This window comes from Lepisma saccharinum, chromosome 19 (genome assembly GCF_977018435.1).
Source record: "Lepisma saccharinum chromosome 19, izLepSacc3.1, whole genome shotgun sequence".
Taxonomy (NCBI): domain Eukaryota; kingdom Metazoa; phylum Arthropoda; class Insecta; order Zygentoma; family Lepismatidae; genus Lepisma; species Lepisma saccharinum.
In genome coordinates, this window is record NC_139247.1 from 60,657,127 (window position 1) to 60,930,329 (window position 273,203).

Here is a 273,203-nt window from a genome sequence, read left to right on the forward strand (position 1 = left end):
TCCTCTGGTTCTCATACGACGACATGTTGACTCGAATTTTGTGCAGTTCATTTTCTTGTGTTTTAGGCCAAATAATTTTACTTATTTTGTATCAAGTCAAGTGTACTTACATGCACATAATTATATGTTTATCTGCTTCTCATGTAATTACATTTTAATTTTAGCATTGTTATTACGATTTTCTCAAATTTATAACAAGTGTCGGCTGTAAAGCGGCCTCAGAGGCCGAAACACGACTGTTAAATAAAGACGGTATCAATCTATTCTATTGAATGTCCCACACGTTGTAAATCAATGTTACACGTATTGGCGTAGAAAGTCAAGGGCTTGCCGGGTCGGAGCTCTTATCGAAATTTTGCCAAATAACATTGCTCTACAAAGAAATGTTTACAGAAATAAAAATGGTAATTCTTTTAGATTTTGGGATCGAAAATAGTACTAACATTTACCTTTGTTAATCGGTTCTTTGTTTTCGGGTTATGTAAAGAAATGTAGCTGACACCACCCGCAAATATTATATCGCGCGCCCTAATTGTTCACAATCGCCATAACGCCAAAAAAAAAAAAAAAAAAAAACGATTGTTGTTACGAAATTGTGCATAAGTGGATAAAATGACAATGCTAAACATATTTTTAATGCACACGAAATAATGCAAACCCAACATTTTGTGCGTGTGTTCTTCGCAAATTTCACATTTTGTAAAAAACACTGACAATCATAGTTGGGGTATTTCACAGAAAGTGGTACTTCATGTAAATAACAAATGAATCAATCTGGAAATTATTATTGTTTTTAATTACATTAACATTTAAATGTTTGTGGGCAGGCATCCGTGGCGGAGTGGTTTTCACAGCGCGCAGCGGTCCCAGGTTTGAATCCAGGTTTGGGCATGGATCTTCTCTGTGGATGTCCCTTCATCGCGACCAACGCAAGGTTAAAGGAAACTCTTTACTTGGAAAAAAAAAAGAAATGACACGCCCCTTTGACCTCTGCGAATTCAACTTCCGATCTCCTACTCACGCACAGCTTATCAGCAGACTACAAACAAATGAACCTCGAACCTCTTCGATATCAAGAACGGGATCACGTGGTGTACTGGACAGAAGCAGAGCACTTCACAGTTCAAATCGAAATCAACAATCGCAGTTGAGTGTTTTATCAGAAAGGATGGGGCCTGTTGGTGCTAAGTTGATCGCTATGTCCGTGCTGGGCATTGGGACTTTCGTTCTGGGACTAGTGCCTTTGAAGATTGCTTCTTCGCTACGTTGGACAAGACATGCTTGCGAGCGTTTACCAGTTTCGCAGATCGTTTTATCAGTGCTGTTGTGTTTTGGTGCCGGCGTTCTTTTGGCCACGAGTTTTATTCATATGTTACCAGAGGTTCGAGAAAGTATCGAGAAATCTGGTATTTTAGCACCCGAATCGAATTTTCGTCTGGCTGAAGTTCTAGTGTGTTCTGGATTTTTTCTTGTGTACTTGTTGGAGGAGGTGGTGCATGCCGTTTTGTACAGACGTTTGCACAAGCATCATGATCACGACCCACACGCGGAGCACCATTGCCCAACTACGCAGAATTTGTTGGATAACGACGCCGGACGAAACTCGAGCAACACGCTGTTGCGGCAATCGTCTGGGATACACAAATACGGAAGTACAGATTGTGCAGTGGAGGAGCCGTTGGTGAAGGAAAACAGGAGCCCACGTCTCATAAGGCGATTCTCTAGTGTAATAGAACCAGATCCTATCGCCATACGATCTATTCGCGGTCTGCTAGCGCTGTGTGCCTTGTCTATCCATTCAGCTATTGAAGGTTTGGCCATCGGTTTGCAGAAAACTACAGAGGCCGTTTTCTTCTTGTTCGGTGCGGTTTCGGCTCACAAATTCGTGATAGCGTTCTGTCTTGGAATGGAAATGGCCACGCCACGCTCTCATCAACCATCGGCCAACACTTGTTACCACGCCATTTACATGGGCACATTTGCATTTCTGTCTGTTGTTGGGATAGCAACGGGACTCTTTCTCACCGATCCTGATTCCAGCTCCGACAGCGTTGCCGTCCTTGTTCTACAGGGCTTAGCCGCTGGAACCCTTCTCTACGTAACATTCTTCGAGATATTGCCCAGAGAACGAGCAAAATGCCATGCAGGACTTCTACAATTTGTCGCAGTTGCTGCAGGATTTGGATTAATGCTTGCTTTGGAGAGTTTAGGTAAGTTTGTCTTCAAAGTTTCTTGTAACAGTAGGCGAGTAGGAAGGCGGGTGTTGGAGTTAATCCATTCATACGTTATGCAAACCTAAAGCAGAGTTTCGTGAAAGAAATCTCTGCTTCTCTAACTAACCATATTAAACTTCTGAAGTTTGTATTCCTTGACTAGTTTCAGCACATAAGATAAATTTATTAAGTCTAGGCTACTTCGGTCGTTTCTTTTACCACCTCATTTACTCCTTCCAGTCTCGTTAATTCCAAAGATAATGATATGTTACATCCGTAAAATTATCTTGCATGCTAGAGCATTAAGCAAAAATTAAAACTAAAATAAAACGAAGTTTCGACAACATGATGCCGATATCTTCACTTAATCGAGGTAACCGATCTCTGAATCTATAATTTTATATCGCTTTTCTGTCACTTTAGCTAACCGCGACCGAGGATGAATGATTAAATTAATTCTCATTTACAAAGAAACATCAAAGTCCAGGCTGGGACTCGAACCCTAAACTTTGTGGCGAGATGGCGAGCTGAGTACACAATTCATTCGTCCATCGAAGAGGCTATAACGGAAAGCAAACGAAAACTACATATTTCGTTGGCACTGTAAAATTATTTCATCCGGTTGGTTTACAACACTTAGGCTTGTCTTGCACATCCTCATTTATTTTTTGATTGATTAGTTTATTTTACTTCGCTGTTCTGCCACTTTTGGCTAATCGCAATGATGAGGATGAGTGATGATACAATGAAATTGACGAAGGGACACTTCTGCTGAAGTATGTGTTTAAGCTTTCAGCACACTTAACTCATTTAAATTCTTAATTCCTTCGTTACCACACATTATGTTCCACAACATAAATATGATTTATTGTTACACACAGACGTCAAGGTAAAGGAGGGACGTTTACATGTTATATTTCATGCATAACTATTTATTGTTTGCTTTAGACGAGACCTGTGTATTCTTTGTCCTTACAAACCTATCCATTTCAATATTGAACGAAAAAAATACCATACCCCCTCTCGTTTGTGGAATTAGTGACTGGTGTAATTGATTTGCTTTTACATGCGTTTGTTTGTTTGTTTTTTTTTACAAAATACGTTCCTTAAATTCCTCTACCTTAATTTTTTCCACCTGTTCTTTGAAGAACTAGCAGTTCCTACAGGAAAAGCCATTAACATTCTTTTCAAGGGAAAATATATTATAAAACTACAATAACGATATTATTGTAAATTAATGTTATGATTAAAATTTATATATAAAAAAGTTAAATAAGCTCAATCCACGTTATTCTGAAATAATGTATGCTAAAGATTGCTGCCGATTCGATTTCTTTCCTACTTACCCGAGAGCCATTTAGATTGGAATTGTAGCTTTCCTGGCGATGTGATTCAAACAAAGTGTTCTCAAGTGCTGGTGTTTGCAAATGTTTTGAGTACATACGTTTCTCTCATCAGGGAAGCGAGAGGTAAATTTATTTTTACAAAACTTTACTGGACCTATACATTACTGAGATCTCTCTACTTTATATATATACCCAATCCCACACTCACTCACTGACATAAATGTTCTCCTGGAAGCCCTGGAGCCAAAAAAATGCCCGATTATGACCACTTCATCTTCATGACCCTCACCGTCGGGTATGTGGCAGTCTTGATCAAGGATCTAAGGGGTGTAGCACACTGGGGAAGTATTATAGAATCGAAGTCGTAGTAGTCGTTGTGGTCTTTAATATGTTGCAATATTACACTTCACTTCACTGTACTGTAACACGATCACAAACTTCCATATACTCACAAATTTCAAAATTGAATTCCACTCTGGCGGGCATAACTATATAATATCCACATCATACGAGGAGAAAGTGATGATAATAGGGAGGGTATGGATACAGGAAATGGTATCATGGCTTTGTGTAATCTGTTAAAAAAAAAAAAAAAAAAAAAAAAGCTTGTCTGTGTTTGATCCTTAACGGGCAATGGAAGAAGAGATGATTTGGCGTTTGTTTGTTTGCTCCGCAATCACAAGCAGGGGAGGGATTTTGATGCAGTCTTGCTAGGTTTTCGTTTGTACAAACGTGTCCCGTTCGTAGGCGAAGTGTAAAAGTTATCACTTCACGAGGAAGTTTCAGTTTATGAAACCAAGGTCGACTGACTATTTTTTTCTGCGTACAGTCAGCTCAGAAAGAATCCCTGCTTCTAATCTGATAATGCCGTGCTACACAATGCAGTCCTGGCTAGAGTCGACGAGCGATATGAAAGCGGCTGACCTTGACAAGTCCGCGCAGAGAGAGAGGGAGATACATTTCCGCTGTTGCCACCTACTCACCGTTCCAGGTTCTCGCCATTCTTTCAAAATAAAAAAAAACAATGGCTTACATTCGAACAATTGTAAATTGCCGCTGCACGGCTATTATTGCAACAATCGATACCAATCCAGCACGAGTATTACCAGAAAGATTTAGACAATCGTATTGTGTTGTAAATTAAATGTGTAGAATCTTGAAAGTAAGTGAAAGAAATTAAATATTTTATTGACCATTATTGTATAGAGAAAAAGTTCTCTTGCGAGCCGATTTTTATTAAATTAGATTTGAAATAACTTCCAGTGAGAAAGTTACAAAGAAAACTCCAAATTTTAAGTTCGTATAATATTTACAGCGATATGTTATTTGGTTAGTGAGAAAACGAGAGAAGAACTTGATTCATTCTTTCGCGGCGCGGCAAAGGCAACTTCGTTTGCCGCAGATACCAGGCGCCGGTCTTGTGCCACTCGCAATAACAAAACAACTGTCTGGCATGCATAACATGAACTGAAAATAAAAAAAATAAAATGCCATTTACTTACATAACGCTCATTCCGTACTGCTGTCAATCTCGTCACTTGATTCAAGTTCTTCGGAATCCGTGTCTTGCAAATTTATAATGACCTTCTCGATGACATTCTCTGACTATTTCACGCTGGAAGTCATCTTCTTGTATTTTTTCTGCGTGAGCCACACAATCTACCCATTCGGAAACACCTATTCTGTCTATTGCTTCGTGAGTCAGTTACTGTACGTCGGCAATTTTAAAAGACTTGTTCTTGTCAGCTACGTACCCCTTCACCTGGGCCCAAATCATTTCAATCGGGTTGTACTGACAATGATAAGGTGGGAGACTAACAACTCTGTGACCATATTCTCTTGCTATTATATCGATTTCGTAACTTTTGTGAGTTGGTGTATGATGTTTCACCAACTGCAACAATTCTGCTCGGGTTTGCGTGCTTGTGTGGGGAATGTTCTTGTTACAGAGCCATGCCATAATATCTGCCTTCCTTGTATTCGAACAAGGCGTTTTATCCACTTGCAAGGAATGTATGCTCGCGTTGTCCATTACAATCACGGATTCGGGAGCGAGAAACGGCAAGAACTGCTCGCAAAACCATTTTCGAAACACGGCAGACGTCATTTCTGAATGATAGTCAGTACTGTTTGTTTTGGAGCGGAAAACCAATTTACTTTGGGGCACAAAGCCTGTAGCAGCTGAACCAGCATGACACACTATAAGACGAGCACCTTTTCCTAATGGCACCTTTAACCCACCAGAACCATCACTCATTCTCCAGCAGCTCGTCTTCGTGTGATTCTGGTTGACCCAGGTTTCATCTAAATAGTATATATTTGCAGTACCAGCTTTCCTGATTTCGTGCATGGTTCTGAGAAAGATCACTCTCGCAGCTACAACATCACCCCTCTCCATTAAAAATTTCCTCCCGTCGTTGCCTTTCCTATATCTGAACCCCATGTTTTTCAAAATTTTTAACACTGACCACGTACTGCCTGCAAACCCGATAGCTTCCTTCAATTTAGCCCTAAGTTTCACTGCAGTAGGAAATTCGCCATTTGCGTACATGTCAAATATAATATTACGCAATACCCCTTTATCAAAATCGTCCAAGTGCGTAACATTCTTTCGCCGATTACGACGTTTGCCAGGCGAGCGAAAAGAAACCGACCCTGTATCACCGATCGACGACCTGGCTTCCTTCGCAATCGTCTGAACTGTACGCAGACCTATCCCACATGCAGCCGCTGTACGCTCCTGACATTTGGCAACACCGCTCCCTGACGAACACGAGGCACTGTCTTCACTGCGAGATTCACTTTGGAAGAACTGATACACTTTGTACACCATATCTCGCGCTTGTTTGTGTAGAATACGACGCTTAGGTGTTTCTGTAGCCATCTTGCACACGTATATTGACAATTTTTTGTGATCACACTGAAGAAACACGAACAGTCACAACGAAAACCAAACCGATTCTTGCCGCTCGTAAAACAAAAGAACGACATCGCGCGTTTTGCACGGCAGTCTCCACCACCTCCTTTTGCTACTGCGCATCGAGGCTTGTTCAAGGTCAGCCGCTTTCATATGGCTCGTCGACTCTAGTAAGAAAACATGTCCGAGACCTCATTTCCATCCACACTGCCCACCTGCTTATCGCTTGAACACGATTCAAACAAGACCTTGAATGAACTCGATCGACACAACCCACAGGAGGAAGGGGTGTTTAGATTTGCTGATATTCACTGAGAATTTTAGTAGATTCTCGATCTTGCCACCGAAGTTCCCGGGTTCGATTCACGGCCTGCACATGGATGTTTTTTGTGAAGTTCTCTTCGTCAATTTCACTTAATTATTATCCATCCTGATCGTCGCGTTAGCCAGAAGTGGTAGAAAAGTGACTGTATATAACCAAATATACAAATACATTAGTGATGCGGCTGCAGATATGTTCACATACATAAATTTAATTTTGCATGTGCCCATTCGTAAATGTGTTCTGATTTTATTAATGTGTGCCGGCAACAATACTTACATACAGTATAACAACATTTTTTATCTGAAAACAACTTCACACAGATCTACTAATTGCGACTTATCTACAGTTAATTACAGGATTATTTCACTTGTAACGTCACCATACTATGAAAATAAGCGCGGCTATACAAATGCAACACTGGAATGAATCTACGTGTATCTGTGGGGGTTGGGATTTCTATATGATAGTGACAAATGTGTGTGGTGTTTTTGTGTGCGTGTGCGTTCGCTCACACACGTAATCTCTTAGATGAGTTGTGTCAGTTCAAAAACAGCATTTGACGTGTTGATCTTGTTACAAAAAATTGTTTATTACAACTAATGTAGGGGAATTAGAGCCAAATCAAGATATCTGAAAACAAATGGACAACGTAATGAGTTGCGAAGCCAGAGGTTCCAGGTTCGAACCCTGGTCCGTCATGAATATTTTTGCTATCGTCATTTCATCAATTCATCCTTTCTCTTTGTCGAGATTAACAAGGGAGATAAAACAGAGACCTATAGAATTACAAAAGTCTCTTCACGGTCTCTTCAAGGTTCCGGGTTCGAGTCTGAGCTTGGACATAGGCGTGTCTATTGGGAGTGTTCTTTCACATATTTCACCCACGTTCATTTTTATTCTTGCGACTGTGCAAGAGTGGCAGAGAGAAGCGACGTTAAACAAGAAAAATGCCAGTTTCTAGAGAGATAGAAGGCATCTCAAAGCCTGGTCCAGGGTAAATAGTAGTATTGTGTGTCATTGTAAATTTTAAATATATACCTAGGTAACCAACCAAACGGAAAATGAATTTTAAAAAAAGTAAATTTGAACATATTCCATGGCTCTACAGCCCTGGAAGGGCCTTGGTCTATCTCCTGACTGCCACAATCCTACCTAGAGGTGTGGAGATCTTCAACCGGTAATGGGGTGACGTGGAGTCCGCACGTCGAACCCTCAGCCGGTAGAGGAGATTTTTATGTTACACTACTCACTCGTAGCTCCCCAATTTCTTCACGATGGTGGGTTGTCACCGGTCCTATACACCGGCCGAGAACCCAGAGACTGAACCCAGGCGGACTCGAACCCATGCCGTCCCGCAGTCGGGAGTCCAAAGCACAGCGCCTTAGACAGCACGGTCAAGGAGGACTGTTGGAAATTATATGCTCTTTCTTTTTCAGAAATATAAGAAGGTATTGACTGGCTGATTTAGTTTATTTTACGCTAAATAAAGAAATTAAATCAAAATTAGTTATTTATGTTGAGTTGCATTATACGAGTCCATTATTAACGTTACTTTGTATAAATGAAATTTTAAAATGTTCTTAATTGCAACTTTAACCACATATTAATTTTAATAATTACAGCAGCTATATTAGTTTGTTTGGATTTTGCTTAGCTGATAGACTAATCGGGACTGGACAGGTTAAAGTGGAACCCGAATCACTATGTGCCTCCACATATCGAAATCGAACTCCCCGTTTACGAGGGATGATATTACAACTACAACATCGGAGGGGCCTGCATGTTAGTTGCTTGATAAACTTTTTACAAATTTTTCGTCATGAAACTCATGTAATCTGGAAATCATTCGTGCTTTCTTGTGTTTTTTTAGAAATATATTAACAGCCATTAGAAGACCTCGAGACTATTTTGGTGCTACTTATGAGAAAAGGGTCGGTGGGGATTAAGACTGATTGATTGCTTGCTTTTGTTTGTTTTCGTCGCTTTTCTGCCACTATTGGCTAACCACGAAGATGAAGAAGAATGACGATATGGTAAAATTTTGATGAAGGGACACTCCTAAAGAACACCCATTCCCAGGTGGCCGGGAATCAAACCCGTGTCCTTGGCGACGTAGTGTGCTCTGATAACCACTCCTCCACGTATGTCAGCAGTGTAAGTTAAGAGTTTGACATGTGGGTCTGAAATTTCGATGAACGCGTGCATGTCTCTCTGCTCCTCCTCCCTCGCGCGCACACAACACACCACGCTGACGCATTCACACACCCATGGGCGTCCGCAGGATTTTTTCCAGGGAGGGGCAAGGAAGGTATTTTTTTCCAGGGGGGGCCAACATGGCATATTTTCCCCAATAATAGTGTTCATCCTTCAAAAAACATTGCTTAAATTTGAATTTATCATGTTCGTGCAATAAGTAACACACATTATTGTGGCTGAAATTAAATTATATGTGTGAAATATGTAATTTTTGGTTGACTTTCGTTTTCCAGGGGGGGCCACGGCCCCCCCTTCCGGACGCCCATGCACACACCTGATAATTTCATAACACGGCGCGGGCATTGGTATCGCTCACGCTCTCAAGTAAAGAAAGCGTATTGCGTTTTGACTTGCAACTTATTACAGGTCATCCAATGCAAAGAAAAAAAATATTTTTATCTTTTGCTCTCGATATCCAGGAGTATTCGCCTCAAGTACGTGCACCTTACAGTACTGCGATAAGAACCCGTGTCTGTTGCTACAATCAATGTTGGCTGTTTTGAGACCTTAACCGTGGTTTTTAGTTTAGCCGAGGCTCGGTTCGGGAGGGGGAGGTTAAAGTTGTACTTGATGAGGCGAGTGTACCATTTATAAGTGGTCGTATTTGCAATCTGATTAAGCGCCTGAGCTTCCCATTGGGAAGTTTCATTTTAACTCTGGGTAGAAGGTCAGTATAGGATAAACGAATGGGAGCAGGAAAAATAATGTTCTTCGCTTTTTCTTTTGCATATTGGTCCACTAAGTCCTGATATAGATTAAGATTGCTATGAGCTTTTACGTGAGTGAATTGCACTCGTTGATCATTTTGGCGGAGATTTAATTTAGTTTGTAAGATTAGGGACGGGAGAATGAGCATGCGATATGCATCTTTCCCACAACGATCGAGTGTACAAAGTGTACAAATATTAATGCAACAAACATACTAGCATAACTTATTCGCAATACCTAGATGCTAAAAACACTAATCTTAAATAATATAACAGTAATTCAAGCCTATGGAAAGGGATTTACGATCACACGGAAAATTAAACTAGTTGAGAATATTAATGCCACATGCAAGCAACTTACTTTAATTAAGAAGTCCAAAGCAAAAAGCACGAGGACACAATAAACCTCATGCTCTATTAGGAGATTATTGTTAAAAGAATATCGTATTCTAAAGTCCTTATTATATCCCTTTTCGGTAAACAAGCTAGATAATAAACCACGAGACAAGTTATTTTTCAGGATAATATATACCAGTGTTTCATTCATCCCTAAGAACGACAATTTACTTCTAACTGTAACTGGACATGTACTGAAATCGTGTCTCACAATATTCGCTGACATGTAAGTTGATAATTATATTTTCCCCTTGTGATATTTAGAATACGCTCTCCTACTTTTCCACAGAGCATAAATGTAAATAAAGCAAATGTGTTGCATGAAATCACAATGACTGACTATGTAAATGTAACGTACTAATCGTTATTCTTTACATAGTAAATTTTCACCAAAGAGCGTATATAAGCTCTTTGATTTTCACTTAGCAACTTATCTACATTTCCAAATACCTTAAATGTTGGTGACACAAGTGCACGTTCTTATATAGTTCGCTAACTATACAGAGTGATCACAAAGTCCCATTACCCCCTATGTATTACATAGATGTTAGTGAGCACAAAGTCCCATTACCCCCTATGTATTACATAGATGTTAGTGAGCACAAAGTCCCATTACCCCCTATGTATTACATAGATTTAATGAATTGTTGTTTCTTATTGTTGCATTTACTGCTATCACGCCAGCAATGTTGAGGAGAATTTCCCATCGTACATGGCGGAGAATCATACTCTGTTATGAAAACGATGGTGTACACACAGACACTCTGGACTAAATCATAACGAATAGTCACACTACCTCCGAGTTATCCTCTGCCATGATCTCACATTAATACAATGCGACCATCTATGACGATGTGGACACGCGATAGGGGGTAATGGGACTTTGTGATCACTCTGTACATCGCAATAATCAAAAAGATCTTCCTGTTTTTGAAAGAAATAATCAACAATGGGAAAATATAATATCCATTACTGAATACAAAGGTACGAAATTATCTACAATGTATTTGTGAAATAGGCTAGTAAAAGTCGTAAAATTCTATTGATGTACATTATATTTCTTTCGCGACATGTATATCATCAAGCACATAATTCTTGTAAACTGGAACATAACGTGAAGAAGGAAGTGAATATCCTCTCTTGTGACTAGAAAGTAAATGTGTTCAAGACATGACTCTTGTACTTTGAACTGCACAATTTCAGACAACGTATGAGCAATAATACGGACATATGAATATCATTCAACGATTTTTCGTGTTAAATACAGAAATATAATAGTTACAAGGTCGGCATCCATGTACTTAATACCATTCAGCTATGTTCATAAATTCTTAAATGTCGTATATTTCGCACTGGTTGAAGACAGACATTTTTACTAACATATAATTAAATGTTGTACTACATACAAACGCATAACTTTACTTGTAACTGATCAGGATACACCTATGTTTAATTTGCGATAACAATTATTATTCTTACTCTAAAATAAATAGATTTACAGGAACTCTTTATCGTAAGAAATCGCCCATTCAAATACATGTATTTCCCCAAAACGCACGACTAATCTTTTGACGTCATCAGTCCTTTTAGCATCACAGGTTGCGGCCCGTACGGAGTATACATGAATAGTAGAGGAAACGAACGGGAAAAAGGCCTAACCCGGAAACAATTGCAACACAAATGTTTTTTTTGTGCCAGATTGTGCGGAATGGTATAGTGAATAATATATTAAAAATCCGCAATCCAAATGTTTGGGGAAAATCCGCCATCTTGGAAAATGGCGGCAAAAATTCAACTTAAAATTTTTTTAAAAAAATAATATCTCAAAAACTGTGCATTGTACACAAAAAGTTAAGATAACCCAAATGAAAGAACAGAAAATTTACTAAATTATAGTTTTTGTTTGATAAAGCTACCATAAATCTTAATTGAATTATAGATATTCAAATATTTTCCTTAATTTTTAGAATTAGCGTTTAAGTTTATTTCTGACACAAAAAACAGCAAATATGTAAGAAACTATGTAATTTACGTCCTAAAGTCACTGAACCAAATTCATTGCTTATGATTTCCTCTAGAGAGTGGTTTTCGTTTCATGCCTTTAGTGTCAGGGGTTGAGGAGATATGTAGTTTAATGCAGAGTCATGTGTTTCCCTAAATTGACGTGTTCCATTTCTTATGATATTGGTTGATTGATTGATTTATTTGCTTCACTTCACTTTTGTGCCACTTTTGGCTAATTTGCGTAGATGGGAGTGAGTGATGATATGATGAAATTGATGAATGGACACTCACAAACAACCATGTCCAGGCCGGGATTCGAATCAGAGACCCCTGGCGTCGTAGTACGATTATGATATTGATGAGAACGTAATATATTGTTTTATGCAGTGTTCCGTTCACGAGCCGTTGGTTACTTACATGTTGTTTTTGTTGTTTAAGAATGTATGCACGCAGTGGCGGCGATTAGGTGTCTTAAGTGAGCAGGGCGGGGGGGGGGGGGGCAGGATAGCTTACATTCTACCGACTACAATTAGAGAGAAGCGTATTGAAAATTGAATTCGGGCAGATGATTTTGGATCAAATCCAATGATAGACAAGGCTTAGCATTTAGAGACCATAGTGCGGGGACAAAAAATGTGTATAGGGGGGACTGCTCCCCATGTCCCCCCATCCCTAATCACCGCCACTGTCAATACATTGAACTAATATAATATGCTAAAATACGGATCTAAACCGGTCGGTCACTTTGCCTTAGTGTCAGTTGTAGAATTTTTCGTAGATACCTGGTACCAACATGTTAAATTTCATCATATCCTCTACATACAGACGTGCACTTGCAGCACAGGTGTTGCCCCTGATGCAGCAAAAGGAGAACATTTGCGTAACTGATTCAAGATGTAACCCCCACTTCCCAATACGCTCGGCTTTAATGAAATTCCGACGAATATTGAGCATACTAATGTATTGCAGCCACATAGCAGCAGTGTCCTGTTATCTTTCAGACTTGAACCAAATGTAGATAAAGATTTTTCAGCACTTCAGAGCTTGAACTTACATTAGAGTCTACTTCTGAATTGAGCAGGCCAACGATTTATTGAACGTATCTCAGAAATATGCTCATTTGCAAGGCACAAGTAGCGTGAAGAGCAGGCGCGGTTGGCCCTATAGCGCACAGTATCGGTGAACCCCCAGTAATATACGATAATCACCTCGAGAATGAACAATAAACAATGTCTTTACCTTTTCACATTATTTCGCTAACATTTTTACACAATAAGTCGTGTATTTGTGTCCGTAACATGGCGAACTCTTTTGCTGAGAAGAAGAAACCGCGAGTCGGCCGCCCTGGTGCAAACCCTCAGTTGAACCTCCACAGGATAGCTCGTGCCATTGTGAAAGCTTCGTGCGTGAGCAGAAGCTCGAGGAGAGAATAGGGTAATACATGGAAGAGGATATTGCAGAACTCGTATCTCCAACAAACGGTCATGCGCAGTTAGTTCTCTCGCAGAAGCCACGGCACAAGGCTCCGTTCTCGCAGCTTCTTCCTCCCTTCCAGTGTTGCCCTGTGGGGTTCAAGTTTGAAGCGCACACATTGCATATTCAATCTTCTCTTTGTATCATTTTTGCGCCGAACTTCTTGGAATAAATGCAAGATTGTTGCAGAGATGGATGAGTAGAAACGAATAAAAGCTGGAATTATATGCGATGAATTAAAATAAGAGATACATTACCAAAATTGCTCGTGCGTGCATTCAGAGGTTTTTCCTTAAAGGTGGAAACACTTCGGGTTCGCGAAAGAGAAAGAATGGCGCGAACATGTGACTCGCTATCGCTCGGTGTCAAACTGTCAATTCTCAAGTCTGTTAGTTTTTGAAGTGCTTGGATACTTGTTGGAAAGTATTAAATGATGCTGCGAGTGAAGCGAGGGATGGACTTTACCTAGGTAACGCTTACGTCATTTGTTGCAGTGTAGACGTTGCTGTCCGCGCAGGTAAGAAATGATCGCTAGAAATGCACATAATTATCGTAAACAAACTTCCGTGTCTGCTGAAAGAAAACGTGTGCTGGTCGATCAGCCCCAAATTTGAACAAAGCTGTCGCGTTTCAATAAAAGGGTCTCGGGTTCGATTTGTAGTATGCACCACATGCCATTAGTTGCCATTTACTTTTAATAAATGTAGGGCCAGTTTTGATGATTAGTCGACATGGACGTCCGGAAGGGGAAAGCCCCACCCCCAGAAAAATGAATGTGAACCAAACGGAAACTGAATGTGTGTCACATAACTTCAGTGAAACCCCAGAATAATGCACGAGCCGCGTCTGGTGAAAATGCTACACAAACTATGAAATTACCCCTTGTGCCTCTGGCAATGGATTTTTCGGATTGACTTGATTTGTTTTAGTTTATATTAGGTCGTTTTCCTGCCATTTTTGGCTAATCACGAAGATTATTGATTAAGTTGGTGTTGTAAGTCCACTTTATGCACAATAAGCCTAATCGGGACTGGACCTACAGTTTAAAGTGGGATCCGAACCACTGTGCAATGTGCCTCCACCAGGTATAGAACCCGGGACCCCTTGATTACAAGCCGACAACGCTACCACTGCGCCAATCACGAAGATAAGGATGAATGAATGGACAATCTCAAACATATATGGACGACACGACACGAGTCCTTCTGTGGCTGGTCCTGCGGCAAATAAACAAAAAGCGATCATCCAGGAAAACAAGCGATTTCTTTACTTCCAGATATGCATTCAATCCACATTGCACTGTATTTGTGGGCAATCAAAGAGTTAAATCACACAATCATCACATTTGATCAACAAATATTTCTGAAAGCACACTGTATCATACCCAATGAGAACTCTGATAGTCCTCAGAAGTAGCACATACTAAGGCTGGGTGGTCTTCATGTCAAGATGAGTTTCCTGAGATGTGGTGTTTATGTATTGGCAGATTCAGGTCTTCAACAAATCCTTGAGATAATTTATGGAGGTAATACTGTTAAACGTATGATCACAGGAAAAGCGCCTCACTTTCAAGCAGTACACCTTAGACTCAGTGCCGGATCTACAAATCTCGCCACCCCCCCCCCCCCCCGCAAAATATTACCAAAGGACCCCCTCTACCTACCTTCACACACACATTATATATATATATATATATATATATATAAAATGTGTGTGTGTAATTCTTGATCTGTCGACAAACTCGCATACGAGGGCCTACAGGGTGATTCAAAAGTCCGGTAACACCCCCTATAAAAAAGTAAGGAGTTAGGCTGGGTACAATTGGTCATGATAGAAACAGGTTAGGCTTACGGGGAACCACATTGGTGTGTTCCATATTAGTGGCCGCATATTGAATTCAACTCAATTTTTTAAAATGGGAGGCGGGTGATGTGCATAGGCGCCGATTTCTTAAGATATTTCTTGGGGGGGGGGTAAAGCTAAGTAAAGCATAAATACTGATTTCTTTCGGTTTGCTGGAAGAGGGGCAATTTTATTTTGTTTAAGGTGGAACCTAATACACTTGAATTAACCTTTAAAAAAAAGTAATTGCAATAACTGTCTTTGACAACAAAACATATATGTATATCAGGGTACATCGAACTTTATTACCTGGGCAAAAAATCACTGCAATACTGTGATTATGTAATTATACAACATAATACTTTGCAGGTGACTTTTGACTTGAGAATTTTTTATCATATTACGTTTATAATACTTATTCTTACAATCGTTTATAGGAGTTTAATATCTTCACACATATTAACATAAAAAAGGAAGGCCCAAGATAAAATTTTCATCGGGCGAGCGATTTTTTACATTTCCGAAGGGAAACAAAGGAGCCTATTTTGCAATGGACTGGCTCATTCAAGAGCATGAAGACTATAGTATTCCCATGCTTCTTCATTGTCAGTTTGAAAAAGGAAATACTGAAATAGTAAACACACAAGCACAAGAAACACCCTCAAACTGAGTGATAGTCCCACATTATTGAATCTGCCCATTTCAGAGCGGAATCCTGCGTAATTTCCCACCTGTTGTGTGCGAAGTTTCTGTGTGCAAAAGTTATGTAATATGTCGGAAGATATGATTGGGCCCCTTATATGGGGGTCAAACGAAAATTGGATGGGCCCGGGCCCCTCTGGCCCTCCCTCTTGGTTTCGGCACCGGTGGTGATGTGATATATACATATATGACACTATTTTCTCACACCTGTAGAATGATTCATTTGTTACAATCATGCAATTAAAAACTCTTTCCTGATTAAAGATAGGTTGAAGAAAGCTTCACCACAGCATTTGATTGATTGATTGATTGATTTATTAGCATCCATTCAACTTTACAAAAGTTTGGAATTGTCACATTGTACATGTACATGTAGAATACATCTATAAAATTATAGGCATAATATAATATAAAATACAATAGATAGTATGAGATACAAGATGTCGTATAAAGAGAAAAAATGCATGCTCAATGTTATTTTCTTGAGACAAATTGGCTAAAAATATGTTTTCTATATTCAATGTTAGCTTCATTTGCTATGACATTATGTACACACATGTATATATACACACACAAACATAAATTAAGAATTATATAGTCACCTATACTTACATCTAGATAAATTAAATCGAACAGCAAAGGTAAAATAAAAATATAATGATGATAGGGCAGTTCTACTTTGTTATATTATTGTTGTTATTCCTATCACTTACGGTGTCAATGTACTCTTGTACTGTGTAAAAACAATGTGCCTTTAGGAATCTTTTTAGATGTAACTTGTATACTGGCAATGACTTTATATTTTTAAATGCATTTGGTAGCATGTTAAATAAGCATATACCATTATATGTTACCCCTTTTTGGTAGAATGTGGTATTGTGTAATTCCATATGTAAGTCATCCTTTCCCCTGGTGTTGTAGGTGTGGTAGTCCTTATTTGTTGTGTGTGTATTTTGAGAAATTTTCATGCTTGTTAGGATTTCATATAGGTATATGCATGGAACTGGCAATATCTGTAATTCTTGAAATAATGGTTTGCATGGTGCATCTGTTGGAGCATTTGCCAGAATTCTAACAGCTCTCTTTTGTAGTCTGAATAATGTAATGCTTTTGTTCATGTTCCCCCAGAAAATGATGCCGTACCGTAATACAGAGTGAATGATGCCATAGTATAGTGTTTTTGCTGCTTCTAGATTTACTACATTTCTTTCTGTTCTTATTGCATAACAAAACCCACTAACCTTGTTTGCTGTAGCTTCAATGTGTAGATCACACTTTAAATTTTCAGACAGTTGTACGCCAAGAAATTTTATGTTAGATACATATTCTATGTCCTGATCTTGAAAGTTAATTTCTGGAGTTTCACTGCTACAGCTGTTGATTTGAAATCGAATTGCATTTGTTTTTTTAGTGTTTACCACAAGACCATTTTTTTCTATCCACTCCGAGATGTGCGTGATTGTATTCTTTACGTTGTGTTTTAACCGTTCTGTGTTTGTTCCTGCTATAAGAACAGTTGTATCATCAGCAAAGAGAGTTGTGTTTGCATCTTTACAGTTTTGTGGAAGGTCATTGATGTAAATTAAAAAAAGTAAGGGTCCTAAAATGGATCCTTGGGGTACACCATATGTAATACGTTGTTTCTTTGATCGATAATTTTCCTTGTTATTATCCTCAGCGATGTGAGTTATTTCTACTATCCGATTCCTGTCAGTTAAATATGATTTAAACCATTCTTTTGCTACTCCCCTGATCCCATACTGGTCCATTTTTTTTTACCAAGAGTTTGTGGTTGACAGTGTCAAATGCTTTTGTTAGATCAAGAAAGAACCCTACACAGTGTTCTTTTTTATCCAAAATTTATCTAATTGCTTCTGTGAATGTGTGTATAGCAGATTGTGTAGATTTTCCTTTGCAAAAACCATGTTGTTCTGAAATGATGGAAAATTTGTTAAAAAATGTTATTAATCTATTGTACATAACCCTTTCGAGTATTTTTGAGATGACTGGGAGAAGAGAGATTGGTGTGTAATTACTAATTTCATTTTTTGACCCTTTCTTGTGCAGAGGTTTTATTATGGCAGCCTTTAGCTGTTCTAGATATTTACCGGTAAGGAGACTTAGATTAACTACATGACATATTGGGCCACATATGTGTGCGGCACATTTTTTTATTACAATGTCAGGTATCTCATTTATGCCGGCAGAATAATTGTTTTTCAAGCGACTTATTAAGCTAAATATTTCCTTCTCGTCTGCTGGGAGTAAGTATATACTAGAATCTACTTTAGTTATATTACTAGTTTTCTGATTTTGTTTTTGGATGTTTTTTGTTATTTTTTCTACTATCCCAGTAAAGTATTTATTGAGAATTGATGCTACATCTTGGGGACTGACTACGCTTTTGCCTTCGTGTTTTAGTGATATGTTGTCTTTGTATTTTTCTTTCCCTACCATACCCAATTCGGTTTTTGCAATATGCCACAAGGTTTTTTATTTGTTATTTGAGTCTAGGATCATATTGCTATTGTAGTCTTTTTTTGTTTCCTTGGCTGAGTTTTCAAACTCCTTTCTTTTTCCCTTTAGATATGAATTGAATGTTTCACTTTTGAATTGATGTCTGCATTTATTCATTATGATGAAATCTTTCCAGTTTTCTTTGATGTCGGGTGTTATCCAATTTGATTTTGTTTCAATGCATATTTTTTTTGTTATTTTGGGAAATGCTAAATTAAATGAGTATGAAATGGCAGACACCAATGTCTCGTATGCTTCATTCACATCAGTTTGGTAGTATAGGCTATCCCATGATTCTCTGCTTATTAAGTAGTTAAAGTAACTAAAATTAGCTTCATTAAATTCTCTTTTTGTGGTATTTATGTGTCTATAAGGTGTGTGTATCTTATCTTATTTACCAACTGGCTCTACAGCTCTAGGTGAACTCTGGCCTCCTGTACTATCAGCCTCCAAGCATCTCAGTCCATTATCTTCCCCCTCCATCCATGGACTCCCATTCTTTATAGATCTTGTACGACACTATCCCACCATCTTAGTTTTGGTCTGCCTCTTCTTCTTGTGGAATACATTCTCTCATACATGATTCTTTGCGGCATTCTATCCTTATACATACGTTCTATGTGACCCATCTAACTAATTCTACTGGCTTTAATAAATCTTACCATATTCTTTTGGTTTAAGATGGAACTTATATCTTCATTGTTTCGACTTCTCCAAAAATCTCCATCCTTGATTGGAAAACTCAATATGCTGACCAAGGCAGAAATTTATTTTATTATAAAACATAAACTAAACGTAACGTTTCAACCTTCTAGCAAGATCTTCTTCAGACTTTGCACCAAGTACAAATGTAACAAGGTACAAAACAGGACGATATAGATACACAAAAATACTCCCCTCCAGACTATTAGAAAGTTGTTCTGGAACATTCTAACAGGTGGCTTTCCCTTGTCAACTGATTGATTGGTCCATATATTTTTCTGATTCTTCTTCTTTCTGTTTTCCTTAATTGTTGTTCAACTTCTAAACTCATTGTCCATACCTCAGCACTGTAAGTTATTACCGGTCTTATAAGTGTTTTGCAAATCAATAATTTTGTATATCTGCTAATTAACTTGCTTTTTAGTAATTGTATATTGGCATAATATGCTTTGTTCCCAGCATTTATTCTTTCTCTAATTGTATCATGCATATTATTTTGGTCATTTATCGTCATTCCAAGATACTTGAAGTTTGTTACTGCTTCGAATTTCTTGGCATCTATTGTAAATTGGTGGTAACGTTTTTTACCTTGTTTTGGTGTCAGTAGTATGAATTTGGTTTTGTTCATGTATGTTTGTCTGTAACCCAATTTATTTGTTTCTTCTTCTAATATTCTGTATGTTCTCTTTAATTATTCTTCTGCCTGGATATTATAACTACATCGTCGGCATATGCATTAATTTGGCTAAGTTTCGTAAATATTGTTCCTCTTTTGTCTATTTTGCTTATTATTCCATGTAGTGCTATGTTAAATAAGCATGTAGATAGTCCATCTCCTCGTTTTACTCCTGTGTTATATTATGTTAGTTCATCAATATCGCTCCATATTTTGACCTTGAAATCTGTGCGTTGCAGTGTCATGTTCGTTAATCTAATCGATTTCTTAGGTATTTGTAATTCTGTCATAGTTTGCATTATTTTTTACCTTTTAATACTATCAAAAGCACTACGAAAGTCTATGAATAACATGTAGAGATTTGTATTATGTTCATAATGTTTTTCCATTATTTGTCTTATTGTGAATAATTGATCTATGGTGCTTCTTCCTTGTCTAAAGCCTGCTTGGTATTCTCCTATTATGTTTTCTGTTATTGCTGTTAACAGGCACGTATATTCTAGGCTATCGCCGAAGCCCAGATTAAATACAGAAAATAATCGACTATCAAATGCAACTGATGCTTCACCTCTCAAACAACGACCGCGGGGAAAAAATGATAGTATAAAATCCACGACTCCTGTGCACCGTAGTCCCACGAGGAAAAGAGTGGACCATGCTTCCTTATGGCCCGAGGTGAACGGAAGAAAAGGCCATGCTGGGATTTTTCGTCCACGGTTTGTTTTCCTTGTGCTCGCTCTATACATGGGGATTGACTCCTTTCCATTAAAACTACCACCAGGCTTCAGTGGTTAAATTCTTTCCCGACCAGCACCTTGAGGTGGTCGGTGACGTATTTGTAGTGGCTTCTTAGACAGGGAACTCTTCGTTTTACAATGCCGGTAAAACCTTACAGCGATGCCAATGCCCTAACCAGCATGGGATTTTCCCAGGTAAGGGAAATTTTGAAACTAAACTACTATTACAGGAACGGGAAAAGAGTGGCTGGCATGTGATAGGGAATTTGTCCTCTAGACCAAAACAACACTGTCCCATCGAACACATGCAGAACTCATAGGCCGCTGACCAACAAACCATGCTTTACGATGTTTTCAACCTCTCTGCTGCTTTGTTTATAACTGGCTGGGCTAGACTGACTGAACGAAAATGAATTATATACGAGTAATTAACGAACTATTGCCGAAACAATTTACTCTGCTTTTGCATGAGGATAAACTTCAAATCGTGAAGATATGCAGGCCTCTGGCATTGCATAGAAGAGAAGAATGGATTTGATTTGTTATTTTGCGTTGCTCTTCTGCCACTTTAGCTAATCGCGACGATGATAATGAGTGACGATACGATGAAATTCATGAAGGGTCATTCACAAAGAATACCCATGTCCATGCCTGGACTTGAGACCGGGATCCCTGGCGTCATAGTGCGCTGTGCTAATAACCATTTTACCACAGAGGTTGCCAAGAGAAGAATGGATTTCCCGTTCAAATTAAATATTCAAGGTAAGAAGTTTATTATACGCGTATATTTTATTCTCGCACGTAGGCCAACATAAATATTTCACAATATGGGCCTCTATATTTTATAAATAACCATGAAATATTTGAAATGTTTTCCTTATTGTTTTTATATTAATGAAACTGATATTTTTATAATTATTACTAAATTGTCATATATGTATTTTAATCGCAATGTCACATCACCTTAAAATCCAAGAAATTGAACGAAAAAGAGCCTCCCATTTGAACATTATGATAAAAAGAGATAGCCCAGGTTAAATCCAGCATACGACACTGGCTGTTAATCTTCTATAATGCTAGTCCATATTTTGTAAGTTGTATTAAGTAACATGATACCTCTATAATTACTACATTCTGTTTGTCATCTTTCTTGTGTATTAGGCACATTATTCCATGCTTCTGGTATGTGTTCTTCTTGCCAGATTTGTTTTATCAGTTTGTATATTTCTTCTATCATATTTGGTCCAGAATATTTTAGAATTTCTGCTGTTATTTCTTCTTCTCCTGGTGATTTATTGTTTTTTAGATTTTTTATTATCTTCTCGACTTCTTCTTGTTGGTGTTCCTTCTGTATTTTGTTCGACGTTATCTTGTTTGTTATTCTCTATACATCTCATTGTATAGTTTTTCTTGGAAGTGTTCTGTCCATCTTTCTAGTACTCTTTCTTTGTCTCCTATTACCTTCCAGTCTCTCCTTTTACATCCTATTTCTTTGGGTTGATATCCCTTATTTATTCTCTTTATTGCTGCATAGTACTTTCTAATCTCCGACTGTCAACTAAGTTCTTCTATTTCTTGGATATTCTTTCTTATCCATTATTTTTTTCTTACATGAATTATTTGCCTGTTGCCTTAGTTCTTTGTATTTGTTACAATTACTTCTTGTTTCTCTTTACAGCATCTTCATTCTTGCAGCATTTTTTTGGTTAATTATTTGCTGACATTCTTTATCAAACCACTCTTTCTTCCTTGATGTTTACTCTTTGCCTATTACTTCTTCTGCAGCTTCTGTTAACACTTTTTTAATTCTTTTCCACTTCCCTTCTATTGTTTCTTGAGTATTTTGTTGTAACTTATTTTTAATTGCTGTTTGGTAATTCTTCTTATTTTCTTGATTGTCAAGTTTTGTATAGTTCCATTTTGTTCTTCGTATGTTCTGTTTGGTTGGGTTATTGCTTAATCTTGCTCTTAGTTTAATTTTTACAAGAAAATTGTCTGAATCACAATTTGGTCTTCTTTGGCTTCTTACATCTATGATTGTTGAGGAGTCTCTCTTATCTATTAAAACATGATCTATTTGATTTACTGTATTATCGTCTGGTGATTTCCATGTGCCCAAATGTATCGTCTTATGTGGAAAGTAGGTGCTTTTAATTACCAACCTATTTCTTCTTGCGAATTGTGTTAGAAGTAAGCCATTTTCATTACTGCATTTGTGTAGGGAATGGTTACCAATTATATCTGTATCACTATTTCTCACTCCTATTTTTGCGTTGTAATCACCTGCAATTATTATATCATGTTTTGCTATATTTTCTATTGTTCTTTCTAGTTGATCATAGAAGTGTTCTTTTTCTACATCTTCTTTTTCATTAGTTGGAGCCATGTACTGACAGTATACTACAGAGGTTATTTCCGATCTATGGTGACTATTTCAAACTGCATCTACTTTAAGAGAAACCATGTTGCCACCATTGAGAGTGCTCTATTTGGTGTCCCTGCATCTTGGCAATTGCCCGACAGTGAAGTTTCCACTGTAGGAGACTGGCACGAAGTGTAGTCATGCCCAGCCTCAACCACTCCTCCTGACAGGCTTTCCATAGCCCTTCAATAATTGTATACACACTTTGAACTGTCATAGAAAATTTATTTTCCAACCTACAAGGTTAAATTTCTGGGAAAAGAAAGGCTACAGTCCTGTTTGAAAAATAAGTGTACTTTCTAGTCAAACTGAATGTTCCAAATGGTGGTTAAAGTAAATCAAAATGTTGGCCTTCAGCTTCGATACATTTCTGAGCAAGGGTCACGTGAGAGTGGTGTAAGTGCTAGTAGTGTGCTACGCATTCTGAAGAAAGACAAGTTGCGTGTGTACATTCCAAGGCTGGCGCAACAGCTAAGTGACGATGACCCAAAGCACAGGGTACAATTTTGTGAATGGGTTCAGGATTTATGGGTAGCATTGTTTGGTCGGATGAAGCACAATTCAAACTTAATGGAACTGTCAATAGGCATAATTGTGTGTACTGGGCTGAAGATAATCCCCACATTACTGTTGAAAAGCTTGTGAATTTGCCTGTTGTAAATGTGTGGTGTGGTTTGTCTCCGAGGGGACTCATTGGTCCTTTCCATTTTGAAGGTACTGTAACTTAAGAAAAGTACGTAACAATGCTTGCTGATTCCATTTTCCCTGCCATTCGTGCAATGTACGGTAATGGCAGGTTTTATTACCAACAAGATGGTACACTGCTGCACTATCATAGGGATGTGCGAGCATACCTGGATCTAAATGTACCAGGCCAGTGGATAGAACATAGGGGACCAATCGAGTTTCCTGCACGCTCTCCAGACCTTACGCCGCTCTATTTTTTCTTATGGGGCACAGTAGAAGATGAGGTGTACAGTCGTAAACCACGTAACTTGGACACACTTTGGGATGAGATTCAAGCGGTGTGTGCAGAAATCCCATTGGACACTTTGGTGCGAAGTACGGAATCAGTCGTGACTCGTACTCAAAAATGTATTGAAGCTGAAAACAAACATTTTGAACATTTACTTTAACCACCATTTGGAACATTCAGTTTGACCAGAAAGTACACTTATTTTTCAAATTGGACTGTAGACTTTCCTTTTCCAGAAATTTAACCTTGTAGGTTGGAAAATAAATTATCTATGACAGTTCAAAGTGTGTGTGTACATTTTTTTGAAGCACCTGGTATATATATATACATACATATATAATATAGCAAGTAACATATGTCAATTCTGTGTTTATTTTTATGTAAGAAGTGGATTGTAATGATGTGTGTTATGAATTTAAATATTTCCACATTTCCACGGTATTAAATTATCCAATTTTAAATATTGTTTTATTGTTGAAATGATAAATGTTATAATTTTTTGCATAACATAATCGGTAAACCAATTATAATTATCAAATTTTAATTCTTATTATCCTTTTCAGTATCTCATGAACATGGAGTTCAACCTGACCCAACAAATCAGACAATGGGGCTTAAACGGGGTTTGTAGTGTCAAACAAGTAGAATCAATTCAGTGACTGAAGATGCATGAAAACATAAACAGCATTGTTCTCATGAAGATATCTTGACAAGGAAATGAAGAGATAACTGTATGGACTGGTCTGTTTCCTGGACCCACTCTATTGGACTATATTGTTTTCATCGACGCAAATATAGATAGCAGGTTCTTTTTCTTTGTGTGAAGTACTGTAATTTAAGATGTGCATACTCCAAGGCTGTGATTTTATATTAGTGCTTTTAATAATAACAAACTGTTTTGAACAAAATGTTTAGACATAAGCTAAATTTGGACTGTATGCATTTTTGTATGATTTTATATGACTCTTGTGCCAGTGAACACTTTAACATTTGGTCTCATCTATATGTAGTGTAACATGTAGTGACACAGTAAATATTGCAAATTATTAAAAAGTTGGTGGTGAAACTCTGGCTTGACCACTTTTTTACATCTAGAACTGAACTGTGTGTGTCCTATACATTGGAAATATTTCATCTACAAGTTAAATCTAATATACTGTAGTCGCATCATCTGGAATAGATGGCATTATGTTCAAATATTTTGATTAATGCTAGATGATGAAAATTGCAGTATGCCAGGGAAAGACAACAAATACTAGGTAGTGTTGTGAAGCAGATGTGCAGGAATTTCATGTCATTTCATTAATATAAATTTTCTGTTAAAACCATAAATAAAGAATGTGAGAGGTTAATTTCTATATATTTTACATTAATATTCTGCCTCTTTTGTCTAATTACAATACAAAAAAATTCATGTCATTTCATTAATATACATTTTCTGTTAAAATCGTAAATAAACAATGTGTGAGGTTAATTTGTATTTATTTTACATTAATATTCTGATGCTTTTGTCTAATTACAAAAAATGATGATTAAATCAAATTGATAAAGTGGCAATTAAGATAAACAAAACCCAGGGAAATTATATTGGCTGCAAGTCCTGCAGTCTAGAAGAATTTGTTAACATTTGAGTGCCCTGTTCAAGTTAATGTGATGGTGATTTTTTTAATAAAAAGTAACATTTGAGTTACACAGTAGACGTGTCTTACTACATTTTACTGTGCAGTTGACAGCATATGTAATAGGCAAATTGTCATTCACCATGTTCATTAATTCAATTTCCTGCAACACGAGGGGTATGAAGTAATATGACAATGTCTACTTAACCATCAAAAGAATGTCATTCCTTAACAACAATGTACAATAAAAAAAGACTGAAAATGGTAATGGACAATTTGCTTCATTGATTATTTTACTTTGATGTTTTTGTGCAATGAATGGTGATAACATGAAGGACAAGCTCAAATACACATGGACAGAACCTAACACAAGCCCTATTGGCTGAGAGTTGATGCCAGAGCCTCATTAGTTTGTGAAATGCAGTTCATGGTGTACTACGTAGAAATAGGGTTGGCTTTTGGGGACCTTCTAAGGTCATCCCTTACACACCAGGTATTTCTTGCTTAGCTGCTGATTCTTCTACATGCAGTGTGAACAGATAGGCAGCTTGCTCAACCCTTCTAATACCATGAAAACTTTAGTAAACTCAAAATAATTAACAGATGAAAAGGATTCTCTCTTACTTCTGTGCAGAAATATAATACATTATTATTCAGTGTATATTTAAGAACAGCATATTGAGTTGATACCTGTTATAAAATAATCAATGCACTGCTTATGAACAGGAGAAATGCATTCAAGCAAAGGCATAACAGTTTCTTGTGTCAGAAGTATAATAGTTTTATAGTAGGGTTACTTAGTTCCCCATGGTAGTGATGCTACAAAAATATTGAGGTTTACAAGCGTTGAAAAATTCTGATCTTCAATGATAGTTCTAGAAAATACTGATTTGTGTGCTGTAGAACCTTTTAAAGCTTTAACCTGTTAAGAGGTTTTTAGAATTACATGTTACTGAATACTGTTACCAAGAATAAAGATTGACACGAGAGAGTTGAGGGTAGTGGAGAGCTTCAAATATCTAGGAAGCATAATTGAGAGAAGTGGAAGAATAGATGAGGAGGTAAACAGAAGAGGACAAATGGGAGGTGCACTCTAACAAAGCGTTCGAAGATTAATATGGAACAGGGATGTACGTACCTATGAAATGCAAGAAGGTAATACATAACACATACTATGTGCCAATAATTATGAATGGAGCAGACTTGGACAATGACAGAGAGAGAGAAAAGAAAGATGCAGGCAGTGGAGATGAAATTTTTAAGGAGTATATTGCGGAAAACTAGCAGGGATGGAATGAGAAGATCCGAAGAAGTGCGGATGGTGAAGCTTCAGGATAGGATAGATAAGGCACAGATGAGATAGATGCAGAAAAACTACCAGTAAGAGCTTACAATGCATAAGGAGTGGGAATAAGGCCAAGGAAGAGACAAAGATGTCTGTGGAAAGAGCATAGTGGAGAGTGTTAGGAGAAGAAGACAAGATTTGAACGCCATGGAAAGAGAGGAAAATATGGAGGCTTGACTTCTATGCCGACCCAGGCAGAGGCAGGAAACTGCGAAGGATGATGATAATGTGTATTGCTACAAATGTTTTGAATATTAAAGTATTTCAGATACTAAAGTTGAAAAGTAATGCAAAACTGCAGTGGTTGGAAGTAGACCGCTACTGTAGCTAGCTACAAAATTTGGAGCAGTAGCGAAGTTACAAAATTCTTGTAGCAAAAATGGCTTCACTACAGCTACTTCTAGTCTTGGTGTTTTGAGGTAAATTTTGAATGCTGCAAGATGTCAAAAAATTGTCAACAATGATGCTTACTTGTGCAGGAGGCTTTTAAATGGTAAGCCTCTTGCAAGATAATGCCAGTACAGATAATAAAGATGATAGATATTCTGATATCGCAGTTATTTATTTCATTATCTGAATAATTCTGATATCCAGATAACCAACTGACATATATCAATATAATAGGGGTACAATTATGTGGATACATTGTTTGACAAATAACTAAAAATCCCATCTAAAAATATGGTTGGACATATCCAGATATACAGTTAGCAGATACCCTGACAATTTGATCAATCAATATATAATACTCGAAAATGGAAAATCAAAATGTCAGATGCTCAGATAAAAATATCAAGACATCTAGATAACGAAAAATAAGATATCCAGCCCCGACCTCTGTAACGGAGTGGTTAGCAGCAAAGTCTGTTGATGATGTTTGCCGCTTGCCTTGGAAGGTCTGGTCATAAGGTTCCTTTTTGGCAAGTCGAGGCAGTTGTAAAACTGTGACATCGTAGGGATGAAAGATCGCTGGGACAAAGTTTGGTATCCATTAGTTTTAGTAAGGGAAACTTGTTTGTGTTCCCTCCTTGCTCTTGTGTTCGTGTATTTCCAGTTATTTTCTTATGCGATTCATATTATAGTGTGTGAGTGATGACAATGTCTCAATGTGCTGTAAGCTCATGTCTGCACTATCTCAAGGAAACTAAAAATATTAATATTTTTTACCAACTATTTCCGTCCGATGAGTTCCGAAAAATTAGCAGAGCAAAGGCAATCGAAAAGACATTTCAGGTTGCTAATATTTTTTTACTGCAATAATAGGAACGTGATTTCCAATCCGAATTACTAGGACTTGCACCAAAGAGGCTGAAGAAAGGTGCAGTTCTTACATTGATAATTCCAGTTACACGTGAGCAGCTCAGTGATGATAGCGTTCTTGCAAGACATGAGAAGTAGGGATGGTTAAATCTGGATTTTTTATTAAGTAAATGATCGTGAAATGAGGGAGACAAACTTAAAATACAGCACATTAACAGCTTTGTTAATAAATTCGACTTGAAAAATGGAATAATTGATATAAATATATATCTCTCTCCGAAATTTGGATTGCCTCTGATATCCGGTACTGATATTTCCGAATTGAGATTTTTAAATTTTCTGTGATCCGGATATTTTTGACCATCTGTAGTGTAAAAGCAAGATGTGTTAGGAAGGAGGTTCTGTCTGCCCTGAGTAAATAACTCTGATAAACTTATTTTCCATTTTTCTGCATAAATTTCTTTCGTGATAGATTTCGCCACCCATCTGGTAGCTTTGTCAGGCATGTACTGTCTTGCTGCAGGCGGCATGGTTCCTCCTCCTTCCGCTTGTGCTCGTGGCGGCGCTAGTTGATGCAGTCCCTTCACTTTCTGCCGTTCCCGTGCGAGTGTAGTGTTTCCTCCTTTTACCGCGCAACGGGGTTTTGGCGCTGTAAGTGGCGGTTCCCATTCTAGTAGTCTGCTTTCGTGGAGTGGAACGCTTTAGGTCTGTGCTTGGTTTCTTGTCATGGGGGAGGAGCAGGTTGGGTGAGTGCACATATCCCTGATAGTGGGAAGCCCGGTTTTATTGAGGGCCCCAGGGTTAGTGTTGAGATCAGCGGGCATGGTCACTATTGCATAAGTTTCCTTTGAAAACCTTTCCAATGTGGATTTTGCTTGCATGACTATTTTGGCCGAGTCTATGTTATGGTTTTCATCTATGAGGTGGCAGGAAAGGCCTGTTCCCATGTCGGTGGTCATCACCATGCTCCTTGAGCCTATCACGCCTGACTAAGCCACCACACGGGTGGCAAAATCAATCACGAAAGAAATTTACGTGGAAAAATGAAAAGTAAGTATCAGAGTTAATTACCTATTTCCATGTAACCGCCAAACAGATATCTTCAGATACAATCTGAGTAAGTGTGTCTGTAACCTCGAGAACAAAAATCTTGTCATTTGTTTGTTCATTACAAAGGAAACACAAAACACACACAACACGAAGTACTTTGTGTTGTTTTTTTTAACTCTTTCGCTGCGGAATTCTCTGGCACACAATATCCCTTGGCTGTGTAATTAAATTTGAAAAAAAAAATTTTTATAAACAAATAATTTTCACAATTACATTGCGTTATATATGAGAGAGAACTTACAAAATTCATTCCTTGCACTGGAAAACCATTCTGTAGTCCCTGGTGGTATGATTTTGAAAAAATTTGATATTTTGAAAAATTTTGAAAAAAAAAATTTTAGAAAGAATAATTTTTAAAAATTACTTTGCAAAATATGTTATAGAGAAATTTCAAAAGTCATTCCTTGCACTGGCAAACCATTCTGTAGTCCCTGATGGTATGGTATTTCTCAAAACACGGGATGACGCATAGTGGTGGAGCGGCGTGGAAATTCGTAAGTAGTATCAAGATACTGGGTGGCGAAAACTTCAGTTTGTTCTGCTGTGTGTTCAAATACTGAGCGGGGGAAATATTTGATCAAACAAGAAAATGGTGTGCTAAATACTGTACTGTCACCAAGTAACTTAGCACTTGCCTGTGTCGAACTTCCCGCACCTAGATCAATGCTGCTTTGCACTCTGCTCCATGATGTTACGGATGGCGGTACAAATTCTTCATCAGACACTACACAATCACTGTCACCACTTGAAGTCTCATGAAAACTGTCGCTATTATCGTCACAACTTCATTCACCTTCTGATTCAACAGTTGAGTAACATCATTATCAGACAAGTGTTGACGACTTGATGAAGACATGTTGTTTACATTCGAACATGCATTAGAAACTGACATGTCAGAGCACTCAACGCTCGTATTCTAAACGGAGGCGTAATTAGCGACATCATACGGATATAAAAAAAACTACAAGTTAAAATAGTTCCAAATAGTATCAACAGATGTCTGAAGGCTACTAAAAGCGACATACTGCTGAAATGCGACACCCGCAGTGAGTGGAAGTATGAACTCGCAATAATGCGACTTCCGCAGTGCCTTGCTCTTCCACTGGCGTGCTGTGCATAAATGTGATGAGCGCAGCGAAAGAGTTAAATAGTACTGATGAATGGGTGCCAAAACTTGGGGGGGGGGGGGACAATTTACTTTCTCTTGTTAGGTAACATTTAGCATTAATAGGACATACTGCAAGGCAAAATTGAGGGGATCTCCTCCCCACATCTCACAGTTTGTGAAGCAAGAACATATTTTTCAGAATTCGACATCTGAACAGTAGGATTCAAAAAATAAAAGGAGAAATACCATGAAGTAAACAAAGGCTCCAGAGATGCTCTCTGTACAGTTTTTCCAGCTTTAACAGTGCGAAAACTATGCTTACTTATTTTTATATGCACAATTAGATTCATGTATTCTATGTAAGATATGTTGCCATGCTCTTCAATATGTGTTTTCCCCCTTAAAAACAAGAGCGTTACACAATGCTGGAAATACCACACTTTGAGAAGTTTCATCCTGATGACGTCACAGAAATCCTGCCGGGATTGTAAATGTGGGGGTTGGAAAAAAAGCAGTGTTATGACCAGACCTTCAAGAACAGGGAAAACTAGCGGTCGATGGACCTTGGGTTAGCACTGAGCGCTACAATGCCAGATGTTTCGTGTTCACATATCTGCCTAGGCATGGGTTTGTGTTTTCAGGCTAAAGATTGTTTGACCGTACACAAAGAAATGGAACAGCAATTTGCATATGATTACGCTCTGAAATTTGGCTCCAAATATCCCGTGCTGGGCATGGTTTAATGAGTGGTTTTAGGAAGCGACCCCATAACTCTCATTGTGAAAAGTCTGCCTACATGACGTCAGAGGTTTGGCATGGATGTTCTTTGTGAGTATTTGTGGAAGTTTGTATTTCCAGAGATATGTTATTCAAATATCAAAAAAAGCAACTTAATATTAAAATTACTACAGCCCTTGGATGTAAGGGGAACCCACACTCGAGCACTGAAAAGCTTAGATTTCAACTGTAGCATTTTGAAAGGTAAGATCATGTAAACACACAGCCTGTTAAACATTTATTTTCCAGTAAAAATATTAAAAACAAGACATTGTTCAAATGTGTCCCATGCATGGGGCAGATTATGTTTTGTTCAACGCATTTAACTTTCTAAATAACTTTGTTTACATGTACTACTGTTGATTGTTGTTTTTCTATTCAAAGGTAAAAAATAATCCCCTATTTAAATATCAAGTTGGAACCCCGATATGCCGCATGTTATTCTCAGACACTACAGAAAAAAAAAATATCGCAGAGGTAGAACACTTAAAATATATCGAATGACCGGTATCATAATAATAAATAACAAAATTATTACCTAATGAATAACAAAATTATTACCTACTAAGTGAAATTGCTAAGGGCTTCTTCAGAATATCCACATAGTCGTTTATTGTTTGCTGCACGAGTAGCATAGCGAGCTACTTTTTGGAAGTAGCAAAGCTACTTATAAATTGTAGCGTTCTGATCACTCCAAAACTAAAAAATGTCTCCTACATCACTTATATATAAAGGTAAGTTAAAATGTTCCAAATTTCAACAACTTTCTATTCATTTTTTTTTTTTTTTTTTGCAACATGGGCTAAACACAATTAGTACTGATGAAAATGTAAGTTTTTAAAAGTAATATTTGTAAATTAGAAGAAAAGTTGCAAAATTCCATACATTACAAATGTTGAATATGTGCTCTACACATTCATTTTTCAGAAAGTGCTATTTTATGTATATTTTTAAGTTCACTTTGTGCTCAGATAGGCTAATCAGGATCAAAGCTACAATTGGAAATGGAATCTGAACCACTATAAAATGCCTTCACCCAGGACTCATTGATTACAAGGTATGGCCCTTCTGTTATTAGAATTGTGGTTACAAGCTACACCTGATTGGCATGTGCAACAGACTTCTTACTTTCATTTTTATCATACGAAGTTTTCTTGTATTGCATACAGTCTATACAATCTTGTATTGCATACAATCTATACAATGTGAACAAAAAAAAATATTGCGATTGGAACATTACCTTTTCTTGACCTGTATGTAAGGACTTCATGTACAAAAATGAAATGAACAATTTACTTGAGTAGTTTTTATATCAAAATAGTAACTTCCATAAATCTATTACAGTAAAGCAACCATTATGTCTATTTCAATGTTTTCACATCGAATCTTGGATTATTTCTGCACTGTTTTATAAGTTATGATAAAGAAGCCAATTTTATCATGTCATATTCAAGAGTACCATGTTTCTACATCACCTGAAAATCCATACAATATTAAAAAACATTTTAAAAGAAAAATTGAACAGTGGTTCACCTTTTTCTATTGCAAAAATAGTCGCAATGAAATTATTAATCTTTGTACTTCTCTATAATTAAATTCCAACAAAATTATCACTGATTTTATATCTATTTAAAAGTGATATACCTAATACATACTAACTTAATTCAGGCATATTACACATTATATTTAACAGAACTGTCAAATTCAGAACTGTCAAATTCATCTTTCGGTCAGGGCCGGATTAAGACGAAATTGGGCCCGATGCTGTATACCGTCGACTTTATTTGTATACAACTAACTTTCAAGGTGAAAATTTTACTACCTGTGTCTAGGCATCCGAAATTGGGGCTCCAAATTTCATTCTAAGATTTATTTTCAGGTTAATATAGCAAAAGAAAACTGTTCAGCTTTCGGATAATTCTCGTCTGTTTTCATTAATGCTGCAGCATCAATAGCACCCACCTTAATCCGGCCCTGCATTTGGTTAGAAATATTGTTGCTTCACCATACGTCAAACCTAACTGAAATATTGTCTTTATTTTTCAACACTGGATTTTAATTACACTTGAAAAGATTCTAACATTCTCAGAGTTCTTTCTTTTCTATCTGCCATTCAATTATGCATTGACACCTTTTATTCTCAAGTTACATGGAAATAGAACTTAGAGTTTACAGCAAGTTTTGTTTCTTGTGTTGAGAATCCAACGTGTTGGCCCTTTTTATGGAAAAGCCAAAAACAAGGACAAAAAATAACCATGTTTAACCTAAAAGTAGATGCCTTAATTACAGATTTCATGGAGAAACTTCCTTGAGCAATCTGGTAACAACCTTTCTTCTACTCAATCTCTCTTCACTGAAACAATGAATTTTTAAAACATTCTTGTATATTACCAGTAGCTTTAAAAATACATGCAGTGTTTTAACCAGTTAAATATTTGAAATGTCAATTGTAAATAACATATTTTTTCAACTGCCATTGAAATTAAATCTTAGTTTCTAACAGTGTTGCTATAGCACAAACATTATTTGGGGTTGGTACAGTACATCCAGAATTAAGCTGGGCAAAATTAGTCTGATTTAATTATTATCTGCCCAAGATGTTTGAGATTCAATCTTAAGCAAGTATCCACACTGGCCTAGTACTGTGAGAACAAATGGGGAATTACATAAAGTAAGGTGAGGTGGGGATCATTTGTTCGCAAAAGGCAGCTGAATCTGGGGATTTTTTCTTCCTTTCGTTATTTTGATACAGGATAGTAGTTTATCAAGGTTCAAGACCAGAAAAAATCTAGAATGAAATTAAGCATTTGAAATAAGTCTTTAGAATTCCCTGGCGATACATGAGGGGAACTTCAGCACTCGCATGGTCAACAGCCTAGAGAATCTGTTAAAAAAAAACAGTTGCTTGGAAATAGTGGCAGAGGGTCACCAAAACTGATATTTTATGCAAATAAAATTATTTTCTTTCAATATTTGCAAGATATTAGCATATGTTGATCAATATGGTGAATGAAATAACAGGACATGTATGTTCATTGTCAGCTCTAGCAAACACTTGGCCTATAAAACATTTTAAAAAACATCCAATAGTGAAGTGTGAACTTGAATATCTTGTAATTATTTTTAAAAAAACACAACTGAAGACTACTGTACAAAAAGTCACAAAATTCTTATATTACAATATTATTTCCAAATAGGTTTCCAGTAAATAAACTTGTTTCTTCTTTGATATCAAAGAACTTCAACACAAATACTATTTCAAGAAAGAAAGACACTTCTAATAATGTAAGAACAGCTACAAGTGTAATAATTTACAACAAATACATCATTTAAAAACACTATATTACGAGTGACTTATGGTGAAAAATAAAGGAAGTTCTCTTATATGTACAATTCCAGCAATCCGAATAACACTTTTGTCAGCTACATGCATAACAAGTCTTGATAATCATATTCATTTTTCTTTCCAGAAACACTATAATGTAACAATCACTCTCCAAACAAACCAAATGCCAATATGTACAAGTTCCCTGAATTTAATATAAATTATTAATGTTTTGTTATAACAGTATTTCCCATTAAAAATAAACACTTTAAATATAATACAATGCCTTAGGCTTACCATAAATATTAAATTCTTGCTAATCCTGTCTTATATACATCACAGCTAACTGACAATCTTCATAAAATTACTCTTAAATATAACAACACATTTTTACATCAATTAACTACCAAAATAAATATTACAAATATGGTTTATAACAGTAGTTCATTATTGACTAAACTATACATATTTAGGCTGCCAAGAAAAATGGATAATGTTTTCAAATTATCTTTCTCTTGCATTTTTATTGCTGCTAAAAATGTAAAATTTTAATGGGAGAAAATATATTTGTATTACTTTGTCATTACTTCTCACCCTGCATAACCAATTAAAATGTCTGATGTATAACAGCTCATACTTTGCATATTTCCAATCGATACAACTTTTCTTCATCAGTCAATCAATGCAATAAGCAAAATATAATAATTACACTAACAATTATCTTGATAATAAGGTAACTTTCAAATGCACAAATATGATATTCATTTTTGTTTTTTCAGTGAAATTTTCAACATATCACTGTTACCTTCAATTGGGAAGGAGCATTTTCTTTAATATGCAAAAACTAACAAAATCAAATACCACACTTGTAGAAACTAAATTTTTATGCAAAGTGACCAACATGTGTGCTCTATCATCTGCATACATGCTTGCACACACATGTACTACATTTTCAATACATATCATGACACAATTCATAGGCAAAAAAAAAAAAAAATATAAGAAAATTTATAAAAATGTAAATGTAAAAGATATGTACGTACTAGGGATGGGACCGATTAATCGGTACTCTATCGGTATCGGCCGATATAGGCATATCGGTGTATCGGTAAAATTACCGATTATTTTATCGATCCGATATATCGATAAATATCTTATAATTTAGTGCAAAATTCTGCCATTTTGTTATAATTTTTATGGATAATCTCCATGCCCTTCTATCTAAAAAAGTAAGTGTCTAAATATTCAACTTCTTTTGCACTGCAGTCACCACGAAACACACATTTATTAAGGAGATCAATTAACATTTCAGGTTCTTCTAGGACCATTTCTAATTTTTTATCGGATCGGTAGAATATCGGTTATCGGTATCGGTAAATTTTATATCGGTACTTTATCGGTATCGGCCAAAATTTCATATCGGCCCATCCCTAGTATGTACTAATGAATCAGAATTGATTATAATTTCAACTAATCAACTTCCAAAAAGTAAACATAATGCACTGATATGTTGGTTACTTGCTCAATTACTGTGCACATAAAATTTTTATTAATTTCATTGAAATGAAATGCCATGTACCTGCCTTATAAATTTTCAAACTTTGCTCTGACACACTGTAATAGCATGTGCATTAAACAAATATCTTATTTCAATTACTAGTTAAAGATGATAAAATAAAATAATGGTTCTTGTGCAGGGCTTGAAAAATCCCGGTCGCCAGGTCACCATGGCGACTAAAGATTGAAGCCTGGCGACTGATCTCTTGCTGTTAATATTGCCGTTTTTTAATTTGCATGTATGAAATTTTGAAGATTTTAAGTTCAAATTGCAGTACAGCGTAAGTTAGCAAATGATTTTCTTTTATCAACGTTGTGAACATTCCACAGAATCAGTAATATGTCTTACTCTTTGTCCCCCAAACCTTGCATTTCCAATTTTTCTCACATAATTTAGCGATGTTTTGAATACTGTGATGCTCAGCTTCTTATAAATTGATTTATTTGCTTAATTTTACTTCGCTTTTTGTGCCACTTTTGGCTAATTTGCGAAGATGGGGATGAGTTATATAATATGATGATACTGATGCATGAACACTCACAAACCTCACTGCCCAGGCTTGGATTTAAACCTGGGTCCCCTGGTGTTGTGCCGGCTCAGCTTCTTATAGTATGCACAATTGCTGGCAGGTGGTTTCCTGGTGCCTGATTTTCAGAGCTGGCACCTAGCTCTGAAGAAGATTTATTGAGCACTGTTCAAGTGTGAAGTTGCCAAGACTTTCCTAATTGTATACCAAGACTTCCTTCAGTCAAAAATATTCAAATAAAGAAATTCACATGTGAAGTTTAAACACATCAAAGAATGAAATCATGCATGTATGCATGAGTCTTTAGTGGGTGTTTAACCATCCATGTTAATGTGTTTACCTTATTGTTTTTGTCGTGAGAAAAAATGCATTTTTTTTAAGTGTGAACTATATTATTTTATTTAGTAATAATTACGAAGGCTATGAAGAACAAACATATTGGTATATGCTTAATCTTGTAAGAAGTCCAAATGAGAAGTGAAGTTAAAGGTGAAGCAATGGATGTCATTTCCGTGATCAGCATTCAAAATACTTCCACCTATTGATTTGAAATCATCCAATATTTTTCCCCAAAATGCAAGGCTGTGTAATTGATCGAGCATTTGGAACTTGGACAGAGGGAAAAAAAGCTAAGCAGAAAATTGTACCAGAGTTTCGGAAAACAAGACTAAATGATACTTCTTCCACGCTCAATTTGTGTTTCAATGCACATGCTATTTTTAGGTTTGTATTCTACAAGTTAACTGAAATGTTGCATTGTTACTATTTGGTTAATTCTAATCGCAAAAATGCTTTAAAAATCGCCTCTACTATGAGGGCAATCAAGTGGAAGGAATTATCAACATATAACAAACAAAAAAATACACCAAATTTGTTTGGTATGGTTGGAAGAAGTTATTACACTTTGAATTACAAATCACCTTTAACATCAAATTCTTGTATAGATTAAAAACAGATTTCTTTTAAACTTCTGTAGGAAACTATTTTATGGAACCACAAAAATAAGCAACATTATGTACTCAATAGTATTACTAATGCATCTCAGTGAGTCACTTGAGATACTTACAGTTTATGAGAAATATTTTGTTATTCTTTCACAGTTTAGAATGCTACTGATTGTACATTTAGTTTGCATCACAATATCTAAAATCAGATATGCACATAGAAAAGAATTCTTTAAGAGTTACTCTGTATGGCATTAAAAAAAAGCCATTAAATTTTGGAAATGTTTGTTTGAAAGCATAACTCCAGTACAAAATATAGCTTGCCTTACATATATCGATCATTCTGGAACACTTGTATTATTCAGCAATATCCATTATATTAGATTAGTTAAGTAATGGAATTGCATGTTAGCTATTTATTGTCTGGAAAATAACAATGTAGGTTATCACTGTCACTTTGCATCTTTTAGAATAATCAACCAATAAATCAACAACATTGGTGTAATATATATTTTAAAGGAAACAGCAATAATACCAGTGGACAAACAGGTATTGACGTTCCATGTACATGAAGGCAATCTAATTATGCTATTTACATATACTCGCATATATCTATCTACTGGTCTATATATCATGAGTATGTAGGAGACTTGAACATCCATACCGTATCATGCACGGTGCTTCACATGTTAGTACATTACACGTCAAAAGAAGAATCAATCAGGTGCATTCAGAAGTGACTGAGAATCGCACATATCTTCTTCGAACAAAAAACTACTTTGGAACATAAGTTCAATGCATTTGGAAGATGCACCTGGTCGTTGGTCGGTTATGCCACCATGACTGAAGGGGAAGAAGGAATTCAAATTGCTCTGAAGGTAAGTTTTGATTTGGGAACTTTCACCACCGATTGATGCTTCTGAGACGCAATTAACCATTGCACCACCAGTAAGCGGTTTGCTGCCTTTCTGCAACGAGGACAGTTTTCTTTGTAGATGCGTGATCTCTTCCACAAGGAGATAGAACTGGAAATTTATCTGCAACGGACCGCCTCCTGGAATCTCTAACGTCGGAAGCCATCGATAGTAACACTGGTGCCACACCTCTACATCTGAGATATGGAATTTAATAGGCAAAACTTTATGAACTGGCCACTTGCGTAACGTCCAGCGGTTAACACCCACCTCCATGCCCATGGAAGAATGAACGGAGGCTGGCATGGAGCTACGCTTCATTGGAGTAGAGTTCCTGTGATTTGAGTTCAGTCTAAGACGAGAAAAGTTATTAGTTTCCATTGCTAGGAGTGGATTGACGCCATTTGTAATGCTTTCTTCTTCGAGCTGGTGAGTAATGGTGTACAAGACATTCTTAAAAAGTGCAATATCCTGATTCGTAAACTGCTCTTCCCAATCCCACACACTTCTCAAATGCAACGGATTGTTGTGATCCTGGAAGGAAGCCACGTGTCAATGATGATTGTAACACAAGAAAATGGAACACTACTGCCTTTATTTATTTATTATGAACACAACAGACTGATACCCAATTACAGCATTCTATAAACTGAAGTGTGACAATGGATTCAACACAGGCTAAGAACAGTTGTAATTTCATCCATGAGATACTAACAAAATTCTCCCAGTGGAGGCACACAGTGGTTCGGATGCCACTTTAAACTGTAGACCCAGTCCCAATTAGCCTGACTGCATAAAGTGGACTTAAAACACCAAATCAATCAATCAGATACTAACAAAATTAAAATGTTTTTTGTAGTCACAACTTGGTTCAAATTCAAATAAATATTATTATTACATCTGGCATTGTACTCATTCATAATAATTATAATAAATATAATAACTGATTCAATTATACAATACTTTGAATTGAATGTATATTCAGTGATAAAAATAACGGAGAATGAAGGTAATGATTATTTGCATATACAAAAACTACACTCGGGCTTGGAGAAATTTAACAGTGCTCTACCAATATTTCTTAATACTGATGAAATTCTCGGATCTACAAATAGTCTGTCGTTGAGTGGACAATTTGGTCATTTTTTTTATTGTCTCTGTAGATGCATGACAATAGTGTAAATACAGGCCTCCCTGATGGCACAGTGGTATTGTTGTTACCTTGTAATCAAGGGGTCTTAGGGTTCAATAACCAGTGGAGGGATATAGTGGTTAAATCCTACTTTAAACAGTAGCTCCAGTCCCAATTAACTGAGCTCTTTACAAATCATGAGCAAATTCTACCTCTCTATTCTGTAATAAGTTTGTAAAAATTGTAAGTCATGCAATGATACTTTTGCTATAATATTATTATTATTATCTCACGGACCTCTCCAATGGCATAGTGATAATTCCATTGCTTTGTAATCAAGGGATCCCAGGTTCAATACCCTGTGGAGGCACATAGTGGTTTGGATCTTACTTTATACTGTAGGTCAAGTTTCCAATGGCCGAACTGTGCAAAAAAGTGAACTTGCTCAAACCAACTCATTTCTCTCTCTCTCACACACACACATACACTGAAATGGTGACAATTATCAAACCTTGTGGATATTGTGGGGAGGCCAGAGATTGGCTTAGTAGATCATAAAAGAAAATGAGTGATGAATGTCAAATATGCACTAAATCAACAGCAAATGCACACTCTATTGGCATGCACATGCAGAAAACAGTAGGGTGTGATGATGTGGTTGGGTGTCACTTTTGCATACAGTTTTTTCTCATATGTGTTAGGTATGACCATTGGACTCTCTTAATCCAAGTGAAATAAAACAACAGAATGAATTACGCTACTGAATGATAAGTAATTGATTACATAAATATACGTACCGAAGAAGCAATTTTTCTCTCTCTTTCACAGTTGAACAGGAAGGTATCAAATATCCCCATATAAATGCTGTCCCAAAGCGTTGTCAGATATGTTTCAGTGAATTCAAATGCGGTTGGAAATTGCTGTAACATCTGCCACACACAGTCCAAGAAGACCAGAAAAATTGGTGACTGAAATGATAACATACGTTTAAAATTTGGCAAATATAAATGTACTAAAATTGTCATCTCTTGAAAAAGATGCACATTTGTAGTAATGCAATATTGAGAATGCCACAGAAGGAGAATAATTTCATGTGTAAATCAAAGTTCAAAAATATGCATATACAAAGTTTCCTTGCTGGATCAGTTAGTACAGCCCTGGCCTGAATATGCAAAAGAACCAGAATCGATCTCTGGGTGTCACCATTCTTGCAAACTTTCCAGGAAGTTGTTACACATGGTCTGTCTGCCAGTTTAAATTACATGGCAGAAGATTGATTTGGATGTACACATCGATATACTGCAAAAACATCAATGGTTTTTTTACTCATCACATATTCTTTCAGCAGGAACACAAACAAAACTATAGCTTGCACAGTTTTACCTTCCTTAGTAGTTAAATATCTCTAATTTCATTTCCCAGTATTATCTGGTAGTGTACGTAAAGTGCAACATGCCCCGTAACCAGTGGCGGCAGTTAGGGGGGCAGGGGGGGGGCATGCCACTTTTGCCCCCGCACTATGCTAAACCTTATCTACAAAAGGAAATATACTGACTTTGCCCCCCAGTTTTGGCACATTGCCCCCTAGTTTTGGAACCCAATCACCGCCACTGCCCATAACCAATGTGTGAAGCAGTTATTGGTCCTCCAAAAGCAAAATAATTTTTGGTGGCCCTGCTCCAGATATATGCATACTACAATTTGCTGAAAAGTTACATGTAAAAAGTGGCCCAATCAGGGATCAAACCTGAGTCTTAGGCATGCCCTGCAAGTACTCTACCACAACTACCAAGCCAACCTCTGGCATCTGCAAAATTGCACAATTTAGATTCCTGTGTAAACAGTGCAAGAAGTTGAAATTCATAAGTGGAATGGATGCTTGGTTGATAGGTTGCTTGTGTTAAACATGTTTATGAAAATTATTCTAGCTGGAGGGGATGATTTATGCAGTATTCCTATACTGAGAGTATGGTATCTGTTTGGAGCTCTGTGTGTACGTTTGTAATGTTCATTCGAGGTATACATGCATACTATTGGGAGCTTTACTCTTTTCTAATTCAACTTATTACATTTCTACATTTAATTAGGATATCATTTTCACTTGTTGATTGATTTGTTTCATTTTATGTCACTTTTCTGCCACTTTTAGCTAAATGTGAAGATGAAGATGAAAAGTCACAACATGGAATTGATGAAAGGACAATCACAAACACATGTGGACACAACACAAACCCCACAAAGAATTATATTGGCTGTGAGTCGAGATGTTGGAAGCTCGATTGTCTGCACAAATGCAGTCAAGAGTGTGCTACGTAGAAGAGATGTTGACATTTGGGTGCTTGTGGGAAAGTACCGTTGCACCCCAATATTTTGAACCAGTGCATATACTCTTATCAGTTCCTGATCATACTGGTACTTAACACTTTAGCAGAGAATCCTGCAACATATTTATAATTCCATGATTAAAAAGGCATGGTGGAGGCACTTTGCAAAGTGGTTTTGAATCCTACTTTACACTATTGGTCCCAGTTAACCTATCTGTGAATAAAGTGGACTTAAAACAACACTTCAATCATGTTCCAGATGCAAAAGAAGCTATTTCAATATAACTACTTCTATGATTAACTATTATAAACTACGGGTCTAGATATAATTTACATACCTGTTCCCCTTCTGGAGCAAGAACATAAGACAGTCTCAAACAAAATGGATGACCTAATGCCACCCACTCCTTTTGTACCAGCAACTGAAATCCTTCAATTGTACGCCAGTAAGGGTCCAAAATCAGTTGCACTAAACTCGAAATCACAGCAGACATGTCTCTTCCTTCGCCTTCTGAAAAGCAAGATGCATTAAGTTAAAAGGATGCTCTATTTCCACAACTTTATGTAATGCAAATATGAAATGTGAAACTTCAATACTTTGCATCATGCAACAATTACTTTTAGGGGCATGTAAATAAATTGTAATAGGCATGTCCACCTCATTCATGACTATCAGAGATAATTTTCACGTCTATTATAAAATTTGCAATTTGAATAGTATAAAACTGGAAAAAATTAAATATATTTGTATGAATATTGATTTTTTAATTTCTTTTGTATTTGTATTACATATCCAAAAATTACAACAAAAATTGTGTTTTTATGCTTGTAACAGCTGTAAACTACAAGAGATAAGAATTTAATTTTTATAGTGTTCACATAAGACACTGGACACTCAATAGAGGTCTTTAGTGCGAAACTAATACAAGAAAAATAATATTTTAAAGCAAGTTGATGCATATATTTGGAATGGAATACTTACATAATAACATGGAACAACCGAACACAAATTTCAAGCATCGGTATCAGTGGATATAGGTAGGATTTAATGTTGATTTGACTTCGTTATTGGCATCGCTTTTCTGTCACCTTTGGCTATTTGCAACAATGAGGATGAGTGATGATATTATGAAATTGATGACTGGGCTCTCAGGAAGAACACCCAGTCCAGGTTAGGGTGCTGTGCTAACCACTCCAGGAATTTGTAAGATCAGTAGTAGCAATTGGGTGCCAAAACTGGGGGAAGGGGGGAGCAACAGACCATAGTGCGGTGGCAAAAAGTGCATGGTTGGCCCTAATCGCTGCCACTGGGTAAGAGTATTGACACTAATACGAGTATCATTTAAAATTGGTACTGGAAAGTGTTAAAAAGTACTCCCCAATGGCACAGTGGTAGTGTCGTCGCCTTGTAATCAAGGGTTCCCGGGTTCGATACCCCGTGGAGGCACATAGTGGTTCGGATCACACTTTAAACTGTAGGTCCGGTCCCGATTAGCCTTACTGTGCATAAAGTGGACTTAAAACACTAACTCAATCAATCAACTAGTAAATTTTATGATATGACAAAGACTTTTCTAATCATTACAAGAGAAAGGTGATTTGAAAGAAATGTAAACTAGTACACACAGAAAACACACAGTGGACAATAAAAATTTAACAGCAACTTGATTAACCCTCGCATTACCAAACAGGGTATTCTGACTACCCCAGGTTGATTTTTCCCTATAATAATTTTATCTAAAGAGCTACATACTTGTGGTTTCATGACTTTGTCCTAAAATGTTTTAAATTGTATTCACACTAATGACTGACTCAATTTTTTTGTTTTTATAGTTATTATTGACGGGATAGATTGGTGGGGTTTTGAGACTACCCCGCTTGGTATGAAATGTCTTCTCTTCTTATTTGTCAAAAATGAAGGTTTTACGAAATATGTCTCTCATTCATCTTCGTTATTTAGTTTTTCCATTGTTGAGTTTTACCATACATCCATTGTTTAGCTCAAATAACATATTGTTCTCTATTGTCTCAGGTTATTATTGTTGAGTTGAATTAGAGCGTGCATACATGGCAACGCTGCACTAGTGTCACCATACGGTGTTTATGTTCAGTTTAAATACTTTTAATAATTTGAAGAACTGTATTTTAATACTAAATACAGCTATTCATTGAAAATAACAGAATCTAAAAACAAATATTATACTAAATCACAAAATTGTATTGGGGTAGTCAAAATACCCCGCTTGGTAAAATAATGGTGTTGAAAAGCTTGGCAACGGGAGGGTTAAACCAGTTCTGACACCTTTACTAACCATCTCATGTGAATATCTCATACCACCAATAGGGGCCATGCGTAAGTGTACTAACATGTAAACAAATCTCAAGTGTATTGCATCAGAATTAGTCATAACACCATATTATTTATTATGCTTACAAACTCTGCACTCTACATTTATTTTTATAGCTGAAGAATTTGAAAAAAAGTACTGAAAACCAACCAGGGCCTCTTACCTTGCAACACAATAGTTGTACCACTCTGCAACTGGTCTGCAGCTTCTGAAGCTTTCTGAAGGCAAGTTGTCACTGTATGAAGCCATTTACTTGCTTCTAGGAGACTTGAAAAATGACTATCTTGCATCCAAAACTGCCTTACTGTATCTGCAAGCAAAAAAATACACACACATATTAGATTGATTGATTGATTTGCTTCATTTTACTTCACTTTTTGTGCCACTTTTGGCTAATTTGCGAAGATGGAGATGAGTGATGAAACTGATGAATGGACACTCACAAACACCCATGCTCAGCCCGGAATTCAAACCCGGGACCCCTGGCATCGTAGCACGATGTGTTAACTCCACCATGGGGGCCGGCACCACATATAAAAATATACCAAAATAAAATCAAATGATGGTGAACTGATCCAAAAACTGATTCCATGACTTTTCCATATATTTTCAAGTAAATTTCCAAATCATTCTGCATTGTTTCAACTTGCTTCAACTCTGTTTAAGGGCACATTTTAAAGAGGAAATCAACTATTAGTTCCAGTTTCAAGAAACACCATATTTTTGATTGACTGGTTGATTTAGTTTATTTTACTTGACTTTTCTGCCACTTTTGGCTAATTGCAAAGAGATGATATGATGAAAGGGACACAAAAAATATTGATTGATTGAGTTGCTGTTTTAAGTAGGGCTGAGCCGATACCACTTTGAACCGATACCGATACTCTTACAGATTTCCCATCGATACCGATACCGATACTTGAAAATTGCAATAATTAGAATTTTTGCAAAATATTGATCAATATTGGTGTGTAAATATTCTTCTCCAATCAATATACCAAGAAATTTGCTTCAGAATATTAAAATTGATGTTATGTAATAACAAAATATAGTTTTTCGTAAAAAATTGGTGCAAAAGAAAGAAACTGAATTTTGCATAATATCCTGGATAATTAGACTCTGCAAAAGTGTCTCGCAGCATTTTTGCAAACCCTGTGAAAGATCAATATGACGGAAAGGTATAAGCTAGTATCGGTAGATGAATTCCAACCGATAATTTCCCATACTGATACCAGTTGTATCGGATCAGCCCTAGTTTTAAGTTCACTTTATGCTCAGTATGGCTAATCGGGACTGGTCCTTCAGTTTAAAGTGGGATCCGAACCACTATGTGTCTCCACCAGGTATCGAATCTGGGACCCCTTGATTACAAGGCAACGATGCTGCCACTGTGCCACCAGGGAGGCCAACATAAAAAGAAACCTACGCCCAGGCTGGGATTTGAATCCTGGATCCCTGGCATCATAAGGCACCATATTTTTAAAGCATATCTGTTTACCTATGCATACACATTGTGTTACCATACAACATCAATAAACTTTCACACTGTGTAGAGAAATTGAGGTGAAAAACTTTTCTCACTGAAGTTCTGCTCATTGATGCATTTTGACACTAGTGCAGTTTCACAGTTGCCACTGACATTTATTTTTATTTGTCAAAGAAGAAGCTACAAGGGATCTGAGAAGTTACTCTCTATTTTGAAACGATTATAACTTCCTTATTTGCTAACCAACTCTGTTCCAACTAGTGTTGTTATACAATCCACTCCTTGAGGTTTTGTTCGGCAAAATGAACCCCAACGTTCTCAACACTTTCATAATCAAATAGGTAGATGTGTTACTGCACCATACCATATGTTCAGATGTCCATGTGTCTTCTCAACACAAATGTGAAGATTGTCACCCACCCAATAATCATAGTTGAACCTGTTAATAAAATCCTAACCGTATAACACTGCCTCATCAAACCACAGAAGGTCGTCAAACAGTTAGGTCTATGATGAAGTTTTTTTTGCAAACTCCATCCTCTTGTCATGGTTGTTAGGAAACAACTGCTGTATGTAATGACACTAGTTGCAACAGAATGAGTTAGGAAATAAAGAAGTTATAATCAAGTAAAGATAGGGAGTGACTTATCAGACATCCTGAAGAAATGATATGAAGTCGTCATGGACAGATGAATGGATCAAGTCACCATGCATATCCCCCAAAGATGCATGTATTTGTCACAATATATACACATGTAACTTATTGTATTTGATTCTCTTGCAATATAGAAAGACTGGAAGGTTTGTCCAGATACATTCATACTCCAGAAGACTGCTCTTGACTAGATCAGTGATCAGTCTGTACATATGAAGCTAAACTATTTGTCACATTTCACAGTTGCATATATACAGGATACAAACAGACACAACAACCCAAACATTCATCAGAGTTGCTCCCCCTGATGTTCTCTACATGTTAGAAATGTTGTCGGTGTCCTACGGCAACAATTTGTATTTCTATTTTTGTCATTTAGCATCACTTTTCTGCCACTTATAAATTAAGTAAATGCTAAAAATACACAGTTTCTTTTTTCAAAACAAAACCTATTAGTGTTACACGATGACTTAGGAACTTATGTGAGAACTGACTAGGAACATTTTGTTTCACACATGCGATTTTCTTCACACAAATCATAAAATAAAACAACCGTGGATATTACAAGGATTCTTCTGCAAACTTTTAAAACATATTACACTAAACTATACTGGTGTAATGTCCATGTAATTAATTACATACATATAATGTTTTGCAGATGTAGACAAAGAACTTGATAATTTATAGCTTTAAAAGGACTTAATGGAACAATCTAATGGCCAATTGCACCAAATTCTTAAGAGAGAAGAGATACATACCTGGAGAACATAGGTCTCTAAGTTTAGCAAAACTAATCTGAACATCCTTTGGTGAGGGTAGTAAATGATGCAAATCCAAAATGACTGGTTGCCTCAAATTGGGGTGTGTCTTTCGTATATGTTCTAGCATTACATTTTCCTGCACCCTAAAAAAAGGATGGATATGTATAATTACACAATTGAGTTCAATAATATTTGTTTGGTTAAATATAATACATCAGAATAAGTTAAATATAAATGGTAAAAAAGTATTATCCTCTGGTGAAAGAATGAAGTATTGATGTGAACCAAAATGATTACATTTGATTATGAAATGCATTGGAACAATTGGAACAATCTGAGTATTGGTGTGATATTGACGCTTGTTTTTAGCTTGCCTTTTTACGCAATGAATCAACATATAATTGTCAGTGATGTCCAAGCCACAAAATGTATTTGCCAAAATAGATGTATCGTGTAAATAACATTCAAACATAACTTCCCTTCTGCAATGAGAGTATAGCATCTTGTAGCTTAAACAGATTAAGCTAGTACATTCAAAGTTCTTCCAGGTAGATGGTAGGTTCAAACCTATCTTTGGGCTTGTTTGAAAATTCCTGATAAGCTAGACAATGTATTACAATTGGTTTACCTTAATATCATACACACTATGTCTTGCTGCAAAATTGCAAACAATGGTTTGTGTTGTGTGCATGTTTTCTGCTCTCTATATATTTCATCATAAATGTTATCCATCCAATGTGCAGATTTAATCAAATATTTAATCACTTGAGTGTATGAAATAATTTATTAAATCAAATCATAAAAAATATTAATATACAGTATTTAAACAAAGGTCAACTGAATGTAAATGAAGGCATTGATGTCAACACTACCAAAAAATGCAGGGATTTTACGGCTTTCATGTTACGAATGTTATTAGATGAGTTTAAAGTAATTTTTGAAACTATAGTAAGAAACAGGAATATGAGACTGGTTTAAAGTCACATCAAGCTTTACCACCACAATGTACTTTTCTGCTGGGCTTGACAGTGATCCCAGCCAGACTACACTGGAACAATTTACATGTCTCACAATCCATGCAAGCTCAAAATGTCAAGAACGACTTATACTGCCAAAAGTGGGTGGAGCTAGTCTAGCCTGTCTGGAGTTTCCAAACAGGTTTATACATTAAACATTTTAAATTATTATTATTAAAAAGAAAAAAGTATGTAATGAACAAACTGTGATTCTGTATACGTAGTTCGATATAAGTCTGTACCGTTCACACCATTCCGTGCAACAGCAACCAGAACACGATTATTAATATTACATTGAATTCTATAATGCCTTTGACCACATGGAGAAACTGTCAAGACAAACTCAGATGGTCCTAAATGGATTATTTCCAAGTAATAAATTTATAGTCAAAGATATATAGCCCCATCTAGTGTAGAATGACAACAAATGAAAACTTCTTGTAATGTGGGGTTTGAAATGCACTCATAAAGTCAGTATTCTGGTATGATAAGGTTCCAAATTCGAACATACAGTTACATCTTCAGCTCTCCTCACTTAAGATGCATCGGTAAGTTTATTTATATTCTCACTGCAGCCAACTTTGGTTCTCTGATACTTTAATTACCTGTCATTAATGGTGGGTAGAATATCAGCCATCCTTACTAACGCAGCACCCTCAGAAGTCCCCCAACACCAGACAGGGGGTCGTCCACCTCTGAAGTGTCGAGCTGCGTCTCCCAGCTGCCAGTCTAGTACACTTTCTGGAACCACTATGTACTGAGGAAGGCTGTAAAAATAACAAAAATCAAATCCATTAGAAACCAAATATAGAAAGTTCATTACAAAGCAATACAAAGAATCAATATAATATCTAAGAAAGCATAAATAATTATATGAATCAAGCTATGCTATTTTGAACCAACATCCCAATTGTCTTACCTACATTACAATCATGAAACAGGAACCTAACACCCAACAACACAAAAATGGCTATCAAAATCTCAATCCTATTGTCAGGATAAAAGGTAAAACTCATCACTAAATAAAAAACAGCAGGAACTGATCTGATGTCAGATGGTGAGCCTTTGCCTCGAGGCAGTGTTGAGGCGATGTCATTTGATAGGGATGAGATAACCCCCAAACACTGATAGCCTTTGTGGCCTTCTATTTTCATGTTGTTTCATTACACTAAAATCACTGAACCCTTGTTTATGCTGATTTCAACCTATTAATTTTCAAAGCCCACTGTGTTCGTTGTCTAAGGTGTCTTGGATGCAGGTTGTATCGCACTGATGCTTTCTTTGCAATTGTCACACAGTAGTTTACATTTCTTCCACTTGGCAGTGCTAGTGATGCTGTGGTGCTAGGTTGCATTATTTGCTTGACTGTTTTGCTTAGCTTCCTTGGAATAGATGTTGCTTTTTTTCTATGTGGAATTTTTCATAGTACCAGATGGAGTGAGCTTGCCTCTTGTCTAGGTTTAGGGGAGGCTACTGTTGGAGGATAGCATCCATCCTCTTAACTATACAAATAGATTAGTCAGTGACGTGAACTGAGCAGTAGCTAGTCTAGCAGAGATAGATCAATCAATCTCTAATTATTTTCAAATCACAATGTCTTGTTGAAGCCACAGTTCATATGCAACACTTTTTCTTTAACTTGCATCTCATCCCTCGGTGCGATTCAGCAGGCAAGCTCCTACCAGCTACTCTAGCTGGCTTTTCCTCCACATCACCGGTTCCAGGTAGAAAGAGCCCCCGGAAGGGAAAGGGAAGATTTAAGCCTCTACCTCCCTTGAGCCCTCGCACCCCGCTGCAATGGTTGAAAGCTCGTGCTTTCAGGTCCACCAGTCTATCTCCTATAGGAACAGATAGGGGATTGGTTTCCCTTCGATTCGTTTGAAAATCAAAGAACTCGGGGGAAAACCTTTCTGCAGTACTTACGTTTTCTGTATTTACACCACAATTTTTTACAAGTTGTACAATATGTATGTATAATATCGGATGTACTTTTATTATTTATGAAATGGAAACGTATTATGCGCAGAAAAAAATGTTATGCTTTCTTTTTTATTCTCTAAATAACAAATATTTGCTCATGCTCTCTCTCGTTTTAGTAGTGTTTTATTTAAATATACTAATCTCTTGGCCTCCAATAAACAAAAATGGGTAAGCTAAACAGTCATAAATACAGATGTATTTATTTGGGCAAGAGAACGCACGTTCTAATTGTTGTTACTGGTTTGGTTTATTTTACTTCGCTTTTCTGCCACATTTGGTTATCGCAAAAATGAGGATGAGTGATGATATGATGAAATTGATGAACAGCCCTCACAAAGAACGTGCATTCTTGTTCCTATGTGTTGTACTCTGCAGTGAATAATGAAATAATTTGGAATGAAAAATGTATCCCAGAACTCAAAAAGGAAAATGAATATTATTGAAGAAACTACAAAAAATGTGTTGTTACCTGTTTATCTCCTCTAATATATTGAATTTTTGCCACCTTTTCTAGCTGTATAGATTTAATCGCAATAAGTAGCTAATGAGCTTATGGAAGTCATGAGGGACAACCGTAAACATAGAACTCTGGACTTCTGATTTCACAGTGCCCTGCAGATGTACTGGGAGGAATTTTTTTTTAGCGTTGCTCTTCCATCACTTTTTCTGCCATGACAATGAACGTTGATTAAATTAAACGGGTGAAGGGTGGTTACAAAGAAACACTCATGCAGAGGCCAGAGCTCGAGCCCAGATCCTTCAGTAACAAGATCGTGAGATGGAGAAATTAGGGAAACCAAGCAATGCAAAGTTTTTGAAGAAACGTTAATCATATACAAAGATGGTCTTTCAAAAATCCAATTGAAGATTACCACTGACGAAAAATGCAGTTTGCTTTACTGATACCTACGTATCCGAATAGTTAAGAGCTTTCCACTCATTTTTGTTCTCGGCCGACCTCCATGAAGGAGTGCAAGTGGTCCCGGATAGGTATCCAGTGGAGGTACATAGTGGTTCGGATCCCACTTTAAACTGTAGGTCCATTCCCAACAAGTCTTTCTGTTCATAAAGTGAATTTAAAGCACCAAATCAACGAACTGTGGGCGAGTGGTATCACAGCCCGCTACGACACCAGGAGTTCGGGTTCGAACCCCGACCTGGGCATAGGTGTTCTTTGTGTGTGTCCCTTCATTAATTTTATCGTATCATCTTCGCGATTAACCAAATGTGACAAAAAAGCGACGCTAAGTAACAAAAATCAAATCAAATCACTGATTGATTGTTTGATTTATTTTACTTCGCTTTTCCGCCACTTTTGGCTAATCGCAAAGATGATATGATAAAATTGATGAAGGGGAACACAAAAAGAACACCCATAGCCAAGCCAAGATTCGAACCCATGATCTCTGGCTTAGTAGTCAAATCAAATCGTTTTTGATTTTCAAAAGACGGCGGGAGTTATGTGTACTTTTTTTAGTAGTCATTCCTCATTTTGCAATCTTTTTCCTGTCTTTGACGTTCCTTAAGGAATACTGGGCCCTAAAGGGGGGAGGAGTTATAACCCACACGAAACCACCTTGGGCACGCCATTGATTGTTACCCCAATAGTGGACATCACCGCATGTCACTGAGATTAGTTAAGGGAAGTTAAGGCTCGGCTGGAACTTTGGCCAATGCCAGTGAAGCTTTCTTTTTTTTAATTCTCCTCTCCTTTCAAAAAACCGCAATGTTATTTCAAAATCTGAAAAATTACAAATGCTTAGAATGCATTCAAGAGCATTCATGTGAATCTTCATGTGGTTCACTTTCGCAATTGACCAGATATTCTCAATAGTTTTGTGACTGTGTAAGTCTATTAAACTAACCAAGTAGATAATTCTGTTGGATATAGATGGGGTTCACGGTGGCAATGCCACCTGCCTGGCAGAAATATGTTCTCCAAACAAATGTCTAAGTTGACTATTTGCAATTCCAACCTTGTTATCTATTCCTTGAGCAATAAATATTTCCAACATTAGACCACAAAGTGTATGCCACTTTTGTCCAGAATACTGTTACAATAAATGTACAAGTTATTGCAAAAACAACATATATCCATAAAAAATATGTAATGAATTCAATGTGAATTCCACAGAAAATTACATGCCTGTAGATTAACTAATTCATTCCATATGTATACACAACAAATAGAGTTGATAAAATCAATATGAAACTAATCAATAGAAATATGATGTTAATAGAAAAACACTGAACATATATTTATGGAGATATTTAGTTACTGGAATCAAGTACTTACTTTGGAGATAACTCATAATTGTCATTTACAATGGACACTCTCCATCCAGGACAAGATGTTCTTTTCAGTTCAACAACCCATTCCATCTGATCACGGAAATAGCCAGTTTTACTGGGATTATGATATGAAGGTTCTCTGGAGAAAGAAGAGAAAAGGGGGAAAAAATTAACTAAAAAATCATATTTGTTTCTCTTGTAGTCTATGGTTCTTACAACTACATAAAAACAATTTTCGATGCAACATTTTGGGAAAACATGCTTACACACAAGAAAAATCATAACTGATTACTAGGGACATTGAACTTTCGTGATGCGCGAAATTGCGAAATGTGAAAAAAAGATGCAATTTTGAACATTCTGCACGTAACTACACCCCAATGATGAAATATGCATGAGTTTTATTCGCGAAGTATTGCGAAATGTGTGCTTTTCCACGAAATGAATGCTTTTTCGTGAAATAACCGTGAAATATCATCAAATTAAGTAGAAAACGCAAAAACCGGCAATCGAGGTTGTGCGCGCAAACTGTCGATTTGTAATGGGAAACGTTTGCCTAAAGTTTCCTACCACTTGCAGCTGAAGAACGTTTTATCTTCGATCACATCAGGAAGACGCTGCAAATTGGGATTTCACATGCACATAATCTCAGTTCGAAAACTTCGCTCCCTGTCAAGCTGCATTCCTTTCTTCCCCCGAATGTCTACTCAACTTCCAGTTTCATTGAACTTGCTAGCTGTAGCAGCGATAAGATTAGTCTGTTCCCGCACATCAAGGGAAACAATGGTGTTATTTGTGTTCAGTCATGAATGAATTTTGTTTATAATCATGTGATTTTCAACATGTGTTTGTGTATGTGCAGTAGTGATTATTTTATTTGTTGTACAGCAAGGATATCCTTATTGTATTTAACATACAATGAATAAATCACTTGAGATATGCAATTTAGAAATGAAGCGATTTTGTGTTGATGTTTTCTTTTTGGTTGGACAGCTAAGTACTTGTGTATGTGTATAGTATATGAAGTAGTTTATCAATTTATAGCTCTTTTGTATGTTGTTTCCTCTCATGATGAAAAAGTGTGTGCCATTTTTTTTTTACACCGCTGGTATATACTGCTGATCTAACATTTTATTTACCGCTCTCCTCAGTTTTTATTTACCATAAATTTGTCTCCCTACTGATTACAATTTATAACTCTCGTATGTCTACAATTCTGCTTCCCTTATTTTTAGTGATTTTGAAACATTTCTCAATACAATGTGACAAAATATCTGAACAGAAACAGAATACAAACCTATGAGCAACATCACGTATTTGAAAACAGAACAGGGTGGGGCACGGGAACGGGATGAATTTGAAAAAGTCACTACAAAGTTAATTTTTGCTGAGGGAAAAATTATTTACAGTAATATATAGTTAAGATCATAGCATTTTATGCTATTCATGTGCGGAAATTTACATCGGACCAATGGCATCCATTTTCACGGATGCAACTTTAAAGGCGATCATGGAAATTGGCCTCCACCTTCTCCAGCATGTCTTTGTCGATTTGGCCGATGGTCTAACGAATAGCCTCCTTCAACTGATCTAGTGTGTGTGACCCACGTGCGACTTCAGGTACCCCCATACAAAAAAAATCAAGCATGGACAAATCCAGGGATCGAGGGGGCCATAGAACATCGCCAAATCTGGAAATGACGCGGTTCAGGAACAGAGCTCGAAGAGCAGTCATTGAGGCTCTGGCTGTGTGAGCCATGGTGCCATGTTGCTGAACCCACACTGATTGACGAGTAATCCTCCTCCTCCATAATTCAGGTACCAAAAAGGTGTTTGACATCTGCATGTAACGATCAGTGTTGACAGTTACAGTAACACCATTCTCCTCAAAGAAATAAGGACCGATGATGCCAACCTTACCAACAGCGCACCACAGGGTCACTTTTGGGCTGTGGAGGAGTTTCTGATGGAGTTGTCGGGGATTTTTCACAGCCCAGTAGTGACAGTTCTGTTTATTTTCAGAACCAATTTAGGTGGAAGTGAGCTTCATCACTCATCAACAACACCATGTCTTCATTCTCCTCATACCGTGTAAGCATTCCCTGTCCAAAGTTCACTCACTGTTGGTAATCCAACAGAAACAAAACTTCTAGTAATTGCCAGTAACTACTACTAATGGAACATTTGAATGTCTATCATAAAATGCTATGATCTTCACTATATACAGGGTTCCCACGTAAACTCCAAATCCATTTTCCCTGAGATTTCCCTGAGTTTTCCAGAATCCTCATATTTTTTCCAGAGTATTGAATGCACAGTAAATGACTACTATAATTTTACAATGGCCTCCTCCATTTCCCCTCATAGCCATACCATCCTCACCTTCTTTATTACTGTTGTTTTTTGATGCAAATAACCAAACTAGTTCAATAATAAAATAAAATTACACTTCTTTGCAAGTAATTAAGAACAAAGATTACCAGTTTTCTAGAACTTTAAACAACTCTGAAACAATTTCTAACATATCTGATATAGAACATTGAAATATTTTCACACTTTTCATACATGTTTATAAATGGATACAATATCAATTAATCTGTAATATGTACAATAATAGATAAGACAAACGAATTATTGGAATTTTTAAAACATATAAAAATGAAGTGACAATTATTAGTACCGATTTAAAAAGGAATAATAAGTTATATAAAACAAGAAATGTACTTAATGTCTGATACAGCAAATTACGAAACTTTACTTCTCAGAAGCTTCAATTTTTTTTAATTGTTCTGAAATAGCCTTTGCTTCTTCTTGCATCTTTTGGTGTTTGACTTGTAAAGCACGGATCTCACTTGCTTTACATTTCATTTATTTCCTTTTGTCGTCTTTGTGATCACATTTCTTTCTGCAATGCTTCTTCGTATCTAATACATGCACCTTTAACACTCTGGATCATATCTCTGCTTACTTCTACATTTGACACTCCTCCTACCACTTTCACTGCATCATAAACTTCTGGAATAGCCACAACAGACTCTCTTCCACGTTTTCTATTAAAACCTGCTAATTTACAGAAAATCCACTTTCCACAAATGCATTGCCATGTGATAAAATTAAAACCAACTTAACAGTGCTCCAAAACGAGCCTAATCTAAGATGAAAAAGTGAGGAATGCTAGTACGTAATGGTAAGTTAGTGACAGTTGCAAGTTCAAGTGTGATGGGGGGTTAAGTATACACCATTCGACTGGCCTTCACCTCATGATATTCAATTTCTGGCATATCTGTTGAGAAAACTATTTCACTACATGATATTAATGTAGATCTGCTGGTCCTACAATTAATTCCATTTTACACATATGTGAGCTTTTGAGGCATGTAAAAATTCACATGTCATGTCATGACTATAACAATAGTTGAACATGATCAAAAACTTAAAATATGAACAAGTATTTATGAACAGTACATAATTCATATATGGCACTAGTAAGTAAATATTTAAAATTCTGTTCTAAATGCAGTAAATACACAATCAACAATATTGTACACAAAAAATGGCAGAAAATAAATATTTCCCTAAACAGGACACTCCATTTTTTTAATATTTTGCAAAAGAAGGAAGAAAAAACTTAAAAATACTCCCTAATAAGGGAAATCAGATGAACACTGGTTAACTTTGGACATCAGGTTATCTTTATTATGCATTTTCCACATCCTGAAATATATTTTACGTCATGTAAAAGATCGAAATCGGCTAATTAAATTTTAAAAAGTGCAAAATTTATGAGGGTATACACTTGGTCACCAGCCCTGGAATCACATTTAAAAACAAGAAACAGACAAACAAATAGATACGAGTTCCTTGCTGAAAGAGAAATGCTACAACAGCCTGGATTATCCACAGACAGGAGCATATTATAATCCCTCAGTTTTGCTTCATTGGGAACCATTAATCAATTACAAGATTTTCCCTGAGATTTCACTGAGATTTGTATTTTTTTTCAAATTCCCTGAGATTTCCAGGTTTTCCAGGTGTGTGGGAACCCTGTATATATTTTTGTACATAATTTTTTTCCCTGCAAAATTAACATTTTAGTGACTTTTTCAAATTCGCCCGGTTCCCGTGCCCCACCCTGTACTTTGAACATACCTATAATCATATGCAAACAGCAACTGATGTCTTCGAGGAAAGGCATGATGCAAAAGGGCATTTGTTAAAGTCTTCCCATGCCCTACAGGTGAAAATTTAAAGCTGAATGTGAGAACCCTCATGGTCTAGAATAAATAAAAACACACAAATAATTCTTGTCGACATACCATATCCACATGAAATAATAAAAATAAAAATATATGAATACTAAACTAATGCAAATTTAAAATAGTTAATTTAATACAATATCTACTATAGCTAAGATAACACTGTACTTGTTACTAGTGACATTAGTAATGTTCATCTGAAAAAAAAAGGCTGTACTATATTCTAGAAGAAATCAATATTTTTTTCCCTCAGCTGAGAGGTCGGTTAAACCGATGACCAGTTGAACCGAGGCCGGTTAAGAGGACACCCACTGTATATATCGCAGACATGAATTGATGTTAATCTTGCAATAAGAGCGTGTGTTGCCTTTAGAAAAGTTAAGAAAATAAATTAATAACTGCAACTAGTGGGTTATTCTAAGGTGCAACACTACGTATTGTTACATCAAATCTCCATGGATCCTCACAATTACTTTATACCTTACGCACGGTCATCCATGAAAACACCTTACTAGTTTCATACTGTATCTTGCCTCTTTTTGCCTTCAATTAAACAAACCTTGCACACAACTTGCAATCCTGAGACTTTTCCTGGCACATTCTTCCCAGGCAAAAGCTTCTTCTTTTTGTCGCCAGTTATCTGAAACACCTGGTCAACATTTGACAGGCACACTTCATGTTCTCCGAGGAAGTAATTCTGCTGATATCCCACATCCTACAGAAGGAAAGAAAATGTTATCGATTAACATACTTGTGTGTACAAAGATGAGACACACAGTTAACATAATAATGTGTATAAAGATAACACATATAACCACATAGTACAATGGGTGATATCGGTTTGAATCTCAGGTCCCCACACATGTTTGGAGCAGTGCTTGAAAAATTTTCTTCAAAGCTAGGTGCCAGCTCTGAAAATCAGGCACCAGGAAATACCTACTAGCAATTGTGCATACTACAGTGTTTCAAAAGTCACACAACGCAAACTTTGAAAATGTATATCATGAAAACCATAAGAGGTATTTACAACAGGTTTTCTGGACTAAACTAATCACGTACACTACCACTGGGTTTATAAATTTATGTTAGCATGTATCCAAATAAAAGCAATTACATTATTTTAAAAAATATTGTTAATTTGCTGAAAACATCTGAGAATTGATTTACAACAATATATACCAACGTAGAAATTTTCAGCGAAAAATGCAGGTTCGACCAGGACTCAAACATGGGATCTGTTGCCTTTGAAATACTGTAGACTTCGACGTTGCCTGGTTCCTCCCAGCTTAGAGATGTTAATTATTGAAGATCAGGCACACACAGGAAATGTACTACATAGACATTTTCAGCGAGAAATGCCTGGGAGGAAACAGGCAATGTCGAAGTCTCGTGTGTTTCAAAGGCAACAGATCCCATTGCAGTAGCACTGGCAGACGATTCCATACAGGTAAAACAGCGATAGCGAAAAATCAGGCGAAGCCAGGCCGGCTCAGTGGTTATAGCAATGGCACGGTATATCAGAGACCCTTGTTCGAGTCCTGGTCGAACCTGCATTTTTCGCTGAAAATTTCTACGGAGTACATCTTCTGTGTGTGCCTAATCTTCAGTAATAATACCAACTCTTAACAATTTGTGGGATCATTTGTTGGTGTTTGCCTAGTCGTAAAACAGTTGCTTTGTGAGCTATAGCAGAAGCAGGGGATTTTTCTTGGAAAACCTCTTGCACATGAGTGTAAGAAGGAGTAGTAAAATAATCTTCAGCAATACACACGCGCTGCTCCAAAGAATATGCCATGCTGAATATCAATTAAAAGACCAGGCATAGTAGCCTCGAAAGTGAGTGACGAGAATTCAGTGTAACCAGAGGCAGGCTAGGATTCTCTCAAGAGTCCAATTTCGGCACAAAATCTTGGTTTATGATTTTTCACGTAAATGTATAGCCAATACTTAGGCACATGTGGCGTGCGTCTGTTGACAATGTTTCGGACCTGCTAGCATTGCCATATATGTCCCAAAAATTGCACTTTTTCACTCAATCCATAAAATCGCCAATAAAAAATCCATCAAATTTTGCACATGACCAATATTGGTCGCAAATGACAGATTGACATGGCATCAGTCATCAGACATCTAATTATGACCCTTCGATACTTTCTTACGTATTTTTCTCATTCAAAAGTGCATTTCTGGAAAAATTTTAACGCTGCCTTCCGCCAGTTATTAATTTATCTAAATTTTCTGTATGGAGAAAACTGATAATTTTAAGCATTGAAAAATATCTCAATGGATGAGACTTTATAATGCAGAAAACCCGGTGTAAATCTCTCTTACGGTTTTCATGATATACATTTTCAAAGTTTGGGTTGTGCAACTTTTGAAACACAGTGAATACACACGGTATTCAAAACATCGCTAAATCATTCGAGAAAACAGGAAATGGGGTGTTGGGGGACAAAGAGTAAGAAATTATTACTGACACTCTGGAATGTTCACAACGTTGATTAAAAAAAAAAATCATTTGCTAACTTACGCTGTACTGCAATTTGAACTTACAATCATCAAAATTTCGTACATATTACAGCATAAGATCACAGTCGCCAGGCTGAAATTTTTAGTCGCCATGGCGACCGGGATATTTCGAGCCCTGGTTTGGAGGTACACAAATACGAAGAGATGTCTTATTGGATATCGAATATCCAGAGAAATATGAAAGATAATCCAAAAGCAACCACTTATTGGCAACACAGTCTTGTTCAATTAGGAGATTTTACACCATTCCCCTTACATCCTAGACTTGGCACCATGCAATTACTATTTCTTCAGCAAGATGAAGGTCTGCCTGGCTGGTTAACAGAGCAATAACTCCCAGAGTACCACAGTTTGACAAGGGTATTTCAAAAGCTACTGCCATGGTATAGCAAGTGCCTGTAAAAAGTGGCATTAAGGTGAAAAAGCAATGCAATTATACGAGTTTTGCATATACTAATTTTCTCTCTATTTGCACTTTTATTTTTACCAGCAATTGGAGTGATTTATGGATACATTAATTACGTAATAGCTGTTATAGTACTCTTATTGCCTTATAAAGAAATCTATGAAAATTTTTAAATAGATCGCTCATGGATTGAATGATGTAGATGTAGGTATTACTACTTCTATTAAAACAGTTATAACAATTCTGAACAAATTAAATCTATTTGATTTCTTCATTAATACACAGCACTTATTTTTCACAAACAGATGCAAACACAGTTACCTTAAGTGATTTTATTTTTCAAGATGTTTTATCCCGGTTTCCCAGAACTTTCTCAACAAAGATAACCACACACAGCCTTACATGACTAGTCACTTTACACTTCGCATGAAAAATAAATTAAAAACCACTTAAAATAACCATATATTATTTTGCAGCTATAAAAAGTAGTTATGTGAACCTGTAAGAAGAATCTAGTTTCACAGCAAAAATCTATTTTTATAGATACAGAATCAATGTAAAGTAAACTGCAACCCTACTTCAAATAATAATAATAATAATAAACATCTTAAATTTCAATAGTATTCAACTTGTGGTATCAGATGTATATCGACAGACTTGTTACAAATCATACGCAAAATATTCTAAACCTACTAAAAAATTCAAATTTGCATAACAGAAAAATAAAGATATATCTCAGTATGATATAATTATTTAATGCAGTGCAGTATATTCAGAAGCTATAAGAACAGTAGATAAATGTTCGCTTACTTCTCGATGGACATCCTCCGTTGTAGTGAAAGACAACTTGAAGTTTGTTACGACAAGAGTTCCTGATCGTCCTTGTTTTTGTTCACTTAACGGCACAAACATCAAGACATTTTGTGCCTCTGCTATTGTCACTTCACCTACAAAAGAAAATCAATCTCATTAAAATTCCTAGTAAATGTAAATGCTATTTCCTCTTTCATGCTAATAAAATAATCAAAAGACTTGCCTGAAGTTAAATTGTCAATGTATTAAACCTAATTTACCCTAACATGTCTAGTAACACCCATATACCTCCTCGAATGGAAAATTCTGATAATTAAAATGAAAAAGTTTGGTTGCATCAGCACTTGAGCTATTTGCATCTGTCACATTATGTGAAGCCAAGCCCTTCATCATAACTAAAATCAGTTGACATGTCTCTCCGAGGACTAAAAGTCCGTTAAATACGTTAAAAGCTAATGTTGTAGAGACTGTAGGTACAGATGACTGCATGATGTACTTCAAGGGGATGTGGTTTATGCATGGAGGATAAAAGAATCCTCTTTGTAGCTACAAAAATTTGTAAGACCCTTGACGGACCAACACCAGTCATGTATCCATAACATACAAGAAGAAACTAGATTTTAAAAAATGATCAGGCAATGAAAACATGTGACCATATACCAGCATATAAAGCTCATAAAGAAAAAAAATAGCAATTACAAGGCATGTATGAGTCTGGATGTTCCACGTATGTATCAAGTGAAATGTAAAAAAAATGTGACAAGTACATACACTGGACTGTTTTAATTCGAACTTGGATAATTCATATCACTTAGAAATTTGAAGTCTATTCCCCTTGAAATAATCTTTAATGGTGTGATTTTCTTGTTAATTCAAATCATAGATAATTCGAGTTCGGATTAAAGAGTCCACTGTACTAAAGACTGGCTGCACAATTAAAAGAGACTTTTCAAGTATGCAAGGGAAAGAGATATAAAGGACAAGAAACCAGTGACCAAGGTGACATCAACAAAAGTAATCAAGATTAATTATGTCAAAAGAGGGAAATACTGTCAATGATAATCTGTACTATGTAACATTCTTATTTATTTATCATCATCTTTCTTTCACTTTAGGCTAATCACAACTATGAGGATAATTATGATTGAATAAAATTGATGAAAAGACTCTCACAAAGACATGACTCGGATCTGGGACTGTCAGTGGTAAGAACAACCTCAAACTGAGAGACATTAGTAACATATAATTACCCTAAGAAGTGGTGGACAACACTGTGTGCAAAGATTTCTGCTGTATCTACTCTGTAACATGCACAGTTAAATATGTCAACAAACTGTTTTTGACTCTGCAAGCAACTATCATTTCCAATTGAAAGGTGTTGAGAATTATGAAAAATAAAACATTATTACTAGGGCTGAGCCCATACTGATTCTCTTACTGATACCGCCTGCCCCTGTGGCGGAGTGGTTAGCACATCACACTACAATGCCAGGGGTCCTGGGTTCGAATCCTGGCCTGGGCATGGATATTTGTGAGTGTCCATTCATCAATTTCATCATATCATCACTCATCCCCATCTTCGTAAATTAGCCAAAAGTGGCACAAAAGGTGAAGTAAAATAAAGCAAATCACAAAAAATCTTACCGATACCGATACTTGTATAATTTCAATTTGAAATAAAAAAGATAATTATATGTGTGTGTGTGTGATTTTTATCATCATTACATTTTATATGTATGCATTTCTGACGAGGGGCGATGAATAAATTAACCCAACCAAACGATGCTCTCTTCCAACAATGCATCTCAACTTTACAGTATTCTTTTTAGATAAGTGAAAATCGATCCGTTTTCAAATATGTGAGAAATATTAAGTGCAGCTAAGAGCGAGAAAATCGTCATCGTCGTCCCCCTCTCCCCTTCCCAAAATAACATTACATCATCCGTGAATACAAGAATTGTTTGCAATTTACCAGTCCTGGACACGAAATCTAGAACTAACAGTAAAGCTGTAATGTGACACCAATCTTGTCTCTTTTTGTCCTTTATCAAAAAGAATGAAAATTAGCAAAAAGAAATTTAACGAGAGAATGAAAACTTACCAGTCTCTTGCTTCTATATCAGGCAATCGACTTCAGTACAGTGATATTCCGACTTGACTCTGCTTTCGATATAATATACTATCAGAAAATAATTTCTAAAAAAAATAATTCCAAACTTCTATCGCTTGGCGTGGAAGGAAATCCAAACACATTACTACACTTTCAGAAAGTAAGTGCCATCAACTTAGTGTCACGTACTTGCTGTTCACGGAAACTTGAGTACAGGTTGACTTATCAAATGCACAACTATTTTTTTTTTCAAAACCAAAGGTAAGTTGGAAAAGCTGAACAAACCTTTAAAAAGGAAATTATTTTCGTTTTGGCTGCACTTCTAGCGACTCAAAAACAATGGTATCGGCCATTATCGGTGCAAAAATATCAACCGATACTCAGCCCTAATTTTTACATGAAATATTTCCCCAACAATAAAACTTGCTGAGATGGAAATGTGAAACGTCTTTTCAGTTTTCAATACTGACAAGGAAAAACTTTTCCACATCTTTTAAGTTTTTACAAAATTCGATGGGTTTGCCATGAACCTTTCCCTCTTCTTTAAGTTGATTTTCCTGACTTGTGCATGAACTCCAGATAACTGTACAAGAAGATTAAATTATCACACCACACTAAAAAATACCCACCTGGCAATAATCTTGGTGCTAATGGATCAAGAGATTCTTCCCCACTGGTGCTTAAAGACTGCAATAAAAAAAGAAACTTTGAAATACAGACAACAAAAAAATGGAAGCACTTCCAACTGTTTGATTTTTTTTATTACTATTATTTACAAAAGTGAAATTATATTCATAGAACAGTTGTAGTAAGAGCATGAAAAAATTGGCCTTATAATTTCTGTTTCTGTGTATTTATGTACTACCATACTCAATTTCTTTACTTGCAGATGATATTTGGCTAATTTAAATTTAGCACAAATTCTCATTTTTGCATTTCAAATATGACTTTTTCCTAAAAAAACAAGTTTTAAATAACAGCAATTTTCAGTAAATAATAAAATGGAACAAAATGATATAAATATAGTAAAGCTACCATATTTTTAGATGAAATTCTTCACTCACGCTCTCTGTTTTAAGTCCACTTTATGCACAGATAAGTGACAGTATGAGAAGAAATGACAGAGGGAAGTGAGATTGGGAGGGGAGTATGACAGTGGCGTGCGGTGCTAAATGAGGCAGGGGAACAGGTGATCTGCACTTGCCCCCTCCCCTCCCATACTTGTCGTAATATAATACAGTAGACCAAGAAAAATTGAACCCTTGTTGAAATGAACCAAATAAACATACGATACATATGTTACAAATTGTCAGAAGTTACATACATGAAGCATGTTCTCGGGAACAAACAAGAACAAAAATAATTTGCCACTGGAAGAGTATCCAGTTAATCGTTTTACAGAGTTGTAGTAACGTGTTTGAAAATGCCTTGTGTACGATTTCATTTTTAATTCGGTTAGGATAAGTGTTGGTTTGCTGTCATTTCTGTAAAGTTCAATAAACTAAAAGCTTTCGTCTTCAGCCGGTCAATCATACAACATTCGCTTTCTTGTCCTGCGCCTACCGCTAAGTGCATCTTGGGGCTGTTGGAACAGGTTGACGCGAGCTGTTCCCTCGGAAGCTATTTCGCAGCATTTAGCCAAGGCATTTAGCAGACGCTTAGACTGTAGAACATTTTTCCACTTCGTTATGAATGGCAGACGCAATTTAGCAATGAGATTAGGAAACTATAGACTTACTACACTCAAAACTATCACTACGACGCAATTAAACTTTAGCACATAGCAAAAACACGAAGGAAAACGAATTTGCTCTCTCTCAGCTAGAACAGCTAGAGAGTTCAGCTTCCGTGGTGGTGGGAGGTGGCACCATGAGGATCGTTTACCTTCGCGCGTGGTCGGAAATACTCGGCGTCAGACAGCAGAGGGACGACGAGGGTAGGTGAAGTAAACAAACGTCCAGTCACTGTGCAAGTTTTTCTTCGGTGTGTTGATTTCGGAAGAATGAAGTGTTCTTATTATGTTAATATAGATAATTTAAATAGCTAAAAAGGGCGATAAGTAAAAGGGAACAGCCTGTTCCCTATGTTCCATGGAGGTATGACAAGGACCACCTACACTAATCATTTTTTTTCTTTGCCTTTTGTGCCACTTTTGGCCAATTTGCGAAGATGGGGATGAGTGATGATATGATGAATGGACACTCACAAACATCCATGCCCAGGCCAGGATTCGGACCCTAGATCCCTGGCATCATAGCACGATGTGCTAACCGCTCCGCCACGGGGGCCAGCGAATTAATAAAGAACTCTTTTCAGAATGATGAAGGGGTAATAACAGGAGGGAAAGAACAAAATGGATAAGATCTTAGGACAACATAGCCTTGTTAACAGAAGAGGAAAGAAATTGAGACTTAAATGAGCAGTTCCACATGAAAATAAATGCGTACAAGACAAAGACAACAGTTATCTAAAAGAAAACAAAGAAAGTACTGTGCAATGTGCCTCCACCAATAATCAAACCTGGAACCCCTTGATCACAAGATGCCAGCATTGCCACTATGCCATCGAAGAATTCTATTAACAATTGTAGACATTAAATCAAATTTTACTCCCTCACTGAAATAAACTTTCAAAGACACAGTTTTAGGTTTAAACCGAAGAGGACGTTTTTGGCCTATTTAATTCAGAAGCATTCCCAGAAAAGAACAGAGTAACATATAGGGAGTTCAAATTATTTTAACAAACTACAAATTTAGTTCAACATTTTCAAGTTTGAACTAAATAACTAAAATTGTAATTAAATTGGACAACATACCTGAATGCAGGGCAAGACAAAATAAATCAGGACAATTTCACATTATGACTAAAGTCAGAAAAAATATCAGGGAAGATCTTAAATAAAAAGGGTAACAGTATGGTATAGTGAAAACAAATTTCTTCAAATTTACAGGAGAAACTACTTACGGAACTGAGTTTCTGTAGACTTTTGGAAGCTCGTGGAAGTGATTTCTCCCTTCATTCAACTTATTAGGCTGGTAAATCATGTATTTTTCGACATTAATGTATCTCCGATGCACGATAGCTCTTGCCACTATTACCGTCGACTACGAGAATCAAATGTTCAGTGCGTTCGATCATGTAACCCCCTGTTAGTGTAGCAACCATGCGGTAGTTTTACAACATGACGTGTGAGCAGGTTTTTTTTTCCAATTTAATTTTCTATGTTTGCCTAACCTAACCTTCCGTGAATGGTTTGTGGGGTAAATATGCGGTCTCCCCCGGACGGATTTCTTCAAATTTACTGGAGAAAGTACTTACTGAAATGAGTTTCTTTAGAATTCTGGACGTTCTTAGAGGTATTTTCTTTCACGGAAAGTAAAAACATCGTTTTTGAATGCTGCCGAACAAGAATCAATCACTTATTAAGTAAAAGAAATTGGCATTGCCTGCCACATTATGCCATTGTTTCCATTGTGTGCGTGCAGACAGATGGCGAGACCGTTGAAAGTCACGCGATCTCTGCAGTGTTTCCAAACGTGCCTTCTTTTTACGGAAATTTCTATTTTTAACTATGTTCGCCACGCTTTCTTTGTCGTAAACACGTCGTTGTGTTTCAAGAAGATGACGTGTCAAGGATGCGTCGTGAAGTTGTTGTCGGATGTAGAAAATGTAGTGGAATTTGTGGTTCAACACGGGATCGTGAAGAAAGAAATAGATTGTGAAAAATGTGGAAGTACATGCAAGCTGCACATTCGACCAAATGGGAAGTGGGTATATGCCTCTACGAAGCGAGTCCAAGGACGTGGCAAGTTAAAGTGCAAAAGAGTTCCGTATTGATTTGAAAGATCTGCAAGATTGGGAACCTTCAAAGGACAAAGTAAACTCTCGGTGCAACAGATCATACAATTTTGTAAACTGTGGCTACTTTTTCCATACCCAAGACAGGATTCCATACAATTCGAACTGGGCATAAGTGAAGGAACAGTGGTGGACTGATCAAACCATTGTAGGCAAGTGTGTGAGGAATGGGTATTACGGAATTCTAGACCAATTGGAGGTCATGGAGTCATTGTAGAAGTAGATGAGGCAAAGTTCAGGAAAACCAAAACATGTGTAAATGGGAGAGCCCATCCACTCGATGGACCTTCGGAGGAATTGAAAGGGGAAATCCTACATGTTTCTTCATGGTTCCCATAGAAAACCGAACCAAGGATACTCTGCTGACAGTCATACGTCAATACATTCTTCCTGGGACAACAATAATGTCAGACTGCTGGAAAGCATATCAACCTACAAGGAGAAGGCTACCAACACCTGAGAGTTAACCATAGTGTTGAATTTGTCGACACAACTGCAATTGGACATATTCATCAGCAGAATGTGCAACAACTCAGGGTGAAGAAATTCCAATCCATTCACAAAACATCGAGAGGGTTTGGCGTAATGTCCGGCATTCAATTCGTGTTTGGAAGAAGAAAATATCACTTCACAGAATATTTATCTGAGTACCTCTTCAAAAGTAATTTTCCACGGGAGACAAGAGTTCATGAATTTTTTAAACAAGCAGCTACCGTTCAGTACATGTGAGTACAAAAATAGATATTCCAAGTAGCAATATTCCACGTTTTGTGTTCATTGAAATTGTAAGTGGCTTGTATTGTGTTAATTGAACTTTTAAATTTCTCCAATCAAACGCAATATAACGCATTTTCTGTTTATTGAACTTTTCATTTTACTTCAACATGTAAAATTCAATGTAGAAGAAAAGAGAATATATTTTGTCTAGTCATGTATTATTTTTTTTTATTTCTAACGTGTTTAAATGTTTATTATTTTAACTATGTTTGCCTAACCTAACTAAAACTTAACCCACCCTTATCGTGCATGGTTTGTGGAGGTAAACATGAAAAAAAATCGAAATAGTACATAATTTTCCGTCATGAAGGTTTGAAACACTGCTTGCGCACTGAAAATCGACAAAACACAAGCTGGCGCGTCATGACGCACGATGATCCATTACGAGTGCACGCCATATTGTCTATTACAGAAGCGGAACAAGTAAGACAAATAATCAATCGTAATATGAAAAGTTGACACTATTATATGGAAAAAGGCATAACTTCACCTTAAAGAATGTTCCGCAAGGCAAAATAGGTTAGTACCAGTAGTAAAATTAAAGAAATCGCCTAAATAAGTGAAAGGTGTCCGGGCGTTATCGCATATTTACCGTTTGTGGATCAATTTTCGCTTAAAAACCTTCTGTGAATAGTTTGTGCAGCATTTTTTGGTTAATAAGTTTGGAAAAAAGATGACGTGTGAGCGTTTTTTTTGTTTGTGTTTTTTTTCAATTTCATTTTCTATGTTTGCCTAACCTAACTGAAACTAACCTTCCGTGAATAGTTTGTGAATCAATTTTCGCTTAAAAACCTACTGTGAATAGTTTGTGCAGCATTTTTCAGTTTATAAGTTTGGAAACACTGCATACCAGCTGACGATAGACAATGTGAATCAAGATTTGCCCACCATATTGTGTGTAACGAAAGTGAATTAGCAACGAACAATAAATACTTGTAATGTGAAAAATTACGCTTTTTTCAGTGAAGAAAGCAAAATCCATACTGTTACCAAAGAAAGAACTGCCTCAACTAAATTGGGATGTCTGGAAACCTTACATCTGGGGTTTCACTATACCCAAATTCAAGAGCAAGAGTCCTATTTTTATCATTATTATTATTGCTGTAGCCAGTAGGTTTAAATTTATTCAGAAAACTCTTTTAAATGGTAAGTGAAAATGATTAGTACATTGTTCAAAGGATAGATATCCAAAAAGATATTTCTTTTAAAATACAGCTTTTGTTCCTAACAAAATGTTTTCAGTCATTTCAATGTTAGTTTCCCTGGTATCACAGTGCACATCAAGCAAAATTCAGCTTTCTTTCCAAGGATTTTGTATTAATCTTTTCAATTGCTTTTTACTCCACTTTATGCTTAGAAAGGCTTTAACTTGTGATCCAAAATACTGACATATTCTGGCACTGGGAATTTACCCCAGACCACTTGATTAGAACATGACATAGCAATAGATCGGATGCCATGGAGATGTAATAGGCTATGTTACAAGAAAATTTAGCCAGAGTGACTGTTATGTGTTGTTTGATCTCCTAGTACATATTGGTTTAAAGTAGTCGTAACAGTACCCAACACGAAATTCCACAACAGCAGCTATAATTTTACATCATTAGGTTAGGATTATTAGGCTTGGGACTGACACTTATCTTCGACATGTTTTCTTGCTATTCGAGTGTGACTAAAATGGCTTTTACAAATAAAAAATGGCAAAAGTACAGAGAGGTGGTAGGTTTTTACTAACACGGGCCATACTTTGGGATCGAATATCTCAGTCATTTGTGTTTTCCGCATGCTGGAACTAACTTTATATCATGTAAAGCATCGAAATCTGCTTATTAAAAAGAAAATCAACATAATTATCGGGGGGGGGGGGTACAGTGGGTCAACGTCCCCGTAAATTCAATGATGTGTTTTGTACATGGGTCTCTTTAGCGGTAAATAACTATGTAGAAATTTGGACATCAAGCTTCCTGTTAATTACGATCATATGTTTTAAACCATAACACAAGCACAAGATTCTAACATAATTACAAATTTATTCACTCGTAATGTAACTTCGGTATAAAAAAAAAAAAAAAAAAAAATGGCGCCGACTAGCGTAGATGTGTGTGTATCTGCTCCTACAAATTTACGTATAAAGAGTGATGATAAATGTGCAAAATGTAAGAGGGTAGTAAAAAACGGCATTTTGTGTGATTCATGTGATAAGTGGCTGCATTTTAGATGTGGAAACGTGCCGAAAGAAGAAGGAATTGAAGAAAATACTGAATGGTTTTGTCCCCAGTGCATCAAAGATGGCGGCCATACTATCTCCCCAAAGGACAATGAAGAACATGATGGTTCAACTCTTCTAGAAATTGTTAAAATACTTGAAAGTGATATTTTGGAACTAAAAAATGAAAATCAAATCCTGAGAAACAAACTAGAAACCATCGAAAAAAGAAACAAATGTAATGACTCCACCCACACATGGACGCAAGTTGTGAAGCATGGCAGAAAATCGAGCAAAAGCAATGAAACTGTAACTTTCATAAACAAGAATAGATTCAGCATCTTGCAGGAACTCCCAGTGGAAGACATGTGTACAGTGAAAGATACAGGCAATCTTTGTAAATATGCCTCAGCAGTAAATCCAACTAAAATTGAGAAGAGAAATAGGCAAAAACCTAGTCATCTGCAAGTGCACATTTTTGCAGACAGTCACGGCAGAGGTCTAGCAGGTGTAATGAAGAAACAACTAGGTGAAATTCCAGTCGATAGTGTTATCAAGCCTGGAGCTAAAATACAAGAGATCGTAAGTGGCATAAAACCTGTAAATTTGAAAAAAAAACTGTGTAGTTATCATGGCTGGTGCAAACAATGTGGCCTGCAACGAAGGACAGGATGTTGCAGAAACACTGGAAGAGAAACTGAATGATCTGGCCATGTCGAAAGTGATTGTTGTGAATATACCTCATAGATATGATCTGCGGTCTGACTCGTGTGTAAATATTGCAGTACATAATACAAACAGGAAAATCAAATATTTGTGTAAAAAGTATAAGAATGTAGAAATGTTAGATATAAGTAGGTTAGGGAATGATAAACACACAAACCATGGTTTGCATTTAAATTGGTCAGGTAAGCAGGGGGTATGTGATCAATTATGTACGATAATTAAAAATCATAGTGCAAATCAAAGTAAAAGCTCCAAACCTATCGAGCTGAAATGGCAAGAAACGGAACCAAAGCAGGGAAACTTTCTGCCCCACCCGGCCTCATAAGCAAAGACAGGCCCTCACTGAGTCGGGTGGTGGACAATCCAATTCATAATTATGATGCGAGATTAATCCACGAAGATATTCAAACACGATTATTACGGCAAGCCAAGTTAGGGATACCACCTTGTAATGGAAATGATATCTTACTACTGCATCTGAACATTAGATCCATTAGAAATAAATTAGATGAACTAGAAATATTAATGGGGGGAATAAATAACTGTATTTTAAGCATAAACGAACACTGGCTACGGGATGAAGAATTGCAAATATATGTACCTCCAGGTTCCAGGTTAATTACTGGCTATTGCAGATCAAATATGAATCATGGTGGTGTATCACTATATATCAGCGACAACCTAGATACCAGCTTTAAAATCTTAGATGTTAGTCAGTTTTGCATAGAATGGTGTTTTGAAGTGGCTGCTATGTCACTACCAAATTTAAGAACAATTGTTATCTCAGTGTACAGAGCACCTGAAAGTAATGTAGAATTTTTTATCGAGTGTGTGCAAAATATTATTTCGTACCTAGACAAAAACTTTAACAAACATAAAATAATTATTCTTGGAGACATCAATTTTGACATTCGAAACAGTACCCCTAAGCCATGGGCGTCCGGAAGGGGGGGCAAGGGGGGGCCGTGGCCCCCCCCCCTGGAAAATGAAAGTCAACCAAAAAATATGTATTTCACACATAAAATTTCATTTTAGTCACAATAATATGTGTTAATTATTGCATTAACACCATAAATTCAAATTAAAGCAATGTTTTTTAGGGAACAACACTATTTTTGGGGAAAATTTGCCTTCGTTTGCCCCCCCTGGAAAAAAATACCTTCCTTGCCCCTCCCTGGAAAAAATCCTGCGGACGTCCATGCCCTAAGCAAATACATCTTCTAAATATTTTAAAATCTTTCAACTATTATTGCGCAAACAATAGGCCAACAAGACTAGACTCTTGTCTAGATAACATTTTAACAAACCTAGATAAATACTGCTATGAGATAGGGATATTCAATACATTTTATTTAACGGACCACAAAGGCTTATGGTTAAAATTGAACAATAATATACCTCTGAATACTATACATAAACAAATTAAATCTGTTAGACTAATTAATGATAACAGGCTGAATATACTAAGAAACAAATTAAAAGACGTTGATTGGATTCATTTAATTTTCTCAAGTGCAAATGTCGATGCATTATTTGAGAAATTTATGAGTACCATCTCTGATATATGTAACGACTGCTGTCCTAGAGTCCAAAAAAAGGAGAAACCAATTAAAGCTAAACGCGAACAAAGACACTTAGGTCAATGGTATAATCCACACTTGAGTAAATTAAAAATCTTGCTTATGATGTATTATAATGGATTTAAAAATGGTAACGCAGATAAGAACAGATATATCAAACTAAGAAATATTTACAGATCAGATATTAGAAAAGCTAAATGCACAGCAAATGATAAATTTATTAATAACTCCAATAATAAATGCAAAGCAGCTTGGAATGTCATTAAGGCAGAATTAGGCAGAGGGAAACCCAGAAGAAAAGAAAATGTTCCGATTACTCCAAGCGAATTTAATGATTTCTTTGTCAGGGTAGGTAACAAATTGGATACAAACCACAATTCTATGAACCAATTTGATTATGAATATAATAATCTCATGTCACAAGACATCTGTAACATTTTGACTGACTTCCGGTGGCATGAGACCCAACCTGCTGATATTTTAAAAGCAGCAGAAAAACTAAATAATTCAAAATCGGAAGACTTTTATGGAATGTCTAACTTTATTTTAAAAAGAATCATTGATATTCTACAGTACCCACTTTGCATTCTCATAAACTGGATGATGTATTGTGGGCACTTTCCTTCCTGCCTCAAGCTCTCGGTCGTCATACCCGTGTATAAAAAGGGTGATAAATCGAGCCCCGACAATTACCGTCCTATATCACTTGTTCCCATTGTCTCAAAAATTATAGAACACTGTTTATATAATCAACTCGATAGCTATTTCACAAATAATAATTTATATACAAGTGCACAGTATGGTTTCAGAGCCCATCTCTCCACTGTGAAAGCGAATGAAACCATTGTTTCCACAGTGTTAGATGCATTTGAATCCAAACTTTCTGTAAGTGCAACACTTATCGATCTGAGTAAAGCCTTTGACTCTGTTTCCCATCAAATATTAATAAAAAAATTACACTTCTATGGCATCAAAGAAACTGAACTTGCTCTAATAAAATCCTACTTATCAAATAGACAACAAATGGTCACTGTAGACAACATAAAATCAGAATTCTTAAATATAAAAAATGGAGTTCCACAAGGTTCTGTCCTCGGCCCATTGTTGTTCAATATTTATATAAATGACTTACCTAAAATTATTCCTCATAAGACTGTTTTATATGCAGATGATACCACATTCCTTACGGTGGGCAGTGACAAATTTACAGTTGAGAAGCTTGATAAGGAAATAGAGGAAAGGTCCACTTTTTGGTTTGAAACAAATCAACTTACAATTAATGAAAATAAAACAGAGAAAATATTTTTTACATTAGGAAATGGCCATGAATGGACTTCTGTAAAACTTCTTGGTTTACACTTAGACTCCAAATTATCTTGGGAGTCGCAAACAAATCACCTATGTTCCAAACTTGCCAGGGTGGTATTTCTACTTAAAAAGCTTAGAACATGCATTAGCAAGGATTTGTTGCTGCAATCATATTATGCATATTTTCATAGCCTTCTGACTTATGGAATTCTCTTGTGGGGAAACTCATCTGGTGCTGGGGATGTATTTATCTGGCAGAAAAAAGCTTTACGAAGCATGGCAGGAGTGTTTGATCAGTCTGTTTCCTGTAAAAATCTCTTTAAAGAACTAAAGATAATGACTGTGCCAAGCTCATATATATTTACCTGTCTAGTGTATACAAAAGAAAATGTACATAATTATAATGCAAGACACACTGTGCACAGACACAATACAAGATTCTGTTACAAGCTCGACACACCATCAATCAGATTAAGTAAAACACAAAATAGTTATAAGTATTTAGGAATTAAGTTATACAACATGTTACCAGAAGCTGCTCACAGTGTCTCTTTTAAAAAATTTAAAAGTGTACTTTAATCCTGGTTAAAAGAAAAGGTCTTCTACAATCTAGAAGAATTTGAAATCCATCCCAAAAATGATTTAATATTCTAGAATGTATTGTATTGTTTATTTCCTGTTTTATGAATTATTGTTATGTATATTGCCACTGCCATATTTATATTATTTCATCGTCACTAATATTATAATTGTCTTATGTCCATGTACTCTTACTTTATATATGCATATACTCACATATTAATATCTATAACATATTGTAGTTCCATGTAATCCCTCTCTATATATATAATTATATATTTACATATATACAATAACAAATATGTAACCAATAACTGACGACATCTATTGCATTGTACAATGTCTAACGATGAATAAATATATTGTATTGTATTGTATTGTACTAAATATCAGAGTTATAAGGCATAATTATTACGCAAATGTTTATTTCATTATCCTATAGTATGCGAAACAGAGCTAGCACTGAAAAATGACAATATGATGCATCAACTCAGGTATTCTGCAATGATGAAAGTTATCTCATATGTAAAATTGGCTCAATGAATTTAGTGTAGGTGTATTTCAAGCTTACCTGCAATTCTTGCTCGTCAATATCCACATAACTCTTGAAACTGTTTGACATCTTAATTGGTTCTACTTATCTGCAAACAACAATTTGCGTTATAGTGAGCATTATATTACTTTCAATTAAATGTACTTAGACTGACTTTAACAATAAACACTTTCTATACTAATAATTATTAGTAGTTACAAGCATAACCAGCAGTTTCCCACCACTACCGGAAGTAGAAACAGCGGAAATGTATCTATCGATAAATCGCTTACTGGATCAAAGCTGGGTCTTTCCGTGTGAAGAAGGAACACGCATGTTCGGTTCGGAATAGGAAATGTTTGTCATTCCTTCGTATTTCAGGAACTTCTTGAGGTTCTGGTTTTCCCCAACACTGTGAAAATCTCAAATTCTACCAGGATTGGCATGATTAAAACAACTTGTTTTAAACGTTAACACACCAATTTGTTTATTTCACAGAAATTTAAATATTTCAAACATAGTGTTCTTAACATTTTATTTTTAGAATAGAATATAAGGTCCCTTAATTTTTTGCTTTTATAGGGTGACCAGATATTTGTTGACCAAAAAGAGTATAGTCTATAGGTTGAAGGTGCGCATGCACTTTGCTCTTTCACGGGGTCCGCTAAAATCCCGCGCGACTTCTTGACAGTCTAATCATGTCTAATTATCCTGGAAATTATGCAAAATTAAAACTTCCTTTTCATTTTACACTAATTTTGCACAAATAACTATATTTTGTGACTACATGATATCTATTTTAATATTCTGAAGCAAATTTCTTGGTAAGTTGATGCATGTAATTGGAGGAGAATATTTACACACCAATATTGATCAATATTTTGAACAAATTTTAATTATTGCAATTTTCAAGTATCGGTATCGGCGGGAATCGGTAAGAGTATCGGTATCGGTTCAAAGTGGTATCGGCTCAGCCCTAATCATTATCATTAAATTCCAATGAATTTGAAATATGTTTTGCTTGTTGATGGAATATGAAAATGACACTTGAAATTGTTCATAAGAAATTCTTGAGTCAAGGAGTAAATACTTCAGTTTGTCGACATCATGACGTTTTCCGTTCTGTGGATTTTAAGGCATTTTTACGCGTAAAATAATGAATGAAATTAAATAGCAAGGAAAAGAGTATATTTGGGGATTTTTGCAAATTGAAAAGAGTATAGAGTATATGAGCCTCTAAAAGAGTAATCTTAAAAAGAGTATGTCTGGTCACCCTAGCTTTTAAGGTGCGTTGCAAAATGATAACAACGGTACCGCAGATAGCGAAATGGGGAAAACAAAAAGCAAACGGAAAATAAAAACGATGGCCACGGACACAGATAGACGTGTGTATTATACGGAAGCAGTTACTGTTCGCGCAGACGGGTATATGTACGAGCAAGTACGAAAACATGGCACATGAGGTCGGCCGAGTGTTGCAAAATGATAAGAACGGAGCCAGGTAACGCCTTTCCCGTGACACCAGAGGCAGCGAATGAACACGTCTCAGCACGCACCAACGGCAGACAGTTGTTAACAGTGATTTGCCCAGGAAAGGTGGCGAGGAAGTCGTGCGTACAAGTGTAGTAGAAAGGGCCGTGGAAAAGCGTTGTCAGAACGTGAAAAAGGCCAGATATTGGCTTATAAAAAAGAGGGAGTGGCTGCGAATGTGATCGCACGTCGGCTTGGGCGGAGTGCGTGTGTGATGAACAATTATCTGCGATTAAGGGAACAACATGGTATAAAGAAAGCGCCGGGAAGGCCGCGAAAATTAACGCCGCGACCGGAACGTTCTGTTGTGAGGAAGTTGGCAGCTGGGAACACATCACTTGGACAGTTGTCTCGCGATCCGAATATGCGTGTACATAAATCCACGCTCTGCAGGATTGTCAAACGGTGCAATCGTCTTCTCTATCTTCTAATGGTGTGGGGTGGCTTAGGATATCATGGCACCACCAACCTAGCATTTCCTACGGGTCGTCTGAATGCACCAGCATACCAAACCATACTGGATGACAACCTATTGCCTTTTGCTGCACACATAGCTGACACCCCATGGGTGTTCCAACAAGACAACGCCACAATACACACGGCTGAATCCACTGTAATGTGGTTTCTGGAGAAGAACGTCTTTGCAATGGCTTGGCCTGCTAATTCTCCAGACGTTAATCCTATGGAGAAACTTTGAGGTATTCTTTGCCGAGCTGTATATGCCAATGGTACCCAGTACCTATGACAACATCCACGATCTACGACATGCTATTGTTGCTGCATGGAACGATCTCGATGTTACTCTGTTGCAAACACTCGTGGATAACATGAGTTTTCCGTATTGTGCACCGACAAGGTTCCTTTATTGGCTAATAAGTGATAGTGTTCGTATCATTTTGCAACTGTCGGAGTGGCCTGTTTTGTCTTTTTTTCTAAACTGTACATATTGCCCTTGTTGTCACATGCCTGTTACTTTTCAGAACGATTTGTGTGCTCTTTCTGTAATAATATAACCATTGATTATATGTTCCTACTCTTATTTTCGTTACTTTGTACACTTTCCCACAGCGTTCTTATCATTTTGCAACGCACCTTAGATAGATTCAGCTTAGGGCTGCTCTCCCACCTAACTCAGGACTTCTAAAACACATTTTGATACTGGATTTGGTGTTGGTGTTCGATTAGATTACTGTTTTATTTTTGTGTCATTCAGTTTACTGTGCAAAGAAATATGTTCAGTGGACAAAAACGTATATTCAGGAGTACCTGTTTCTAGAAATCGAAATTCGCGATTAAAATTACCACCTGAGCGCTAGTGTCGCTTCCAATATGGCCGCTCTAAGTAGGATAGATCCTTGTTTACATTCAGCAGTAGTACAAAAGAGCAGCGTGTTGTCATGACTGGTATGGTAGAAAACGTTTAAATTACGCATTATTTTTAAATATTGCGAATGCGATGTGAATTCCAGGTACTCTAACAAACGTGAAGCTGTACTGAGAACGAAGCATTTAATTATAATAGGCAAAAATAACACGGAAAATGCAGACGAAACTATGTATACGCACTGGTTGTCCAAAGCAGTGCTGTATCATCTGCGCGTCATGTAACTGGGGTTCTCGGAAATTATTTGAAAATAAAGGAATTGAAATTGACCTGTACTTGAAAAGCTGGGACAGGAGAAAATTGCGAACATATCGTTGCAGTTCTTTCTCGAAAGAGAAAGGCTGGTTTAATAATAATATTCACGATTTCATGACCAGGCTATACTCACTGAAAAAGGACAACGTACTGAATGAAACAGTAACATTAGCATATCCACTTTTTTCTGGTTACATTTGACATTAATTCATTCTCAAACTATTTTCATCTTCTCTCTTAATCGACTTGCACCTGTTCCAAATTTCACACATACGTAACACCGGTAATACATGGACGCATTGGTTAAGACGCTTCATGATTTTTCGAAAAAAAAAAGCTTTATTTATAAAGTACAATTTAAAGCTTTACTTTCATGGAAATATATATTTATCTCTCGATAAATGATGTAAGCAGACTCGTGCATTCTTCGTAATTTCCTTGCCGAATTACAGTGTTATATCCCCCATACCAATCTTCTGTCAATTACGTTTTCCCTGATTTATTAACAAATTTCATTTTGTTGATTCCACGGGGTGGAAACACATGAAAACTTTTAATTTGTTCCGACCCATAAAACTATTTAGAGCAAAAAAACAAAACAAAAAAAACCCTGAACAGTAGACCTTACTTTCTCGCATATTGACCATGCTTTAAACGACTTCAACACAACGTATCCTACTTATGCCCGGTTCGCTCAACCATCTTTAAAACGTTCTTAACGAGTTGATAGTTAACGCACCACTAAAATCTTAGCAGCCTGTTAAACTTTTAATGTTCGCTCAAGCGATTTTATAGGCCTGTTAACTAACGACATGTTAGAGACGTTTTGCTTTGATGCCTTACTATTCTCATACTTTGATACGAGAAATGCAACGTTTTCATTGGTTGCACCGTGGACAGTAGACTGTGCATAAGCGGATTTGGGCTTTTTTGTATGAAATCCCAGGAACAAAAATAAATAATGTGTAACACATAAACATATGTTTAAGAAATGAATGTTAGTTAGGTATTTACGTCCGCACACCGAAAATGTTATGTATTAGGATTAACAGTTACATTGTAATTTCGTAAGTTAGATTTAAATGAGTGCCTACCGACTGCCAATACAAGATCAAAAATATGTAAATAAAAACTACTGTTCTAGGTTAGGATAATCTGAAGTTTGATAAATTTAATTATATGAAAATGGCATTGCAAAAGAGGCCTAAAGGTGGAAATGAACGTGTGTTTGCTATAATAATTTTCCTCAACAAAAGAGAACATTTCACGAAATATACACCATGCATAACTTTACTTACTGTGCCATGGCAATTAAATAATATGTAAATATTGCAAGTCACTTCTATTGGGATTGATGTGGATGTGGCTTTGCAAACAAGAAATCTACTGTTTCCAAATAATCACTGACAAAAAAAGAAGGCACGTAAAATGTTTACCAGTATGATTACCGTTCATGCGTATGTACAAGGGACGTTTCTGAATGGTTGTGTTTTTGTTTTGTACAAATATTTTTCAAAGAAAAAAATATACAATAAACAATACAATACGATATTTTATATTTGATTTATCATAAATGGTAAAAAGGACAAGTACACTGTTAGACAGTATCCTCACCACTTGTACGAACGTACCGTGCAAGAAATAATTTCCGAATGCGTGGTAGTGTGTTTTACAAACAAATATGCATACTTTTACAATGTCCATGCACGAAACTACATTACCAGACACAGCTTATGATTAAGCTTTTTTCTTAATGAAACATACATGTGTAGTACGGTAATACTTTACATTATGTTTGGTTATTCATTATGTGATGAAATTGTAGTCATTCAGAAAATGTACCTTGTACATAGAACGGTTGATTAATATGATATTTTACATTTGATTTTTCATAACTGGTAAAAAAGCACAAAAAAAAAAACAAGTGCATTGTTAGACAGTACCATTATCACTTGTACGTATGTACAAAGAAAAATTTCCGAATGCATGGTAGTGTGTTTTTCAAACAAATATGTATACTCTTACAATTTCCATGCACGAAACGACAATACCTTTAAACTGCTTAGGACCTGAAGCTTTTTTCCTTAATGAAACATACATGTGTAGTACGGTTTTTTACAATATGTTTGGTTATTCATTATGTGATGAAATTGTAGTCATTCAGAAAATGTACCTTGTACATGGAACGGTTGATTAATATGATGTTTTACATTTAATTTATCATAACTGGTAAAAAATATAACCAGTGGACTCACACAATATCATTACCACTTGTACGTATGTACAAGGAATAATTTCCGAATGGATGGTAGTGTGTTTTATGTCACTGCACAATGTCAAAATGTTACATGCACGAAACTATATACCTGAAACTGCTTAGGACCTCGAAGCTTTTTTTCTTAATGAAACAACATATGTAAGCTATATTACGTGATGAGATGGTAGTCGTTCGTAAATGTACCTTGTACATGTAACGGTTGATGATTTTTTTCAATTTTTAAGTGCTCTTTCAGTTTGTTATGAATACGATTTAATTTCCATTTGCACCGTTATATGTGAGCCCATTTTCAATATACTGCATAATAATTGTTTTGATTTTGTGATTATATTAAGACTCACATTATATTAAACAACATGTTTTATTCTACAGTACTTACGTACAGCTACGAGCTAAATAAGTAAATAGGTTAGGCAGGTTTTCTTTATTTCTGTACTTGGTTAGGTTAGGTAGGTCAGGTTTGGTGCTTTTAGCATCTCCAGTTTGCTACAGCTGTCCCTAGCCGCTTGTGGTTCAGAATATAGAATGATGAACATTTGTGTCGAGCATTCTCGTCACTGCAAAATCATTTTTTCCCATTATGTTAATTGGAATAGGTGGATAATAATTTGAAAAGTTCGAAGGAACAATTCCCTACTACTTTGAAAGATTGCAGGCTACATTGTTTAATGTCACAAATTTATTTTACACTAAATGAGAGTACAGAACGTGTATTGCCTATTTCTAGGACAGTTGCTTCATTTTAATTTTATCTCTTACGTTTTCTGACATTTTTCAGTTTAAAAACAACATAAAATTGGAATAAGCAGACATAAGCATAAACACAAGAAACCACGACTTTCTCCAGTTTCTATGTGATCCACTGGAAAACGGCGTGGACGACGACACCGAATATTTTGGTGAATAACTTCACATTATACAAATTGAAATATGTAAAAGGAGGTTACATTATTTTTAAAAGTCATGCGATATTTTGTGTTTATGGTTACAGTGCATTGAAGGTGGAAGCCCAATATGCATTTTAAAAACATCAAGTTCGTATAATTAACTATAAGCATATATTTTTGGCTAGACAGGCAAAATTAATAAAATTTGAATAATGTGAGATGATCACGATGCCATTATTGACAAAACTTTAAAAAGTACATTGATACAATATTTCTCATTTAACTTACATGTGATTTCTGATTTGCAGTACGAATTTATATGAAATACGAAATGGGAAAATTATTTTTGCTGTAGAAAGAAATCGAACTAGTGTATGTTTTGCGATGGTATGCAAATAATGTGTTCAAATCGGTTTGGGATAACCTTTCAACACAACAGCTGGCATACGCAATATCGCCATCTTATTTCCGACACAACACAACGCGCTGTTAAGCACTTTAATGAAGCAAAAGAGTGCCTTTAGATTTAACGACGACATTAGAGGTCTGTTAGCCTTAACGAAGGTTGGAGAAATGCCTCAATGTGCTAATGTAGCGTTAACTTGATTTAACGCTTCTTTAAAATTTAACGCGCGTTGAGCGAACCGGCCATTAGAGTACTTCCTGAAAATCCCGGCAGATGGCATCACCAGATCTACTTCGTGGGTTTCCCTTATCGCACAACAATGGAGCAACCTTGCGTTCGACGTCAGAGGATAAATTCCTACGTTGTTAGGTTTGGTTTTATTAGCAAAAATACACTGAAAATCTATCTATTATCTATGCTAAAAGAACTAAAGCTAGCTAGTCTAACTTAACAACTTAGGCATTTAACCTAACATTTTCAATATTCACCTATGACTTCAGAACGCAAGGTTGTTCCAGTGTTGTCCAAAAAGGGAAACCCATTGCTCGTAGACATCGCTATCACTGTCATCATTTTATTCGGTGTCCGTTGTTTTCGGTTCTGTTCTTGAACTCTCCCTTGCGCAGCCGGTACATTGCTATTAATTTTCAAAAAGGAATTAGAATCACAACTTATTGACAATGGCGTAAGTATAAATGTATTGTAGAATAAGTTGTTGCATACAAAAGAGAGTTGAAACACGAATTGAAAATTGGTTTAGATACAGCCATGCGCCGGAAACCATTCTTAGTTTTCAAGCAAGCTGTTCATTTTTTTTATAAAATGTAATAAAAAAATTTAAATTGTGAACACTCGAAAAACGTGTGCTTTCCGTATGTTGGATTATTTCACAAGTTATATGTTCAAGATTTGAAATAACCGTTCATAAACTTTAAACCTGACCTGTTCAACATCATAGTACATTGTATGATCTTGCCAACGGAAATAAGTAAAGAACTTTACCAATTATAACACCATTAAGCCTTGTTTCCATGATATGAAAAACTCAGTATGCTGACCAAGGCAGAAATTGATTTTATTATAAAACAAACTAAACGTAACGTTCAGGTGTACTTGGTGCAGAGTCTGAAGAAGACCTTGCTAGAAGGTTGGTCAGCATATTGTTTTTCAGGTACTACTTTACTATACCGGAGACACCTATAAATGATTTATTGTTCCTTATTTCCCACAAACCATCCATGGGCAGCCCCAAAATCCATTGACGTTAGCCCAAAAATTCACGATAGCCCCACGAACCATCACGGGGACGAGGTATGCCTACTAGGTTAGGTTAGGCCTGTTAGGTTAGGTTCCATTAGCACTCCTTTCGTTCAGTTTAGCATATACGGACAATATCAGAGCGTATTGTGCTCTCGTGCAGAAAGCAAATGGCGGCAGCAGCAATAGCGCGTCAGAAATAGATTTTCGTAGATAACCACATGCATTCGCATTAAAATGGATCAAAACTACATTCCCGAACATCAACAACGCTACAGAAAATGATTTGCGTAAGTACTTTCTCCTGTAAATTTGAAGAAATCCATCTCCGGTATAGTAAAGTGTTACCGGTTTTCATAATCATGAAAATTTAAGTATCCCTGAAACGTATTTCTTCAATTTTACAGGAGAAAGTACTTACCGAAAAGAGTTTCTGTATACTGTACGAAGGTCTCGGAAGTGTTCCGCAATGCAGAATAGTACGTTAGCAATGTAAAAAATTGCGGTAAAAATTTACTATTCCACAAACACCTGTAACTTCTTTGTTTCGTCACTTTTAACATTCGTACTTACCTATCTGCTTCGCGGAACATTCTTTAAGGTGTATTCACGTTTTTTTGATCAAAGTAATGTCAATTTTTCACATTACAAGTACTTCTTTATTTGCGTTGTCTCGCTTGCATATGACACAGTATGGGGCGTACACCTTCGTAGATAATTGCGCGTCGTGCTTGTGTTTTGTCGATTTTCATTCGTTATCCAGTGTTTCAGTGTTTCCAACCTTCGTAACCCAAAAAACACTCGTGAAAATAGCTGATGTAATATAATTTTTTTTACTACTTCGCATTGTTTTATGAACAAAATTTTAACTATGCTTGCCTAACCTTGCTGGAAATGGTTCGTGGGGCTATCCGTCAATGGTTTGTGGGGCTCCCGGTATGAATTTCACCACGCATCCACGACATGTCATGTTCGTATGTTTGGTTGGAAACACAGAAGGTTGGAAACACTGCATCCCAATGAACATAAACAAAACACAAGCACGACGTGTGATGATCTAGGAAAGTACACGCACCAAAGGCTATTGTCAGTCGGATAATTAATTTTCAACCAAAAACATGAATTTCCGCTATGATACATTCCCACATGACAGAAAACACCTTCCAGATGTTAAACAATGCTACAGGAACTTATTACTGTAAGTAGAAATCTGTTTGTGGAATAGTAAATTTTTACCATATTATACTTTCAGGTCACTATTAAACAAACCAAAGTCCGAGATGAGCCCTGAAGAGCTGTCGAAAAGAGAGGAGGAAGAGTTCAACACTGGTCCTTTGTCTGTTTTAACACAATCTGTGAAGAACAACACACAGGTAATAATCTGGCTATTTTATTTTGGAGTTACCATTTTCACCAGGTCGTGAAGCTAGCTTTTGAGCTATTTTCACCCAATTTTAAACTGCGCATGTGCATGATCTACAACCTGGGCTATTACATGTATGTGTGTGTTCCTTAGTTGTTGATTACTAATTTGTTATGTAAGATTTCTCGATTGCCTTTAGTTTGTGCATCCTAGGTGGAAAGCAAGTAATAAATTATGATGTTAGGTTATATGCATGGATTTCTGTTTAAAAATCTTTAGTAATGGTTCAGAGTGTGTAATGATTTTCACAAGTAATTTATAAATGAGTGTAGCAGTAGTAAGGCTGAAGTCAGGAGACACTGATATGTGTATTTTAAAGATGTAAAAAAAGGTTGATTGTAGAAGTGAGTGTTACAATTTACTACAATCTGAAACAATATTTTATTTGGAAAATGTACCCGGACACACCATGATACGTGTGTGTATCCCAGAAGGCGACACTCTACTACCATCTACCACGTGGAACACATGGTCAGTGGTCTCAGTTGTCTGCAGACAGCGCTATACAGCAATATGGGACAGTCTGAGGAACTTGGCAGACTTCCAACGTGGTTGGGTGCCACTTGTGTAAGAAGTCTGTGTGCGAAATTTCCACCCTTCTAAACATCCCTAGGTCCACTGTTTCCAATGTTATAGTGAAATGGAAACTTGAAGAGACTTGTATAACCCAAAAGCGTGCAGGCTGACCTCCAGAGACCATCAAGTGTTTAAAAGGGTTACAGCATAGTCGTCAATCATCAATTGCCACCATCACACAGGAATTCCTAACTGCATTAGTATCTACTCCAAGAACCATGACTGTTCGGCACAAGGTGCGCCAACTTTGTTTCCATGGCCAAGCAGCTGCCCATAAGCCAAACATCACACGGGCAAATGCCAAACGCCATCTCCCGTGGTGCAAAGAGCGTCGAAACTGGACCATAGAACATTGGTAAACTGTTGCGTGAAGTGATGAATCACGGTACACCATGTGGCAATCCGATGGTAAAGTGTAGGTATGGCGAATGCCTGGTGAACAACATCTACCAGCTTGTATAGTGCCGACAGTGAAATTTGGGGGTGCCAGGGTTACAGTGCGGTCATGTTTCACCTGGAGGGGGCTTGGCCCCCTTGTTGCTTTACATGGCAATGTCACTGCATAAGCTTATTTTTACATTTTAACCGCTTTCATGCTGCCTACTATCGAAGATCAGTTCGGGGATGACCATTGTGTATTTGAATACGATCGAGCACCCATCCATACTGCAGGGCTTGTGGGCGAGTGATTTGACGACATCATCATCCCACTAATGGACTGGCTTGCACAGAGTCCTGATTTGAATCCCATACAACAGCTCTGGGTACTACTATAGTATGGGGGTGACACCTATAAATCATATATTTCACACTATTTTACATTGCTAACTTACTATTTTGGAATGCAGAACATTTCTTAAGGTGAAATAATGCATTTCTAAATAAGATAATGTATATTTCTTATATTTACGAGTACTTACTGTTACTTGTTATTTCGATCACACATTATGGCGACAGTGTACTGGTTCATCGCGCGTTGTGCGAGTGTTTTGTTGATTTATGCGGTGTTGCAACCTCGTTCACCGGAAAATACCTACATTCGTGCCTGGATTTGAAATTATGCTAATTACCTTAATACCTTTCATTTGCTTTCTGCTCGTGCAGAAAGCAAATGGCGGCAGCAGAAACATCGAGTCTGACAGAGATTTTCGCAGAAAACAACATGTATTTGCATTAAAATGGATCAAAACTACATTCACGAACATCCACAATGCTACAGAAAATGATTTCCGTAAGTACTTTCTCCTGTAAATTAGAAGAAATCAGTCACCCTTATACTATAGTGTTACCCAGCTCTGGGATGTTTTTGAATGCTGACTTCATCCTAGACCACGCAGACCCACATCGATACTTCTTCTCATTTCTGCGCTCTGCGAGTGTTCCTGATGGAGGGTGGCCCAAATTTGTACTTCATTTTCAGCAAAGTCAGTAATTTTGAAAAAGAAGGCGTTGAGAAAGCAAGAGAAGAAGAGAGGACTTCATGTCGATGAAATGCAGAAAACTATAGAGAAACAACACAAGAGACATAGTCGAAGTAAGGGTATGTTTTGCATTTCAACGTCTGCTATATGCTTTTTTTTTATGATTCTTTATTTGTCGTACATAATTTTGTAGAATAATGAAAACATTATTGTATTGTCAATAAAGAAATGTGTGATGTCTGGCTGTGGGGATGGTGGAGGCCAAATAATAATTATTACCAAATGAATTCCCACTTTTACTTTTAGGATGACGATTTATTGGTATGTTGTAAATAATTAGGTCGGTATTTTTTTTTTGTCAGTAAAATCAATAATTTTGACCACTTGAATAGTTTCTATCCCTGTGTATGCATAACCGTAAATAATAGAGCTGTTATTTGGATGGTACTTGTAGTGCTACACACACATATATATACAGTACAATTAATTTGACCCAAGTTCCTTTTGTTTTATTGCAATTTCATCATGCTACGAGAGCCTTCCCGATGGAGCAGTGGTAGTGTCGCCGCCTTGTAATCAAGGGGTACCAGGTTCGATACTTGGTGGAGGCACATAGTGGTTCGGATGAAAACTGTGATAATTACTTTCAGTAAGGTTCTAAATTACTTCCCACTACTTTCCAATACTTACTGTTGATTTTATAAGCGGAAAATTACTTATTACTAGCCCGGTTGCCACAGCTAGCTCGCTGCACCCTTTTGGAAGGGTGAGTGACCTCTGCCTCTTGCTACCTCGGCCTGTTTGTTCGGCTGAGGAGCAGGCAACACTAGAGTATCAGCAATAGTGTGCGAGCGACGTCTGCTGTTAGCCCGCAAAACGCTCTTTCTAAGGCCTCCTGCACTATAGGAAATATTGAAAAAATGATAAAGCAATTGGAACCTTTACTATTAATTTTGTCTAACTATTCCAATTTGGATAACTACCATGTATAAATTTTATTTTTGGCCCGAGTTTCAATTGTTTATTTTGAATTGATCATGGTACACAAGTATTTTTTTTTACATGTTTTGATTTCTATTTATGTTGCATACTTCAGAATGTTGGTGATTACTTACTTACTGTGTTTTTCTGGAGAACAATTTTTCCCTTCCATATATTGCCATACAATTCTTTGTTTGCAAAAAAAAAACATCTGTGAACCTTGCATGAAAATCCAACAATACTTGGCATCTGAGATGACCATAAACCAAAAACAGCTCCTTGCTACTTATTGAAGCATTTAACTACTAATTAGTTTCTCTAAGCTTCTAACTTCCTTGCACTATCGTTGACAGTATTGTAAAGTACTTCCTACTTCTATAAAACTTGTGGAAAATCATTGAACACCCGGGACCATCACTTTATTTTTTTATTGTCTAACCAATACAATAAAAATCAAATATTTTATGTAAGATATTTTTCTGTTCGTAGGTTCTCATCAACTGTCGAAACAACAAGAAACTTCTGGGTAGGGTGAAAGCCTTTGATCGCCATTGCAACATGGTACTTGAGAATGTTAAGGAGATGTGGACCGAACTCCCACGTACCGGAAAGGGCAAGAAGAAGGTATGTTGCAAAATACAACATGGACATTTTAAAGTATTCTAATGCTGTTGTGCCGTTCAGTGTTTTTCACTACAAATCTCAAGCTTGTGAAATTCACAGATAACAGCATTTGTCACTCGTTTTGACTTAGTTTGATAATAATACCCTTCGTCTTCACTTCTTGAATTGTTTTATTTCACTTTGTTTTTTGCCAGTTTTGGCTAATCGCAAGGATGAGGATGAATAACATGAAATTGATGAAACCATCACAAACGCACATGGACAGAGTAACACATGCCCTACAGAGTCTACATATCAGAACCTCGTTAGTCTGCAAAATGCAGTCCATTGTATACCACATGGAAGAGAAGTTGACATTTGGATGTCTTCAGAACAGGCCGACCTCTATGGTAGAGTTGTTAGCACAGTGTGCTACAATACCAGGGGTCCTTGGTTCAAATCCTGGCCTGGACATGGGTGTTCTTTGTGAGTGTCCCTTCATCAATATCATCACTCATCCTCATCATCACAAGTAGTCAAACTGGCAGAAAAGTGATGTAAAATAACATTAATTCGTTCCATCTTCAGAAAGGGTCACCCGTCACACCCCTGGTCTACACTTGAGGCATGAGGCAGGACAAGTTTACACGATTATGGATATGCAATATGGAGAAAATAAGCTAACAACAATAGAAATGATTATTGGATGGGAACTGGCGATTGGTCATTGTACATGGAAAATCCTTTGCAAATTTATATTGCTTCATGGAAAAATATGGTCCATATATTAGTCTTTTCCAAATATGCCTTCTCTTTGTTGCAATATTTTCCCTCATTTTAAGGTTTTTAAGCATACTCCACAAAAGAACATATAATCATTGTTCTCCTGTACATAATTTTGTTGTATTTACTTGGATTTGGGCATGTTACGAACTTTTTTTTCCCTTGTATGCTTACAAAGATTGGGTCCCACTGACCTGGAAACGGTTTTTTTTTCCTGGAGGGTGGAGAAAATATTTTTTTGTGTATTATTTTCAGCAATGTTAAATAAACTTGATCTGTTTTAACATGCAAAGTTGAAGACAGCTATGTCAAATCATTATAAAGTAGTCTGGTAAGTTATTAAAAGTAGGTGGAAAGTTCTAAGAATGTTGCAAAATGAGTAGAAACCATGCATTACTGTAAAGTAAATAATGCATGAAAACTTGATTTGTTGCATTAGCTTTTTATTATTTTGTATTGTTTGATCGCTGTATTCTTATATTATCCTGAATCTGGGATGAAAGCTGTTTAATTACACTGTTCATTTAAAAATAGCACATATAATACTGTGATAACATATTGGTTACGTGCGTGTTACTCACTATCTATAAACAAAAATACCTTAGAGTATTCAAATTGGTCTACTTACGCAAGTGAGTATGTATTCTTACGTGGACGATGTTTCGGAAGCTTTACTGCTTCCTTCCTCAGGTTGTCGTTTTCAGCTCGGAATATCAAGCCATGTCAGAGAAGTATCATGTAAGGATACTGGGTGAAAGGTTCGGGTTAAAAACACTTCATAGCGCTTGACCTATACAGAATTAAAACCACTTTGCTAAAAACCCCTTAAAACTCACAATAAAACATGTAAAAACCACCGCTACGGTAAACTGGAGTGGCCGTTGGGAGCCTAAACTCCCTGTCAAGGTGAAGCGAGCGGGCAGATGGCGCCACGCAGCGGAGTGGTACTTCCCCTCCCACGAGAGATCCCTCCCCTCTCTTTTTCTTCCCCTCGTCACCAATCCAAGGAGAATTCCCGTTCCACCTCGGCTGCTTTCCTTACTTCCTATGTGACATGGAAGCCCATCGGGGCCCTTTTATTATTCAAATTGTCCCACTTTTTAAAAAAGCTAATCCATACGTCATCTAAATTGCCCTCGTCCCGGTTCAGTTTATTTCTGTGTCCCGCGCATATCAATGCCGTTTCGTACACGTTCCTATCCAATTTACTATTACTTTTTTTGATAACCTCTCTTTTTATTATTCTATGCCCACTGTTTATTATATGCTCTGCAAGCCCCGTTTTCGGATCCCTTTCTTTGATGTTCTTATCATGTTCGCCCCATCTAATACGCATGCTCCGGCCGGTTTGTCCAATATATTCCATCCCGCAATTGCATTCAATCCTATACACCCCTTTTTGTTCATCAGGGTTATCTCGAATTTTTACCCCCCTCTTATAATCCGTGAAATGCTTTTCAATATTTCTAGGTGCTCTCGTACCGCATTTCACACCATACTTTTTCACTGTTTTTTCAATTTTCTCAGTGAGCCCTTTACAGTACGGTATCCCAACATAGTTAACTTTACTATCCAACCCTCCCTTCTCTTTTTCCTCCTTTTCTAATCTGCTATCAGGATCGGGGTTCCCCTTTGAAATATTCTTCCTTGCTCTCCTAGCTAACACGTTCAATTCATATTCGGAAAATCCATTCTTCATTCCTACCTCTATTATCCACGATATTTCCTTTTCTTTTTGTACGGCATTATTGCATAACCTCTCAGCCCTTATGAAAAAGTTTAAATAAACATTCGATTTGACCCTACTTGAATGTTCCGATGCCTTCTTAATATAAAGACTGCCTGCCAGGGGTTTGGGAAACACCCCTGTCTTTATCCCCTTTTCAGTTTTGGTAATACTTAGGTCCAGGTAGTTGATTTTACCTTCCACCGAATTCTCCCTAGTGAAGCTTATTCTGTCCTCTTGTTTTCCTAACTCCACAAAAACAGTGTTAAGATCTTTTTCTTTTCCAACTACAAGGATATCGTCCACATACCTACAGTAATATTTTATGTCTACTCCCACCCTTTCCATAACCGCTTTTTCTAAGTAATGCAAGAAAATGTTTGCCGCAAAACCCGATATCGGGTTGCCCATCGCTAACCCTTCTTTCTGTCGAAAAATCTTATCGTTTACGCGGAAATAATTGTACCCGGTTAAAAAAAAAAAAAAACCTGACATATTCCCATGCTACCAATATATCCACGCCATGGTCTAGTAGCCATCTTGCCATCTTTGAAGGCAGTCACCGGCTTTCACTCTCGGTACACTAGGGTACAAATTTGTTACATCAAAGCTGCTAATTTGGTCATCCCTCCCGATTTCTAAATTTTGAATTGACTTTTTTACCTCAAAGGAGTTTTTAACGCTATACTGGGTGTTAACATTAATCTTCTTCATTCTTTTAATTAATTCCTTTGCCAACCCATACCCTGGGTGTTCATAGGTGGGGATTATTGGTCTAAGTGGGATCAGTGCCTTGTGCGTTTTTGGAATGCCGAATGCTGTGGGGATATTCCCCTCCTTCACTTCTTTAATGAGCTTCTTCTTTTCCCCGCTGCCTAAGGTTATGCTGGTTTCTATCCCACGTCTAATCTCATTTCTAATTTTACTAATTGGGTTCCCATTAACAATTTCGAAATCATTATTTAGAAAGCATTCTTCTAACTTACTTTGATATACGCCTTTTTCTATTACTACCATCTTATTTTCTTTGTCAGATCGAATGAGATACACATTATTATCTTTGGCCCATTTTTTCACAGTGTTTAAATCATCCCTAATTCTCCGGTCATTTTTCTCTTTTTGCGTTCTATTCCCACCCCTGGAAACACACCCTCTCCTAATTTGACTCAACATGTGTTCATCAATAATCTCACGTACACCCTGCCTGACTTTGGACTTATCCTCTTTCTCGTCTAACTTCCCGATAATTTTCTCCGTGGCGATAACAACCTCCTCTTTCACAAACCGTTCGTTCTTTACAGCGAATTTATGCCCCCTGCTCAACATATCACCCAAAGCTTTTGGGGGGTTTAATTTTGTCAGATTTAAAAAGTTTTCGCCCATACTATCGATATTACCCTCACATATTTTAGTTTTATTAGTCTGCTTACCGATGCCTAATTTTACAGTTTTTCTCCTTATGGTTTCTAAATCTTTAATTTTTGCATTTTCGATGGTTCTAAAATGCCGCTCTTCGATGCGCCTCCATGTCAAATCGTCGAGTTTTTTCCCTATCTCCAAATGTAAATTATAACATTCATAGTTCAGTCTATCCACCTGCCCGTAAGCCTCCCTTATGCATTTCCCTAACATTTTATGTTGCAATTCTACTTTTTGCGACCGACACTTATTGCTTAAAGGTTGATATCCCCATTTTAAAAATCCTGGCAAAACCCCCATCCTCTTACATTGTTTAAAAAAGCCTATCCTAATCAAGGTTTTATTAAGTCTTATCCTCAACTTCTCGAATGCACGCACTTTTCTCCCCGTATCGGAGGTCAATAACATATTGGTTACGTGCGTGTTACTCACTATCTATAAACAAAAATGCGTTAGAGTATTCAAATTGGTCTACTTACGCAAGTGAGTATGTATTCTTACGTGGACGACGTTTCGGAAGCTTTACTGCTTCCTTCCTCAGGTTGTCGTTTTCAGCTCGGAATATCAAGCCATGTCAGAGAAGTGTCATGTAAGGATACTGGGTGAAAGGTTCGGGTTAAAAACACTTCATAGTGCTTGACCTATACAGAATTAAAACCACTTTGCTAAAAACCCCTTAAAACTCACAATAAAACATGTAAAAACCACCGCTACGGTAAACTGGAGTGGCCATTGGGAGCCTAAACTCCCTGTCAAGGTGAAGCGAGCGGGCAGATGGCGCCGCGCAGCGGAGTGGTACTTCCCCTCCCACGAGAGATCCCTCCCCTCTCTTTTTCTTCCCCTCGTCACCAATCCAAGGAGAATTTCCGTTCCACCTCGGCTGCTTTCCTTACTTCCTATGTGACATGGAAGCCCATCGGGGCCCTTTTATTATTCAAATTGTCCCACTTTTTAAAAAAGCTAATCCATACGTCATCTAAATTGCCCTCGTCCCGGTTCAGTTTATTTCTGTGTCCCGCGCATATCAATGCCGTTTCGTACACGTTCGTACGCATGCTCCGGCCGGTTTGTCCAATATATTCCATCCCGCAATTGCATTCAATCCTATACACCCCTTTTTGTTCATCAGGGCCGGAGTATGCGTATTAGATGGGGCGAACATGATAAGAACATCAAAGAAAGGGATCCGAAAACGGGGCTTGCAGAGCATATAATAAACAGTGGGCATAGAATAATAAAAAGAGAGGTTATCAAAAAAAGTAATAGTAAATTGGATAGGAACGTGTACGAAACGGCATTGATATGCGCGGGACACAGAAATAAACTGAACCGGGACGAGGGCAATTTAGATGACGTATGGATTAGCTTTTTTAAAAAGTGGGACAATTTGAATAATAAAAGGGCCCCGATGGGCTTCCATGTCACATCGGAAGTAAGGAAAGCAGCCGAGGTGGAACGGGAATTCTCCTTGGATTGGTGACGAGGGGAAGAAAGAGAGAGGGGAGGGATCTCTCGTGGGAGGGGAAGTACCACTCCGCTGCGCGGCGCCATCTGCCCGCTCGCTTCACCTTGACAGGGAGTTTAGGCTCCCAACGGCCACTCCAGTTTACCGTAGCGGTGGTTTTTACATGTTTTATTGTGAGTTTTAAGGGGTTTTTAGCAAAGTGGTTTTAATTCTATATAGGTCAAGCACTATGAAGTGTTTTTAACCCGAACCTTTCACCCAGTATCCTTACATGACACTTCTCTGACATGGCTTGATATTCCGAGCTGAAAACGACAACCTGAGGAAGGAAGCAGTAAAGCTTCCGAAACGTCGTCCACGTAAGAATACATACTCACTTGCGTAAGTAGACCAATTTGAATACTCTAACGTATTTTTGTTTATAATACTGTGATCATTACACAAATGAATATCATGCTAGGATTATAAATCAGTCAGTACATGTTTTCAATCAAGTGTGAACTCCAAATCTAGCAGTTTGAAATCTTTTAAAATATGCTTTTGTCCTTACTGTGAATATCAACAGTGTTTACTATGTTATGTGATGATCTGTGGTATGTATTGTGGATATTATTGCGCTATCGCCTGGTTTTCTTCTATTCTTATAGGCTAAACCTGTCAACAAAGATCGTTACATCTCAAAAATGTTCCTTCGAGGAGATTCTGTCATCCTGGTTCTGCGAAACCCCCTAGCCACTGCAGCTGGGAAGTAAAGAGTACAAATGATCATTTTTAAAAAGAGTTCTCCATGCTTCATTGTATTGTATTTTTGTGTTGTAAACAAGAAATAAAACATGTATGTCATTTTATTCGAACTTTATAAGTTGTAATAAAAAAAGTGAAAAGGTACCTGTTATTATTTTAGTACTTAAAATTCTTTAGATTATATGTACTTACCTGATAGCATAGTGACGAACACTCGCATTGTAATCAAGGGGGTGACAGGTTTGATTCCCTGTAAATTTCCCAAGAATGGGGTCCAGAATTCATAATTTTTAATCAATGCTGCACACTTCAGGAATGTGTTGGTGACATGACAAGAGCAATTAAATGCATCCAAAGTTAAAGTTGAAAACCCACTCTCAAAATTAATATTGGATTCAGTTCTTGCATGATGGTGAAGAAAGTTTATTCAGGAGCTTACAAAGATATGCTGTAAGCTACAGTGCAATGTGTTTTTCTTTGTTCCAGGTTTTTGTGGTTATAAAGAAATGTTGAACTTTAGACCACATTTCATCGACATCATTAAGTCAAATATAAGACTGTGAAGAACAGGGACGGTGCCAGAAATTTTCGACCGGGTGGGCAGAAGCTCCTTATTGATATATTAGGGTGGGCAGTATAAATGTAAGACCATGTATGTGTACAGTACGTAAGACGTATGTATCCCCCCCTCTCTCTCTCTCTCTTACACTCCTGATTTTCCTCTTACTTCTTTTTCCCTTTCCTTGTTTTCCTCTTTATTCTTTTCTAATCTCTTCTCGCATCTTGTTCCATTTCCTTTCGTTTAGTCTCTGATGGACACAATTATTTCAAGGAAGTGTTTACACATGCGCAGCCATACCCCAGCCATACATTCTAAATCATATTCTTTCATGCATGTTAATACAGTGAAATAAATGTGAATTAGGTTTAAGCTTCTGTTGCAAATACAAGGCACATACTTCATTTTATGTATTCGGCGACAATGATAGAAAGTGCGATGGTAGATAATCGTGAAGTTACTCGTAATTTAAATGCATGTTCCTGAGCATTTTCATCGTATGAGTTTTTGACTGAAAGACTTTTCTTACTCCTTTGGGGATTACTTTTCTTAGCTTACAAGGTTTGCACAACTGACAAATCTATCTGAATGTTTGTAGTAGCAGCGATTGGATGCCAATATTTGAGGGGCAAGGACAATATATTTTTTCTTGGTAGAAAAGGCTTAGCATAAAAAGGCCATAGTTTAGGGGCAATAAATGGCAACATTTGGCGAGGGAACTGCATCCCCCACTTCCCGGTTCTCCTAATCCTAATTATAACACCATTAAGCCTTGTTTCCATGATTATGAAAAACTAAGTATGCTGATGAAGGCAGTAATTTATTGTAATAAAAACATAAACTAAACGTAACGTTTCAACCTTCTAGCAAAGTCTTCATCACACTCTGTATCAAGTACAAAAGTAATGAGATACACAAAAAGGGCATTATATATACACAAACATTACTCCCTCCAGACTATTAGAAAGTTGTTTGGAACTTTCTAGCAGGTGGCTTTCACTTGCCAACTGTACATTCACCTACCTTCTCCTCTCTTGTCATTTCCACTCTTTCTAACACCTTCTTCCATTCTTTGTTTAACTTTAAGTCCCCCATAATAGTCTGGAGGGGGTAATGTTTGTGTATATATAATGCCCTTTTTGTGTATCTTGTTACTTTTGTACTTGATACAGAGTCTGATGAAGACCTTGCTAGAAGGTTGAAAGGTGACGTTTAGTTTGTTTTTAATAAAATAAATTACTGCCTTGGTCAGCATACTTAGTTTTTCCTAATCCTAATGTTTGGATTAAAATGAACGTCTTATTAGGAATGATTTAAAACACACGCGGAAATCAAATTCTTTGTTCATTTTCCATGAATTATTCCTAGGCTAATCAAAGGCTATTTTGACAGAATATCACTCACAAACAAGATCGAAAAATCTTTTCAGAATTGAAGAGATTATTAGCTAAGTTAATAACGGCGAACGCGATTTTTTTTCATTGAAATTTGGGGACTTTGCCCCTCCCAACCTCGTTTTTCTCACTTGGGCGTTCTAAATTGTACACGGTCGCGTGCTCCGATGTTTTTGTTTTCAAACAAAAGTTATCCGATGTAGATTGCTCAAATAGTCTCAGAGATATAAAGTTTTTCTGAAATAAGTGTAAAAATTTAAAAATCGCGCGCGAAGGCCGCGGCGAGAGAGGGGTTACTTCCGAAAACCGGCTCGGCTGTTTAAAGGTTAAATATAACAAATCAACCACAACTTACTGTTCCAAAAATGGAGTTGCATTAGTTCATACCTCTTAGAAAGTTGAGATGGTAGTTTCAATTGCACAGCGTTTCATTAGTGGATCAAGGCAGCTAATTACGTGAACAATGACGTTGTTTTCCGAAAGTCTCAAATATTTGTCTCAGGCAATCACCCTCCTAAAATGGACGCATCTTCTGTGGTGCTAAAATGCCACGTTTGGTGCGAGTTCTTTCTGTATATTTTTCCCCAAAAGGCATAACGCTGTCGCATTATAATGAAGACGTCCTGTGTTCGACTTCCCCCTCCTTTGGTGGAAGCACAATGCACACTGGTTCCACGTTAAACTGTAGCTTTAGTCCCGATTAGCCTATCTGAGCATAAAAGTGGATTTAAAAACAAACTAATAAAATCGTCTTCTGGATACATCGTGACATAACTTTTTTCTTTACTTCAGCTGCATCTACAGATTCTGTTGACATTTTCGGCTGATTCATGTGGCAAAATTTATGTATGGAACGAGGATTTCTAAATAGGATAAGCCACTCATTAGCAATTGAATAATTCTGTAGCTTTTTTCCATTCATAACTGGTTTATTAAAATGTATTCATTGCAGTATTGTAGTGATTATTGTGATTCCTTCTTATTAATAAAATGAATATAAAGTTGATATTTCGCATACCATATTGATATTTGAAGATAACAAGTATATAAAAATTGTAATGAAATAAAAAAAGGGACACTTCTGGAATTTGAATGCAGAGCTAATTAAAACTATATTATACTCTCTAGGTTTATGGCTTCAGCAACAGAAGCCTTCCATCTGTCCCTATTCGGGGCAAGATCAATCCAATCTTTTTGATCCTTGCCGATTTCTTTTAGGTCTATCTCAACGTTATCCCTCCATCCTCGTTTTGGCCTTCCTACTGGTCTCTTACCATCAGGTTTCCCAACAAGAATCCTGTAAACTATTTTTTTCCTCTGCCATTCGTGTCACATGGCCTGCCCATCTAAGTCTTCTTGATTAAATTATTCTCATAATAATAATTAAAAAGTCAAAATAATGTATTGTGTTGCCGGAGGAAGTAACGCTAAGGTGATGATTTTATTTGTTTATTTAGAGATTATTTTAACCATACCCAGGCCAGGATTTATATCCGTATGTGGAAGCCTGGAACTGCAGTTCTAAAGTTCACCGTAAATTCTGATCTAATCTTGATCATACCCTCCATAATTTTGAGCCTCCTAAGCCTACTAACTGTTTTTAATCATGGAAGTATTCATTTGATCACAGTTTTTGTTTCAATAGCTCTAGTAATTACTTTCACTTTCTAATGACAAAATTGGCTTTTTATGGGTTGATAATATGTGAATATTTCTAGCATAGATAACATTCACAAGTAAAATATACATGTTATGAACACCAGAATACACTTATTTATCGAATTATTCATATATCTCCAAGTATATGTACTTATTGAATTTGATTGGGTGGGCACAGGAATTTTTGAATGGGCGCTTGCCCACCCGTGGCCACCCCTGGCGCCGTCCCTGGTGAAGAAGAAACTGATCAGCCTTGGCTTTCAAGTTTTAAAATGGTGTTTTTTTTAACCATTTACCGAATCTATGCCACGTGCTGTATTCTATGGAGGAAAGGTCTGTGAAAGGTTGCATTGCTTCTTCAGGGTTACTTTTGAAGTGGTACATTACTAATGCCAGCTAACATGTGATAGTACCCTTGTCACTAAGGTGTGAAATGTTCCTTAATTGTTTTTATTTATTTGGTTTAATCTATTAAGCTATGCACCAGTTGCATTTTTTTTTTTTTTTACATTTAATAATTTGGAATACAATATTTTCTATGATTGTTAAGTATAGCAAGAGTATTGACAAGGCGTGTGTGGTCGATAATATCTTGCTGCTTTGAGAACTCTTAAAAATCAATCATGTGTAGCTGTATGGAGTGTACATTCAAATAGATGTTCCTTCAGTTGCACTACACTGGCAACATGGGATGTCACAATCTTCCTAGTGGACGAACAAGTCTTTCAGGGTGAGGGTGTAATTTAGCAGACATCTAAGAAGGGTTATTAAATAATTTCTTTGAAAGTTTAATATCTTGATACCAATTCATGTTGAGGGGAATAAACAACGTGGTTGATAATATAAGACAAACGAGTTACTAATTATATATCCACGAAACTAACTTGTAAATGTTCTATTCGGTGGCCTCTGCCACAATCCACCATACGTGGTTGAATTGAGCAGTATTTTTTCCCATAACTCTTCCATGTAATTGATCTGCCAACTTTCCAATAATTCTATGTTAGCTTATGATTCTAGCACTTGAGCAGAAAATTTAATGAAGAGGTTGGTGAATTGATTTTTTAGCTGCGTACTTAGCTAATGCATGGTTTCCTTCTATACCATAACCTTAGTTTGTGAAACAACATTTTTATGTTGACAATGTACTGGTCTACGGTAAGCATCTATGGACCACAGGGTATGTAAAACTAATGCAGTCAGTGGCAATCACTAGTCTTGAGGTTTTTCTCCTGTATATACAATGATGCTTGACAAATAGCAAATGCCTTCACCATGAATATAGAAAATTCTGCTGGTAGTGGGTAGATTTTGTATTCCATCAGGTTATTTTCTGCTGAAACTCTGGATGTATGGGTTTCCTCTAAGAAAAAAATTTAGCTCTATTTCATTGCTTACCTACTAAAAAAAATATATCCTTGTCACGTATTGATTCGAAGAACTTATTCAATGAAACACTTGGGTTCGAACATTTTTATATTAACTCCATAACACATGCATAAAAAATCAACAACAAGTAACTATAACAACAATATATATATCATTTGAAATTTATGGCTGTTTCCACTAATATATAACAATATTCCCCTTGGTTGCAAAATGAAACATAACAACAACAACATAATCATAACCATTCTATACTGGTTCATATCTGCAAGGTGGTTTATGTATCCTTGCAGACCTTCGTGGAAATGATGCTGCTGCAGTGGACTCTTGTTTCGAACATCCTGGCTTCTCCAGACCCTGCATACCTCCTTCTCTCTGCTGCTCCATTTCTTCATTGTGAGCCACAGAAGGAAATTCCATATAGTCCAAGTTAGCAAATTGATTTTGCTCACCACCAAACTCTTCTGTACATCGTGTCGAGCGTTCACCATTACCATATCTTCCACTCTCGTTCCTTCTGGAAATCTCTGGCTTCAAAAATGAAAAATGAACATTTCTTGTGTAATTGTCCCTCTTAACTTTGAAAATTGAGTGCGATAATTGTTCAACTATCTCGCCTTTTTCATACTGCTTTCTTTCTGGACAATAATAATATACTCCAGATCGTTTCTTATAATGCTCTGCCTCATAAATAACCCTTGTTCTATCATTATGAATTAATTTATTGGCGTTTACTTTGTATGAAAATAAAATTTCATTTGGTAATTTCACCATAATCACATTTACAGTATTGTTGTGATGGAACAACATTCTCTTTAAGAATTTATCCACAGAAGCATTGCGTCTGTTGACGTTGCCTTTTGTTATCTCTCCTGTTAAGGTCATGCACCTTTTGATGATTTGTACGTGCCTTTCAACTTCTCCATTTGCACATGGTCTATACGGTGGACTGTGAATTAATTTTATTCCATGATTGTTACAAAATGTCTGGAAATCCCTGCTGGCAAATGGAGGGCCACCATCAGAACATATGGTATTTGGTATTCGAAAAATGGAAAAATGATTTGTCAACTTCTCAACAGTTTCTTCAGCTGTTAAATGAACAACTTGCCAAACATTTACGTATTTACTAAATGCATTCACTAAAATAAGAAATTTATATCCATTAAAGAAAAAATGATCTACGTGTACTATGTGAAATGGTTCCTCTTCAGGCTTCCATGAAACATACTCTTGTTTGTTTGGTGCACTTGAATGTCTTCCGCACACATCGCACAACAGAACATAATTCTCTATATCCTGGTTCATGCTTGGCCACCAAAAGTACTTTCTTGCAACATGTTTGGATTTCACAACTCCAGAATGAAATGTGTGCAAGTCTTTTAGAACCTTATTTCTCAATAATTTTGGCACCACAATTCGCTCACCATGGCATAACATTCCATGATTGCAATTTAAGACATTTTTATTCTGAGAATAAATTTTCAATTCTCCATCAGCTTCTTTACATGCTATATTCCTCCAATCCTTCACTGTGTATTCATATGCTAGTAACAATGTTTCATCCTGTTTCATTGCTTCAATTACTTCCTCAACTCTTAAAGGATCTTCACTCATCAATGTCTCATTATCCAAAAAATAAATAGGTAAATCCTCTTCTTCATTCACTAAACATGACACAGGTAATCTGGACAAGACATCAGCCATCCCTACATTTACCTGTTGAAGAATCTGTTAGAATTTTAAATTTGTTTCCTGCCAAATATATATGAAAATGTTTTATACCTTCCACTACTGCCAAACTTTCCTTGTCAACTTGAGAGTAACTTTTTTGATTATCTGTTAAAGTAGCTTAAAAACATGCAATAGGGTTCAGCACTCCTTCTATTTCATGTGTCAACTGACAACCTATCCCATAGCCACTTGCATCCGTGACTAAAACTAATGGCAATCGAGTGTCAAATGCTACTAAAACAGGTGCAGAAACTAATAGCTGCTTAACTAGCTGAAACTCCCTCTCACATTCTTCATTCCAAAACCATTGTACACTCTTCCTTTGCAATAAATAAAGATTAGGTATCCTAGAACTCAAATTAGGCAAAAATCGTGCATGATATGCCACTAAACCCATGAAAGTCGCCAATTCCTTTTTATTCTCAGACACCTTACATTTTAACACTGCCTGAACATGTTCATTTGTAGGTAAAAATCCATGTTCCATGAATTTCCTTCCTAGAAAATTTACTTCATGAACAAAAAATTCAGACCTGCAAATTTACTTTCACATTGTACTGCATCAATCTTTCCAAAACTAATACAGTTAGTTTGTAACAGTCATACAATGTATCTGCTCCTAAAAGAATGTCATCAATAAATGATACCACTCCATCAATACCACCAAGTATTGTGTCCATGGCTCTTTGAAATACTTGAACTTATTTTAGTTCCAAACGGTAAACGTTTATGTACATATAAATTACCTTCATTTACAATGGTAAGAACACGTTGAGACTTTTCTTCGACTAATAATTGATGAAAAGCTGAACGTAGATCAATCTTCGTATACCACTTATGTGAACCTAACTTATGATAAAGTTCGTCAAAAGTTGGAAGTGGATATTGTAAAGTATCTACATTTGGATTTACAGTTTTGCTATAATCAGCTCATACACGAATACTTCCATCTGCTTTTCGCACAGGAACTACAGGACTACTCCAATCAGAACTTTCTATTTCTTCTAAGATTCCTTGCTGGCACAAATCTTTTATTGCCTTGCCTACTTCATCACGCATAAAGTAAGGTAGATTGTAACCTTTCCTTTTCACAGGTACAAATCCAGGCTTCAATGGAATTCTAACATTAATATTTCTTATGGGTTTCTGAAATGTCATTATTGAACAAAATTTCAAATTTTACTAAAATATCAGATTTCAACTTCGCTGATTCCTCATTTGATGTGTTTGTGTACCAGCTCCTTGTAATATTATTCCAAATTTTTTCTTCCATTTGCCCTTGCACAGTATCAATTACCAAACTTGTCCAATCGCCAAAGAGAATACGCAATCCTGCTCGACCAAGTATAGGTTTTAAATCATTTAAATCTCCTACTATAAACGGCATTTCATAACTCGGTGAGTTATACTTTACAGGTAAGGAAATTTGACCCTCAAACTTTAACTTTTCTCCTGTGATAGTACCATAGCCATTTTTGAGTGGATTCAATCGTAAAACGTCGCTGCTTTTCCATACACTACTTTTAGGTAGAATGTTAGCATAACTTCCTGTATCCACTATGAATTTAACTGGTTTATTGCAGATATATAGCTGAACATGTAAGGGTTGAATCTCATTGCATAATAACTGCTCAACATCCTTGCTACTTTCTTCACTTTTATGCTGTACAGTATTTATTACATTTATACTGAATATATTGTGCTGGCTTCCACTGTAGTCAAAATTATTACCTCAGGGTTTTGTTTATCGCATCTTCCTCCTCAAAGGGTGTAGAAGAAGATCTTACATTTGATGTAGTCTTATTTAAATATTGCACAGCCGTTGAGGTGTAGTTAGGTTGTCTTCGATACATGAAATCTAACTTCTTCCCTGGTGATCTTTTATCTACATCCTTTATTTCATTCCTGTATCTACAAACATTAGAAAAATGATTTATCTTGCCACAAAATCTGCAAGCTTTTCCCATAGCTGGACAACCTTCAGCTCTGTGTTTTTGATTCGAACCACATCTATAGCAAATCCAGTTATTCTTTGGACTGTCCTGTTGCAATTGTCCTTTATAACATTTATTTCTTTTTAATTTGCCCTTGTACATATTTCTTGGGAGTGTATGTATTAACTTTGTGGATGTTTGAGCCTTGCTGAATATGGCTACCAAATCTGTCTAGTACTTCATGATTCCTAATGTAATCACAAACATTTTTGTACGTCTTTGGAGTCTCCATAATTAACTTCCTTTTTAATGTACCTTCCTCAAGTCCAAAAATTGTTTGTTGCTTTAATTCATTATCAAAATCTTCTGGTTTAAACCCACATGTTAATGACAACTTTTTAATTCGTGATATATATTCATCCATTGATTCACCATGCTCTTTTTTAGCATTTTTAAATTTATATATCTCAAGCAACTTGTTTGTTTTAGGTTCATAAATATCAACAAGTTCTGTCAGCAAAACTTCGACAGGAAAACTACTACGATCATTTGGAGCTAATTTAATGTACAATGCCTCATAAGCATTATTTCCAATCACTGATAACAATAAATGAACCTTTTTATCTTCCTTGGCTTCTTGTGCTTTTAGAAATGAATAAAATCTTCGCACATAAGCTTTAATATTACTTCCTACCTCATAGGATTCGAAGAATGGCAACCATTTATTTTATTAAAAACATAAACTAAACGTAACGTTTCAACCTTCTAGCAAGATCTTCATCAGACTCTGTATCAAGTACAAAAGTCTTTTGTACTTGATACAGAGTCTGATGAAGACCTTGCTAGAAGGTTGAAACGTTACGTTTAGTTTATGTTTTTAATAAAATAAATTACTGCCTTGGTCAGCATATTTAGTCTTTCACAATCATGGAAACAAGGCTTAATGGTGTTAGAATGGCAACGTATTCATTTTTCAAACTTCTTAGATTTGAATCTTCTATTCAACTACAATAATCTTATTAATTGTTAAACTTACAAATGTATCCAATCCATCGTCGCCACTTGTCACGTATTGATTCGAAGAACTTATTCAATAAAACACTTAAGTTCGAACATTTTTATATTAACTCCATAACACATGTATAAAAAAGTGGCCGCGGTGGCTCAGTCGGTAACGCGTCTGACTACCATGCTAAAGGTCCCGGGTTCGATCCCCGGCCGGTTCAAATCCGGGAACTATTCTAACGATGGAAGTGGCCCCGGTGCCCACCCAGCGTCGAATAACATGGGTACCTGGGGGTAAAGGCGGTCAGGGGCATGATGCTGATCACATCACCCCCACTCACGACCGGATCAAGAAAGTGTGGGGCGTTACCCCCACACCCCCTATACGCCTTCATGGCATGGTGCTATGCACAGGGGAGCACTTTACTTTACTTTACACATGTATAAAAAATCAACAACAATATATATATAATTTGAAATTTATGGCTGTTTCAGCCCATGGCTTCATAACTTAACTTCCATTAATATATAACAATCCTATACATTGATTTCCCTTCAAAATTGAATATCGGTCAGTTTTGACCCTAAATTTCAGCTATTTGCATTAGATGTGGTGAAAAAAGATACAGAACATAAAATGTAGCCTAAAATGTACTGAAAACAATCTCTTTTTACCACAGATTTCTATAATTTTTTTAGCTGAGTTATCATAATTATCGCATAGGCCAAAAATGTTGCAAGTCATGAAACAAAAATGGCCGCCATTTTCAAACAGTCTAGTTTTAGAAAAACAATGCATTTTGAACTACCCTTGTACAGGGGTTACAACAACAAACAAATAAAAAAAAATAAAACTGGTCCAGTGACCAGTACTGGACCATTTGGTATGGATTGACCTTGAAATTTTAGGCAATGTCCAAAAAACGTAAAATTTTCGTTAGAAAGAATAAAAAAAAAAAATTGTAGAGAAAAAGTGATGACAATTCAGATTTTCGTAACCTAGTTTTCCCACCACAAAAATTAGGCTACAAGTCCATGATTAGTCTTTTTATAGGAATTTTAAAATTTTTTGAGTGCTGATTTATTTTTTTCTGAAATCCTCATTATTTCATTGAACTTTGTGTAAAATTTCAGAGATCTGATTATTGGTTAAGAAGAAAAGAAATAAAATGTAAGCAAGGGTATCTTGTGTAGAGGGTCTGAAGAGTGACATTTCAAAGTGCTGTAAAATGAAAACCATTTGAGATAGTGAAAAAAAAAAATAGGGGTTTCTTTCAACTATAAAGGAACAGTGTATACCAAATTTCATAGAAATCGAAGTTGGTGGGTAAGAAAATCTTATTTTTTTTTTTCATTGATTTGACTTTAAGGTAACATTATTTCAGCATAACAGATCTCGACAATATAAAAACAACAAAAAGTTCATTAACCATACACAACTTTTCATTTTCTTGCAGATTTATAGTCTTAGAAAATGCTGCTTTATTGCTTAAATTTCTCCAGATGCTGTGTACTTATAATTGTTTGTAGCATATAGGAATTTTATGGGAAATGCCAACAAGACCAAGATCTATAAAGTAACAGACGATAACCTCATCTTCAGCAACCTTTCCGATAAATCGATAATTATGATCATATTATCAATGTACTTTAGTTATCAATCAGATATCTGGACTGCAAGTTTTACTTCGATATTCTTTCTAATATTTAGTATTATAAAAGTGAAAATTTATTGGGTTGGTGCGAATGAAATGTCCGCTTTGACGTCTTGTGGGAAACGCACCTCAACAACACAACACAGGGATTGACTGAGGTCACGGGTCTAACGTCATAAACTCTGTATACGTCCAGCAAACAGGCTGGAGCACCCAGACAGTCAGGAGGCAGTGTGTTGCTGAACAGGGTCGTCTGAAAGTGCACCATGGAGAACACACAATTGCGAGTGATTTGTCTTTACGAATTCAAACTGGGACATTCTGCTCAGCAAGCCACCAAAAACTATAACAGTGCATTTGGGCCAAGAATGGCAAATGAATGCACCATTCGCCGCTGGTTTGTCAAATTTCGTTCCGGCGACACAGCATTGCAAAATGAGCCCCGTGGCCATCGACCAACATCATGTTCGGATGAGCTCCTCAGGAACGCCACAGAAGCGGACCCTCGGAAAAGTGTTCGTGCCATTGCAGACGATTTAGGCATACACCATACCACTGTCGTTCGGCGGCTCCGTGCGATTGGTAAAGTGGGTACAACATGATTTGACATCGGCCAACAAGACTCGCCGTCTGGAGGTGTGCAGTTCTCCGAGTGTAAGGAATAACCGGGATGGTTACATCGGATTGTCACTTCAGATAAAAAATGGATCTGCTATGACAATCGTAAATGATAAGGACAATGGTTGGATCGTGATCAGCATCCAGGAGGTTTCCGAAACCACCTCTCCACCCACGGAAGGTGTTGTTGCTGGTATGGTGGTCTATGGTAGTGTGATCCATCATGTCTTTCTCAGGCGAGGTGAAACCATCAATGCAGATCGTTACAGAGCTGAACTCCATGAAATGCACCGCAAACGTCTTCTCAAGCATCCAGCAATGGTCCACAGACATGGTATCCTCATGTTGCAAGACAATGCACGCCCACATGTCGCGCAAAGGACGGTGTAGACTCTCCATGAGTTGCAATATGAAACCCTTCCTCATCCAGCATATTCTCCCGACCTCTCTCCCACTGACTACCATCTCTTCCGGCATCTCGATCACTTCCTGACAGGGAAGACCTTCGCTGATGATCGGGCGGTGCAACATGGCGTTGAGGAGTTCTTTGCGTCGCAGACTCCAGACTTCTTTCGCCATGGAATCCAATTGTTAGCTGGGCGATGGCAAAAGTGTGTGGCTGCAGAAGGCAACCAGGTATTGTAGTTTTGATTTTTTTTGGCCTTTGGCAATGACGCACCTGGACCGGACATTTCATTCGCACCAACCCAATATTACAGAAATTCGAGGGAACCATAATTTTGCACAAGACTGAGAATCATAAGAACAAAAACTAGTTTCTAAACTGAATCTTTTTTGGGAATGGAATCCCAAGAACCAAATCCAGAAGTGGAAGTGAACTCCTTGTTCATTTTGCAGATTCCAAAATGCATGTAAATTCCAGACAATCTGCAAAATTCTCTGACAAGCCAAATTTCATATTTTCCAGACACGTAGCACCCATAATGTTGGTTTCTTATGGGTGTGCGAGCGTATGACCTTCACCAGCCTATTAAAGCATAACACAATTTAGTGATTGTTTTGGCGTTTTAAGTCCACTTTATGCACAGTAAGGCTAATCGGGACTGGACCTACCGTTTAAAGTGGGATCCGAAACACTTGTGCCTCCACCGGGTATCAAACCTGGGACCCCTTGATTACAAGGCGACGATGCTACCACTGTGCCATTGGGGAGGCCCTAACAACACAATTTTGGAGACCAGAGATTATCTAGGTATAAGTCAGCAGCAGACTGATACAGAATGCCAAAGCCAGTCATACTTTCCAGTGAATTATAATTTTGAAATGATTAGGTAAATTTATTACATATATGTTGTTCCCTCGCCAGGCTGTCGAAAACTGTGAGTGCTGAATGGTGTAGGGGGAGGTAAAGGGTGTTGCTGAAGGTGAGGGGTGTTACTGGGTGGCCTTGTTCAGGCCAGGGGGTGTGGTTGCACTCATGGTTGATATATAGGCCCTCTCCCATCTTTTACATACTGAAGTGTTGGTGGATTGGGGCAAGGAGTGGATGATCTCTACCTGGAAGCAGTCATTGAAGGGAATATTGAGCTGATCGGTGTGAATGGCAACAGCAAAGTCTAGGTTTTGGGTGGAGGAAGGGTGGTTGTTGATGCTGAGGTTCAGGGTTGTGGATGTTTCCCCCAGGTAGAAGCTCCCACAGATATTGCAAGTGAGGATATAAATGAGGTTAGAGCTATAGCAGGTTCCTTTGGGATAGAGGGTGAATTTGCTAGTGGCAGTGTGAATCTGGAGGGTGCGGGAAGTGACAAGTATGAGGTAGGTTTTGCACCTTGCACTGTTGCATTTGTGGGCAGGGGTGAGTAGATTGTGAGTAAGCAGATTGTGGTGGACCAGGATGTTTTGGAGATTGGGAGGGCGTTTGAAAACCACTCTGGGCTTGTCGGGGAAGATGTTTCTGGTGTCAGGATCAATGTGCAGGATGGGAAGGAGGGAACGTAGTGTTCTTCTGACTTTGTTGAGGTGGGGGTGATATTGGGTGACAAGTGCAGGGGGATTGGTGGCAGGTTTCTGGTGGAGGTGTATGAAGCAGCTCTGAATATTTGTTTGGTAACCAGGGTAGAGGGATATTACGGTTGGTCAAGGCTTGGTGTAGGCAGAGGTTGTAGTTCTGTCAGGAGGTGGGTAAGGTGTTGACCTCTGAGGGCCAGGGAGAATGGGATGTCTTTCTTGGTGTGGAACCGCTGGGAGCTGGAGAAGTGTACGTATTGTATATTCCTCTCTCTCACTTTTTATTTAGCCCTTGTGGCACTCCTTCCTTTTATCCGATATATATTGAAAGAGGAGAGAGGAAACACTCACCAAGACGTAGAAAAACTTCAAAATTTTCGTGACTATTTGTCACATCATTGGGAGTAGAAAAAAGGTTGACAAAATTTGAAGTTTTTCTATATCTGGTGAGTGTTTCTTCTCTCCTCTTTTACTTTTTATTTAGCCCTTGTGGTCCTCATTCCTTTTATCCTACATATATAAATAATGTGCCTCTACACTTCGTAACCATGATCGCTTTCTTTTCCGATGACAATGCGATCTAGGTTGCAAAATAACAAACAATTTATTTTCGTGTGGCAAGTGTTTACAGTAAAAACAAATAGTTCAATATTTCGCGACATATATCCCATTGTCAATGGAGGAGAGATTGGTGTTGCTTAGAGTAGAGGCACAGAATACTGACCGTAGCATCTCTACAGTCAGTGTTGCCAGAAACAGTCGATAGAAAACAAAAGTACTTTGACCAGTGCTTACTGCATGGTGGGTGGGTAGTTTCGGGGAGGAAAAGGTTTATTGGTAGAGTCCAGGGGGTATAGTGGCCTGCATGCCTGATATATAGGCACTTTCCTAACGCCTGCAGATGGGGGGTAAAAGATTGATGATGGCCACATGGAAACGGTTGTTATGGCTGGGAACTGTGAACTCTGAATTTTGGGTGGAGGGTGATTATTGATCCTTAGGTTCACAGGGGGTGGAGGTTTCGCCTAGGTAGAAGTTGCCGCAGATTAGGGTGTAAATTGGTGTGGCAGGTGCCCTTTGGGTGAACTCACCTGCCACTGTGGGGAACCGAGGGGAAGGGGGTTATGAGTATGGGGCAGGTCTTGCACCTGAGCTGGGGGGTGTCTTTTGGACCAAACACAAACATTAAAAATAAATAATTTTTTAACCAAATCTATGCCATTTTATATAGGGTGTCTACAAACTACCTATATTTAACTTTTAGTTATCACCATTTAAGGCAAAGAGTGACAATTACGCATCAGTTGTGCATTTATTTCAATATCGTCGGATTGGGCATTATTTAAAAAAAACTTTAGTATGCAAGGGAGTATGAATTTCTCTCCATGTTGCAAGTGGAAACTGTTTTTCAAGATGATTAGTAAGCTAGACATGTTTGAAAAATTAATAAGGATTTATAGAATCCCAGGTATTCCTCATGGGAAATAAACTTGAACTTCAAGTAACGGCTAGTCAAATGGGAGTTTCGACTTTTCCTATACTATGACATAGTTCGTGTCCTTTTTTTCCGTCCATGTACTTTTCTAAGTCATTGGATGTTTGATATTCCCGAGAGAATGAATAAAATAATGGTCCCATAAGCCTAATGAATTTCTCCTTGCCTCCTACAGCCACCCTAGCAGTGTTGCCAAACCTGATGTGCATAAAAGAGCTAAATTTCATCATTAATACAGCTAAAGATGACTTTCAAGGAGCTAGATTAACGAAGCCTGCATAAAGTGCCTCCTAGGGTAATTTTAGGTGTTGGAGGGATGGAGGCACTGCTATTACAGTTAGCTTTAAAGTGATGGCAATTTATTTCACCCATCTCAATAATCCACTGATGCTCATATGATTGCGAAAATAAAGGATTCCCAGATAACAGTCTGGACATCTTCACCTTAGCCACGGCACTCTCGTAGAAAAGTAGCTGGGGAGGTGGGTCACGCAGCCAATATAACAATATTACGTCATGTGCAAAATTTACACTCATGGCAAAAGTTGGTCTGTGGGCCGGAGCCAGTGGTGACGTCATAGTGAGGCAGAAGGCGGGTGCCACAGTTCACAGACAAATGAGTGCACGAAAGAGTCAGATCCAGCTCCAAAAGAGAGAAGTTTGCAACAGTGATCTGCAGCTGCCGCAGCGAGAAAGACCTAGGGGGAAATTGTCCCTCTCCCCCTTAAAATTTTTGAACCAAAACATCAATGGTAATCATTATGGCTAAATATATCTGTTTGGCAGTTACACAGAGGAAGATAATCTATCCTGAAAAACTCACTTCTTGTTCCATGTATAGTTTTGAAGTGTGACGAGTTTCAAAACTACATGGTACAATGAGGAAGCTGTTTAGAATAGATATCAGTGGAAAAATGTGAAGTCACACAGAATTAGTTTTAAAAAACAACTTCAGTTTGCTTTCAATAAAACAATGTAAATAGTGCTAGAAATGAACAAGTTACTTTATTCGATTGACAATTACAATGAAAATACATAGGATTTTTCATGAAAAACTGCAGAGGGATTAAAATTACTTTGCAAACTTTACATTACTGATATCTAGGGATCATAATTTTAAGAATATGCAATAAAACCAAATAAAAAAAATGCCAAGTGCATCGAAAATAACACATCAACAATTGTTTTGTGTAATATATAAACAAAATTTTAAAATGCATTCTTCACCCCATTCACAAAACATTGTTTTTTCCTGTCTTTGGTATCCGAGTTTCCATGCATAATGCCACAATTGTCATTTGTAATATATAATTTGTATACAGTGTGGCATAAATGGAGCGTAACCGTGCAGTGTTTCAGTCTCAAGAAGATTAAAATCTTGGGTTTGCAGCTCTCTTCAATTGCAATTTTTATCCACTCCTGATAATTTTTCCTCAAGTGTTGTATGAACAATGGAGTACAGTAAATCTAAGATCACATTGACATTATTAAATATATTTGTATTGCATCTATTAGATTTTTAAAAGGTTGAAAAGCTAAACATTTTATATGCACTTTATTAAATAATTTAAAAAAAGGAAAAGTCACGTGAATCCTCGCAGTGCAGAAATCACATTGTTACACAATATTTTTAAACTACCAGTTGTTCTACATACATTGTACAATTTTCACCCTGTTTTTATTATTTCAAGTTGTTCCATATATCTGCACTGTCAATACTATAAATGAAATATTTGAATGAGGGCCAGAAAAATATATATTACCTATTTACATTTATGAAATTTACTTTCTGGAAAGTAAATGACTGAATAAAACAAGAAAAAATAATACTTAACTTTTATTTTCATGGCCAAAATACATAAAATAAAATTTCAAGGAATGATGCTGTCTCAGGCAAACTATAAATTCAAAGGTGATTAAAATAGCACTTCTTAAACACACAATATGAAGTTATTCATAGAGCTTATGCTTTATCAGATATTACAATAACAATATTCACCATATATGATTGCTAGATTTTTATAATTTTAATGCAGAAAATGCTGAACTAGCGGTGTCAACATACATAAATCCATACTTTGACAGATATACTTCTCTCTATATATAATATATGCATGGAAATGTGTGTGTGTATGTTCGTGTGTGTTTTGTAAATGTTTGTAATGTTAACTACTTAGGTACTGTACTTCAAACAACTGTCAAGTATTATGAAACTAGCAAAAAAAAAAAAGAATGAAATAAAAATTAAACACATGTCCATGAAGCTGTCTAAGGTACACAAAACATAACATTATATATCAGAACACAGACATAATGACCATCTTCGGATTGAAAACAACTGCCTCCGTTGTATCTGCATAAGAGACCATCACAGGAACATTTCAATGTAATTTTCCTCTACAGCATCCACGCATCATCTAACATTCAAAATGTACACACCCAATTTGCACAAACATACACATCCATTATTTGTGGCTATCGGTTTTTTCTGTATCCATTTTTTCTTCAACGCCATCCTCCTTTTTGTCTTTCTTGCCATCACCACCTGCCAAAAAAATTCTACGGTGAGTTACGTTACAATGTGACTACTGCTTAAAAGACATCTACATTAACAAATGAATCTTGTGCATTGCAAGAAACATTAATTCACGAAAACTCCTTCTTGTAGAATCTGCATGTTTGTTTCTTATGTTTGTAATCAAGATGAGGATATTTGTTTTACTGCGCCTGAAGGGAAAACAGGAAACCTGTCCCATGTTCCCATTCAAGATGGTAACAGCAGTGTCAAGAAATCTGACCAATTATTTAATCGGTCAGCTGATTTTTGGGCATATCAGCCCAATTACCAATATTTTATAAAAACCTGGAATGCTGGAACGCACAATTCTAACAAGTTAATGCCCATATGAATGTGAAGGCATTACTTTCCGGCGAGTGTACAAAAAGCATAAGTCAAAAACTATAAAAAGTGGGATCCAAAACACTATGTGCCTCCACTTGCATGAGAAGACTGATCTGGAAATTCAGGAAGTCTGGGAAAACCAACCTATGAGTGAGTCACGGAATTTTGAAATTACATTTAAAAATGAAAAATCAAGTTTTGCTTATATTTTGTTTTTAAATACACCTTTTGTACAGATATGCTAATCTGGACTGGACGTAAAGCTTAAAAGTGGATCCAAACCACTATGTGTCTCCACCGGGCATTAAACCTGGCACCTTTTGATTACAAGGCAACATGTTACCACTGTGCCATCGGGAAAGCCCCGCCAGGATTTGGGAATAAAATGAAACTAATTTTTCTTCAACTGGCTTTTTAATGGGAGATAATGCATATAAAAAATATTTTTGTTAATTTGTTTTGAACAATTTTGAAACACTTAAATCGCACGTGCAATTTAACACAGCACCATAGAATGGTCTGGATATTTCATTTTTAGAATTGCTTGGAAAAGTCAGGGAATTTGTTTTGTCAAAATGCATGGAATACTAAAAAAGAACCTGAAAATTCATTTACTCTTTCTTGTAAAACAATTTTCAATTTGGAGTTATTTCTGGAACGCAGGATGAACAAAAATGCAGAACAATTCATATCTGTCCCACCTCATAAAAGTAGTGTCTTCAAAATTCATTTTTGCTATTATTCAAAACTAACATACATACTGACATATGCCTCAACTCCATACTTTTGCATATTGGAATGGAACAATCTCTTCTTATATTGTTAACTTTGTGGTGTTATCATGCAATGATTCAAAACTGAACAAGCATTGCTTGAATAATTAACATGAAACCAATACGTTCTTAGTTCTTTTTTTTAAGCTTCATGCATTGAGAAAATTGTATTACTTTACTACAAGATTTTTTGAAGCTAAAGTTTGACAATGACTTACCTTCAGAATCATTACCTTCTCCGCTACTATTGTCTCTCCTACGTTTTCTATTGAACCTCCCCCGGGTGAACTTGGGCGGAGGAAGGGGGTCCATGCCCAATACTTTGTGGATTTGACGGAACGCTATTAGCCTCAATGCATGCTGAAAGAAATTTTAAAATAGTAATTGTACCAACATTTCTACCATACATTTTACACAGATGTGTACGTTAAAATTTCTCAATTCTCTGTTCATCTAGGGATTGTGTAACAATGTGTCAACAATATTCTACACAAAATTTACCATCCATGTAACATTGCTTACAAATTGCACAAACTTGATTTATTATTTACAATTTCATGTAAGTTAACATTTTTAAGCAATGGTATATTTCTCCACTGGAATGCTTATACATTACACTATTACAATCATGGCCCTAATATAATTGCAATGGAGTACTTACATAATATTAATCAACATTTTAACAACTTCTTTTACAATTTTCAAGCATTAGTATTAGCATCAGCGAGAAACAGTATATGTTCAAAGTGATATCAACACAGTTCTGAATTTTACCAATCACAGATATAAATAGCCTGACATTTAGTGCCAAATTCTGCACCTTGTTATTTTTATGGACAAGCATGTGTGTACATGTCTACATACAGTGAAACTTTTATTTAACCCTCCGTTGCTCACGTGGCATCTACGAGACACCAGAGAGTCTATCAGTAATAATAACTTCTGAAACGAGGTAGCTTGGGTATTCCTCAGCCTGGTACCTTTCTGGTATGAGCAAATGATTATTCAGAACGAGCTACGACAGTTCAAGTTTGTGCGGTAAGAAGTTATTAGTGATATTGTCTGCACCAAGTCTCTCAGATGACGTGCGAGTATTCGTGTTACAAAATCGTACATACATCTGTTATAAAACAAGAGTTCATTTACAAATAATGTGTTTTATTCAACTAAAAATGTAAGTTTTTGTTGTGTATTGCTCAAGTCTTGTATTTTTATTAAATATGTAGTTTTGTATTTTAGAATACTCAATGATTATCTGTTGCATTTGTGCTCAAAACAAAAAATTGTTTTATTCAACTAAAAATGTTGAGTCTTTCTTGTGTATTCCTAGAGTTTTGTATTTTTTACTAAAGATGTAGGTTTGGTATTTGTTTAGTAAATATGTTTTCAATGCAGGCCATTACATGAGTGTCAGATACCACGCGAGCATCGGTGTTAGGAAAATTGGTGCAAGCAAGGGAGGGTTAGGTTTATCAGGAAACTAGTGAAACAACTTTAAAATGCATGAAAACGTTAAATCTGGGAATGTAAAAATCATGCTTCCACTGTACTAATACTAGCAATAATAATAAATCTAGTAATTAATATTATGTCAAAATCAGAAACTAATCATAAATAATAAATATAGTTCCAGCTACCATAATTTAATAAAATAAATACATCACCAATTCGGTTGGACAGAGCAGTTAATATTCCAGCAGAATAGGAACGAACATTCTGATAATAAATTACTAGACAGTAAGGAACTAATCCTAGACCATCCCACCCTAAAATAATTCTAATAATATTAGGAGAAATAATTAAAAACATCATAGATCCAACAAATAATAAATCGATTTATATTATAATCCCCCTCTATATAAGAACCTCTATAATTAATAACCATAGAAGAGATATATATATAACTAATCCCATAAAAATTAAAGATATTCAATCAAACAATATTGTTATAATAATACTAGAACAATTGTAACATCCTTAATTAAAAATAGCATCCCTAATAATAATAAAATTATTCTACTAATTAATAAAATAATTGATACTATGCTGGTAATAAAAAAATTAAAAACCATTGATTTAAGAACTTCTTAGTTACCACTAAGTCCACAACTTACTATTCTACTTAAACAGTGCTTTCATTTCCAAAGCAACATAGTCACCTGGGTACATGCAGATTACACCTATGCCCATAAAAACATAGCAATTAAAAAACTAGCAGGAGAAAACTAATACAGAACACTGAAGCATACCTGAGCACTGGCTGTGATATCTTCTCTTTCTTGTGGCGTAAGTGAAGCAGCAGCATCTGCAGGATCTTTCTCGCATGGATCGAGAAGTCCGGGTCCACCTGGCAGCAAAATTCCTGATGCGAGGGCTTCCAACACACGACGAAGGGCATCTCCAGGGCTTAAGGGTTGTCCTGCACTGCTAATCACTTTTTCAACTAGTAGTTCCATGGCCTGCAACATTCACACAAGCTTAGTTAACATACCCGGGACGAAAGTTATGCAGAGTATTGCAATCGCTCACATTCTCTCAACATTTCTATGTAGAAAACCTTCACTAATACATACACATTTTCTGCAACATTGTAATAATCCTGTGCAACATGCAATAGATACATATCAACACTGCCTTTATGGTGCTTGTAGAGTACAATATTTTTATGTTAGGGCTTATACGTATACCAAGACAAAATTATCAAAATGGTGTGCAAAAATTGCATTTTAGCAACATTCTGGTAGTTTGGCAGGTTCAAATTATAGGGTAAGATTTAAATGGGTGCAAATACAGAGGTTGTTCCGCCTACGTTTGGCCAATTTCGTTCCTCCCACCCTGCACTCAGAATGAACTCACCCAACCTTGGTCAGGCATGTTTGTCAGTGTAGTGTGTGAGCTGTAAAAGTGTGGTTGTGTTTTCTCACTGGGCCAAAAATCCCGCCAAAACTGAGCCGCTTTTTGGGAGGAGTGCGTTGTATAACTTTCCAAGTGTTTGCATTTTCTCGCTTGGCCGAAAATGCTGCCAAAACAGTTGCTTTTGGGAAGGTTTTGTTGTAGCCTTTTATGACGCAAAGTTCAGTGTGTCAATGATCAGGAAGTAGTGTAAGAGCAAGAATTGTGACGTTAGTTTGACTTTATTCAAGAATGTGATCGGCAAGTATAAGGATTGCATGGCCCCAGCGTTCGGTTCTCCAACAAAGGGGACGAGAACACGGCCGTGCACACAAGCAAACCACCAGTATGCAGGCGAAACTTCGCAGAATGGGCATGCAAGAGAATCCACCGACCCAAAGACAGATGGAAAATCATCTAAATATGTCTTTGGAAACTGTTAACAGCACCTTGCACTTGCATACTGGTGGTGGCTTGTGTGCACGGCCGTGTTCTCGTCCCCTTTGTTGGAGAACCGAACGCTGGGGCCATGCAATCCTTATACTTGCCGATCACATTCTTGAATAAAGTCAAACTAACGTCACAATTCTTGCTCTTACACTACTTCCTGATCATTGACACACTGAACTTTGCGTCATAAAAGGCTACAACATAACCTTCCCAAAAGCAACTGTTTTGGCAACATTTTCGGCCAAGCGAGAAAATGCAAACACTTGGAAAGTTATACAACGCACTCCTCCCAAAAAGCGGCTCAGTTTTGGCGGGATTTTTGGCCCAGTGAGAAAACACAACCACTCTTTTCAGCCCACACACTACACTGACAAACATGCCTGACCAAGGTTGGGTGAGTTCATTCTGAGTGCAGGGGGGGAGGAACGAAATTGGCCAAACGTAGACGGAACAACCTCTGTATTGATATAAAATTGTAAACCAACCATGGATCTGTCTCAGCCTGATCAAATCTGACAGAGCACACACTGTAATCTAATATTGTAACATCTGCACGTACATTAATCTGTGCCGTGCACAAAAATAGAATCATCTGGAAGATGTTATTTTTTGTTATTTTAAATATCAAAATTAACTCTTGTAATTTTGTTTGGCATTAGAAATATAGCATAAAAGGAGACCAAATTGTAAGCTTTTCGGCCTACTTATCCGGTAGCCCTAACCTTCGGGGGGATTTGGCATTAGCCAATTGGCTGTTTCTCAAACCCATACCTTCGGGCAAGGTTCCTGCGATACAAAAAGACCATATATTTATCTTGGAACAGTTCCCAGTTAAAGATTTGTTTACAGATCTGTCTGTTAAATTGCTTCAGGATTGCCAGTACAAAAGTTTTATTTTATCTGTGTGAATAAGAAATAAATACGAACTTATTGGAAAGAATTTCCAAAACCTTTTAATTTAAAATAAAAAAAAGGTATAATTCCGACACCAGTGACCAGTCAGGGCTTTGTCATATTACCCTACAAGCCTAACTGAGAAGTCCAATTTGGGAGATGACCAGTGAAGGTGGGTGTCAGATTGAACCTGGGCCACAATTTTCACAACAACTTTTCAGTGGAATTAATTCCCTCAAATGCAAGGAGATGACATTGATGGTAAGATGAGAAGTTACAGAACATGATAAACTAGCACAAAGATTTAGTCTTTAGTAGAGGTTGATTGGCTTGCTGCCTTGGCATTCAATGCCAGTGCTCTACCAAGACACAGGTTAGATCTTAAGCCAAAACTTTCAAAAAAGTTGCATCCTCTGTATGTCACAGGTCAGCTGATATGAAAAAACCATACAAGTAAAACCTAGCAGTGGTACTTTTTGTTGATTTTAATAGTCCTATTTATAATGCATTTATCAAAGCAAAGCTGTTAGTGTCCACTTTATGTACAGATAGGCTAATTGGGACTTCCCTACAGTTTGAAGTGGGATCTGAACCATTATGTACCTCCACTGGATAAAGCAAAGCTGAGTGTGATATATATAAACATGGTCTCAAGACAGATAGTGATAAGATGTGGTTGGTCCATCAAATTATGGTAATAAAAATTCAACTACAGTGCTATAGCTCTCAAATGTCCCATACCTACTGCATTATTCTACTTTGTGGATATTCCAAGCATTTAAACATCTTTTTTGATGTAACATTTTGAGAGAACACACACTCCCATCATCATTTATTTAAAGCATTATACAATGCAAGAATATCTTCACAACTCAGGGCAGCCACTCTAGGACCATGATAAAATTCAACCATAATTACTGGTTTCCAAGATGAACTTTAAAAAAATTCAATAATAAGAGCAATGTTTTCTCTAATTCAACCTTAGGTATTACCACCTCTCACCACCCACACAATATAAAGGTCTGTGATATTCCAATGTATCCAAAAATTATAATTCAATTGAATGGTGTGTGTGTGTGTGTATATATATATATATATATATATATATATATATATATATATATAATGGATAAAAGCAAGGAGGGCCAAAAGGGCTAAGTAAAAATCAAATAAGGTAAAAGGAAACACTCACCGGACAGTAGGAAAATTCAAAATTTTCGCTAATTTATAGCATCATCGGTGTGAGAAGAAACAGAAGACGGAACCGGAAGTTGGGGTCCTGCAGAGTTGCCAGGTCCCCATTGAAGAAGAAGCGGTGCGTAGAACGAAAAAAAAAACTGTTTCGTCACCAGGCTCGTCGTAAACTGTGAGTGTGTAGGATGAGTTGGGAGGGAGGGCGGGAGGGTGGGTGGGTGAGGGTTGGGCATTACTGGGTGGCCTTGTTCAGGCCAGGTGGAGTGGTTGCACTCATGGCCGATATATAGGCCCTCTCCCATCTTTTGCTAACAGAGGTGTTGGCTGGTTGGGGTAGGAGGTGGATGATCGCTACCCGGAAGCAGTCGTTGAAACTGATGTTGTGGTGGTTGGTGTGGACGGCGACAGTGAAGTCCAGGTTGTGGGTGGAGGAGCGGTGGTTATTGATGCGGAGGTTGAGGGCCGTTGATGTTTCCCCCAGGTAAAAATCACCACAGATGTTGCAGGTGAGGATGTAGATAAGGTTTGAGGCATGGCAGGTCCCTTTGGGGTGGAGGGTAAATTTGCCAGTGGCCGTGTGCACCCGGTTCCGTCTTCTGTTTCTTCTCACACCGATGATGCTATAAATTAGCGAAAATTTTGAATTTTCCTACTGTCCGGTGAGTGTTTCCTTTTACCTTATTTGATTTTATATATATATATATATATATATATATATATATATATATATATATATATATATATATATATATATATATATATTAGGGATGGGCCGATATATGAAAGTTTGGCTGATACCGATAATGTACCAATATAAAATTTACCGATAAACGATATTCTACCGATCCGATATAAAATTAGAAACGGTCCTTGAAGAACCTGAAATGTTAATTGATCTCCTTAATAAATGTGTGTTTCAAGGTGACTGCAGTGCAAGAGAAGTTGCATATTTAGACACTTACTTTTTAGAAAGTAGGGCATGGAGATTATCCATAAAAATTACAACAAAATGGCAGAATTTTGCACTAAATTATCAAATATTTATCGATATATCGGATAGGTAAAATAATCGGTAATTTTACCGATAAACCGATATGCCCATATCGGCCGATACCGATAGAGTACCGATTAATCGGTCCCATCCCTAATATATATTTAAGGCCAGGTGGAGTTTACATTTGCCATTTCACATGCTCAGACTAAAATACATCTACAAATGTTACGGGACACAGTAATCTATGAAAATTGTTATTTGTATACGAATTTCAAATTTACCTAATCAACTTCAAGATCTTATCTAGCAATAATCTTCCTTTTGTCAGATTGTTCTGCAAAGGACACTAACAAAGCAAACAGATTGAGAGAATTCTGTTTTATTTTTCATGTAGCTTTCTTTTCTTTTCCTTCCTCGATAAAAATAAAATCTAAACTGTGAAAAACTTTGCTCGGGGCATTAATAAATAATATGTATAAATTCAATAAGATTTGGATTAATAAAATTTGCAATTTTTCACGTCTACGGAGAAAAATTCAAGCAGAATCCACACAATCCCCAGAGCCAATAATTCATGCGTAATTCCTGGTGAGCCACCCTGAAAAATTACGATTTTCAGGTCACTTCTTTCTGGAGTATAACATGCATTCATTGACAATTACTACTATGTCCTTCAACAGGACTAGCTAGGAAATATTAATATTACTCACATTCTCCATTTTAAAAAAAAGAAGCAACAGCACACACACTGCTCAAAGAAGTAAACAGTCTACTTACCCAGCTATTTAATGGTGACCATGTTGGTACTCTCTGGCACAGGTCACGTAGTATTCTTATCACCATAACACAACTCTGTAGACCAGTAGCTCTAGCCTAAAAAGAAATTAGAGTTAGTTTCTCCTATAATTTCAATTAAAGTAACTTTTACTAGCACTAAATCTGAATTTTGCTCAAGATTTCTCAATTCAAAAACTAGTGTTCAATTTACATAAATACTATTAGCCCTATATTCAGCATCATTCAATTAAAATGCTGACTTGGGGGAGAAAATGTGACTGTCAAAGGAACATTAATGCACAAGGTACTACTTTCCAGCCTCATGTATTATTTCCGTAGCATGTCCCTCAACTAAGGGTACTGGAGTGGAGTAATATGATCCATCAAAAATTGCCAAAATGTATGTATCAACTTTGAGTAAATCTTCAGTACAATCTTTCACAAATCTTTGCTCGGCAAATCCATCCAGTATAGAAAAAGCTAATATTCAGATGAACATATTCTTGAACTGAACTCTTAAACTCTATAAAAGTTCAGGTCCATTGGTAACAAATGCCAATTCTTTCATTTATGTATGGCTAGCAACCACTTGCTCCACATGCATCAAAACTAAAAACTAGTGGAATTATTTGTCATTCAATGTATGACTACAGGCTTTTAGTGATTAAATTTTAAATTTAATTGAATTTTAAATTCTGAGAAAAAAATAATGCAAACATTTCACATCCCACCTCCAAAAATGGTCCTACAAAACTATATATATATTTAAAATTACCCACTATTTAATACTGTCCCATGTAAATGAATTAAATGGCACTGTTTCATCGTTCAACTAATGCAAAATATAACTATACATAAGCATGCATGTAAAAATTCCTACTTCCCAAAAGTTACTAATCAATTTTTCCCTAATTCAAGAATAAGCTAGAATAGAAGACAAAGATGAATTGTAAATTTTAATTAAGCTGTATGCAAATTACATTTGAATTTTCCTTCTGAATTTGAATGTTATATTTAGAAACTGCAATTAGTATCATATCACTGCAAATACAAACAGCTATATCCGTAAATGTGGGTTTATGTACATTTTTCTGTCTTAATGGCTTCCTTTCTTTGTGTTCATATAGCCTTATATTATCTCCGTATGTTTTATGCTAATGGCACAGGCTAGCTTGTAGAGCAGCCTGTGGCGTCACCCACTAAATAAAATAATTATCCTCAAGATTATTGGTACAATCCGAAACATTTATAAGGATTAAGATGGGCAAATTATAAATAAAACTAAAGTTTCTTATTAAGCCCAAGCAGTGGAAGAAAAAATATGCTTCCTCTACTCTTAATTATGTTCACAAGCAAAGGGCAGAAAAATTTAAGAACATGTACTATTTGCAAACAATGTTAACCATGGTTTGGCAAAATATGAGATTCCATAGAATTAAATAACAAAGGGTGCTAATATCTTATCTGTAAGTATCTTTAAAAAAATATGGGCTTGCCAAAATTAACTTAAAATATTCAGAGAACCAGTACAGATGCAAGGCAATAATATTCTTTTCCACAATGGGATGGGGGGACCTTGTAGATAAACAATATCTATGATTTTACAAGTTTCAGTAGCACCATTCTGGCAAGGTTATACATCTCATTTGGAATAGAAAATGTACAATAATAGTTTCACAGTGTCATAAGTTAAATGACACTGAGGAGCAATAAAAATTTGCTTTACATATTTTTGAAAAGCAGAAGTTTAATAACTGTGTAAGCCTACACTAGCTTTCATGTGTGTGTAAAGAGGTCTCAAACATGGCTACAAGCACCCAATTATCACTAAAATATTTCCTGTTAAGGTGTTCAGACAGAATGCAAAATAGAAAATTTACATTGGACAATTTCTTCATGAAATTTCTCTGTGGCCTATATATAACTCCATTCTAATAAGAGTTAAGGGGCGAGAAAGAGGGAAGGGAATCAAAAATATGAAAATGACAGGTAACCACCAATACTGCAAGCTTTGCATTTAAGGATTTTTATTTCGTTTCTAAATGTAATGTCAAACAGTTCCTCTATCTGGCCATATTATTTATCCTCATTTGCAAATGTAACCAGAATGACAACTCAGAAAGTGTCAATTCTCAAGTGAGAGTAAGAGATAACTTTGTAGTCTCCACAACAAGAAAATCATAGTGAATATTAGAATTAGAGCTGTGGAGTCTTAGCACCACACATACAAGCAAATGTAACATGCACAAAGTGTGGTAGTTTACGAATAATCTCAAACTTTCAGTCAAGAAATAAACAAGAAAAACAACAGTTTATTAATTACACGAGAGAATAGTGGAAGGTTATGAATTCAGTCAGAAGAATGTTTGAACATAAACATATTAGTAAGTCTCTATGAGTGAAAACAACTATCACTTTTGCAAAAAATTAATGTTTTGCATCAATTTGTGTGTGAATCTCGAGGCAAGTAAATAATAAAAAAAATAATCACATGTGTAGCTGTACTGACAAATCCATTTGCTAATGTAAGGTGAAATTAAGTCTACGTACACAGTTCGTCTCATGTAACAAAGACTCCAATAACAGTATTTATACGCTTGCAGGGAAAAGATCACTAATATCAATCTTCCCTTAACCTTATGGATCCCAAGCGTCTCGAACGAGATACCCAACTGCAACCCTCACGGTCCCAAGCATCTCGATCGAGATGCTGTGTCAAGGTCGTAGTTTTTACGTTATAACTTTTCTATTTTTGGCTAGAATTTCGATTTTTTTCATATTGTTCCTAACACATGTATTTAACAGAAATGTTTCTTGCACCTTTTTTTTTCTTCATAAAAATGGAGGTGAAAAGGTGGGAAAAGGGACTCTTTTCAAGGGAAAATATAAATTTCAAACATTTCAACAATTTTTAAAAATAATTTTTGGGGGTTTTCTCCCTTCCCCCGCCATATATACGCCAAATTTGCATAAATTTTGCATTTTGAATATTTTTTGGGGGGGGGGAATGCCATTTTTTTAAGAAAAGTATTTTTGAGGGGATTTCCCCCTCCATATGTATGCCGAATGTGCATAAATTATATATCGTCTGAATCTGTGATTCATTCTGCGTACAACGATATATCTTTCATATCTCTAGGGCATTTAGTTTCCGAGCTATAGTCATTTCAAGGTACCACTGCATTTTGTGGCTTTAGTGGCATTCAGTGGCGTGCCCACCATTCCTTTTGGGGGTACAACTCAAGTTACATTGGTCATACGACAATGATGTATATATTTTTGTGTTCCTTACATGCCAGCGATAATTTCTATGTGCATTTTGAACTATTCATATCCTTTCTTTCGAAGGGGCGGGGTGGGGGTGGGGACGAAACCCCATTTTTCAAAAGAAAAAGTATTTTCAGGGGATTTCCTGCCTTTCCCCCTCCATATATATGCCGAAGGTGCATAAATTATATATTGTCTGAATCTGTGATTCATTCTGCGTACAACGGTATATAGGACATATCTCCAGGGCAAATAGTCTGAGCTAAAGTCATTTCAAGGTACCGCTGCATTTTGAAGCTTGAATCAGTGGCGTGCCGACCATTCCTTTTTGGGATGTACAACTCAAGTTACATTGGTCATATGATAATAATGCCAGCGATAATTTCTATGTGCATTTTGAACTTTTCATATCCTTTTTTTCGGGGGGGGGGGGGGGGACCCCATTTTTAAAAAAGTATTTTCAGGGGATTTCCCCCCTTTCCCCCTCCATATATACGCAGAATTTGCATAAATTTCATATAGTCAATCTCTGGTTCATTCCGCGTACAATGGTATATCACTCATCTCTCTAGGGCAATTAGTCTCCGATCTACACTCATTTAATTGAAACTGCATTTTGCTCAAAATCAGCTTGGGCACCAAGGGGGTTACATGTGAAAATGGCCTTGGGACTCAAAAGGTTAATGTATGATTGAAGTTTGTAATATTTTAATGGAATTTCATCCTATGCATTGGAAGTGCATTACTTGTTAATGTGTGCGTGTGTCTGCATACCACTGAAGTGTTTGTTCATCCAATTTCAACATCAACCAACTACACCTTTTGTCTCTAATATGACACAGTCAATAAATGCATGTTAAATGGTTAAATTAGCATTGTTCATCCTAAAGATGCTATCAACAAACACAAATATAAGTCTTTGATCCAATCTGGTGCAACCTAGGACAACTGTATCAACAGTGAGTGCTATCCCTAAAAAATGTTATATCTGGAAGTGGTATTGTGTGTAACAGTGGCAATATGCTTTTTATTTAAGTTATTGATTTTTCACTATAGGCATGAAAGTGCAAAATGACAAAAAATATTTACCATTTTAAGACTTCAGACTATGTCACTCAGACATGATTACAGGACAAAGCAATCTCATTCTACAATGCAGTGTACAGATATTATCCACGACAGAAAAATGCATTATGGAAAATTAACAATTAAATAGCTGATATTGGTGAACATACATGCAGTGTGTTGCACTCTCAACAATATACTCACATTAGGATACTGTACTAAAAAAATAACAATGGGAGCAGCTGGCTTCTTTGGCCTTTAACCTTCCCATTACATAGCAAATTCAAAAAAAATATTGCCACGTGTGATTTGCAGCATCGTGGGTATATAAGGTTAAATCAAGTAAATGCACCATTTCATTGTATTCACAAAACACAGGATGAATTTCATATGCATCACAAAACTGTTTCTAGCAAGGGACGACAAAGATACAGTAAAATTAAAACATAAGGTGACGTACGGGGTAAATCTTCTATGGGTGCAGAATATTTATTTCTACATAAAATTTTTAAAATCCTTTGGAAACATTTGCTTATTTAATCCAACAAAAACATTTTCCACATTGTTTTCTCCCAATACTATTCCCATCATATACAATGTTCATAACAGAAAACTTCTAGCATATCAGTCCGTTGCAAACTGGGACAAGTGCAAGAGAGGTTGGAATGGGAAGACTGAAGACATATTACTCATAGCTCTGGCAATTTAACAAGTGGCTGCGTTATTTATATGAAGGTGGAAAAGGTTTCGACATCTAGGGTCAAGTGAGGTTAATAAGCTAAATAACATTACATGCCAGTCTGAATTGCCAAAAAGGTGGGTTAAGGTCTGCTAGGTTGGGGACCTACATTGTTACTACACAGAAAGTACATGGTGTTGTGGGAAGAGACTAGGGGTACAAAAAAGTGTTTTACTTGTTGTTCCGGATTACATATTGTGATTTTGATATTGCTGGGATCTACTTCTCAGATGCAGTGTTTTTCGTTACCTGCAGTTAGTTTCAATAAATGTACTCGGAAGGTTTCTAATGAACAAAGAAGAAATGTAAACCACATGATTAAGTAATTTTAGGGCTGTGCCAATACTGATGTATCCTTATCAGCAGAAACGAGTGGTACGAAAAGTGTTGGTTGGAATTTATTTACAGGTGCATCCTGATATTTCTTTCGGCATTTTGGCCCTTGCACAAAAATGCCACATGACACTTTAGCTGAGTAATTATGCTAAATTTGAAGTTTTCATTTATTGTGCCATTATTGTTAGAAGAAATGTAGTTTGTGGTTACATACCAGCTTTTTTACAGTCTGATGTAATTCTCGTACAACTGTCATAGGGAAAGTTCACTATTGCCAATTTTGTAACAATTATATAAATCCGAGAAACATCTCTCTCCATGATACGATGTAGATTTAGTGTGCTGGTTACATTGAGCTTGACAGGAAATCACTATGCCACCTAAGACAATTTTATTTAATGACTCACAATGTACAAATGTGCGCACCTGCATGTAGTCTATTGCAAAGCAGCGAAACTAGTTTTCCTTAAAATTATGAAAACTGGTTGAAACATTTTAGGAGAAGGGATAGTAGGCAGCTTTTGCCAAGAAACTAGAGTTACAATAAATCTTATGCCAGATGAAGATACGGAAGCAAACAAAATGGAGGTGAGAAATGCATGTTTTGTTGGGATGAAAAGATAAAGTGCAATGTGCACAAGAAACGTTAAATGAAGGTTCCACTCGAACTTTTGTTCTTAGCAAGACTGAAAAAAAAAAGCAAAGCACAAGCAGGCCTATCACAAGGAAGATTCAAAATATCTAATAGTTCAATGCACGTTTGTTCAGTATAAAAGTCAGCCAAACAATATGTACGTCAGCAAAACTGAACCAGCTTATGAACTGCTTTTCATGTTACCAATTCCAATTTTAGAAATATGCTCCATTAAATTTGAAATGGCATGAGGATGCAAACTTTGGCAGAGTGGTGCAACCATTTCCTATTCAGACGTATTCTCACTCATTCAACACTTAACTTTCCTACCTAGCCAACATTATCTTCCATAATTTTCTATCGATGTGTGCACTGAGGTCAGCACAAACATATCTAAATTCTATTAGCTAATACCAGTTCTTGACAAAAGAAAATTAGATTCAGAAGTTTTTTTTAACAAAATACATTGTTTAGAATTATAGATTTTTCATTGAACCTACTGGTTTTAAGTTTGGTAAATGTCCGGCATTCCTCTGATATGTTTTGTGATTTTCTCCACCAAAAATACGTAGACTTGGTCTCTGATTCTGCATATTGAAAGAGGAAATTGCATTAGATGTAATGAAAAAAATGGAAGCCCTTTCAATTCTATATGCTACCAGGCATTTCTTTTTAAAATACATTTTAGTAGTTTTGAAATGTTTACTATACATACTTCCAAGTGAATACAGTTTCAGAACAAAACTGGCTTTCCGGTATTTTTGTACAGTCAAGTTTACAATATTTTCAACTCGCAAGGTTAAAAGATGAAAACCGTTTGCTATTCATCAATAAAGATGAAAACCGTTTGCTATTCATCAATGGAGAAATCTCGGAAAAATCTAGTACAATTACAGAAAATGAACGATATCCTAATTTTTATTCTAACTGTATTCACATAGTTAATTCACACTATTTCAAAATATCATTTCAGGTCTTTCCTTCAAATATATAAAATGAGATGGATTTTTTTTTGTCCTATTCTTTAAAATTTTAATACCTTTTTATACTACAAATTTGGTGAAATCTGAAGGATATAAATGAATCAACTTATCTGCTTTTTCCAAAATTCTTAACTAATGATCAAGTTTGTTAGTAGCATCAATATTACCTAAAATCAAATTTTGAGTCACATACTAAATATAATAAATTATACATACTTAATACATGCCTTGTCCCACTTCCTTTTCCAAAGATCCAAATCCACAATATTATACAAATTCTAGGTTATTAAGGAAACACTTCTAATCAAAAAATACATCTTTGAAGATCCAGTTTTAATTTGTAACTTGCAACATGCTACCCTACTAGACTACTGACAGCTTCGAAACTGTTTACACCCCTGAACAAGTAGTTAAAAGTAGGAACAATATTGAAGAAAATACTCCAAAACAGACGGGAACTTTCTCAAAGTAGAAGTCAATTTCCAGCTTTACAATTTTTTTTTTTTGGATTACAGCCGTTGTGGTAGTTTTCTATTTCTACTTTTGATTGAAGGAAGAGTGGAAGTAATTATGGTGTATGGAAATGAAGGAAAATTTCTGTGGCATGCATATACACCACATGGGGCATACATATGACACCTCTCCCCTAACATTTAATTACATTTCTCAAAAACAAAGAACAGATAGTATTATGGAACAACTCCCTATCAACAACTGACAAGACCTAACAAGGTGAAAGTTAATGCTTTTAAAATTTAAAAAAACACAGCATTCGGTTATCCCAAGGGCCGAGTCTGGACTGTAGGATGAGTGGTAAAGATTGTCATTTTCACCAGCAGACACACAAGACTGATGCATTGGGCGGTGTCCTGCCCGAGTTCAGGCAACTAGAAACCTTTAATTTTTATCAAAGATTTGAATAATTTAATCCAAATCTACTTGGGTCCATGTTATTTCTTGGCATTCATAAGTACATGTAATTTCACTTACACTATATTCCACATGGGAGTTGGATGCAGGTTGCATGACAAACAAAAAAGGATTTTACTTAATGAATTACAATATGGAAAATGCGTATGAAGAACTAGATACAAAGAATCATTTCCAAAGGATTTTAGAAAATTTATCTTACTTTCGAAACATTACAAACTTGCATATCTGAAGTGATTCATTTCAAAACTTATTTGTGAGTAACTGAAGGTCATTTTTCTGCTATTCTAACTCTTGGCAAATTCTAATTTATTGTAAATTATTTTACTACTGGTCACTAATTTCCTCATTTTTAAAAATAATGTATATTGAAAGAACAACTTCTCAGTGAATTGGATTCTTCAAAATATGAACAATACTTTTTTGATTAAAAAAATAATAGGCAATCACACAATATAAGATAATTAATGTTTGGAGGGATATGTGTGTAAATTCAATTAAAACGAATATACATTAGTAGTCTTTCTAAATTTTACTGGATGGAGATTACAACTACTGGTAAAAAATCAAGATTAAAGGTAGTTTAAAATGTCATGTTTATGATCAGGACTGATACTGTGCTCACAGGGAAAAAGAAAGAAAGACCAACACAAAATGGAAATTGTGGCAAGCAAAAGAAAGAGATATGTTCACAAAGACAATGAAAAAGGTCTCATTCTGACAGAGGCTAAAGTTTATGAGGAAATTATACCAGAAAGTATCCAATTCTTTTTCTCGCAAGTACAGAATAATCACATAATTTCCAACTATTCTCATTTCCACATTAACATCTAAGCGGAATATAATGTTGTGACGTTGATTAAAAATTCGAGATTAGAAAAAGCACAGTAACATGGCATTGGTTTTCTTTATGTGGTGCATTTAACTTCATTTATGATAAAAGCACCTAATTTTGGTCAGAAGCTTACCGACGAGGGATCATGAATTCACACACGGAAAATCTCTTAAGCTACTTATACCCTTCAATCTATTACCGATTTACCTGACAAAATTACTTTTACTGGGATTTTTAACAGACATTATAAGGCAACTAGCAATTCATATTATAAATATAAATAAAGGAACTTCAATTAATATGTGATTCTAAAGCAAAGACCTGCTATGAAATAAAAATGTATATACATTACTTATTCCAATTTGTCCTTAAAAAGTTTCAAATTTATGAATTATCCACTTATTTCAAGACACGAAAATCCACTCCATACCCTTTTCAACATAATCCCAGTACATACTATCAGAACTTCTCCTTTTATGACCATGTATTAACACACACAGAAGGAAGTCATTTACAACAAACCAAACTATTCATACAGTATATACTAACCTTGCCATCTAAAGCTTAGATGTCATCCTAATTTTATATGCAAAAATTAATCTACAAGTATTTACATCAGAGATTTATCTATGTACTGAAATATACATGATGTCACAAAATAAATCAATACCTCAGAACCAAACAACAGCTGCTAACAGAACCCTGATTTTAATTTACTCCATTTATCCATAACAATCTTCTGAAGTAGTGGCATCAATTCAAATTGCGAGAAGGTTAGTCAATTGATAGAGTTGAAGTCTACCTTATGCACAGTATGGCTAATTGGGACTGGACCTACAGTTTTAAGTAGGATCCGAACTAGGTATCGAACCGGGACCCCTTGATTACAAGGCAATGACTCAACCACTGCACCATCCGGGAGGCCCAAGGTTAGTCAAGAATGAACTTGCAGTAAAAAGTGGAATCGAACATGCCAATGGAAAACTTCTTAATTCTTTTGGTTTTATCCTGAAGGGATTTTCAAGAACACTTTCAGTACATATCTTTGTTATTCTCAAATGCATCGTTTAGTTTAAATAATGAGCTGGAACTACTTACTGACTTTACCCATGTAAATTTCCTCAGCACATTAGTTACAGTGGTTTTTAAGAGAGTTGATATTTCACAACCTTCTCATCTAAACCTGCACACCAGTGAGGAAGAAATATTTTGGGGCCAGTTAGGGTGCTACATGGAAATCTGCAACAGTCATGACAAAACAAAAAATCCCATTGGCAGATTTCGGGCCTCAAAGGGTTGTTGCTCTGCATTTTGGGTTTTAAATTCTACATGTATTTAGCCTCTTATTGGGAAAGTGAAACAATGGTCCAATCGGCAAGGTAATGGACTCAGAAAAATAAGGTTCCATTCCCAGGGTGGATGATCTCACAATGGAAGACTTTTTGATAATGTTCCTGCATAAAACAGCTCTGGGGATCACCCAGGGTCTATTTAATAGGTCCCTCTGGGGGAGGGGGGGGGAGAGAGAGAAGATCAGAGCATTGTGCTGATCACATCACCTGCAACGTGAGGCCCTACCTACACCTGCTACGTGCCTCCATGTCAGTGATAGTTCTTAATGCCAATAGTCAACTTCCATAATATATCTATTTCTTAACATTGATCATCACAAAAAATACAATTTTTCTTTCCCAATTCCTATCAACAGCTGTTATTTTGATTTTACAGCTTAATTAATCTGTACCACCATATATATTTCTTAGAAAAAGAAAGGAAAGTTCTGATTGATACGTCTACTCTTAAATTACATGAAAATTACTATCAGTGCCAATTTTAAAGAAGCCTATAAATATGTATATATAAATAGCCAAATAAACACATGACAGAGATATTTAAAATTACACACAAGGCTGAAAAGTGAAACAAAAAGAAGTCCTTCAAACCTGGAACCACTTGGCATGCCTCAGAGCTGCCAGGGCATCCAAACATTTCTGCTTGTCCAGCACGTCAGGAGGATCCTTCACCTGCGCCTGACTCTGAGAGTCTATGGACGAGGGAGCGAAGAACAAATCAGGACACCAACCAGGCAATAAGGGTGTTTGACCATATCCAAAAAGGTAACACTTTCAAGTCAAAGCATTGCGTCACAAGGAAAAAAAAAAGCATACTCGTGCCCAGCGCTACTATTATTCTACTAAACCATGCAGCCTGTTCTGAAGTGAACTTAGACCTTCATTTACAATTACAAGAAACAGTTAAAACATTACATGAAATATACAATGACTGGCAACAACTCCAAAAATTAAAGATATTAGCTTACTAATCTGAACTCTCCATAAAAAACATTTAGCAAATTATGTCAAGTTCTAATTTAATTAATTCTGGGCAATTATTATTTTTTTCTTACAAAAACTACATCTCTAAAAGTACTACTTGTGACTCAAATCTTGTGACTGTAAAAGTGCTTCCTTATGGTCAAAAATCCTTCCTTTTGCCCAGCATAACAATTCAGATGGTTCCCCTCTTCATGTGGATGTAATGTCGACACCTAGAATCTTAGCAGTAACAGGCTCATGAAAAGAACAAATGTCACTGAAAAGACCAACTCTTAATAAAGGAAACGTCTTTTCACGAAAATTACATAATATACAATACAAATTACAGCATTTACAACAAAAGCAAATTGTGAAAATGTGCAAACACCTGTTGGATCAGGGTTGCTAAAAAACTTATCCTTTTCGTGGCCTGACACATGCTAGCCTGCTTTGAGCTATGCCCCCAGGCTAGCACTTTACAAAAAGAGGGGAATGTTTCTAAACTTACAAAATCTCTATCCCCAGGGGCCACGGCATATTTTTTTTTTCTCATTTTACTTTAATTATGAAAATGCAAATGTTAAAATCGAATTTAATTTCATCTAACATGGAGCAACACGGTCATTACTTTAAAGATAACTTGCAAAAATGAACTTTCTGAAATGCACAGCAACATTTTGTTGCCATCATTCAACACGCGACCCCTGGTTAGTCTGATACCTCTGAACCGTGGTAACCTGCAAATGGTGCTCTTACCACCACTTCCATCTTGCAGCAGTTGTTCTCTCATAACAGGTGATGTCAGTGTAATATTCACTGTAATATGGGGCTCTTTCACACTGCTAACAACTATAGCGGCTTCCTCCACGTTCTTTCTCAGATCATACTTCTCATCAGGTGCTACAGTCTGCAGAAAGAGAAGAAATTAAATACTGTAGTACAGGAATATTGAGGAAAGGTAGGATGAATCAATATGAAGCCATTGTTTAAAGAACTAATACAATAACCAATATTGTACTGATGGATACTTTTGGGTTGCAACAATACTGTTCACTTACTAGGTTCGAGCCAATAACAATGGCAGTGTATCGGTTTCAGCAAGTATTGATTCAAATTTGAACTCCAATACTTTTCTTCGCAAAAATCATGCATGACACTTTTGCAGAGTCCAAATTATCCTGTTAAGTAATGCAAAAATGTGTAAGCAAATTTCATAATCAAATGATAGCTATTTTAATATTCTGATTATCTCTTGTGTTATTCTTTGAATGTATTAATGCAAAACTGCCAGATTGATTAAGTATAATTGCATTGGAATACTTATAATTACTTTGAACACAATTTTTTACTTGCTACAATGTTCAAGCATCAGTATTGGATGGAATTTATGTGAATCAGTAACAGTATCAGCTTTGATATATGAATTACAATCTGAAAATTTGAGTGACTAGCAATATGATATACTGTATTTACACATATGCAAACATATTTCCAAAATATTAGTTCAAAATTTCAACAGCTATATGAAATCATGTGTTCTTTCAGTAAGCCCGTGAAATTACAACTAGAGATTTGGTTGGGAATCATCCCAAACTTTTTCGTTTGCAGGGAAATACAGCATTGTCAATCTCCCACATCATATATTTTCTACTGCAGTCCAAAAATGTACTGGATGAACTTCATGATCTACTTCTTGTATCCTTGGGCATCTTCTTCAAAAGTGTTGTTCACTGTCTGATCACCACCTGGTTATGGTTCATGAAGCACGAAACCCAGTGGTAACTAACCTCCAACTCCACTGCAGCAACACACTTCTTTCAGGTTAATTTACTAGCTCCAAATATGAACATGTCAGTAGAAATCACATACCTCAGGGCCCATAACAATTCCCACATAAAGACATGTATTTCATAAAAATATTGGCATTTATCCTATTACCCCAAAATGACGATACATTTTTAAAAATTGGTCTAAATGATCGTCAATGATGGAATATTGACTGCAAACTTACACTACCAATTTATCAACAATTTTACACTGAAATATTCCCATTACAATTTTACAACAAATTACCTGAAGTTGACGTGGCAAATGTTCAGCAACCTTTTCAAGTAAAGATCTTGTTGGTTTCTCGGAACACAAAACTACTAATTGTACTTCTAGGTCTCCGTGAAGTAAAAGTCCTTTAGCTAATACGCCAACCCTCATCACTCCTTTAAGTACACGAGGAAGTTGACTGTCATCCTTCTCTCTATGGAAAGAAAAGCTGCAAAAGAAAACATACAGCTCACAATTTCGTGAATAATAATGTTTTTTTAACTGCATATTGCAAATACACAAGAACATTGACCACATGAAATCAAGTGTTATTTACAGTGAATATATTTGCTATTGTATCTAAAGATATCTGTTTGGTGGTTACACGGAGATAGGTAAATTATATTTGCTTTGTTTTTAGAGAAAAATACTGTTAACACAACAGTACTTCATTTCTGGCATTAACTGCAGATTGAGTTAGTACAACTTTCAATCAATTTGTATTTTGATACAATTACAAATGATGGAAAATTTATTTTTTCTTGTACAGTGACTAAAATTAAATAATTAATACTAAAAAACAAATGACAATTGTAGCATAAAATCTACTAGGGATGGGACCGATTAATCGGTACTCTATCGGTATCGGCCAATATGGGCATATCGGTGTACCGGTAAAATTACCGATTATTTTACAGATCCGATATATCGATAAATATCTGATAATTTAGTGCAAAATTCTGCCATTTTGTTGTAATTTTTATGGATAATCTCCATGCCCTTCTTTCTAAAAAAGTAAGTGTCTAAATATTCAACTTCTTTTGCACTGCAGTCACCACGAAACACACATTTATTAAGGAGATCAATGAACATTTCAGGTTCTTCTAGGACCATTTCTAATTTTAGATCGGATCGGTAGAATATCGGTTATCGGTAAATTTTATATCGGTACTTTATCGGTATCGGCCAAAATTTCATATCGGCCCATCCCTAAAATCTGCAAGTTGAGCTTGTGTAGTTACTGTCACTGACATGCACACACACAAACTGGGGAAAACATGTACATCCCTCAAACGCAGGATCAACAAGCATGGTTCCTTCACCAAAAACCTGGAGTTCACTGTTGCTGCCCATGTCAACAATCACAATATCCCTTTCAAGGACTGCTTGCAAGTAGTGAACATTCACCTCTTACCCCATTCAAACACCACCTCAGTACGGAGAAGACAAGAGGGGGGCCTACACATAAGCAAGTTCCATAAGGGAACTCGAAATATTTTAAAAATGTGTGTATTTTTTAATTGAATTTGAAAATTCAGGCCCCTGGTGACCAGGCACCCTGTATTTTTCTACATTTCAACACCTGAATAATTCTACCAATCATATTTTATATCACAATTACATGTTTAAAATAAAAAAAAAAGCAGTACTACTTACAGATTACCATCTCTGCCATCTTCCTTCTTATCTTCTTCTTTCTTAGTGACAACTTCCTTCTTGCCTGAGTTTTCTTTCTTAATTGTTCGAGGAGCAGCCTCATCAGCCAACTGGTCAGACACAAACTTCAAAGCCTTCTCTGTGTGAGACACGATGCGCTGGACAGCCTGTAGTTCCTCCTCTTTGGGATAGATCTCGGCATGGCGAGCAATGACATGTCGATCATCACTGGAATCTGGACGTCGCACAGGTTGAGGGAAAAACTGGAAAGTTAAAAGCAATATCATAAATATGGAAAGCTCCTTTAAGATTAATGGAACACAATGTGCACTAAATCATATGAACTTTCAACTACAATGAATCTTATTGCCAGGAAATACAGCATTCTACATTTTGTATTGATGGGCCTCCATTGGACTAGTCCTCCTTTCGAAAAACCACTACAATAGTACAATTTTTGAAAAATTCCCTGCTTTAGTTCCTATGACAGTTATGTGGAAATTATCAAGAAACCTACAAGTGAACAAGTACTGGAACAAATATATAACAAGATATAGCTTTATGAAAAAGGACAATTTACAGATTTCCACCATACTAGAAAGTTGCAACATCAAAAATACACATACAATGTTACTGAACTTAACTAAAATTCATTAAAAATCTCGCACTTTTTCCAGATCGTTCTCACGAGTAAGATACATACAAGACTGAATTTCATAATTTTGCCTCATGCACTTTATCTCACTTTCCTGGTCAAACAAAATTCTTATCTACTTCATCTAGCCTAACAAAGAACACAAAGTTGCTACAACAATAATTGATTGATTGTTTATTTTACTTTGCATTTCTGCCACTTTTGGCTAATTTGCGAAGCTGGGGATGAGTGATATGATGAAATTGATGAATGGACACTCACAAACACCCATACAGACATATGAATCTGGAACCCCTGGTTGTAATACGATGTGCTAACCACTCTGTCACGGAGTTCGGTGCAATAGATTTATGATCTTGCGGACAGAATTTCATGAAAGAACATTAAAAACAAATGACCGCTGTTGACCCTTAAACTACTAACCATCATTGGAGGAACTCCAGGTCCAAATGGTCGAGGAGGAGGAGGCAAACCACGTGGATCTCTTCCATAACGGCGATACCATTCAAAGTACTCCATCTCTTCTTCATAACGTCTCCTCTCTTCCCAATACATACGTTCCTCCTCTTCAAGCATCCTGGAAGCAAATTATAAATAGTTACATTTGTCATTTGTTATATATCAAGGGTCGGGGGAAAAGTACCGTTCACAACCAACTTCACCAAGTATACTAGTGTTTTTAAAACTTCACCTAATCATTGTTGTATAACACAAGAAATGTGACTTTTGAAGTCTTTCCCCTTGAAGCGACAGTCCATGGCTCCCTGAAACTTTGTTAGGCTTACACTAAGAAATAATAATTAGCGAGAAAAGTTAATAGGGCCAATCATCCTTTCTTTCTCAAAGCACTCAAGTTATAATCATTTACATCAAGCAACATCAATGCCTATGTGCATGTCCACCCTTGCAGAAAGTTACTCAGAAACTACAAAACAAGGAACATAGATGTTTCATCAGTGTACATCAAAGCGAGCTGAGTGTATCATCACTGTAACTTTCTAACCTACAGATTGGGTAGAAAAATTGTTGCAAGTAACATCTTTAAATTCTTGTTGGAACAGTTTCCTAACTATTCGTGTTATTTCGATCTAAAACCATAGGTAGCAAGAACAAATTCTTTAATTTGGATGCAGTAATAATAATCGCTGGTATGGGTGTATCACCAATCCCAAGGAAACAAAAACATCATGCATTTTTTGCATGTACATACTTGGCATGAGGTGTATATTTCCAGGCAAAGAATATGGGCAGTTCATTTTATGTATGCTAAGTTTATCACAACATGGAAGGGACACAAATTCCAAAGCAGTACATATTTTCAATAATTTGAAAACTTGTTACAAAATCAGCGTACACTCAAAAGTAACCACATCCCAACAGTTTAGTAGAGGACCGAGATCTGGATTACATGGATGACATTTACAACTTCAAGGAATGATGCAATGTCTACGGAAACCATTGCAGAGAAATGGATCAAGGTTCTTTGAATATTGCTACTTGTACCAGGGACTGAACTCAAGACTGTACCAAACATGAGACCACTAACCAATTCAGAGCCCATTCTCATGTGAATGTGTAATAATTTGCATAAACAGTTCACCAAAAGTTATTAGGCTCAACAATCCTTCCTTTCTTTCTTCTCAGGTTAAATCACTTATGATATCAAGCAAAATTCATGACAATGTACATGCACACCTTCCAGAAAGTTACTCAGAAACTACAAAACAAGGAACATAATGTTTCATCAGTGTAAATCGAAGCGAGCTGAGTGTGTCATCACTGTAACTTTCTAACCTAGAGCTGGACAGGAAAATGATAGCAAGAAATGTTGTGAAACAGTTATCTTGTTTTTCAATCTAAAACTTTTGGTATCAAAATCACAAGTTCTTTACACTAGCTTTGCTACATACGGTTTTTTAAAGATATGCATTTTATAGTTTCGCACTCGAAGAAGGTCCATTAATTTGTATTAACTAATAATCATTACTGGACATGAAAAGTTTATCAAACACTCCCACACTGGGCTGTTCATCACTTAAAATTCAACATACATTGAAAGATAGCCACATTCCAACAGTTATCGAAAGAATTCAGATCTGGGTTATGTGAATGGCATCTTACCTCTTCAATTTCAATTGCAATTTCTACAAAAAAAAACATGTAGGGAACTGAACTCAAGACTGCCAAATGAGGACACTACCCAATTAAGCTACATTGTAGCTCATCTCGGGTGATTCTGCAATAATATCCATGAATATTACATGAAAAAGTTAATAGGGTCAACCATCCTCTCTTCTCCAAGCATTCAAGTTACGTACACACCTTCTAGAAAGTTACTCAGAAACTACAAAACAAGGAACATAGATGTTTCATCAGTGTACATCAAAGCGAGCTGAGTGTGTCATCACTGTAACCTTCTAATCTACAGCTGAACAGAAAAATGGAAGTAAGAAACTATTGTTGAAACCTTCATGTATCTTGTGTTTTTCGATCTCAAACTTTTAATATAAAAAATGCAAGTTCTTTGCGATGGTTTTGTTATTTTTTTTTTTTTTTTTTTTTTTTAAATACATGGATTCACTGTGTCGCACTTAAAGTTGGTTCATTAAATTGTAAAATTGTATGTATGAACTAATAATCATCACTGTCCCGCACCATGACCATGTAGTCTAAGGCATCGTGCTTTGGGCTTTGGCTACGGGACACATGCTGGTTCGTCTCTCCTGGGGGGAGTGGGGTTTTTCTTTGGGTATTTTGGCCAGTGTATGGAACCGTTGGCCACCCACCATCGTGAGAAAATTGGGGAGCTACAAATGAGTAGTATAACATGATCATGGAAGAACCTACGACGAATGCGGGTTCGTCCTGATGACCACATGTTAACTCTGTAACAGTTTGCATGATCTCCCACGTCAGCTGAGGCATATGGGAGTAAGGCTGGCAGTTGGTAGATAGGCCCTCACCCTCACGAGCTGCTGTTATAATAATAATCACCACTGGACATGAATAGTTTGTTAAACACCACCTTTCTCCACTGTGTTTCTTCATTACTTAAAATTCAACATACAAGGGTAATCCAGAAAGAAAAGGAACGTTTTGTTGGAAAACAAACTACAAATGTTGTGTTCAAAAAATTTATGGTACAGGAACCACAAACCTAACTACTTTTCCACACAAAACAGGATGATACCACTTTGTTGATACTGTCTTTGAACTCAATACTGCCAATGTATACAACCAAATTACTTGTATAAGAGTATTATTTCACATTTTGCAGTTCATTTTGAGACAAAAGACGGTAGCAAAATGCTCCTCACAACTTTCCAAAACATGAAAATTTAACCCTGCAACGTGTCTTATCATTTCATGTTTTTGTCAAAAACGAAATGTGCATGCCACTAATGACGGCACTACCAAATTCAGCTACATAGTTAGCACAGCTAATCGTCAGGTGATTCTGCAATAATATTCATAAATATTACATAAAAAAGTTAATATGGTCAGGTCACCCATCCTCTTGCTCTCTCAAAGCATTCAAGTTACAAAATTCATGAAAGTTACTCAGAAACTTCAAAACAAGGAACATAGATGTTTCATCAGTATACATCGAAGCGAGCTGAGTGTGTCATCACTGTAACTTTCTAATCTACAGCCGAACAGAAAAATGTAAGGAACTACTGTTGAAACCTTCATGTATTTTGTGTTTTTCGATCTTACACTTTTGGTATCAAAAGTTTTTAAAGTGGAATTGGATTTCACTTAAACTATTATGACAACTTTGTCAGTATATTTTAAACTCGGTATCGGCACAATAGGTAACTATGGTGCTATGTTGAAAAGGAAATTTAAATTTACATATACTGATGAACAGTGTTTATGTTCATACAATAATAAATATTTTTATAATTATTACATTGATAAAATAACTAGAAATAACAAATGTTATAAGAGCATCAAATTATGCAATTGTTTACAAGAACATTTATAACATATAAATGTTATTTATATGTAGAAAACATTTCTTTATTATCTCCTTGTGAGACAGAGCAAGTCCTTCACTAAATATTTGAGTATGCCTCAGTTCTACTTCTGAGCACACTCAACATGTCAAATTCTTCAATCAGGTCCACAAGATGGCTTCCTTCAATTTTCAAAACTTCACATTTGACTTATTCACATCCAAAATGCCGAAAATATTTCACTCACTTAGTCTTATTTCTCATAAGATTCTCATTTTAGATAATGCAATATTCATTTACTAGCTAGTTAATGCAGATGCCATCAGATAATAATTTCCTGCTCTCAATTATTAAACTAGGCACTTTACACCAGTTCCAAATCTTTCCTTTTTCGTTATACAGATTATTCCATTATAAAACCATTTTCAAGCTTCTGTTATCAACAAAATGTCTCTTTATAGTTTAAAGAAACTATTAAAGATTAATTTGTAAAGTATAATCTTTCAATATATCCAGATTTTTAATGATATCAAACCTTCACCAATAGTCACATTTTTACTTATGTACCATCCATCTTGAGATTCCTTTAAAGTCACAGACAACTAGTATTAGAGCAACTAGTTCAAGCCAGATTTTTTAGTATGAGTTATCTTCAATTGTTTTTGTTTTATATTTTTGTCCATAACTGCTTAACACCTTGAATGTTTGTTTAGTAAATGTACATATTTGCTCTGTTACAGCTATTTTACTATGTATATCACAATATACTTATCTAATGATTACAATTACCATTTTATGAATGTTGATATAAAATACCAAGTATGACATCATATAAGACATTGAACAATTTTAAAGAGTTGACCTTTGTATATAAACCTTGATGCCAATGCAAATGTACATAATTTCAATAAATTTAATTATAAATTTGAATGTATCATATCTTTCTTGTCTGAAAGAACACATATGATTTAAAATATTTGTTTTTTATTTTGTCAGTCAAAAATAACTGTTATGAATATGAATTCAACATATTGCACAATTTGATAATTTTGTCATTATATACAAATTGGCTTTTTAAACATCATATTTAATAAAATTAGTTTAAATAATAATTTCAGACATTTAATTGCATTATATGAATAAATTGTGAGTAATCATATGACTAAATTATTATAAATATTGCACAAATGTGAAACTTTGGACTTAGCCTAACCATTTTCAAATGTAGTTATGACAATGTATTATTTTTATTGTCATACTGGCGCTCAACAAGGGACGAACCCACAACAGATCTGAGCACTACTGAGACTTTTAACATATAATAATTAATATAATGCCTCTATATTTACAAACTGTTTACATGTTTAGCATTATAATCAATTGAGTATAATTGAATATTTGTTTTCCAACAATACAACAAGAACTTGTTCATCATGAACCAATACAGTGCAACTATGCATAATGAAATTTTAGTACATAATAATATTGAAAAAATGAAATTCAAGTTCGACATACCAACAATTATTATCTAGTGAAGTACCACATGAATCATTTTTACATAAACAATGTACCTACCTAACATTATTATTTATTGTCAACCCATGAAGCACCATTCAGAACTTCATTTTCAACCTGAGAGCATAATTTCTATATTAATCTTTATTTAGCCAAAAAAAATATATTAATAATAATTTTCTACATGTAGAGTAAGTAACCTCTGATCCAACTAAGTTTCCCATTGGGAATTCATCCATTTATCTGGTAAGATCAGCTAACAAGACAAAAATCTAAGTCCCTGCATCAAGAAGCAAACATCCTCAGATTTACGGAGTGCTGAATATAAGATTTTTTTTACATCACAAATGAATTCATGCAAGAAATGTATAAATTATGATGTGCGCACTAAAATTATAAATCATAAATAATTGTTGTTCCTGAACTCGCAGCGTCATGGCTCGAACTTACTATTCAGCCCTTTGTGAACACATTTTGGAGCCATAATGCATTCTAGCATTTTTAAAGGAAACAACTACTTGACTGAAGCTTGGATCAACACGTGAATCTCTTTGCTCTTTGTCAAGTTCATTCCTATTTGAGCCTACGATTCAACTCTTGGAATCTTTGTGCTCTAGTAAATATTTTTCAAGCCAAAGCTAAATCTTAGCATTCAAAATTATTATGCACATGCCATCACATTATATTATACATTTTTTGCACTCCAAAATACACATAACAAAGAATATTTGTTATATTGAATTTTTCCACCGTTCAACACAACTAAGGATCAAGAAATATGAATGAGGACCGATATTGGATCATGAAGATCAACTTAAAGCAAACTCTACAGAAGAAGACTTCATATCTGAACTAATGTTTCTGACTCAAGAAAAGAAGCACGAAAAAGAGAAAATTTTTACATTGACAGCCGACAAAAGAAAAATTCTGCACAAAGTACTGTGACTCACAGTACCACCTTTAACCAACATCCTAAGAAGAAGAACTCAACCAACCAACCAACCAACCAACCCTTGTGGGTATGGTTGTGGAATGAAGAAGTATCTTTTGTCCTTCAAACCAACAAAATAAACAACATGTCCGCATAAGCAATTTCATAATGCTAAAATTAATATACAAAGAACGAAAAAGTAAAGAACTGAGGTCTTATATACCACCCTTGACACTCAGTCAATAAGAAACTCCCAACCAACCAACCCTTAACGCTTACTTAATCTTACATCTTCACTACAGAAATATCTGTTTCCTTTGAAGATCTGACAAGTATGTCATCTACCTTGCATCCTTGCAACAATCTCTTTATTAGCTCCTCATGTGACTTGTTGCAGTTTTGCAAAATTTCTAGCCATTTATACCTTTTGGCATTAGAACACTTCCACACTTTGATGTGTTCAATGGCCACTTGACTCACAGGATTACCAGTGTTGCATTCTAACAATGTAACTGTTGAATCATCATGATTCTCAACACACAAATAAGGTCCTTCAAACAAGAAGCAGTATTTCTTAATGGGATTATTTTCTAAATCTTTATGTCTGTTTCTAACAAACAACAAATCACCAACTAATATGGAAACTTTAGCTTGTTGTTTTTGGTTGATTTGGTTTGTTTTCTTACTTCTGGCCTCAAAACTTTTTAGATGTGCCATGTGAATTTTATTGTCCCATGACATTACTTCATCTTCAGTGATATTATTGAATATGCTCATGTTAGGTTCCATATTTAATCGCAGTTCTATAGGGGCATAACCTGTTTGAGATGAAATTGCATTATTTAAACAATGAAGGGCAACATTAACCTTTTCAGGCCATTGGGTATGACTATCCTGACACAAAACTCTCATTAAGCGGTTAAGCTCTGCATGATATCTCTCAACCATATTGGAGGACGGATGATATGGAGGAGTGAACACTAACATGATGCCTAAGTGTTTCATTTTATCTGCAAACTGATGAGATCTGAATTGAGGTCCATTATCGGCAATCAATTTTTCAGGAATACCCAAATGGACAAAATAACAATTGATAAGCTTTTTGATGACTATTTGCATTACTGTTGACAATAGGATAAGCTAACAAGTACCGACTTGCAGCATCCAACACTGTCAACAAAAATCTCTCCCGCTTAGAACCCATGACGAATGGACCTTGCAAATCCACAAAAAGGACTTTTCCAGGTTTACTGGTCAGGTGTATTTTAACTAAATGTTTTGCAGGATGTTTATTGGGCTTTGACCTGACACAAGTATCGCAATCAGCAACATATTGTTTTATATCTTTAAACATGTTTTTCCATCGGAAATTTCTATATATTTGTGCCATTGTCCGAGATGCACCGAAATGACCACTCTCATCATGAAACTTGATGAGCATATTACCAATTAAGGAGGCAGGTAAGCATATCCTTAACTTTTCTGGTCTGTGAAAATCCCTGACACATAATATGTTCTCCCTGAGACAGTACTGTTTCCGCCAATTCCTACAGCGAGAATTATCAGTATCAACATCTCCAGAGAGATAGGAAATGATCTCATCCAATTCGATATCATTTCTCTGTGCATTCACAAGTTCCTTACAGTCACACAAAGGTTGCAGCATTAATTCCAACTCGGAGTAGTTGACATGATAATGCATGTCCAACTGCCAAGGAAAAGATCGACTTAGCAAATCAGCGATTACATTTTCCTTGCCTTTGCAATATTGAACATCAAATGAATACATCTGTAACTGGATGAACCAGCGAGTGAGGCGAGCATTCCACGTGTGGGCAGTTTCCAACCACGTGAGGGCTTTATGATCTGTAATAATGACAAAATGCCTCCCTTTTAGTATAGAAGCAAATTTGTCTATAGTATATAGGATCGCCAACACCTCCATTTCAGTAGATGTATAAGATTTCTCATAATCTTTTAACAATCTGCTGACAAATCCAAGAGGCTTGAACCCTCCTTCTATGATCTGGAAACAATAACCCGCTACTCCAATAATCGAAGCATCAGTTTGAACAAAGAAATTATGTTCAAAATCGGGAAATGCAAGCATTACTTGTTCAGCAATTTTTTCCTTCAAAAGCTGAAATGCTTCAGATGCCTCTTTATTCCAACACCATTTTTGTTTAGCTTTGAGAAGCTCATACATGGGTTGGGCAAACATTGCATAATTTTTTATGTATTTACTAATCCAATTTAAGGAACCTAATATTTTTTGCAATTGTTTAATTGAGCTAGGTTCCGGTAACTCTATTATAGACTTGACAAAAACTGGATCTTTATGATACCCTTCTGGGGTAATGATGTGACCCAAAAACTTTATCTCCCTGCAGCAAAATTTACATTTCTCTATTTTAAGGGTCATGCCTGCTTTCAGTAGACAATTAAATACACTTTCAACATGTGTCAGATGAGAATCAAAGTCTTTGGATCTTATAATGATATCATCCACATACACCACTACAAAATCCTTACAATCAGCCAAAACTCTATTCATTGCATCTACAAAGACAGCGGTGCCATTCACTGATCCAAATACAACACGTTTAAATTGATATAACACACCTTCGAATGAAAATGCTGTGTATTTTCTACTTTGTTCATCCAAAGCAATTTGCCAAAAGGCATTACCTAAATCTATAGATGAGAAATAATTACAACCTTGAAACTGTACTAATAACTCATCTATTTTTACGGGATGAATTTGCATCAACTTTACATGCTTATTTATCCCTTTTAGATCAACACACATTCTTATCCCTCCACCTGGCTTAGGTACAACCAATAGAGGGGATAAGTATTCAGAGTTGGACAATTCAATCACGTCCCATTCCAACATGGTGTTGATCTGTTCTCTAACTTCGTCCCGGTATGCAAATGGAATAGGATAGTTTCGACCTACCACGGGTTTGTCTGTATCCAGTTCCATTGTGTGCACATAATTTTTACATAAACCTGGTTTAATGGAAAACAATTTTTTATATTTATACAATATATTTAAAAATTTCTGTTTTTCAACTACCGACAACATCTCAGTTTGATCCAACTGACCGGAAATATTTAATATTGTTTCATCATCCACCTTATTACCCTCAGAACTTGACACAAAAGAACATTCATAATAATGATCCACATCTACAGTATTTTCCAATGGAACGAAACGGGCAAGTACATCATATTTATCATTATCACATACAAGTGCCTTCTTAGAGAAATCTAAGGTACCTTGCAATGCATATAGAACATCTAAGCCCAAGATCATATCCACCTGCAGATTCTGAACCACTAAAAATTGTACCAACAAACTTTGCAAACCGATAACAATCATAAGCCTAGTTAAACCTAAAACTTTGTTCTTTTTAGAGCCTGTAAAATCCACTAGTCTAATGTTTTTAGTACTCAATAATCTTGGCCTACTGGCTGTAGAAGAGATATTTTTCCACACCTGATAGGAAAGCAAACTAATTTCTGCTCCACTATCACATAGAGCCAAATGTTTATGATCTAGTATATTAACCCAAATTTTTGCAGTATTCGAACCATTAGGAACATTATTGATTGGTCGGTAATTTTCTTTCATGTAATTTTGATCTTCAGTTTCTAATCCTTTTTCCCAATCTCCAACATTAACAACTGCTATGGCAGGGTTTATAGCATACCCTCTGTCACCTGCCTCAAGGCAAAGGGAATTGACTAGTTTTTTTGATTTTCAGGAACGTGAGATCTTCCCTGATTTAAGTGTCCAATCTTGTTGCGCTCTTTGTCACCTATCTCAGTTGCATGAACTGACACTTCAGTCTTAAAAGTATTATGCACACTTTTGACAGGCAACTGCATATTTCGGATGACACTCATACTATATAAAAATTGCAACAACTTGCACATGCCCGCACGATTCCAATGAATCATATCCAGACGATTTTGTGTACGAGGACCAATGTACTGTTCATACAGAGTTTCATTTATCTTGTCATCATCATCAAAGAAAAGACACTTAGCACTTTGACCTTATCCTCATCTTGAAGAGATAACAGGTGAGAATTGTACCTTTGCCATCTGACCCATTCTGGATCCCCTCTAGAATGCATAACTTTCGGAATTGGTGGTAAGGTAAGTACAATTATATTCCTTGTCTTATTTTTCATGACCTGTATCAGTCTGTTAAAGCTTTGTTTGATATCATCCTCATTTCTCCGTTTCAGTAGATCATTCGTGCCAATCATTAACATTACCTGGTCTGATAACTTATTATAAGATTCCATTCTTTGTCTTAGCTGATCTATTGTTTGACCTGAAACACATAATCCAATGTGCCGTGTACCATCCTTTTCCACCTTCACGGGTTCACCTAAGATATTTTGTGAAAGTCTAAGCATCATGCTATCTCCTACTAATTGATTATTGTCAAGTATAGGAGTTAGAATGTCTGTTTCCATTGTGTTTCTATTATAGGCAAATCTATTCTTATTTGGAGGCTTTAATACATTATTAGCACCCATGTTACCTCCCCCAACATGAGTCCTCATCAGTTTTCCGCTTGGGAAACAACACCATTAGCTACTGTGGGAATCTTATCTGTTCCACAATTGTAGCTCTTAACCCCAAGGTTTGTTTTGTCATAGTTCCTATGAAAATTAGTTCTTGTGTAATTTGATTTGCGAGAGTATGTATTCTCTTTATCTGCACTAGAAGCTTGTTCCACAGCCACTTGAGCTACTTTAGCTTTAAAGTTTCGATTTTTTGCACCATATTCTGAATTGCTCATCTTAAGTGGGATGTCTCTAAGCGATTCAAAATTCTCTATGGCTTGCAATGCTCTTTGCAATGTCTCAACATTATTTACCACAAAGTGCTCTCTGATCTTAAATGGCAAAAGCGTAGCCACTTGTGCAATCAAGTGTGCTTCCTCCGCATGAGGCTGGATGGATTTGAGCAATTTATAATTCTTGTTTACAAATTTCTGTAAGTTACCATGTGCAGCTCTAGAAAATTGAGTATTCAGTATCCGAGTCAATGTGACACTCTTCCACCTAGAATTCTCATAGTGAGACAGAAAGGCCTTTTTAAAATCATGGTAAGTATTGAAGGAAGATTTATTCTGAGTGTACCAACTTTTTGCACAGTCTTTGAGTAACTTAGGTATATATTGCATGTAATCCTTTTCCTTGATATTGTAAATATCCATCATTTCCTCAACTTTCTCCAAAAATTCCGATGGCATTCTGTCCATCGAGATTCCATCAAACTGTGGAAACTTGCACAATTCTTGTGGCTTTATGAAAGATTGTCGGTGCGGTAAAGAGTTGTCATATTGAGTACTAGTCGCAAAAGTTGCACTTTGAGAAGGACCATTTACATCACTCTTATTTATGTACTTATTATGATGCAAACAAGAATCATCTTTTACATAATCTTGGCGATGACCAGATGGTGTTCCTCTACGGTCATTAGTAGAATCAAATAACTTTTCTTCTGAGCCAGATGACTCAGTTTCAGTATTAGTGGCTTTATCACATACCTTAGATACATGCCTGCGCACTACATCCTCATCAACACAACTATCAGAACTATTCACTACTGTAGGAACTTTTGCACGTTTTCTCTTTGTAAGAGTTCTTCTGCCAGCTGATTCTAACCTACACTGACTAATGGGTGACAACACTTCTTTTACCAATGTTAAAACTTCTAGCTTTACACCCATTATTTGTTCCTGCAGAACCTGGTCCTGAGAGAGATCATTATTCACTAATTTGCAATCACTTGTCACAAGTCCTTGCATGGTTTGAATAAGTTCATTAGGCATATTACCTGCTGAACCATCCTCTTCATTATGAAGCACTTTGTACTGAAATTGATCAGAATTCATCTCTTGATTAGGTTGAATTTGTGGAGAAGAAGCACCATCACACACTGAAGGTTTAGGTAAACTTGAAAGAGAGGACAAAGTATTTGCTAAATGCTGTTTAGTTTCACACCATTCCTTTTGCATGTGTCTCATATCAACATGCAGTCGCTCTGCCAAATCTGCATGTTCTTCTTGTACAGCACCAACTTGCTTAGCCAAATTTTCCATCTTTTGTTCCACAACATAGGATACTGCAGAAATATCAGTATCCACTTTCATGGATAATGCTTTTATATGAGATTCCACTTTCTCTGTTCTTATCAAACACTCCTTCTTATATTGAGCAAGATCAATTCTAATTTCTTTTAATTGAGCATCAGAAGATTGCTGAAGAGTTGTCAGCCCAGATTTAAGCACCATCTGGCTAGCATTCAGCTCTATCAATTGAGCATCAGTCTTTTCCTGATTAGCTTTGAGATCCTCCTGATTAGCTTTGAGCTCTGTTTGGCCATCCTTGATAGCATTGAGAGCAGCCATAACATCTGCCAAGCAGAAATCACCCTTTGGATCTGACATATTTAAAGGTAAAAACACCTAACCTCAGAAACCAGAACAAGAAGCAAAACAATACAAAGATTATCATAAGCTTGAACCTTTTCAACTAATCACCTGACGTCTCATAATCTTATTTATATGACAACTTTGTCAGTATATTTTAAACTCGGTATCGGCACAATAGGTAACTATGGTGCTATGTTGAAAAGGAAATTTAAATTTACATATACTGATGAACAGTGTTTATGTTCATACAATAATAAATATTTTTATAATTATTACATTGATAAAATAACTAGAAATAACAAATGTTATAAGAGCATCAAATTATGCAATTGTTTACAAGAACATTTATAACATATAAATGTTATTTATATGTAGAAAACATTTCTTTATTATCTCCTTGTGAGACAGAGCAAGTCCTTCACTAAATATTTGAGTATGCCTCAGTTCTACTTCTGAGCACACTCAACATGTCAAATTCTTCAATCAGGTCCACAAGATGGCTTCCTTCAATTTTCAAAACTTCACATTTGACTTATTCACATCCAAAATGCCGAAAATATTTCACTCACTTAGTCTTATTTCTCATAAGATTCTCATTTTAGATAATGCAATATTCATTTACTAGCTAGTTAATGCAGATGCCATCAGATAATAATTTCCTGCTCTCAATTATTAAACTAGGCACTTTACACCAGTTCCAAATCTTTCCTTTTTCGTTATACAGATTATTCCATTATAAAACCATTTTCAAGCTTCTGTTATCAACAAAATGTCTCTTTATAGTTTAAAGAAACTATTAAAGATTAATTTGTAAAGTATAATCTTTCAATATATCCAGATTTTTAATGATATCAAACCTTCACCAATAGTCACATTTTTACTTATGTACCATCCATCTTGAGATTCCTTTAAAGTCACAGACAACTAGTATTAGAGCAACTAGTTCAAGCCAGATTTTTTAGTATGAGTTATCTTCAATTGTTTTTGTTTTATATTTTTGTCCATAACTGCTTAACACCTTGAATGTTTGTTTAGTAAATGTACATATTTGCTCTGTTACAGCTATTTTACTATGTATATCACAATATACTTATCTAATGATTACAATTACCATTTTATGAATGTTGATATAAAATACCAAGTATGACATCATATAAGACATTGAACAATTTTAAAGAGTTGACCTTTGTATATAAACCTTGATGCCAATGCAAATGTACATAATTTCAATAAATTTAATTATAAATTTGAATGTATCATATCTTTCTTGTCTGAAAGAACACATATGATTTAAAATATTTGTTTTTTATTTTGTCAGTCAAAAATAACTGTTATGAATATGAATTCAACATATTGCACAATTTGATAATTTTGTCATTATATACAAATTGGCTTTTTAAACATCATATTTAATAAAATTAGTTTAAATAATAATTTCAGACATTTAATTGCATTATATGAATAAATTGTGAGTAATCATATGACTAAATTATTATAAATATTGCACAAATGTGAAACTTTGGACTTAGCCTAACCATTTTCAAATGTAGTTATGACAATGTATTATTTTTATTGTCATACTATATTTAGTCCCGATTAGCCCATCAGAATAAAAGGAACTGCAAACATGTTTAATGCAACTGCATTTTCAGATATCAAAATGGGAGATCGGTATTTACTCTCACGTTCATCGACGATTTAATGTTGGATTTAGGAGTATTCTCGATGTTATACACTGGATCTGCCAAAAGTTTCTACCTTGAATAATTATTTTTTTTAATCGGTCTCAGCATCCATTCCTACATTGAGCATTTTTATATTGTGTGCATTTCCCTCCAACACTGTTCTGAGTATTCAAGATGTTTTTATCTTGTTTAAGGTGCAAAATAAAAGTTGCAATTTTCCTTATCAGAAAGTGCAGAAAATGAAGTTCTTTTAACTCTTCTGGAGATCGAATTTCCTTTTCTTCAAATCAAAACAGCTTTGAGAGATTCAAAACAATAACTTTTTCCTTCAGGGGGGGGGGGGGGGGGGTTGATGAGTCATGGCTGTTATCCACAAGCCACACATTGCAGATGCTCGACGAAACATTGGTGCCAGCTGCCAGCTGCAGAGTAAAAACAAGGAGACTGGCTGGAAGTTCGAGCAACAGGTGACCAAAGAGAAAATCCTAAGCATTTTAAAGATAATGCAACTGTCGAAGACAGAAGTTTTATCAGCAGTGTGAAGAAAGAAATGATCCTTGCTTTATGTTTTACCATGCAACAGACAATAATACGGACAATATTTCATATGCAGACATTTAAAAAAAAAAAAAAAAAGACCTGAATTCTGCAATTATCACATTGCTATGCACACCAGTTGGTGGAGAATGAGCTTGGAAAGGGGGAGGCCCATTTTTTTTTCTTGTATAGTTTTTGTTCGTTTTCAAGAATGTATTAAGGAAGAGTCCACTTCCACATTCGCCTGTAATATGGGCAAGAAAAGTGTGGCTGAAACAATCTGCACTCCCCCCTCCCACCTCATTTGCAGACAGGAAAAGAGTGAGAAGTCACTCGGCCAGCAGAACACTTTTTTGGCAAATATTATGACATCGGCAGAGGTAGGAAACCGTATGAAGTGGGAAAAGGGTGTTATGATGCATGTAAGATCGAAGTAAAACTTTTGCGGAAACATCGATGACTAACGCATTAAGCAGGTTGACGATCTTTTGTTGGGCTATGTGACTGATTATCTCTAACAGTTTCATTTTTTTATGAGGTGTTACAGGGAACAAAGAACATGTTTTGAAAGAAAATGGTTACCGGAAGTTGTCGGCTACAAGGATAAGAGTTGCTCACTCACGGGGAACCTACTGAACTCTAGGTCAGAACTAGAAAGACTGGCGAGACTTCCAGGCACCACACATCTGTATTTTGGAACATTCCTGCGATCTTATCTCACATTTCTCTTGTGGCACTGGTGAACAAATATTTCTAAGGTGAAAGACCTTGACATGCCATGGACATTGACAAAGAATGCAAGTCTAGCAGTCATTTCATGCTGCTTCCCCCATCTCCCCTGCGAGTTGTCAGAAGCTCTTAGGACAAGGAAATGGGAAACACATTCATCTTCTCTTCTCACGTATCCAAGAGCAAGCGAAATCAGAATGGCAAACAAGCCCGGTATGTTGTGTAGTGGCAGTTGCATGCAGGGTAACATTGGCACACTTAGGGGACAGGAGGGCAGAGGTCAAATGCTATTGGATATCACTCAAGCATAACGTGGTGGTGTCTATTTTTAGATCAGACCCACTTGTGAGCGGTATAGCGCTCGTGAAGGGAATGAGTGTTTCAGCTGATTTCCTTCAATTTTTGAACTCTTTTGCCAAATTTTTCATGGTTCCCAGGAAAAGGGTAATTACTTCGAGAGGGTCGTTATTTCCGGGGTTGTAGAATTGAGAGCAGACTGTAGTCACATCCCAACAGTTTTTAAAACAATTCAGATCTCCTCTCTTCCTCCAAGCATTCAAGCTACAAAATTCCATTTGTGTACACACCTTCTAGAAAGTTACTCAGAAACTACAAAACAAGGAACATAGATGTTTCATCAGTATACATCGAAGCGAGCTGAGTGTGTCATCACTAACTTTCTATCCTCCAGCTGGACAGAAACCTGGTATCCAGCAACTGTTGAGTTTTTTATCTGTTCTTTCAATCTGAAACATTTGGTACCAAGTTCTGTACACTGCCTCTGCAACAAACAGTTTATGCAATATATGGATATCTAATTTTGTCTTGAGGCGAGATCCATTTATTTGCATGCACTAATAAGATATGATAAATCTTTATGCTGTTGAAAATGCACCAATCCAGATAAGAGGAACAAATATAGTGGGAAACTGTACACATGCCCATGTTGTATTGCATGCACAAACAAAGAAAAGGGGGAAGGGACCTTAGGCAAAGGGTATGGACAGTTAATTTTATGTATCATTTTAGTTTCACTTTCTTTGCAAGCTATCACCTCTTGCTTTCTAGGAAGGGTGTATTAAATGTATGAACCAGCAGGCAGCTAAATGTTAAAAATATTATCGTCAGAGGTTTCAACTCACCTTTCCTCCTCTCTCCGTCTCCAGAATTCCTCTCTCATTTGTTGACGTCTCAACTTTTCCTCTTGAAGTTTGCGCTGCCGCAAGGATGGCTTCACATCAACAACTAGATCTGGATTAACTTTCTTCTTGTACTGAAGTCTGTGCCTACGTCCCTTCATATGCATTTCCTTTGCATTGGGGTCATTAAATCTACACTCGCACAGCTTACAGTTGAAACTTATTACTTTTCCTATATGAGAAAAGATATGTACAAATCCTCAATACTAAATGTAGAGACACACTGCAAAAATCTTACTACAATCAATTTTCCATAACTCACTACATGCAAGTCATGTTTCTATTATGTTTTACATCACTTTTCTACCCCTCAGGACAATCACAAAAACAAGGATATATTATCATAGAACTGATAAAGAGGGACAAGTGCAAAGGAATACCCATGAGCTTATCTGAATTAGAAAATGAAACATTGTGTGACTAGATCCTGTGTTGACCAATAAAGCTGCTTGGCCTGCAAACATATTTACAAGTATTTTAGTGAACTTTATACATTTCCACTAGGGACGTGCCGAAGCCGATTACAGATGTATGAAAATCTGTAGAAATTGACATATCGGCATAAATTAGATATTTACACCGGTGCAGATAATACTAGAGTTTACCTTCTAACAAGTTTTATATTTCAATTTTGTAAGGCTTATTGAAAATTAGATTATGATTCTTCATCATTTGTAGACTTTTTGTAATAAATTATTGCAAACTCTCATTCAGAGGATCAACCTACCTACAGTACATTGCTGAACCAAATATTCCAAGTGGCCAGGATCCACTGTTGTATTGGAAATTCAAGGAGTATACAAACCTGAAGCAAGTGGTGAGAAAATACCTGGTGCATCAGTATTCAGTGAACAAGTGTTCAGTGGTGCTGGACAGATTTGCGATAAGAGAAGAAATAGGTTTCTTCCAAAGCTCTTCAAAAACTCTTGTTTCTGAAGTTGAATCTGCCAGCATTAAATGTACAACATTAAGAACAGGAATTCATTTTTCATTTCAAAGAGCTGCTTGTGTACTAATGTTAAATCTCTTGAGAATCGATGTTCTTCTTAAAGGTTCACATAACTACTTTTTTTTTTTTAGATGCAAATGTACATTTGCATCTCTTGAGAATATATATGTATATACATATGATATGCAATCAAAGTGTACATAACAAATTTATTTTTATCATGCTGAAAATAGCGTCCCATTTCTGTTGAATAATCTTATGTATCACAATCGGTTAAATATCGGCATCGGTTCCAAAAAATATTGGTAAGTACATACCATACAATTTACATTGGCATCGGTAAATTTTCAGCTTCGTCATATCCCCAATTTCCACTATTCACAGATCCTACATATTTAATTCACTTTCAGTATACTGCCTTAAATATGTACTAGTTATCTTTCAAATTTTTGAAGTATATAATTCAACTTGGTTCAAAAGCAAATTTATTCAACAAATTTCAGCTGGCCTCCATGACAAAGTGCTACAAAGTTCACTGCATGCTACAACAGGTTTGAATCCCATTCTAGGCATGGGTTTTTCTTGCGAGTGTCAGGTGTGTACTGTCTTGCTGCGGGCGATGTGGTTCCTCCTTCCAATTGTGCACAAGGTGGCACTAGTTAACACGGTCCTTTCACTTTCCGCCATTCTGGTGTGGTTGTAGTGCTTCCTCCTTTTGCCACACATCGGGGTTTTGGCACTGTAGGCGTCAGTTCCGTCTTGGCTGCTTCCATGGAACTGAGTTTGTTCGCATGCGCAAGCGGGCTTTTTTGCAAATGCTTAAGGCCCATGTTTGGTTTCTTGTCACGTGGGGGGGAGCAGATTGGGTAGGTATGCATATTCCTGATAGAGGGAAGCCAGGTTTTATTGAGGGCCCCGGGGTTAGTGTTGAGGTCGGCAGGAGTGGTCACTATTGCATAAATTTCTTTTCAGAACCTTTCCAAGGTGGATTTTGCTTGCATGACTATTTTGGCAGAGTCCATGTTATGGTTTTCGTCCATAAGATGGTAGGAAAGGCCTGTGCTTCTCCCGAATCAGTGGTCAGCATCATGCTCCTTGAGCCTATAATCAAGTTTGCGCTTTGTCATACCTATGTACTTGCTTCCACAAGTGCAGGTGATCACGTAGTCGCCACTTCTTGCATTGTGGTTGGTGCAATATCGTTTGAAATGGGTTAGGTGGGAGGATATTGAAGGGATGGGGTTGGTCTGCTATCTTGAAACTGTGCCTGGTTAGAACTTTTTGAATTTTCTTGGTAGGCCAGGATGTCTGGGGAGGCCGATACATTTTTCTTTTATCCTTTCTTTCTGGGGGCGTGGCTGCTTCATTTTTCTTTTGGTAGTATCCAGGAGGTGGAGGAGTTCCTGTCCACTGTACCCATTGTTGATGCCAAGGGAGGTGATATGATCGAATTCAGTCTGCAGGTCTTCAGGTACTGGGGTAAGGTTGATGGCTCTGGAGGAAGTTGATCCAAATTATGTTTTCTTGCTGTGTAGAGTGACCAGAAAGTTTGTGGATGTATTGCGTTCTGGAGTTGGGTTTAATTTGTCATTCTTTCTGCTTACAGCAAGATCCAGGTAGTCTAGTAGGCTTTCTTTTTTCTTCCTCTGGTATGAAGTGAATGCTCAGTGGGACGAGTTAAACAATCGTATGGCTTCTTGTAATTGCTAGTGTTTTTTTGTAAAGAAGGACCGAGTCATCAGCATACCGCTTGTAGCCAATTCCAGAAAAAAAGGGGGGGTGAGGACAATTCTTTTGCTCCCCCCACAAGAAACCAAGCACGGGTCTTAAGAGTTCGCAAAAAAGCCAGACTGTTCATGCGAACAAACACCATTCCACGGAAGCAGCCGAGACAGAACTGATGCCTACAGTGACTAAACCCCGATGCATGGCAAAAGAAGGAAGCACCACACCCACACCAGAATGGCAGAAAGTCAAAGGGCCATGTCAACTAGCACAATTGGAAGAAGAAGGAACCACATCGGCCACAGCAAAGACAGTACACACCTGACGAAGTCACCACACAGTTGGCGAAATCGATCACGAAGAAAATTTGCACGGAAAAAATTAAAAGTAAGCTTATCAGAGAAAATTACCTATCTCCTCGTAACGGCCAAAAAGATATCTTTAGATACAATGTAACAGATTGCACTGATTTAAAAATAAAATACATTAACAATGGAAAAATAAACTACAACATTCAACATTTGTAACACCCAATGCTAGTGCAATTTATTACATTTCAAGAACACCTCAAAAGCACAGACTGGGTATCTACAGATACACCAAAAGTAAATTTCCACAATCGAAATGTTGTAACTGATTTGCAGAAACATACGCTTAGTAATTCCAGCGAAAAATGGATCAACCAGGACTCAAACCTGGGCCTCTAGCAACATACTGTGCCATTGCTCTACCAACTGAGCTACAGAGACACCCCTGGGTTCGCCTGATTCTTTGCTGTAACTGTTTTACCTGTGTGGAATTGTTGCGAGCTGTAGGAGTCAAACTAAACCATGATATTCATGTATTTGTAGATCTATAATCATTTTCACACGCAATCCTAATACTTTTAACACTAACAATATAAATTCCAAACTGTTTATGCATAATATGTATGTGTCTGAACTATTGTGTCTATTGAACTGAATAGTGTCGAACAGTATTTTCCTAATGGAAGTATTTTGATTTTGTGCACAATCACGTTAAAAATTAATGATCTTAAGAACAAACACAAACTTCTTTAACATTGGCTGGCATTACATTTTCGAAACTCCTTTAGAACACTATAATCAAAATTTCCATCAACACTTACCATCATCATTCTTAATTTCTTCAATGTAGTCCTGCCCAACTGGTTGAATTTCCTTTTCCTCTAATTTTGGTATATCTGATTCTTTGTCATCTTTGCCTTCAGATTTGTCATCTTGAGATCCTTTATTATCAAAGAAATATATTAGTAAGGTGTAATGAATTCCTTAGATATAACTTTTCTTTTATTAATACTATTACTGTAATTTATTTCATACAATTTTATATTTCAGAATTTTTCTAGTCAAGTTATGCTGCTGAAAAGTATATTTCCTTCAAATCTCATTAGCTGCAAGGTTAGAAGACATGAAAAATAACTAATTGTGCAATGTCTAATATTGTTAATTTAAGTAAATATAGGGACTGAGCGGATACATGGAATTTGAAAGTACTGTAATTTAATTTACAGATACTAGTCAAAACTTTTCCAATGACCAAGAAAATGCAGCATTACTCTTGCTGCATCTAAATATACAGGAAATTAAAATTATGAAAAATGCATTAATGTACATTCTTCTTGCAACAACCTTGTGGAAAGAAATTACTTTTCTGCTTAAATTATCATCTTATGTATAATTATGAATATTTGAAAGCAAAACTTTGGTAGACAAACGTTGCAGTTCAAATAAATTCGTTACAAATTTATTTATATTCTAAACTCCTTTGAATTATTACAAAACTACCATATTTACATTTACAACATTCACTTTTTTCCCTAAATTTTAGCCCAGAAAACTATAAATGCAATAAACATGGAATAATTTCAACAGCTAGATTAAACCACGTACAAATGGTTGTTTCCCATGATTTTTCACTTATCTTGCATCACCAAGCGAAGTGGTAGGGTTCTGCAGGGTATCTGCACTAGTATCTGCTCAGCCCTAGCAAACATTAGTAATTTTTCCTGTTGAATTTATTTGTAGGACCGACACAATGCCTAATTAAGAAGCATGTGAAAAATGTATTACATAATCAATAAAAACAATTATCATGGCATATTAAAATACATAAAGTTCCATTAAAAATGAAACAAATCAACTAGGAAGTTGTTTTATTTAGTTTTTAGATCTTGTATCTTCCTGATGAAGCCACATGATATGAATGACTAGAAAATGCAGGTTTGTGAACATTCCTGTGAAAATGTTGGCATGTGTCAAAAGATACTCTGAAGTTACTTACGTGAAATTTAGAAGATTTCGTACTTCCGCGTTGCATAATTTAATGGTTCAATCCTATTAATTTCGAAGATCCACTGTGGATAGGATTGAACCATTAAATTGTGCAACGCGGAAGTACGAAATCTTCTAAATTTCACGTAAGTAATTTTAAACCGTGTTTACCGCAACCACCATGAATACTCTGAAGTGTTTAAATTTTATTAGATCACACCTAATTATGTTTGAAATTGATAAAACAAACTGCATTCAACTCCGTACTTCCTTATTTGTCTACAAGTATTGGAACTCAACTTACTTCAAGTTGGTTATAACATATTTTTCACCACAAATATATGGTGCTAATGATAATATTTTTGGAATTTGAGAATGGTCTGCTTCTACCTAATGTAGAAAGTTCGAGACTGCACACACACCTACCCCCCCCCCTCCTCCTCTCTCTCTCCCTTTTTCAAAGTTCATCAACCCACTCCATATGAGTGCATAGTCAATGCTCCATGCTTTTTGAATCACTTTCACTATGAGGTCACATGGTTTTGTTTACATTAACCTTATTCTAGAAGTGCATGGAATAATGATTTTCTTTTTTGCTTTCTTATTTACCAAAAATATGTGCCTCTAAATATTTACGTTAAACAAGCATGACTTGAATTATAAAATCATAATCATAAAAAATAGCTAAAAATGGCAGAATTTTGCACTAAATTACAAACTATACAAATATCAGATCAGTTAGATTGGTAAATTATACCAATAATATAAGTGATAAATTACATATCTGCTCCCTAGCAGATATGTAAATAATCCTAGCCGATACGTAACTAATCACATATATAGAGGAAAATCGAAACAGAAGATACAGGCCACTGTTTAAGTTTTTGAAGTACAAATGATGTTAAAATGCAACATGGATAGTGCCGTAGAATGATACTCAAAGCAAGCAAGTTGCTAACCTTTCTGGAGCTTCCAAACAAGCGCTACGTGGAGGTAAATAGGTGAGATGGATCTTACACGTTCTTGACATCTTGATATGTACTTTAGTAAAGACAACATGATCATCACCACTCTCCACTTGCACAAAGTTGGGATGAATGACAATAACACACACATGAGACAGAACACAAGCCGCACAGAGAATTACACTGGCTGAGAGGTTGGCATTTGGGCATCTTGCATTACTAAGTCCCCAATCAGAAAGGCTAGGTAAGCTCCTGAGCTGTTTGTAAAGCAACGCATAAAATGTCACCCAAAATGACTGTCACACTGGATCATAGCAATTGTCCAGTTCAAGCCATTCCACAGGGTACAAAAATAATCAGTTCGCATGCAATAGAAAAATGAAGGAATATACATCTAGATAGGATATCTCAGTATTCACTGAAGTTGAAGAGAGACGTTACACATAATAGAAGTTGTCAATGTATAATATATAGTTAAGAAAAATAAGTGTTGAAAAAGATGCCTGCTTTGCTCCCTATTTCTCAAAACTTTGTACCATTATAAAGGTACTAATTTCATTTCTTACCTGCAACAAAATTTATTTTTGGAGCAGGAATGATTTTTCTGTTGTTTGCACTTCCAGTGGTAACCTTACCAGCAGTTGTAGTAGTAGTAGTTGTCTTCCCAGCAGTTGTTGACGTGGTCTTGGTTGTCCCAGATACTATTACAGGTTCAGTGGAAGGAATTGGTTTTCCCAACTTTGTATGTAACTTTACAACCTGTAAACAACAAGAAAAGACAGTCAATCTCAAGAAGATTAAATAGAAAAATGTAAAGCAAATTATGCCATATTCAGAAACATTAAAAATAGTTATGTCTAAATTTGATAAACTTCCATAAAACAATGAACAACTTCATGCATTTCACATTAATTTATTAAAGCCTAGGAATGTACATTTAGAATTAATTTAATGGTCTAATGTAATCATTAAAATTAGGAATAGACTGATTTATAATTATACAAGACACCTCCAATATTTATTATTTTTCCAAAATCAAAAGTATCAATAAAAAATTAACAAACAATTCATTTATGAAAGAATTTGCAAACATGCAGAAGTACATGAATTATGACCAATGTATGTAAAAGACAACTTCACATCGCGTGTCAATATTAAATAACTAATGACTAGAGGCATGCAAATTTAGTTTTTGACGAAAACACGAAATATGAAATAACATGCTGCAATGTTCATTTTTCATGTTTCTGAATGGTGTGAGGTGCATTTTTCTACCCTCTTTTCTCACGAAATAATGCGAAATGAACTGCAAAATGCGAAATATACTCTTAAACACGAAATTTACTGTTTATATACCGACGCGACACTTTCTAAAGTCTGAAGTATCCTGTGAGTTATGCAATTCACAGAAAATTGATTAATTCTGCTGTAAATATTTGAGAAGCTAAAATGGACCGCTTTACACAGGAATAAACATAATACTCTGGTAACTACATTAATGTGCTATTAGAAGGGATAAGTTTATTTTGTATAATAAGTGGTTTTTAAATCAAATTTAGGATTATATTCACAATTTTAAAACCAAAATGTAATTTTATATACCACTTTTGATGTGATTATTCACCGCTATAACACCGAAATTTTATTTTATTTACCGCTTTTGAACCCGAAATCAACTGTTTTTATACCGAAATTTTGCTTTTTTATTTACCAAAAATATGTGCCCCTACTAATGACTATGGCTGCATATTTTTGGTGAATAAAATATCAAGATTACGGTTTAAAAACTGGTCACATTTAAGGACCAAAAGCGGTATATAAACTTGCAAGTACAGCAAGTTGCAACGAGGATGGTGGCAGTGGCCACTGAAATTGATAGAACAAAGAAAAAACAGTTTCGTGGATAAGTGAGTACTAGTTTCTCCACATTTACACAACTGCATCTCTCTTTTCCCAATTATGAATCCATATTTATATTGTTATCAAAGAATTTAAGTTTATTCCAGTGCAAAGAAGTCCATTTACAGCAGAATTAATTAAATTATCCTTAAATTAAGTTAAAAATTTGATGTAAAAAGCCCCTTGAGGTTGTACAGGACATACACAACACATTAAAGAGGTAAGGAAACACTAAGCTTTACATATAGTTCAAAATAGGTAGGCAGTTAAAGAACTTGGTTAATGAAGTTCTTTTTAATCTACCACCTACTTTAAAGCTGTAGGAATGTTTACTCTTTTGCTGCCAGGTAGAATATGAGGTGGTACAGGTTTCCCTCCATCACAGGAGACAATAGATACAGGGGATGGACAAAAATATGGAAACACCTGGTATAAAACAGGTAGCCATTTCAAACACGATTTGCATCTGAATGGTAGGTGGCACTGTGGTCACTGGCACTTCCTGCGAGGTATACACCCTGGCCAACCTGACAGATGGGCCAGTTACAGTTCAGCGACCGGTCTGTAGAGTTTCAAAAAGGGCAAATTGTGGGTGCATGTATGGTGGGAGCTTCCGTGATGAAAGTAGCGGAAATGTTTGGTGTATCAAGAGGCACAGTCTCGAAGATCATGACTGCCTACGAGACTTCCGGAAAAACCGCATCAGCGGAGCACCAGCGTGGATGCAAGTGTGTGTTGCATGACAGAGACAGACGCACATTGGGTAGGATTGTGACCAAGCAGATCATCACCACGGCTCCAAAAGTCACTGCTGAGCTGAATACAGTGCTTACAAACCCTGTTAGCGTCAAAACAGTGAGAAGAGAACTCCACAAGCAGGCAATTCCCAAACCACTCGTGACTGTTGACCATGCTGCTAGATGGAGGTAGTGATGCAACGCCCATAAAAACTGGACAATGGAGCAGTGTAAGACTGTAATCTGGTCGGATGAGTCATACTTTACATTGTTTCCAACTGCTGGCCGAGTGTACGTGTGGAGAACGCCAGCACAAGCATACAATACAGACTGTCTGTTACCGAGAGTGAAGCATGGTGGTGGTTCAGTGATGATTTGGGCAGTCATCTCCTGGTATTCTGCCGGACCCATCATCACCCTGCATGGACATGTCACTGCCAGGGACTACATAACCATTTTGAGTGACCAGCTGCATCCCACGGTGCAAACTATGTTCCCAGATGGTGATGCCGTGTTTCAAGATGACAGAGCCCTTGTTCATACAGCTCACATCGTCCAGCACTGGTTTGATGAGCACGAAGATGAAGTGTCACATCTGCCATGGCCTCCACAATCGCCAGACCTCAATATTATTGAGCCCCTGTGCTCGGTTTTGGAGACCAAGATGCGAGCCCGCTACCCACCCCCCATCACCTCTACAACAACTTGCAGCTGCTTTGGAGGAAGAATGGGACAACATCCCTTTGACAACCAACGCGACCTGTATTTGTCCATTCCACGTCGACTGCAGGCTGCTCTGTGTGCAAAAGGTGGTCCTACCCGATATTAATAAAGGTAATGTGCATTTCTGCAGGTGTTCCATATTTTTGTCCATCCCCTATATGTCAATCTAGTCTAACCTTTAAATGGGAAACTATTGCCAGCAATGTCTTCACAATAACTACATGTTCCAAAGATTCTCTTCTCACCTGTACTTGCAAGCTTACGCAAGAGGAACAGGAAAGTGACAGCTGGTCTGAGCTTGCAGTAGCCAACTAAAATGTTTGAAAATTCTTCCTAATCATGTTTATAACAATATACATGGATGCTTACCTTCTGATGTTTTGATCCTCGAATGTGAGCAGCATATGCATCTGATCCTGTACATGTAACATCACACAATTCACATCTCAAAGCATTCCCTCCTCTCGCAACAGCATTGGAACCAGCCTTCAATGCAGCCTCCTTCTTCTTGTGTTTCTGACCTTCCAAATGTTCCCTATATGTCTGGAAAGAATCAGATATATCAATATCAATTTATAGCGATATATCAAGTCGAACATTGCATATATGAGATATCCCGAAATCAATTTTGGTGACCTGGTGGAATAAATCGTATCTGCACCAGTTCTCCACATATGCAAATTGGGATAGTTGTCATATGATTTGTTACGAACACACACCAATTTGTTACTATCCCACATTTACACCACCCATGAAAAATTACATCAATTTTATTCCATCAGATGTGCTCCCCATAGCAAGTATTCGTCCCAGGATGTGTGTTGTGAGTGAAGGGTATTTCAAGGGGGAATAAAATGGTTGCCTTAACTTCCAGGCAGGAACTTCAACGAAAGCCTACAAAAAGTTATGCATCGATATGTAAAGTGTCTCAATTCCATTGGTGATTATGTTAAAAGTAGTTTGAAGTTGTTTTAGGTCAACCTTTTGTGCATATTAGCTGAACAGAATTGGACGTACAGTTTCAAGTGGGAGCAGAAGCACTATGTGCCACCACTGGGGACTGAACCCAGGGCACCTAGATTGCAATGCAACACCAGTACCACTATGCCATCTGGGAGGTATGGTGCAAAATGTGCATCTTAACTCCCCTCCGCCCTTTTTGATTTAACAGTTCACTAGAAGTTGATTTCCACACAACCATTGTATAAAATGTATAGGACATAAGTGATAATGTACCCATTGGAAGAAACAATAAAACAGGTCATTTACAGAAATATCAAGCTGGTAAAATTACAGGCAAACACATTGACCAGCCAATACTGATCAAGTATCAGTTGGTTAGCTCCTTCAATCACCTAGTAAAAACAACATCAAGTGCCAGACACAAAATAAGTATTACCATAACTTTATTACTTAGAATAGATTCAGAAATATTTTAATTCCACATACCTGTGGTCCTGCACAGCTTATTTTACAAACATCACAGTAATGCAGCTGCTGTGGCTTTGGGGGCTGCTTTGGCTTAGGAAGCTTCACACCAACCGGACCTTTCTTGTACACTTGCCAAGTACTTGTGGCAGGCTTTGTGGCTGCTGGAGCACCAGTTGTTTGAGCCTGTTGTTGCACATACATTGTTGCAGCACTGTAAAGCGCAGCATCGTAACCTGAAAAAATAAAACAATGTAATTTTAATGCCTAATTCATTACTTACATCTGTCTAAAAATCTCAAGAATCCATCCTAAAGTATGAATGAAAATGTACAGAACAATGTGCACGGAGCTAAATGATATTTTATTATGTAATTTAATGCACTTAAAAAAAATGATTTTGACATCCATTTGTCGGATATGGCCTACTGAGTGGCTGCTCATCAGATTTGTTCTCCGGCAATCAAGTCATATAGTGGAACCACAAGCAAAACAACCTGCGCTGACCCGTGACTCCTGTGCACCATACTCCCACGAGGAGGGGAGGGGGACAGTGGACCATGTTTCCATATGGCCCGAGCTGAACGGAACAAGGGAAAGCTGCACGGGGACTTTTCGTCCATGTTTTCTGTCTTTTGAGGATAGGGTATGCTAAAAGAAGTCCAGTACAAGGGTAGCTACGATTTTTTGATTATGAAATTCCCTGACTTTTCCAACCAGAAATGAAATTTTTCCAGACATGTTTGTCGTCGTGATTTTTGCTTTTGAACCTCATGTTTTTCAATTAAATATGCAGGCACGTTAATTATTATGAATATGAATATACAGTTATTATAGTTTTTCTTGTATGTACACATTGCTTGCATTATAGAATTATTTTCCTGTAGTTTACGGTTATTACAAGCATAAGAAAACAGTTTTCTTTGTGACGTTTAGTCAAAATGAAAATAAATGTCTGATGAAAGGAGTGTGTGTTCTGAAACGTCACAAAGAAAACTCTTTTCTTATGCTTGTAATAACCGTAAACTACAGGAAAATAATACACAGTTATTAGCTGAAAATTAATACAATGCTATTCAATAAAATAAATAACTATTGTACTTCCCCATTTTCACTGTCATTACAATTAAGGTGGTGGAAAAAAATCAATAAAAAAACGTGGCATATATCAAAGCTTTCCAATGTAACCTGTTTACAACCTAAATTATATCAATACAAATGAGAAAACAGAAAATTAGGTCTTGTACCATTAGAAAATATGCAATAAGTAGAGGCATGCAAATTTCGTTTTTGACGAAAACACGAAATATGAAATAACATGCTGTAATGTTCATTTTTCATGTTTCTGAAAGGTGTAAGGTGCATTTTTCTACCCTGTTTTGTCACGAAATAATGCGAAATGAACTGCAAAATGCGAAATATACTCTTAAACACGAAATTTACCGTTTATATACCGACGCGACACTTTCTGAAGTCTGAAGTATCCTGTGAGTTATGCAATTCACGGAAAATTGCTTATTTCTGCTGTAAATATTTGAGAAGCAAAAATGGACCGCTTTACACAGGAATAAACTTAATACTCTGGTAACGACATAAATGTTCTATTAGAAGGGTTAAGTTTATTTTGTGTAATAACTGCAGTTTTTAAATCAAATTTAGGATTATATTCACAATTTTAAAACCAAAATGTCATTTTATATACCACTTTTGATGTGATTATTCACCGCTATAACACCGAAATTTTATTTTATTTACCGCTTTTGAACCCGAAATAGACTGTTTTTGTACCGAAATTTTGCTTTTTTATTTACCAAAAATATGTGCCTCTAGCAATAAGTTTAAAGATTATATTTTTTTCATTTCTTGAAAATAGTACATATTTCGGAAATTCAGAACGTGAATGGGGCCAGTGACCAACCATACACCTAAAAAAAAATATACGCAGGTCACACTTTAGAATCAAATCTGTCCATTATTTGAGGTTTCCACATGCTGGAACCAATTTTATATTACAGAAAACATCGAAATCAGTCTATTAAAAAAAAATCAACATCATTCTCGAGGGGGTAGAGTGGGTCAACTGTTCCTCCAAAATCCTGCATTCCAACCCATGTTTGGTAACCGTTACGAATGTTTTATGATTTCTTTCAAGTTTTCCTAGCAGGAAGACTAATTATCATAGAATTTTAGCAATCATTGCGACACGAAATTTGAAGCATATATTGGCAAAATCTTAAGTAATCGCTAAAACTCTGCAGTATGTGTTAACAGACATAAATCGAAATCGAACCATGTAAAAGCTGCATTTGTAGCACGATGAAATCGTAATAAAACAAAAGGAACTTGGGCCCATTTTCACCACTTTAAAGCATAATTTCATTCTACATGCAAAAAATACGTAAAATTACTATCGGCATGAAACAGACATTTCTAACCTAACAACGATGTGTGACCAGCATACGTTTAATTCCTCTATTTCGCACCAGTTTTTAAAAAACAATTTTGTTCTACATGCACAAAAAACACGTGCATTTTCGAATAATGATGTCACTGATACTGCATAAAATCACTAATTTCTCGGGTGTAACACATCTCTGCAATGTAAAAACTACAACGAGCAAATGAACTAGTTGATCAGGTTGCTTCTGAACGGGTCACAAACGAAGGACTCAAATTCACAGAATGGGTTCACGGGGGAAACGATGTAGCGAGTCACTTTGTTTTTACTCTGCGTCCTCAGAATCACAAGAACCGAATTCGGAAGTGGAAATGAACAGTTCATTCATTTTGTAACTGAGTCTCCTGCAACTCCAAAATGCATGTAAATTCCAGAAAATATGCAAAGTTCCCTAACCAACCAAATTCCCTGACTTTTCCCAGTTTTCCAGTCACCTAGCAACCTTGATTACACTCATTACGCCAACAAAATTTTTCAGCTCCCACCAGGGATCCATTCTCACCAAATGAAAAAAAGTTCTTTGGGGCTAGAACTACAGTCTCAAGTGGAATCCAAAAGAGTCACATTCACAACAATTTACAAATATTATTCACAAGGGTACTTTACAAAAAAAAAAAACATGTACAAATTACTGTCAGCCCTTTTCCTTCATTAACATGCAACACATTCTAACTTTAGTAGATTATTAATTTCTGAAAATGTTATGTGCAAATACTACATATTGCTTTCGAGTGTTATGTAAAAATTTATTCGAGATTTTAAAAGGGCTGAATCTACACCACGTGGAACCGATACTCTTACAGATTCACACTGATGTAAATAGTGATGCTTGAAAATTGTAACAAAAGTTGTTCAGAATATTGCATAATATGTATTAGTGAGTTGTCTCTCCAATGTCATTTATATCCATTAATTTACTAGAGTTTAGCTTCACGATTTTCAAGAATTACATCAAAATATTAAAAAACCTGTTGTGTAATCACAATACAATTTTCACTAAATCTTGGTGCAAAATAAATTTAAAAAATTTAATTTTGCATAACTTCCAGGAAAATTAGACTGTGAAAGTGTCGCATGGCATTTTTGCAGAGCCTGTGAAAATACCAAAAAGTATTGTTCAGCATTGGTAGATAAAATCCAATTGATACACATACCACTGGTATTGGCAGATAGCAATATATAGGCATCCGTGTTTTCTTATTCTAGATATTCACAATTATTAGTACCTCTAGTAATTAGAACACACTGTCAAAACCTACCCTTACTTGTTGCAGTAGTTTGGGCTGCAGCTGGATACTGTGTTGTATAATTAGGTGTTGTCTGCGAAGTATAGGCAGCAGTATATGTTGCAGCCTTAGGTGTGGCCTGGGTCACAGGCCTTGTTGTAGCCGTATACGTACTTGTGGTGCTAAATGCTGGTTTTGAGGCTGTAAAAGGGAATTCAATTAAACAATACTTATGACAATATCGAAAAATAAGAATTTTACTCAATTCCTATCACAATAATCATGATATTAAAAAAGGGTGCTCCTCGTAAGTGAGGTACCATCAGTATTACACAACAGCAACTCATTTTTCAGAAAGAAATTCTAATATGCTAAAGAAGACTACACAATTGTATTGAAATTTATTCCCTTCCCTGCATATTAAGCCATGTTGATCAAGAGACTTCAGTTTTACTTCTACTGGCAGTAAGTCCTATACTTTAAAATACCCAGCACAGCAAAAGAAGACAGTGCAGACATTTCACTGTTTTTCAATCAGCACCATCAAGCAAGACAAAATTGAATGAAAGAGTTTGATGATGTTGATCTGAAACTCAATAAAAGAAAAGTCTCAGTGCTTTCTCTTACTATGTTGTAAATTTTATACTCCCTACTAGCAAATTGTGCACACTATGTTACATTTAGTAAAGGGCGATTCCCTCGCTACAGGCCCCAAACTTTTGTCTATAAAACTGCCATTTACTTAAAAGTTTGTCTTGAAATTTTGTATGCACATACTTTCAATAATGTAAAACAAGATCTAAACCCTCACAACATGTTTGCAATCTTTCAGTGACTTTCATTTGTTTTCTTCCGCGACAATGCATCTTGGTAGTGTTGGCTCGAATGTATGCATGTCTGTCAGTTGCAATTCTTGAACACATGAGACCCGGTAAGAGTGTAGTTTTGATTTTTTTTTTCAGCTGTGACACGTGGAATATGGGAGATTAGTTTCTTGGGAAAGTCTTCGCAATGATTTTGATGGTGATGCCAGTAATCACTCCTTTACATCCTGTTTTGTCTCAAGACATTTTCCAGCCTCCTAACTGCTGTGTGACGAAGACTTCCCATTGTCTAACTTTCTTACCAATTTCTGAATACAACACTTTGAAGGTACACGTCTCACACGAAATTCAGTCTGAAATGCCCTTTGACATGTTCTAAATGAACCAGTTTGACAGTATTCACGAACGAGGAACACATGCTCTTCGATTGTGTACATTGGGATCCCTATACATTCGAGCCAACACTACCTAGATGCATTGCCGTGGAACAAAACAAATGAGTCGCTGGAAGAGTCCAAACATATTGCGAGGGGTTAGATCCTGTTTTACATTGTTGAAGGTATGTGCATACAAAATTTCAAGACAAACTAAGTAAATGGCAGTTTTATAGACAAAAGGTTTGGGGCCTCTAGTGAGGGAATCACCCGATATATAAAGCAATAATAAAATTATCAAAATATATACAATAAGAGAAACTAACAAAATAGAACTTGCTATACTATACTGGAGATTGTTTTCTGAATCATAAACTTGTCATGGTTCAAATAAAAAAAAAAGTTTTTGCAGTTTTTACACTGATCAGTGGTCTATTCAACAAATTTAAAATATTCTACTTCTAAACCCGAATCTCATGTAATACTGAGTTAATTGTCCACAATCTGTTCAAAATACACTACTTGACAGTAAAAAAAAATTAATAATAAAAAAATAGCAAGAAAGCAACGGTACTGCCAAAAAAAACTAGATACTGATGAATAAGCTATAAATAAAAATATGCAAAATTAGCCGCTACCTTGATAGTGTGTCTCAGTTGCAGAGTAAGTTGCTGCTGCTGACGGTTGCTGATAGTACGTCTTAGAGCCATCATATGCTGTCTGTGCTGAACGTCCATATCCATAGTCATATGTTGTGCCCGAAGCCGCACTCCCAGCACCTACTGCAGGGGAAAATTACTTTCAGCATTGTAATGCAATGAAATGCACAGGAAAAAAATACAGCAATTGTAGTTGTGAGCCTGAACCAAAGAGCTACCATACAAAATACATTGTTGAAAATAATGCACTGAAAAGACGTGCAATGATTCAGGTCAAGAAACTTAAAACACTTTATCAAGAACAGAATAGTAACAAAAAAATCACATGAACACTGGTTTCCCCTGGATACAAAAATAAGTTAGAGCAGCAACTCAATTTACTATATAAAAATAAACTAGTAACTAAAACATCTAGAACAGCAGGAAATATTTCCACCCAATGAAAAATGTTAATTTATTTGATGTGGAAGGGTATTTGGCATAGTTGTGGCCAAATTTACTTTGAACCCTTCACTTAATAAATTATGAAGTGAAAAATTTCAATGGAACCCATCCATATTGTTCCAGACTGCCATAAAGTAAACGCACAGCTGATTATGACCTTGGATCTTTCAAGTACTTTTTATTGTTTATTTAACACATTTTAACGTATGTGCATTTAATCCTTCTCCTTCCAGGTTAGAAAATTTGGAAAATCAACAAAGGTATAGGCCTATTTATTTATTGAGAAAATTCCAGACACAGCACAGGTGGCCATTTTACACTGAAATTGTCAACAATGAAAAAGCAATAATAATAACAGGGTGGCTACAAACAAGCAGAAATGAAATTCCCTGACTTTTCCAGGTTTTCCAGGACAAAATTTACATTTTTCCCTGACAATTACAAACTAAACTAAATCCATGTTTTTTGCAAATGGAAATAATAAACTCATACAGATCCAGGTATGGATTTGTTAAGTACCAATATTATCTTCTATGAAGTTGACTTAATTTCTCTATTCTCTATGATTTGAATTCAAACTGCAAAATAGTGAATTTCGAAAATTATTACAATTCACAAGCTAGGGAAGGATTACAGAATTTTATCATATGCAGTAAGTTTAAAATAAAATACTTGATTATTTTTAAAGTTACGACTAAATGAGATTAGAGTGAAGAGTGATTGATTAAGAAATACAATTTGTAATTTATCAGTCTCTTTATCCATTCTCGGTATTATATATTGATATTTCCACTGAGGTTTGGAACCCTCTGCTTGCAAGAACCATGAGTGTGGACTCATTTTTCGATGCATAAAGCTACTTATCTCTTCTCTGTAAAGCAAACAACTTAACTCTTGCATATAAGTGAAACAATTGAATTGTACAAAAGAAAGTGTCATATTTCCTTACATTATCAATGGGATTTCTGCTTCAGTACAGTATATCAAAATGAAGTATTATTAAACTGACAAGACGCAGTTATACCATTATTGCTGTAGGTACTAGTAAGGAATTTATAGAATTGCATTGTATAGGTACCTGATTTAGCTAACCAAACATTAAAACAGGAACACTCAGTTAATAACAGCTTCTGAAAGTACATATATGAGGGGCATCCTGAAAAAAGCTCCAATGGTGTCTGTACACAGCACTAGTGACCGGAGAGACACACACACATGCGGCAGGAAGAAGTGGCATGTAGCTGTAATCTGGTACAGTTGCAATGCGACAGTTTTAGGATAGTTCTAGGTTAAAGATTGCAGCTCTTAAACAGACTCCCACCTACTGCGATGTAACCTACATGTAATAATCAGATTTTTGCATGCTCAGAATTTGGCAACAGAGCTACCAGCAATCGTGTGAGGTGTGCAGACCAGACGTCGTGAGTGATAGTATGGTCAGACGATGGTGTAGACAATTCACAGAAGGCCGATCGAAAGTGCACAAACCAATGCAGCTGAGTACACGCGGGCCCTTTGCATTACTTCAGGTGAGATATCTTGGACCAATCTCTGTACAGCCCTGGCCTTGCATGTACCGACTTTCATATCTTTGTTCAACTGAAGAGGTTTCTGGCAGAACAAGGATTTGACAGCTAAACTGCGGTAGAGACAGTTCCAGTCTTTCCTGTCAGACACATATGCCATGGGCATACACAATTTAGTGCAATGCTACAACAAATGCCAGAACAACTGTGGTGATTATGCCGAAAATTAGGTTAGGACTCGCTGTTACTAATGCAATAAATTACTACTGACATTCTTGTTTTATTTATGCCAAATCGGTAGGGACCTTGATTTTTTGTTATTTTTTTTAAAATTGGTGTATTTTTTTATTTTTTGCTATTCGCTGTTATTTTTTTTTCCAAAATTCACATTTTCATTTTAGCGCATTTTCTGGCAAATACCTGAAATTATACCTACATGGTGTTTTTAAACTACTGTTTCAAATTGTAAGTCATATGGCCTACGCCTCTTCGTGAGAGTTTGATATCTTAAAAGTTATTTTTGAGTTATTTTCCATACCCCTTTTAAGGTAAGGGTTTTAGATAATTTCCCCCGTATATACTGAAGGGTGAATAATAATAACCATAAGTGGCGACGTACCAAAAAAAAAAAAAAATCAATCAATCTCACGTGACAGATAGCGATATATAATGGCACCAAAAACTGGCATTATCTTTTTTTGACTTGTAGGTGTTACGATTCCCAAAATTTGCATATAAACTTGAGCTCCATTATTACTCGCTCGACAAATGCCGATGGTGCACACTTAGCTTGGTCATTCAAAACATATCTCGTGTGAAATACGAAGATGTGGCTCCCATGTGACGGTAGATACGCACTAGATCTCCTGTTAGAACCCTGCCACTTTGCTCTGTGATGCAAATGGTTTTGATAGAAGTTGAAAAAATAGTGGGAAATAAATGATTTAATGTTGCTGTCGGAATTATTCCATGTACGTATAATTCTATAGTTTACTCTTGAGTAAAATGTTGGAAAATATGCATGTTCTATGTACACAAACATGGCCTAGAAAAGACAAGAATGTTGGATTTCATGGAATTTTTTCGTTGTTTTAGGACATTTCTAATTACTTTCTGGCCACCCCTTGTATAAATCAGTAGATGGAAAGTGAAAATTTAGAAGGGCTGGCAGAGAGAAGTAAATTCTTGATTTGCTTTTATGATTGAATGATTAGAGTAAATATGATATTAAAATATTTACGTATTTATTATTAATATTTTATTTCATAATATTCGACATTAACCTTACTCAGTGAGAGATTAATGACCATCTCTCATGAGTTTAAACAGACAGGACAGAGAGTGGCATTAATGTCATTGCAATACTAGTGTTGCAGCAAATTTGAGGTTGGGAGCATGCACTTGCCAATTTTTGTAACGTTCACTAATGCAGATTTATGTTTCACTTTTCCTGATATTATTCAATAAATATCCCATTTGATTGGAATCTTCTTGATATCTAAGAATAGTGCAATGTCATTGTAAATGTATGTTAACTTGTGCGAAACCAGTAATACGTCAGGATGATGAAAGAAAACCTTCGTAAGCACTGCTACATTAAATAAGGTGAAGTGAGCCAGAAGAGTAATAAAATTCCAGCAGCATATTTGCAGTCTTAAGCTCTTCTTGTTTATGCATTAAATTTTTGTTGGATGTTGCAGTCCATGCAATTTCTGTCGCATGTTGTAGTGAGATACTTTGTCGGGTGGCGATATTCGACAAAAATCGTATGTATCAATGGAACCTATTTGTTTCCATGTTCCTTCAGTTTGCCCAACAAAATGCCTTACTACGACGTCCGACAACTATCGGATGGCGCCACCCTCTCTTATCCCCTCCATCTGTTGACAAGTCCCCTTACAACTCCCATACGGACAAGAAAAAAGATATTTCAATGCATTTTCCACGTAATATTTAGAGGCTTAAACTTTACCAACCCAATGATACCATATATGGTATCATCAGAGTAGGGTCGTACTCGACCGATGATACCATATGGTATCATGGTGCTGATTACGAAATTTTGGACCTTCATACTCTTTGTTTGGGTGGAAACTGACACAGGTCTGGAGCAAGCCTTAGAAATTCACAATGATGACCAACCTCCCCCCTCTCCGCAACATATCCATGCCACATTTCTGAACATTTTTTAACATTTTGGCTCATTATTCAACTTGTATGGCACCCAGGAACATGAAACATGTTTCAATCTCTTTGGAAACGTCCATTCTTTGAAGAATACTAAAGTTTGCGCCTTCTCCCCAAAATAGCGGGAGAAGAGAGGGGCACCCCCTTCCTCGGTTCGGCGTTCTGAATTGTACACGGTTGCATGCTCTGATGTTCTAGCTGCAAAACAAAAATTATCTGAAGTAGATTGCTCCCATAGTGCCCGAGTTATAACAATTTACCTCCAAAAATGCAAATACCTATTTTTCGTAAAAAAATCACAATTTGGCTTATTATTCAACTTGTATGGTACCCAAGAACATAAAACATGTTACGTTCTGTTTAGAAATGTCCATTCTTTTCAATGAATACTAAAGTTCGCGCACTCTCCCCAAAGTAGCGGGGGAAGAAGAGGAAAACTCCAGATTTTTATGTTTTTCCCATTGAAATTCGGGAGTCGTGCCCCCAAGCCCCTTCCTCGGTCCGGCGTTCTGAATTGTACACGGTTCAATGCTCTGATGTTCTAGCTGCAAAACAAAAATTATCCGAAGTAGATTGCTCCCATAGTGCCCGAGTTATAACAATTTTCCTCCAAAAATGCAAATTACCTATTTTTCATAAAAAGAAAAATTCACATTTTGGCTTATTATTCAACTTGTATGGCACCCAAGAACATGAAACATGTTTCATTCTCTTGAGAAATATCCATTCTGTGAAAAGAAGTTCGCAGCTTCTCCCCAAAATAGTGTGAGAAGAGGGGGCAATTTTTTTTGTTTTTTTTTCATTGAAATTCGGGGCTCGTGCCCCCCAAGCCCCCTTCCTCGTTTCGCCGTTCTGAATTGTACACGGTTGCATGCTCTGATGTTCTAGCTGCAAAACAAAAATTATCCGAAGTAGATTGCTCCCATAGTGCCCGAGTTATAACAATTTTCCTCCAAAAATGCAAATTACCTATTTTTCATAAAAAGAAAAATTCACATTTTGGCTTATTATTCAACTTGTATGGCACCCAAGAACATGAAACATATTTCATTCACTTGAGAAATGTCCATTCTTTGAAAAGAATACTAAAGTTCGTGCCTTCTCCCAAAAATAGCGGGAGAAGAGGGAGCAAAATCCAGATTTTTGTTTTTTCCATTGAAATTCGGGGGACGTTCCCCACCCGAAGCCCACCTTCCTCGGTACGATGTTCTGAATTGTACATGGTTGCATGCGCTGATGTTTTAGCTGCAAAACAAAAGTTATCCGAAGTAGATTGCTCCCATAGTGCCAGAGTTATGACAATTTTCCTCCAAAGAGTGTTCGAATTTAAACTTCCCGCCGACAAGCCCGGGCGAGAGAAATTTCTCTCTCTCTCTCTCTCTCCTCCTGCCAACACTGGTTTCTGGCGCCGCCGTTGTGTTGCGCATAAAAGGGGCCTAAAAGTTGAGGCCGAAACTTACGAATGAGATTTTCTGTTCCCGTGCAGTTCCATATCAATATTTTTAAATAAGTAACAAAATTAACAAAAAAAGAAAAAATCAATGAAGACGAAATTCCCTGACATTTCCCTGACTTTTTTTGACACCTCTAATTCCCTGACATTTCCCGGTTTTCCAGGTTTTCCAGGTCTGTCGCCACCCTGAATAAGCAAAAAAATCAAAATAATTAAGAGTAAGAAAACAACATAAAAGTGAATAGCAAATGAACAAAAAAGTAAGTAAAAGATGGCACTATGTGATATTAATTACAAGCATTTCTTCTGATGAAGACCGAAAGGCAAACTGAGGAAAATATATCAATACTTGAGGAGAGATCATTGTATTGTGTTGTAAGTCTGTAAAAAAGAGATCTTTTTTAAATTTCTAGTCTAGGTTTTTTGTATAAAGTAATCTTGTGTTGCGCGCATAGGTACTCAAAAGTGGAATTTCTCAAGAAGTGTGTTGCAGACTTTGCCATTCACAATTTTGTATAAATAACTGAAATCATTAGTAATAATATAATAATAATAATAAGTGTTCCCCTGTGCATAGCACCATGCCATGAAGGCGTATAGGGGGTGTGGGGGTAACGCCCCACACTTTCTTGATCCGGTCGTGAGTGGAGGTGATGTGATCAGCATCACGCCCCTGACCGCCTTTACCATCAATTTGTTCCTGTGATCTGTACTGCAAACATACAAATCTGATTGCAGGATAATAAATCATTATTCATAAATTATATAGTGTCTACAATTGCCCATTTTAACTGCTAGCAAGTAGTGCCTAGGATTGATTAAAAATCCTTCAAGGGTGAAAAAAATATGTTGTGGCTTTTTGCTAGATTCGCCCATTGGAAGATGCTTCCTTTCGACAACTAGAACAATGAATAAACATGAGAATCAGCGTGACCCCTTGGCATCATCACCTTCATAGTGCATAGTATAAAGAAAATTAGAAAAGTAATTACTGTAATTCTCTCGCAAATTGAGTTGAATTTGAAAATTTGAACCATGTCCATCTAGTTTTTGTTTATCAGTTGACCCACAATCCTGATACCAAAGATTCAAGGTTCAAACCACAACCTGGGCATGACTCTTCCTTTGTGAATGTTATTCACTACAAACCTTTTTTTATTATTATTTGAAGTTAGGACAGATGATATATAAAATTTATGTTTTGGAAATATATAAATAATGTATATAAATAAAAATATACAATTATTACATAATTTGCTGTACATTATAAAAATTACAACTGTTAATGTTATGGAAATATAATAATGGATGAGAAAATTTGAATTTGATGCCTTTCATCACATTTGAAAAGGAACATTTGTCTTATTATATCCCTCTTTTATTTTAGTCGCATTATCATGAATAGAAATTTAGGGTCATGTAATAACTAGCATGATATTTTATAGGCATTAAAAATGTGCAGACAAAGCAGCACTTTAAAAAGACGAAAAGTACACTTCAAAAGATACTATAAATAAAAAAACAAAAAAAAATGGTCATGACCATAACTTCTAACTTCCTTAGCGGCACACATTCACTTTTTTAGTCTTTTTTCTGCTACTTAGCTATTTATGACAATAATAATGAATGGTTACATGAATTTGATGAGTAGCACTCTGACCCTTCTAGGTTATAACAACCCCATTAATTTTCAATCGTATCATTACAATTCAGAAGTGTGTGTGTGTGACTGTACAGTGCTCTGTGGAGAGAACCCAAGGAGCAATAGAAAGCAGAAATAAATTATACCAAAAAAGACATTTACAGGAACTACAAGAATGCATGTTCAGGCTTGAAATATGAAAAAACATGAAACCCTAATGTTAAAAATACAAACAAATAAAAAAAGTCAATAAGCAAAAACTGCACACTTGTTTTGGGTAATAACAACAAACATTGATAAGGGTGTATGGGGAAGTTGAGAAATATTCAAAATTTCCCAACATTGAAAATCTCAAGTTCTACACTATTTCTCCCTTCAAGTAAGAGTTTTTGTACTTTTGGAATATCTCATATTTAAGAAATTTCACACATTTACATTGCAGAAAATATCAAGAAATAAGTCACTTTCAAAAATGGCCATTTGGTACTTTGACTTTTCAGGATCCTGAACAGTCAGCAAATCACTATTAAATGTTGAGATTGGGACAGGAATCACCCCAAAAATTTGTGCAAACGTTTTGGGGATCCAACACACCCTGATCCCTGTATATTAGTACCTAGTTTTGAAAAGGGGTAGCCACATTTACCTGATATCGAACATTAGAGTTTACTGGTTTGGGAGGGGGGGGTTAATTTCTTTCCAATTTGGTTCTTTGTGAATTGTTTTTGTACTGCTCCACAAGAATCATTGCTACAGAAGAAATCATACAAAATGGGGCAAGAGTCCAGTTATTTGCAAAATTAAGAACAAGGATGGCCCATGAATGATTTCACTGCCAAAACTGCATTCCAATAAATACAGAAACATATAGTAGATTACAATTGTATTATTATAATACCATAGGCCTTTTTTTAAAAAAAATCAACTTTACTACTATTGATATTGGAATCTGCTTGCAGCCAAATAATGTATTACTAATTCATGCCAACTCCAGCCTGCCTACAGCTGAGAATCCTTGCTTTGAGCTCAGGCATACACTTCCTTTCCATTTTGTAATGCCAGAAAGATGATTCTTTCCACCTTATCTCAAACTGACTACATGCAAACGCTGCACAATTCCTTGTAGTGTATATTACAAATGGAAAAATCAGATATATATAGGGACTGCAACCTGTAGCCTTTGTATCTAGATTTCCTAGCATTTTATTTGCACATCATGGGAACGCAGCTGATAAATCATTAATGTAACTACTTTTCATAATTGGGAAATGTAACTACTTTTGGTGTCCAAACTTCTATATTAAAGCATAAAATAATGTTCAAATTGAACAGCAGTTTAAAAATAAACTTGTGCACCTTCCAGACTAACGTGATTCTGGCATCTGGAATCACAGGCCCCTGTGGGGCTTGTAGCGTGTGCTGCACATGTGCATTTGTGATTTGGCATTTCATCAGTTTCATTGTATTACAATTCATCACCTTCCCAATTAGCCCAAAATGGTAGAAAATTGAAGTCAAATAAAACCAAGCAAACAATAACGAAAGAAAAACTCGTGGAAACAATGTAGATAGTATATTACTTTTGTGCCAATATTGTGCAGCTTATTGAACCAGTTCCTATGACAGTTAAACTTAGGTACATTTATATACATAAATAAAATTTGCAAAATATTCTTGTTGCTTTTCCAACAATGTAACAATAAAATCAGCAAAATAATGAGCATATTTAACAATTAGAAAACTATAGTAACAGTAATTAATCTGAATATCAAAATTGACAGTGAGGGTCATGAAGAAGATATCAAAATTAGTGCCTAAGGAATCCAGCTGGTCTTAATATTTCACACAATGCATGTGCAGTTATTGCCATTCACCATTCAATAGGGAAGGTGAAGACTTCAAATACACATTCAAAATAAGGTATTTAGCAAGACTGAGCCGATAATACTCTGACCCAATGCCGATACTCTTTAACAAGTCCCAGCAATACCGATACTTGAAAAATGTAATAATTTCAAGTTGTTCTCAATGTTGTTAAATATTTGTGTGGGATTCTTCTACTCCGATTATGTGTGTTAATTTACAAAGAATTTTACTTTAAAATATTCAAGCATTACGTCAGAATATTAGGTAAGAACTTACCATATCGGACCCTTCCGTAATTTCTACCCTAGTTCTTAAACTCATGAAATAAGTAGTCCCAATGAAGTATCTGAAATTAACATGTGGGGGTGACCTGTTGAAATTGTTGATTGACGTGTAGAAGTTGTAAAATAAGCTTTTCAATTACCGCGATCGTTCTCAGTATACAAGCATGGAAACCATGTTTGTTCAACGTAGCGTTCACTTGTTCAGGAATATGCATGGTGTGAGGAAGATTAAGACTTTGAAGGTAGGAAATAAAGTTCTTTCTTTCGTAAGTTTTTTATAATAACTTTTAGTTGGGTACATATTAATAATACAGGGCATTCATTCCCATTTCGCATAGTCAATAATTTAGGACACTTGATCACGATTGTGTAGTTAAAATTTGTCTCAAGTGCTACGAAACTGACATTTTTTTTACGGTGCCCAAAAACCAATCACGGATAGCCAGAAATCATTCACGGTAAGGTTAGGTTACGCAAACAGTTAACATTTCATTCTAAAACGTAAAATATTGAAATAGCCATGCAAAATATTATAAAAATCACTCTGAATATTAAAATGAGAGTTATGTAATCATAAAATCCATTTTCACGCTAAAATTGGTGAAGAATAAAATGAAAATTCAAATTTTGCAAAATTTTCAGCATAATTAGACTCCGCAAAACTGTTGTGCGGCATGCGCGGTACCAAAATACCAGAAAAGTATTAGCTGGTATCAGCAAACAAATTCCAACCGATACCGAAATATCACCATCGGCTCAGTCCTAGTATTTAGTGTGTGTGTATAGATCACCATTCAATATAAGTAGGGATCTTAATTTTTTACAAACCAGATAACACTGAAAAATGTTAACTGTTGCAAAGAAGTGTTTACATTTATGTATGTACAATGACATGTTACAAACCCATCTTGGGATGCATTCGAAATCACGAAGTAATGTGAATTTAGCATAAAACATGAATTGTGACCTTTTTCACAAAGTTCAACACATTCTGTACATAAAAAAACAAAAATACCACAAAAATAAAACATTCTGATGTTTAATACTTTTAAAAAGAAAATGTTCCATATTAATGGGCATATAACGCGCATGTTTAAAATTTTATAATCCAAAAAAAACTATGGTGTGTGTTATGCATGGATTAATTCAGAGAGCTACATGAAACAATGTGTAAGTGGATATTTCTCACGATTTTTCACCTTAGGTTTTGTATAACCAAGGAAAGTCAATGGGTTCTGGTGGGAAAAGTAACACCTATTATCACGATGCTGGGTGAACAGCAGAAGTTTGGAACTTGCATGATGCTCATCACCAAAATTACTGTTTTTTGGTATCAAAAACAGTTCATGTTTGAATAATTTGGCATAAGAATTAGTATTAATAACATTTTCTTTTGTTTTGTTACTTTAATCCTGTGTAGGACTTGAGTGTTGAAAATGCAAATTTTGAGGACGTGAAAATTTTGAACGCGAAAAATAAAGGTTCCTAACTATAACTCATTTCATGATATTAAATTATATCAGAGAATAGATCCTGATCTGGATAGGGAAATGTATAAAATAGGGAAACAAGAGAATCCAAGTCACATTGAGTTCAAAAACATTTCTATTGAGTTCTACTTTGGGAAACCATTCTTTCAGAAGATTCATTATAAAATTGGTTCATTATTGAAATTTCACACCACCTTCAGTGGGACTCTTGTCATTAGTGTGGAATTGTTTGTGATTCCTTTGAAGTAGTCCAAAATAATTTTCTTTAAAAACAAGTATTGGTTTTAATCCCAGGTAAGGCATACTAGTACAATTTTAGCTTTAGTTCACATAATTACATTGTTAAAAACTTAACTTTCAATCGAGTTTGTTTGATTTAAATCGTGATTTAGTTTTAATAATCAATATAAACACTTTCATATTACAGAAATAATTTATATTCACGCACAACATTTTGTATCCAAGAATGGCCTTTGGTGAATGTTCATTATCTATTCATCATTTAATGATGTTTTTAGGTCCTTAGTTAATTTTCAAAGAAAAAGCATGGGAACAAATATATGTAGCTCATACAAAAGGAAATGTAATAAGTAGGGCTCTGAAGTTGAAGACCTATAAATTGCCAAAAAAAGACCTAAAAATATAAAAGGACCCAAAAATTGAAAAAGGAAGTATAAATGTGATCCAAATTAATTAATAACTTCAGTTTTAACCTCCTCACCCCCTCCCTCTGCACCGCATCTCCTTATCTGACTTGAGATCTTTGCAGTCACGTGCTGTCTGGTCGTATACACCGTGCTGAAAACTTCAAAACAAGAGAAAGTTGCCAATTACAGCACGACCTTCCAGACAAGTTACGGTTAAAGGACCTTGTACCGTACCTGCTTCAGTTGTCCAAAAATGTTTTTCTCTCATTTCAGGGATGGTTCAAATATATCTATTTCTCTCTTTTTTTATTTCTTTACTACAGAAAGAATGTTTAAGAGGTGATGAACTGATGATGATTCGAATTGAGAATGGGCAGTAAAAACGTAGTCGAAAGAAGGTGAAGTTCCAAAAAAAGCTGTTAAGACCTAAAAAAATGGCTAAAATATGACCAATAAGCGAAAGGATAAGCGAAAAAGGACAAATAAAACCCACCTTTTTCTGGCCTACAAAGACCCAACATGAACATATATCATGTTGGGCCTTGTCTTCGGACACTAGAAAAAAGAAAAAAAAATTTCCTCAACTTCCGGGCCCTAGTAATAAGGAAACTAAACTGTAAACACACTTGTGTTTACACACAATGTAGCACAAGCAACATTACCCACAAAATTACAGGTAAAGACTAAACTGAAAACAAACTTTTGAAACTATTATTTAAATATACTTCCTACAAGAAACAAACACATGATCTTGAAACAATTTTATTTTTCACCAAGTTGTAGATTGCATAAAACTCCACTTACCAGCATAAGTGCCTGCTGTTGTATGAGTGGCTGCAGTTTGATATGCAGCTTCATAGCCAGTACTGGCTCTCTGGGGAGTGTACGTTCCAGGGGTTGCAGCTGCTGGGGTTACAGCATATCCTGTTTGGCCAGCTTGATACGCAGTCCCAGTGGCTCTGAATATGAAGAAAAAAAGAAGTTTCTTATTATGTAAAATAAGAGTACAGCATGGTAACATGTTCAAAAACAATATCTGTATTTCCACCTAACCCCCTCTTTTTCAGTGCATAAGTCTGACATTTTGATGTATTGCACGATAGTATATGTATAATCAAGTTTTCAATAGGGTTCGATTGTGTGTTTGAAATATCTGTATTTCACATGCACAAGGAAGGGCAGGCTGGCTACTGATATGGAATAGTCACATTTGATAATACTTTTTTGTGTATGGTTCTCCTGATGTTAGCGAGAGGCCTAAAAAATTCCTAGTTCAGAAATCTGCAATGTTGCGACACAGCAAAAATGCTCCTTCTGAATGTATTCAACTTATGGATGTTTGTTAGCATCCTTTCACAAGCTACATAATATTTATCCACAGTGTCGTGATTAGCCAAGGTGGCAGAAAAGAAGATAAATAAGTATACAAAATATTGTGATGGACTTTTCCCAGCGTCCACCCCAAGGGTTTTTTTTTTGTTTATTTTTTTTTTCTTATTTTCGAAAGTTAGCGTGGGTCGTGGGAACTCTCATGGACATCACCTCTATTTTTGACCACCTCCTTCGCACAGCATGGTGCTGTCACGGTTACGTGAATTTACCACCATGCGACTTTCACGGCCGAGGGACAGAATGCAGCAGCCAGTCTAGAAAGCTGAAAAAAATTTGTAACAATAGAGCTAGGTCTCCCTAACGAATGCGCGCCTGGACGTCAGTGTTGCCAGGCATGTCAAAATTTCACCGGCATAAGTATGTAAAGCAGTGCGGATCTGTTGACGCTCGGACGTGTGAACGTGCAAGTGTTAAAACAGCACCAAGTACGAACTGTGTGCAGTGCTGATTTGTTGACGCTCGGACGTGTGAACGGGCAAGTGTTGAAGCACCGTCAAAGTACGGCGAGTCCAACGTTAAGATGCCTGCAGAACAGCTTATACAGTAATCATGCATGCTGAAATGGACTTAACCGGAGACGACCAAGGAACCCACCAGTGGTTCTGGCTGCCATACAGAAGGACTGCTATCATTTCATCTATTACCCCCCCCCCCCCATCCACATCTCTTCAAACGTGACGTCAGGACCATATTAGAAGACTGGGCCCCAACGATGAACTCAGTGCGCGCTTATATATATTTTTCTTTCTAATGTGCATCGGCAGACAAGGTAATGTGCAAACTGTAGTGTAGTACGCGTACTGCATGCATTATGTAATTGGCCAAATAATTTCAACTCTTCATTGCTAATTTAGTTTGGGACAGGTGTATGTAAATTTTATAAATATGTTTATAGGTCTTGATTCTTGGATCAATTTTGTTTCATGCATAGTTAGCCAAACTAATAGAAATTAAAATTATGGAAATAATAATAATTGTGTTTGCATCTCGATTTACCTCCTCATATTGAGTTTCACCTACAAATGTGTGTGTTACGAGGAGCCAGTTGAGGTTGTATGCATAGCTAGCCGTGGATTTAATTTTTGATTTGTTGCCCAACTGGTTCCCGGAGGCACTATGGCCTTCATGATGTGGTGGCTCCCTATTTCTACCGGTAGGCAGTCATTACAATATACTGCTGGACAAAATAAACCGGACACTTGCATTTTTTGTGATAACGCATAAATTCTGATTCGAAGGCTAACTAAATGTTGCAGAAACGGAATTAATTACGAATGCATAAACAAAGTCCGGATCTATGAATAGTGCATATGGTACGTACTACATGATCTGCCAAACATTCTGTAATACATTGCAAATCAGATGTCAAATATTAAGGTGTCCGGTTTTTTTTGTCCAGCAGTATATAAATACAGAAAGACTACCAAGTAAACTTCATACCTCACTCAGTTGTATGGGACAACAAACATGCTTGAATATATTCTTCTATCTTATTTGGTACAGTCAATAAATAACCGGATTAATGCCGTGAAAAAAGAAATAAAGTGAGAGTGTGATGAAACTTACAAGTTCCAGACCGCATCGCTAGATGTCAACACTGGCAGGAAAGGGAGGTTGTGTATGTGCAATTTGCCTCCAAGGAGGTTCATCAATCTGTGATACTTTTTTTGATGGCAGAAGGTTGCAACACCATAGTGAAAGTGTTCATGAACAATAGTGTATGCTGTACCATGACTAATGCAGAGTTCGGTTGCAATCTGGTTCAGACTAATCCCCCCAGGTCCCGTATGAGGTCATCAAAGGCAGAAATGGACTTATCCGTAATGGCATACTCCCCTGCATTGTTGAGGCACCTGACACTGAATGCCATGACTCACCTCACTGAATGACTGACGGCTTGGAGGCAAATGGCACATACGCAGCCTCCCTTCCCTACCATTGCTGTAACCTAGCGATGGGGTCTGAAACTAGTCTCGCAAACATGTGGCATAACCCAGTCTGGCCTACATATCCCGTAAGTTTCATCGCTCGTCACTTTTTCACGACATTAATCCAGTTATTTATTGACCGTTCCAAATATAATTTTGAATTTTTAAATTAAAATCTCAACCTCACATGATTTCAAAATTTAAGGAACTTTCCACGATATATCTTAAAAAATCAATACTTTCAGAAACGTCATATTCTTTATATTTTATGCATTGTAAGTCAGCAGTGGACCTATCATGAGTTGTGAAGTGGTTCAGTGCAAATGACCTGGACAGACGGATTTTGCTTCTGGCATCATAGCTCTTGCATACCAGCAGGTCCCTTTACTACATGAGAACACAGTGGTGGAAGATATACACTAGACTCTCGCTAATCCGGCCCTCAATAGTCCGGCCCACATACGGGTTGTAGTCACTCAAGCAGAAATGACGTACACAACAATGAATTATCGTGTTCAACAATGTTGTTCGTTAAAAATGTTAAACAATGCTATACATACGTACAGTATTTGAAATTGTGACTTTTTTACAGTAATGTTCAGTACATACTATGGCTTGTAAAAGGAAACACGTAAAGTACAGCCTGTATAGTCCCTATGTGTTTAAACTACATAGTAGTACGTAATTTCCGACCCTCTCAATAATCCGTCACTTCCGCGAATCCAGCACCCATATGTGCAAGGAATGGCCGGATTTGCGAGACTCTAGTGTACTTTCTTGCTTAGAACATTGAAGTCAGAAACTATATTTCAACATATTAATCAAGAACAGAATAGAAAACTTAAATACTAGGAATAGTGTTAAGAGAATGGGATAATTCCAAAACAATAATTGTACACGCACATTTTGAACATGATTTGATTTCTATTTATGTCTGAACACACATACTTAATTAGCATAATGAGTGTTTACTGCATTTTTGTGGAATCTGAATCGTAATGTAGGAGCATCTTCGAAAGCAGCTATTTATTTTATGTCATCTTGGATACAGACTGCCGCTGCTTCCTGTGTGGGTCTCATAGTTGTCTGCTTCAGAGGTGTAATGTATGTCACTTTGCATTTAAAACACATCTATAAATGTTATTGTTGTTAGGTTAGACAGATAAGGTTTAGGATATTTAGAATTAAAATAACCTTTCCTTGTTTGGTTAGATGGGTCAGGTTTAGCATTAGCATAAAAAATAAAAATTTGGAGTTTGCCCCCTCTTCTCCAGCTACTTTGGGGAGAAAACCGGAACTTTTGCTTTTTTTTTTTCAAAGAATGCCGCAACAGAATGAAACTTGATTCATGTTCGTGGGTCCAATACAATTTGAATAATAAGGCAAAACGTAAAACTCTAGCGAATTTTAGCCAATTTGCATATTATTCATAAAATTGTTATAACTGACACTATGGGACCAATCTACTTCGGATAACTTTTGTTTTGCAGGCAGAACATCAGTGCATGCAACCATATAAAATTTGGATGCCCCAACCGCGGGGGGCTTATGGGCGGGGGCTGCATCCCCCAAATTTCAATGAAAAAATCATAAAAATGTAGAGTTTGCCCCCCTTCTCCAGCTGCTTTGGGGAGAAAACCCGAACTTTTGCTTTTTTTTGTTCGCACTTGCATCTTGTGTAGCTACTGTGAATCTATTTCTCCCTTTTGACTCGGCTCTTTGTGGAAATATGTCCGGAAGGAAACGTTTGTGCGTTAGGGAAATCGATGAGCTGTTATATGATACGAAGTGTTTATGGCAGGGCGCGAAATTTCCGGTCGCCAGGTCGCCATTGGCGACCAAACGTTTTGGGCTGGCGACTAAAATTTCGTTGTTTCAAATGTGTGTCAAACACACCTCAAGACTTCACCTCTTGAGAGAAACGGCAGAAGTTATAGAAGAAATTCTAAAACTGAGTGATATTCACACTATTAGGTGGTTAGCCAGGAAAGAACGTGCAATAAAAGCTCTCTTGCAATCATGGAAAGCTGTTGTGACCCATCTTGAACAGGTGGCCCATAGAAAAGACAATGATGGCGCTAAAGCTAAGGATTTGCTGAAAAGTTTGAAGCAATTTAAATTTGTTAAGCTTCTGTACTTCCTTTTGGATTTCTACGGGAAATAGAACCCTTTAAGCGTGGCACTACAAAATAAGAATTGAACACTGTATTTCAGTTTTGGCTGACCTGGAATCTAATGTTGGACCAAGCGAACAAAATTTCTTGGACCATGTATCCATTTCAGGGAAGATCAAGAATGTGCAAGAGTTTCAGACTGTTAGAGGAAACTTAATTAACAATGCGAAGGTGTATAGTCACGGACAGTTCTGGGTTGTAATGAATGAATTGACTTGGAATGGAATTGTTACAACCCAGCAGTGTCTGTGACTGTACATCACAGAAACATTGCCGTCTATGTCAACAGATGCGATTGCATCTCTGCATGTTTTCAACACCTTGGGTTGGCCTCCCAAAGAAAATATTCTTCAGTTTGGGATAGAAGAAATAAAGAAGATCTACATATACTTGAACCCGAGCCTTTTTAATGAGAAAATTGTGCTGTTCTATCAGTGAGCACAGCCTAATGTGAGGGAGGTTTCAGCTGTCACAACAGACTCAAGACTACTTACAGGAACTCTCTGAAGACTGAGGCACTGGATGATTTGCTCAGAGTTTCCGTAAACGGACCCCCCTCCATCCTGCCTGTCAGAGTTTGACCCAGCAACTGCGATTGATAAGTGGTACTTCAGTGCAGAACGACAGCGCTACACAAACATTAATTCCTAACTTTTTAATAATTGCTCATATTTTTATTATTTATCAATATAAAATAGTGGCGACCAAAGATTTTAGTCCGGCGACTGATTTCAAACTTGAAATTTCATGCCCTGGTTTATGGTGAGGCGTTTGTTAGTCCTAACAGAGGAGGGACGGAGCCTTTGCAATCCTTTCTTTTGTCTATACTTCTGGATAGTCGCACGCTTTAGACTCATGCTTTTGGCCTCTGGCTATCGTCAAGCTTCATTGCATTTCTAACATAGAGGCGACAGAAAGCTGACAATGCCAAACCTCATCCAATTCCCTCTCTCCTTCCCCTACCCCCTAATCCCCACCACTACTTCAGCTCGATCACCAGGTCTAAACACAAAGAAGAATGTGTGCCTTATCAGTACTAAATCACAGCGTTGGAAGCTTGGAGGAAAACAGCATCGTAAATACCAAGCATTTATTGTGTCTGTCAACTGAAGAGGGAACACGTGTTTGGGTGAGCCCAAACACGTGACATATTCCGAGAAAGGAGGGGGTGGGGGGATTTGGAATTTTCGAAACATGATTGCAAAACATGTTCCCGAACGAACTGTCAGTGTTTCAACCTCAATATACAAATATAAGTGTGGCAAACCCTCGATAATTGTATCTAAAGCTGTTTGTAACATGTGTTACGGCGGCAAACTAAGGGTTAAACATGTTAAAATTCAGGACAAAGTAAGACACACATTTTTTTTGTTGCCCCAAGATACAGGCCACAAAGATGGCACCACGGGCACCATTTCTCACGTGCGATTTTCGGCAAAATATTATAATGCTCTATCTCTGGAACGGTTCAAGATATTTTTTTGAGTTTTTTTTTATTTGAAAGATAATAATTTTCTGATTAAAACGATAACCTCTGTTTTGGAAATATGTGTCCAAGTTCTCTTGCTGTAGCCTTCTGATTTTTTTTTAAAAATCAAGAATTTTTTTTTCTTTCAAAAATGCCAATCCACTTTCCAGTTTAACAGGTTTTATAAATAATGTTCATGTTTTAACTTCCGTGGCTAATTTCTTTATTGCAGTTTTTTTAAACTTTTTTGTCTCAAAAACACCAATCTCAAAAGTTCTGAGAATTTTACAGGAGTTGTATATCTAAGGGTACTCCATATCCTGAAAAGGAGAACACGCCACTTTGGTTCTGAAATTAAACATACAGTAGAGCGTCGATTATCCGCATACAGTAGAGCGTCGATTATCCGAAGTAATTGGGGGACATGGGTGTTCGGAAAACTGGTTTGTTCGGATAATCGAACTGTACATGTTTATTTGCCAAAAAGAAGTACTGCACAGTAAATTTATTCATAAAAACAGGCATCTCTTTAAGTATTACAAAGTAACGTACAAAGGCAACTTTAGTAGGAATATATAGTATGTGGTACAGTTTATTAAACAAAAATATGTACATATTACATACGCATTTTGCATGAACAATACATAAACCGACATTAGTGTGCTGATTGTTGAAACACAGCGACTGGCGGCTTGGCCGGTCAGCAGCGCCTTATGAAGGCCCCATTAGAAGCAATGTTCCGCCAGCGGTGGCTCAGTGCGGCGACTACTGTGGGAAACTTGGTTTGGGAGTGTGGGGGATGATGGACGGTAGGGTGGGAGAGTAACAGGTGCGAGCGAGTACACAGTTCGGTTAAGCGGTCGTTCGGTTGACCGACGTTCGGATAATCGACGCTCTACTGTAATGTTTTTTTTTAAAAAAATCCACTCTCGGACCAATGTGTTCAATGTGATGGAATAAAAACTATAAATTAAACAAAGTTGGAACTGCTAAAATGTTTTTATTCTTCTGGAACAATGTGGAAGCTTCCAGACAATTCCAGAATGTAACAGAACAATCTGGAACCATCCCGATTACTCCAGAGTGTAACAGAACCTTCTACAACATTCTGGAACTATCCAGATAATTCTGTGTGTTTGGCCTAGCATATAAAAGGGAGGACACACGAATTCACAGCTCAGTTGTCAACAGGCAAACAAAGAGAGCAGTTCACCAAATTTGTGGTCCAACAGTACCTGTTGTAAGCTTTTGTGAGGATTCTGCTGATTAAGGTGTAGTGTGTTTTGCGGAAAGGACTGAGTTTGAAATGTCTTCTGACTGGGGTCACAGGAGAGTGAAGTGTGCTGACTATTTGCATATCCATAAAAGAGTGATATATAAGACTAGCAAAAGAAAAGACTTTCTTCAGCTTGGGAATCAGTGTTCATTTCAAGATTCTGTTTCAAAGTTAAGATGTTTCCAGTAATGACTTTGTGTTCTAGATGCTTTGACAGAATATCAACAATGACACTAACTGAACAAGAAGAATTAGATTCCCTGAATCAGTCCGCTATAGAAGTTTGTGTTAATCCTGTTAAAAAACCATGGTCAGTGAAGTTGTAAGCTGTATGCATCAAGAAAAAACAGTGAAATTACTGAAGCTGTGGGTGAGTACACCAAAACAAAACTGACCAAACTATTCAAAGTAGAAATTCCATCTGCAGAAGAAAATGAACCAAAAGAAGCTTGTGCAACTTGCCGAGAATTTATATCAAACATCAATTCAGCTGTTGAATCGTGTGATTCCTAAAATGAAAAGGTGCAAGTTCTAACAATCATCCCAGTGTCAGTGTCCAAATTTTGCACCACATTCCATCTGCAACAAAATACATGGTGAACAAAACTATTGTTTGGAAAATCTGATCCCTATTATGGTCATCCTGTGAATGAAGCACATGTTCAAATTGCAGTCATTTTATCTGTATCTTGGGCCAGGATTTTTTTTTGGACAAAACAAAAAAATACAGGTTTCTTACGTTGTCCTGAATTTTAACATATATTTCATTATATGATCTTTTTCTTAATGCCCCTGTGGCCCGCACAATAGACCAAAGTGAATAAAAAATGTAGTATGTAGCAGTGGTACCAACAGTTAGGCAAAGTTTTGCTGAATACAGGCTGACACTTCTTGTGGAAAAGAAATAATAATATATAACAGTGGCAGTGTAGCCAATTTATGAAAATTTCTGGAATTTCAATAGTAACAATGGATATAAAGTTTTGTAATTTGAGTATGTAATACCTTTAGAGGTACATGAACAAACAAGAAACTGAAATACTGTGTGCAGTATTCAATAATAACAGGCATGCTATCGAGGTAAATTTTGAAAATCGGGCCTTTGCCCCCGCCCCCCCTTGGATCCTTAATTGTCGCACATTGCTTACTTCTTACTCATTATTATATGTAAAATTTTAAATTTTTCAAAAGAGCTGTGGTAAAGGATTTATAGCCATTTCTGTAAATCTATCCCATAACATTAGCACCATCTAGTTCGCTGCACTTTTTTGACTCTCTCTGCACCCACGTGTCTAGTTGGTTACACTGTGCAACACAGACTTGTCAACTTTGTTGATTTGGAGCTGAGTAGTGAATTTGGTGTCTGCACCATTTGTTCTAAGTTTCTGGAGCAGTATAGTGTATAATCATGTGGTGCATGCTAACTAATCAAATGAAGGTTTAATGCAGCAGACAGGCACTTGTTGAATATTCTGAACTTTAACATCTCTATTCGTCTACTTGCTTGAACGTCATTTCCTTGCTCCAGCAAGGAGTGGTTTCGTTCAAACTGCTACAAGTTAAAGTAGTTGGCTGCACTTTTTGACACTCGGTGCAGTGCAGATGTATCCAGTGTCAAGGAAATGACTTCAACCAACTAGACAAAAAGCTGTGTTCAAGTTCAGAAGATTCAACAAATGCCTGTCTGCTGCTTTGAACAGTCATTACGCACCACGTGACCATACACCACACTTGCACCAGTTCGGAAGATAGTGCAGACACCAAATACACTACTTGACTCGAAATCAAGGAACTAGATGACTGTGTTGCACCGTGCAACCAACTAGACGGGGCCAACGACTGCAACATAAGCTTTCAAAAGCTGATCATGTGGTATCTAGCCTCAAGCATGACACTAGTTCAAGCTGCATGTTAAAATCCGGCAGCAGTCTGTCCCCATGGTGACAGTAAAAGAATTACCCTTCACTGGGAGGGAAGCATACATGCTTGCAGAAGCTATTTTTACATATATTTTCTGATAAACAAGACTTTAAAACTCTAAATGGTGCCATACTTTACCAAAACTTTAAACTCTTCAAGACTAACCTCCCAAACATGTTTATCATCATGATTTTTGCATTTGAACCTCGTGTTTTTCAACTAAATATATAATCCGTAAATGATTATAAATATTCACTTTCACAACATCTTTTTTAGCAAATTTCATTCTACACAAACAAGAACACGTGAAAAGTCGAAGAATAAAATTAAAAATTTCAATCAACATCAAATGTACTGGGTGTTACAATCACGAGCATCTAGCCTTCAGGCTAAGATCACAAAGGTACATTGTTTCACCATAACAGATCTACAAAATATAAAAACAGAAAAAGTTCATAAATCATACACAATTTTTCATTTTCTGGCAGATTAATAGTGTCCTTGATAATGCTGCTTCTTTTCTTTATAAGTACACAGCATCTGGAGAAATATTTGTTGCATATAGGAATTTGATAGGAAATGCCAACAAGACTAAGATCTATAAAGTAATCGACGATAAACTCATCTTCCTAAACCTTTCAGATAATTATGATCATATTGTCAATGTACTTTAGTTATCAATCAGATATATGAACTGCAAGTCTTACTTTGATATTCTTTCTAATATCTAGTATTATAAAAATGAATTTTTTTTGCAGAAATTCGAAGGAGCCATAATTTTGGAGAATCGTGAGTTTCTAAACTGAATCTTTTTTGGGAGTGGAATCACAAGAATTGAACCCAGAAGTGGAAGTAAACTACTTGTTTATTTTGCAACTTTTTCTCTTGCACTCCAAAATACACGTAAATTCCAGACAATCTGCAAAACTCCCTGACATTTCAGCATTCCAGATGCGTAGCATCCCTGATAAACAGAGAAACTGTTCTAGGAAAAAGAGGAATTTCACCATGCAACTTGCATTTGAAGACCAAATAGTAGTTTATGGTTTCCGCGTTTCAAATTACATTTTTTTAAAATAATAACTTTGTACTCAATCACCAGCTAATTAAACGGCCTTCAAAAAAACACTTTTAAGCTACAACGCATTATCGGGCAAAGAACCGGCAGCATTGTTAACTACAGCAAAATTGCTTTCGCCGTAAATATTACATTAGTCGCTTTACACGAAACACGGGTTGCAACAAAATATTTATATATTTCCTGTTATATTCAATTCAATTAGTTCGTACTTTCATTTTGGATCAATGCTAATTTTGTCATGCTCAACATGGCGGGCTGTAAAAACAGTACATTGTCAAGTAGAAAGCTCAAGGAATTATCCCCAAAAAAGTGAGAGTAGGAAAACAATATCTCACAACGTGGGTAAAATTATCTGCAATTAGTTTTCTCATGGCATAATGAAATGTACTTTCGTCACGATAAAACTCACTTCAAACAGCAAAAAAATCAGCATGCCATGCCGACAAGGAAACCGGCATCAATTCACGCCACGAGATTTATCTAGGAAACATAAAATCAACGTGTGTACTGACCATTGACGTTTCGTATCGTATAAAATATTGCATGAATATTAATATTAAAACCCAACAACATACATACCCATATTGAGTTCCACCATGAGTAAAGCCGAAATAATTATTCGTTGCCATTTTCTTCCACAGTTCACCACTTGCGAAGGAATGAAATGGACGCCTGGCAACGAGAGCACTTCCGTAAGACCCTCTCTGATTGGTGGACTTCTACCCACATGTATGCTGAGTTGCCAAATTTCGGGACAAAGAACATTTCTCGGGTATTTTTATTCATCTTCAGGATTTTAAGTTATCATTCGAAGAAAATCGACACGCAATGAGGCAATCCGCACTATTATTCGGTAATCCACATTTATCCGTAACGGAAAAAATGTTTCAATAAACAGGAGACGCTAATATGGGGTCAGGGGGCTACGGACCGCGAAAGTTGGGTGCTTCTCTGGTTTAAATTGATTGTTGGTGTTTTAAGTTCACGTTATGGACAATAAGGCCACAGAGAAGATAATTTTATACCCAGAGAAATCCCGCTTACGGCAGTCACTCTTCACCACGCTTGACTGAGCACCGCTAGTTTTCTGAGCACTCTTGGTAGTTCTGATACTCCTCGTTAGGGAGAGCGCACAGCGCCTTACCTTCAGTTTCTCTCCAGGAGGTCCGCAAGTCCCCACCAGAAGATGGCGTTGAAAAATTTTAAGTGTTTTCTTCAAATTAACGCGAGCTAAGATCACGGCAGATGGCTAATGTAAAGAAAATTAAAATAAAATAACAAAAAATACAAGACAAATGGGGACTCGAGTTTAACTAGAATGTCTAACTTATTTTATGGTTTAATAGGGTTTCGCCGATGGTGCAGTTGTTGCACCGTAACCTTGTAATCAAGGGGTCCCGGATTCGATACCCGGTGGACGCACATAGTGGTTCGGATCCAACTTTAAACTCTAGGTCCAGTCCCGATTAGCCTTACTCTTCATAAAGTGGACTTGAAACATCAAATAAATCAAGCATGATTTATATATAGGCTAGTTGTTGGTTCCATTCACAGGCATCGTTTGCTGTCTAACTCACAGGAAATAATATCTCAGATAATTTTAGTTAATAATTTTCCTCGACAGATGAGAATAATTTAGCCATTTCGTCAGACTCGAATCAGGATTAGAAGAAAATTCCCGTATCGCTACCGTTATCAATCGGATGAATTATGATGCAGTGACATATAGTCATTTTCTGTGTCCACCCCATTCCGCGCAAGTAAAATATTGTGAAACCCTTAGAGAAATAAAGAAATATATCGAGAATCCCATATTGTACATATCATTGTTGATAGTAGAGAGAACAAACGGACGCACAATAGTTAGACCCCCACCCCAACACACACAAACTTGCACAAGAATTAAAATACTTATCGAAATAACTGTATGAGGACATTCGGAATATTTTCTTTTACTCGGCATCACAACGTCAATTAAAATCTACAGAAGGAAGTAGAGCGGCGACGGGACTCGATTCGCTGCTCACATGTCACCCAACAAGGAAGTCTATTGGAAAGAAATTTAGGTAAAAATGGCAAAGGAAAAAATGGCAACAATAAAAATATACCTATTACGATTTTACGTGAAAATAGAGAAATTTTGTGCCTTGCATTTCACAGTTTGAAATTAAAATTTAATATAATTTAATGTCTTTTAACATTAATTTGTCTTTGAATGGAAACATTTTATTTGATGTTTCCAAAAATAATGCCCTTTATTTCTTTTGGTAGGAGTTACTGCAGCTATAGAATCACATACTAATAAAAGTTAACTTTTGTAAATAATTTGAAACATGTGTGATTGATGTAACTTAAGGGGAGTGCAGCATTGATTGGGTTTTCATCTTGACTGAAAACAAGTTTATGCTTTGCGCGCACCTGCTGACCAGTCACACATGTTTGTTACTAGTAGGACTTCAAGTCAGCCCTTATCTAACCCCCTCGCACTAAGAGGGACGAACTTGTTTACTTTTTTCAAAAGAAAATTGTTAAATCTTGGAAAGCTGGAGATAAGCTCTTCTTTCTACAAGAGTCTGATCTGAAGAATGTTATAAGGTGGAGGAACAATTTCAAGTGTCGACGAATTCTAAAAACAAAATTATTGAAACAAAATCCTGTGTGTTCCTATGACCGTAATCATTCGTCTGAATATGATGCTGTGAAGGTTTAAGAAATTCAAAATATTAACCCTCCCTTCATATGAAATGTCATTATATGCGAGAAAAAATATTGCGCTACGAAGTTCAATAGAATATACATATAACACCCGAAATAATAAGCTTCTAAGGCCATACTTCACAACACGTTGACTGCCATGAGACCCAAAAGTGGGTCTCAAGTATCGTCATTCATGAAGCCGTGATACCCACTTGTGTGTCTCACCTCAGCAATTGCTTCAGCCCACGATACCCCTATATGGGTTTCACTTGTCATTTGCTAACATGATCAAAGATATTGTTTTGGCTCCAGAATGTTACACTATACTCGTAGCCTGGCCCTAGATAGCAACAAGCGATTACAACAATGGCGTACAAATGGCCGTAACATTGTAGTTGATTTGATTTTGATTTGATTTAATTTAGTTTATTTTACTTCGCGTTTTGTGCCTCTTGGCTAACTTGCGAAGATGGAGATGAGTGATGAAATGATGAAATTGATGAATGGAAATTCACAAACAACCAAGCCCGACCGGGATTCGAACCCGGGTCCCTTGGCGTCGCAGCGCGATGTGCTAACCACTCGGCCACAGGGTCTGGCCGTAACATTGTAGTAATAAACCTAGTGCTCTGTGATTATTTATGATGACATTATTTGGTTAATTTTCAATACAACAGGCCACATTAAAAAATGCATCCTTGTTTGACATTTGTTGTATTTCAGGCAAAAATTAAACAAAGAAGGAGAAAAATAAAGGAAGAAGAAGAAATTAAGACTATATTCAGTGTGATTGAACGTGTAGATTGCATTTCGTGAGAGAGGACAACTGCCAAAGAAGAAATATTGCCATTTTCAGTTTGGCCATTTTTTCCGTTTGCCATTTTTACTTTTGCCATTTTTACCTTTGCCATTTTTACTTGGCCATTTTTTCCGTTGCCATTTTTTCCTTGCCATTTTTACCGGACACCATTGGAAAGACTTGACCCTCGAAAGTTATCCCACCAGCGCGAAATTATGTTGGTGCACCTCGATACTCTTAATAATTTTAACTATGATATTTTTTTCAGATATATCACTGAACATACATTTCTAAGAATTTTGCATGAAGCAAAGATTATTTTTAAAAGATTAGCGTAACACTCAAAACTCACTGAGAAAGCTTCAATACGGAAGAAAAATGAACTTCAAAAACATCCATAAAATAGCAACATTTAACTCATATATGGCACCCTGTAAGACAGAAGGGTCCTCCCCGATGGCGCAGTGGTAGCGTCATCGCCTTGTAATTAAGAGGTCCCCCGTTCGATAGCTGGTGGAGGTACATAGTGATTCGGATCCTACTTTAAACTGTAGGTCCGGTCCCGATTAGCCTTGTTGTGCATAAACTGAACTTAAAACACCAAATCAACCAACCTGTAAGACAGAAGGGTGGCGTACAACTTAATATTGGGCTTCATCTCCTACTTGAGTTTTGGGGCCCCTTTCAAGTATTTAACACTTAAAAGAATAATCAGCTACCTTAAAACAGTACAGGTAAAAGTTGAGAATCACGTGAAACGCATAACAGATGTACACAATGTTGGCTATTTATCTCGGCTCTTATTTGAATATGGTTTGTTTATCGTGTGGCAATACGAGACAGACTGGCTCAACAACTAAATACTCCTAACTGTAGACAACTTACACTCAACAAGTTTACAACAAACGGTGTATAAAGGTACAGTCACGGGGACACTTCTGGATTGTGACAATCCCATTAACTTTTCATGGAATTGTTACAACGTAGAAGTATCCATGACTGTACAAGAGTTTTCTTTCCTTTCAATTGGCAAGTTGCTAGTGCTACTTCGGCTACCTTTGATCAGTCCGATTATTTGTGCTGTGGGTAGGTCACAAATGTATGAGATAACGATAATATGATGATAATAACAACTACCCGCCAGACTTAACTTAGCCTGAAAGTTGCAAAGGAAATTTTAAATAGGGGTGACTCGATCAATGGCTGAGCCATTCAGTGGTTGACATTTAATTTCCTTGCTAACGTTCCTCTGTTCGAGACCCGACCTGGAATTGTTCTTTTTTCGTTCATCAATTTGAACCCATCTTCACTCATCCATACCGTTACAATTAGCCAAAAGCATCAGAAAAGTGACGGTAAGTGACAAAAATATAAATGCAGTACGTATATGAAGGGGTTACAAGATATTGTGGTTATCCCTAGCCCTTCATGTACGTATAATATAAATCTGTTTTGTAGGGGAAGGAAGCCCATTGACCTTTGCAAAACAGAATACAAGAAGGATTTCCTGCTCCTTGATGAAGGGAAAAGTGAAAGTTGTCAGAAATATGTCCCCTGATGTGACCTTCGACTGAAGGGTGAAGGGCTTACAAAGAAAGGTTGCCCGTGCCTGTATGGACCCAATTGCCAAGTACTTTAGGAATTCCGCCAAGGACAACGGTTTGTGGCATGCCCGTACCCAGGGGGGAGGCAAGGGGGCCATGCCCCCGCCTAGAGCCATGAATTATTTTGATGCAAACCTACAAAAATAACATGAATAATTTTTAAGATTTTGCAAGAATTTAGATTTTCTTCTTGTATAAATGAATGGGTTGTCTGTAGAGAGAAACAGACTCCAGAAGACTGCAGTCTACTATATTTAGTAATTTTAGTTTTATAACCATTTATGCGAAGCTACTAAATGTTCGAATACGAATTTGGTCAGGACAGTTCACCATATTTACTCCCTGTTTTGACTTTTTTCGAACTGCAGTCTTTATGAGAAAATGCCCTCTTTTTGTGGTTAATTCACTTTCAGACATGTTCTTCATTATAAGGATAATTCCATAGCTTTGGTGGTTATATTCAGGGTACGAATTCCCACGGCGAAAGGGGAATCTCTCACCTTCCCACCAACGATCTTGTTCTATTAACATTTTTCCCCCATTAAAATTTTCCGAGGGTACGAGTTTGTGTTATAACAACAAAGATAAGCAATTAGTTTGGACTTAAAACATACTTTACTAAGAAAGAATAACATCATAAACACATACAGAGAAGGAAAAACAAAGAATGATGTCTGCCTGTGTGTGAATGTTGCACACATCTTTTGTTTTTTCTCTCTCTCTCTCTCTCTCTCTCTCTCTCTCTCTCTCTCTCTCTCTCTCTCTCTCTCTTTAGCATGGGGTAAAAACGTACTTCTAGAGTCATAGACAAGATTTTAAAATTATATCAAATTGGACTAGTAACAAATGGAGCCGTAGCTGCGAAGGTGGTTGCCATTCTCACCCTAGGCCTCTGGAACATAGAAATTAGACCGATCTGTCATTTCCCCTCCATTTCTCACCTCCTTTAGTCTGGAATAAAACATAACACTCACATGTTAATTTAATAGGAAACAAATGGCTTCTTAAAATTTCTCATAACTTGTCCCTCCACCTAGTTATCTATAATTTGTAATCGATTTTGCAGATGTGAACACTAACACACACTGCTTCAATGAAGATGGTGTGGAATGCACCTTTTATTAGCCACTTTTCTTGAATGCTAAGTTTTCTTTTCATCGGATTCAGCGGAGAAGAGTAAGTACATAAAATTTCTACAATGTCTAAGTATGCCAGCTACGCCTAGGTATAGGGGTGTTCGAAAATCATTCTCGACCTGGGCCCTGAAATTTCTAACTACAACTCTCATAAGGCAAAATTTCCTTTCGGGAGACCATTAATAGATTTACACCATTATAAAAACATAACACAATAAAAGTATCAACATTTAATTATCATTTTTAATAAAAAGCAATAACTAAATATATCTAACACTTATTAAAAACATTTCACCTATCTTCTAATTTCTGGACATTTTGAACCATTCGTTAAAAAAAATAATTTGCTACTTTATATAAATGTATCAAATTAATTTGTTTATAAATATAAATATATAAAAATTCATTAATTAATTAATGAGGGCTTACCCCCTCAAAAAATCTGGGATCCGGCCTGGTTTGAGGTCACCTTTGAAAACGTGTCCCAGAAAAGTGGTTTGCATCTTCATTTTTACTGATGTACACAAATGATATTCATTCATTCTTGAGAAGAGTGTATTTGGAAACACAAATGCATTAAGATCCCGGTAGACTGACTGCCCCTATGGTGAAAAGACGACCAGTTGGGTGTAGTTCGGCATAAGGTGAAAGTCGTTCGGGTCTTATTTTAAACTGTAGGTCCAGTCCCGATTAGCCTTCATTTGCAGAAAGTGGACTTCAAATGTAACTAAACTAAAGCAAGTACTCATTAAGCAAGCAGACTTGAATTGTTATTAATATTGTTGTAATCAGGACGAAGATTGTAAAGATGAAATAAATTAATGAACAAATTATTTGAAATGCACAAAGTGAAAAGTAATATTGCCATACAAACAAGACCAATTGTTTTTTTTTTTTTCGAAAAAATTGTGGGTGATATATTGGATACTACTTTGAAACTAATTACATTCGTATTTTGTGATAAATCAAATTAGGAATATTAATTTCTATAGAATAAAAACTGATATAGTTCTGATGAAACTGCAAACGCGAAGGAGAAACTCTTTGAGAGACTCTCAAAAAGAGTATATATACACACCCAGGCAGGGATTCAAACACGGGACCTTTGACGTTGTAGAGCGCTGTGGTAACCACTTAACCACCTGCCACGGAGGCAGGCACGGAGCGCTGTGACTATGTAGGGATGGATAATTAAAAATTGGGGCTAGGATCTGCTCTTACCTATTCCTCTTTTCAAAAGAATATAAAGAAGACAGGAAGAAAACTTACGGCAATGTGAAAGCCGAAAATTTATAAATTTACTAGGAGCTAATTTAGGCACGTATTCATAAATTAATTTCGGGGGTCAGAACCAAGTGTCTCAGAAATAATAACAATAATGATGATAATAATAATAATATAAACTTATATTAATTATACCTATGTATTATAATTATATTAAATTAAAATATTATTAATAAATATTTAATTACTATTGTATTGCTATTGTTACATTAACAGATAAAAACAGTATAAGAATAAATATAATAAAAGCATGTATTCATTATCTGGCGTATAGTTAAGATCGCTAACATTTGTATGAAAAAATCTGTCCTGGCAAGGAAATCAACACAATCTTTGGCACTTTCACGTCTATTTTTTACCTTACAAAAAAAGTTACAACAGTTGGAACCAATATGTGACGTCATTGCTGTTAATTTATTTTCTATTCCCTTACGATTCGATTACATTGACAGAGTCCTGTCCTTAACTTGACCGGCCACTTTCCAGCCACACACAGTTTAGAGATACTGAAGATTAGGTCCTTCACGCATCAGCGGGCAGGAAGCATTTGAAAAGCTACCTCTCTCCCTTTCGGTGGTGATCCTGCTTCCACGTTCCAGGGAGTCCATAATTGTCACTGCCGGAGGACGACTACTGTATTCCAAAATTAGCCCCAGCTGCTGTATAGAGGAAGGACCTCTTCTGCCAGAGAAACGATTGTTGTGGACGTACAAGAAACTGAAATGGACTTGTCAAAAACTCAGAACTCCATGTATTGTCTCAGCCAAAGGGGACCACGCAACTCTCCGAAATGCAGAATTAACTTACTTGCTCGCAGATAATAATAATAATAATAATTATTATTATTTTTTTATTTAGCGGGCGAGGTTCAGCCGTAAGCTGCTCTACCACCTAACCCTTGTCATGAGCTACATAATAAAATATAAGTATATAGTATAATATGTTAATATATGAATACAGATGAAAAGCTTGAGAGAGAGCTTGAGCTAAAGAGAAATAAAGAATTTCACATTACCTACAATTATGAATATACTCATTACTAGAGCCCGGATTTATAAGCACACTCAAACAGTAAAGTAAGCAAGTTAATAAGCACAAAAAATGAAAAAAATATGCACCAAAATAAGCATAAACAAATACAGGAAAATCTTGAAAGAATATTTGTTTATTAGATCTACCTTATTCAAAGCTTGCCTTATAATCAAGGGGTCCCGGGTTCGATACCCGGTGGAGGCACAAGTGGTTCGGATTCCACTTTAAACTGTAGGTCCAGGACCGATTAGCCTTACTGTGCATAAAGTGGACTTAAAACAGCAACTCAACTCAAACTTATTCAAAGCTGTTACAGTATGTGAGGAAGGTCATCCTGAGATTTTCTTGTGTGAAGCTCCTGCGTCTGTCGGTGAAGAATGATTTGTACAGTGAAAATGTTCTTTCCACATAGCATGACATCACAGGCGCATGTGAAAAACACCACAGTTCTTCTTCGGTGAATTCCTCTTCAATGTCTGTTTCTTCACCAGAAATATTTTTTATAAATTTGACACAAGTGTTTTGTAACCGGTATTTTTCAGTAATACCTGACACAATTTTAGCAACACCGTGAAGATAACGTTACTGAAATTTCATCAATGACAGAAAGCGAATGTTGCAATTGATTATTCCGAGCTTTCAACTGTGTTATAATATCAGGTAATTTGGAAAAATGATTATGGATGCACTGTTTTTTTTTCTAGGATGCCGTTTCTCTCGTGCTCCTATTTAGAAGCATTGATCTCGTCATCCCAATTAGGGATGGCCAGATCCGGATCCTGACAGATCCGAAATCCGGATCCGGTTGGTTCCGGATCCTAAAATTTTTCGGATCCGGAATTTTCAGATCCGGATCCGGTACTTTCGGATCCGGATCCAGAACTTCCTGATCCGGATCCAGAAATTTCGGATCCGGATCCAGAGCTTTCGGATCCGGATCCAGAATTTTCGGATCCGGATCCGTTTTGCCATCCCACATGCGCTTCTTTGGAAAGTAAGAATGTGCTTATAACATATTGTTACCTGCTAATATACAACCTTAGTGACAATGAAGTTCGACCAGTCACAAATATAGGAGTGCGTTGTGAAAGAAGGAGAACACATGCATATGCTGAACATATTTTATTCAGCAGGCTACATGGAACAAAGGAAAACATAAATTTCCGCTGCAACGCAGTAATGTATGGTGTCCACACAAAATAAAACATTTTCCTCCATCTACACGTGACATTGAAGTTCGACCACTGTTAGAGGGGATCCTGTTTACCATGGTGTGATACGATACTCTCGGATCCGGATTCAGATCCGAATCTTTCGGACCCGGATCCGGATCCGTAACTTTCGGACCCGGATCCGGATCTGCAACTTTTGGATCCGGATCCTGATCCGGAATTTTCGGATCCGGATCAGTTTTGCCATCCCTAATCCCAATGCCGTCGTGTGATGTAAATAGGATTCAAATATGACAGATTTGGGTAAAATATGCTATTTTAAACCAAAATCATAAAATAAGCAAGCATAAACGTTTCTTGAAGAAATAACCATTTATAAGCACTTTCAACTTTAGTTAAATAGCTCATCAAGGTATGTAATACGAAGTATAACCTTTCTCCTTACCATTAGAAGTCTGGAAAATAATATGCATTTCGCTTACAAATCCAGGCTCTACTCATTACAGTAATATTAGTCATACATAAGATAATATAAATGTGAAATAACAAAATAAAATAAAATAAAAATATAAATGTGAATGTTAACATAAGGTTGCCTTTAAGTAAATAATGATGATGATGATAATAATAATAATAATTTGAAGATAGTCGCAAGAAATTCATTGCTGCACAATGCTTAGCTTTTCCTGTATTTAAAATTCCAATAGTTACAGTTATAGAATATGAGTGTTTTGTCGTTTGTTGAGTGCCAGTTCACTTCTAGTATGTGCTACTGTTCTGCTGCCGTTCCTGTAGAAGAATTTCTCTAAATTTAATTTTGAAACTCTTATTGAGGTTTATGGATTTAATATTTCTTAGTAGTGCATTCCATGCTTTCGGGGCACATATAGAAAAAGATGAGGTATATAGCGTAGTCGAATGGTGAGGAATGTCAAGTTCGTTGTGACGACGTGTCTCGTGTCTGTGAATTGTGTTGTGATTACATAATTTTATAAATAAGTATGCAGGTTTACATTCAGTTTGCAGCATATGCATAAATGATAGACGGTGCAGTAGCCTCCTGTTGACCATTGTTAAAATATTATGTTTGTTTAAGATGGAAAGGATATGATCGCGTTTATCCAGGCCAAAATTATATCTGGTGCATATGACCATCGATAGGAAAATACGCTACCCAGTTCGTCGTAAACGTAGTGTAGTGCGTCAATTGTCTACAGTTATGAATCCAGTAGAAAGATTTTGTTGTTCAACCAGTCGACATTACAATTATGTCTTTAGTTATGGTAAGTCGCTGGACCCCGAATAGTGTGACGGTTGTCAAATAACCTAATTGCTGACGCACCCAAAAATTTAAACTCGTTTATTCATTCATTCAAAGCTCATCGACAGTGACAGTAAAAAAAACAAAAAAACAAAAAAAAAACAATCAATAGTGTTTTCTTAATTCATGGCTCGTGTCAAAGAGTTCCCAGTTCGAATTTTGTCGATGTTGATACACATCTGTTGAATTTTAATCCGTATAAGAAACGCTATTTATGAATACTGATTTCACACAAAATTTCATGATATCGGAGAGAACATTGTTGAGCCCTTACCTCCCTTTCCTTCTTGCATTGAGGAGACATCCTGTACACCCAGTGGCGTTCCCAAGGGGGAGAGTTGGTGGGGGTTATAAACTTATAAACCCCCTTTGGCCCATTATTCCTAAAATAAAGAACGTCAAATGTGAAAAGATGTCAAAATGAGAGCTGACTACCAGAGAAAATGTACGTAACACCTCCCTTTTGAAAATCCTGTGTGTACGCCACTGATGTGATGATTAGTCCTCAGACGAAAAGAAGTAAGTCACATATTAATGATATAAAATATATGGTGATAATTAGGGCCCGGGACTTTATGTCCTATAAAACTGTAAAATATGTATGTAATTATGTCATATAAATTGGAAAATATGTCATGAAAAATTACAAATATGTCAGAAAAATGCAGAAATATTCCCAGTAAAGCCAAAAATATACACAACAGTACTCTCCAATACCCGATAGAGTATTCTTCGTTGTGCTAAAGCTACGGAAAAAAATAATTACAACAAAATTGAAGAAATATGTTGTAAAAACACGAAATTGGTGAAATATGTCAAAATATGCTTTGTCAAGTTTGTCTATTTCGGCTGATTTTCATCAGATATGTGAATAATTGAAAAATATGTTATAACATAAAGTCCCGAGCCCTAGTGATAATACAAAAAATGTAACTAATCGTCAAACATAACTTAAAAGTTGCAACGGAGATTGTAAATTAGGGAACAAGATTGCTGGCCAAGCTATTCGGTTGTTGACTTTCGATCTCCTCACCAATGTTCCCGGGTTCGAGTTCCGATCTGGGAATTGTTTTTCTTTGGTTCATCTAGCTGAACTCATCTCCACACATCCTCACCGTCACAATTAGCCAAAATGAGCAGAAATTGACACTAAATGACAAACTTATAAATTCAGTACTTGAAGGTAGCTACAAGATATTGTGCAGCCCAGGCTTTAACATACTGTACATATAGTGAAAATCCTGCCCGCGTGTGAAGAAAACTGATTTTCTTGGATGAATCAACCCTCCCAAAACAAAACAAAGAAGGATTTCCTCCTTCGTGAAAGTCGTGAGAAACCCCCCCCCCCCTCTTCCGACTGGCTAGACTCCCAAGATACAAAACAATCTGCTGTCCTGTGGTGGACTGAAGACCCTTGACCAGCTTGCCGCCCTCGGGGGAAAGTAGCGGTCGGCGGATATTGCGGATAGACGACTTGCAGAATTGTCAACCGCCAAAAGCAACTGCTTTTCAGCCAAAACATACAGAGTCAAAGGCGACGATTCGGTCCCAAAACCGGGGGGGGGGGGGGGGGGGGTAAGTTGCCAAAACTACGGGGGCAAAGACAGTATATTTCCCTTTGTAGATAAGATTTAGCATAGTGCAGGTGCAACATTGGAGAAAAGTGGGGATGGGCACTGTACACAGTACCTACATAATGACATGAAAATTAACAATAATATCTTAAATTACTACATTATTTTGCAATATACTTATTATGTTATATACTGGCGTACGGAGAAGGGGGCTTTAGGAGCTACAGCCCCCCGAAAATTTTCAGAAGAATAAAATACCAAATGACAAAGTGGCAAGTGCAGAGGGGGTAATATATATCCCTCCCATCCCCCATCCCTTCAAATCCTACCCTGCATTAAAATAAATAGATACACGTTTATTCGCTACTTCCACATGACAAGACTTCTGATTTTTAGTTCCATCACTTTCGAAATAAACCCAGAACGAGGTCTAGAGCTTTATAATATTGCATCAACCCATTATTTGTATTGATTGATTGATTTGGCGTTTTAAGTCCAGTTTATGCACAGTAAGGCTAATCGGAATTGGACCTACAGTTTTAAAGTGGGATCCGAACCACTATCCGCCTCCCCCGGGAATCGAACCTGGGACCCATTGATTAAGGCGACAACGCTCTACCAATGCGCCATCGGGGAGGCCCATTATTTGTATTAACGAGATATTGTATGGCTTTATTGGAACCCTATTAATACAATTGTAATAATAATAGTAGCTAATAACAAAAATATATATTTCAGAAGTGTAAAAAAACTAAATATGCTGACCAAGGCAGTAATTTATTTTATTAAAAACATAAACTAACGTAACGTTTCAACCTTCTAGCAAGGTCTTCTTCAGACTCTGTATCAAGTACAGATACTTGTACTTGATACAGAGTCTGAAGAAGACCTTGCTAGAAGGTTGAAACGTTACGTTAGTTTATGTTTTTAATAAAATAAATTACTGCCTTGGTCAGCATATTTAGTTTTTCATAATCATGGAAACAAGGCTTAATGGAGTTATTTCAGAAGTATTTTAAATCATCGAAACTTCTCCCCGTCGCAAGTAAACGTAAAGTGACACTGAGTTTCTCGTGCACGCTAATACATTTTCTGAATGTGTTTTTTTTTTTTCTGAAGTAGAGGTCTCACTTGTTCCAACAATTCGACGTAACAAGCCTCGTCCATGCGGAGATAGTTCCTGTAATTTTCTGTATCAGTCAGCCTTAATTCATTAAGCAACCTCGTATAGCTGTATAATCCACGTTGCAAAAACCATTTCCGGGACCAGATTCTATGTTTTTATTTCTTTTTTCAAAAGGACACTAGCTACAAAAATACCGAACCAAGCAGCTCTGTGTTTTGAGAGCACGCGAGCCATGTTTTGCCGCGTGAAGTTGGCTGAACACAGTGGCGTAGTGCAGTTCTCTGGGACCCTCTTAGCAAATGTATATATAAATATATTGAGATGATGCCAGACTGAGACAGTCAGCTAATCACCACTCCTCCCCGGCCCACAGCTGTACAAGAAATTCACTTTTACCCAAATATTCTCCTTTCCCAATTTGTATTATCGACTTATACGAATATATCAGATTAGTAGCTTCTTGAAACTAATTCAGCATGGTCTAAATCTCTGAGAATAATGGAAGAAGAAATTGGATTTTTTTTTCTCTTACTTGACGCCAGGATTCTTGTTTGGAGAAGAGGAATCGCAGTCAAATAATTTGTTCGTGATCCTTTTTAATTTAAAGAAATCAGGTTAGATGTAATTGCACAGATATTATTAAAAAATGCTGGGTTTCCCCGATGGAGTAATAGTAAAGTCGTTGTCTTGTAACTAAGGCGTCTCAGGTTCAAAAGCCGATGGAGGCACATAGTGGTTCAGATTCCTCTTTAAACTGTAGGTCCAGTTCCTATCTGTGCATAGAGTGGACTTAAAAACTTAAACAACAATTCAATTAAAATATCGTTTTGGGGGAATTGTTTAAATGATAGTAAACACTCCTCTTTGGGATTTGGAAGTGGATACAGCTTCAACTCCAAAGTCATTCCCCTCGCTGCGCCAGGCCAAGATTCGACGTAAGAGTTGCTCACATTAGCCTCCAAATACTAATACTGAGTAATATATTCAATCAAAGTTATCATTTCACTTTTGGGTGTTGAACTGGACCTCTAGATTGTCAGTGGTGACCTAACATCATAAGGTCAATTGCATTCTGCTGCGAAGAAATAGCAGTGGACTCCAATTTTGAGAGATAGATAATAAAGTGGCGATGGGAATCTATTCACGGAAAATTTTTCACTCAATGAAATTTCGATTGGAAGTACTGTGGCTCCAAAAAGGTGTTTCCACACCGACAATGGCAATGGTGGACCTCAATATCATTATTCATAATTTAAACGATGCCATTTCTTTTCGATATACCACTGAACATATATTTCTTAAATACTTTCTCATGGAACAAGAAACTTTTTTTTAATACGTAGATCATCAATGCTCGAAGTGTGCATGTAGGAGGGGGGGACGAAGGGAGATGCTATCCCCAAGATCAGAAAAAAATCATAAAGTATCCCCACAGGTAGGATAATTTGCATAAGCATCATCCTCCACTTACTGCAATGTCTTCAAGTTGATCCCAAACTCGAACAGGTAAATTCGCAGCTACGAATTTTCACATCGAACACTGTAGATCACAGAATCATAACAAATTGGTTGATTGATTGATTTGGTGTTTTAAGTCCACTTTATGCACAGTAAGGCTAATCGGGACTGAACCTACAGTTTAAAGTGGAATCCGAACCACTATGTGCCTCCACCGCGTAACAAGTTCGTCTCTCTGAGAGGAATCATTGACACAAATTAGTGCGAGGGGGTAGATAAGAGTTGGCTTCAAGTCCTGCGTAAGAAACACATGTGATTGGTCATCAGGTGCGCCCAAGGCGTAAACGTGTTTTCAGTCAAGATGCTATGCTGCATCATGCTTTAAATTATTTACAAAGGTTACCTTTATATTAACATGTGATTCTATAGCGTCAGTAACTTTTGCAAGAATAAAGAATGAACGGAATTATAATTATTTTTGGAAACATCAAACAAAATGTATCAATTCAAAGACATATTTGTGATAAAGACACAAAAATTATATTAACTTTTAATTTCAAACTGTGAAATGCAAGACATATAATTTCTCATGTAAAATCATAACATATTGTATTTGCCATTTTTATTCTCGCCATTTCTACTCTTGCCATTTTTACCGTTGCAATTTTTTCCTTTGCCATTTTTACCTAAAGTCCTGTAGACAATTGACACACTACACTACGTTTACGACACACTGGGTTACGTATTTTCCAATCGATGGTCATCTGCGAGCAAGTAAATTAATTCTGCATTTCGGAGAGTTGCGTGGGCCCCTTTGGCTGAGACAATACATGGAGTTCTGAGTTTTTGACAAGTCCATTTCAGTTTCTTGTACGTCCACAACAATCGTTTCTCTGGCAGAAGAGGTCCTTCCTCTATACAGCAGCTGGGGCTAATTTTGGAATACAGTAGTCGTCCTCCGGCAGTGACAATTATGGACTCCCTGGAACGTGGAAGCAGGATCACCACCGAAAGGGAGAGAGGTAGCTTTTCAAATGCTTCCTGCCCGCTGATGCGTGAAGGACCTAATCTTCAGTATCTCTAAACTGTGTGTGGCTGGAAAGTGGCCGGTCAAGTTAAGGACAGGACTCTGTCAATGTAATCGAATCGTAAGGGAATAGAAAATAAATTAACAGCAATGACGTCACATATTGGTTCCAACTGTTGTAACTTTTTTTGTAAGGTAAAAAATAGACGTGAAAGTGCCAAAGATTGTGTTGATTTCCTTGCCAGGACAGATTTTTTCATACAAATGTTAGCGATCTTAACTATACGCCAGATAATGAATACATGCTTTTATTATATTTATTCTTATACTGTTTTTATCTGTTAATGTAACAATAGCAATACAATAGTAATTAAATATTTATTAATAATATTTTAATTTAATATAATTATAATACATAGGTATAATTAATATAAGTTTATATTATTATTATTATCATCATTATTATTATTATTTCTGAGACACTTGGTTCTGACCCCCGAAATTAATTTATGAATACGTGCCTAAATTAGCTCCTAGTAAATTTATAAATTTTCGGCTTTCACATTGCCGTAAGTTTTCTTCCTGTCTTCTTTATATTCTTTTGAAAAGAGGAATAGGTAAGAGCAGATCCTAGCCCCAATTTTTAATTATCCATCCCTACATAGTCACAGCGCTCCGTGCCTGCCTCCGTGGCAGGTGGTTAAGTGGTTACCACAGCGCTCTACAACGTCAAAGGTCCCGTGTTTGAATCCCTGCCTGGGTGTGTATATATACTCTTTTTGAGAGTCTCTCAAAGAGTTTCTCCTTCGCGTTTGCAGTTTCATCAGAACTATATCAGTTTTTATTCTATAGAAATTAATATTCCTAATTTGATTTATCACAAAATACGAATGTAATTAGTTTCAAAGTAGTATCCAATATATCACCCACAATTTTTTCGAAAAAAAAAACAATTGGTCTTGTTTGTATGGCAATATTACTTTTCACTTTGTGCATTTCAAATAATTTGTTCATTAATTTATTTCATCTTTACAATCTTCGTCCTGATTACAACAATATTAATAACAATTCAAGTCTGCTTGCTTAATGAGTACTTGCTTTAGTTTAGTTACATTTGAAGTCCACTTTCTGCAAATGAAGACTAATCGGGACTGGACCTACAGTTTAAAATAAGACCCGAACGACTTTCACCTTATGCCGAACTACACCCAACTGGTCGTCTTTTCACCATAGGGGCAGTCAGTCTACCGGGATCTTAATGCATTTGTGTTTCCAAATACACTCTTCTCAAGAATGAATGAATATCATTTGTGTACTTCAGTAAAAGTAACATGTACAATATGGGATTCTCGATATATTTCTTTTTCTCTCTAAGGGTTTCACAATATTTTACTTGCGCGGAATGGGGTGGACACAGAAAATTACTATATGTCACTGCATCATAATTCATCCGATTGATAACGGTAGCGATACGGGAATTTTCTTCTAATCCTGATTCGAGTCTGACGAAATGGCTAAATTATTCTCATCTGTCGAGGAAAATTATTAACTAAAATTATCTGAGATATTATTTCCTGTGAGTTAGACAGCAAACGATGCCTGTGAATGGAACCAACAACTAGCCTATATATAAATCATGCTTGATTTATTTGATGTTTCAAGTCCACTTTATGAAGAGTAAGGCTAATCGGGACTGGACCTAGAGTTTAAAGTTGGATCCGAACCACTATGTGCGTCCACCGGGTATCGAATCCGGGACCCCTTGATTACAAGGTTACGGTGCAACAACTGCACCATCGGTGAAACCCTATTAAACCATAAAATAAGTTAGACATTCTAGTTAAACTCGAGTCCCCATTTGTCTTGTATTTTTGTTATTTTATTTTAATTTTCTTTACATTAGCCATCTGCCGTGATCTTAGCTCGCGTTAATTTGAAGAAAACACTTAAAATTTTTCAACGCCATCTTCTGGTGGGGACTTGCGGACCTCCTGGAGAGAAACTGAAGGTAAGGCGCTGTGCGCTCTCCCTAACGAGGAGTATCAGAACTACCAAGAGTGCTCAGAAAACTAGCGGTGCTCAGTCAAGCGTGGTGAAGAGTGACTGCCGTAAGCGGGATTTCTCTGGGTATAAAATTATCTTCTCTGTGATAAGGCTAATCGGAACTGGACCTACAGTATAAAAGGGATCCGAACCATTATGTGCCTCGACCGAGAATCGAACCCGGGACCCCTTGATTACGCGGGGAAGACGCAACCACTGACCCATCGGGACGCCTCTTTTCACTTTTAGCAAGAAAATCATCATGTTATCGTACCATAGAGGAGTTAACTCCTCTATGATCGTACTATCTCACAAAATTTAGCAATTATTAAAGCTCGAAACAATACAATTTCGTTTCGCAAGGAGAAAGGCATATTTTGATTTTTTAAGCTTTTTTCTCAAGATGTGTCGATTAATGGCCGAATTGTCCACCACCATTCTCATTCGGTCTGTATTACACAATGTGATGATAGCGAATTGCAGTAATAACGTCAATAAGAAGAGAACAATGCCTGCTTAGAACCAACATAGTTTCATTCCATAAAACAACATAGAATGTAGAATAAAAAAAGAAAGTAATGAAAATAGCTGCGGACAATATGCTTACCGTTATTTTTGCCGTTGACTGTACGTACTTGCTAATCAGGGAGTTTTCGTCTCACACGATACTCGCGTTGCCGTATCTTCACATCGCGGTACGACGCCAGAGGCCCCGGGTTCGAATCCCGGCCTGGGCATGGATGTTTGTAAGTGTCCATCAATTTCATCATGTCATTACTCATCAACATGCACGCAAATTACCCAAGAGTGGCCCAAAAAAACGAAGTATAGAGCAAATCAATCAATTGCCACAAAGTATTGCGCAGACGAGCGACTTGAGAAAGGACGTACACCACTATCAGATGCTCACAGCCAAGCGTAATTCGTGCAGTTAAAGTAAAAGCAACCTCTGTATTTCTTTTTGTCTTTTTTCTTGTATTTTGCTTTTTCTTAAATTGAGTCACTTTTATTCTTTTTCAGGCTGATCGCAACGATGGAGATATAATCATGTATAATGATTAGATGAAATTGTTGAAAAGAAGGGTTACTCCACAGACAGGCCCATACGCAGTGGCGGATTAAGCTTCCTCGCCGCCCCTAGGCACAAACTTAATGTGCGCCCTTCTCAAAAGAAAAGTAGTAACTTATATGCAGTATTTTTACAGGCTAATATAAAAATTAGTGAACATACTGAAATAAAAAACAAAGGATAAAAATTAATAACAAACAATTCATTTTCTGTATGTGCTATACCTAAAATTATGTAATGTATTGAGAAATTAAATTCACCACTCACCAGTCAAATTGTAGAAGACAAGTAGCTTGTATGACCTTTCCCCGGATTTCCATACCGTTCAATGTGTTCTGCAAGAAATGGATCACACTCGGCAATAAGCTCTAGAGACATCAGGTATTGCCCGTTGTAGAGATAATGGATTTTTTCTTTGTGACCACGTAAGGGAAGCCTGCGACTTGTCAACTTCTTTACGACAGCAAAAACTCTTCTCAAGACACTGGCCCAGTACGTAAGTTTCGTCTGAAACATGTGATTGAAAATGGTTCTCCAAGGTCGCAACAGATTTGTGCCTTGTTAAAAGTGCCAACTCGCAGTTTTTGTGTTCTTCAGAATTTTCGTGTGATGCTAGAATATTTGAAATGTTTTTCCAGTCTGAAATGCCGTGAGTTGCGATGTTTGTCTTGACCTTGAACAACTTGCATGATGCACAATAAACGGCACCAGAGCTGCACGAATATAACAAATAATTCCGGAAAATTGATTCGCCATTTACAAGTTTACGAAAAAAACGCTATTATTTAAAAGTCTTGTCTCACCTGCTATGAGTCTTTGCGATTTAGAAAAATCGTTTTCAGCATTCTGATTAATTCCACGTCTTAGAAGAATGTCAATTGTAGACTCATTCAGGCACCACTCGGCAGGATCGTCACTAACGAAATCTGCACTCTCACTGTCACAATCAGGAACTCCTACTAACTGAGGGGACACAACCTCAGGTGCACTTTCTTCCTCCACTAAACCCACAATATTTTCGACATTTTGCGTTTCACAGAGTTCCCTCGATGAAGCCGTTCCACTTCAATTTTTGAACTGCTTTCGGAAATCACTTGTTCCTTTCGCCTAAAAAATGTGTCCACTGTACCAAGCATTTTCTGTAAGGTTGCTTCTCTTTCACGCTTTTCGTTTGCAAGTTTACGATAAGCCGCCCCACTTAACTTTGTTCGCTTCATGCTGCCTGCTGCATAAAAAAAAACCCACCAAATCGCAAACGCAATAGCAACAAACTGAATGCACCAGCCAGAGAATACAGTAAGACAAAAACTAGTTGCTGTCCACGCGAAAGCTACACTCACTCACTCACTCACTCACTTATCAGCAGTGTTTACGTGTTTATTTTTTTTAAGACTGGAATTGTTACAGATGCGAGATTCAAACAATCAGTCTTCTTTCCTGCCTGGCCATTAACAAATGCTTAGTGGAAGATCGAGGGGTATGTATTTACAAGAACAAACCAATAAAGGCTGGGGGCGGCTTGCAGGGGGAGGCTTGCATTGTCATTGTAAGCGATAAAAGCCACAGCACGGGTTAAAAACAAATTGATTGGCGCCTGAAGGAGGCAGAGCAGACGATACATTTCTTGATAACACATAAATCCGATACATCAAGGTTTCTTTCGTATGAAGCGAAAGTGTTGCAACCCGTTGATTTGAAACATTGGTTTCATAGGTCTAAATTGTCACTGTGTACGTAAGACACTTTTTATTATTCTTCATATTCTGGAAAATAGATTTTTCCGCCCCCAAGACTTGCCGCCCCTAGGCACGTGCCTAGTGGGCCTATTTGGTAATCCGCCACTGCCCATACGTAGAATTATATTTCGAGGGATCATCCTTCATTACCAGCCGCCATCTAAAGCGAATAAGTGGGTGGGTAGAAGCCCTGAAGATGCATTTATCAGTATATTACAACTTATTATTCAATATGTTTAATCCTGCTAAGAAAATAAAATTAATTCCCGCTATACCCTATTTCCAACGACACATTTGCAGGATTTCTCGGGAAGGCTTCAGCCTCCAGAGCCCACCCCGTGGCAACGTGCTTGCTCACAAATGAACGCCCATGGCCACTACAGCAGTAGAACCTGGAACCGTGGGTGGCAAAATTTTGTCTGGCACTTTAAAGGTAGTGATTGCTGCTACAACCTTTTCAAGCATGCCCATTGGCTGGTAGCTTTTTGGAATAGTAAATAATCTGTGGTGGTTAGGTTAGGTTAGGCTTAGGGCCGGTTGCACCATCTCCGCTTAACGTCTTATCCCCCACTTAACACCTTTTTGCGGTTGTTCAATGTCCGCCTAACGTTACCTAGCACTTAAAGTCCCGTGTAACGTAAGTGGCGGTCGGGGCTCCGCCTAACGCGTTAAGTGCCAGGTAAACATGGAAAAGCAGTACACTGTGCAGCCAACAGATACGTGCAGCACCTAGTATAATCTGTGTTTACACTTTTATAGTTGATAAAATGGCAAAGTCTCGATCAGCTGTTGCAAATTGCGAAAGTTTGCTGCATGTTTTGCATTACCAAATAACAGCAAAAAAAGGCGGATTTGTTAATTATTCCAGGAACGGCAATAAATAAAGCAACGTTTGTAAATATATGTGTAGAAATGAATATTAGGTGGTCATTTTCGTGTGTGTTCCGAAAATGTTGTATATTGATATTAGCATTAGCAGTTTCACTGTAATTTCGTATGTAGGATTTGAGTGCATGCGGATACAGAAAATAAAACCAGGTTAAAGTAATGCGTTTCATGCTTGGAAAATTGTATTAAAATGCCGTTCCAAGTAAATGAATGTGTGTTTGCTGTAACAATTTTTTTCAACCAAACGCAATACACCAAATGTACACCATGCATCAGTTGCTTTTTCGCAATCCTAGTAATTTGTAATCTTTAAGATTAAAACACGTGTAATATTATTAGAGTCACTTCCGTCGCCATTGGTGTGAATGTAACATTGCAAATAAACAAGTAATGTGTTGTTTCCGAATAACAACTAGCAAAGAATACACGTATACTATTTAGCAGTAGCTACTCTTACCGTCCAGTTCATACATGTACGTACAAGGAACAATTTCCGAATGGTGGTGTGTTTTTACAAACATTTACAATAATAACCTTGCAACAAACTACATACCTAGTAGTACATAAGACGTAATACCAATCTTTTAAGAAACGTATACATTGCATATGTGTGATTTTGTATGTTAACTTCCAAAATTGGCAAAAAAAGTTTACTGTTAACAAGCATCCTTACGATGTTGACATGCATCTACAAGGAACAATTTCCTACTGGTTTTGTACCTAACCTAACCAACCCTACCCTAATATTCATGGGAGAGCATAAGACGTAAATGCCAAAGTTTTTTTTTCGGTATGTACTACTTAGAGGAAACGTTTTATGCGAAGTAACATATTTTTAATTACATTGTGCGAGATTTTGTACTTTAACTTTAAAACTGGCAAAGAATAATAATAATAAAGACAGGTACAGCAGTATCTTTACGGCGTTGATACGTATATACAAGGAACAATTTCCGAATGGTGTTACGTTTCGTAGATACAAAGAAAATGCACCATTGTAATAAACCTTGCACGAATCTACATGCCTGAAGATGCATAAAACGTGCACTCAAGTTGTTTCTGTTTTTTTTTTTTTTAACATTCATATGCAATACACATGATCTTGTATTTGATTTTTCAAAATAACTGGCCTAAAAAGACGAGCGGCTAGGGGCAGCATTAGCACCTTGGGAAATACATGCTAACAGCACCAAACCTGGCCTGCCTAACCTATCCACGTAGGCATATAGTAGCATAAATAAGCATGTAAATAGGTTTGGCAAATTATAATTTGTTTATTTAAGCTATTATATACATACGTGGATAGGTTAGGCAGGCCATGTTTGGTGTTGTTAGCATGTATTACCCAAGGTGCTAATACTGTCCCTATCCGCTCGTCTAAAAAGGACCACAGCTTGTACGTATGTACAAGGTATATTTTCCTGGTGAATATTACTGTTTTTTGTAAAGAAATATATACGTTCTTGCATTGCACTAGCATATAACGTTGCACGAAACTACATATCTGAAAGTATATACAGCCTGGAGTTTCTTCTTTTTTCTTAATAAGAATAAAACATGCGTACATACAGTACTACGGTACTTTACATTACTATTTGATTCTTTCTTTTGTGCTAAGATTATAGTATTTCCCAAAATGTACCTTGTACAAGGAGCCGTTGATTAACGATTTTTTTGTGCTATTCGAATTTGTTTTGAATACAAAAAATTAATTTTCATCCTCATTGTTATTACTCAACCAACTTTCAATATTAATCTTGCACAAAAGCTGCATTATAAATAAAGAAGAAACCTATAAGATGGTCAACGTTGATAATACTATACTCGCTATTCGCTAAAGAAGGGGTTACGGATTGATAAATTATTAACAGAAACGAATGATAAATTAGTAAGAGCAGAATAGAAGATTGCTCTCCTCATTCCGTATATTTACACAAACTCAGATATGTCAGCCTTGCAATAAAAATTGAATAAATATAACTTTCATTTGTTACGACTTCGTAAAATTTTGGTCACTGTTTAGTAGTGTTTAATATTTTTAAAAAAAGTGACCGTATGTCTTACTGAAAGATAAGACGAGGAATATTCTTTTTTGCATTATGTTAATTGGAGTACTACGTGGAAAATAAATTGAAAATTTTGCAAGCTTCCCACTACTTCGAAAGATTACGGGTTATATTGTATCATATAACATACATTTGATATTATATGAGAGTACGACACATGCATTACCTACTTCTATCAGCTGTTTCATTTTATTGCAATAAATATTTAGTTTTTTAAAACATATTTCAGTTGAAAAAGCATGCATTTGGAATTGACAAGCAGACATTAGCACGTAATAAACAAACAAAACACAATCGAAAACACAACTTTCTCCAGTTTCTGTTGCCAGGTCGTACGGCAAGCAGAAGAAAGTTCCACCTTACAAGGCCGAAGATAAAAATGCTTGGTGCAACCCACCGCCGCCTAAATCTCCCGCCTGTCGTTATCCAGCACTTTGTAAAGTGGCAGATTGAGTGGCGATGGTGCAACCGGCCCTTAGTTTGATTTGGTTCTCTTAGAAGAAGAAGACGACGAAAATGGTTTGTAGCAGCAATACCGACCCACTTTAAAGTATAAATACTCTCGTCCACCAAGGCAGTGGTAGCAGAAAATTTCCAAGAGTATAAAAAGCGAAGTCACTCACCATGAAAAAGAAGTGTAAGAGTCAGACAGAGAGAGAGAAGGAATGAGAAGAGAAACACGAGAGACAAAGAAAGAAAGGTGATAAAGAAGCAACAGAGAGAGAGAGAGGGGGGAGTGAAATACAAAGGCGAGGTAAACATAGGGACAGAAGGAAGTAAAAATAAAGACGCGTGAGATAAATAGTAGAAGCAAAGCAGTTGAAAGACACAGACAACGAATAGCGGAAAATCGATTGGGAGAGAGGATAAAAAAGAAATACAGAGGATGGGGGAGGGAGAAAGAAATGATCAAAAAGAGATAAAGTAAACAACAACGAAAAGGCAGGAAACCTGAGGAAAGAAGAGCACAAGCTAGAAAAAAGGTGGTACAATGATATAATTAAGCCCCTATCACACGGAACTGGATTTCTAGTAGGAATGCCCTAGTTGGCGCTGAACTAACTTTCTAAGTAGCAATAATAGCCGCCTGGCTGACTGCTTGACTGGTTTGGAGGAATAGGACATGTTCTAATTGCTACAAGCTTTCCGTGACTGGATTCTGTGGAACAGCCAATCAGAGCCAAGTTTCGCCATGTGAAGATAATCTGTGAGTGTGCAAAGGAGCGCTTTTGTCTGTGGTTTCCGAGTGTTACTCCAGCAATGTATAACGTATATAGCATGAAAGGCGCGTTGAGTGCACGGTGTTTACATTTGAAACAACTAAAATATTCTTCCATGCGTGTACAGTAAACGTTGTAAAGTAAGTATTTAAGCAGCGCCATTGTTTTGTACCTCATAACGTTTTATACGAAACGTTAATCCTCTCGGTTGAATAGTTATCGGCTTTTAAAAATGTGAAGTGATACATTGTTTACATCTCACGCGGCCGCCATTACAACTTCCCTCGTATGGGAAAAAAAAGTCTATCGACAAGTACGCTGATAAGTATCGTGTGAGGCGAAAACTAGCAAATTGGTAGCCAGTCCAGCGCCAACTAAGGCATACCTACTGAAAATCCAGTTCCGTGTGATGCGGGCTTTAGAAAGAGGCAAAAGAGTTACAAATGAAAGGGAGGGAGGAAGGAGAAGTAGGCAATATCTCCTTATCCCGTAACTTCCGCATTGAGAAGGAGGCTGTCCATGCAATATTTAAATGTTATATAACTGCAGAAATTCAACGAAATATTCTGTATAAGAAACATATATACGGTATTATCGAATTTATTAGACACTTTGTGCAAGGCAGTTTTCTGGAGGGGTGGGGTAAAGGGGGCAGTTATCAACGCGTCGCCCCAATGAGAAGTTGGGAGGGGCCCATTTTTAGCCGGATACCTCACCAACTATGTTCTAGAGATTAGTGTGGTTTCTTCGCGAAAATTATGTTGTTATCATCATAATTCCTCCCATTGTTGCGGTAAACTGCACGATCAGATATGAGGAGTAAAGTGAATCATCTGAGAAACAAAAAACCCTTCACTGCAGGGGTCTCGGGTTCGATCTCCTTTCGAGCCATCTTGCAGAGTGGTTCAGACAGATTCTAATTTAAACTACAGATCCAGTCCCTTCCGATATTCTCGAGCCCCTTAAACAAAAGATAGAACTGATAGAACATTTGGGTCTTCAAATGTTGGGAGGGGCCACAATGAAAACAATCATGTCACATAACACGCTGGAGGAAAAACCTGACTCAACAGAAATGTCCACAAAAGTTCAAACCGGAAGAAAAATAACTTCAGAAAATCACCCAAATAAATGGCAATTAATTAATCCTACCGTTTTGCAACAGAAGAGGGATATCCCCAGGTACGGCGACAGGGGTGGGCACGGGTGGGCTATTTCCCACCCAAAAATTGCTGTGCCCACCCAATCAAATTCAATAAATATATACACTTGGGAAAATGCGAATGGTTCAATAAATAAGTTTATTATGGTGTTCACTCCATGTATATTTTACTTGTGATATATTACAGACAAGTTCACATATTATCATTCAATAAAAAGCTTTGTTGTCCTTTCCCGAAACACTGATTCAGTGAATAGGTTTACGAAAGTCAGAGTAAATAATAAGTTGAATGTAATTAATTTAAGCTTTCCTTTCAACTTCCTTAACTTTATCATTGGAAAACGAGAAGATTTTCCAAAGCTTTTGAAACAAAAACTGTGATCTAATGCCCACTTGCATGCTTAAGCAGCCAGTAGGCTTAGGAGGCTTTATGGCAGGCGCAAAATTGTGCAGAATATGATCAAGATTAGAACAGGATTATGGGCCTAAGGGCTGCAGCTCCAGGCCTTCACAGGGACGATGCATCAAATTGATTTGAAAATGTGCCACATAATGAAAAGAAATAGATACTTGAAATGCGGCAAAAAATATAGAAATATAATTAACTGTCCGTCATAACTTGGCAAAAAAGTTATAACTGAAACTGAGTGTAGAAGGGGTGGAGTGGAGTTGTTTGATGTTGTCAACTCCGTGCTTCCGGACTGGGTATGATTAATTAATTAATTTATTTATTTATTCCTTGTTTTGGATGGCGAAGTTAAGGCACAAGCCTTTTCTTCCACTTAACCATCTCTACATTACATTGTATAAATTGATTTTTATAGCTAACTGTATGTTAAATATATGAAAACTAAAAACATTAAGATACCAAGAAATGAAATCTATAAAAACTAAGAACATTAAGATACCAAAAAAAGAAAAACACAAGAAAAAATAAAAGAGAAAGACGCAAAAAACATAAAAAATAAAGACAAAAATACATACACACTAAGTAAAAAAAAAGAAAATACACGTAAAACATAAACACACACGCAACAAACATAGTCAAATTACAGAAAAAGTCGGTGAGTGTTGGTCCTACCAGTTTACACGAAGGTTTAATTTCATTTCTCTGTTTTCAGTTCTGGTAAGTTGACTCCAGAAGATGATTTGTTAATTTTGATTTGAATTGGCCGAGAGAAGAAGAGTTTCTTATGTCGTTGGGGAGGTCGTTCCACGCTCTGGTAGCAGTGACCGTTAAGAAATTTGCATAAAACGTTGTCTTGTGGGAGGGGATGGCCAGCAGAGAGTTGTCTCTCGAACGGGTGGCAAAGGTGTGTGCTGAACTTAGGGGTTGAAATCGAGAAAGTAGGTAGGACGGCTCTCGTGAGTTTACTATTTTGTAGAGCGCTGTAAGAGCGTGGAAGCGGCGGCGAGTGGAAAGGTCGAACCAGCCTAGGTCCTTGAAAGCCGGGGTCAGGTGGTCAAAATATTTGATATTATAAATGTAGCACACACATGCATTTTGTATTCGCTGTAGACGTCTTGCTAGTTCACCGTTGAGGTCAATATATGTCAAGTCACAGTAGTCTATTTGAGACAGAACTAACGACTCCACGAGTGTTTTTTTCACTTCTTGTGGTAAAATATTTTTAAGGCGGTACAGCAAGTGTAATGCTGCGTAGGATTTTTTGCATATGGCCTTCACATGGTCACTCCAAGTGAGGTTTTCGTCCACAACGACTCCCAGGTCTTTGACCGAAAGCGACAACGAAATGGGGTTTCCTTCGACAAGAATGTCAGGGATGGAGGACTCCTCTGTTGTGGAAATGAGCTGACGTGAGCCAATTAAAAGATATTTAGTTTTCTCAGCATTTACTCGCAGACCGTTTGCCTGAGACCACTTGCAAACGTTAATAATATCATTGTTCAGGGCTTTGATGGCCATATTGATGCTTGTTTTAGGGAACGACAAATAACATTGGACGTCATTAGCGTACAGATGGTAATTTGTCGATTGAAAGTTTCCAGATATATCATTTACGTACATGGAGAACAGCAGCGGAGACAGGACGCTACCTTGGGGTACACCGCAATTCGTCGGCAGCCACGACGACTTATTGTCAGAAATTTTGTAATCGAGGAGAACTAGCATTGTCAAATATCTCTTATCCATCGCCGACCTTACATCATCCACCACTTTAATGAGCGCTGTGCTGGTGCTGTGATGTGGACGGAAACCGGACTGGAAGGGGTTTAACAATTTTTTCGATTGCACATAGTTAAAAATTTGCTCGTGAACGATGTTTTCAAATACTTTTGACAAAGTTGGGAGAATACTGATCGGTCGAAAATCTTCAGCGCTTGCTGGGCTGGTGATTTTAGCCAGGGGGCGTATGTGAGCGAGTTTCCAAATGCTTGGGAATGTGCAAGTGTACAGGGATGTGTTGAAAATATCTGCAATTGCGGGTGAGATGTGGGTAGCAATATACTTTAACATGTTAATAGAAATTTCGTCTTCTCCGGTTGCATTGGATTTGATTTTATTAATGTTAGTTTGGACCTTTTCATGCGTTATAAAAGAGAAATCGAAACTATTGTTGTTGTTGCTTTTATGAACACTTATGGAGTCGATTGTACGTTTCTTAATTTCAGGATTTATACCTCATACGTTTTGGAAGTGGCCATTTAGTTCTTCTGTGGAGATGCCAACAATTTCATTACTATCATATTTTTTCCCAACGCCGAACATTTTAAGTTTATTCCACAGCGATTAATGTAATCTGTTAAACAAATAAAAACATCCCTCTTCTTCTCGTTACTTCCTCCAGCAACACACAAAGTTGTTTAGTTAGGTCTATATTGAAATACTAATTGATTGATTGATTGATTTAGTTTATTTTACTTCGCGTTTTGTGCCTCTTGGCTAATTTGCGAAGATGGGGATGAGTGATGAAATGATGAAATTGATGAATGGACATTCACAAACAACCAAGCCCGACCAGGATTCGAACCCGGGACCCTTGGCGTCGCAGCGCGATGTGCTAACCACTCGGCCACAGGGTCGGGCTATTGAAATACTAAGACAGAGGTAATTTGATATGTTCCTTTCATCATCACGATTTGATGTCATCTTCTAATTTCGATATGGTATCCAAAATAAAAATAAAAAATAACAATTATATATTCGTTCTACTAATAAGAAGCAATCGCAAAATTAAGTTTTGATAAAACAGCTCTGTATGTTTGAAAAATAGCTGCAAAATTATTGACTTGATAACCAGTTAGCAACCGTATTTAGAAATCTTCTTACATGAGTTATTGTTTTAAGTTCACTTTATGCACAGATAGGCTAATCGGGACTGGACCTACAATTAGGGTCCGATCCACTACGTCTCTCCAACGGTTATCGAACCCTGAACACAGGGAGGTCGTTAAGGGGTGGCACGTATGGCACTGGCCCCGGCAAACGTCTACGTGGCCCCGGGAAACTGTTCTGTATTTGCTGGAAATTTTACTTTGATGACAAATATTGCAAAATAATTCTTCAGTAAATTTTGATTGCGGTTTTAAACACTTCTTCAATTTTCAGTAGCACGAACCCAAGCAAGGCATTTCTTTCTTATTTCCCTGTTTCTTGCTTGTTGAACACAAACAGATGTATTGGGAGAGGGTGCAGTTAATGGTTTTGTGGTCCGCCCCGGTCAGGGAAGTCTGAGACCTATTGAAAATGCACTTTTCCTCCCTGCTGCACATCGGATCCAAGATCCCTCCCCCCCCCAAAAAAAAACCACACTTTCTCTTCATCTGGCCCTGCACTGGCACCATGGGCGCCGAAAGGACGACACAAACAGGAAGATTTAGCTACGGGTGGCTAGAACTTTCTGCGTTAATTATTTTATGGTTCAGAAAAGATATCCACATGCGTTTCAAATTCCAAATTGCTTGTCCCTTTTTCAGCGCGGGAATGAATGACATAGCGGTTCTTCTCACATGCACTCAACCCTCCTGTTAATGACCTGCCCTGCAAAGGAGGGGAAAGGCCACTTTCTGAAAATTCGGAGAAACATCGAAGCGGTTGGTTCATCTGTTGATTTGGTGGACAGTTGATATCTGTCAGTTTGAAGTAGGATTTGTTGTCCGAGCGGTGGTAAACTTCTGTAAACGCTAGAAGATAGCATCACGAAGTGTTTGTGATCTCGTTTTCCTATATTGCGAGTAAAATGTCGAATGAGAAGCTGCCAGATTGTCTTCCACTGGAAACAATGGATCAGGATCCACTGATCGACCAAATATCCAACATATTGGCATTCTAAAAGAGAGTCTGACTACCACACAAGATCCTGGGTTCGACTCCCAGGGTGGTTGATCTCATGTATAATGAAGAATAAACCACGTTTCAAATAAGGAAGGAAACTAGGTATGCAGCAATTGTTTTACAGCCGTCTGCATGCTCTATAAGTATTACGTTACAAAATTTGTATATATTTCTGACTGTCTGTGATTTTTCTTCATTTAGCCTCCACCTGCAAAGGCGGAAGCTGCTGCTGCTTAGGTTGGCTAGACATACAAATATAATTAATCCCTAGTCATACAGCGAATGATACTTATAATATAATCATGAGTTATGGAGAAGCAAATAACTTATCAAGCATTTCTTGTTTCTATTTGTTGTGCAGGGGTTAACAAGGTGCAGTACGATGCCAGGGGTCCTGGGTTCGAATCCCGGACTGGGCGTGTGTGTTCTTTATGATGGTCCTCTCATCAATTTCACATCACTCATTTTCAACTTCATCTTCACGTATAGCCAAAAGTGTCAGAAAAGCTAAGTAAAATAAACCAAATCAATCATTTATATATTTCTAATTTTTACAATTAGTCAGTAAAATTAATATTGAGGGACAAGGCCTGCGAAGAGTTATTTTATTCTGTTGCGCGTGGTCATCACATCGAGTCCCATAGTTTCGAGAGCAGAATTTGCTTCCATATCGCTTTCAAGTACTTCCCAAATTGTCCTCACGATGTTGGAATAGCACAGAAATTTTGGAACTAATACAATCAGGCATGTACCCAGGGAAGGGGCTCGGGGGTTGCAGTCCTTTACCGAAATCCTACAAATATCTGATTTTAATAATGTGTAGTAGTAATTAAATTTAATTCATTAACAGGATTAAAAATTTGTATATGGTAAGTTGCAATATACCAAGACGGGACAGGCTTTTAAAAATTCGAGACGAGACGAGATTGATCATGTGTCCCGAAACAAACTAATATTTTCGAGACGAGACAGCATTTCACAGCATTTCCACGAGACGAGACAGGCCAAAGTCTCGTCTCGTGGGCAAGAAAATGATGTTCCTTTCCAATTTATTGATTGATTGAGTTGGTGTTTTATGTCCACTTTATACACAGTAAGGCTAATCGGGACTGGTTCTACAGTGTAAACTGGGATCCGAACCACTATGAGCATCCACCGGGTATCGAACCCGGAACCCCTTGATTACAAGGCGACAATGCTACCATGCGCCACAGAGGAGGCCCTTGCTCCTTTTCTTTCCAAGACTACATATATATATATGTATATACACACACATACATATATAATGTATGTATACAGTATAGGCCTATATGGTGTATAAATAGTTTGTTAATTTATAATAGTTTGATAGAAAAAATCTTACGTTTGGGCCCCCCCCCCAAACTGATCAACCTAGCTACGTCCCTGTAAATGTGAATTAGGTTTAAGCTTGTGTTGCAAATACAAGGCACATACGTGATTTTATGTATTCGGCGACAATGATAGAAAGTGCGATGGTAGACAATCGTGAAGTTTCTCGTAATTTAAATGCATGTTCCTGAGCATAGTATTTTCATCGTATGAGTTTTTAACTGAAAGAGTATTCTTACTCCTTAGGGGTCACTTTTCTTAGCATACAAGGTTTGTACAACTGACAAATCTATCTCAATGTTTGTAGTAGCAGCGATAGGGTGCCAACATTTGAGGGGCAGGGACAATATACTTTTTCTTGGTAGAAAAGGCATAGCATAAAGAGGCCATAGTGCGGGGGCAAAAAGTGACAAGTCAACCTTTATCCTGTGCAGCATACCCTGGAAACTTTATTCTTTCAGGGCAACGAGTCCCTGGCGCCTGGAACCACTGTCAAAGTAATAATTTATGAGGTTTTGTATTTTGAGTGTCAGCATGTGTTTGTTTTCGCCCCTTCGTTACTTTCAATCACCATTGAACCTTACCGCCGTGATTATCAAAAATTAGCAGAAAAATGACTTAAAATAAAACAAATCCACCAGAACTTACTCTTCCAAAAATGGAGTTTTATTAGTTCATAGCTCTTAGAAAGTTGAGGTGGTAGTTTCAATTACACAGCGTTTCATTAGTGGATCAAGGCAGCTAATTACGTGAACAATGACATTGTTTTCCGAAAGTCGAAAATATTTGTCTCAGCCAATCACTTTCTTGAAATGGACGCATCTTCTGTGGTGATAAAATGACAGGTTTGGTGCGAGTTCTTTCTGTATATTTATTCCCCAATGGCATAACGCTGTCTCATTAAAAATGAAGAGGTCCTGTGTTCAACTCCCCCATCCTCTGGTGGAAGCACAATGCACACTGGTTCGGACTACACGTTAAACTGTAGGCTTAGTCCCGATTAGCCTATCTGAGCATAAAAGTGGGCTTAAAAACAAACATAACAAAATCGTCTTGTGGATACTTCGTGATAAAACTTTTTTTCTTTACTTCAGCTGCATCTACAGATTCTGTTGACATTTTTGGCTGATTCGTATGGCAACATTTGTGTGTGGAATGAGGATTTCTAAATAGGATAAGCCACTCATTAGCAATTGAATAATTCTGTAGCTTTTTCCATACATAATTGGTTCATTAAAATTTATTTACTTAGGTATTGTAGTGATTATTGTGATTCCTACTTATTAGTAGAACGAATATAAAGTTGATATTTTGCATACCATATTGATATTTGAAGATGACAGGTATATAAAAATTGTAATGAAATAAAAAAGGGACACTTCTGGAATTTCAATGCAGAGCTAATTAAAACTATATTATACTCTGATCACACCACCCCCAGCTTCGGTCGAGATCAAGAAAGTATGTGCCCTTACCTCCATACCCCCTATACGCCTTCATGGCGTAGTGCAAAGCATAGGGGAGCACTTTACATTACTATTTTTATTATTATACTTTCTAGCATACATAAACCCCGCAGCAACACAAGCCTTCCATCTGTCCCTATCCGGGGCAAGGTCAGTCTAATCCTTCCCATCCTTACCGATTTATTTTAGGTCCATCTCAACGTTATCCCTCCATCCTCGTCTTGGCTTTCCTACTGGTCCCTTACCATCAGGTTTCCCAACAAGAATCCTGTAAAGTATTATTTCCTCTGCCATTCACGTCACATGTCCTGCCCATCTAATAATAATTAAAAAGTCGAAATAATTTATTGTGTTGCTGGAGGAAGTAACGCTAAGATGATGTTTTTATTTGTTTATTTTGGAGATTTATTAACCATACCCAGGCCGGGATTTATATACGTATGTGGAGGCCCAGAGCTGCAGTCCTCAAGTTCACCCTAAATTCTGATCTCATCTTGATCATACCCTGCATAATTTTGAGCCTCCTAAGCCTACTAGCTGCTTTTAATCATGGAAGTATTCATTTGATCTCTAGTAATTACTTTCACTTTCTAATGACAAAATTGGCTTTTTATGGGTTGATAATATGTGAACATTTCAGCATAGATAATATTCACAAGTAAAATATACATGTTTTGAACACCAGAATACACTCATTTATTGAATCATTCGTATATCCCCAAGTATATGCATTTATTGAATTTGATTGGGTGGGCAATCGGGTCGGCCCAGGAAATTTTGGGTGGGCGCTTGCCCACCCGTGCCCACCCCTGTCGCCGTCCCTGTACCTCGAATGAAAGTTTCATTATTACTTGCAATGTGATGTCTTCAGTGCAGTTTCTATCCTCAGCAACGCTTTGCAAAAGAAGGATTTGAGTCTGGCCAAAGTCATCCCTCTAATTACTTCAACCAAATTGCATTTGCAGGATATTGCAAATCAATGTGAAACAATAAGATTGCTGTAAATTCTTCATGCCATCTTAAGTTTTGCATGATGTGTTCTATTGAGTTTATGTAATATCTTTCCTGGTTCACCATCGTGGAATTTGTTCTGGATGATTAAATGTAAAAGTAGGTGATAATTTACTATATACTATTGTAATGCGAATTGACAATATAATATTTGTAACTGTTAGGCAACAGACTATTAAAAAGAAACAGACACAAATAAAAAGAAAAGTCTAAGTCTTTCCACATTGAAGTACTAAGTATACTTAGGTGACCGAATCCTACTTTATTTTTGTTACTGTACGTCATTTCCCAACTATAACGCTCAGCGTCAAATTCATTGACGAACCACGAACGACCACTGGTAATTCTCAATGTTAAACGCACATATGTTGTATTTCGCAGATGAGATACACAACGCCCTCCCGGTTCTCTGGAACCCCCCGGAGCAAATTTTCTGAGAGAAACACTGTAGAGAAATGTAAATAATGTAAATTAGAGAATTATTGGAAGGATCCGAGCCTTGTTTTTTGAATTGTAAATAAATGTATAAAGCCCATTTCTGCGAGTTTTCAGCAAGCACCCTGCAAAATTAATTCAGTAAGTTCTTGCCTGTGATTGATTCTTTAGTTCCGAGCGCTCTGGTGAGGAACGGGGTGGGAACCCAGGACTAACGAGCCTATTTTGTTGTTTATTTGGATTTTTCTGCCAGAAGCGGCCCGATAAGGGTGGAGTGTTGCGAAACAAATGTCAATCTAAAGTTATTATATTTCACACATACAATTTCATTTCAATCAGTATGTTTTGTCAATCAGTGACGGCGATTTGGGGTGCAGTTGCCCCCGCTTTTTGCTATTTTGGCCCCTGCACTATGCTAAACCTTATCTACTAAGGGAAAGTAAAGTGTCCTTGCTCCCCCCCCCCGTATTGCCACCTTGATCCCCAGTTTTAAAAGGTTGCATGCGTGTTTCATGGTTTTCCTTAGTTTCAGCATCGCACCCCCTAAATTTCATTGCGCACCCCCTCAGCACCCCTTGATGATTAATCCTGCCGCCGCCGCTGCACTTTTGGCTAATTTGCGAAGTTGAGGATTAATGATGATACGATGAAATTGATGAATGAATACTCACAAACATCCATGCCCAGGCCAGGATTCGAACAGGGACCCTTGGCGTCGTAGCGCGATGTGATAACCACTCTGCCAAGGGGTTCGCTTTCATATATTAACGAGGGGTTAGGTTGGATTAGATTGAGTATAATAAAATAAATAATTGCGTTTATAATTGTTTGTCTATCCTGCTTATTATTACCATAGAGGACACAGTATTCTTAAATTTAAAATACCTTGATATTAATCACACTTAATGAAGAGAAAATTATACAAAAATTTCAAGAGTAAATAGAGAACACTGGGACGGGCGGACGCTACGCCACTGGGGGTGCAAGTTCTTATTCAGGGTGTGTGTACGGGTAAATTTAGAATCTAAATAACCATATATTTGACATTTTTTGATAAAATTTTTGGGTGTGGAGGAATTTGGGGGAAGGAAATGACTGGCACATGGCCATGTCGGAATTCGAACCGAGATATTGTATATGAGACCATAATTTGTTTACTCAAAGCGGCGAAAAGAACACAAGGAACGAAAGTTAACCAAAACAACGTAAATAAAAGCAACAGTAAAGTAAAAACAAGAAACAACACAAATAAATATCCTACTTACCAATCTTCAACATAACGGAGTGGTTAGCACAGCGCGACGACACCACGGGTCCCGGATATGAATCCCGGCCTGAACATGTGTGTTCGTTCTTTGCGAGTGTCATCATCATATCACCACTCATCCTTATCTTCGTGAGTAGCAAGAAAGTGGCAGAACAGCGAATTAATATAATCCGAATCAATCAATTAATTATGATCATCGTGTAAGGGAAGAAAATAAGAAATGGGGAAGGGTTTTTTCTAATACAGTATGTAACATTCTTATTCGTACACACGGATTTTCAAAGAAAATGCTTTAATATCTGAGAGGAAATGCACTCTTTTGAAATTGTTTCTTTACAATTCTATAACTAATATCATTAGGAACATAAAATCTTACCCAAATTCTGTATAACCAATGACAATAATAAATTAAATGAAACTGAAAGAGAAACATGCCATTTTTTGTACAACTTTTCTATTCGTACACTTAATAATATAAAAGAATATTCAGAGCAAATTGACTGACAGTTCTAATACTTTGATGCGTATCCTTTGGCTTTAATTACTGCTTGACACCTGTTCTTCATAGAATTAACCAGTTTCCGACATGTTTCAGAGCTTATTTTATTCCACTCGGCTTGCACAACAGTTTTGAACTCTTGTTTGGACTTGACGTCTGCTTTATGGACTCGCCTCTTCAAAATTGCCCATAAACGCTCAATGGGATTTAAGTCTGGACTTTGAGCTGGTGTTTGTAGTAGTTTGGGCACATTTCATATTAGCCAATTCATGTTAACTCGCGCCTTATTCTTATGTCATTGTCTTGTTGGAATCTGTAGATAGGCGGCATGTTCATTTTTTGGGCACTCTGCTTTACATTGTTCTTCAATATGTCCAAATAGACATATGCATACATGATACCATCGATAAATTGGATGGTACCAACACCTTTGGACGACATACAGCCCCAAATCATTAATGACCCACCACCGTGTTTAACTGTTGGAACTGTGTTAATGTGATCATTGTCTTTATTTGATTTCCTCCAGACCCTATTTATCCCTCTCTGACCCGTTTATATTAATCTTGGACTCGTCTGACCATATGACACTATCCCAAAATTCCTGGTCCTTGTGGATGTGCTCTTTCGCGAATGAAAGTCTATTCCTACGATTCACCTTATTTACATACGGCCTCTTTCGTGGTATTCTGCCATGATATTCATCCTTCCACAAGGCAAGTCGGACAGTTTGATCGGACATCATTTTGCCAGCAACATTTTCTAACGGTCGCAGTCTTTTTAAAATAAAGCGTTCATCACGTTTATTCAACCGTCTCTCTTTTGGTTTTCTCGGCACATTCTGTGTTGAACCTTCCTCTCAAAATTTGTTTACTATGTATTGAACTGTGGAGTGTGATTTATTGACTGATTGGCCATTTTTCTCAACGAATAACCTCTAAGGACCAAATTTATAATAACAGCCTTCAGATCGGAACTAAGTTCCTTCACCTTGCCCATTTGAGTTGATTTGAGTTGATTTAGTTTATTTTACTTCGCGTTTTGTGCCTCTTGGCTAATTTGCGAAGATGGGGATGAGTTATGAAATGATGAAATTGATGAATGGACATTCACAAACAACCAAGCCCGACCGGGATTCGAACCCGGGACCCTTGGCGTCGCAGCGCGATGTGCTAACCACTCGGCCACAACCTTGCCCATTTGGAACACACTGATAGATAGACGATATGCCTACAACAATACCTACGCCAGCATTCCGCTTGCGCTTGCATGTTCAAACTTGTTACGAAGTTGCAAACTGCAGGAAATCGCCCGAATAGCGGTGTATACGAGGAAGATTGAAACTCTTGCCTGTACGAATAACAATGTTGCATGAAACAGCGTGTTTTTCTCATTTCACACAAATTGTATGCTCTGTTTATACACTTTGAACATACATTTTTATTGACATTTGTTGGTGAAACCTTAATTAACATTAATTTCGAGGTACATATGAAAATGATTATATTTACTAGTAGATATGACATTTTTTCCTCGGAAATTCTATGTGTACGAGAAACAATGTTGCATACTGTATAAAGTATGATTGAAATTCGAAGTTTCCTGGAACGTTTCGATAAAATACTCTTGGTTGGGTATGACGCCGGGCCTCGGGTTGGAATCTCGTCCCGACCTGAGCATGTGTCTTATTTTTGAGTGTGCTTACATCAATATCATCCAATCACCACACATCCCCATCTTCGCGATTAGCCAAAGTGGCAGAAAGGCGAATTAAAATAAACCAAATCAGTCATTCAATCTTGGTTGGGTTGGGTTAGTCAGTTTGGTTAGTTTAGATTACATTACCTAAGGATTGAGACTTATTTATATATTTATTATTAGTAATGCACAAAATGGTGCTTAGTGAAAACTAACGCGCCAGTGTAAATTATTGTTCTTTTCTTCGGAAATAGCATTGTGTTCATCTTCGCAGTTTACCTGGAGCCATATAAAATAACCAAATGTAAGTGTTGCACTACTTTGACATTACTATTCCATGTAACTTTTCTCTTAATATCACATACCTCCAGTTGCCAACATTCCACAGCATCATATTAGTTTGGTACATCAACACAGATCCAGATGATATGCTATGTAAGAAGTTAGGTTGTGTTGAATACAGTACGAAATATTGCAGCATGCAATTCTTCAACCGAAAAGAGCTGTAAGCTATTATTACGTGCCAGTTACAACTATTTTCTGCTTTAAATTTCCAGGGATTGGTCAATACATTCGCTTTACGTTATTTGCTTCTTATAATATTTGTGTAAATATCGTATCATCACTTCGAAATTGTTAATGTAATAAATTTAAGTCATTACGAACTATGGATGATGATCGATGTTATACGTAAACATGTCACGTGCCAGAAATGGCCAATGAAACATATTTGTACAAACTTAAATGCTGCATTGCCACATCAGTTTCCACTGTTGGCAGTTACGGTACTTTACAAAAACTTTTATCGCCTAAGTATTCTCTTTTGGAAATACAAATGAAATACTAAAAATAACGTATTAAAATACAAATGGCGAAAAGAGATACTTCATGTTTTCCTTATTAAGTGATTTCTGTGAGAGTATTTCCACAGCGATAAAATTGTTGAAATGGATATGAAATACATTCAAGCGTTCAATTGTTCAGATGTAGCACAGCACAACTTATGATGGGCACGTCCAATAACACCCTACAGGGTAGTAGTGTTGTTCACCATCCAGTCATCTGTTTTTTTGTTTTTTTTTTTGCTGGATTCAAGGGTAACAAGTAACATGTTTACAGTGCACGGAAGTGATAACAATTGACAATCACTTTGCGATGCATGTTTTCTCACAATCCACCTATTAATTCGGGGTGTGCGGGACAGATTTTTTTTTGGTCGCGACGAGAAAAATTCGTCATTTCCTGACAAAGTCGATAAATTTTCGGGATGGGAAATGTTGGAAATTTTCAGAAGCTCTGAAAACTCGAATTCCACACGTCATTTAAGTGATTCTTTTTGTACTTCTGGAATAAAAACAAACAATTTCCGTTAAGTTCCAGACACTTGCAATGCAGAAAACGTCGAGAATTAACAACTTTTTAAAATGATAATTCGGTATTTCCCGACTGCTCGGAATCCCGAAAAGTCGGGAAATCATTTCCCGAAGTCGGGATCGGGACGGGATTTTTTTCTCCCGATCCCAGTCCCGACTTTTCGGGATCCCACAAACCCCTATAATAATATTAAATGTAGGCTGCGGGAAGGGTAAGGGGTAAATCTACTTGTATTAATTTGTATCAATAACTGAGAAAAATGTTATATGCCGCAATTAACATTAGTTAGTGAATTAATAAGAACTCATTTCCTCAAATATCATATCCTCAAGCCTTCACTGTTCATATCCCTTGTCCGCAATCTTGCATTTGTTGACGGGCAAGTTCGGTTGACTGAGTAATCGCCTAACATTTTGTGTGCCTGGAGGCGCTCATCGAATACTGAATGCTTTTGGTTGTGCAGTCCTCGAACAACTATTGCGTACTAATGGATGCAGCAATTGCATTTTGTGTGCAAGTGATTTGCCCAGCATCAGAGTAATAACCGATGTGTACCGTTTGAAAAGTTACAATAATTCCTTTAGGTTAGAATTTTTACAGTTCGTTTTATGTATCATTATATACAGTAGTCACTTAATGTGCGAATTGTTTTAATTATATTCTGATGACGAATTATACTTTATCTAATAATTTATCCGTGTTCCACATTGTGATGTTTGACGACTCGCTGTTTTTCCAATCAACTCGTCACCATCTCTAGTTCACGGGATAATTTGTAGAAATTAATAATTGGAATTTGATGCTTTGAGGCAAATTTTGTACTTGAGGAAATGAATGTAGTAATATCGCTGTCATAAGCGGCTTCGTCGATAGGCTAGAAAATAATGGTAAGCCTATATTTTTGTGTGCTGTCTGAAAAGATTATACGCATTATCTGTCACAGGGGATGACGTGTATAATTTTCCAGGTTTCTTAATGTAAGGCAATGTCTGTATTTTATGATGTAATGTTTACGAAAGTAACTAATTTTATAACAGTGTACTACAAGTTTGCAGAGGCAGAGCAATTAGACAGTCACAGTGCTAAAAACATTTCATATATACAGGCAAGCGTAAAGATTCCTCTGTGCATGTATATATCCAGTGCAAATAATGTGTGTATTGCTAACCCTTTCTACTTATTTTGTATAGTCAAACCCAGATATTTCTGGCGCTATCGGCTTAGTAGAACGGGAGAACCAGTGTTGCGTTGCTAATCTGCTCGATAGAAAATTGGTGCAGTGCGCCGAGGCACAGCTGTTCGTAGAACAAGGAAATTAGAGAACTCAGCTCTATCTAACGTTGAGTTTTAAACGCGATGCATTATTACCAGGGCTGGGATTTATATGTACATACATATGGACTAATACCACTAAATGTGGACTAATCCTTGTGTAAAATGACCCAAAAATGATGTAAAGAAGACTTCTTCATAGTGATTTCAAATAAAATTAAACAATTTATTATTTCCATTGCATTAATGAACCTGGTGACACTGGTACTGGAAATGCAATGACATGTGGTGCATGACTGACACTACCACTGGTTTGAGAACTAATAACGCTGTTCTACACACGTTTTGTTCCAGAAATGAGAGTACTCAATCTTTACTAATATGAGGATGCTGATTACGGAAGTGATTAAAGTGGAGGAAACAGAGTTATGCTTTCCCCCAGTCAAGAGAATTATCATAAAGCATCATCAGCATTAAGTTAATTTGCATCTGTCTTTCACGGCATCTCTCATCTATGTTTTCACGCTTTAATTTCAAAATTTGAATTGTATTAATTCATCCCAAGTGCCCACATTGATTATGATTAATTGTTATGTAACATGAATTATGCTATCTTGAAAATAAGAGCCAACGCATTGCTTATGGGTAACATGAATTATGCCGTAACAAATTAAGAGCCAATCTTAGAAAATGAAATTCGTAGGCCTATTAGTGTTCAGTGGGTCAATTTCAGTAAGAAAGAGTTACTTTCCTTTCTGTAACAGAAAAAAGTGGAAAATTTGTAGAACAGTGTAATTTGCGAACGTGTTAAACTACGACAATTGGACCACAAACACTCCTCCTTAAATAGTATTATTGCTTCTCGGTGATGGCTGACAGTCGGCTGCCTTTGTTGTACATTTACAAATGATGCCGTCTTCCGCAAAAAGAATGAGAAGCACATATATTGCCACCAGACAATAAGCCGTGTGGCTTTTTCTTTTGTTATAAATTTATCCTCCATGAAAATATGCCAATTTTAACACACGCACACAAAAAAAAAAACCCAACATGCGTCGCATTAAGCAGCAAAAATAACAGCTTCCATCATACAATTCCTACAATAACACCTGCTGGTGCCGGAGATGAGGGTTGAAATGGTCATGCATCCACATAATTTATTTCTTTTGAGCAATTCTAAAGTGATGAAATATGAACAATAGTACTGGAGGCATTATGAAATTTAACGTTCACTAACCAAACTCATGCACTTTCACTTATACACATGCAAAACACACACAATGCCAAACCAGTCAAATACTTAAAAATATGGTGTTTACAATCCAACAAAAAACACAGTCATTTTGCCTTTCTCCTTCCGTAACAGAAATAGTGCTTCATATGTACATTTGGCAACACTAGTCACTAGCTAGCCAATGAACATGCACTGCATAAAAGAAGCAACCACTACGCCATGATATATTGCCACATTACCGTCCCTGCCGAATGGTGTGAACCGCGAGCTGGAGCGCTATACAATTGTTGTTTGCATGAGTGTGTCCAGGAATGGAATGACAATATGGCAACAATGGCGAAGGTTGGTGAGCAGCATAGAACACGTGATGCTAAAAGAGAGGGAGACGAAACGTAAATTGGTATCTGCACAACGGCAACGATATGTGTGTTGAACTCTAAGTTGCGTTGACACAAATCATTGGCCCAGGTTCCGATTACTTAATTCTGAACCAATTTTTATACACGTTGGTTTTCTACAAAATAGCACGCACTGAAAATTCATAGTCATTACTGCATATTTCATGAAAAAATATTTTTCCATTCCATATACTCCCATGTAAACATTTTCCATGAAGCAGCCATTTCTTTGTTGCTTGCTATCTGGGATACTGAATAATATTTCCATACATTGAGGAAGGCAAGCTTTTATTTATATTGAACCTCGGAAACCAAACATTTCTGGACCTATGTGCATATAAACTTTTTCATTGTTTACATGTAAGGTACATGCTCCTGAAGGTATGCAACCTACCCCTTTGACGCAACGGCTAGCTATATCCAGTGTTGCATATCACCCAATTCATTGCCGCACCGAATTTTTCAACACGTGCAAGAAAGGGGTATGTTTCTCGAAAGAACTCAAATGTCTATTCCTGTTGACTGAAATTTGGTGATTGCCAGATTTGAAGGTCACAAGGGATGCCAGGTCTTTGTAAATACCAAGTGTGGCTTAATCAGAGTAACCAAAGTGGACAACTGGTTGGTGACTCATACATGGACAAAACGACGCCGACCGAATTCTTTTTTTTTTTTTTTTTTTCAACTGAGAGCTTGTGGGAGTCAATCAGTATTCATTAGCTTTGTTGTGCATGTAAAAGGGAATAAGTTGTAATCTGTGGAGATATCGTGTGTTTCGAAATGTCCAAGGAGAAGAAACTTTATTATCCTTGTTTAGAAAACCAGACTGTCCTCTAAGTCAAACAATTTTATTTATTCTAAAATTTGCTACACGTACACAGATAAACAGGTCATATACTTGTACAAAAATAATAAAAATTCAAATGCTTTAAATTGACCATGTTATGTTATCCTAGCTTCCCTGCAAATGAGGATTTGATTCAATCTATTGTCCATTGTTTGTTATAAATACATCAGGTCAGTAGAATGATTGGTAATATTTCTGATAAACCCATATACACCAATGTCTCCCCGATGGTGCAGTGGTAGTGTCGTTGCTTTGTAATTAAGGGGTTCTGTGTTCGATACCTGGTGGAGCCACATAGTGGTTCGGATTCCACTTTAAACTGTAGGTCCAGTCCCGATTATCCTTACTGTGCATAAAGTGGACTTAAAACACCAAATTAAGCTACCCTTTTGCTAATAAAATACAGAAGGTGAGTATTGTATGGCTATGAGGGTGAAATAGGGGAGGCCATTGTAAAATAAAATTATTAATGTTCTGTGTATTGGGCACTCTTGGAAAAAATTAGGATACTGAAAGTCAGGGAAAATACATTTGGCATTTGTATGCGAACCCTGTGTGTGTGTGTGTGTGTTTATATATATATATAGACACACACACACACACACACACACACACACAGTGCTCGAAAAATTTTCTTCATAGCTAGGTGCCAGGTCTGAAAATCAGGCACCAGGAAACCACCTACTAGTAATTGTGGATACTATAAGAAGCTGAGCCACCCCTGTGGCGGAGTGGGTAGCACATTGTGCTACGAGACCAGGGGTCCTGGTTTCGAATCCCGGACTGGGCTTGGATGTTTGTACGTGTCCATTCATCACCATCTTTGCAAATTAGCCAAAAGTGACTCAAAAAGTGAAGTAAAATAAAGTAAATCAATCAGTCTATGAGCTGAGCATCACCGTATTCAAAACATTGCTAAATTATGTGAGAAAGCAGGAAGTGAGGGGTTGTGGGACAAAGAGTAAGAAATTGTTACTGATTCTATAGAATGTTCACAATGTTGATAAAAAGAAAATCATTTGCTAACTTACGCTGTACTGCAATTTGAACTTAGAATCTTGAAAGTTTCATACACTAAAACTTAAAAAAATGCAATATTACAGCAAAAGATCACAGTCGCCAAGCTGAAATTTTTAGTCGCTCTGGCGACCGGGATTTTTCAAGCCCTGTATATAAATATAATGTGAAGTGTTGCATTATTATTAATTGAACAATAGCTAAACAGTAATCTGAATTATTATTTCTTTCTAGTCTGCATTGTTCAACTTCCAAAGCTTGTTGACTGTATTTCTGCTGTTGATTTGCACCTGTGCATATGTAAGATCCATTTTCCCAAGTTTGTTGGACAGGAATAAAGTTGGGTAAGAAATTAACTGTAAAGTAAATAACTTTTTCTTTTCACTAGTGTGTATTTGTGTTATATATCCAAAGCATAGCCTTTGACTCACTAAAAGTTCATCTTTGACGTCACCTGACATCCACTTGCCTCCCTGAATAACCACGTTCATTCTCAAGAACAAGCAGCATTAGAGGGAGATAGTGTAGTTAGAATACCTTCCAAGTTTAGTGTCGATAGTTAAAAGGTTATGCAGGCTATTACTGGTTTCCAAAGTGTTCACAGCGAAGGGCACCGTGGCTGGCTTAGAGGGGCACCACGAAATGTTCCAATATTTTCACTGAAATGACACTTATTCCAAATATGTGCTTATTTAGTACTTTTTACACATAAAATGTTTCTGAATTTGAAATGTGTGTTTATTTTTTAACTTAAGGCAAGCAACCTAACACACTAACTGAACATTGTAAGTGTTAAATAGGCCTACATTCTGACTTTGACACCTTGGAAACCTTGAAATATTAAGGGTGACATGAAACGAAAAGGTTTGGGAACCCCTGAGTTAATACATTATTGTATGAAATCATCAAACTGCCCATATCCTTTACAGAGGTTTGTCTGTGCCCTGTCCATGTGTGTCTTGAGTGTTTCCTTATCCATTTCATGTAATCATCCTGCACCATCATCTGGCTTATTGCAGAGAAATATGAATGTGATGTTAAACAACTAAAATACAAGAATCTCAAAAGATATCTGATGCTCAAAACAATCTTCATGATCCTCAGAACTATGGATATCAAGTGACTACCAAATTTATCATAATAGTGCAACCACTGTTATTTCTAGATTAATTTGAGCAAAGCTTTTCACACCATTATGTATCATTCTTGCTTAGTCTTTTCAGCATATGATGTGCATTTGAATATAGACTTATGCGTGAAGTTGGCCACAGCAGGGCCTACATTATATTACAAATGTAGACATATTTGCACATAAGAGTCAAGTTTTGTGTATGCTTATTGATTTTTCAGCATATGGAATATTTACATTGAGTGTTGCATGGGATTGTCAGACAAATTGGATCATACTTGAGCATTGTTGCTCAAGTTCTTACCAGTTTATTAACATTGTAATAGTTTAATTCCATTCTAGTAAATCTTGAGAAAAATAGAATATATTCATAAAATTTACTAGGAAATTTCAAGACAAAATCTGGGTTTTGGGCACTTATAAACAAAAATTAAGAGATGTGAATATTTAGTAGGCTGAATCGGTGCCTGGGCATTGATATCTATGAGTATTGGTCGGATTTTATTTATTGATACTTTTCCAGCTTTTTGGTACTTTGTGGGGTACGCATGCAAAAATGCTGTATGACACTTTTACTGTCCAATTGTCGTGGAAATTATGAAAATATGGAAGTTTCCATTAATTTTGCAACAATATTGTTTAGAAAAACTGCACATAAGAAATATTTGGATTTTCCGATATTACTTGAATATTTTGAAGCAAAACTCAGATAAATTGATTCTTATAATTCAAGTGCAATACTTACAAACTAATTCTTTGATAAATATTTTGAACAGTTTGAATTATTACAATTTTCAGCATTCGAATCGGTGTCGGTGAGAATTAACATTATTAATTCAGCCCTAATATTTACATATAAAGAATTGGAAAATATGCATTTTTGTGTGAAATGAAAATCTATATTTAGGCTCTAGTTGCCATGATCTGAATTTGTCAAGTGCAAGCTCATATTTACATGCAGAAAAAAATATTTATTTACCGTAATGTGGTGCTATTCTGAACGCATTGTAGTAAATGTCGTTGAATTGTAGTGGTACCTGAAAGCAGTGTAAAGAAAAATAGTTCTGTAGCTCTTGATGCCACCTTCGACGTACAATAAGTTGTTAGACTCGTGTGTTGTTTGTTGGTCCAGAAAAAATTCTCAAACCTCTGTTCAGAATTACGCTCATTTGGGGCTAATCTGAACACAAGCACATTTTGTATGTATGCTCTGTTGTACTTCACGTAGGTACTAACATTCCATCTTACTGATGGGGCTTTCCTGAACATGCTGATATGTTTCTGGAAAACGTGAAAGCAACTGTTCCTAGGTTTCTATTTTTATTAGTTCCATTTTGCGAAACATGGGAATTATTGCACTCACAAGTGAACCATTATGATCCCAAAATAACATAGCAATTTTTTTCCAGGTCGTTTTCAAGATTAGTTCAGTAAGTATAAAACAGGAAAACATTTTAGAACACACTCTTCAGAATAACCCCACTTGTTCAGAATAGCCCCACATTACGGTACATAAAAATCGGGGCTGTACTGGTTGTAATAGAAGGGTTAATATCGTTTCCATCTTAACTGGTGTTTATCTTTTCTATTTCAGTTTTTTGGGAACATTTTGGAAGTGTGCAAGGATCGGCGAAAGAAAGAGTCCGTACGTGGCAGCTTGTTGTGTTGTGATGGCATTTAGTATTCTTTTCTGGTCTTAGATTGTAATAATTTGAATACTGCAGCCTTTTAATTGAGACTTTGTATCATCTTGCTTGAGGAAATACGTTAGCTTTCAATATGTTTTCAGTACAGGATTCTAATAGGCCAGAACTCCTAGAGGAAGTTAAATTATATAGGAATGCGAGAGAAAGGGAGAAGTATGACAACATGGCAGATTTATATGGTATTACAAATACATTACAACACCTGGAGAAGGCTTTTCTGCGTGATTGCGTAATACCGAAGGAGTATACAGCTCAGTGCTCAAAGCTGCTCGTTCAGTACAAAGCAGCTTTTAAGCAGGTTCAAGGCGATGAATTTCCCACAATGGAGTCCTTTGCAAGAAAGTACAGGCTAGACTGTGCTGCTGCAATGGAACGTATCAAGGATGATCGTCCGATAACAATCAAGGACGACAAAGGTAACACCAGCAAATGCATAGCTGATATTGTCAGCCTGTTCATCACGGTCATGGATAAGTTGAAGTTAGACATTAAAGCCATGGACGAGCTCTACCCTGACCTCTGTGATCTTATGGATACCATGAATCGACTGAGCTTACTCTCGTCTGATTTTGAAGGCAAGAAGAAGGTTGCTGAATGGCTCCAGGTTCTTCAGAGTATGCAGGCCTCAGATGAGCTTTCAGAGAGTCAAGTTCGCCAGCTGATTTTTGATTTAGAGTCTTCATACAATGCGTTTAATAAGCAGTTACATGAAACATAAAATACACCCGAAATAAAACTTGAAACCGTTATGCTTTGGTGGTCTGTAAATATAACTATACCTTTTCATTTCACAGAACATTTATGATTTGTGCAATATTCTCCCTTCACAATTATGCATGATGAGAACATTCTCTTTCATAGGTTGTTCTGTATATTCACAATTTTTTTTTTTTTTGAACAATGATAAGTAAGTTTTCCACAAGTTGAAAATGTATAATGCAGAACAAATCTGTTAAGTATTTTTAGCATTGAATAATTTCATAACGAAAGTTGGGTATTTTGTCACCTACAAAGATAACATTGTAATAAATATATTTCATTACATTGGAAGTTGTTTTTATTTTGCAAATACATCATCATATTGTATCTAAAGTTATCGGTTTGGCAGTTACGCAGAGATAGGTAATTTACTCTGATAAGCTTACTTTTCATTTTTCCACACAAATTTTCTTCGTGATCCATTTTGCCACCCGTATGGTAGCTTCGTCAGGCATGTACTGACAGTACACGCCTGATGAAGCCACCAGACTGGCAGGAAATTAGCGTGAAAAAAATGAAAAGTAAGCTTATGAGAATAAGTAAAACAACATAGGAGAAGAAGTACACATAAAAGCAAATTTTTGCATTATGATCATTGCCATAAGTTAAGCAATTTAAGCAATTTTGGTCCATACCAATAAAACACCAATATAAAATTTACGAACGCAACCAACAATTCTACTGGTCCGATATAAAATTCCAATTCATTGGCCTCAGTAATTTCAACAATAAACAACTGATATTGCTATATCTGCCGATACTGATAGAGTACCGATTAATCTGTCTCATCCCTAGTTTATGGCGATTTGTATATAGCCAGTCAATTTAAAAAGTTGACAAAAGTTTGGAAGGACTGTGAACTACCAATTTTCTCAGTTGGTTCATGCTTTCGCCTGTTTCTGTCAACAAGATGATTGATATAAATGTATCTGACAATAGGTGTCAAGTAAAAAGTCAAAAATCAATATTTTTTAGCTTTCAATATTTTGAAAATAAAGCTATGAATATTAATTTGATAAGCTGAAGGATTTTTAAATTACGAACTTGATTCATTGTAAGTAAAAATAATATTTTATAGTGAGAGCAAGAGACTTGGAAAGGTGAGAGGTGATATAGTTTTGCCCCCCCCCCCCCAAATCAGAAGATGGCATGGTCCCTTTCTTTTTTCACTTAATTTACAAAAAAATATCTTTAATTTAGTTTTTAAAAATACTTGGATTTGCTTTAAAAAATATCAAAGTAGAAATTTTGTCCGTTAGGTTAAAATAACAAACTACAAGGTGCAGGAAGGTGGCTTGACTCCACATAGAATGGAAACAGGAAATTATCTCCAATGAAACTCATGCTGATATTGAGTGTTGTGGCATATAGGTGATCCCATGTGTACGAAAATTCCTGGAATGACATCACCATCTACAAAGCATTTATAATAACATAATATTATTATTGATGTGGTGTTAACTTGATTACCCAGCTTGTTCTGATTAAACCATTTTTTTTCCAAATAAAATTCATATCAAACTTGTTTTGTATTTACCTAGATAACTATAATGGAGTACAGGCTTATGCCTATTCGCAGGTGGGCACCCAATTAAATCTGTAATGCAAATCATTATTATTAAACTTATTTATTTGACTCTACCTCCTTTGAAACATCAAGTTTTCCCACACCGCTTCACCAAGAGAGGTGGTGGAGGTTCCATTCCCTCTGATGCTGTTTTCGCAGTTTGAACTGAAGTGTAGGGTTTTTATTGCGTTCTTTTCTGTTATGTCTTTCATAATTCTTATGCCATATATGATTCTGCTTAATTTTCCTGCTAGAAAGTTAATATGGGGTGTCCCAATTGAGATTTTCTTGTATCCATATGTCCAGAAATTCATTTGATGTGTTGTTGCTTTTATTTCTTGGGTGGTGGAATTTTATTACTACTGTTTTGTTTTTATTTATTGTTAGTTTGTTGCTGCTAAACCACTCTGAAAATCTGTTTTTTTGTGTTTTTGGTGTTTGATTTAAGTGTTTGCTCATTTTTGCCTGTCAGCATTATACTTGTGTCATCTTATAACACCATTAAGTCTTGTTTCCATGATATGAAAAACTCAATATGCTGACCAAGGCAGAAAATTTATTTTATTTTAAAATATAAACTAAACTTTAAGTTTCAACATTCTAGCAAGGTCTTCTTCAGAGTCTGTACCCAGTACAAATGAAACAAGGTGCAAAACAGGAAAATATATATACACAAAAATCACTCCCCTCCAGACACAAGATTATTAGAAAGTTGTTTTCTCTATAGAACATTCCAGCAGGTGGCCATCCATTGTCAACTGTACTTTCACCTGACTGGCAATTTGGATAAACATTTCCTTTCATCTGGAAAGTGGTTGGACTCTTTATCTCACGTTATTTTTTCTTATCTTTTCTTTCTTCATTCGTCTTCCTTCTTCTCTCCTCTTTCGCTCTTGTCCTTTCCACTCTTTCTAACACCTTCTTCCATTCTTTGTTTATCTTCAGTCCCCCATTCCAGTTCATTGTGTCTTCTTCTCTATTTCCTTGGCCTCCTTCCATTTTCTTACTAGTACTCTCTTCTCCCTTCCTATCTTCTTTGCCTCATCTCACTCGATGTCATGTCCTGTTTCTCTCATGTGTTTAAGAATCTCATTTTTCTCTCTTTTAAGTCTTACATCATCGCTATGTTGTTTCAACCTGTCTTTTAGCCTCTTTTTTGTTTCTCCTATGTACACACACTGACATTCTTTACACTTTACTTCATAGATAATCCCTTCCTCTTCTCTGTTTTCCTTTTTCTTATGTGCATTCTTTGCAATTTTTAATATGCTTCTCCCTCCCTCCCTTCCTGTAAGTTTTAATGCCCACTTTCCTAAGCACTTTGCATATCTTTTCTGTGGTCGTCCCCATACTCCTTATTCCAAACCACACCTCTTTTTCCTTCTCTTCCTCTTCTCCCCTGAAACGTTTCTTGCTTCTTCTGTTTATATCCAGTCAATCCTCCTCCTCGTAGACATTCTCTTCCAGCCTTTTCCATAGGCTATTTATTTTGCCTTCTTTTTCACATTCTTTCGTGCATATTTTCTTGATTCAGTCCTCCATAATTGTAACGACCGCCATGTTAGGCAAATTTCAGTCGTATATTGGCATTTATCTTATTCGTATACTTTCAAGTTAAGAACTTGGATTAAATTATTTACACTTAATTATTTTCATAATTCATGTATATACTTACGTTTTATCTTATGTTATAATATTATTCACATATTTTTGCAACATTTATTCAGAATTTATAGGCTAATAATTATCCCAAATAATATATGCAGCATTTTCATTGTTTTTCAAATCCAAAATGGCTAGGATTATTTCTATCTTTCACGCAAATTTTGTTGTTTAGGTACAAGTTAAATACATTTTTTCTTAATATCGATTTTTGTTCAACAATGTACAAGATTAAAGTAATTTGTCTTCGTTATAAATACGTAAACTAAATCTTTATTTAATCATTTTTATGTGCAAGGGAAAATATGAATTATTTGATAAAATCAGTTTTGTTATTTCTATATAGTTTAATATTGTAATATTATAGCAAAGTATTTCTCCCTCGTTTTCAATAAAATAATGTTCTCCTATTGGCTGTTTGTTAGGAGTGGGGAAAATGCTTCGTGTATTTGGCGATGTCAAAAGTTCCATGTTGGCATTCTCAATTGTTGCCAACCACAATTAAGCTTACTATCGCTAATTAGCATTAATTTGACATATAAATTATCAGTTTTTCTTGTGTTATGAGTTTGTAGTATTGTAAGATAGAACAATCTTTTATGCTGCGCCTCGCGCTTGAGGTAGGGAGTTGAGGTCTTGCTGTTAACGGTGAAGGCGGTGCACGGATTCTGTCGTGTTAAATAAGTTGCTTAGCACTGCCTAACGAGCGAGCAGGACCCAACAAATTATACTTTTAACTTTTGCGAATCAGTATGTACGCGTCCAATTTGTGATTAAAGATTTTGATTATAAAGTATTTGAATTTTATTTACTGTCACGTGTCGCAATTCAGTGGTTTCCTTCCTCGAGGAATGTGGATCACCTTAATCCTGATCCCTGGGTAAGAACTGGTGCTTCCAACTGAACAGCCGGAGCAAGGAGCGGTGTTTTGCCATTTTGGATCTCCATACCCTGGAGTTACGAGTGGTGGCACGTTGCATTGTTTTTGTGGCACCGCAGCTAAGGGGCGCGAAGAAAGAAAATCTCCTTTTTCCCAGTGAAGTGTTGTCCAGTGTTCCTTTAGTGTTTTGTCCTCCCAATCCATTGCCATTTCCAGAAGATGGATCATGGTGGTTGTCAGATACTTAGAAGCAAAGTTCGCACCGAACTCTCCAAGACATCAGCAGCGTGCTGCAGCCAGCCGTGGAGCGACGCTTCAGGTTACCAATGTTTGGAGTGTCGGCTTCTTTATCACTCGGAATGCTGTCCAATGACAGAGACTGTTATGGATGGAGGTGATCAGGAGTTTCGATGCCCGAAATGCTTTGAAGTGTGACTTCAGCCAACTCCGACGGCGACTGTTTCGTCTCCTGCAACAGTGATGCCTGAGTGGGTCAATGTTTTGGTGGCCTCCCTAGTGGAAAAGAAACATGAGCGATCATCGCAGCGTTCACAGAAAAGGACAGAGAATGCGAATAAAGGTTAAATGGCGAACGTGAGGAAATGTAGAAACTTGAGAAAGAGGAGGAGAGGAAAAGATGAGCAATTCGTCTCCACACTAGCTGACAAAAAAGAGCGTGAGGGACATGAACAGCTGATCCCAGTGTTCGCAGAAAAAGACAGGGAGTGTGAGGAGAGATTGAAAGTTGAAGAAGAGGAAGAGAGAAAGAGACATGAACAGCTGATTGCCGCTTTCTCAGAGAAGGACCGAGAGCATGAGGAGAAATAGGTGGCCGAAAAAGAGGAGGAGAAGAGACGCCATGAACAGCAACTTAATTCCATTCCTGCACGGATTCAGTTAACTGAAGAGAGGATAACTCAGTTGGAGTCGGCACAACAAGAACTAGTTTGTAAACAGACTGTTTTAGAGACTGAAGTAGTTTCTGTAAAGGAAGAGGTGATGGGACTCGGTGGTCGATTGTCAAGTGAAATTTCGGGACTTTAAACACATGTGCAGAGTACGGTCAACGAAACCCGCTCGACCTTAATGGACACAATAAAAGATCTTGGTGAACGTGTGACAAACTTATCGCTATGTGCAGATATGGCGTTCCATGAAGGTACAGGTTTAGTTTCACCACAACTTCCACCTCCAGTGACAAACGATCGTGAATTATACCGTAAGTCAGTTCCTGGTCCCCGAACAGCTGATGGACTTCACAATATGGGTAACGATAGACAGTTAACTACTCATGTACAGGTACCCGTGTGTCTTCCCACCCAACAAGCAAGAAACGATCAGCAGCATGGAATGAGATACGAGGATCCTTCTTTAACGACCCTGCATGGTCGCCATTCACTTATTATTAGACTTTGCGTGGTTCCTATATTCTTTTTAATTTCGGATGAAAGAGTTAAGCGAATGTCCCTGCGAGGCGTACGCTTTTAGTTTAAATGTATTCTCTAAACATTAACGGATCCATCTCTACCTTTATTAGCTTCACTTATTATTAGCCCCTGCGTGGTCGCTATATTCTTTTTAATGTTATCAATTATTGTCATTTACACTGTTCAACTCGTTGTTTAGAATTGCAGAGTCCTGCGAGGCTCAATATTAATTGTATTGTCTGAATGCACACAGTTTTAGTTTGTATTGACATGTGCATCAAGTGATTTTCCCACTAGTGATTTCTCAATGTCAAAACCTTGATATTTCTCAGTACGAAGTTTGCAATATGTAAAAAAATGAGTTAGCAACGCGTACTTGTAGTTAAAATTTTCACCACTCATGTGCCACCGCGAGTATAAAGCCAGCGCAGCGAGGCCCGGAGCTCAGTTGGCTCCCTGATGTCAACAGGCAAACATCCAGGGTTAACTGGCCTCCCAGCCTGAAGACTATAAGCCATCCCAGAAGAAAGGAAGGAAGAAGAAAAGAAGAAGAGCCTAGCAGCAACCTACCTACCTGGTCCGCTCGCTTCGGCTCATAGGTGCTCAGGTTCTACCTGCCCGACTTGGCTGGGAGCAACCGGACCTTCCTTCCTAACCTGCCGTCCCTGCATAGGAGACACCGGTTGGCTCGCCAATTCCCCGTTAACGTGGGGGGGGGGGGGTCGTGTCATCCTTTTACCCAGCGCCCACTATTCGGGGATACCGATTGGTTTCGGCCAATTCCCAGCTGTGGTTGGGGGTACTACGTGCAACCTACTCTCTCTTACAGGGAACCTGTGACGTCAGCGGCGACCAAGGCCGTAAATAAAAATAGGTCCCCATACTCCCCCTGGCACCTCACTGCGAGGAATGAATTGGATGTTCCCTGCCCCCCCCCCCCTGTATCTCTTCGAGACCAAATATTGGTGCACGTAAATACAGGTTCATGGTACAGGTAAAGACACGTGTGTGAGTGTGTTAATGGACATCCTGGTGTCGTGATTATAATAAACATTATAGATATATATATATAAACCTGGTATAACCTTTACACCCAGCAAGCCCTGAGATAATTCTGAGTCCATATTCTACGACTGATAATAATTTAGCATGTATGGGTAGACTTTTGCCACCCACCTAATTGCAGGGTTTAGTGTGTTGAACGCAGCCAGTGCCTGTACTCCTATGCTATGCTGTGTGGGCATGGCTGAGCACTGTTGCACTTCCGACAAAGACAGTGTCCTGTGCCAAGATTGTGTTTTTCGATTTCTCCGTATGACAAACATCAACCATCTGCCGAAGTTTGATGGAAACATCGAAGCCCATTCTGCCGAGAAATACCTCCGCCAAGTTGAATCTAAGTTTTGATGTGATACAAGTGCCAGAGGAGTGTCGATTGGACTTACTATGTCTCTCTTCCTTTTCATCAATACATCTAGGTAGCTTATCTTGCCTTCTTTTTCTATTTCAAGTTCCAACAATATCCCTCCTTCTTCATCTTGTATTTCTTTGGCAAATATGTCGAGCTGCCTCTTCGTTCCTTCCATATGCCAAAACAATCGTCCACATATCTGCAAAACAGAATTATTTTGTCACCTCCCTTTTCAACCACTTTCTTTTCCCATTCATTCATAACCAATTCAGCCAATGCTGGGCTTAGGCTAGAGCCTATATTCAGTCCTTCGCTCCTTAACATTATTTTATCCCCCATTTTACTGTAACCGTTATTCCAAATGGTTTCCAGCACCTTCACTATCCCATTCTCCTATTATTTCTTGTCCCATTCTCCTATTATTTCTTGTCCCATTCTCTTTTTAACAATGTCCAAAACGTGTCCCCTCTTGATGCTTAGGAACATACTTTTTACGTCTAAGCTAAACATCTCATTCAACTTAAGTCCTTTTATGAGGTCCACCACTTGTCCACTGTTCCTCACTGCTCTGCTTTCTTGCTGTGTTACTAACACTTCAATAACTTTCTTTAATTTCTTTTCCAAGGGTTCCAAAATATTGTTTCTGCAGTCCATTACTGGTCTCAACTTTATCTCCTCTTTGTGTATCTTTGGAAAGCCTTTCACTCTAGGCAGTCTTCCCTGTCTCCTGTATGCATGTCTTGAATCCTCTCCTCCTACAATCTTGTAATTCTTCTAATCTTGAGGACAACAGCAGCCATACTGATGAATAAAATGGAAAAGCAGGGAAAAGTAGATAATTTGAGTCAAAAAGCAAGGGAAGGCATGAAGAAAATCAAGACAAGAAATGATGTGGTGGTAGAGCAGGCAGATAAAGGAGGAGCCATTGTGGTGATGGAAAGAGAATGGTACGAGAGGAAGTATGAAGACCTGAAAGAGAATGAATATGAGGAGATTTGTGGAACAGAAGAACAAACTATAAGAGAAAGGGTCATACAAGATTGTAGGAGGAGAGGATTCAAGAAATGCATAAAAGAGACAGGAAGACTGCCTAGATTGAAAGGCTTTCCAAAGATACACAAAGAGGAGATAAAGTTGAGACCAGTAATGGACTGCAGACCTGCTGGAATGTTCTAGAGAGAAAACAACTTTCTAATAATCTTGTATCTTGAGGGGAGTGATTTTGTATATCTTCTTGTTTTGTACCTTGCTTCATTTGTACTGGGTACAGAGTCTGAAGAAGACCTTGCTATAAGGTTGAAAGTTTACGTTTAGTTTGTTTTAAAAATAAATTTTCTGTCTTGGTCAGCATATTGAGTTTTTGTGTCATCTGCATATAAAGTATTTTTGATTGGCTGCAACTTTGATGACAAGTCGTTTATGTATATGATAAATAGTATATTGGTCCCAGGATCGAGCCTTGGAGGCTTCAGAAAAGCAGGCAGATAGTGTTTTTTTTTCTTTTTTTAAATATGTAAGATTTCCACAATTTGACTGCAGTTTCGTAAATAGGACTTAAAGCACGAGTTCACCAACCCCCGTATACCATAGTGGTTTATTCTATTTGTGAGTTGGTCGTGTGGTACTGTGTCAAAAGCTGTTGTTAAGTCCAGAAATAGTCGCATTGTTTTCTGTTGTCTAAAAGTTTTTCTAACATATATGTATTCAAATATTCCTGTATTTATGGATTTGCCTTTCCAAAAGCCATGTTGTGAATTAGAGTGTGTGTTATTTCTTAAAAAGTTTGTCAATTGTTTGTTCATTGCAGTTTCTGTGATTTTAGAGAAGGGAGAGAATTAATGCTAAGGGTCTGTAGTTACTCGTGCTGTGTTTGTCACCCTTTTTGTATATTTGTTTAATTTTTGCCACCTTTAATTCGTCAGGGAGAACTCCCGCGGAAGGATAGGTTGACTAGATAGCATAATGGGTGGAGAATGTGGATAATACTTCTCTTTTATGACTGTCTGAAGTTATACCATCCAGGCTGGTGGACCATTTAATTTTCATTTGAGTAGAGTAGTTTGGCGGTTCAAAGTCATACTTGGTACGAGGCCTATTATTTTTATTAATTTAACCACAATAGAAAACCTATTTTGACGATGTTTTTGTCGATTTTATACTATTGCAAATCTGTGTTTTTTTATCTCATACTTGGTACGAGTGGTACGAGGCCTATTGTTTTTATTAATTTAACCACAATGGAAAACCTATTTTGACGATGTTTTTGTTGATTTTATACTATTGTAAATCTGTGTTTTTTCATCTCGTACTTCGTACGAATGTCATAATTTCTTACGAGTTAAAGTACACCTACACCCACCTACACCTATTTACTTCCGGTCCACTTGACATATTTGTGAGTTTTTCCAGTTTTTTTTAAAGTATACACCTACACACACCCACGCCCACCCACACAAATTTACTTCTGGTCCACTTGGTTGGATTATGACGTAATGCGATGACGTGTTGTTTTCTGATTGGCTCACTGTTTGTGATGTTTTCAACGCGATCCGCGCTTAGGTTATTTAAATGCGAAACAGCGATGCCAACCCTAGCATAATGGTGCTAAACCTAGCATAATTTAACCATCTTTGGCACCTAGCACCCTGTGTTTGGCATAACAGCCAAATCTAGCATAATCTTAGTCTGTGGCATAATCTGCAACCGTCGGTAGATATTGACCTCAAAGGAAAGTGCTCTGAAGAAGGAAAAATAACAGTAACTGCACATCTCTATTTCAGGAAGTGAACATATTCCCAACAAAATAGAGTAAATCGGCCCAGGGATTCCGTCCCTCATCAACGCCTTGCATCTCTTCTACATCTTCCTGCCATAAAATCGAAGAGGAGGGTTGGGGCGGCCCACCCTCAAAAGTTTGTCCTTTCTCAGCACTGACACAAGGGGTGCCATATGCGGTGCCTGTATTTTCACAAGGAATGTTTAGTAGAAAGTTGGATTGACAAGTAAAGCTCATGTGCCGCCTTCCTTTGTCGGCAAATTTTGATCATCTATGTCTTCAGCTTGTGTTCGATTTGGTTCGGTCGGCATCTTACCATTTCGGAAGCAGTCTCACAAGGCGAAAATATCTTTGTTCGTGTGTATGATTTTAATTCTTCGTGTGTGCGTCTTTCAGTGTATTTTTGAGCGTGTGTTTGAGTGTATCTGTGAGTGTTTTTTCCTGCTTTTTAATTTTTTTTGTAAAATATATTTGGAACAATATTGAAAAATGGGTACAAATTTCAAAAGAAGTAACTGTGAAACTCCCGAAAAGAAAAAAGAGGCCTTGGAGATTGAAACCAGAAATGGTAGTCGTATGCTCAGAAATATAGAAAGGAGTGAGAAAGAGGCGTTTTTTATTTGTTCGTTTGGCGAGTACCTGTTCCCTTCCTCTTTTTTTTTTTTTTGAAATCTTGTTATTTTACATAGAACCACAGAAATGCATTGTATGAGCATTTATTGGAGGTTGAAATGGGTTAATACGTCCTTCCATATAACGCACAAAAATGCAGTAGTATATGAAAGATATTTGTGAATTATACCATAAATTATACACCCCCGCAGTAATTGAAAGGTAAGGACGTTTATACTGTGTCATGTCATCTTCCCTCTCCCCATCTGCTAGAAAAAATATGTGAAGAATTTTTACAAATTTACTGAGCCACATGCTCTAGTTTGACCCTTGGTAAGGTATGGACATGTAATTATGTTTTTATTCCATCCCATAGTCCATAGACCATTTCATCAGTTCTTCATCCACTCTCATTGTCTCTCCCAGAGACCCTAAAGCAAAAAAGCGACTTAAAATAAGTAGATCTTAGGGTGGGATACAATATAACATCTGCAAATAGTAATAAAATATATTGTTAATAATAAAATAATAATAATAATACTGCCCTAGCACAATTGGGTGGCATTCTAGCATAATTTCACAGTTCGAACAGCACTTTTCATAGCTGAAGGGTTGGCAGCGCTGATGCGAAAGCATTACAGGTCAGTCAGTATCGTGAGAGTGTTTGAAGAGTGCGGACGTGTTGTTGCAGTGCTGCTCATAATTTTTTTTCATGTGCTAAGCACAGGGTGATATTTTTTTATACTTAGTACAAATATATATTTTATATATAATAAAAAAAATAGCTAATATAAAAGAATACGTCATGGATCTTTTTGGGTTTAAAAAGCAACAACATAATCAGCCTGTAGAGAGAATTCTAGTGAACATGGATGTCTTGAGAGAAATTTGTCATCAATTGAAAGGGTTACTTCTGTTCACTTGAATAGTATTTGGTCTCATGTTGACGAGGATACTCGAAAGCACTTATTTCTATTTAATAATAACTTATCATCATATAAGTTACCTGTTAGTGGGAAAATTCAAATAAACGTTTCACCACCCAATGCGGCAGTTTTGCACATAGGTCGAAATTTGTATAGAATTAAACATAGTACATTACTTCCTGATACGTCTTATGATGTGGAAGCTGGTGAATTTTTGTATGCTGAGATAATTGGAGAGTATGATAAATTGATTCCACTGTTTGTCGAAATAAGAATAATCTATCCTCTTATTAATATATAAAATACCTAAAACAAAAAAAACAACATGGATATATTTGGTAATAGAAGGCCACAGGAGATTCCAGATAATTCAAGCGAGATTGCTAGTTTAGATGTATGTCTAAAGAAACTGACATCAGATTTACTCATATTACAGAATTCGCTAAATCTAAATATTCAAGCAGAGATTACAAATCTTCAAACTCAACTGATTGATCCTATAAGAAAAATTGATGGAGAACTCAAATATTTGCTTGAGAAATATACTAATTTAGCTTCAATAGATAATCTTCAGAACTTAGAAGAGAATATTGCCAACTTGAAAAAAGAACTTGATAAATTTAGACAAATCCAGAGAACGAATACCGAACAGCTGAAACAGCAATTAAATGACCAGGCAAATAGTATTCGTACCGAACTGCAAACCATCATCCAGAGTATCAAAACTCAAGAAGAATATGAGCAGTAAATGCTAGTATTGCTAAATTGCAAGAACAGTTTCAATCTTTCGAAGTTCCTACATTGTAAAGTATCAAATCGGAATTACAGACAGATGAACTGCATACAGCTGTAACAGAAGTTCAATCGAAACTGCAGACATTGGAAGATTTTATCAATAATTTACCTTCGTCTTCTGAATTAAATGCTATTGCTCGGAGCGTTGCCGGCATCAAATTGCAGTTGGAGACTTATGAAGATTTTGGGAAGATACAAGGTACCATAGCTCACATAGAAGAAACTATGGCAACTATGAGAAATGAGCTAACAAGTGTACAGGAAACTCTGGAATCGAAACTGCCTGGCATTACTGATATCCTAGCTATAGTTCAACAGCAAGTTACTAAGCTTGAAAGCTTGAATACTGAATCAGAATTATCGCATTTCCATCATCTTATTGACGACATTCAGAGTAAATTAGAGACACTGCAACAGTCTACACCTACGCAGGATGACATAACGCAACTACAAGAAATTTTGAAAAATGCAGCTGATGCAACAGAATTCGATGCTATAAAATTAACTCTCACCCAGTGATGTGCCTCTACGCGTAAACAACGATAGTCTACATTCTACACGTAGACTATTTTATACACGTAGATTACGTAATCTATGTAAACAACATGGCGAAAGGTGATAACTTGGCAAAGAGCGCCGTGGAATTAAAATAAAATTATACTGCGTATCAGTTGCTGATGTGTGAGGAGAACTTTTCATACTCTTTCTTCCAAATTCGAACAATTTCTCACCTAGGAAGGAACCTAATATAGGAAATATTCTAGTGTTTTATGGGGAAAAGACCACTCTTGGTTCATGACTGCCATCTGTTGTTTTTTGCACACTATTTATTTTCTTCCATAGTTGATGATGGAAGAGAAGAGACATTTTGTTGTAAATAGGATTCTTTACATTTCGTTATGAACCAATATAGTTAAAAATGTCACTTTCCTTTCATGAAAGCTTGAAAATTAATTTTAATGCAATTTAGATTGTCTACGTAGTCTATGTAAACTACAACCCAATGTAATCTACGCGTAGATTACGTGTAGACAACGCATGTAGACGTAAACTTATAGTCTACGGCACATCACTGTTCTCACCACACTTCAGAATACTGTAGCTGCTTTGCCTACTTCTCAAGAAATCAGAGCTATGAGGAGAGCAGTACATCGAATTTTAAAATCTGAAGATATCAAAAACATTCAAGCAGAAATTGCGCAAATCAGAGAAACTGTTGCTAGTCTCCCCAACAATCAAATAATTAACGAACTACGTGCATTATTTACAGAAATCAGAAGTCAAGTACACGATCTTGCTACCCAGAGTTCTAAATTGAAACTTGTGGAAAATTTACAAGAGATTATTTCTAATATTACGTCACAAATTACTACTCTTGAATCAAGTCAAGAATCTGCTTTATCAGGTTTTGCTACTCAACTTCACGATCTCAAAGAGGAATATAAACAACTGTATGTTGATGTAAAAATCAAACCTAGCTACGATGAGTTGGTTCGTACTATCAACGAACACTTGGAATCGGTATTAAGCAGACTAGATGACGTACACTCGTCAATTTTATTCTATGGAAATCGTTAGGTTACAAAGTGTTCCAAATGATCGAGGGCACTGGACGTACGCCAATGCTGGCAATGTTTACAAATTATATCCGTACACACAGGTACATGAATTTTTTGTTGATGGTAGTTTACGATTTCTGAAGTTTAGTTTTCTAAAACATGGAAAACATATTGAAGTTCCACAGTTTACTATAGTGCAAAAAGATGGTATACACAAGGCAGTTCAAATACCTATTGCATACTGGGATGAGTCTACAAATAAATATAAAGTACATGACGACGAACAATTATCAGTTTTTGATATTAAATTGTTGACAAGCTAGTATTTGACATAAAGCGGTTATACCCTGAGGACAATCCATTTTATGCGATATTCGCACTTCGAACTCGATGTCAAGACAAGATATAGTTCATGAATTACACAAACCAGCCCGTCGCAATTACAAGCGAGTAAGCGTAGTAACGAGAGGTATAAATGATTTCTTACAGGCTGATCTGATCGAGATGACTCCGCGCCTAAAGGGGGGCACTTTAAAAAATTTAGATAAGATAAATCATGGTTACAAATATATGCTTACAGTTATTGATACCTTTAGCAAATATGCATGGGCTGTTCCCCTAAAATTCAAGACTGGTACTCGTGTTACCGAGGCCTTTAAGTCGATATTCAGTGAGGGATATTTACAGACAGATAGAGGGAAAGAATTTTACAATGCTACATTTGCTAAGTTAATGCAACAACATAATATTAAACATTATTCTACGTACAGTGATCTGAAAGCTAGTATAGTGGAACGATTCAACAGAACATTAAAAAATCGCATGTGGAGACAATTCACTCTACAGGGCAATTATAAGTGAGTGCAAATTTTACCCAAGCTAGTTTATGATTACAACAATACAGTACACAGTACTATTCGCATGAAACCTGCTGAGGTAACCAAATCTGATGAGTAACGATTGATTTCTACTGTTTATTGTAAAAAATATACATACACTACCAAGAAGCCAAAGTTTAAAATAGGGGATCAGGTAAGGGTCAGTAAATATAAACAGTTATTCGAGAAGGGATTCACTAAAAATTGGAGTACGGAGTTATTCTCAGTGGTTCAAGTTCTACCAGGGAATAGAAATACATATATCATAAAAGATAATCATAACAAAATATTGAAAGGGAGATTCTATGAAGAGGAACTTAGTAAAACAAAATATCGAGATACATATCTAATCGAGAAAATATTGAAGAAGAAAAATAATAAATTGTATGTGAAAGGGCTAGGTCTGCAAGACAAAAGTTGGATAGAAGCAAACCAGGTGATTCTTTGACATCAACATGGAATGTGGTACAGCGCTTACCAGATGTAGTGGAGACTAATAAGAAAAATGGAGAGTTGTTACCTGATAACATAAGATGCCTCATTGCAGGCCCATCAGGTTGTGGAAAAACCACTTTGCTGGTTGATAATTTCTTGCTTGCCCCCAATTGGCTAGATTGGAAAAATAGACACTTGTATGTATTCTCAAAGAGTTTAGAACAACCGAAATACCAACAACTCGTGAAGCTGTACGAGGGACTGGGCATAGCTACATTTGCATCAACAATAAAACCTCTCGACCAATGTTTGAAAAATTCTGTTGTGGTATTCGATTATGTTATTTTGGAAAATCAGAATGAGATTAGAAATTTCTTTACACAGGGTCGTCACAAAGAAATAGACTGCTTTTATTTAGCTCAAACTTATTCCAAAATTCCCAAACAGTTACTACGAGATAATACAAACTTAGTCTGTTTGTTTCTTCAAGATCATACTAATTTGAAACATGCATACGATGATTATGTGGGAGGAGACTTAAATTACAACCAATTTTCAAAATTCTGTTCATCTTGTTGGAACAGCGACGATTTTGGATTTGTCACTATAGACATGACTCGTAAACCTAACAATGGTAAGTTTAGAAATAAATTCAACTACTTTTTAAACGTTGAAACGATATAAAATAACCATTAATAAAAAAAATATGACGAAACATAAAATAGAAGATAATTCGAAATTACGAGAGTACTTGTCCAAACGTTTCAAAGGTTGGAAATCAGAGAATCGAGGTTTTTACAAACAACACAAGCGTCAAGACCAACCTATTATCGATGCAATCAGTGGTCTCGGTAAAGAGATTAAGAGTGTGACAGAACAAAATAAAAACCTCATCAATGAATTGGTACCTCTTACTGCTAAAAATTATGCAGATTTTCCTCCTACACCATTGTCTAGCATACACACACACCCCTGTTACTCAAGGAACCACCTGCTAAAGCAGCTATAGAAGAATCAGAGAAAATCGAGTTGGGTCCCCTGGCAAGGGATTATTTGAGTACAGGAAAATTCGAAAAAGATGAAGTATTTGGATTGTATCCAACTATGGAGGGTAATGAAGGCGTAGTATGGAAAATTGGCAAGTCTAAAGTTACATTCGAAGGGGACAACATAAAAATTAATTTGAGTGGGAGAAACAGTTGATCTAGATATCCTGGTACCGTAGGGCTATGGGAGCTAATTACCAAAAAACAACCAAAACATTTTACAGAAGATGATAATCAAAGGTACTCTGAAATTTTGACACTCTCTGATGCTTTGTACGAAAATAACGATGCTAGTCAAAAGCGTGTGAAATCGAGCAGCGGGGATAAATACAAAAATCTGATTAAACCTATCTGGAATCAACTCAAAACCGGTAGTGGTATAAAACAATACTATAATACAATCCCTAAGCAATTTGTATGAGTAAACGATGTGAGAAAACTTATAGATAGGATGCTTGTTATAGCAGGGAAGGAAAATGCTGGGAACAATAATTTCCATAATCAGAAAATGGGTATTGTAAACATGATTAGTGACAAATTAGCTAATTTTATTGTAAACGATCCTAAAGGCATAGGATACTTAATTAAAATTATCAATACTCTACCTGCTAGATTCTGGAATATATCAGAGGGTCGAGGTTTAGTGAATGATATTATTAATAAACTTCCGTTCGAGTTACACGTACCTGGTTACCAATATTGTGGTCCTGGTACAAAACTTGAGAAACGAATAGAGACAGGGGACAGGGGTATTAATCCTCTGGATGCAGCTTGCAAAGAACATGATATTGCATACAACACACACAAAGATCTGAATGATCGTCATGCGGCTGATCAAAAACTGGAAGAGGCAGCTTTTGGAAGATTAACAAGCAGAGATGCATCATTGGGTGATGGGCTTGTAATATAAATACAAAGGTAAAGGTAAAGTGCTCCCCTGTGCATAGCACCATGCCATGAAGGCATATAGGGGGTGTGGGGGTAATGCCCCACACTTTCTTGATCCGCTTCCATCGTTAGAAAAGTTCCCGGATTTGAACCGACCGGGGATCGAAATACACTGAAATATAATAATAATAACAACAACAACATGAAACCAAAAGGAGTTGTGTACCAAATCCCGTATCACGATCTTAAAAATTTAAAACTTAATTCGATTTTAACTAAAAAACAACAAGAAAAAGAGGCAATGTATAGCCAAAGGGAACGGAATGAAATTATTACTCAGTACGCCACAATTAAAACGATTGCAAAATGCAAGAAAGAAAACACACAGTGGTGGATTCATATTCCAGCTATCCTGACTGTATTGGGGGCTGTTGGGAGCTTGGCTGGGGGTAGTGCTGCCTTTGCCAAAACTGTGATTGATTCGAAGAAGAATAAGGCAGAACTAGAAGAGCAAAAGCGTCATAATCTTGCCATGGAGAAAAAAATAGGCAAAGGTGTGAAGTCTAGAGCACTTAGAAAATTAAAAAAAAGAAGAAGCTCTTACCAACCAAGATATTGAATCTTTAGTTAAAATATTTAAAATTAAACACTTGAGGGGGGTTTTCATGTCTGATTCTCTCCCTAAAGGTAGTCCTCACTCTCGAGAACGTTGGTACTCACTGGATATTGTCACGTGCCAGTTTCGATGACACAATGAAAGTTTCAAGGATGAATGGTTTCCCGAGAGCGACGATAGATGGCAGCACGCCATGTAAAGAGGAGTGAAGGAAATTATAAAAAACTTAGAGCGGAGAAGAGGGATTATATATATTATAGTAAATTGAGAAATATATAAAAGAAGAGTTCAAATACTATAATAGAAGTAAATAGAATGATGTATATAGTAATTTGAAAGAATTAAGAATATAGCCGCATATGAAACGTTTAGGAAAGTTATTAAACGAGCAAATGAATTCAGAAATGTATCTCAATCTCTCTTTTTACTTTTCTGACGAGGACCGTTCCCCGGTGGCGCTGTGGTCAATTAGACGCCCCGAAGCACTTTACGGTTGCGCTTCTTTTTAGTCGCACTGGGCCATTGGCAGCGCTTTTTATTAGCGATCCTGGTTATCCCCTTTTGGTCGTTACATAGGAGGTGGCGCTAGTGTCAGTTTAGCCGACCCTACTCCTTTATATAAGTATAGCTTGGTTGCTGGGGAATTGCCAGGGAAGTAATGAGAAAGACCCATGGGGAAAGGGAAAGAAAACATATATAGGGCATAAAGAAAAGGAAGCGAGACGACGCGACTAGATTTCTTATATATAGAAGAAATAATAAAAGAAGTATTTTCCATAATCAAAAGAAGAAGAAACCTTTTCCGTAATCAAAGAAGAAGAAGCCTATTCTATAATCAAGAGAGAGAGAGAAGAAGAAGCCTTTCCATAATTACGAAGAGAAAGAAGAAGATTTCCTTTCAAGAAGAATGTAGCCGATGTAAATTTTCGATATATTTCAATGTCGCTATATATTTTTCTCTGTATTTTGTATAGTCTCAGAATATAGATCCGCATTTAACTATATCCTCTTGGCTATAAAACGCTTTCTTATTTGGAATTCTCAAATAAAGAACCTATCTCCCTGAGATTAAGATATCTGTAGCCGTGGTAAATAACATGTAAGTACGTACCCACAAGGGGCGTAGCATTAGTGGCGACCAACGTTGCGGCTAGCAGATTTGTGAATAAGAAAGCAAAGAGAGAAAGCCAAAATGGAGGAAGAAAATATAGTCGAGGACGAGAACGGAGAAAATACAGTGAAGGAAAAACAAGAGAAAATAGAAGAAATGACCGTGATGGAGACGTGCCGGAAGTTATATAGAAGGATGATGGAGATGCTTGACGGCAAGATAGAAGAAGAAGACGTTTCCAGAATAGAAGAAAACGAAGACAAGATAAAAGTAGCTGTTTCAAGAACAGAAGAAAATGACAGCAAGACAGAAGTAGATGTTTCCAGAATAGAAGAAAGCGAAAACAAGATAGAAGTATCGGTTTCAAGAACAGAAGAAAATGAAAACAAGATAGAATTAGCCGTTTCAAGAACAGAAGAAGATGACAGCAAGACAGAAGTAGATGTTTCCAGAATAGAAGAAAACGAAAACAAGATAGAAGTATCGGTTTCAAGAACAGAAGAAGATGCCAGCAAGACAGAAGTAGATGTTTCCAGAATAACAGAAAACGAAGACAAGATAGAAGAAGCGAAGGTCTATATAGAAGATAGAAGTTGGAAGACGAAAGAGGAAAATTCCAATGACAAGCATGACAGCAAGATAGAAGAAGAAGCTATAAAGTTAGGCAAAGTAAACAAAGAAGAGACAGATAAGAAAATAGAAGAAGAAAAAGAGGAAAGTTCCAATGACGATCATGACGGCAAGATAGCAGAAGTAGCTATAAAGTTAAGAGAAGAAACCACTCAGGAACTTAAAGAGGTCAAAGAAGAGGAAGATAAGAAAATAGAAGAAGAAGAAAGAGAAATAGAAAGTGAGGAAAAATGTAGTTGTCAATGTAACGGTGAAGAAATCCATGTCGAAATGAAGATGAAAGAAGAAAGTTCCAGTGACGAGTCTCTGACGGAGGAAGAAAATAAGCATAAGCCGAGCAGAAGATGTAAACAAAGAAGGAAGAAAAGTAAAATGATATTTAGATATATTCACGTAAAGACATGGAAGAAGAAGAAAAGAAAGAAATTAAAAATAGAAAAGAACTTGAAGAAAGTTAATAATATGCTAAAAAGGGTCGACATAGATCAAATGGATTTTGATGCTACTTCGCCAAAGAGAAGGAAGAAGAAGACGAGACGCAAAAGACAAGGAGAGCATGCATTTGATGAAGATGTAGAACATAAGAAGAAGTCTTGGCAGAAACCACATTGGAAGAAGAGAGAAATGAAAGTAATTTCTTTACTGAAAGAAAGTTGGAAGAGGAGGAAGAAGAATCTTGAGAAGAATAGAAAAGAAAATAGGAGAAAGAAAAGAAAGAAGAGGAAGGAAAAGAGAAACAAGATAATAACAAGCAACGAGTATTTGAAAAAATTGGAAGAAACAAATAAGACTGAATAGTGCAAAGGAAGGAGATGTTATGACTTATTTAGACTGGCAAGCAGACGTTTCTAGGATTAAAAAAGTTCTCTGTAAAAGTTCCAGTTCTCCAGAAGAAAAATTCGTGGAATTATTAGTTTGGGGCAAATAATAATGATCTAATTGATTACTCTCTCTCTCTCTTCATACTTCTTTCGGAGGAAGCTGGGAATGGCAAGACCAACTTGATAAGTTGTGTTACTTCTTTGTAGATTGTTTGAAGATCATTGCTAACTATGAATTTTAGAAGGTCTGCAGGAGGTAAATGCTTTTCTTCATCAGCATAGATATTCTTTAAATCATTTTCTAATCGTTCTTTGTTGAAAAATGGATATGTGGACAGAAAGTTACTTAATTTCATCACAGGAAAATGTAGTTTATATTCCCCAAAGCTATTTTGGTCTACCAATTCAAGAAATTTTATCTTTTCAAGATCTCCAAAACGTATTTCCAGTTGTACAGTGTGTCCAAGATTTCGTAGGTTAAGCATCTGAGAGCCACGAAGTCTTGTTCACTTACATTTATTTTACTGCAAATCATCTTAGAGTTTCCAACACAATTTCACAGTATTATATTTTTATAACATAAATATACTATGTGACACACACACACAAACACACGCGCGGATGCACTTGAAGTAAATTAACATTCAACGATGCAGCTCGTGAACGACGCACTTTGCACAAGAAGACTAAAAGCACAACAGGTTTGGTTCTGAGGCTAGCCGCTTTTACACAGCGAATCGGCAGTCCCCTCCCCTTACCCTCCCCTCCCACCTACACAGAGCTCACGCTGTAGCTGCCTTTTGAACGCGAGGCTTTTCGTCAAAAGCCTCACAGTTCGGACCGAACGCGATCTTCTCTTTCTGGCCTGAATGACGAGATATGTGGAAGGATCGGCGGAACCAAACGTTCGGATTAATTCGTTTTAACGAACTTTCATTGTTACAGGGTACAAGAACATTTTAATTTCAACATTTTTTTGGGTAGGCTAAGCCTCAAAAGCCTCATAGGAGCTTCGCCACTGGCTAATATAAAACTTATAGATAATTTTGTTCCATTCTTATTTTCTCAAATTGAAGTCAGAAAGCATGGTACAGTGATTGACAGGATTGATTGCCCTGGAATTACATCCACTACAGTAGGGACATTGAAACTGTCCAAATCAGAGAGTGCATATTATAAAGTTGGTGGGTTCGAAGCTGGAACAAAAATTCAAGCAACAAGTCACACAGTACTGTTCCCCATGAGATTGCTATTTGGATTTTTCTCTGATTATAAAGAAATTATGTGGAAAGGTGGTTTGAGTGTCATATTTCGCAGAGCACCCAATGATCATAATGCCATCATGAGATACAAAACTTTGAATGCAGATGGAACAGCTAATGAGGCTAGTTTACCCGAAGCTGCGAAATGTGTGATCCAGTCTATGGAGTTGCGAATGCCTATAGTTGAATATGAATCGAATTATGCTCTCAAATACAAAGCGAACATTTTGAAAAATCCTCAAATTCCGATTCAGTTTTATACTTATCAATGCATACAGAGGTCAGTGGAGGGTAAATTGTTTGAATTTGATCTTACTAATCAGTTCCAATCTTTGCAATATGACATGCCAGAGTTCGTAGCTGTGCTGTTTCAGACAGGGAGAGATGACAATCAGGAAAAGGATAGCAGCCAGTTTGATAATTGTAAAGTTAAAAATGTGTATCTGAAGAATGGCAGAAATGAAGTATTTCCTCATGAAAATTAGAATTTAAAACAAGATTATTTAAAATTATATGAAGCTTACAGTGCATTTAAACGAGTAACTGAAGGTAGCATAGACATGTATTATAATCCAGATGAGTTCATAATTCACAGACCAATGATTTTAATCAATGCATCAAAAAGAAAATTACTAGTTATAAATGATCGAACTAATATAAAATTGATATGTGAATTTCATGAAACTCTATCTGAAAATACTACATCCAGTGCAATTTTAATTGTGGTGAAATCATATATTTATGATGTAAAAAATGAAAGAGTGATAGAAAAATTTTAATAGTATAGTAGAGAATAATATATAAAAAATTAAACTACGTGTAGACTGCAATTATTATTAACTTCTAAACTAAAGTGCCCCCAAGGCAAAGTATGGATTCCACACTCGAGAATACACCTCTTGTCGTCATGTGGATCCAGGGCTACTTTTTTTTATTTTATTCGTTGTAATCTCATGGTTTGAGCTTTGTATTCTATTATCCTCTCGAAGTATCCTCGACTGTGAAGAAAGACAACAAATATAATCTTGGAATGTTAGTTTGTTTTCCACAGTATCTTTGCACGTTCCTTTTGCTTTCTTCGTGACGCTGCTCTCTGTTCTGAATGTATACATCTTCGAACGCAAACCAGCGAACTCAACAATAATATCGCCGTTACACTCACCTTTGAACTTGCCGAGAACCTTCTTGTTGTGGGAAGGAATTCCAAATCTGTTGGGTTGAGGATAGGAAGAAGTGTCGAAATACAGAAGCATGGAAGGATGTTTAAGATCTTCGTAGAGGTTAGATGTTTGTATGTCATAAATAAAACTATCAGTGTCCATGTACAAAATTGACACCTTATCATTATAGAAAGGTTTCATAATATTATAGTGAAATTCGAACATGTACAGTTTCGACAAGTCGTGAACCGTTGCGCCAACGTAAATAGGTTTTCTGAATTTTATCAATTTTATATCTAGATTAAAAAGTGTTAAATTCTCATTGTAAATTTTTCGCGATTTGAATCTAGGATCAGATACTAATTTTCTACATTTATTGTTATCCGAAACCAATTTTATGTCTACATGCTTTCTGACGTTCTCCATCGTCTTTCCATAAACGGCATTATTCATTAGTTTATAAAAATGTTTATCTAATTCTGAAATGGCAGCTGTTCTGTGTCTCGTGTTGGTCTCAATATAAGATTTTAACCATGCAGAGTGTTTGAACTTGAGAATTCTTCTCACATTTACTACCTGAACACCCTTCCCAATCAAAAACAGGAGATTCTTGTAGTGGACGACATATCTCTCTTTTCTCTCTAGAGTTAACATAAGCTTGCTTTGATTAGAATCAGGTGGACATTTAATCTCTGGAGCCGGAGGCGAATCGGAAAAAGTAGCATGCAAGGTATTTGGAAATTCAATGTCTACCTCAATGAACAGACCAAATTCACGATCGTCGAAACGATTAATATCAATTGAAATAGGATCCAGCCATTCGAATCCTCCGTATGGAAGTTTCTGTATCATTGCGAACCCGTATAGATTGTTTACGTCAGCGTAAAATATGTAATTCGATGGTCGATTTGCATCGTATTGATTCTCAGACATGTGAATATTGTTTGCCTTTGCGTATCTCTGCGAACATTGCACCATCCCCCCACGTATCCCCCTTTCTATAAAAAGTAACATGTCCACATCCGATATCAATTCCAATTTGAACCTTGTCTGGAGCAACATAGCAGACCACGCCAAACCTGGAAGGCTGTAGAAGTGTGCTGGATCTAATTTATAAATATTTATTGCTGTTTTTCTAAACACTTGGAATACATCAGCAAGTATCGTTACGTCTAATTTGAGTTACGCATCGTGATAATCGCCAAGAGTATTGCATCTCAATTCCTTCCATATTAATTTCGCATGTTCGTATTCTTCGTTCGTGATTCCGGTTCTTTTCAGTTGACTGAAGAATTCTTTTTGAGATGGGAGAGTGTCATCGTCAAATTTAGACTCATCGGTTACATATTCGTAAGGATAAATACCTTTACGTTTAATCAGCTCTAGGTGTACGTTGGGAAAACTAGCTTTCGTAATTTTAAACTGTTCGTTAGTAAGTTTACTCGCTAAAGCATCGAGACTTTCCGATAGGAATCTGAAAGAATCTAGAAACCGCATCTCTATGATTTCATTCGTTGCTGGAATCTTAACTTTCTTACTTATAGAAATATAACGCTCTTCGTTTTGAGCAAGAATATCTATTTTTTGCGTATCGTATCCAAGATTTCTAACTAAGAAATGGAAATCATAATTGGATCCATTGTGGAAAGATATTGGTACGAATTTGGGCTTCTGGATTTTGAGGTTGCAGGTGTTACAGATTCCACTAATGTAGTTTCCGGTGAAGTGATTGTGGTGAAATACTTTCCGATTCTCATTCGTGAAATGTTGATCGCACACTGGACACGTCACAATGTTATTGTAAGATTGAAGTTCATCGCTTGATAGTGGAAGCATTGATTTCGATTGACATAAGAAGCTGCCAATGTTCTCAACCTCCTCCACCATTTTCTTGAAAAAGTGTTCAATAACATTCGGTCCGCGATATATATATATATGGCTTATCTATCCTATCTTGCCAAACAACAACATATCCAAAACTATTTGGATCATGAACCTGGTATGGTGTTGTGGAAGACAATTCTGGATCCGGATCGCAATAAGACAATGGTTTGAGAAAAGCCTCAAAGTCCGCAATGATGATGGCCGGATGTTCCAACAAGGCCTTGTGCATTTTAAATTCTTCCACTTCATTCGCTTTGGGCACCAACTTGCGAGCCGGTCTGTTAACTCCACAGTAGACTTTATGTTCAGCAAGTTTTTGTTTGGCAATTTGACGTCCGGTGTATTTTCTGTAGTCGACTTGTTTTTGATCGTCGAACGTGGCCAACCACCTTGGACAGACCTCGATGTTGTGTTCATGCGTGGTTGTTTGAATTCCCACTAACCGTTACATTGAACGAATTAGCGTGTAATGAAACTTGTTATCGTCAGCAATAAGAAGCAGATTGATTTCTATAGCTTCGTCATTAACAATATTTGTTATCCTAACAGGATGCACAAAATACTTAACTGAACTATACGAATATACATTTATCGCTAATTGTTTTCCTTCTCCATTTCGTACCCTGTTTTCAAACTTTGCTATGTCGGAAATAGCAACAGGGCATTCGATGCCTGTCATAGCATATTCAATCTCATCGATATATTGTGTGTAATGACTAACTCGTTCCGGATTATCTATCCAATGAACCGGGTGAAGCGCTGCTAAAATGCACCACATGAAACACTTATCGTCAGTGTTATGAATGTTCAGCACAGCTCTCTTATGCTGAATTTCTACCGGAAGTGGAACGTAGCTCGAAGCAGAAAAAGGTGTAAATTTTTTTACATAAGCGATTAACCTGTGAGGACTTCCACATAGAGAACAACCTGATCCCTTAGCCTCGAACTCATCGTGTTTCCTAATCAATTCACTAGTAAGATTAGAATAAAAAAAAGTTCAAATTATCAATGTCTGCCAAATAAAGAACTTGGTTTTTCGTTTTGTGAAAGAAAACATTTCTTGTACCATTGGGTTTCTCATATTCACAAATTAGATCAACATATACTTTTATGCAGTTGTTTTCTAGTTTATTTTTCAGAATATTTATGATAGATGTTTTAATTTCACTCAAGAAACTAGAAATATCACAGCGTGGGTTCGAAGTAAAACAGAAATCCAAGAGTTGGTTGTTGAATGCAGATCTAATCGGCTTTTGGTCATTAGACATCTTAATTTGTTTAGAAGTAGAAGCTTCAGTATCAGGATGATCAATTTTTCTTTTCAATGTTCCATGTCCGGTTGATGCTTTGCAACTTTTCATGTGTTTACTTAAATTAGCAATGCTAATTATTTTTCCGCATTGAGTACAGGACCTAGTAGGTAACAAACGATTTATTTTCGAACCTGCTTCGCAACATCTTGCTCTATGCTTGCTAATATTAGTTTTGGAGATGAATTTTCCACAAATGACACATTCGATGAAGTGGTAGATGACATTTCTTTTAATATGCTTTAAGTAAATAAAATAAGACGCACAATCAAGTCAAGATTCAATAAGACAATTTTAAACTTACGATAATTGATAGAATGTAACTTAAAAAAGACAATAGTTATAATTATAATATTTTTTTCAGCTCTGGTATTTATATACAAATTTTCTCCGAAAAAAATACAAAATTTAATACAAATACAAATTCATACAAATTCAATCTGTATGAAAAAACTACTTGAACCCTCTTCAAAATAAAATAATTGTAGCTATTACGACAAAAATTTCAGCTATATTATTTATACAGAATTTCCAGAGACAATAGAAGTAGACCGAAAGTAAATGTGCTTGGGTGTGCGTGGGTGTATACTTAAAGAAAACTGAAAAAACTCACAAATATTTCAAGTGGACCGGAAGTGGACCGGAACTAGACAGGAAGTAGACCAGAAGTGGACCGGAAGTGGGTGTGGGTGTGCGTGGGTGTAGGTGTGCGTGGGTGGGCGTTACGTACTTGAACTCGTAAGAAATTATGACATTTGTACGAAGTACGAGATAAAAAACAGATTTACAATAGTATAAAATCAACAAAAACATCGTCAAAATAGGTTTTCCATTGTGGTTAAATTAATAAAAATAATAGACCTCGTACCACTCGTACCAAATATGAGGTGAAAAAACACAGATTTGCAATAGTATAAAATTGACAAAAACATCGTCAAAATAGGTTTTCTATTGTAAATTAAAAAAGCAAAGTGTTCCCCTGTGCTTAGCACCACGCCATTAAGGCGTATAGGGGGTGTGGGGGTAACGCCCCACACTTTCTTGATCCGGTCGTGAGTGGGGGTGATGTGATCAGCATCACTCCCCTGACCGCATTTACCCCCCAGGTACCCATGTTATTCGACGCTGGGTGGGCGCCGGGGCCGCTTCCAACGTTAGAAAAGTTCCCGGATTTGAACCGGCCGGGGATCGAACCCGGGACCTTTAGCATGGTAGTCAGACGCGTTACCGACTGAGCCACCGCGGTTTTCTATTGTGGTTAAATTAATAAAAATAATAGGCCTCGTACCAAGTATGACTTTGAACCGGCAAACTACTCTACTCATTTGAAATGATGTTTGCTATTTCTTTTTTAGTGACTGTTGTGCTACAGGATGTGTTCTTTATTTGTTCAACGTTTTGATGAGGTTTTAGGTTGTTCATCAAATTCATTGAGCTACTTGTTTGAACATGTTTTCCACTGTCTAGGGGTATGTTATGGTTAAGTCTTTGTGCTGCAGCGCGATGTTATCTTGTACTCTGTTGTTTCTGCCTAATTCTTTGTTTATTACATCCCACATAGCTTTGGATTTTTTGGAGGTGTTTGAGATTAATTTGTCATTGTGCATTTTTTTGGCTGCGTGGAGAACCTTTCTATATACTGATCTACATTTACTCTGGATGTGTTAGGGAATCTCATTTTTTCGCTTCCTGTTTTTATTCCTTTTGTGATCTGTGATCTGTGATTTGTCTTTTTGTTTTTCTTTGTTACCTCGTTGTTTTGGGAAGGCTATATCATAATAGTAGGAAAATGTATTATGGAATTTATGAAATGCCAGGTTTACTGTACTGCACTTCAGTGGCGACTCATGTCTTTTTTGGGGTGTAGGAAGAAGTCATGGTAAACTGAGGAAGGTTGAATAATGCGTTCAATTACAGTCACGCATATCGCTTGTTTTGTGTATTGCGTTTAGAATGTTAGCTGCAGGCCCGTGCACAATGTAGAGCAATCGACCCTTGCTCCCCTTGAACTACAAAATGTTTAAATGTGAATCTATAAACACGTACGAAAGTAACATCGATGACATTTCAGATTTTGCAAGTATTTCGATTTTGTCTTCCCTTCCTGTCATTGTGTTCTGCTTCAACTCTGAAATTATGCTAAGTGCTTCTAAACAGTGATAGGATTCATTTTTTTTTCTCTCGGATAACTAGTTGTAAGTATACTTTTCGAGTTTTGAACTTGCATTACTTATTACTCACTACAGTTATGTAATATTTTCCCCACAAGATTGTTTACAATGCCTCAACAAACTAAACTGGTTCAGCATAGAACTTGAAAAAGTTTGAGAAAACTGTTTGTTCACTCCCAACTTTCTACCAATTTCTGTCCAATTTCTTCACGAACTATATTGGGCAGGATAAAGAAAAAATAGAGGATGGATGGTGGACATAATTTTGTTTTTATTTCTTGCAAACATATTCTTTTGAATTCAATTTCCCTCTCCCACGAACTGGCGTTTGCAGATTATGCTACATTTTGCCATTAGGCCAAAAGGCAGGGTACTAGATGCCAATGAAGATCAAGTTGTGCTATGTTTAGTACCATTTTGCTGGGGTTGGCATCGCTGATTGAGGAAACTCTTGCTGGTTCCTCAGCCCTCCTCGGTCTTCGCAGCCTGCTCCCCCTCTCTTCTTTGCACTGCTCCTTTCACTCCTCACAGCCATCTGTCCGTAGTATCACCACCGATGTTACCATGTGAGCGGCGGCAAAGATAGCATCATCGTCTTTGGGCTGCAGCTGGATCGAGCGAAAGCAGTCAGCTCTTGACAGTAGCTAGCTAACCTCATAATTTTATAACGCACATTATTATTAAACTCCTAAAAAGTAGAAAACTGGAAGCAAGTTTAAATGAACTGTAGAAAGTTCCTCACTTCATACATGGAGGAATCACCCCTGCTGCACTAGTTTTCTAGTAAGTGGTTAAAGTAGACATAATTATTATCATTAAACATTCTTTTATTTATGTATTCACCTGAAGATACGGAAAATGAGGGAAGAGTTTATAGAATTGAAATTTCATTATGCGATAAGTTTTCAAGCTTGGAAAATACAATTTGCACAGATTTTTAATTTTTGAGAAATCTGGTCCAAAATAGGCTGCCCCAAGTGACAGTTGTTTGAAATCTTATTTAAAACAATGCACAGACTTGCAGGTGAAGGGCGAAAATGTACATAATACAAAAACTTAACTTGCCTAATCTGCTCGAAACGCCTGGATATTAAGAACAAGAATCCAAATGCTAACCCACCAGTGGAAGCATAGTGGAAGTTATATTGATATACGATCAAGCAGAAAATGAAACTCTCGGAGATCATTAATGAGAGGAGTTTATTTAAATTAAACAAAAACAATGGACACACAGGCCTTCCGTACAGTCAGTAGAATACTGCCCTTCTAATGCTAATTACTAGGTGTGTGGAATCCCGAAAAGTCTGTTGGAAAATACCAAATGGTCATTTAAAAAACGGATCATTGTGTCACGTACATCGACTTGCTTTATGAGAAACCCGCTAATGAGAGAAAATATTTGAATTACAGAAGCTTCTCCTCTTTCGATATAGACAATTTTGCCGAAGACATAACAAATGTTCAGTGGGAAACACTGCATTCACTTGATACCGTTGATGAAAAAGTAGACTTTTTTAGCTCCAATATCGTACGTTTATTTGATTGCCATGCACCTATGAAAACCGCCCGAGTTAAGATGAAGCGCGTTCCGTGGATAACTCCTAATGTAAAATTATTAATGCGTATTCGAGACAACGCTCTGAGGAAATTCAAACGGACGAACAACGTTGCCGATTGGAACCACTACAAAGAACTCCGAAATTTTACGACTACCGTTATCCGACAGGAAAAGAAGTCATACTTCTCTTTTAAATTTGGCGCTATTCAATTAAATAAGAACGAAACGTGGCGTGAACTAAAACAGTGGGGCGTGCTGGATAATAAAAATGTCAATGCGAACTTATCCTCACTTGTGAACGCAGCACTCGAGCTCGATGCTCTTAATAATCATTTTGGGCAAATTAGCAATCTATCTAGTATTCCCACTCAACTAAAAACGCAACAAATTGAGTACTTTGAAAGCCGTAGCTTTACCGATGAAAATAAATTATTTTGTTTTAACACAGTAACCGAAATTGATGTGCACAAAGTAGTGCATAAAATTAAATCAAACAGTGTTGGAGCAGACGGCATAAACACTAAGATGTTAAAGATTGCACTACCATATGTACTGACTCCATTAACTCATATAATCAATTATTCTTTGTCTAAAGGCGCATTTCCAGAAAGATGAAAAGAAGCGCGAGTCTTGCCTCTTCAAAAGAAAAAAGAGATCAGTTCTTTCGATGACTTTAGGCCCATAAGCCTATTACCAGTAATCTCTAAAGTACTAGAAAAAAATGTATTTTCGCATCTAATATGTTATGTTGACGCGAACAACTTGTTACCTCTAGTTCAGTCTGGGTTCCGTGCACGGCATAGCACAGCAACAGCTTTAACAAAAGTTACAGATGATATTCTTTGCGAAATTGACAACCGTTGTTCTACACTTCTCGTATTACTGGATTTTAGTAAAGCTTTCAACACAGTCCAACACGATTTGTTAATATCTAAACTCAAATACTTTAAATTTGACTCTGTAGCCGTAAGGTGGTTTGAATCCTATTTACTTAATAGAAAACAAAATTCACCCTCGCAGATCTCCGAAGCTGTAGTTTTAAAAGCAGGGGTTCCGCAGGGATCAATTTTAGGGCCTCTCCTTTTCACCCTCTACACCGCAGACTTAAATAAAGTTATAAAATTTTTCACACCACATTTCTATGCAGATGATACACAACTGTATTTTTCGACTAGACGTACAGCGCTAGAAAGTAGTATTTCCTCACTCAACACCGATTTAAACAATATTTACACATGGTGTACATCAAATGGACTTAAGATAAACCCTGAAAAATCACTTTATATGCTAATTGGAACGAAACAATCGCAAAAAAATTCTATTGTTGAGCCAATTGAACTTAAAATTAATAATGAAACCATTTCATGTAAAAATTCAGCAAAAAATCTTGGCTTGATTGTTAACGATACGTTGGACTGGACGGACCACATCAATGCACAATGTAAAAAAGCATATTTTATTCTGAGAAATCTCTAGCGTTTCCAAGATCAACTACCTGCAGAATGTAAACTTAGACTAGTTCAATCTTTAATTTTTCCACTATTTGATTATTGTGACACTGTGTATGGGTCCAAACTTGCGAAAAAACTCAGCAGAAAAATTCAAATCGCACAAAATGCATGCATCAGATATACTTTTGGCCTGGATAAACGCGATCACATCCTTCCCATCTTAAACAGATATAATATTTTAACAATGGCCAACAGGAGGCTACTGCACTATCTATCTTTCATTCATGTTCTGCAAACTGAACATAAACCCGCGTACTTACTTGAAACATTATGTAATGGCAACACAATTCACAGACACGTCGTCTCAATGAACTTGACATTCCTCACCATTCGACTACGCTATATACCTCATAGTTAGTCAGGAGATGGCGCTTTTGGGTGTTGGAATTTGTGTGTGTGTGTGTGTGGGGGGGGGGTATATGAGTTATGTTAACTTTCCCTCTGATAATTCAAAAGTTTGGTTAATTTATTTTCACCGTTAGGTTGATCGTGACGGGGAAATGAAAAGACGTAGGATGGCAGGAAAGAGGTATGAAAATGAAATATATATATGACCTTCATTAAAGTTACCATCTCAGCATTCGAATGATGCAAAGATAACGAACCCAAATAATAAAGAAAGGGTAGACCAAAATAAAAATACCATAGTTCTGAAGTTTCTATATCCATTCATGAACATTCATCTATGGCGGGGGAGAACCGGGATTCTTTCCACCTGTTCAAGCAGCTCCGGCACCCACCCAGCGTCGTATGAAGCGGGAATCTGGACTGGAGGAAACTCTGGTTGTGGGGGTGTCAGTCAGGGGCGTGGTCAGTGTTGCCAGGTCTACTGATTTCGCAGGAGATTTCCTGATTTTCAGCACGGTCTACTGATCTCCTGAGAAGTTTCATGAAAATGTGGAAATCTCCTGATTTTTTGCTTCCTTAAATATTTATAATGAACAATTATTTTAAAAAAATGGAAAATTGATTTAAAATTTACATATTCAGCTGACGGAATGCAAAGACCCATAAATATTCTGCAGAGAGAGAGAGAGAGAGAGAGAGAGAGAGAGAGAGAGAGAGAGAGGTAGGTGGTGGAGGAGGGTTATACCATAGAATATGGTTATACCAGGCTTGATGACACTGGGAAAGACGCGCGGCTTCTTGACCCCATTGTGCATTGGGAACTCCAACACGGGTGTCCCTTCTGGTGCGGTTTTTGTCAAAGGGGAGGTAACTGAAAACTGGTTACAACTAAATACCAATGTTGCCACCCACACATAGGAACAAGTTTTCAGTTTTATGGTAGTGTTTATTGCAACTCGGATAAAAAGGGAGTCCACATAACGAATGCAGCTAAAGGTTATGGTTACAAAAGCTCTTAGTAAACTGTCGATTGATTGATTTGGTTTATTTTACTTCGCATTTCTGCCACTTTTGGCTAATCGCGAAGACGAGGATGAATGATGATATGATGAAATTGATAAAGAGACAACCGTGCCCAGGCCGAGATTCGATCCCGAGACGGCCGGACCCTGGGGTCGAGTGGTTAGCACATCGCGCTGCGACGCCAAGGGTCCCGGGTTCGAATCCCGCTCGGGCTTGGTTGTTTGTGAATGTCCATTCATCAATTTCATCATTTCATCACTCATCCCCATCAAATTTGCCAAGAAGCACAAAACGCGAAGTAAAATAAACTAAATCAATAATTCGATCCCGAGACGGGATCTCTGATGTCATAGCGCTGTGCTAACTACTCAGCCACGGAGGTCGGCTTAGCTAACTGCTGTTGCAGACTTATACCTATGCTTGTACGTCGCAGTCTCTTAACTTAGAAATAATAGTTCATGTTTTTATTTAAGCCATTTCTGAGCGTAACTGCTACTACAATTGGTCTTATGTCCCATTATACTCAATCAATACTGTGGCGGTAGAAATTATCTTTCCCGATTTTATATAAGATAATCTTCGAATGCAAAAGGCGATTTAATTATCATTTACATTGTCTGGAGTGGCTGGGAAAAACGTTGAAGAAAAAACCTGCGACTTGTCTGATACTGGTTCCCGGGTTCGAATCCCGGACTGGGCATGGGTGCTCTTTGTGAGTGTCCCTTCATCAATTTCACATATTTATGATTAGACAAATGTGGCAGATGCGAAGTAAAAAAAACCAAATCAATCAATCAATCTGTCTAATACTGGTTGGTTACCTTCCTTGATTGAAAGTAAAATTTTAATTCAAGGATATTTTGGGAGTTCAGGCATGATAGCCCTTCTCCATTACCATCAATGCGAGTATGCTTTGAATGTGTTGTTAAGAAAAAACTGTGGGCGTTCTTACATCCTCTAACTTTGTCTAATTTTAAATAAAAGCAAGCTAAGGTGTTATCAAGTAGAGTAATTCAAAAATATATCCCCGAATGCGTAGTGGCTGAAGCTCTAGTCTTATTTAACACAAAAATCACGAAATGTTTCCATAAACTTCTAAACGCCAAGTACATAAATCCACGCACAGTCACAACCATTTATTTTAGAATATTTCTGAGAGATGAACAGAAAATCGAGGTCGGATTTTTTCCAGTACTGTCACTTGCACCCCCTCTGTTTTGGCACTCGATCATCGCCACTGGTTGGGGGAAACTGTACCTTTACCTTAGGTGAATTAAGGGGGTGGGGTTATCGTACCACTTGAAGTACAAATTCATAATAAAATTTGTATTAACATAACAGTATTATCTTTTGATATCTAAAATTAATAATTAACGTTCAATAATGATAGTAGAAAGCTTTTCCCACTCACCCCCCCCCCCAAGAGCGTTGATAATGCGCTATTATTAGTTCTTCTGATTTTTTAAGCAGATCTCCTGATTTTTCAGGGGACGATCTCCCGATTTTTGAAAATTTGACCTGGCAACGCTGGGCGTGGTGCTGATCACATCACCTCCTCCTTCGGCCGTGATCAAGAAAGTGTGTGGTCCTAACTGTGCTCTAACTTCACACCTCCACTGTACACCTTTATGGCGTGGTGCAAAGCAAAATGGAGCACTTTTTTGAATGTTTAGTTTATTCA

General features: G+C 36.8%; 6 protein-coding genes across 12 annotated transcripts; 4 read left to right on the top strand and 2 right to left on the bottom strand.

Annotated features, from left to right (window-relative positions):
- The first annotated feature begins 1,059 nt into the window (after positions 1 to 1,059).
- LOC146002878 (zinc transporter ZIP1-like) lies at positions 1,060 to 25,906 on the top strand. Its single transcript, XM_083140906.1, has 2 exons — positions 1,060 to 2,210; positions 24,775 to 25,906. Exons 1-2 carry the CDS (start codon positions 1,169 to 1,171, stop codon positions 24,840 to 24,842), a joined length of 1,110 nt encoding a protein of 369 aa, XP_082997032.1. The 5' UTR covers positions 1,060 to 1,168; the 3' UTR covers positions 24,843 to 25,906.
- Positions 25,907 to 37,409: 11,503 nt separating this feature from the next.
- LOC146002879 (myotubularin-related protein 10-A) lies at positions 37,410 to 76,583 on the bottom strand. Of its 3 annotated transcripts, none has more exons than XM_083140909.1 (13): positions 76,371 to 76,583; positions 74,411 to 74,480; positions 63,435 to 63,492; positions 60,693 to 60,829; positions 57,507 to 57,662; positions 56,841 to 56,965; positions 52,696 to 52,830; positions 49,025 to 49,186; positions 47,401 to 47,546; positions 44,665 to 44,811; positions 42,492 to 42,664; positions 40,627 to 40,797; positions 37,410 to 39,231 (listed from the first exon to the last, which is right to left on the bottom strand). In XM_083140909.1, the coding sequence occupies exons 2-13, from the start codon at positions 74,459 to 74,461 to the stop codon at positions 38,500 to 38,502; spliced, it is 2,193 nt and encodes a 730-aa protein (XP_082997035.1). In that variant the 5' UTR covers positions 74,462 to 74,480; positions 76,371 to 76,583; the 3' UTR covers positions 37,410 to 38,499. The 3 variants fall into 3 exon arrangements, with proteins under 3 accessions (XP_082997035.1, XP_082997036.1, XP_082997033.1); XM_083140910.1 differs by lacking the exon at positions 76,371 to 76,583 and adding an exon at positions 74,665 to 74,676; XM_083140907.1 differs by lacking the exon at positions 76,371 to 76,583 and having other exon boundaries at positions 74,411 to 74,639.
- Positions 76,584 to 81,621: 5,038 nt separating this feature from the next.
- SmD2 (small ribonucleoprotein particle protein SmD2) lies at positions 81,622 to 93,653 on the top strand. The gene is made up of 4 exons (XM_083141358.1): positions 81,622 to 81,796; positions 83,621 to 83,741; positions 87,259 to 87,393; positions 93,413 to 93,653. Exons 1-4 carry the CDS (start codon positions 81,792 to 81,794, stop codon positions 93,515 to 93,517), a joined length of 366 nt encoding a protein of 121 aa, XP_082997484.1. The 5' UTR covers positions 81,622 to 81,791; the 3' UTR covers positions 93,518 to 93,653.
- Positions 93,654 to 109,896: 16,243 nt separating this feature from the next.
- Positions 109,897 to 191,771, bottom strand: LOC146002880 (zinc finger RNA-binding protein-like). 5 transcript variants are annotated; one of them, XM_083140912.1, is made up of 19 exons: positions 191,662 to 191,771; positions 180,648 to 180,802; positions 168,284 to 168,424; positions 166,481 to 166,648; positions 162,785 to 162,999; positions 161,705 to 161,878; positions 158,543 to 158,735; positions 155,847 to 155,966; positions 151,987 to 152,215; positions 135,449 to 135,602; positions 134,371 to 134,633; positions 132,970 to 133,162; positions 131,653 to 131,803; positions 130,525 to 130,625; positions 126,334 to 126,420; positions 119,793 to 119,888; positions 114,841 to 115,050; positions 112,810 to 112,951; positions 109,897 to 111,461 (listed from the first exon to the last, which is right to left on the bottom strand). In XM_083140912.1, the coding sequence occupies exons 1-19, from the start codon at positions 191,709 to 191,711 to the stop codon at positions 111,382 to 111,384; spliced, it is 2,922 nt and encodes a 973-aa protein (XP_082997038.1). In that variant the 5' UTR covers positions 191,712 to 191,771; the 3' UTR covers positions 109,897 to 111,381. The 5 variants fall into 5 exon arrangements, with proteins under 5 accessions (XP_082997038.1, XP_082997039.1, XP_082997037.1 ...); XM_083140913.1 differs by having other exon boundaries at positions 166,487 to 166,648; positions 168,284 to 168,427; XM_083140911.1 differs by having other exon boundaries at positions 168,284 to 168,427.
- A 39,833-nt stretch (positions 191,772 to 231,604) lies between these two features.
- ksh (transmembrane protein 167A-like protein ksh) lies at positions 231,605 to 238,523 on the top strand. Its single transcript, XM_083140917.1, has 3 exons — positions 231,605 to 231,780; positions 235,896 to 236,005; positions 238,385 to 238,523. The coding sequence occupies exons 1-3, from the start codon at positions 231,778 to 231,780 to the stop codon at positions 238,488 to 238,490; spliced, it is 219 nt and encodes a 72-aa protein (XP_082997043.1). The 5' UTR covers positions 231,605 to 231,777; the 3' UTR covers positions 238,491 to 238,523.
- Positions 238,524 to 238,569: 46 nt separating this feature from the next.
- On the top strand, positions 238,570 to 239,540 carry Vps28 (vacuolar protein sorting 28). The gene has a single exon (XM_083140916.1). It carries the CDS (start codon positions 238,570 to 238,572, stop codon positions 239,212 to 239,214), a length of 645 nt encoding a protein of 214 aa, XP_082997042.1. The 3' UTR covers positions 239,215 to 239,540.
- The last annotated feature ends 33,663 nt before the right edge of the window (positions 239,541 to 273,203 follow it).

Bases quoted from the DNA above. Each gene is read 5' to 3' on its own strand.
- Vps28 (XM_083140916.1), top strand. From the start codon at position 238,570: ATGTTTTCAGTACAGGATTCTAATAGGCCAGAACTCCTAGAGGAAGTT.
- LOC146002879 (XM_083140909.1), bottom strand. From the start codon at position 74,461: ATGTCAAACAGTTTCAAGAGTTATGTGGATATTGACGAGCAAGAATTG. The intron at 60,830-63,434 runs GTGGGTATTTTT...TTTCTTTTGTAG, and splicing joins AGCACCAAGATTATTGCCAG to GTGAAGTGACAATAGCAGAG. The intron at 57,663-60,692 runs GTAAGCGAACAT...TTCCTTCTGTAG, and splicing joins CGGAGGATGTCCATCGAGAA to GATGTGGGATATCAGCAGAA.
- LOC146002880 (XM_083140911.1), bottom strand. From the start codon at position 191,711: ATGGCAACGAATAATTATTTCGGCTTTACTCATGGTGGAACTCAATAT. The intron at 168,428-180,647 runs GTAAGTGGAGTT...TTTCCCCTGCAG, and splicing joins AACAGCAGGCACTTATGCTG to TAGGTGCTGGGAGTGCGGCT. The intron at 135,603-151,986 runs GTGAGTTGAAAC...ATTTGCTTCCAG, and splicing joins AGACGGAGAGAGGAGGAAAG to GATGCTTGAAGAGGAGGAAC.
- ksh (XM_083140917.1), top strand. The intron at 236,006-238,384 runs GTAAGAAATTAA...TTTCTATTTCAG, and splicing joins TTGGACAGGAATAAAGTTGG to TTTTTTGGGAACATTTTGGA.
- SmD2 (XM_083141358.1), top strand. The intron at 83,742-87,258 runs GTAATAATCTGG...TTCTGTTCGTAG, and splicing joins CTGTGAAGAACAACACACAG to GTTCTCATCAACTGTCGAAA. The intron at 87,394-93,412 runs GTATGTTGCAAA...CTATTCTTATAG, and splicing joins CCGGAAAGGGCAAGAAGAAG to GCTAAACCTGTCAACAAAGA.
- LOC146002878 (XM_083140906.1), top strand. From the start codon at position 1,169: ATGGGGCCTGTTGGTGCTAAGTTGATCGCTATGTCCGTGCTGGGCATT. The intron at 2,211-24,774 runs GTAAGTTTGTCT...TATCCTTTTCAG, and splicing joins GCTTGCTTTGGAGAGTTTAG to TATCTCATGAACATGGAGTT.